This window comes from Copadichromis virginalis, linkage group LG18 (assembly GCF_057382275.1).
Source record: "Copadichromis virginalis isolate Kocher_CV1m ecotype Utaka linkage group LG18, C_Virginalis_male_GT1.1, whole genome shotgun sequence".
Taxonomy (NCBI): Eukaryota; Metazoa; Chordata; class Actinopteri; order Cichliformes; family Cichlidae; genus Copadichromis; species Copadichromis virginalis.
In genome coordinates, this window is record NC_140635.1 from 16,441,666 (window position 1) to 16,730,023 (window position 288,358).

The 288,358-nt window shown below is 40.6% G+C and overlaps 10 protein-coding genes and 3 long non-coding RNA genes across 34 annotated transcripts in view; 4 read left to right on the forward strand and 9 right to left on the reverse strand.

Annotated features, from left to right (window-relative positions):
• Window positions 1–11,029: 11,029 nt before the first annotated feature.
• Window positions 11,030–20,440, reverse strand: gata6 (GATA binding protein 6). Of its 2 annotated transcripts, XM_085439106.1 has the most exons (8): window positions 20,301–20,440; window positions 15,853–16,070; window positions 14,332–15,228; window positions 13,555–13,727; window positions 12,690–12,815; window positions 12,477–12,564; window positions 12,279–12,376; window positions 11,030–11,822 (listed from the first exon to the last, which is right to left on the reverse strand). In XM_085439106.1, exons 3-8 carry the CDS (start codon window positions 15,167–15,169, stop codon window positions 11,661–11,663), a joined length of 1,485 nt encoding a protein of 494 aa, XP_085295232.1. In that variant the 5' UTR covers window positions 15,170–15,228; window positions 15,853–16,070; window positions 20,301–20,440; the 3' UTR covers window positions 11,030–11,660. The 2 variants fall into 2 exon arrangements, with proteins under 2 accessions (XP_085295232.1, XP_085295233.1); XM_085439107.1 differs by lacking the exons at window positions 15,853–16,070; window positions 20,301–20,440 and adding an exon at window positions 15,379–15,808.
• An 8,211-nt stretch (window positions 20,441–28,651) lies between these two features.
• LOC146687571 (uncharacterized) lies at window positions 28,652–41,786 on the forward strand. Of its 2 annotated transcripts, none has more exons than XR_014916329.1 (2): window positions 28,652–28,986; window positions 41,328–41,786. It is a non-coding gene; the product is annotated as an uncharacterized LOC146687571 (long non-coding RNA). The 2 variants fall into 2 exon arrangements; XR_014916330.1 differs by lacking the exon at window positions 28,652–28,986 and adding an exon at window positions 39,959–40,021.
• mib1 (MIB E3 ubiquitin protein ligase 1) lies at window positions 37,892–97,837 on the reverse strand. 9 transcript variants are annotated; one of them, XM_085438614.1, is made up of 24 exons: window positions 97,537–97,837; window positions 96,927–97,141; window positions 95,981–96,152; window positions 88,319–88,448; window positions 84,107–84,211; window positions 83,001–83,067; window positions 82,449–82,653; window positions 81,139–81,322; window positions 79,967–80,111; window positions 79,701–79,834; window positions 78,761–78,868; window positions 78,421–78,618; window positions 77,637–77,788; window positions 60,691–60,765; window positions 49,773–49,905; window positions 48,592–48,678; window positions 47,965–48,123; window positions 44,718–44,899; window positions 43,523–43,712; window positions 43,365–43,443; window positions 43,099–43,248; window positions 41,029–41,100; window positions 40,222–40,322; window positions 37,892–40,011 (listed from the first exon to the last, which is right to left on the reverse strand). In XM_085438614.1, the coding sequence occupies exons 2-24, from the start codon at window positions 97,126–97,128 to the stop codon at window positions 39,871–39,873; spliced, it is 3,171 nt and encodes a 1,056-aa protein (XP_085294740.1). In that variant the 5' UTR covers window positions 97,129–97,141; window positions 97,537–97,837; the 3' UTR covers window positions 37,892–39,870. The 9 variants fall into 9 exon arrangements, with proteins under 9 accessions (XP_085294740.1, XP_085294742.1, XP_085294741.1 ...); XM_085438616.1 differs by having other exon boundaries at window positions 41,029–41,097; window positions 43,162–43,248; window positions 96,927–97,837; XM_085438615.1 differs by having other exon boundaries at window positions 43,162–43,248; window positions 96,927–97,837.
• A 2,898-nt stretch (window positions 97,838–100,735) lies between these two features.
• On the forward strand, window positions 100,736–115,097 carry abhd3 (abhydrolase domain containing 3, phospholipase). Its single transcript, XM_085438621.1, has 9 exons — window positions 100,736–100,931; window positions 104,583–104,746; window positions 106,452–106,634; window positions 107,956–108,001; window positions 110,632–110,744; window positions 111,017–111,190; window positions 113,032–113,080; window positions 113,168–113,333; window positions 113,490–115,097. The coding sequence occupies exons 1-9, from the start codon at window positions 100,770–100,772 to the stop codon at window positions 113,669–113,671; spliced, it is 1,239 nt and encodes a 412-aa protein (XP_085294747.1). The 5' UTR covers window positions 100,736–100,769; the 3' UTR covers window positions 113,672–115,097.
• Window positions 115,098–120,761: 5,664 nt separating this feature from the next.
• Window positions 120,762–167,682, reverse strand: greb1l (GREB1 like retinoic acid receptor coactivator). 9 transcript variants are annotated; one of them, XM_085438332.1, is made up of 36 exons: window positions 157,705–158,075; window positions 157,527–157,599; window positions 155,583–155,728; window positions 145,412–145,518; window positions 142,896–143,055; window positions 142,512–142,694; window positions 141,943–142,119; window positions 141,600–141,776; window positions 141,347–141,469; window positions 139,202–139,312; window positions 137,887–138,024; window positions 137,671–137,796; window positions 135,871–136,008; window positions 134,665–134,850; window positions 134,270–134,569; window positions 134,058–134,186; window positions 133,573–133,707; window positions 132,783–132,980; window positions 132,526–132,706; window positions 131,533–131,722; window positions 130,707–130,840; window positions 130,252–130,594; window positions 129,854–129,969; window positions 129,484–129,716; window positions 128,661–129,220; window positions 128,365–128,467; window positions 128,113–128,259; window positions 127,866–128,005; window positions 127,602–127,763; window positions 127,294–127,498; window positions 125,879–126,041; window positions 125,529–125,756; window positions 125,291–125,447; window positions 125,005–125,205; window positions 124,236–124,374; window positions 120,762–123,575 (listed from the first exon to the last, which is right to left on the reverse strand). In XM_085438332.1, the coding sequence occupies exons 5-36, from the start codon at window positions 143,050–143,052 to the stop codon at window positions 123,412–123,414; spliced, it is 5,844 nt and encodes a 1,947-aa protein (XP_085294458.1). In that variant the 5' UTR covers window positions 143,053–143,055; window positions 145,412–145,518; window positions 155,583–155,728; window positions 157,527–157,599; window positions 157,705–158,075; the 3' UTR covers window positions 120,762–123,411. The 9 variants fall into 9 exon arrangements, with proteins under 9 accessions (XP_085294458.1, XP_085294452.1, XP_085294460.1 ...); XM_085438326.1 differs by having other exon boundaries at window positions 130,707–130,843; XM_085438334.1 differs by having other exon boundaries at window positions 125,303–125,447; window positions 157,705–158,073.
• Window positions 167,683–169,610: 1,928 nt separating this feature from the next.
• rock1 (Rho-associated, coiled-coil containing protein kinase 1) lies at window positions 169,611–199,900 on the forward strand. Of its 2 annotated transcripts, none has more exons than XM_085438336.1 (33): window positions 169,611–170,480; window positions 180,281–180,362; window positions 181,890–181,990; window positions 182,108–182,245; window positions 182,397–182,572; window positions 183,696–183,780; window positions 184,870–185,014; window positions 185,104–185,242; window positions 185,464–185,555; window positions 187,471–187,630; window positions 187,864–187,936; window positions 188,025–188,113; window positions 188,551–188,599; window positions 188,801–188,936; window positions 190,107–190,198; window positions 190,313–190,559; window positions 190,793–190,899; window positions 191,008–191,158; window positions 191,669–191,829; window positions 191,929–192,113; window positions 192,705–192,774; window positions 192,854–192,957; window positions 193,132–193,297; window positions 193,418–193,511; window positions 193,593–193,681; window positions 193,786–193,977; window positions 194,065–194,230; window positions 195,889–195,959; window positions 196,054–196,142; window positions 196,261–196,339; window positions 196,469–196,730; window positions 197,239–197,446; window positions 197,717–199,900. In XM_085438336.1, exons 1-33 carry the CDS (start codon window positions 170,370–170,372, stop codon window positions 197,766–197,768), a joined length of 4,161 nt encoding a protein of 1,386 aa, XP_085294462.1. In that variant the 5' UTR covers window positions 169,611–170,369; the 3' UTR covers window positions 197,769–199,900. The 2 variants fall into 2 exon arrangements, with proteins under 2 accessions (XP_085294462.1, XP_085294463.1); XM_085438337.1 differs by having other exon boundaries at window positions 169,612–170,480; window positions 198,283–199,900.
• A 463-nt stretch (window positions 199,901–200,363) lies between these two features.
• On the forward strand, window positions 200,364–210,511 carry usp14 (ubiquitin specific peptidase 14 (tRNA-guanine transglycosylase)). Its single transcript, XM_085438339.1, has 16 exons — window positions 200,364–200,635; window positions 201,487–201,632; window positions 201,903–201,935; window positions 202,031–202,135; window positions 203,196–203,299; window positions 203,411–203,469; window positions 203,549–203,679; window positions 203,803–203,883; window positions 203,980–204,062; window positions 204,242–204,356; window positions 206,250–206,315; window positions 206,430–206,522; window positions 206,607–206,735; window positions 206,830–206,890; window positions 209,486–209,593; window positions 209,702–210,511. The coding sequence occupies exons 1-16, from the start codon at window positions 200,620–200,622 to the stop codon at window positions 209,845–209,847; spliced, it is 1,476 nt and encodes a 491-aa protein (XP_085294465.1). The 5' UTR covers window positions 200,364–200,619; the 3' UTR covers window positions 209,848–210,511.
• Window positions 210,512–210,786: 275 nt separating this feature from the next.
• thoc1 (THO complex 1) lies at window positions 210,787–219,560 on the reverse strand. The gene is made up of 21 exons (XM_085438338.1): window positions 219,471–219,560; window positions 219,178–219,251; window positions 218,975–219,035; window positions 218,800–218,869; window positions 218,113–218,231; window positions 217,971–218,019; window positions 217,791–217,886; window positions 217,554–217,636; window positions 217,407–217,480; window positions 217,190–217,298; window positions 216,954–217,088; window positions 216,356–216,456; window positions 216,182–216,248; window positions 214,179–214,229; window positions 213,985–214,055; window positions 213,746–213,841; window positions 213,511–213,576; window positions 213,339–213,422; window positions 213,029–213,176; window positions 212,839–212,923; window positions 210,787–211,184 (listed from the first exon to the last, which is right to left on the reverse strand). Exons 1-21 carry the CDS (start codon window positions 219,516–219,518, stop codon window positions 210,907–210,909), a joined length of 1,965 nt encoding a protein of 654 aa, XP_085294464.1. The 5' UTR covers window positions 219,519–219,560; the 3' UTR covers window positions 210,787–210,906.
• Window positions 219,561–224,466: 4,906 nt separating this feature from the next.
• Window positions 224,467–226,508, reverse strand: LOC146687578 (aquaporin-1-like). The gene is made up of 4 exons (XM_085438205.1): window positions 226,140–226,508; window positions 225,875–226,033; window positions 224,919–224,999; window positions 224,467–224,818 (listed from the first exon to the last, which is right to left on the reverse strand). The coding sequence occupies exons 1-4, from the start codon at window positions 226,506–226,508 to the stop codon at window positions 224,630–224,632; spliced, it is 798 nt and encodes a 265-aa protein (XP_085294331.1). The 3' UTR covers window positions 224,467–224,629.
• Window positions 226,509–226,688: 180 nt separating this feature from the next.
• Window positions 226,689–228,101, reverse strand: LOC146687579 (aquaporin-1-like). Its single transcript, XM_085438928.1, has 4 exons — window positions 227,656–228,101; window positions 227,241–227,399; window positions 226,980–227,060; window positions 226,689–226,876 (listed from the first exon to the last, which is right to left on the reverse strand). The coding sequence occupies exons 1-4, from the start codon at window positions 228,016–228,018 to the stop codon at window positions 226,697–226,699; spliced, it is 783 nt and encodes a 260-aa protein (XP_085295054.1). The 5' UTR covers window positions 228,019–228,101; the 3' UTR covers window positions 226,689–226,696.
• Window positions 228,102–235,580: 7,479 nt separating this feature from the next.
• On the reverse strand, window positions 235,581–237,968 carry LOC146687580 (aquaporin FA-CHIP-like). The gene is made up of 4 exons (XM_085438631.1): window positions 237,542–237,968; window positions 236,689–236,850; window positions 236,473–236,553; window positions 235,581–236,201 (listed from the first exon to the last, which is right to left on the reverse strand). Exons 1-4 carry the CDS (start codon window positions 237,902–237,904, stop codon window positions 236,022–236,024), a joined length of 786 nt encoding a protein of 261 aa, XP_085294757.1. The 5' UTR covers window positions 237,905–237,968; the 3' UTR covers window positions 235,581–236,021.
• A 12,941-nt stretch (window positions 237,969–250,909) lies between these two features.
• Window positions 250,910–254,358, reverse strand: LOC146687581 (uncharacterized). Its single transcript, XR_014916366.1, has 3 exons — window positions 254,271–254,358; window positions 253,454–253,613; window positions 250,910–251,465 (listed from the first exon to the last, which is right to left on the reverse strand). It is a non-coding gene; the product is annotated as an uncharacterized LOC146687581 (long non-coding RNA).
• A 32,362-nt stretch (window positions 254,359–286,720) lies between these two features.
• The window catches only part of LOC146687582 (uncharacterized), a 3,551-nt gene continuing 1,913 nt past the window's right edge, over window positions 286,721–288,358 (reverse strand). For 2 of the 3 annotated variants that reach the window (XR_014916458.1, XR_014916459.1), the window contains 5 exons: window positions 287,555–287,686; window positions 287,338–287,437; window positions 287,160–287,219; window positions 286,979–287,069; window positions 286,721–286,812 (listed from right to left, as the gene is read on the reverse strand). This is a non-coding gene — a long non-coding RNA (uncharacterized LOC146687582). The remainder of the gene's footprint in view (window positions 286,813–286,978; window positions 287,070–287,159; window positions 287,220–287,337; window positions 287,438–287,554; window positions 287,687–288,358) is intronic. The other variant, XR_014916457.1, reaches the window with a different exon arrangement.

Consider the following 288,358-nt stretch of genomic DNA (forward strand, 5'->3'; position numbering starts at 1 on the left):
CCACCTCTGGAGTTTGCTACTTTAGCTTTGTGCTAGCTCTGCTAACCCTATCAGCTATATTGTACTTGCTGTGTAAACTGAATCAAGTGTCTTTGGAGAGTCTTCCATGGACTGCAATGGAAATTAGTGGTGATATTTTATGGAAGAATTCACATTTGTACTCATATTTCCCCATAAATGTTAGCTTAGAGCGGGTTAGGGTTAACGTTATTGAGATGTCTCAAGCAACATCACGCACACGCTTAACTTCACATGTTTAGCGGTATGTCCCTCAATAACTGATGACTTAAAATACTAAAGTGATAATTAACTGGAATTCTTAAAGTTCTGAAATAGCTACCATTGATGTTTGAATGAAGCTAGTCAAACATGGACATTTTAACGAATCAAAGAGTGTGCTTTAAAACTAGCAAGTAAATTACTTTGTTATATTCTATTAATATTATTTTGCACATACTTGGGTGTTTTTTTGGATTATTCTCAACAGAGCATGAGATTTTAATGAGCTTGTGTATTTTCTGTTTGGGAGCCTGCCATGTGTCAGCTAGTTATTCACTTTAAATGCTCATTTGGTTATCAGGAGCATTCACAAGAGTTCTCAGCAGATAAACGGCCAATCAGCAGACATGAGAGGAAACCTCACTGGTCTCCTCTGTCAGGATGCAGCATCCTGTCGTTTCCTCATGATGTGGCTCTGATATCTTGAGCTGCAGATGAAAATTTATAACGTTTCCAGACTCCCGTGAGCTGAGCCGTGTTTACACAAGCATAGCTCATTCTGAGAGAGTGTGGGTGCCAAACTATGAGACTCTGCTTTGAATTCTTGAGAATCAGTTGGTAAAATCCCATCAAAAAATTCATAGCCTTATAGTGACCCGGGTGACTAAAGCTGTGACTCTCTGGAAGGCTGGAGACGTTAAGCTAAACAACTGCTACCAGCCAGGAAGGCTTGATTTCCCCCTGTTGTATATCCAAGCCAAACAGAGGCACACAGACACAGATATAACAAATATAAAATCGTGAGTATGGAGCATGGAAATCACCATGTCTGAGTCATTATAGCTTTTCTGGGGAAAATAAAGCGCAAACAATGGCAAAGTCACAAAAAACAAACAAGAAAAAGAAAAATCCCATTATTTTTCACAATAGTCAGTCATTAAAAAAAACAAACAAACCCATTGGTCCAAGTGTCCCATGAAAGTCCCAACTGACTTCTGATCATACTTCAGCAGGAGAGAATTTGGTCTCCCTGTGGAGTCAATGATTAGCATATTGCTTGTTGACATATGTTTAATTGATTAAAACAGGTCTGCTGTGATTTCACTGTGTTTTGTTTTTAAAGGCTGGGGTTCTGACAGAAATACTCGGGGAAGTATTGCATTTGGCGGCGAGCTCGAGTTCCCATACACAAGAGCACTGAACTTAATTCAAAGCGCCTTGGACACAAGGCTGACTGTTGGGCTAGTATGAGGGAGAGAGATAGCTGTAACCTTGCACTGAACTCCCAAGAATCTCAGTGTACTCCTTTGGATCACAGCAGCAGAAAATACTTACACAAGTTACATGATTTAGTGGGAAGCGTTTCAAAGCCCGGACCCCTTTAGGCAGAGGGCTTGCTAGTGAAATAACTTTTCCATGAGACACTAAGAGAGCTCTACCCCAACAAAACTGCCCTTGCATTGTTTCAAAAGAGGAACTGATTTGATATGCAAAGTTTGCCATGCTTGTCACAGGCATCACATACTTTGCTTTGTCCCTGCAAATATACACAAAAAGTGACAAGCAACAAGGCTAGAGGAGGACCGGGAACATGGCTCCACAGAGTCCTGAAAAGCCCCTTTCTGCTACTCTTTTCAGGTAACACTTTTTAATGACATCACCAGCTGATAAACACCGGAAATTAATCACAAACCCAGACAGGCAAAACAATAAACTAAGAAAATGTGTTCGTTCATGTGGCTGTTACTTTTATATACAGTCTTTGACCTTAAATAAGCAGAGTTAGATGTAATCACACCCAATTTCACTATATTTTTCCGTAATGCAGTAATATAAGTTTTATTGTTAGGTGCGTTTCAAATGTTCTCATTTGTGGGCTTTTTTTTCTTCTTCCTCACACTTGCCCTGCAATCAGCTGATTTCAGTTTGTGTGTATGGAGGAGGAGACTGGTTGAAAGGTCTATAACTTTTGAGGAGTGGCGATATGGAAAAAAAAAATTTCTTGCACAAAAGGTGCAAGCTACCCAGGCCACAAAAATTCCAATAGTGATAGAGAAAGCCAACAGCCAATAACCCAAAGAGATGTTAATAGGGGCGCCATTGGGGAGGGGGGTGGGGCATGACTGACAGGAGCCCTAGAAAAGAGTAGAGCTGTCAACTGGTCTTTTTTCCAAAAATAATATTAACCGGTCAGCATTGAATAATTTTTCTTCACAAGGTACTTGTAAATCTTTCTGTTTCCTATCATCAGTTTTGGTTGTTTTTTGACAACAAAGAACAAAATCCAGTCCACCTCCCCCCTGCTTATTTCATGATTTGGTTTGGTCCGGGTGCACGCTCTTCGAGCTCATGCTGAACGCGAGAGCGGTTAGCCTGTGGGATGGCTCCATTATGAAAGAAGTTTGGGTTTCAAAAAAGAAATAAGAGACAGGTGAAACTTGAACTCATAGTGAAGTTCCTAGTATTATAAGCTATTATAAAGCTTACTTCATTTCTAACAGAAAATAATGTGTTTGTGCTACTTTAGCTAACGTGATTGGTGCAGGCAGACCCTCTATATCAGCATACAGAGTCACTTAACTGACAGTACTTAAACAGTGACACTGATAGCTGAAGGAGGGAAGTTCTTTGTGTCAAAAAATGTAATCACAGGAGACCCCTTGTGAAATCTTTTTTTTCTACGCACTATAATAATAATACATTATTATTATAACCCACATCAACAGAGCATTTTTGGAGAAGTGTGTATTGCTCTGGATATATTTAGCGCACTGCCACTAGCATGACTTTAGATGGTCTTTACTAAAAAATAATAATAATTAAACTGGTTGGCAGCCAGTAGATGAGCCCACAAAGAAAGCAACACCAAAAATATCAGCCTTTTTTGTACTCAAAAGCTTTTGAACATAAATCTTAAGATAAATATGATGTGATTTGTCACAGTAATAGTAATTTGAGTGGGAGCGAAAGATAAAAACTTGATTCTTTTGCTGTTAGTCACCATTTGTGCGTAATGTCATACCACAGGACTGTGGAAAATTATATACACCCTTAATGCTCCCACAGGAGTTAAGAGGGTAACCAGTAGCCAGGTGCTCCTAATAACATGCACTTGAGTAATTGATCATCCAAAAGTGTTAGCTCTTCTATAAAAACAGAAGTTTTGTCAGTTTGCTGGTCTGGAGCAAACTGACAAAACTACGTGTTAACACAGCACACAGTGTTTCCCTGGGAGTGGATGAGCAAGCAAATTTACCCCAAGATCAGACCGTGCAACCCTCAGAAAATCGGAATTTTTTTTTAAAGGAGCTACATCTCAGACTCTACAGGCCTCACATAGCATGTGAAATGTTAAAGTTCCTGACAGTACAGTTATGGAAACACTGAACAGGTGTCTTTGTTTGGAAGGTCTGCTAGGAGAAAGTCTCGTCTCTCTGGGAAAAAAAACAGAAAAAAAACAAAAACGTTAAAGCACAGCTTAAATTTGTTAATTTGCATCTGACAAGAGTTCTTCAGTGATGTAATTTGGACAGATGACACCACAGTTTCGATGTTTGGCCGTAACACACAGCACCACATTTGATAACCAAACATGTCATATCAGTACAAACACCTCATACCAACTATTGGTATGGTGGTGGAGGGGTGGGTGATGATTCGGGCTTGTTTTGCAGCCACAGCATCTGGGCACCTTGCGGCCACTGACTTGATCGTGAACTGCTCTATATAACAACAACATGAAGCCACCTGTCTGACAGCTAATTCTTGGCCCAAATTAGTAGATGCAATGATTAGGACAATGATCACATGCACAGGAGCAAATCTACAACATGATGTCTAAAAGAGGAAGGAATCAAGGTGTTGCAATGGCCCAGTCAGATCCAAGGTCAGGCCTCAAACTGATTGAAATGTTGTGGCGGGCCTTAAGACAGCTGTGCATAAACAAATGCTCGTAAACTTAAATGAACTGAAGCAACATTGTGAAGATGAGGGGGCCAAAATTCCTCCGCTCTAATATAAAATACTAATAAAGCTGTAGATAAAGTCTTTTCCCTTTATTGTATATAGTTCATAATATTATAGCATATTTTATCATTTACAATGAAATTCACTTTGTATATATGGTTCTGTGGGAGGTCTTTTCCTGTTAAAAAGGGAGTTTTTCCTCTCCACTGTTTCCAAGTGCTTGTTCATAAAGTACTGTCTGATCAATGGAGGTCTAAAAACAGGGCTTTTACCAAGTAATTTAAAAGCTCCATCTCAATTTTGTCATACCTTACAATGCAATACAAATAACAAATCTAATAATACTACTAACAAAGCTTTGTCTGACTAAAAGTCAGATGGGTTCGAATAGAATTTGTCAACCTTGCAATGACCTCATGTTTGTGTGCGAATCAGTGGTGAAGTATTCATAACAGAAACTTCCCAGCAGCCTTCACCTTTAGGAGGAACAACAGACTGAACAAACACAAAATGTGAGCAGCTTTCTCGCTGGCAGCCGGGTATTAATCCCAGCATCGTTTTATTTGTCTGAAATGTTTGCATATCAGAGTGGAGCTTTATTTACTGTTCCAGCAGTACCAGACATGTTGAAGTAGAAAAATATTTCCCCACTCTGTAAAATTGCTCGTATCATTACTTAGTCACTCAAAACTTGTGTCATGAAGGGGAAGCCAGTCAAAATGTACTCCTCGACTTTGGAGATGATCTGAGGTTGACACTTTTGATTTGTAGTGAACAACTGGACTGTCATTTCACATTTGACAGGACATAAATCCCTCCTGCCTGGGTGGTACCTGTTTATCAAATTCAGCTTCAAAATTATCATTTACTTGATGTTTAATTTATGACCAAGTCCCAGGAAGAAAAATAGTTAGCATAACAGTGACACCTGCTTCCCCTGCAATTTTCCCTAATGTTTTGTTGGGGTGTTTATGATAAACAGTGTGCCTTCTGTCAAAGTGCGTGTGAATGGGGGAATGTGGCGTGTGTGGTACAGAGCGCTCCGAGTGGTTCCTAAAGCTAGAAAATCACTTGACAGAGTTGGTATGTTTACATTTTACTGTTGCCCTCTGTCTGCAAATGTCAGTGAGCATGCCAGCGCTAAACAAGGTTAACACAGAGGTTAACTACAATGAGCTTCCTCATTTCTAATTTATCCCATTGTCCACTGTGGAATTCACCCGGAGCAGGAGTCTTGAACCTGCAGCCACATGTGGCTCATTTTCCCCATCGCCGCTGATTCCCTGTGGCTTTGACATAACACTGGATTTGACCATAGAAATGAACGATATTTTGTTCTTTTGTCATTATGATTTATATTTCACATTTGTGTGTGTGATTATTACACATTTCTACATATTTTCACATTTCGTGTGTAGCCAATTCTTGTCTTAATATGCACGTTATATCCTGCATCACCTTAGCCTCTTGGGTGGACGGAGGTTTACACATGACAGTTTGGTGTCGAGTCGCTCAAATCCAAAAAATAAATAAATAAATAAATAAAGCTGTGGAGAAAAATAGAGCATCAATAATTTATAAGTTTGTGGACAGATTTGTGCTGCTGGCTTACCTGTAGGCTTGAAATCGTCTTGACTTAAATCAAAATTATATAAAAATGTGTTTTTCTTTCTTTATTTTTTATTTAATTATTATTTAAAATGCAAATCTTTACACATATTAGTAATGTAGATAGGCTAATTTATACTTAATAGTTTATCACCTCACAATAAAACCAATAGTTACTAAAGGTTACTGACCTCTTTCTGACCTACAAGGTAGCCACAAACTTATGATGAATGGAGAGAAAGAGCTTGTATTTATTATATGTGGTTGTAAAGGAGGAATAAATATATGTATATATATATATATTTATATATGTGTATATATATATATATATTTATATATGTATATATATATATATACATATATATATATATACATATATACATATACATATATATATATATATATATATATATATATATATATATATATATATATATATATATATATGTATATGTATGTATGTATGTATGTATGTATATATATGTATGTATGTATGTATATATATGTATATATATATATATATATATATATATATATATATATATATATATATATATATATATATATATGTATGTATATATATGTGTGTGTGTGTGTGTGTGTGTGTGTGTGTGTGCATTAGTTATGTCTGAAATAAAAAGTGAAACAAGTCTTTTAATTGTTCTTACAGAGAAGCTGATTTAGCCCATAAAACGCTCTGCCAACACATGGGCCATTAAGAATTTACAAGGTGACATTCTTTATCTGGCATCCTTGAGGTTTTTAAATAGTAAGCTACAGCAGAAGTTAGGAACTTGGCTTTATCAAACCAGAAACTTACACGAGTCCATAAGAAGTGGCAACTGAGGACTGCTGTCAGGTGGCTGCTGCTGCGTCGTGCCTGAAATCAAAACAGCCATGAAGTGGCCACCGGTGCTTTGACTTTACTAACGCTTATAGAGAGGTATTTTAATGCAACCCATATCCACAAATAAATAAATAAATAATAAAAATAGCTACTGTCTCTATCACATCTGTCAGCAAACGATCAAAAAGTGGCCGGGATGGAGAGGAAAGGAATGTTCTGGTTTTTTGTCCCCAGCACCCCCTTTGAGACCGGGTGCTTGCTAATCTTAGCATTTAGCTCAAAGAGAGGTATAAACGCAGAGATCATGTGCATGCTCGTAGCAAGGGTTATCTAAATGGCTGTCATAATATTTTGGCTACATATAGTATAGAATATAGTATGAAGGTAAACATTCTGGGCAACACGTTCACACTATCACCTCACAGCAAGAAAGGTTCGGCTAGGTCCTCTCTGAGTGGAATTTTCATGTTCTCCACCTGTCCTTTCGGGTCCTCCAGCTTCCTCTCCAACACCAAGGACGTGTGTTAGGTTACTTGGCAAATGTGAATATGACTGTAAATGGTTGTCTGTCTCTCACTGATATAATAGAATGGCAACCTGTCCAGGATGTAGCCCACCTTCTTTATTTATTTAACTCCAACTCACAGCTGCTTCAGGGCAGTAAAGCCCCTATGATAGAGGAAAAAATCCCAATAATCAGATGACTTCCTGTGAGCCAAAACCTGGCAACTGTGGGAAGAAGGAACTCCCCTTTAACAGGAAATAACCTCTGGCAGAACCAGGCACAGGGAGGGGCATCCATCTGCCTCAAACATTCGGTTGTGAGAGCGAAAGACAAAAAAGAAAGGCGAGTACAGGCTCTAGAAAATGGATGGATAGATGGATAAACACTGTAAATGTCAGATTACAAATTTCATAAGATCACAGTTTGTTATAAAGGCACATGTTGAATTTTATGTTGATGTTTTTCACATAAAATAATGAAACAGCTGTATTTCTTCATTGGCTAATGGTTTATCTTTACTGCTCTGTCGTGTAACTTGGAGTAAAGAGAGAAATCATAACAAATTTGATCAAATTATCCAATAAAACTGTTCTTCCTGCTAATTTGCGACATCTCCCATAAAGATATTCCTTGTAAATAGCAGTTAGAACAGCCATTTCAACATAAACTTCTTATCTGAAGTAATTTCTCTAATTTTGAAAGGTAATTAAGGGATTAAAAGCAACATCATTCACCCGAGCTCATTCCCGGGTGACACGTGTAGCACCTGACTCGCTTTAGGGTCAAAGGCTTTCAGGTTATTGATGAATCATCGGACCAATGTTCATTTCATGTTCAGCTTTCTATCACATCTCCTCCCATTAAGTCCAATTCCTGACAGCTTCCTTGCATTCCTTACAGTACACACACGCACACACAATCGTACACAGTCAGAGTCAGGCCAAGGACATGTGCTCAGCCCTCTGATTTTCACTCTTCTCTGCCACAAATGTCATTCAGTTCTCAACGCCCTGCCTTCCCTGAACACACGCCCAGCGTTTCTGTAATAAATAACACTGACTATACATAGCTATATGATGTAATCACTACACTGCAGATTTATTTTTATAGATGCTGTTTATCACTGTTTCCTATTATTTTGCACTGTCCCTTCCCCTCGTGTGTAACAAACTTCCTGTGAATATGACTCGAAGAGCTTACGACAGGGCAGGAGGCGGTACCTTTATGATTGGTTGTGTTTGCCAACCCAGAAGGCCGTGTGTACACGGTTTTGAAAGCACAGTTTGGCTTTCTCTGAACCCTTTTAAATCACATGATAACAATAACAACACGGAACAATAAAAGGGTGATGGACACAAACGCTCCTTCCATTTGAGAGACTTTTTGATGCAAGTCCAAATCTGAAAGACTCTGCAACCAGCACAGCTTTAATGTTTTTAAGTGTTTACTCTACCAGAGTATTCCACAGTGTCTGTCGAGGAAACCCAAAAGGGCTGAGTCAGAGATCCCATCTCTTCCGGAGGCAGGGTTGAGCGTTGCTCTCCTTTGAAAGGCAGCATGGAAAGATCAACGGGTATCTCCTGAGGGAGCCACTGCTCCATACTGTGCTGCTGTCCCATGGCCAAACAGCCCGGGGCCCTGCAGTCTGCTGCTGTTAGCCTGTCTTGTTTACTTAGGGAGGACTTTCAACCCTGGACAGCCATCATGATCTGTATTCTGTCTTTTCTGTTTGTCTGTCTCACCCTTCCTTGCAGCATGTGATCACTTATTTGCAACAAATTCAAACTCTTATTTCAAACCTGCAACTGTGTGACAAGCATCGCAGCTTTCCAGCCTTCTCAGGTGGCACCTCTAGCATGAAAGTGACCCTCGGCTGTGCGGATAGCAATCCAGATGAGAGCGCAGGGAGGATTTCTGCGCTGCCGTGTTTATATTTCCTCCCTCGTAGCACCATGGATACAGTGCCAAGCTAGGACCTCCTCATAAATTCAGATACCCATAAATATTTGCCTGTGTTTTGAGCTCAACAGTAGTTTGCATTTACATATCTAAAGGTGCTTTTGTAATTTATCTCGTTGGAAGCTCGAGGACTTAATGCCCGGTGGTCTCGGTGGACAAATTGGGTTTTATATAACACTCAGCAGCAAATCATCACAAGCCGTGCTTTTCCATTCAGTTTGAACACACAAGTAAAATTTAAAGAAAAAAAGCAAATATTGTGATGGATATGAAGGAAATAGTGAAAAATAGTGTCATTCCGATCTGATGTCAAAAGTCAAGTAAGAAAAATAGGTGCAATAACCGTTCACCTGAAAACTGTGGATTTGTCTGTTACGCAGTGCCGCGCATTCCTCCACACTCAATAAACTTAGCTGAATCAATATGTCAAAGAGCAGACAGATAACGCTAAGCTCAGGCATAAATCCTAACCATCTCTAAAATCTTTTCATGTGGAATTACTCACAGGCCATATTCTCTTAAGTACAGTAAACATTGTGACAGGTACTTTGAGCTGCTGGTTCAAGAGGACACAGGAAATGGATTGTTCTTTAAGCCCACAGGGGCCCGAAGAAAAGGAAAAGTCTCGAGTGAAAACGTTACCAGAAAGGACAAAGGTGTGGTTTGGTGAAATCACCCAGAAAAAAAAGCTGGGTAAGTCTTGCTGTGCAACTTTTAGGCGAAATTCTTGTCTTGCATTAGCTGGCCGTGATGTCTTCTTCTTTCCTCCCAGTTGTGAAAACATCTGAGAAAATAAAGCCCTCTGGTATCTGTTCAGCCAAGGAGAAACGGGGAGTTAAAGTATAGATGGGAATGACTCACACAAAAATATGCAGAAGGTGGTTCTTTCCGTAATTTCCAAAACACTGACGCGTTTCGCTCTTCTTTTAAAAACAAACTGCAGATTTATTTGCATCACCAGAACAATTTATTGGATTGAATTTAAATAATTTCTCATAATGTTAAAAAAAAAAATAGTAAAACAAAAAGAAAACATGTTATTTCAGAAAAATAAATAAGTCCGGTTGCGTGAATGACATGCTCTTTTTTTAGGATGAAGAAAGTTGTGAACAAAAGCAAAGAAAAAAAAACCTCTTTGTGCTAACATTTACATGTAACTTATCATGCCTTCAGTATTCAGTCTCTTCGGGTGAGGGTGGGGGGGAGGGTTTTTTGTTTTTGTTTTTTAAAACCTGAAATAGCTCTTGAAGCTCCCACACCACTTGCTTAGGTCATGCAAAAAAAATGAAAAATCAAAAAGGCTTCTCAAATTCATGATTTGGCATGACCTGTGAGCTTCATAAGAACATGTTACATTAACAATTCTCCTTTTAATCATTACAGCGATTCATCACAGTCATCACAGTGAGCACAGATTTGTTCAGAGGTGACCTCACGCTACACTTTGGTCTAATTTTGGCTGAAATATGATGCAACAGCACATGTTATTATTATGAAGGGTATACAGTTTATAGTGAGTCAGGTAGCGCGGCCAGCAGCCTTCGTTTGCAGTTTATGTGTAAGAACATAAAGGTCAGAGGGTCCTACAGCTATTCTGGGCGTTCTTTGTTCAAACAAGCCATCCAACTGCTTTACATGTGCGAGATTTTGTAGAAGTAGTACCGTAATGCTGCCCGTTGGCCGACAGTGTTCTCATGTCAAAAATTAAGTCTCACGAAGTTGATTGTTTTTGCATCTTTTTCTCTCTTTTTTTTAAATGATTAAACACAACACGATGTGATATAGTCATTTATACCCTGTTTAAACCAAACTAGTTTCAGTCAAATACAGTAAGTAAGAGCTTTCAGTGGAAAACGTGCACATTCAACACTACTGTACTACCGCTTATCGAGAGACAGAGAATAGAAAAGAAGACATCAGAATGGTTTAACTTCTACTCTATATTGATATCTTTATTAACAATCATAGACATGTTTTTCAACTATGGAAGATTTATAAATATTTTTCTTTCTTTTGATTCATGTAAGTTGTCTCGGCACTTATGGCATGATTCCAGTTTTGGAAAAAAACAAAAAATCAAAAAAAGTCCACAAAGAGTTGAGTGCTTGTGTGAAGCACTGATATCCAATCAACATCTTCAAAGAGAAATCCGTTATGTACAAGATGGCTTTCTTTAAGGAACCCAGATTTGGTTCTGTGTGCCACGGATGGGAGAGATACCGAGTGCAGGTCCAGCAACCATCCATAGCAGGCCACCTAATTGATCATTTGGCCTGGCGTTTCCCTTTTGTTGTTGATGTTGTTGTATTTTAAGGCAAAAAAATAAAAAAAAAAGACCCTGACATCAATCTGGAACCTGATCGCAGATACTCCATGCTTGATTCAAGCTTCTAGTCTGACTTAAGGTCATCTCAAACTTCTTTCCCCCTCTCGTCCAACTCTTCTTGCATCAGCTGAGAGGGAAGGAAACCAACACTGCACCCAAATACTTCCACTATACACAGCATCCAGACACGAGGGGCCGGGGGTCTCTGTCCGCCCAGAAGGTTAAAATGTTCAGGCTAAGGCCATGGGGCACCAGGGTTCGCCTCTCACTGAAGCCACGTCCGATGACTGGGTCAAGCCCACGCTGCCGTACAGGCCGTCCTGTCCGGAGTACTTGACGGACGAGCCCGAGCCTGCTCCCTCCCCCCCGCTGGACAGCACAGATGAACTGATCTGCAACCAGAAAACTCTCTGTTAGCAAAAATTGTGAGTTTATTGTATAAAATGTCAGTAAAACTTTTAGATTGTGTAAAACCTTTTTTTTTTAAATTATTATTATTGAGGACTGAAATGACATTTGCATTGCAATGTTGGGGGAAAAAGGAGCATGATCAATGTGACACTCGTATTAGTGTAATATCACAGTGACATATTAGTTAGCAGCAGTCATAACCACAGAGCATCAGTCAGCCTGCATGTCATCTCTTTATCACAGTTTGTATTTTACAAAATATTCACTCATGAAAATGGGTGAAAAATCTGGCCTTTTATAGTAATTTCAAGTGTAGAAATTCCTATTTAACACACACACACATATATAGATATAGATATTTCATTGTTTTATTAATTATTATTTTTATTTTAAACTATTATTTGAAAAATTTAAAAGCAATTAAAAATCAGTTTTACCCCTGACACTTGTCCAGAGGGAGAGCTGGTTTTCGAGCAGTCTTCGGAATTGGATGAAGAGGTGGATGTAGGAGTCATGGAGACAGAGTTGCTACTTCCTGGAAACATAAAAAAAATGTTGTCGTTACATTATTTTAAAAGAGATAAATATGACATACATATTCCTTCGTGCAGCAGAAATATTGTTCAGCTACTCACCAGAGGATCCCTTTGCTTTATTCAAAGTTTTCGGTTTTCTTTTTCTCGTCTGGATTCCCTCTTTCTTCATGGCGAGCGGCCGAGGTACCTGTAAGATGTGATTTTTTTTTTAAATGAAAATAAGAAATGATATTTTTTTTATCAATAATGCGTCGATTTTTAAAAATTAAAACTGAATTAGAGGGGGGGAAATTCAAATCGCAGTGAACTTACTCCGTGTAATTTTGTGTAGAGGCCGCACGCGTTACACACCGGCTCTCCCTCCGCGTTTCTGCGCCACAGAGTGGTGGTACTGGTTTGACAGTTGGCGCAGGAAAGGCCGATTCTTCTGGACGTTGACTGTTGTGGCAAGCAAAACATAACATCAGTCACTATAATTAAACGTGGGTATCCAGGAAAATAAAGCACCACACACTCAACCATTTTATTCATACCTGACTTTCCAACAATAATCCACACCCTGTTAGAATCCCAATTTAATTGGGATTTACGCACGGATTTATATTATTATTCATTTATTTATTACAGGTTGTTAATTCGCAGAGAGTTGCTACGTGCCATTTCACTTCCTTGTAAAAACTGCGTAATGGCACCATGGAAAATCTGGACCCACTGACGCCTTTTTAGATTAGCTTACCCGACAGTAGCTGGGAGTGGAGATTGAGATAAAGTGTCTCCTTACATTAACACTTTCCACGTGTGGATTGATTTAATGTGAATTTAGTGAATAACATTTTTTTTCTTATGAAACAACTAAATGATTGTGCTTGACTGATGAATTTAAAACACTGGCTAAGCTAAAACTATCATTCTCCTTTGCAAAGCACAAGTCCTTGATTCAAATGTGAAATGCATGCTTTATTTATTTATTTTCCCCGTTTTATAGAAATCACGTGATCTTGCGTAAATAAATTTTCCTTGATTACAATCAGGTTTGAACTGGGGGCTGTATCATTGAAACCTTCATCCAGAAGCCGAATCGTGACAACGACAGTGACCTCCAGCAATTGTTTGAAACAATTAGGCAGGAAATTGGTTGATTTAAGTGGCCCTCGCCCCCCTCCTCCTGTCTCCTTACCGTCCGTTTCGGTGGTTTAATTAATGGCCGGCTCAGACCATTCATTTTGCTATAGAGGCCGCAGGCGTTGCAGAGAAAGTGGCCCGTGCCATCGCGCCTCCACAGCGGCGTGGAGATGGAGCCGCAGTTCACGCACTCTCTGCTCTCCCCCATGTCGTCCAGAATATCTGAAACTGAAGAGAAATACTGGAATCAGAACAGGGAGCGAGTTTGTGAGAATTACACATTGTTGCTGGTCATTATTTCATAAGCGATTCTGCTTCTGGGACTTCATGTCAAAGAAAGCAAGCGGATAGATACGGCGGGCAAAATGATCTGTTCATGGATTATAAATTGATTAAAGCGAAGTGTTTAACAAAATTCACATTTTTAATAAATTTATACTGTTGTGCCAATGTTGTTTTAAAAGCCTCGGTGGATTTTACTTCATGTAAATGATTCATTTTATATATTTCTGGGCAGTCATTTGCGCCTGTTTCTTACACACACACACACACACACACACACACACACACACACACACACTATCATAAATTCATTTTTGGCAGTGTATGAAACATATTTTTATTCAACATTTTGAGGTCAGGCCTCGACGAGGGGAACAGGTTTCTGTTACAAAGACACGCAGGCGCGCTTGGTGCCTTCACTCCAGACACTTCAAGGTTGCGCGCGTGATTAAAATACCTTTTTTTCTTTCCGTCCCACACAGTGAGAAGGAAAACTATTCCATCTTTGTGCCTCCCTCTACTTTGTTTTCGTTTGATTTTTTTTTCTTACCTCCATTTGGTCCTCGAATCAAGGGCGCACTCCTGCTTTGCAAGGTGTGGAGCATCGTGTTATCAAAAGGTGCCCCGGGCCAAGGCGAGGGTAGCTGGGGTGCAACGTACGGGGAGTATGGGCTCGGGTAGGGCCCGCTGAGGGGACGAGAAAGGCTGTACTGGTCTCTGCTGCTCATATTCAGTGTGTTACTGTAGCCCGTGTCCCTGGGGGTCCCGTTATTGATGGGTGGGCTTGGAGGGTAGTGAAAACGACTGGAGGCGTGCGGGCTCCCGGTGCTGTACGAAGGGCTCTCCGGGGTGGACTGTGACCACACCGAGTGACTGGAGACGGCGTGGCCGGGCTGAGCAGACACGTTGGCCGGCAGATAAGACAGACTGGGGATCATGGTGCCCACCCGCGAGCTAGGGACATACACTGGGGAGTTAGGGTTGGAGTGCATATAACCACCAGAACTCGAATCATATCCAGTCTGGCTCTGGGCCGCAATGGCCAGTGTTTGGTACATGTCGGCCGGGTCCACCAGCAAGCTTGTCTTGTGTGCTCCGGTGGAGAGGACGAGTTTGCTCCCCTGGTCTAAATCCGTAAACAGCGGGATATCCTCGGTAGTGGTCAGGGTGTTGTTATGGTGTCCGAAGTGAAGGTAGGAGTGCAGGGATCTGCTGTCGGAGCGACGGTGCCCTAGCGCGTCAAGCTCGTTCGGAGGTGTCCTCAGCTCATCCGAGGTGGTGCCGTCCCTTCTGCTGTCACCGGGCAGGTAGTTCTGCTCAGCCGGTGACCCTGGGCTGCTGGACACTTCTCGCTTGACCATGGACCAGCTATTTTCGCCCAGTTCCATCCAGGAGCACTTTCCATACACCGTAGGGGTAAATAAAAATGGCCAGGGAGTGGTCTACCCTGTAACAAAAAGAGTCGGAACCGTTAGGAAACCACAAGAAATGACCCTTTTTGCGATGTTAAGGATAAGTGAATTGAAAATATATCCACAAAACATCCTGACAGAAAGTCGGCAGGTTTCTGAAAAAGGGGGGAAATGCAAACGGACACCTGGTGTACAGACCAGCATTCATCTTTGGATGAACTACATTTTTCACAATAGAGAATAGGGTAATAAACTACGAAAGCTCCAGTTAATTATTACTGAGTCAGTATCATCTCGAACTCCAATAAAAACCCAGTCTACAGTGACTGCCATGCTCTCATGAAGCGCTCTTAAGAGGCACTGGATCCATCCGTGTCAAATCCCTGTCCTCCCCTCCACACGCACATACGCAAGTAGACGCACACATAAAGAGATAGGAAACAAAAACGCAATATGTCTTCACAGCAAAAGAGATAACCGTTTGATAAGAGTCAAAACAGATAAGGACCGAAAGGCTGACTGGAGCGATAAAACAATACCCCGAAATTATGAGTTTGGTCTCGCTGCGCTCGCCAAGACACCGCCAGATGTTTAAAGCAGCTGTGCGCGCCGCAAAAGTGGGAGAAGAAACGTTTTAAAAGACGAAGAAGAAGACTTACCTGCTACAAGTGTGCCATATAAGTCGAAAGCAAACTTCCTAACAGTGAGCCTCTGCTTCTCTTGGAAGTAATGGGAAAGTTTACCGCAGTTAGAGGAGGTTTATGAGAGGAGGCGCCTCTGGTGGCTGCGGCCGCAGGAGGCGGACCAATCATGTGGAGCGTGAGCGGCTGGAGACGCGATGGGGGTGCCAGCCTATGAACTCCTCCAATCAATCACGCTGAAAAACAGAGAGAGAGCGAGGGGGGGGGGAGACACTTCACTTGATCAGGTCTGAAAGTTGGATTAATGTGTTGATACGATCAGGTTTCATTATTCGAAAGTTATGCTTTCGGTTACAAATGAATACGCCCCCCCCCCCCCCCCAGCTGTTTCTTTTTTTTCTTTTCTGTTTGTTTGTTCTTTAAATGAAATTGTTGTTTGTCTATCTTGCTCTATTTACAGGTGATCCACAAATCTGGTGATGAGCCTACAGCAACTGAAACAAACAGAAACGAGTGTCTTTGAGATTTTAATTTCACCGGACTACTCTTTAATATCCAGCTCTTTCATAGGCTACTCCTGTTTTATGGAAAATTGTGACATTTATGTGACAGACAGCGGTTTAATTTAATAACTAGATCGTTATTAATTAAACTGCCAAGAAATGCAGTTAAAATTAACTTACCCGTCACCCTGAACAGGAAAGTGCTACTCCCATGTTTACGCATTGCAGTAATCACGTCTGCAAGGAGCACGCTTTTAACTTTCGATACTTTGGAGATTTTAAAAATGATTATATTTATAATGGTTAATCCAGAGTTTAAAAGCTGGGACTTTCCACTGCAGTCTGTCCACGAGTTAAAGACCTGAATATTTTGTTTTTACTTGGAGCATTAGTGTAATAAAATGTTTCGTCTGGACAACTTTTTACTGATGAGAATCCTTAAGAAAGACTCCTTTTATTAAAACAACAGCCTATTAAATGATTGATCAAATATATATTCCGTGTGTGAAATGTGCTTTAGGCCTACTTCTTCTTTCTGGTTTCATCTTAATTCAAAGTCCTACACCCCCCCCCCCCCCCCCTTTGTTTATTCTCTGTCATCATTCCAGTGATCAATAAATCCCCTCTTAATTAGTTTAAGTCAGACGGCTCTCATTGAGCGTTAAAGGTGTGTGTGTGTGTGTGTGTGTGTGTGTGTGTGTGTGTGTGTGTGTGTGTGTAGCTCCTCTTTGAAACGCGATGATTCGTTCAGCCCGAATATACATTGAGACGAGTGAAGTGATCAAAAGTGGGGAGGTGTCAATTGAATCATTAACGCATTTGCAGGTCACACTCGCAGCCATTCAGTGGGTTTTGTTTGTTTGTTTGATTTTTTTGTCTGGACAGTTGATCAGATTACCTCCAACAGCCCATTCATTATACTTCCAACTACCGCAGGGAAGTCCGAGAGTATACTCTGATACTTTTATAATATTCACCCTGCATCCATCACACTGATAACAGGCACCGAGCTGCATCCATGTTCACTGCTTCTGCAGCTGCACAGCAGACAAAACTGAGGGAAAAATCAACTCACCGCAATTCATGATTCATACTGTAACACCATCTGTATCGGTTACTAACGTGTCATAGCAACGGAAGGCACAGCTGCACTTTTTGATTTACCAATATCGTCCCAAAAATTGCTAATATGTTATTAATTATCCATGTCCCTGCCAATTAGACTACCACATGGAGTTAACAGTTCACAGGGCCTAACAGTAACAGAGTCTTCGGCTGGACTTATGTTCAACGCGTGCCACTGCCAGGCCTCCCATTGTTCCTCCTCTGTCTACTTCTCGCACAAACACTATTATTGTCAGACAGTCATGAATATTATTACTGTAGAGTTATTTTCAATGCTAATTCAATACCCGTGGGCGCAATCGTGCAGCCGCTCTCCAGCAGGTGTTCCTGCCGCTCTTATTTTAATACTGGCGTGATGATTCCTGCTGCTGGATCCTTCTCCTCGCATAACTTCAGAGGGAAACAATGCAGCCCGAGTTGCGTGGCGATCTGTGTCTATTTGTGTAGTGGTTATGCTAATCCATGTTGTCTATCTGATTTCCACAGAACTTTTGCTGATAGAAATTCACGCTTGAGGCGATATTGTGACTGTTAGGCGTCGAGTCTTCGCTCGCTCTCTGGTCCTAGAGGTGATTCTTATCAGAGGCAGTAACCGCACCAAAATGCGCTGCCGTCTGCCATCCCATCACCTCAGCCTGCAGTTGTCAGGAAGGTGAGAGAATACAAAATCCTGTTGTTGCTGTTTTTTTCTTTTTTTTTTCTCTTTGTTGCCCCCCTATTCCGCCATCACCCCACCCTCACCCCTCCACCCTCCCTCCTTTTTTTTCTTTGCGGCTTCTGGCTCACTGGCTGCGAAGCCTCCAGTTGATAAATGAGGTGTTTTCGCAGTAATGTCAGCGTGGGCTGCTCTGACACACGGAGCTCGTGAGAAGAAGTGGCAGGACGCCGCCCTGTCTCCGCGTTTATCCAGCACAGCCAAACACTGCAGGCCAGCCACTGACTGTCAGCTCCGGCCTGTGCGCTGACCATCTCCATCACACATAATTCAACCAGATAGCCTGCAACTGGTGGATAATAATAATAATAATAATAATAATAATAATAATAATAATAATAATAATAATATATGGAAACGATAAATAGTGAACGAAATATTTCATTTATGTATTGGAATAATATTGTCAAACTGTATTTAAAATATTTAATAAATACTATTTCGTTAGGAAGTAATGAAAAGACGCAATAATAATCATATTATTATTATTAATATTATTATTATTATTATAAGCTCTTTAATGGTTGACCCTCTTCAGGTGTCTGAGCCTTATGTACCGACTTGATAATGATTATCTCCAGCCCTCGAGTGCTCGTTGCAGCTTTCTCCTGATTATGTGATGTTATGGAGATAACGAGGAGCAAGAGAACGAATTACGCACGAAAGGGACAGTTAGGGGCATCACACGGTGGCGTGGGCAACTTTGAGACTATTACTCACTTTTTTTTATTTTATTTACTTCTTTAAAAATGCCCTGCTTGGTCGTTAGTTTGACTGTGACTGTGTAGAAAGGGCAGCTCTGATTTCTCTTACACGGCAGGGCAATAAAAGGCACTGTGGACGCCAACACGCCCCACGTCCGAAAACACCTTTGATGTCTCGATTATGATTAATGAGAAGCGACTGCAGCTACATGTAAAACACGCAGGAAGGAGACGCAATTCATCATCTCAATCACCCCACGGTTGCTTCCCCCCCCCCCCCTTTTTTCTTGCTATGTTTTTATCTTTGCATTTCACACACAGAGTCTGTTTTCAATCAAATCCTGTATAATTGTCTTTTAATAACGACGGAAGATTAATATCCAGTATTTAATCTGTGGGGTGTTGTTTGGATTAATTGTATTTTTATTTTGTCAAACTGTCAATAAAGCAGCTATCCTGCACATATTTGCACCACAGCTTTGGTGACAATCCTGCGTTACTGTATTTAAGAATCTGGGCTTTTAACGACTTAAATCGCTTTAACGTTTATGCTACGTGTTCCCTTTACAACAAAGATTTATCTTAGAAAGCGAAACATATGTAGAGTGAACTGGATTTGCACACAAGACGCCAAATATTTCCAATTTAAAAAATAATACCTTAGAAATTAAAATAGAATACATCAATTAAATAGACATGTTTCCTCGCATGGCTATATAAAATACACTTTGGATTTTGTGGTTTAATGGTTAATTGATTGATTTTATTTCATCCATACAAATCACACACACACATGTATACACCATGACCATGATTCTGTGTGTGCAATAAATACCAGAATAAGGTGCACTAAAAAAGTCATCATAAAGAGCAACTTATAAAAGTGATTTAACATCGACAGATATTCAAAGTTCAGCTTTAGAAACTGATTATTACCATTATTTTTACATTTTAAATGCATTGCAGCTGTCATTATTAAACATGAAATATTAGCAGTAATTCTGTTTGCATAAAAATCAGATTGCAAGTCTGGTTTAATGAATTATTCGTCCATGAAATCCAAAATGGGAAAATTGAATTGTTAACAATTATTCCAAAGAACCTTTTTTATTATATTACATGAGAAAAATGTAATATATTATCCAGTATATCCAAAAGCAGTGCAGCATATGGAAAAACAACAAATATCCACTCTCCCCACAACAATAGCACAATAACAATGAAATACATGAGAGGCGTTGTGAGTTCACGCTGTCTTAACGTGTAGCTCCATCCTTAAAATCTAGATCATTTTGTTCCTGATATAAATCTATTCCCGCTCACACTCTGTGCTTTTCTATATTTACCTCCAGTTCCCAGCGCCTATAAACACTGACGTATTTGCTCTTATTTTATTGAAGACACAGTTAAGTTTTATACCTGCGCCGGTCTTTTTCTCCCTGTCCTCCACAGAATGGCAGCTTGTCCAGAGCCGCTGGAGCAAAGGCTGCTGGGAGGCCGTGAATGCCAGACTCTCCTGTTTGAAGTGGTAGATGATTAAACGGGTCATGACAGGTGTAAAAGCAACCTTTGTCATTTTGGACATGTACCGTCCTTGCTTCCTTGGCTCGCCCACAACGGAACGCCCTGCTCACCTGCCCGAGTGTGTGTGCACTAATGTGTGTGTGCACGTTTGGGTGTGTTTGTGTGGAGTGGATTTTCTGGAGGGGATTGATGGCTGTTAACAATCCTGCACCATCACGCTCCCTGCCTGTCATGTGATGAATGAGTGACGGATACACCCCTGATGGATGAGACGTGAGCCTGTTGTCTGCATATTTGTGGTCTTGGCTCTGTGCCGCTCGGTGTTAAAAAAGAAAAGAAAAACAAGCATAAAATTGCTCCAGTGGAAATGAGTGAATTGTCTGTGATTTGAGAAGGATTGAGGTTGTATTTATCTCTTATTATTTGCGTCTCCAAGAATTTCTATTTATCAAATCAGCGTGGTGATGTCATATCAGCCTGACATAAGTTTCAGGGTTCGTTTGACCTATTCTCCTAACTTTGGCTCCAATCGTGTATCGACTGTATCATATTATTATATTACAAGCTGTTTTTTATCACTTGTACTTCTCTTATCTATTTTCCTCCCCGAGCCATCATGATGCATATACAGCAGTGAAATGAAGATAAAGGGTTTGCTCTGGTATCGTAATACCACAGCTCAAATTCAAATGGGGTTTTGACATATCAGGCGAAATCACTCTGTCATATGCAGGATTAAGTGGAAGAAAAATACCAGCATTTTGTTTTGTGTAATTAAAATATTAGCTTGCTCATTTTTGAGGCTGAATTTGGAAGCAGACCCCCCCCCAGGAAAAAGTGAATCCCTAATATAAGCAATAAGGCCGAAATGGAAAAAATCTTTACTCATTCTTTGTCGTTTTCATCTTCCCGTGAAACCGTCATTCTGTCTCATAACTCTTGAACAATGAGTCTGACTCACAGCAGGACTCTTCTGTGGAAGCTCTGAGCGAAGCCGTGATCAATTTTGGGCTCACGTCAAAGGAAACGGGTAATCTGATAATCCTGGTTGCATATAAAGCCATAAGAGTTTAAACTTGCATTCAAACAAATAAGGCAAAGTTGGTCCGCTTGACACACAACACTCCTGGAAGCTACATTTAAATTCATATCCTGCTATGATTTTAGATTCAGTGCACATCAGGGCCAAATTTCATAAGGTTAGGTTATTTCAAAGTCCCAGTTTGGCAGCTGTGTTTCTCGCCAGTAGCCAGATGAGACAATATGGCCATCTAACACTAAATACAACCACTTTGACAACCTTGTTTTCGACTTTAGACCCTTTATTGAATTGAAAATAGCACAAAAACATTCAAATCTGAAAGTGAGAAACGGTTTCACTAAAAGAAAAAGAAAGTCATTATAAAATAGATGACGTCAATATGTTTCTTTTTATTAAAGGTGTGGTTAATGAAGTTTAGAAAGGTAAATATTTTTCCATTCCTGCTTCATAGAAAAGCTCAGCCACTCAAGAGTCTGAGGCCTGCTTTATCACAGATAATGTGCCAAATGTGGTTAACTGGGTTCATGCCTTCATCCGCTACTACACCCACATACCATTACACATTCGGCTCTGTGCTGATAACATACCTTATGGTCATGATTTAGCCCAGAGTATGTGGGCCTATCAACAACAAAAAGAAAGAAAGAAAGAAAGAAAGAAAGAAAAATCCTCCCGTTTCGATTTGTTTCGAGTTGTCTACTTCTCCTCAGTCGATCAAAAATTAGATTTATTTTTTGTGCTTTATTTGTATTCATGCAGTGATTTCCAGCACCCTCCATTCTCTTACAGAAAACATAGTTTTATATTAATCTTTTAAGGCTTTTATGATATTGTGTCCCATTTTCTTTGCAGTTTTATGGTAAATGTAATGTGACTGATCTGTTTTCAATAAGCCAGACTGATTTATTCTTTTCAGTGTAACTAATGTCAGTAATATTATTATTAAAATAATAACAGTTCTACAAAAAAACCTTCTTTTAAAAAACATTTTAAATGTGATGTTTTTGGTTTAGAATAATAATTATAATATAAAATCTTTTTTATTTTATTTTAATATAGGGTTTAAATCAAAATAAATCATTGAAGTCTGTTTAATTGTGTAACGTGTCCAGTACAAATATTCAGCTAGTTGCCAATTAGCTTAGGTAAGACAAGAGACTGGAGGGTTGGGATTATTAAGAAATTCTGGTTCTGTGTATATGTTAAACAAACGAGATGCAAAATGCCAGGTATTGAGCATTAGCATTAGGTTTTGTTCACTTTGGGTCAGACAAGCTGTTTTTCTGCGCTACCATGTTGTTAAGTGTTGATAAAATTAACAAATGTTCACTGATACCATTATTCAGCCTGACGAGTATTCGGCTCGTTTACAAATGTTTGTAAAACTTGCAGTGAAAGAAGAACGAAAGAGGACGCAGCTTCGCTCACAGACGCCTCTGCACCTCTGTCTCTGGAAAACAGAGCCTCATCTCTTGCGTAGATTCTGAGGCTATGTTATTGTTTCCATGCTAGCGTCTCCATCCTGTGGAGCCAGTCCCCCTCTGTGTGTTTTGTCTCAGGAGAGAAGGTCAGGTCTCCAGTACATTTTCTGACTTTCCCTGAATCAGCTGTTTGGAGCCCCAGCCTGAGAGAAAACAGCCTTGGCCAAGGCAGCGTCGCTGATAGCAAAGCAGAGGCAGCCTGGAAGCAAGGAGGTGGAGGTGGCAGGATGGCTTGAGGGAGTTTGGAGGGATCGGATACTCGGGCATGGCGCTGCATTGTAGCAGCTGGGAGATCTTGCTATCCCACTCAGGCTTCAAGGTCTACGAAATCTCAGCTGCTTGTTAGAAAGATAGCAGAGGAGTGTGTGGTGGAAATAAGACAATCACCAATTGTTGAACTCACGAGTGGGAGACAGATGGGATATTGAAGGAAGGAGGGCACAGTCTTTCACAGGTTTTGTTAACGGCTGAATTAGTTTATCTGTAAGTTTTTGGGTCTCGGTGTTGTGCATGTTGCTTCTCTCTGGTATGGCTTAGCGGGACACTTGACTAGAACACATGCTATCTCTGCTTCACACATCAAATGGCACAAATTTCAGAGTTAATGAAAAGACATATTACCTCTTCCTTCTGATGGCGCCTTAGTTACAGATTCTTAAAATCAGTGAAAAACCTGCAGAATTTATGTCATATATATTTGTGTTAAAACTCAACAAAAACAACAAAATCTTTACGTTTTTAAGAAGTTGACCAGGTGTTTGAGAGTGTTAGACTATAAGAAGGGACTCCAGTGCGTGAAAAAGCCATAAAAGAGTAATGACTCACCAGATTTTCTCAAGCCTTCCTTATTTATTTATTGCCATTTGCAAGAAACCCATATCTTACTTCAAGCACCGCAACTTACTCAAACTTGTGCAATCTATTTTTTAAGGCTTTGTCTTGGTCGCTTGTGCTTTAACCCTTTAACGGCAAGTTTATCATATTTGATACAAGAGATTTTGCAAAAACTGCTGGTGGCAGCAAATATTATGTAAATTTAAACTCATATAGGCAATTAACATATAATGTCTGGGTTTTGTTGGGATTTTTTTTTGAAGACTCCATTAAAAAAAGGTGGGGTTTTTTTGGTAATTATTTCCTTTTCCATTCTTTATAGGGTTAAACACGTCATGCCTGAGGTTTAAAATGAGACATGGCTTCAGAAAAAGTGCAAAAAGGAGCAACTGTGACGCTATGGAGCCAAAGAAAGAAAACTGAGATACTCTTCTTTACATCACAAATTCATCAAATGAATGAATGACTGTGTGTATACATCTATACAATTTAGACAGGTCAGGCCACAGAAAAGGTCGCATTTAGTATCAGTTAAAGTCTATCCTGTAACTTTTTGAGGGTTCTCTCCTTCCATCCTGTACAGAAATCTGTCTTTTAATTTCACCAAAACCACTTCCTACAGTGGTCATTGGTTGAGAGACAACTCTACAAAAAGCATTGACTCAAAAATCTGCAGATGTGGGAAGACGAAATCAAAGTTTCGATTTTGTAATTTGGGCACGTGGATGTCGCAAAGAACTACCACCGATGTCTCATAGTAACCCTCCAGTAGGAAGTGTCGAACATCGGCCCTGACCTTTTTGTAAATACACTCCTTTCCAGGAGAAAATGTGTGCAAAAAATGTCTGCAGCTTTTCAGCAAGTAGAACAAATAAGCTCTTTTATGATCTGATAAGCTTCTCTCAAAAGGGTCTAGAGCTCCACCAGACATAGCCGATTTTGCACGGCGCTTGTCCTTCTGTGACCGTACGGCCTCGCTTCGTCTCGGCCTCTCACACTTAAACACACATGCAGATAAACGCACGTACACGCCGCTCCCCTTCCGCACACATTAAACACACTCTCAGACTGACTTGAAGGTTTCTGTCGCCCTCTCCTTCACTTGAGTCAGTTGCCAGACAATGAAAACATTGAGAGGCAGTTTCTATGGCGTGCCCAGGGCTTTTGTTTGACTGAAAAACATATGCATTCTACATGCTCCAATTATGGTTTTATCAGATCGCCGTCAAACACACCAATCATGCACCTTCCTTTGTGCCCTCTCTAACGGTGTGTACTGTACCACGCGGAGCAGTGGCTCGCTGTGTTTGCATGTTTGCCCATGGTGGGAGTATAATATCTCAGGCTGGTCTGCGTCCCCGTTGGCGGAAAAAACTCGCAGCTTGGTCGAAAAAGCAAAGGCGAGAACGTCCCTTTTACTTCACAGCAACAGATTGGTTTTGAATGCACAAGTGAATTAGCACGGGGCCCTTCTGCTCTTTCTAACAAACACATTCAGCTTCAGCTCTGACCAACACTGGGTCGGCTGTTGGACTGGACACAAAAAGGGCCATATCAGGGCGATCTGCGGCACGTACAGTTAAGTCGCTTATTGTGACTTGAACTGTGTGCTCCAACAAAAGAGACTAAGAAAGACACGGCTGATCTGAATTACCATTGGCTCAGTTCTCGATTGGCCCGACTTCCCTTCAGTGTCAAAGTCACGTCCACATCTCCAGTTATTTCACAAGAATGTTATCAAAACTAAAGTTGTATAACCACTTTAGTTGTATAACCATAATATAAATATCCATCCATCCATCTTCATCCGCTTTATCCGAGGCCGGGTCGCGGGGCCAGCAGCCTAAATACATATACATATAAATATATGTATAAAAAACTCCAGAATAGCACACCTGTGGCTATTAAATCATTGGTACATTACTTTGGGAGCATAGAGAAAAGAGAATTTGATTCTGTTTACAAACCAGATTCTGAACTTCAAAAAGGAGCTGTCCTCCAGTTTGACCCCTGCCATTATTCTTACTGACATTAAGACGAACCCTGGCCAGTGTGTGTGTGCGCTTTGTTTTGATAGACGCCGGTCAGCAGCTTAGCCTCGTAGGCTCCACTAAGCCAAGTGTTTACAGATCTGCTAGAACGCAGCCTTGTAGATTCAAGATGCTGCATCCAGGCAGACGTCGCTCCAGCCCGAGGCCTGGACTGATATTATCCATGAAGCACGATTAACCCGACGTGATAACAGCGGCGAATCAAGGCGAGGATGGAGCTCTTGTCAGATACCAACGGTATCTTCAGTGTGACCACATGACGCAATGTGAGAAAATGCGTGGAACAACGGCAAAGATGACCTGAACACGATGCCCAGGTTTTGTCTTTTGGTTATTATCATCGGAGGTGGGAGGTAACGAAGCAAGTACTTGAGTACTTCTGACTGCTCTTGCATTTGAGGGAAGTTGCATCACACATCAAACCCAACTGACCTTAATGGAGGAAGCACATAGACAGTCCCATTAATGTATATGGTCTATGCATCACTCAGTCAGCAGGAAGTACAAAAGGCGTGTGTGTAAAAACAACAAAATCAAGTCTTTTATGTCAATTCTATCATATTATATTAATTTCTGAGACATTTTTAATTTCAGCAAAACTTTTTACCTAAATAAATAAACGATGTAAAGAAATCACTTTGTCAAAAACTCATTGCAACTTCTACCTTGTATGAGAACTGTTCTGTTTCCAAATGACTTTATATCATTAATGACAGACACATTTATAACACTTTCATTTTTAGGTAGACAGTTTTTGGTATGTCAGCGGGACATCCGGACGTTTCAGCATCTGTTTAGCAACAGAAGAGGAGCGAGCATAAAGGGAGCAGTGTTTTTTCAGCAAGTGAAAAGCAAAGAAAGACGGAGGAGAGGAAGGAGATCATTTTAAAGGTAAGGATTGCTCAGCCACATCTGATAAACTGGAAAGTTAAAGCTTACATTTAATGTCCTCATTCTGAACAGTTCATTTGTGTGAAGTTACAGGGTTTTGGTTTTTTTCATATTGTAAAATATTCTGCAAAACAAACTGAAGCATACTAACTTTGTGTTATTCAAAGGTTGCATGAAAATACTATGGTGGACTGATGCAGAACAGAACAAAAGGCAGCCAAGATCCAAAGAAGAGCTCTGGATGTGCTTCAAGAAGCCTGGAGAAATCTTCATGAAGACCACTTAAAGGCTTTGCTGAAGAATAAAGGTGGTCATATCAAATATTAACTTTAAACGTTGTATTTTCATGTTTGTTTGTGCACATATTCCTTATTTTCTTATCAAAGTGAGGGGTGACTCAAGACTTTTGCATAGTATTGTATGTATGATAGGTACTTACTCTAATAACGCATACATTTCTGCTGGGGAGAGTTGTCCCTTGTTGGACATGACGCTTGTAGAATTGCCCTGACAAGGATTTCCACTCTGTCACACCGGCTAAAAAGAGGTGAAGTTGGATAAATCTGCTATAAAACTGTTAACTGTGTGATATATACACATACTGGCTACTGCTCAATCTAACATAAATATCTAATCAGTCAATCACACGGCAAAACTCAAAGCATTTAGCCACGTAGACATGGTCAAGACCACCCGATGAAGTTCAAACTGAGCATCAGAATAAAGAAAAAAATGATTTAAGTGCCTTTGAACATTGAAACAGTGATTGTAGTTCAGAAACTGCTGATCTCCTGGGATTTTCCCACACAACCCTTTCTAGAGTTTACAGAGAATTGTTTACAAATGAGAAAATATCCAGTAAGCAGTAGTTGTCTGAGTGAAAATGCCTTGTTGATGCCAGAGATCAGGGAACGGTCAGACTGCTTTGAGGACGGCACCCATAGCTCAAATAATCACTCTTTGCAACCTATGCAGAAGTGCATAACTGAAGACACAGCATTTAGAAGCCTGAAAAACAGATGGGTTACAACAGCAGAAGACCACACTGTTAAAGAGAATTACCAAAACCTTACAGCACAAGATTGGAAAAATTTTGCCAGGTCTGATGACTGGTATGATTTCTGCTGACACATTCACATAGTAGGGTTACAATTTGGTGTAAACAACCTTGAAATATAGATAATTTTTTTTCTTGTATCAAAGGTTCAGTGCAGACTGGTGGTGGTGTAATATTGTAGTGGATATTTACACACTTTGGACCCCTTAGTAGCAAATAAGCATTGTTTACCATGTTCATCCCTTTATGATCCCAATCTTCTGATGGCTGCTTTCAGCAGGACAATGTGCAATGGTCACAAAGCTCAAATCAATGAGTTCACTCTACTCAACTGGCCTCCACAGTCACCAGCTCTCAGTAGATGTGCAGCTGACAAATCTGCAGCAGCATGTCAATATGGACCAAAATCACTGAGGAAAGTTTCCAGCACCTTGTTGAGTCTATATCACAAAGAATTAAGGTAGCTCTGAAGGCAAAAGCAGGTCCAACCCAGTACTAGCAAAGTGTACCTAATAAAATGGCCTGTGATTGTATGTATGCCAGCAGGAGAGAAATAAGTGAATGCAATAAATGATTCAGCATATCTTGATTAGTGGACATAAATGGATAGATATCAGCTGAAAGATAGTCTAGTTTACTACTCTTTTTTTTATTATATTGTAAATCTTTATTGTTGTGTTTAGTTTTTAGAATTTTTCGTATGTAAAAAATGTTTCCAGGAACACTAGGCTAATTAGATACATTTGTAGCTTTTGTCTAATAAATAAAATAATCACTGCTTAGGCCTGGTGGGGAGTGGGAGTATAGGAGGGGGTTCAACTTAGGTAAGGCATCAACTACTGAATAAGATATGATTAAGCTTTAAAAAATGACAAAGTAATGTAGCGTCTTTCAGCAGCGTGCCTTGCTGTACATATGCTGTGAGTCATTCATTGTGGTCCCCCACACCTTAGACTTTTGCCCCAGATTAAAGTACCTCCAGCACTACATGCTAAACATGGTTCCACTTTTTTCTTATACCAGACATCTTCACGTCTTGGCGTTCTATGGCAGAGAGGATAAAGGTCACCATGAAGGTCACAGAAAAAGATCCAGCGAGGGAGGTGACTCAGCTGCATGTCTGTGTGGGAGGGAAGGAAGCTAAGAAGGACAATGAACAAGAAGAAGAAAACAGAATTATGAAAAGGAGGGAGGCCGCTTTCCAACACCACATGTGGTGGTTCTGGTAGGTGATCCACACCATGAGAGCAAATCCACACCTATGTGGGATTCCTACCTGTGACTCAGGTCAGTGGGAGTCTCAGGAGCGAGAGGTGGTAATCAGTAACAGTGTTATATGGCTGTGTTAATAGTTAACGTGGCCCCTAGACACCGTGCTCCAAGGCCCAAACACCTGCAGCCTATTTTACAGGCGTAATCCATGGAAAGAACAAATAGTGAGAATGCTTGTTGGGCACATGAGCTTTTCACGAACTGGCTCATCTAGCATGCCAACAGATGTTTGTCAAAAAAAAAAAAAAAAAAAAAAGGTAGCAGATTCTTGGCTAATAATTGTAAATCAAACGTTGTTATTAGCTTCATAAAAACAGGCGTGCTCTGTGGGACTTTATTGCCAAGTTTGTGTTTTTCTCTCTTCTGTCTCTTTTCTTGACACCCTTCCAGGGTCATAAGCACAGCAGTGTATGCTTTCTGCCTACTGACTCCCCCAGATGGCCTTCTGGCTTTATACACACACACACACACACACACACACACACACACACACACACACACACACACACACACACACACACACACACACACACATCTTTGACAAATACCTTTGTCAAAATCTTGTAGCTGCTTCAAAAAGTAACTCCTGCCTTACAACGTCTCTCTTTCTCTCTGCGCAGAGGTGCAAGCATGCACTGGCAGGAACACAAGCACACAGACATGCCTCCCTGGGTTCTTGATAAATACACGGTTAAAATCAAGCCCAGATCAGGATAACCTCTTGGTGACCTCTCTCACCATCTACTAAAGCCGCACGGTCAGTCAACACCGCTGCATGAAATTAAATGCAAACCAGTGCAACCAATTCTCTTCTGTTATGATTGGAGGTTCCCCATCCAGGCAGAATTAACCAAGAATCAAAGTCCCAAGAGCTTGATGCAAACGTAATGGCAGTGACATCAAGAGAGCACTAAGGCAATGCTAATGCCTCTCTATCCGGGCAGATGGAGGTTTGTGTGCACAGTGCAAACAGACCCTTGTACCGAGGAGGCTAAGCTGGAGCACTCTGCAATGTAAAAAAATCTGAGCTAATGTCTGTCTCTCTCTCTAAATTGTTTTTTGATAAGGGAATATCTGGAGATAAGTGTTGTCACTATCCTATCTAAAAAACCGGAAGCCAGTTCGATAAATCTCCTCTGTAATCTAATGGGAGTCATGGGCAGTAGCTGCGATCAAGGGAAGACTTGCTTGCTTTCTCTCCTCAGTCGGGTGCTGAGGCGAAGACTCTGATTATTAAAGAACATGGGAGAAGTTAGCCAACACTGCAAGCTTGTAAAAATTGATAACATCTTTACATTAAACAAATGACTATCACTACTCATTCAGGATTACTTTGGATTTGTTGACATTGAAGTAATACTGATAGCCTTTGTCAGTTGCCCAGTGACAGTACATCTCTGTGAAAGTGCAAAACCCTTGTGGGAAAATGGGGCATATGCATTAACCTACCTTATGTGTACCTAAAGCGGGGCAAAGATGGTGACACTGATGGGAAACTGCAGTGTTATAATAAAATAACAATAGGGTTGTTTGTGTATTTTCCAAAGCACAGGAAACATCGCAGCCATCAGAGTTAGGATTTAGCCCACTGTAAGGTCTGTAACAGCTGAAATAAAAGCACTTCCTCATTAACACGCTTTACTGTGGGAAACTCCGACGTCTGAATTCAAAAGTCGGCTGCAGAAACACATTGCAGTTATGCGGCGTGATGTCAGGAAATCCAATATTGATAACGAGCAGTGTGTTGGCTCAGACAAATACGAGCATTTTACTACAAGCTCGTAGTTACTGGCATCACGTGTTTGGCTGACAGATGTTACAGCTTCTTCGACTCGGATGAAACAGATGACGGTAAGAGTCGTTAAGCGAAACTTAAAGTGTCAACAAAGCCTCATTATTTCGGCAAAGCAATAAAACTGTGAAATGTAATTGTTATAGTAATAATAGTAAAAATGTGTGTTATACTTTTAAAAATAGCAGGGTAGGTGATCATTGTAAAAGTAAGTCTGTTGGTCTCTTTAGGGATTTGATAACTACTTATAAACTATATCAGCAAACACAGAGGCCTTTCCACTGTCCTCCTTTTCCTGTGACAAAAACTTAACCCTTTGAGCTGGAGGCGAATGTGTCCCCCCCCCCCCTCTGTGACCCGTGCTCCCAGGGGTTTGGTGTTAAGTAAACTTTGTCAGCCATGCAACGATCCCCAGCAAAGCGCCGTCTCCCTGCTCATCAGGAGACCTTCTCCCTGACCCCCACCGCTCCCTGCTTTCGGCATTCCTCCACCACACCACCTCTTTGACCCACCTTTTCCTCATGTGCCCCCCCCCCCCATCGGACCCGCCATACGTCCGTCCGTCGTCTTGAGTCCTGCTCTCCGTCCCGTCGGCCAGCGCGGCCGGCTGGTGTCTCCTCCTTTGGAGACAGCCTATCAGGGGCCTCACGTCATCTGTCTCCAAGATTTGACTGACAGGTCAACCTCAGAGATTACGGCTACTATCAGAGGAGGAGGGGGAGGACGGGGGTGGTTGTCTGCCCTCCCTAAGTGGATGCTCCTTTCCCTCACCATGACGCTGGTTGGGAACTGCATCCTGCTTTAGGCCTCTTAAACTCTGATGTGGCATTTTATCTATCTGGGAGCCACTCTGTTGATTTACCGCAAGGTCTGCAGGGACGAAGGACCAGACGGTGACAGATATCAACTATCTTGGCCAGTGTAGACTGAGAGAGGCGAGAAAATTTCAAGCTTGTTGGCCTTTGCTGTAAAAAAATTGCGTTAGTTCCAGCTGTCAGTACCAGCAACACTACAAGAAAAGCAGGGGTCTGCTATCGAGGCCCATGTGTTGCATTCCCAGGCTGCACACCGACACAAATATTAACAGAAACTGGAGGCAGAGGGCCGCATTTACAGCTCAACTCATCATATTTATTCCAGTGCGGCTTGAAATATCACAGAACAATGTTTATATCTGTGAAGTTCATGTCCTTAACGTGGCTTTAACAATTTATCAAATCATAAAAAATAAATCTGTTCTTGAAAGATTTTCCCGCAGTGGATTATGGGAGAAGACTGAGATGATTACCAGCACCTCTTAAGCCCATTAAGCGATACAGCTTTTGTTCTCCCCTTAATTTTTTCATCCAATCCAGTTTAACTAATGTGTAAAATCAACCGTCTGTTTCTTAACTGAGCTTTTTTTTATCTGACGCGACATTCAGTTTGATGGGGAAAAACTTCAAGCTGCAGATATCTCCCTTCATTAAAAGACCAGTATTAACACCGATTTAAAAGCAGCAATGCATAGTTTGAATCTGACTAACACAGTCTGACCACATGCTTTTCACGCTGACTCTACCAGAAGCTTCTGGCCTTCCACATCAGATCATTCTCCTCTGGCAGGTGGTGTAAAGCTGGCTAACTCTCAGGCCCTCGTCATCGCTCCCCGTCCAGAACGCGGAGCCCTGAGATATTTGTGTATCACGTATTGATTTGGAGGTACAACCCTTGGCTGTAAAACAAAGATAAAGAAGTTAGCCATTAACTATTTTTCCAGGGGTCACTCTGAGCTTGTTTCACATAGTTGGAAGCCACCTGGAGAGAGAGAGAGAAAAAAAGCACCAAATTGCCTGGCCATGTGATGGACTCTGGAATATTGATTTTTCTCTCAGAACAGCAACAAAAAAAAAAAAAAAAGGTCTTTGCAGTCAGCATTTCCCTCTGAGCTCAGATAGGGCTGCTACATTCCTGTCTACTCCCTCCAAGGTTACTGCCTGCTCGGCAGAAGCGAGCACCTGTCAGATGTACATTGTAGCATTTGCTGTCTCAATAGAAGCCCCTGTTTTCCAGTAATGAAAAGAGAACGTAAGAAAGAAAAAAAGAGGCATTAGTTGGGGGAATTCAGTAAAGTCTGGCTTCTGGGGAGTTTCTTTGTTGTCTCTATCTGGTTTTACAATGATTAGAAACTGTGGCTTTGAATGCTGATCTCCCCCCCACCTCACCTCACCATCCCCAAGCCTCACCTGGCAGCGTGCGGAGGACAGCGACACCAACGCCGCCTTGTTTGCTTAGCTGAGGGTTCACAGTGTGTTGAGATCTGCGCTTGTTGATGAAGTACGGCTACCCCATTGTTCAGCGCGCTTGTAATGCCATGAAACTAATCACATCTAAAGACACCCACAGTGTTGGAGCTGGTTACTAGCTGCCCTGATTTGATACTTGTAGTGTTTAATGATTAATTGAAGTAGCTTAAAATGTGAACATAATGCCTCTTTGAAAGGTTTAGCCGTGCGTGTGCCTTAGTAAATCAATGTAATCACAAATTCTGGATGTACTTTGACCCATTTTTACTTGATTTGAAATTCTAGGCCTGTTAATCTTTGCAGCTTTTCTAACCTCATCATGAATCTTTTCAATCTGAGCACTTGACAGTTTACTGCCCAGGCAAAGGTTGCAGCGCCACGGCTTTATAGAATTATTAAGTAAGCAATTATGATAACCCACTGTTTTAAAGATAATAGGCCGATAAGGTTCTGCCAAACTCACACCGTAGTTTGCCCTCACGCTGCTCTTCCTGAGGGGGGGAAATCAATATCTTTTGCTCTCTAGACCCACCGAGTATTTATCTTAAACTCTTGAGCATCAGCTCGTTCCAGATGTTCTGCAGAAAAAAATAATAATAATTGTAATCTGAAATGACACCTTGTAGCTACACAGCGTAATGACCCTGCTCGCTAGTGGCATTTTATCAAAGCTCATAAACCTTGAATGACTATATATTGATAAAGACTGTTTAAAGTGTCACTGGAACGATAACATTTGCACTGTAAATGTGGCTCGACGGCTCCAGTTTCCAATCGTGCTGCGATGATAAGGACGGCACAAGAGTGGGCTACGACCAATAGGTCAAAAGCCGCAGGACGTTTGCTAAATTTTTACAGAGTTTAAAGCCTCGCATTAATATTTTTCAGCTAGCAAGGCATCAAATGTTACTGCGATGATATGCAACGCCTGGACAAAGCATTTGCAGCTGATGCAATGTCAACTGCCATTAATGAGTATTTATGTCGTTCTGAGTGCTCAGCTTGCAGCTGTGAATGTGCAGCACCTCCACGCCTAATAAACTGTAATTAATTCACATAAGGATGTGATATAGCAGCATACTTTTCCACACTTGTGCTAGTATAGGCAAATTCTCTAATGTTACATCAAATTAAGATTAGGAATGGGCATGAATAATCCCTCGGCGGCAAACCATTTGAATACAGTTGCTCATGATTACTTACAGTCCAAGGTTAAGAAAGGAAAGGTGTGAAAGACAGAGGGAAGCAAATTGGAGAGCCCAATAACATTTAAATGAAAAGCTACTATTGACTTGTTCCCTGTAATCTACTGTTATCATTTACAGCGACTGCTATTACGGCTGTATGTCATTTCATTTTTAGTATACTGGATTATATTGAGCTCACTTGTATTGACTTGTGTTGCTTAAAAGGGTCGTAAAGCTTCATTTCTTAAGTGATTATGTCCTGACAGCAGTCGTTTTATGATGAGATTTCTATAGATTGTTGCATTTTTTTCACTACATTTACTATTTTCCATGTTCTGTCATAGACATTTGACATTTTCAGTAAACTACATGTCTGTGCAGTCCACTGCATGGATTAATGATTGGCGTTTTAAAGCTCGCCTGGTTATTTTTATGGATGTATTTGTGACGGCTCACTGTGGACACGTGTTTCAGGTCTTCTGCGTTAATACAGAGTACCTGATAAACTGGCACTGAGCCTCCTGCTCCCTTATGCCCTTATACCTACAGGACTCGGTTTCATTCAGACGTTGTTTGTGTCGACCTCCCCCATCTCCTCCCATTGGATAAATACCGATTAACCACTTCTGACCGAGATGAACAAGTGGTTCGACACTTTGCCCAGATCGATATCAATAAAGCAATCAGCAAGTCGGGGGCCTATATGTTTTGAAGAAGGATCTGAGGTAGAGGATAACTGAGTTTATGGCTTTACTGTCTAAGGTGGAGCTTGCAGGTACACCCCCCACCACCACCGTCACCATATAAACACATGAAAACACGTGAAGGATTGTATCATATTGCGCCATTCGAATGACTTTAATTAATTTCTTTAAAAAACAACTATAAACTGACAAACATGAAGACATTTTATCTTTATTGTGCCAGTGGTTAAAAATAAAACTGCTCATGTCTGTCAACAATTTACTGTGTTAAATTCGTTTACAAAAAAAAAAAAGTGATCCCAAAATGCAGCAATGTACAAATCCAGGCCCCCTTTGTCACGTCCCTCCCTTCTTCTCTGGTCCTCGAAGAGTTTGTCCAGACAACCAGATTGCACTTTGCTCAGCCCGACCATAAACTGAGACAATAAATTCAGCCAGACTTCTGAACTGCATGACATGAGAGAGAAAGAGAGAGAGAGGACCTTCAGACAGTCAGAGATCAATGCTTCCAACATGGCAGGAAAAGCCCAACCGGGCCACAGCAAGATGTATGAAAGCATTTTCACCGTCTTTCTGTGTGGCCCGACTGGAGTCATGGAGCAATTGATTTCTGAAGCTCAGAAAACGTTAAGCTTTTGAAGTCTGAAGTTCTCCAATGCTGTTTACACTAAGAAATGGCTCGAGGTCTAAACCCACACCAAGTTTACCTTCTTTTTAAAAAAAAAAACTAAACAAAACTCACCAGTCGATACAGATAACTCAGAAAAAATGCATTTCATGTGCAATAAGTAAACTTGTTTTCATTGCGTGTTACCTCTGGGTCCAGGGGTACGTTTTTGCTCAGTTAGCAGAGGACCCGTGGGATCACAGCTCGTCATGTTCTGCATGCAGTCGTAAATTTAAACTGGTGCGGTCGTTTTGGAGCGGCAGGATGAGGAAAAATGGTGTCTAAAACCAAAACAGACTGTGTTGCTGTCCACAAATACAAGGCCCTTCATGACAGCAGAGACCAGTAGTGTTTAGTCGCTGGGTGTACTGCCACCTTGTGATGTGCTCTGAGCTCTGCATGTGCAAGCCCTGTGAGGAACTTCACTCCACGTTAGATGTGTGTGGAGTGCATTTATTTCTGTCTGTCGGGTCATAACTTCAGAGCCAGTGCCAAGGGCGAAGCCTGAGGGGGTGGGGAGCCATACACCTTCCTCCCCCCTGCGGCACGCTCAGTCCTCCGACAGATGGATGTCACTGACCCTTCTCAGTGATCACAGCAGAGGCTCGAAGCGGGGTAGCAGACATTTTCCTGATCGTGGTCGCCCCGGTCCGCTCTCCGGGGGTTTGTTTCATATCTATCTGCTGCTCACTCAAGCCTGCCCGTGCTGGGCCACCATCACTCACACTCCGCGGGGCAGCGAGTGGATTAGCTGACCCCCCGGTGTGGGAGTAACAGGCCCCCGCAGCCTCGTCAGCAAACACTGGAGTCTTCAAGCAGCTGAAACTGGTGGGTGAGGTGGTCAGGGATGCTCCCCAGGATCAGGCAGCGGCAAGGCGAGAGATAGCAGCGTCTCCGGCACCCCGACTGTCAGTCAGCATGGCAGCGGGGTCTGCAGTCAGTCAAGAGTGATATACACAGAGTAGTCTGGCTCCACCAGCCAGTTTTGTAATGGTATTCAAATGATTTATGGCTTTATGAGGCGAACATTACACTCACATGTCATGGTTGAATATCCCAAACCAAAGTCACTCTTGTGAAAGACATTTCCAGAGAAGCAATGATGTCTGCAACATCGTTGGGCAATAAGGTACGGCTTCACAGCTGACCCCAGATGAGGCTGAGATCAGTCAAACAGTTCAGTTTCTTACTAGTCTCAGAAAAATAAGTAACTTGTTGCCCTCTGTGTGTGTGTAAATGTGTACTGGTAGTCAAGCCTATGACCTGCTACTGCTAGGAAATTTCCAGCTTTAGCCTTTTTAACCAGAAACGACTTTATGGAAGCACATTCCCGCCACTGAAGTTATTTTATCAGAAGTTTGAGTTAGTAGGTAAACATTTTGACTCGTAGATATCCACTCCCAGTGGTGGAAACAAGCCTCCACAGATTTGTGTCAACCACACCACTTTTATCCATCCATAAAAGAAAGTATGTCGCTTTTATCCCACTGACACGTAGTTTAAATTAGATTTAGGCTAGCGACTCTGTATAACAATGTAGCTGGTCAACCATATGGTCTTCTACTGTTTTAAAGACTAGTGCTTGCATATAAATAACCAAGCATCACAGACTTGCCAGGAGACTTTACAGCATCTGTAAGGGCCTCGTGCAAAAAGTCCAAGATGGTATGAAAAAGTTGTCAGAGCCTCCTGTACAGTGTTCACTGAGTGAGAGGGTGACAGCATGATGGATGTCTCGCTCTGAGCAGCTGTATACTGCTGCTGCATGTGAGACAAGCTCAAAGACGTCCAGGTTATGAATGGACTAGTCAATGAGCTAGAACATAAATGGCCTTTGGTCATAATTTCTCACTGCTCAGGAGATGCCCTGCTGTCGCACTGCTCAGCGGAGAAGATGCATCACTCTAAACTCCCTAAACCCACCGCGCCGCACCCCACTCTTGCGCTTTTCTGTCTCTTTCTGATTAGCATAGCTGACTTATCACACGCTGGTGCTGAGTCATTATGAGGTGTTAGCATTTTCAATTACCTCTCGCCTCCCTTCTGGGCCACCCGTCTCCTCTGCGAGGGCAGACACTGCACAGCAGGAGAAAAGCAACAAAATGCTAATTTTCTCGCCTATAGGACCCTAACACGTGAGCTCAACTTTAAAACAAAAACAAACATAAGAAAAGCTCATTAAAATTTCAGGAGAATCTAAAAACAAACAGAGACTTTAATGTCTCTTGGTTCACGGAGGCCTTTATTTCAGCTATATGGTTGTTTTTGTTGTTTTTTTTTTTTTAAAAGCACTTATTCGCAATACAGACTGAACGTTTTCTTTTATTGACACAGGTCGTACTGCATATGTCAAACATTCATGCCAAAGAAAATACTACCGTCTACAGGTCTAACAAGGACAGTTACAGGTACTGAAAATAAAGAACAAATGGGCTTTTTGTTCAAACACAACCATAACAAAAAATACTACCATAAAGCGTATTAGTGCTTCTAGCTTATAGAGTCGTGACCAGGAAAGAAACAAAACTGTACTAAAGTTGCTTAAAAGGCAAAAAAATTTAGCTTGCACGTGGTTGCAAATTCCCAAGCAGTTAGTTAGTCGCTTTGCTGAGTCGCCGCACGGGCAACTGCTTTTTAAAAGAGGTAAGGCAAGTTTATCTTTCCTCTCAAATAACAACACAAAAAACAGACACTTTATGTCAAAAAAGGTTTTTTTTGTTTTGTTTTGCAAACGAACAGGTTTGCCTTAAAACTGCCACAAAAAAATAAAAAGCTTCTACTGATGATTTCTAGAAAGCTACTGTCAAAAAAATGGGGGAAAACACAAAGATTGGAGCAGAATGTTTGAGAGACTTTGAGGCTACATCGTAGGAAGGCAGTGACACCTACAAGTCCTATTGTTTGGGCAGCGATACAAAATAATTTACTCTATATTTTCATCTTAGTGTTGTAATAGATTGTACTAGGTAGACTTTGAGAAAAGGAAATACGCTTAAATTAAAAAAAATAGTAACACAAAGAGCACCTTACCCCCCCAACGTTCGTTCACAAGTTTTGTTTTGTTTTTTGGAAGCAAATGGCACGATGTCATCACCGATAAATTAGCAATTCAGTAAACTGTATATATTTATATATACATATATTTTTTGTTTGTTAGACAATACGAACAAGTCTCAAAACACTTTAACACTAACTTGCGACAAGATTCTCCTGTTACAGAAATGTTTGCCTCATGTGAGTTTGTGTGTGGAACAAACAATTACAACAAGAGAGGTGGGGGGGTGTCAGTGGACAGAAGTCAAAAGAGTTGTGTTTGTCTTGAATCCCTACACGGCAGTTCTTAAATCTGCAGCCGATAGGGTGCTGCAACACTGCTGTCGTTACTCAGCTCAGTAAACAAAGTACGGGGTGTAGCACGCTACCTGGCAGTTACACTACTATATCTGCGTTTTGTCACTGAGCTCCAAGGGTTCCCCCTGGAGTCAGCGTGGGGTGGGGGCCGGAGTATTTAAACCCTGCTTTTTGTAGTGCAAAAACTGCCAACATTTGGTTTTTAAGAGCAGGGACAGTCGGTGAGCAGAGCGTTGCAATAGCCAAAGCTGCAACCATACTGCCATACTGTCGTGATAAACGAAGGAGCTTCCAATACAAATACACTTGAAAAAAGGTTTACAAATACAATAAAATCTGCCTGCAGTGGGCACTGGACTGCAAACAGATGAATGAGAACTTTATATCAAACGGTAACAGGCCGCCTTCGTCGCCTCCACGCTTCTCACTCAGCTGATACCCCCCAAAGTGATCACATCCAAAACTCTGATTCTGAACTTCAGACTCGAGACGGGACAACTGTTTGAAATGTTGAGAGAATAAATGGAAACAACACAAAAAAGGGAGATGGGGGGTGGGAGGGAAAAGGATGAAGTCTCTGAAACAGGCGTCTTTCTTTCTGGCTGCACTGACGGCGACAGGACAGCACAATTAACTTCAGTCAATTCATCGATTTTCCTTGTTTTGTAACAGGAATTCCACCTGAACGCAATCGACCCACTGAGAAAGCGTTTGTGGGACAGAATTAGATGTGCCTGGCTGACGCGGGTGGCTGTGAGGATGGAGGCAGCAGCAGCAGCAGGTGTGGTTGCCGCGTGGCGAGCGTGTTCAGCATGGGCTTTAAGAGAAGCAAAGAGAGTTCGTCGGCGGGTCTAGTAGAGGAGTATGCGGCGTTCGATGGCCTTGCGGCAGATGGGACACTCGCTCATTCGATCCCCGCACAGCTGGCAGGTTCCGTGGCCGCACATGAAGATCATGTTCTTCAGCCGGTCCAGGCACACCGGACACATGGTCTGCACACAAGTAAGCAACAGTCGTAGTAAAACCCTTTCCACATTTAACATGTCAGTATTACTACCGAGCCGAGCCCTGGACAATAACTTTATGGTGCCGGCGTGCATTTGATCCCTAAGAATTTTACAGCAATGGTTATTGTTTTGCAGTTCAACTGCATTTTATTCTTCCGCTTTAGTTCACGAGCCACACCTGGTTAGTGACCTTACCTGTTCCTTGATGTCTTGGAGCTGTTGTTGTAGCTTCTGCACGTCAGCGTTGACGTTGGTGTTCGCCTTGTCTTTCTGCAGGGCTGGGATGTTTCCGCTGGCTGTTTGGACATTAAAAAAAAAAAAAAAACGCAAACAGATGGTGAGAATAAAACAAACTGCACTTATCAGCCAAAAGATTAGCACCAGTGGCAATACCTCAGATTTGACCTCTTAAACTATATTGCCAATAAAAGTGAGTGCAGCCACAACAACATTACCGCTCTGAAACGAGCCGGGTGCTCGAGTACGTTTTAAAACATGGGTTCTGGAAAATGGAGAAGGATCACAAACACATGCGCGCTGAAGTTTACTGTTGGCAAACGAGCTCGGGCTCTGGCAGTCCGCGCTAACTTGCTTTTACATTTGATTTCTGAAAAGCACACTTTGCAATTATCTGGAATATAAACTGGCACGGGACAAATGATCATGCAGCGCTCGCTTGCTCGCTCGTATATAATGAAACGTGTGTGAAACTTCCTGAACGGATTATTTAAGTGCTCGACACAAATTTTCTGGACTGATGCCCTCCTGAGACTTATTCTCGCTGTCCAAACATCTGCCAGAACACGGCGAGCACCAGTGTGACTCCTGGGATGTGCATCGTACGTATATATATCATCACACTGAAAGAGAAACGGAGGAAAGGGGGTTAAGGGGAGGGGGAGAGGGGCCAGGGCAGCACCTTCGGGTGGGGGGTGTAGGTTTGCAGGAGGTTCTCTATAAACAAGGCTCTCTTAAGGGAGGGGATCATGGAGGTATACTTACACCAACTTAGTGCCAGATTGTTGGGCTGGAGAAGATCCTGGGATCCCCCTGCCATACTGTTAGAGCTCCCTGCTGGGAATAACCAGTCACATTGTTATAGCAGGAGCTGCCCTCACCAGCTCAGCGGCTGGCCTGATGACCAAGACTACTCACTATAGCCTCTATGAGAGGTTCAGAGAAAGAATCTGAGAAGCAAAACTAGCAAGTTGGAAACAGTGATCAGGGAAAGAACGGGAAACAGAGTTTCTTCTACTGGTTGCTTAAAGTCGCATGTGTTTTTTCCCCTTTTTTGCTTACAGGTGACTATTGCCTGGGTTAGAGGTACAACATGAAACCCATGCACCAAATTAAAGAAGAATGGCGTCAAAATGCTTCAAGTGCCAGGTATATTTTGCACACTAGATTTGCTTTTAAAACAGGAAGCAACAAGCAGGGTTACTGGGGAAAGGGGGAAAATAAAAGCATTCAATGCTGCCCCTTGCATGAGTGTATGTGTCACTGCTTGGGTCTGCATTCACTTTTGCACGTCTGGTAAGTACGACTTGCTGACAAATGGAGAAATTAAAAAAAATAAGATGTATGTGTATAAACATGAAAGTTGCGTACTTGCTACAGTGCCACTGTTAAACTCAAATTAAAACAAAAACAGAAGAAATCACTAGTGATATGCACCGCAGAACAGAAAGATGAATCGTGAATGCAACCAAAAATAAAATAACTTGTGCATCTTGTCATCACAATATTTTAGGTAAAATAAATCGAAACTGGCTCTTTTGCAGCTGGAAAAATGTTTTTGAAAACACCGCACAGTTTCATAACTGCTCCATATTTCTTTTCAGAAATGGGGGAGATCTTATAATGTGGATTCATGTGGGTATTATATGCATGCATCATAGGAGGAGCTGCAGGTCATTTCTGCGATACGCTTACAAATGAGTTCATCCATTCTATGTGAATGTGATTAGTCAAACTTTTGGAGGCCAAAGGAACATTAATAAGGTTATCTGTGTGCTCTGACATTATTACGTTATTCAGTAAAAGTCAATCTGGAGATGGCTTCTAGGGTTCTACATTAAAAGATTGGGATTTGAAATGAAATCTTCTCTGCTCTGAAGATCTGTGTGCTGATTTCAGACATGGCAGTGAGGCTGCCGTCCACTCGAGCTAAACTCTAAGTGGAGGCTACTACAAATGGTGCGAGCCAATTGGTTCTAATGATTACATTATGACAGATTTAGATGTAGAATTCAGTTTGGAAACCAAGCGTAACAATTTTATTTATATATATATATTTTTTAAATGAGTCTCTATGGATGAAAAAATACAAAGAAAACATGACAGTGATGATCATTCCACCTCAAATCATAACATATTTATAACTTTTTCTGCTCAGCCACCTCTGATTTGCCTTAATGTGCCTTGATTGAATTCTGGATATATATGATGATGATTTTGGATCGTTTGTTTTTGTGGTACAGTACATCATATTTGCTGACTCGTGCAAGAAAACTGAATGACAACAACACTTTTCTTAATTTTTTGCATGTGTGGTTTTGCATTAACACGACATGCAGGTACATTGTATTGTATTATTTCTGTACTATCAATATTTTTCTTAAAGTGTGCACAAACATGGAAGTTTGTAGGACAGCTTTAATCTTTTTTTGCCATATTTTATGCTGAAAAATTCTGAACATTTCTTGATGCAAATTACACATTTTATTGTATATATAATTTTTATGGTAAGAAATGGTGGTGAGATTTTCATTTGTAATATATCTTAAAACGTATTTGATATATGTAGCAAAAATTTCCCAGCAATCATTATATATGTCCAGACTTTGGACCATAAACTTTTTAGGCGATTCAGGGATGCTCGAGCAGAACGGCCACGATGATTTGAGATATAATGACGCAAACATAAACAAACTGCAAAAGCTAAGCAGCAACAAAGCAAAAGATAAAAGTAAAGCAGATTATTTGGAAAAAGTAAAGAAATGAGAAAAGAAAAAGAAAAATCTTTGAAGAAAGGGGGTGGATTAAAAGGAAACGTGTGGAAAATTCACTCACTAAGGTCATCATCATCATCATCATCATCATCATCATCATCATCAGCGGCATCATCCTCCATACCTTTCCCTCCACAGCAAAGTACGAAGGGGGTGCGGCGTTCCACCACAGCCCGGCACTGTACGCACTTCTTCATGAGGCTGGCACAGTCTGGAGGAAAGATGAAGAAGATCATCAGTGCAAGAAAAAAAAAATCTATATTTTCTTTAATACTCACACAGAAGCCAAAAGAGGCAAAATGATGCTGAAAGGTGAAGTTAACTTACTCTCACAAGCGCACATGTGGCCACAGGGCTGGAATAACACCGCTGCCTTTTTATCAGAGCAGACTACACACTCCTCGATCTGTGGACGGACAAACACAAGAAAAATTAAATAATCCTCACTCCTGTCTGTGTCAAGTAGCAGCTGTGCTTCTTGATACCTTAGTTCTCGACTGCACTTGTTCTTTGCAGATGAGACACTTCTTGACACGAGGCGAGCAGAGGGAGCAGGTGGCGATGTGTCCGCAGGGCCCAAAAAGAGTGTCTCTCTTCATGTCTGAACACACCATACACTCCTCCAGTGACTCGATGTTGCTGTTCAGAGACGGGCTGCGGGTGCCCACCTGGCCGCTGGAACAGAAGAGAGTGTGTGAGCGAGAGAGAGAAACGATTACAAGCGAGAGGCCGGAGAAAACGAAAGATGAGGAAATGAAATCAAAAGAACAAAATAGAACATGACTGTACCAAAATGTTATCTCTTCCTTTATATCTTTAACCCTTTAGTGCATACCTAGAATTAATGCCATTCAATGTGTCCCAGACCGCTGCTTCCTTTCACTAATGGGTTTACAGATATCATGTAAAAAGCGCATACAACAACAAAAACATTATAGCCCAGACACAGACGCGCTACGGATATGATCAGCTGTTCACAGCACTTCCTACGTTGGAATATACGTCATCACGTTGTCAGCATGTATTTTGACATGTTTTTATGTTCAGCAACTGATGTCATCTTCCCGGGAATTGTAGTGTTTTCCCCTCCTCCAAGGCCTATCACAGCTCCTCGGGTGCTATTGAAAGGAGATGTCTGACTCTGTGCCTCTCTAATTACAAGTTCCTGGGATACTTAGAACTCTGATTGTGCTATTGGAAATACTTTATTCTTTTTGCTAAATATGCATTTGATTTTTTTCCCCCTCTCTCCACAGTTTATAAAAAATGATTGCATCTGAGGTTTTAAAAAAACTCAATGAAAGCACCAGAATTTCAAGTTTTTTTCCTGTCCCCTATGCTCCACACGTCTGCTCAGTCTCATGATATTCAGTTTGGTAATTTTTGTGTAATCTTGTTGATGGACGAAAAGGCATCATAAGCATGCTAACTTTCCAGCTTTAAGGTTGGTTGTGTGTTGAATTCCTGAGACTCCATGAAGCAGCTAGCCAAGGAACAGCCTGGCACATAATGTTCTGTGAAACCGTTTCACCTAAGCTTTTATGCAGATTGTCCACGCTTGTTTTTTTATGCTGAGCTCGGCCCGGCACCTCCTGGCTCCAGCTTCATATTCACTGTTTAGTCATGAGTGGCATCGATCTTCACATCCAATTCGGCAAAATGTCAGATGAGAACATTTACCTGCTCTTTTCTTTGTGGCATTTGGCCAAAGCCTTGCAGAGGCTGGGGTCCGGACACAGGTCTAGAGGGGACTGGCCCTTTTTGTTACGAATGGTCAAGTCTGCTCCATTAGCTGCCAGGAAGCAGGCGATGGATGCTGCGCTCTTCTTCTCTGCCCCCTGGGTGCCCAAGCCCATGATTAACTGCAGAGAACAAGAAGGAAGCAGGAAAACACATAAACTTAGAGATGCACCAGGGTTTTTTTTGACATGACAGATTATTTTAAAGTTGAACCTGGGGAAAGGGGAGGTCTGTGATGTGCCTCTACCTCACACACAGTGGAACTTGAACCAGTAATGTAGTTAGGAGTACAGTTTTTTTATTTTATCAATGTCTTCAGATTTAAACTCATGTTAAAATACATACGGGGTCACTTTGAATAACACGATCAGAAAGACATCTTAAGATGACTGTCAGAAAATATATTCTTCTAACCCCGAACCCAAAATCCCATTAACTGTAACATCTGTCTCCCTCCCATAGCTCATCGCCACACTCAGTCTACCCCAATTCAAAGTCTCTCCTGCAATTTAGAACTTCCATGTCTGATTGTCTCCAACCAGTAGCTTTTACATCTCATGCTGATGGAGCCATCGGGCCGGCTAATTCAATTCTCGTTTTGATGGGAGGGGAGAGCCATGGGAGAGTGACCCAACTGCACACATCTCAATTAGGCCTGCTGTCTGTCGGTTCCGCTCCTCCGCGGGGGGAACCAGAGAGGGCAGGAAGCGGGACAGAAGAGAGGAGGTGGAGAAAGAGAAGAAAATGGAGTGGAAGGGAGACAGAAGGTGACAGGTACGGAAAATCTGTCACAGAAGCCATGCATTAAACTTCTCCCCATAGGGCTTAGTGATGTGGTGTTAACATGGAGACAGTTGAGGCCTGACATGGCCCTTTTGGCCTCTACAGAGGGACAGACTCGTTCAGGATGGGTAAAAGGGAGTAGTCACAGGTAGTGCTGGGCGATATGGAAAAAATATTTATCATGATATGAATTATTTTATATCACGATAACGATATATATCACGATATACCACCTGACCTGTGGTCATCTGGAAAGTACGCAGTCTGTAAACAGCGAGCGCAGAGGGTGCAGTCTTTGTTAATGAAATGGTTACGCTCATGTAGGGCTGCGTATCTCTGCTCGTCCGTAGGTCAGTCATCAAGGCATAATGCACGACACTGCAAACATCCTTCTCTACTTTGGCCCGGCATGCGTCATATAAGCGAGGCAACTCGACTTTACTGAAGTGCTTACGTACCTCGGATGAAGGACTTTGACAAGGTCACGAAAGCTGTCCTTCTCAACTACGTAAACAGGGGCCATGCCTTTACAAATGTAATGCGAGATGGCTCCTGTGATTTGTTTATGGTGCTGGGACGTTTTCTCATAAGGGCCTTGTGTGAAAGACTGCTGTATCTTCGGCTGGCTATAGATTTTCTTTTCCCAACTTGCTGCAAAGAAACAGCATCTGCATCAAAATAAACTATTTCCAACAGTGTAATTTTAGTTCTAAGCATCCCAGAAACGATACAGAAAAGCATAAAGTCAAACATAACTTTTAAAAACACCAGCATAGGCTTATAAGGCCCTGAAGGTAAAAAATTACATTTTCTGCGAAAATGACGTCACTTCTGGTTTCGGGCAGGTAATGGCGGACATGCGATAGTTCGCGCTGACCTATATTCCAACGTAGGAAGTGTTACGAACAGCTGATTGGATCGGCAAAGCGTGTTTCTGGAATATTATGTTTTTGTTGCTGCAAGTGCTTTTTATGCAGTTTTTGCAAAGCTATATGTGGAAGGAAACCGTGACCTAGGACAAGCTGATGGCATAAGATGTAAGTACAACTCCTCCGGTTTCATATGCAAAAAAATTATTGCGCTAGCTTACGTGGTTCCAGTTCTACAGGGATTTAAAAATAGTTAGGCAAAACAGAGCGTGCCCGCTCCGACCAGTTTTAAGGGGTTAATGGTATATTTTATGTAATAATTTATAAAATTAGGTTAGAAACAATAGAAACGATAGAAGACAAACGGCACAATAGACACTTTTCTATCGTCCACATGATTGATTGATATATATATATATATATCGTCATATCGCCCAGCACTAGTCACAGGTGCATAAAATCAAGCACCTAGGCATGCAGACTGCTTCAACAAACATTTGTGACAGAATGGGTCACTCTCAACAGTCCCACCATGGGACCGTGATAGCATGCCACTTGTTCAACAAATCTACTTGTAAAATGTTCTCACTGCTAAATATTCCAGTCAGTGGTAGTGGATCTATAACAAAGTAAAAGTGACTGGGAATGACAGAAACTCAGCCATAAATTGGTAGGTCGTGTATTTCTGGAGGATTATTGTGTGGAGCTGTTTTTCAGGAGTTGGGCTTGGCCCCTTAGTTCCAGGGAAAGGAACTCTTAATGCTTCAGTATACCAAGATATTTTGGACAATTGCGTGTTCCCAACTTTGTGGGAACAGTTTAGGAATGCCACTTTCTGTTCCAACATGACCACACACCGATACACAAAGCAAGGTCCATAAAGATATGAATCAACGAGTTTGGTGTGGACGCACTTGACTAGCCCGCACAGAGTCCTGACCACAAGCCGACAGAATACCTTTGGGGTGAATTAGATGTGCTTCTGGAATAATGGAAAAATGCATTCCCATAAACACAACCCTAAACTCCTAAACTGTTACAGCTGCAAAGGGTGGGCGGACATCATATGTGGACTAAGAATGGGATGCCACTTAAGTTCATATGCGTGTGAAGCCAGACGAGCGAATGCTTTTGGCAGCATAGTGTAAGCTGCATATGTTACAGAGTCACTAGTAGCAGAAAAACAGTGGCTGGTGACCAAACTCGTTAACGAGCCATATTACTGTGCACTGCCTTCCTGGCTTAATATATTTGGGAATGTCTAAATGAATCAGAACATCAGAACAGAATCATATAATAAGATGGCATTCCTAAAATTACTAAGTCAGCCTTTACTGCAGTATGCCAGCATTGTTCATTATTACTGAGCTACAGTAAAAAATTCTAAAAACCTAAAGTTGTATATCAGTAAACACAGATACACAGAAACAAACATTTGTTTTATTTTTATGTATGGCCACCTCCTTAAGAATCCCTGACACACGTAAAATGTGATATAGGATGAACAGCGAGGTTAATAATAGATGCACATGTACCGTGTTCTTGGAAGGTTCCCAGGGCTCCACTTTGCTGACATCTTGCATATCTTGGAGCTGCCGCAATTGGGACAGCGTGTGGTGACGCAGTGCCTCGTGAAGCGGCGTGTCCCCATCCTTGTCCTGCACGTCGAGCTTGGCCTCTGCCCGCACCAGCAACTGTTAAAGAGAAACGCATAAACAAAGAGTTGCACAAGCCGACAGCGGAGGGAAACTCGCAGCCGCCGTGAAACAACTTTAATTTAATGCTACAATGCAAATGCCACATCCTGATTTATAAGGTTGCCGGCTGCTCACAATGAACTGCTTCAGCATTGTGCTACCCAATTATAGAGTGCATTTTTTTGTGAGTCCACAAGGTGGCAACGTGGCAATCTCAATCCGATGCTACGCTAACACACTCTAACCAGCCTTAGAGAGCCTTTTTCCCTCCCCTCTGAAGCAGGACTTTGTTCAACTGCAGGACATCCAACCGTATAAATTAAATGTGGAGCTGCACCAATGTTTTTCTACTCCCCTTTGTGCACAGTGTAAAAAGACCGACTGAGAGATGACTAAAGACACAATGCTCACTAAGTAAGGCAAGAAAGAGAGGGAGAACAAATGAGAAAAAGAGGAACCACTAACCCGAACTATCTGGGTGTGCTGGCGCTCCACTGCCAAGTGTAATGCAGTCTGCTGGTTGACATTCTGAATGTCTAAGCTGGCGTTGCCCTGGGTGGTGGGAACAAGAGGGAAGCAAAAAAGCTTAATATACACAAGGGCAACAAACATGTTGTGCACACAGAGATGATAGACAAGTAATGAAATAAGAGAAATAAAAACAGGAAAAAAGAAAATATTTTATATTTAATTCCTTTGCACTTGAAAGACTGCAACATTTTTATTTGCCGTGACAGAACGTTGTTTCCTTTAGCCCTGCCGACCAACAAAGTATCACCCGGGAAGCTGGTGGGGGCAGAGAGAAAAAAAAAGGCATCCTACAATAACGCTGCATGTGATTGTCATTTCCAATTGCAAACACCTCAGCTGAGGAGATGTGGAGGGAAGATAAGTATTGTGATCAGGCAGCGTGTGAAATCCCAAAGTAATAAGATTGGCTGACTGGCTGGCTTGCTGGCTGGGAAACTGCAGTGCACCTTGTACTGTGGTGCAGTTTTTGAATAGAAAGCTGAGCCATCACTGCGAACAAGCCCAATGCAGGAACTTGGGGAGGAAAAAGCTGTCCCTGCTGAAAGGTAGCTTGCACTGCGAACACTCATGCACTGGAATGTTGCAGCAATGTTACTGCCTTGCACCATATCCTCATTAACCCAGTTCCTGCTTGATCAGGTGACTTTTGCTGTAAACCCGTGTGCGAGTTAGTCTCCAAGGAGCTAAACCTGCAATCTCGGTGAGGAAAAGAAAAAAAAGAAAAGAGCATGAACTTATGATTGCAGGAGGAGGAGGATATGATGGCCCAGCAGCACTAAAGAATAGGACCAGCGAAGTGTATGGATTCAATAAAAAAAGAAAAAAAGAGGCATGTATAGGAGCTTCAACTGGTCATGCCGTAGACTGCATTTCAGCGGTCTACGGAGGCAGGATAGATTCAAGATTCAAATCTACTTTCTGAAATTTTCATGGAACTACAGCATTGGCGTCAAACACTCCCCAACATCTGGGTATCTAGGTAGATACACAGGGAGCATGCTTCTGCTGCGCTTTTTAAGTGATAATGGTGCCTCTGTAGACATGCTGTTATAAAGTATGTATTACAGAAATAGCTGCCAGGTTAAGTGATTAAGCATGCATTCAAATGTTGCTACCTGGTGCACCAAAAGCTCAGCCACCTCCACGTGGTTGTTGAGGGCGGCCAGGTGCAGTGCAGTATAACCGTCGTCCTTCTTCTCGTCTACGATCCAAGGCCTCGGCAGTTTGGATAACAGCACACGCATGGCACTGCACAGAGGAGGAGGAGGAGGAGGAAGACAAGGGAGGGAGAGAAGTCAGTGCTTTGCTAGATTCTGGGCTTTGGTGCATGAGAAGACAAAAAATCCTTCAAAAAGTCAGGACAATCAAGTTATTTTGGTATAAATTTTCTGATGTAATCAAAAACCTATCTATGACTCTCAGTCACTGTGCCGTACACGTCACAGTGACTGTGCCACTTATACACAGCACACTCCAATACACAGCTTTTCTTTTTGCAGCAGGGCATATCCCATTTTCACACATGGCGACAAGAATACTAAATCAACTTAGGGAGGAGTTGCTTTACCAAGCACAGTGTTATTTACATCAAGCTTTGAGCAGTGCAAGTGCTGCGTCTTATCTGAGAGTGTCCGTCCCCCCTACAGACTCTTGATTTAAAAAGGGCGGTCACATTTCCCTTGATGATGCGCAAAAGCGCATATCATTGGAAGGCAACTTGGTAATCAAGATTTAGCTGCATTCACTCAGGTCTCCTCCTGGGGAAGAAACCGACGAGGTGGGAAGGGAGAAACATCTATTGTTTAAACAGAGCTGTTAAACAGAAGTGGTCCCGTGTGTCGACAAGAACCGGTTCAGTGTCACTGAAGGTCATTTAGAGGATGTGTGCCACATAGACATGTGGCTGCAAAGGCAAATGTATGAGAGGAGTCACAGTGTCAGAGTAGGGATGAAAAGAAAAAAAGAAAGAAAGGCCGACAGTGTCATTAAAGAAAGACAGAACGGCACATACATATTTCCATTGTTTATTAACTACAAAGGCTGGAGAACATTAAAGTCAGAGAATGGAAATCTACGCTGAAGTCAAAATATGTAGATTTTACTTAAAAAGTTGTAATTAACAGTGTTGTAATTAAATGTCTTAGTGGCCTTCTTCCAATTAAACAAAGCAGGTTTCACAGTATGGCAGTTTTACTTAAATATGTATTTCACCTCATTCATTATCTCTCTGTTCTTGACCCTAACTTCGTTCCTACTCTAGCCCATGGGAGAAGACAAATGAGACAAATTCCCGCTTTTAATGTGCAAACAGTGCATCAACTCACTTTGTTCACATACAAAGAAATATAAAACAACATTTAGAAAAGCACATCCCTGAACTCTTCTTGTATCTTCTCTGTAGATAGGTACACAGTGTACCTTCAGGCACCATTAAGGCAGCAGCAGCAGTGCTGGGGGGAACACTTCTGACCTTGTTTAACCCTGAATACGCATGCAGGGCATATCTTTAAAATGCGACAAAAAAGAAGCGGCCAGTTCGGCGCTGGCTCTTTGATACAACTGACCAGCGTGCACTGGGGTGCTTAAGATAAGCAGGATCTCAAACAGTAAAATGAGGCAGTGGGTTTGGGCACAGGGCAGGAAAGGCCACGGTCGACACTGGTCAGTGAAAATGCTCAACTGTTCGAAATAAAACAATAATCTAGCAAGCTTTTGGTCTAAATGGGAACAGGATGGCTGGCTCTCTGCGGGTGTTTTTTTGCTAAACCTATAGCTCGCCTCCCTCCCACTGGAATAATGAAAGAGAGCATCATCAGCACACCCTCTTGAGGAAAGCAGAGAGGCACGGGGCAGGCAGTCAGCACCTCTGTACGGACAGAGATTCAGGGCTGGCGTACTGCTGCAGTGATGAACAGCGCAGCACACTGATCCCAGTCTCCCTTGCTCTTTTGCTCACTCTCTCTCTCTCTCTCTCCCTCTCATTGCACAGACCCACACACACACACACACACACACACACACACACACACACACACACACACCTGCATTGCTTGCAGCCATCTTCAACCACTTAATGCAGAGGAGCACTGCTTAAATGTGATAGCAACCGCACCCATTCTGCCTAATCTCACATTCATAACGTGTCCCCTTTGTTACAAAGACGTACTTGCTTACATACTGTAGATTTTACATCTCATAGGGGACTTCTGAGGAATTTCATCTGTGGCCCACCCGCTGGGTAGGAGTTGAGGCTTAAACAAGCAAATCATTCAAGAAAAGATTTTGCCACATAAGGTTATCGCCTGAAGCTGCAACGCAAAACTTGTTCCCAGTGGTTCAAAACAACACTCGTTTAGCCTTGGCGAAGAATTGGCTACATAGGGACACGCTGCATTTTTTTTAAACCACAAGTTCCCACCAGAATCAAGGGCAAAACTGTCCCACATGAAGCCCCCGTTCTTACCAATTTTCTCACTCCTACTGGCAGAACATTCGCACATCTGGATTGGCTGGAAATATCCACCATCTATGGAAAAACCGGCCAATGAACGCACACCGGCTTTAATACAAGGGCACAGTGGCGCCTTCTAGCGTCCGAATCAGGCGCTTGAGCACTGAGGCGGGTGTTCGCTGGCGTAAGGAGCCCCTCCAATATAAGTCTAGATTGACAGGCTCCCCTGCCACGCTGGGTGAAATGGGCAGACATTAATATTAATGCCCCATACTAGCACTGCTGCAATGCAGTTAAGCTATTTGCTGTAAAAGCAGAAAAAAAGACTGAATTAAGAACTGAGAAATAAATTTAAGTTGTGTTTTTATCTCTGGGGTGAGTGGTGTTAGCTGCAACTGAGGGGAGTATAGGAGAAACTGCGTGTTAGCTGATGAGGTCGGACGTTGAGAGGAAGAAAAGAGGAGAAAAGAGCGATTCTGACCAGCCCAGGCTGCAGAGGTTTTACTGAGCAGAAGAATGACTTGACCTGGGAGCTAACATTCACATAATTGAGATAACTGATGACTTAACCTTATAAAATAATGCTAGGGTGAATATGGAAAAGGGTATGCTAGCATATAGGGGATAAGGGGGTACGTCATGAAACTGGGTCACCCTGTGAGAGATCTCAAAGAGCCCCTCAGGAACGCCACACTGGGTCTTGTTGTCTTTGGCTGCTATTTGTCATTGACTGTGACTCTGATGCCCTCAGCTTTGTGTGTGTTGGCATTTGTCATTGCATGTAAGACAGTGTGTGTGCTCGCAATTGCTGGTGTGAGTGTGAGGGTCGACAGGGCCCTTCTGCTGCCCTCGCCTGGCTGACAGCCATCTGTGTGGTGGTCAGTAGCCGTTATTACAACAGGAAGTGAGAGTCAGGGGACAATAACGTGGGTAGGACAGGGCAGAACAGGAACAGTCAACATCCAGTCTAAGATTAATGGCTGCGCACAAACATATGGTTACTCTGATGTGGGAGACGTGTTTGGCATACCGTCACTCGTTAAATAAGGCTTCGAGCCCAAGAAAAAGATCCCAATTCTGCATCGGAAATGAGTCACCAAAAGGTGCCACCTGCTTCAAGAAAATAAAATTGCTTTATGCAGCCATTAATGAAAATGATCAGTCTCGCAAATCTTACAGTGTTTATATGGTTGAAACGTACAGATCCAAAGAATATGGCTGCAAAAACCCAGTACCTTCACCAAAGCTTCTGTATCAAAGGTAATTCTTGGCCTTAAAATAAAATCCCAGCAAAAACTCTTCTTCTGCAAAGCTTCCAACAGTTTCAGGGACACAAATAGATCTGTTTTTATCCATATCAGGTAAAGGAAATTTAATGGATTGTATGACAACGGAGCAAACTGCACCTGCCAATCAAGACCATGTAATACAGCTGTAAAGCGTTTGGAAAAAGCTGATAAGCAAACCTTTGGCTCAATGTATTTTGTCAAACAAAAAAAAAAAAATGTTATTTGCCCAGCCTTTTTTAAACCACCTAACAGAGCTGAACTGGTAGCATTCCTTTCTACCTTACAGTAGGATTCTTGGAACAGCCTTTCCAGAAGAGGCAAGTTCAGACGATACATGAGGTGTCAGCTCATTGAGGACTGGATCAATATATTCAGGTCCTTTGAAATAGTGGACCCACTACCTGACAAATCATTCACAGCTGCAGCACACTACCGCTGAAATGGAAAACCCACTTCTCCCCTTCCCACTCTGAGCAGGGAGGTGCTCTTCATCATGTGTGAGGCTCGATCCCCCCAACTCACCAGCAGCTGGTAGGGGGAAGAGTCATAAAACCGCTTCAGTGATGTTAAAACATGCTTACCGAAGGAGACTGCTTGACTGGTATGCTGCATGCTTCTAATGCCTTGTGTGTGTGCACATATGTGCGCAACTTCAATTACAGTAATTCAAGTAGCTGATATTCTTAATGCAAATATAACCCTCAGAGTTCATCGCGGGCACTGCCACACTCCTAGATGCAATTAGTTACAAGTTCACTTTGTCATGACCATCCCACAGGTATGTGCCATCCTGCTGTGGACAGAGTAAATAAACACAAGTAGCGTCCAGACCAGCAGTGCAGCAGAGAGCTGGGGACAAGAACCTAACTGGCTCCGCTCGATAAAAAAAGCTTTCATTACCATGCCGTGAAGAGAATAATTTTCCCCACAATGTGACCTTCCCCTGCCTGCCTCTACCTGAGGCCCCTGAGTGAGCATGCTTTTATTACGGACTATTTGCATAAACCAGGAAGGAAAGGGGTGCATTTCTCTGATGTTTTGATTATCGCTATAGTATTGCCGCTGCCTTGAAGGTTGTCCAGGAGACAAGAGATGCATTTTGAAACATCTCCAATTCAGTTTTCTGTCCATTTGGGCAGTGGGTGTGGTCTATAAAGGCTTAGCTTTAATTAGCCGTAAATCACCTGGTGATACGGAGTGCCCTGATTCATGGCAAGTCATGAAAAAGGAAAAAAAAAAAAAAGGGACAGCAAGACAGTCAGAGAAGCCCAATGGCGCGTTAATATCCCATTGGTTCGAGATGACCCAATTATTTTCCCATGCTCCTCTTCCTTTGCACTTCATTCTCCTCAGCACCTTGAAAAAACCTCATTTTCATTGCTGCACAAGCCATAATAGTCATAATACACATCCTTTTACTTAACAAGGGAAGAATGACATAAAAGAAGGAGCAAGGACATGCAGATTATATTAGACTAAAGAGACATCTAAATCATACTTACACTTACCAGAGAATGGCTCAATAACATCATTACTTATAAAACATCTATATAATTATTGAACACCACTTTTCCCCCTTATAGGGTTGGATAGACCGGGACTAGTGCAAGTATTTTGACAGCAGGGAGAAAAAAATGTATATTAACCCACTGAAAGGTTTAAAAAAAGATTAATTAATTCCACTTAATGTGAAAAAAATGACACAAATGTAAATGTTACTAAAACCATGCGTTAGTAAAACAAAGAAATAAATTGGAATATTCTGGAAAACAACTTGGAGCCATAATTTGTCCAAAATATGAAGGAAAAATATGATCTTGGTAAGCATGACTTCCTGTGATAGCCCTCAATGGAAGCAAATTATATCATTTAAATGAATAAAGCATATAAGGGAAGTGCAATGAGAATTAGACCATGATTTTATTATGGATTGTTAATGAATACTAAAAATTCAACCGCATCTATAAAGGGAAGCTGGGAAAAAGAACTCAATATTGAAATATAAAAGAGTGACTGGCAAATCACATGGAAGAACCCCCAACCCACTAATTTTTTGGGCGTGGAGGGAATTTTGCAGAAATAATGTAATTATATGGTAAATGGTAAATGGCCTGTATTTGTATAGCGCTTTTTTCTAGTCCCTAAGGACCCCAAAGCGCTTTACACAACCTGTCATCCACCCATTCACACACACATTCACACACTGGTGATGGCAAGCTACAATGTAGCCACAGCCACCCTGGGGCGCACTGACAGAGGCGAGGCTGCCGGACACTGGCGCCACCGGGCCCTCTGACCACCACCAGTAGGCAACGGGTGAAGTGTCTTGCCCAAGGACACAACGACCGAGACTGTCCAAGCCGGGGCTCGAACCGGCAACCTTCCGATTACAAGGCGAACTCCCAACTCTTGAGCCACGATATGTTTACTTTAATCCTGCCTGTGATAAAGCAAAAACCCTCAAGTAAAAAGTGTGCTGGAGAGAGAATGCATCCATAAATGTTAGCACTTGGAGAAACATCAGAATAGCTAAAACAAATCGCACAGTATGCATAATGGTAAAAAAAAAAAAAAAAAAAAAAAAAAAAGAATTAAATATGTTTCTCTAACTTTTCTGTACCTTATGTAATTTTACAAATAGCCCCATTCTGCAAAGGAATAAATGACTGGTGAAAATATTAGAAGTGGCTTGTTAAAAGTCTATAAAATGGAAATGATGTCAGCCTGACCCCTCAAACCTGGGTCTGTAGAAAAAGTCACAAGTAGGGTGCAATATGGTGAAGAAAGGACTCGACGATGAGGATTCAATAACCAAACCCTTTGACATGTCATTGGATCTATAATTCTGTTTAAAACAGAAGCTACTTTCAGCTGCTCCCTTATTCACAAGGGGTCGCCACACCAGGAAGCGCCACATGTTTAATTTGGCAGAATTTTGCCCTTCTTTGAGCAACCCCAGAGGGATTTGTGTCTTCTCCTGAGATTGAACCAGGGATCTTTCAGTTCTTAAGCGAATGTATAAACCATTACATTTTCAATCCTAAAACAGATTTGGGAATGATAATACCATTGCACTGCACCAGAAGAATCTTATACCATCTATGAAAAGCATGGTGTTAGTATCATGTTTTTGGGCCTGTTTTACTACATGTAGGATAGGATGGTGCATCATCCTCAATATTTTCCACAGTAAATACTCTAATATACTCTAATATTTTTATTTCATTTGGTTTACTGGCTTCTCTACTTTTAGTAAAGTGATTGTATTTTTTTAAAGGATTTAGTGAATATGGAAATCCAGGATGGTACATATGTTTTAAACAAGTATAACAGTCAATGCTGATATTTGGACAATATATTGGTGCATCGCTAACATAGTTGGTTATATTGACATAGAAGTATGATAAACCTTGAAAGCAACAACTTTCTCTTTCTTGTGTTAGGCCTCAATCACACAGGCTTGCAGATTGATTGGAGCCCCATCTGGGATCTGGTCAGTGGTTGTCAAGGGCCCTTCCCTTTCTGTGTCATGCCACCACATCACTGCCGTTTGAATGCTTCTCAAATGTTTAGGCTAAAGCTCTTTCACTCAGCAACATCTACACTGCACAATCTGTGAGGCCAGTGTTTCATTCCCGATTAACAATTATTTTGCTGTGACTGAGATACTGGTCATGCTTTAATCATAAAGCTTATTTCACACTTATTTTAGAACCAAAACTAGACATACTCCTGCTTGGTAAAATTAACTACAAGCCTTTCCAGATATACGCTCAAAGCAGTAAATAGAAGCGAGTGACTGGCTACGAGTTCTGCAGAGCGGTGGAGAATTCGGCCACTCTGCAAGTCCTTCGATCGACAGCCACTCATCAGCCGGCCACTGTCACTGTATGGGAGGACAGTCTGAGAGGCCCCTATGATCTACAGGCTCAGGGAAAATCTAGCAACTTAAATCACTCCTGACTCCCGACCCCACCTCCCACCTTTTTATGCCTACAACCATGTCACAAATACATAAGCCCCACATTTCCACTGAAACACTCATTTCTCTATGGTTTAAGCTGTATTAGTGAAAACCTGACAGCATCCCCCCTCAAGCATGATGGCAAAATGATGACAACGCACCATCAATTTTTCTACCACAGTAATTGGCAGAGCAGATCCAAAGTGACACAAACAAACTGCAGTGCTGCAGCAGATGAGTCTGACTTCTTCGGCATTTTTACTTATAGGCACATAAGCAGAAGACGACGCTGTGGCTGAAGGAGGAGTTTGGTAATTACAATCTATTGTTTGCAGTGGAAAATAATGGGGATCAAAGGATATTGTATCAGCTACTGCCTTCCCTAAGCACTGAGACAACAGGCCATATGTTCCACAGCAGCACAGAAAATGTCTAACAGCCAACTTGTTAATGGAGGGGAAATAGAGCTTATATCAATGTACTGTACATTACACACATACAGCACGGAAACGTCAACAGATTCCCCATAGATCCAGACTCATGATTCATTGCACAGATACTGCAATGAAGGTTTTCCACAGCAATTTTCCACATAGGCTACTCTGCCTAATCCCAATAATGTTTTTTTTTCCCCTCCACAAAATGAAAGCCAATTTTCTTGAGCATGCAAGCATCACGCGAGTATCCACACAGACACATGCACAAACACACCAGGAGACATAAACTAACAGAACTTCTTATCCTGTCTGACCTGTCGTGCTGCATTTACATGGAGCCATTGACTTCAGTGTCCATACGGGTTACCAAGGTAACATGGCCTGCATTATTCAACAGCTAAGCTTCGTTTTGATCTGAACACTGACCTGAATGTGTCCCTCAGAGTACATTAAGATTACGAATACCCACCGAAAAAAAGAAAAAAGAAAGAAAAAAAAGAAAATGTATACCTTAACTGGACATAGAAAGCTAAACAAAGACAAAGCACATTTAACCACACATAATAATTACATCTCTCTCAGAGACTGATACTCAGTACTGCTCAGGGATATGAATTTGAATCCTAAAAAATACTCTTGTGACATTCCCAACCACAATCTAGGATGATGATAATGATATTCACTGTATGATACTAGTAGAATTTTGATAAATGACAAAATGTAAGAAATTCAAAATATTTGGTTATCTGTATAACTCTGGCTCTCTGAAAACCTCACTCAGTTATCTGAGGGCAGGAAGATATTAACATAAATTAACCCAATGCCCTATTAAACAGTAAAAAAAGGGCAATTAGGAGCTGCATCAAAAATTTTATATCAGTTTACTTTGCTGATGCTTCACCTCCCTACCAAGTTTTATGAAATTTGACTTAAAAGTAAGTTTTTGTGTAAAAAAACAAACAAAACAAAACACAGCGATATATATGTATAAAGTAGAACTGACTGAAGAAATACCTGACAGCAAGTAACTAGCTGCATAAAATGTTACATACCAGCAAATTTTCTTCAGTTTTGTGTGGCGTGAAACTGTAAACTGTATTTAGCAATATTGAACTGTTACAGCAATGTTTTACACGTGTTCACTAAACTACGAAACAAGCAGCAAAGCTCAATGTTTCCTAAAAACACAAACCAATGTGAAACACTGGTGTTAAAGTGTCACCTAATGCACAAATAAATTCTAAAACTTATTCCAATACATCAAATAAATAGATAAACTACACTAGTTTTTTAAGTGGTGGAGACAATATTAAAGATGTCTGACAGCTGCGCTGTGAAAGTATATCACCTTGCTCTGTCATATTTATTACCTGCATTGCTGAGGCACTTAAAGTGCCACAAATAAATCCTGCTCTTTCTAGGTTTGGCAAGTGGGCAAAAAAGGGGAAAAAATGCCATCAGTTAGTACAATGGCTTCACAATGCAAGCATTTCTCTTTGCATGCTATAGTCACTTTCCCAAAAGCTCTTTATGTCCTTGAGTCCCTTCCGTATGGGCTGTACCTCTCCCTCACTCCTTCCCTCCCTCCATCCCTCATTTCTTCTCTTCCCCCTCTATCCATCCATCCATGCCTCCCTCCCTCCGCTACCCCCAACCCTCCCTCTCCCTGCATGTGCTATAGCAACATAGCAGCCAGGACTCAATGTTTCAGCATGCCACAGGACAGACAGAGCATTACAGCATGGCTGAGCTTATCTATTGGCTCAGAGCCACTGTTGGCCCAACCCTATAGGAGGAAGTGTGGGCGTTCTGATTGGTCATAGGGGGATTGGGGCTTGTATCAGCGTGTCCTCTGGCTGATCTGTTGGAGTGGTCCCAGCTCATAGAGAGGTGGACAATTGAGGGACTTTTCAAGTAACTCACAGTGCATGCTGCAGCAAAGTGGTACCCAGGCTCGCTGCATGAACCAGTCACTGCACTACATCTTTGATGGTTTCTCACTCCAGTGACTTAACTATTGAATAGGATACAGCGACACAATGCAGAGCCTAAATGAACAACCAGGGGAATAAAATAAAACAAAGGCCTAAATAATTACAAAATACAGGAGCACCAGCTTAAATCAAGGTGCACAGTGTGCATGGTGTGGATTTCTAGGTTTATGTTGAAATATCGCAGTCTTGATTTATCTTTTAATGAACTGTAGCTGCCCACCTGGAAATAGGTTCATTTCCACCAACATCCCACAAGCAGGAATGATCTAATATTACTGTGTACATTGGATTGAACATGGCAAACGGCAGATAAAACTGAAAAGACTAACAAATGCGTCACTGTGTCTGAGGAAGATCACTAATTTTGACCAAATTATATGACGTTCATGACAGTCTGCAAAGTTTGTGACAAAGTTTTCACACTGTTCTCAAACGCTAAATCATCTTTGTGTCTATAGAAGCTCTCTTGAGTCAGGATAAAAACAATCTTTAAAATCAGAAAGTCAAACTGTTGTTAGGTTAGGGCAAGCACAACAATAAAACCCATGCAGAGTGCATGGGTTGTTTGCATCCTTCCTTCTATTAAAAAAAAAAAAAAAAAGAAGATGATCATAAGCTATAAATTGAGGATGAGAAAATGGCTGTGGATCACAGGCATTTGTGCGACGGTATCTGTGGAGTTTGTGAGTCACTTATTGGTAAAAAAAAAAATGTGGCACCAGTAAGCCACGGTAAAATATCAGAGATGCAGAGGAACTTCCCCTGCAGTGAGGCTGAAGGGAACAATGGGCAACTGGATCAGAGAAGCTGACTGCCACTGGCTTCCCCCTCCAGCACCCAGGTAGGTTGGCCCTATTCATAAATCACTTTTATTCCTCCAAGCGCTCAACAGCCTCACCTCTTCAAATGATGCACTGTGTAAAGGGAAAAGGAGGCAGGCGGGTGTGGGGGGACAGGATACAAAAGCGGGGAGCTGTGGGAGGAGGCAGAAGAGAGGTGCTGATGGTGAAGTACGTCGAAATTAAGATGGTTAAAATCGTAAACATCTTTACTCTGTTTAACCGCTTTCTCTAAACTAAATCAGTATTTTTATCCACCTGAAAACAGCTTTCACAAAGACATCCCCAGAGGGTGTAAATCTGGAAAGGGCCAGTGCAGTGTAACAGTGTGGATACGCTAAACAGAACTTTCACATAGTAATGACTTAAAATAAGTCCAGTAACGATCAGGGGATGAGTGCCAGAGTGGACTGATGAAGAAAGTCTTGAATCTCCTCCAAAATGTTCTCTCAGGTTATTTCCCAGCCAAATTTTTTCCAAATTTCAAAAGATACCATCAATGTTTTCTGTTATGATGCGTGTCCTATGGTGGTTGTAGCGTGACCTTTTTTGGGGGGCAATAGTACCAAATGAGAACAATAAACGCAGGACAATTAGGGAATTAGGGTAGAGGTGAGGGAGAGGGAGGATTTACAGGACAAGTGAAGCCAAAGCCAACTTTGTATAAAATTGGCAAAGATTTTTTGCATACCTGAGAAAGAGACGACTGGACAACCCAAAAACGTAATTCCTCTGGACACGGCTGTCGCTGTCACTTTCACGGAGGTTTATGCCTCCGTGAAAACACTAATGTGGATGCAAATCATCCTGTATTTGGACAGCTTAATATAGACATAACCACAGGGAAGGCCCAGGCTCATGGAAAATGAGCATGAAGATGTACTTAAAAAACACAAATTGAACTTATTAAAAGCACCTTTAATCCCTATATGATGTTCTCTGGTGGGAAGGTACACAGAAAGGTGAAATTAAGATATACTGAAAGACTGAACGAAAACTTCCAGGCCAGCTTGAAGCTCAGCGAAAAAACAGATGTTACACCATCAAAACAAACCAGAATTCCCAGTGCAAAACTTCCCAATCCAAGAGGAAACCTGCCTCTCACTTAGGTAAACTGATAAATGAGCTCTCGTAGGGACTGACCATCATAAGAACAAACCTAAAATACATAACGCTTATTAAGAGACATTTATTCCACAACCATGTGAAAAAGACTCGTCCTACTGCAAAAGGCTATTTTTCTTGTAAGTAATGGTCACAGATGCTTGCAGTAAATTTTGGAATACACTGCTGAATATAAAGTTTTACATACAAAACCTACAATTGTACACACAGCAGTTTTGCAAGCATGTCTGTAGTCAGTGCAATCAATGCTGTTGCTATGTGGGGGGGGGCACTTTTACAAACCCCCTCGTTGTAAAGGAATGCTAAACAACCAGCAACCATGCGAAACCCTCTTCCTAACAGTACATTACAAACACTTTGTGATATACCCTGTGAAGCTGGAATCCCACTAGGTGCAAAAGCTCTTCCTAACACCAACTGGAAAGAAGGATCCATCCATCCACAATTTTCTTCTGCTTATCCAATTCAGGGTCGTGAAGTACATAAAAGTCCAGTCAAAAATTCTCAACCCTTTGAAATCTGAACTATAATAAAATTGCCAGAAAATTGAAAAATGGAGTGTTTATTGAACTGACAAGTAAAAAAAAAAAAAGAATTTGCATATATGAGTTTTAATTTGTATCATATTTGCAACGCGCAGACTTTTTTTTGTTTTTGCAATTTATTGCTTGAAAATATATTTTACTATTTATTTAGAGTTTTCTTTTGGGAGGGTAGGGCATATCACACTGATGATGCAGAAGTCTCAAAAACTGGCAAATACTCATGTATTAAATGTGACAGACTAGGAATTAACGAGTTAACTGCAGGTCTTACTTTGCCAGTTGTGCTAAATCATCATCCCACCATGGCCCTCAACTATCCCTTAGTTATGCTGCTACAGGCTCAGGCAGCTGTGGGCCTTTTCATACTTTTCCATGCTCGCCTATTTTCTCTTCTCTTTCTCTTCACCCTCAAGCAGTCTCTGCAGGCGGCTTAGCCCGGTTCTGTCAAATATCTCTTCCTATTAAAAGCAAGTTCTTCGTTCCCACAAACGCCAAGTACTTGCTCATAGAGGACCAATTGATTACTGAGGTTCTCTCTTATTTTAGGTTCTTTACTTCATAGTTTAAAGGATTTTCCGATGACTGCTGTAGTGAACTGAGGCTTTCATGAGGCCTAGCCAGTACTGCGCTATAACGATATACTTGACCTAACATTGTTGTTGTACTTTAATATCACTTTTTTTTTTTAAAGGAAGAAAAAAAATATAAAATATAAAAAATATAAAGTTCACACCTTTATTTTTGTACTATTTAAAAAGATTAATTTATAGAAGAAACACAGAAAAACATTAAAATATTTTACTTATTCTTTGTGCAAATGTCTTATCAGATGTAATCAAATGTTGCATTTGTTTAACACAAGTGCTGAAGTTTTTTTTTAAAGTGGAGATATGTCCTAACCGATAATCATGAAGAGAACAAGCGCACCCACCCCTTCATCCAGTGAAACAAAGCACATCCATTAGTAGACCCTTTTCTTATTGATCGATTAACTGCTCAGCTAAACATTCAGCCCTGTGCTATTCATCATGGAGGGAAGATATAAGCCATGCCGCAGAGTTTCGGGGCAGGAGGGATGTCGGGATGTAATTGAGATTAAACTGGTGGGTTGGGTAGCTGGAACAGGCAGAGAGGAGACCCAAAGGAGGGGGATACACATAACACACAAGGGCATCCTCAGCGGAGTTTGTTAGAAGCCACAAAAACCTTAACCAACTTAGGGGAGAGAATCAAAACACAAGCCCAGACGTGCATGAACGGTAAGTGCATTAACTGTGTGTAAATTTAAACAGAGTACATAAAAAGGCTGAAATTACCATTTATTCAATTTGAAGTGGTTTGCAAACAGAGAGACTGTGGGACAGTCATTTATCTAGCTGCAATTCCCAGCCTTGATTGGCCTTGTATGGTCAAGTTCTGAGCTTGAAATCCATTTTAGCCAGCAAAATGGTCATTTCTTTTAATTGAAAAGCTATCATTTGCAGTGCCAATACATTACTTACACTACACACTTAAATCTATGCAGAATTATCTCCACAATGAAAAGGGTCTGAGATGTAACTAAGGGACTGAGGTTCTTAAAAAGCTTATCAAATAAAGGACTAGCAAACTGCGTGAAATTTTTCCACCTCATGAGAAGACAATGAAATACAAAAACATTAGCTTTCTTAACATTCGGTTTTTTGCTGTTAAAATGCAGGTGAGGAGAGTAATAGGACTCGTGGAGGTACCAGTGGGAGGCTAGAATCTGGAAGTTTAAAACAGAGAAGAACAGAGAGTAAAAAGAGCGAGGGCACTGAGGACGGTGCTTTCGTACAGTATAGATGTGCACCATGATGAGACCAACTAATTAAATAGATTCTTCTGTGGTCGCGCCTCGGGAAAGCTTGAAAAAGACACTTGAAAATTAATGAGAGCTCAAAAAAAAAAAAGGAAAGAAAGAAAGCAGCACAAACTTTTCAGAGCCTTAGAGGTAAGGGTTCCACTTGTCTTCCTGCACTGCCAGGAATGTTACATATAAATATATAAATAGATAAACAACGATATTTCCTGTTGTCTAATCTCTGCGCTACACAGTCAGCCTTACTCCTCCGAATTTTGCAGTTATTCTAAGTATAGCGGTGAGAAGACAGACGCTGAACCATAGTCAGCTTGCTCTACATCTATTTAAAAAAAAGAAAGAAAAAAAATGATAAAGAGTGTGGGTGGGTCAAAAGGACACAGGGAAGTGAGGGGGTGGTATCAGAGGAGGCGGTGGTGGTAAGGATGTAAAGCAGGGGAAGGGGAAGGTTTCAAGAATACAAAAGTGGAAGCACGGGAGACCACTTTATTTGGAGCTACTAAAAATAGCGCAGCAAATGGTAGCAGGGGCTAGCTGGACTAACGCGCCTCTCTCTCCCTTCAGGCCCGTGGAATCGATAGGCTGGGAGCTGGAGGGGAGGCTTCCCGGAGCCTGCAGCCAACAGTTGCTGAGGGGGGGATATGGAGAGAGTGGAGAGGAGAGAAGAGTGGAGTGGGAACTATTTTTTGCACTGCTTGACTAAATATGGTCAGGGAGGTGGTGAGACAAGACACAGGAGCAGCCCGGCAAAACGGGGCCAAGACATGTTTCGAATGCTTCTCTTCCCACAAAGTGCTAACCGTTTAGCGTAGCCCTCCACGACGTGGAGCCACTGGTCAGTTGGCCCCTTGCCCCCAACTTGCTGCCAGTGTGTTCTTCCTCCTAACTGCAGCAGCATCTCAATTTGATCCACTCGCCACACAAAGGTGACCCTTGCAATGCACTGGAATGTATACGCTGTGATATTGCAACATCCTCCACCTCTCGTCTCCGACAATGCTAATCGAACTTGCATGGATCACAAGCAACTATTAAAAGTACAGCTGTCTTCTACCGCAGAGACACAGCCTGCTGCTCTTCTTCTTCTTTCAATTTTTTATTTATTTTTGTAAATACCTCCATCCCATTTCCGCTTTCAAACATTCAGCAAACTCCCCTCATCTAACCTGCTGTGTGTAAAGTTCCACTGAATAATAAAAGCGCATTTTAGGAGCAGAATAAAGCTCTGGGGCTGCGCTTGTGTCGATGGAATAAGAAAAAGGAAGGGTGGGAGTACGGTTGGTACACTTTCTGCCTCATCCACCGATCAGGGCATCCTCCCAGCTCTTCCCCCTCAGAATGCACATGATGGAGAGAAGAGTGCTGCAGTTTTTTTTTTCACTCCACCCCTCCTTTTCTCCCTCTTCTCCCCTTTTTTTTTCTTCCTCTCAAATAGCATCTCTTCATGTCAGCTCTACGTCTTCCTCCTCTAAAGGTATGACTTGTGTTTGTGTGGGAATGTGTGTGCATGTGTGTATGCCCGCTGCTCCCCCCTCCCTGACTCTGGCACTCAACCCGCCCCGCCAACACCCCTCCTCCTCCCCCCAATCATAGAAGCTGATTCAGCGAGTCAGGCGTGCACCCGGCACACACGATGGCTGCAGCAGCTGGAGCGCTCTCTAGGTCATTATGGCTCTCTTCACTACGGGAAGAAGGAAGAGAGGAAAGGGGAAGAGAGGAGGAGCGGCTCAGATAAGAAACTGATCTGACAGGTAATATATGCTCTTCCATCGCTTTTGGACGGAGTTTACCCCTGACGGGCCTTGATGTCTCCCCCCGTCCTGTCTCTCTTTGCGCTCTCTTCTTCGGATGCAATCAGTTATTAACCGCATGGTTTGCCTGTGAGACGCGTAGTCGAAAGGGGGAGAGGACTGTGCTGTTCTGCAGCAGCAGCAGCAGCAGCACTGGGACAGAACTTAACCAGAGAACACCTTTGGGCTTTTTTCCCTCCCCTTCTCCTTCTCTTGTTCTTCTTGTCATTAGAAAAAGGGAGGAAAAAAATCAAGGCTTTGTAAAAAGAAAAAGTACGGAGAGGAAGAGGATGCAGGAAGAGGTGAAACAGGGCTGGGGAGTTGCTGTGGTCCACATGGATTTTAGCCCTTTTTTCCTCCCCCCACCACACTCTCCACTCTATCTCTCTCATCTTTTTCTTTCTCTCTCCCGCCCTCCCTTCCTTGTCTTGCTCTCTCTCCCTCTCTTGTGTTCCTGGCACTGGCCGGACATGCTGCAGCAGCACAGCTCTTTGGCTCATTAGGCTTCATGGTTGCAGCCCTGCCGCTACCTAATGACGGACTCGTTAACTCAGACCTGCATTGGTGTGGAGACGTTTCCTTATCCACACTTCGCCCTCTGCATCCGACACCTTCCAAGATCCTTTTTTTTTGTCTTCATGACTAAAGGATACTAAATTGCTGGGACTTTTGAAGTGTCTTTTGTTGTCTTTTTGGTTCCTGTTTTTTGTTTTTTGATGTTTTTTCTTTTTTAATACCAATTGTTAACTAAACAGAGGGCGTGGGTGGTCACTGCCTTTCTTAATTGATAGGAGGTAAGTTTGAGGATGCGTCGCACTCTTTGAGACCAAGGTTGACCGGCTGAGGCGGAAGAGTGGAATTGTGACCAGAGGAATGACGAAGCATCAGAATAATGAACAGCGGGCAGGTCATGAGTTCTGAACAGGAGAAAAAGCGGATTGACAGCACACAGCTGTGAGAAGTGTATTAACACAGATGTGGGAGGAAGGAGGGGGAATGGTGGGAGGGGATATTGGGCAGCAATGGCTGGCTGAGTAGATGTGTGTCACTGGCTGAACCCAGAGCACTTAGGGTAGTAACCCAGTTTCTTCTCTCTCCCCCTCTCTCTCTCTCTTTTTGAAGCAGATTGGTGTAGGTTAGGTAGGGCATGCAGGGCACACAATACTGCAGTGCTATCGCCAAAACCAGAACAGACACAACAACCACTGGGCTAATTTGCTGGTTCATGTCTCCCCAACCTCCACCGTGCCCTGTGTAGGAAGGAATTTCACTCCCTCTCACTCTCTCTCGGGCAGCTGTGACATTTCCTAAGCAGGACGTCACACCTTTAGGACCAGGCTCATCCACCTGCCCAACCCCATCTCCGTGCTGAGAACAACAGTCACCTCCACTTACACCTACCCTCATTACTATTCTAAACGCTTCAACTGCAAAAACATTGCACCACGTTTCCCATTTATTCAGTCCTCCTTGGCCACCTTAGTCTCCAAATTCACACCTAAGCTGCTCTCCCCTAATCCATTTTTTGTTGCATCCACTGCCTCAGCATTCAGCCTGCCGGCTAGCTTAGTGTGGTTGGAGGCAGTGTCGACTTGTGGAATGTGCTGGTCCGGGGCAAAGATTCATTAGAGACTTGCTGTACAATTCTCACCACCATGCAAATGGTTATTGATCTGGTCCACCCGGCAATAAAACAGCTGGTTCCACTGTAAACACAGACAAGTGAGGTTTGATCAGAGGGAAAGGGAGACGCAAGAACAGTCTATGTGTGGTAAAGGGAATGATTAACAGAGAGAGGGGAGAGAGAGAGAGAGAGAGAGAGAGAGAGAGAGAGAGAGAGAGAGCGAGAGAGAGGGAGGGAGGGAGAAAGAGAGGTGGCGATGACGGTGTGTGTGTGCGTGTGTGCGTGTGCGTGTGCTGGGGGGGGGGGGAGAGACCAGGACCAATCCACAAGTGCTGAGTGGGCATTAGCGCCTTCATGTGACCTATGGCCTGCCTCTGTGCCTAAAGCCCAAATCCTGCTCACAATAGCTTCCTGTTCAACTTGGATCACCCTCATTTTCAAACATCAGCAAGCGCTCCAGTTAGCCACTGGGGACGTTGCTGACACCAGAGAGACAAGGGACAGGAGAGAGAGGGGGGACGGTACATATCGGTCCGTGAGAGGTGGTTAAAGGGGGAAAGGACACCAAAAGCGGGGCGGGAGGTGTAATAAGAGAACGAAATGATGGTGTGGAGGAGAGGAAGCGAGGGTCTAGTGGGTGGAGAGAAGTGATATGTTTAGTATGTCAGCGGGACCGCTCAGCTTATAGGTGCACCCCTGCTCCCAGGACACCGCAAATGATCGTCATACGAGAGCGAGCGCACCTTACAACACTTTTTTTTTCCTTTCCCCCCCCAAGGAGAAAACTCTTATCTACTCTGCTGCTGCTTTTTTTTTTTTTTTTTTTTAAACCTCCGACCACTTAAAATCTACCTCCTCGACATTTTTCCTGGACAGAGAAAAAGGCCACCTTTTGACTGCCTTAAAAAAAAGAAAGGAAAAAAAAAGCTGTATTCCTCCCTCTGAGCCTTCTGGTTTCTCCCAGTTGCCTGGAGGACAGCAGGGGTCACTGGGACAGTCGACTATGGTATGGACTCTAAAACTTCTGTTATGTTCAGGGGCGGGGGGACTGGCTGTTCAGCCTTACATGGCAACCAAAAGGAAAGCCTTGAGTGTTGAACTGAATTTACACTCAAAGTCACCTTACAGTGCAGACTACCATACTTGGGAGAGAAAGAACGGTGAGGAAAAATGTTCTGCTCCTAACTTCCTGACCTTGGAAAGAGGTGAGAAAATTTCATATCTAAGATTACCTCCTTGGTGCACATACTTCTTTATGTACCCATATGAACATATGATAGCTATGGAATGTAAAGAAGTATGTATTCTTGGTGAGGTTCGAGCCCTCGTTCTGGAAAACTGATGTGCAGCACTGTTACAGGATACGTTTATGCTTTGTGTCAGATGGTGAAAAGAAAAACAGCAAACAAAGGTAAAAGTGAGGCAGGAAAAGAGTGAATTAATCTAAGTGGTGAGGCTCATACATTAGCTATACTGTCTCTGGGCAGTCTCACTGCAGCAATACTCGCTGTAGGGAAGTTTCTGCTTTCTCAAACTGGCTGACTTGGCCAATAAAAATCTCTCATCCAAGATACGTTAACAATTCATTTGACAATTACTTAGCATAAAATGATTGCAACCATGTTTTAGGCTCTGACAGCAACCTACACCAGCTATGAGCAGCTGCCTTGTGAGAGTGTCATATGAACAGAGCTTCCTTTCATTATTGAGTGATTTTGCTGCATTACAGCCCTTGAAATTCAGCCAGCTGCAACTTAGCACCAACTTCAGCGAGCGGTATGCTAGAGCTGTTGGACCATTAATACCATAATCTTTTCCAGTGCTGCAGCACAGTTCAAGTGGGGAAAGAAAGCAAGGTGAATTGAACCAGCAGCCTGCCACAGTTGCTGGCTGTTTAAAAATAAATAATAATAATTATAAAACAACTAAACGGAAAAAAAAAATGGAAGAGCGGTAAATTGTTGCTGAGAAGGCAGAATGAACTGTGGCCGCTATTGCTGCTGTCACAACCCGGCTCTAACCTATTGCTGTAACATATAGCTTCCGAGTTGACAACCTTGTGTGTTTAACTATGGCCACCCTTCCTTTATGCTAGTGCCCTTATCGACATCCCCACCCCACATCAACCCCGCTGCCCCGTTCTCCCCTCCCTTTCTCTGATTTCTGTGCTCTTTGTTCACGTTTGCTATGCTTGCCAAATGCTTTGCTGGGCTGCATGGCAGCCAGATTAGACCATCAAAAAGTGACAATGCAGGATCAGGGTCAACTCTGGCCTGTCAGCTGATTCCAATTGTCAACTGTTTCAAACAAATAAAGGCAACAGAACATAGGCAGAAGCGCAGTGACAGAAATGAAGCGAGGAGGGGAAAGAGGGAGGCGGGGAGTCGTTTGCATGGAGAGCTATTCATATCTAACACTCACCTATTCTGACCCCCGCTGCAGCCCGTGTCTGGATCATATATAAGGCTTGTACCAATTTTAGCACAGATTTACCACCCTTTAACCCACTTTAATATACACAATTCTCCCAAATTTGGCTCCAGATTAATAAAAAAGGAGCACATGAAAGATATATTAATTATAAAAACAAGTGTGTTAAAGGAAGTGAAGAAATATCAAACCAAGTTCAGTGGCTTAACTTTAAAGAACATAAATTCATACTAGCGATGGATGAAGCCGACCTTTGAAAAGACAGGATAAACGCCTTTAAAATCCCTCTATAAAAACTCCTGCAGTGGAGTATGTACGCAACCATAGTATATAGGCTGTTGTCACATGAACTCATTAATATGCTAAGTAAAGGCCTGACTTACTCTCTTGCTTTTGAATAAAAGTAAAATCAAAGCAGAGAAGATAGGAGTGCAATAAACACATTATCTACTGTTATACGCATTTAAGCCATACAGCTGTTTGTATTCTATAAATTCGTTCCTTATTTGGGTTTTGCTCTGATTAATTTTTGTCTCTCCGAGTATGAGGAATACTGCAACGTTTTAAATACATGAGAATTTGAACAATGTTTAATTGTCGATTGCAGTTTTTACTATCTGGAATCAAATTAGCTTATAAGAAGTCCTCGAGGAACAGAGAAACTAGCAAACAGAAAAGGTCATTTCAATCCCAATCGAAAATAAAATACAAACCAACTTCTTTATTAATTTAAGAAAAACAGAGTGAAGCAGGCTTTTAGGCCTTTTCCCCTGCATTTATACCCATGTGGATCATATTCTCTCTGTCTTTTCTGTCAAAACATCAAAGGCAGGTGGGGTTGTGTGGCTCGCGCCTGCATGTTTCACCCAGGCCTTCAATAGCAATGACCTGCTGTCTGAGTGACAAACACAGCAGATGCTGACATTATCAAATGCTAAGTGCCTGTCGTCCCCCCCGTGCTTTTGCCCTGTTATGGCCCTTAGACGAGGTGAGCGGCCCGGCCACCTGACTCTGAGGGACAGTGTGTGTCTACGTGTGTGTATGTGAGCAAGCGTGAACGTGCATGTGTATGTTACAAATAGACCTGCCTCTGGTGTGCCATATCAAGCCGGCCCTATGCTGACCTCCATCCTGTCTACAAGCAGTCCGGTATATCCCTCAGCTGTCGCCGGCCACTCTGAGAACCTAATTTGTGCCACGGCAGGAAAAGTCAATAATTATAACAGCTGTTTCGACATTTGTTAGCACTGTGAAGGAATGATATAGTTTAAAAAAGTGCCAAACAAATGTCACTTGACTGTATTTTAATGCAGCACGGGTGCTCGAGTCAAGTGTTTTACAGCACAAATGAGAAAAAACACTGCAGCTATTAAGATTTTAAAGAAAAAACTATAACACCCCTATGCATGGCTAAAATATGGAGATTCTTTTATGTCTCTACGATAGCAGAAATTGCTTAATGATTTCATAATTAGCAACAACTACAATAAGTTTAGAAACATTCTTCTCCATGTGGGTGCTCTTGATCATTTTTATATGAACATTGTAATGACTTTAGGTACAAAACTGTACAATACTGTACTACCACGGAGCCCCGAAAGAGACATAAAATAATCTGCCCTCAGTCACTGTTCAATGTTCACAGTACTCTTTATACTGCAAATCAGTCCCCGTGACTTAAATGACTGGTTTAAATGAATGCTGTGACTTGACACCCCTCAGTGCTGCTGCAGGAGTATGAGTGAGAAAGTGTGTACGTAGTTATGCCTCTGCATTTGTCTGTTGGGCGTCTCGGTGACCGGAGCAGAAGCGTGCTTGCAGCAGGGCCCATCTGTCAGAGCCTGTAATTGCTTCATGACTCCAGGACATTTGACTCAAGTGCAGTGCCACAGATTATTATTATCCTTTTCTCAGGGAACAATTTTTCTCACTCTCTGAGAGGGGGGCAAACATAAAACTTAAAAAGATAGTGAGGAGGATAAATAGACTGCCTGGGAGGCAGCAAAGGAGAAAGTTGGGTAAGCTTAATCAACTGTACCTGTGTGTTATTGGTGTGCTGGTAAATGGGGTGGAGGGAGCTAAATGTACCTGTGTGTCACACAGAAGTGGATGAATGTGAAGAGGCAAAGGGAAAAAATAGGAAAAAGAAACCCGGCAAGTAGGTTTGCATGCCGTGATGAGCCACGTGTCCATTTTTTTAAAAATGTCTTCATGTGTTTCCTTCCTTCCTTTTTTGGATAAAAAAAGATTGCTGTATTTTCAACAGTTCAAGCGTTTTGTCTCTGACACAGTGACTCCACAATGCTTTGCTAAAGCTGGTAAAATGGAACCAAATCACCTCTTGAATGGATTTGGTCCCCTTCAACCAGCTGTAGCTATGCTTTGATGACTACCGGAGCTCCTTTTGCTGTGACGCATTCAAAACAATCACTGGAATAACAGCAGGATACTTTTTGATGATGATGGCTTATGGCTTTCTCTCCACCAGCAACATCTGGAGTGTTCAGTGACTGTGCTAAACTTGTCTCATTTGACTAATAAAGAATCCAATCGCAGCTTCAAAACTCTTGTATGGTCCCCTTTCCTGAATCTGTGTTTCCCCTCTCTCTGCCTCTACAGGGATTTATAATCTCACCAGACTATCAACGGCTGTTTCAAAAATAGCAGGGGGACAGAAGTGCGGTGTGCAGTATTTCAGAAATACACCACTCACATGTCTGTGTGAGAATGTACGGCTGTCTTGCTAAGACACTTACTAAACTCACTGTCACTAGATGCTAACAGTCAATTACACTGTGGGTGGGAGCAGGTAAAAGGGAGGTAGGGGGGTACAATGGAACTGCAAAAGAGATTGTGAATAAGAAATACAACAGCAAGACTGCATCAGAAACCCAAGAAGGAGCAAAATATAGCCGTTTAGACAATGTACATTACACACAAGCACACTGAGACTCTTTGGACTCCTTTTCATTAAGCCTGATGTTAGTGATGTTAGACTAGCTGGGGTAGATGAGAGCCAGATGCTTCGGGGACAGAAGCTTCACGCACAAATCACAGGAGCAAACAGCTACAGGCTCCCACATTCACTCGCTGTGGGTGCAGAACAAGCAGGAAGCGCAAACCTAACTCCCTGTCACAGGACGTCTCCTGCCCGCACACATGAACTCCAGAAAATGTCAAGGGCATCTGGTCAGGACATTGTCAGAAGTTATCGTTTTTCACATGTACCACACAGCAAGAGATCGTTCCAGTGAGCATTCGTTCTTTCTTCTGGAAATTTAGTGTGTTTTGTTTAGGTGAGGATGGTGCCTCGCGTTGAGCTTGAGGACACGGGACAACCCCTCGCTAGCTGTGAATTCACCTGAGTGAATAGGTATTTGCGCTATTCTCTGGACCTAGCATGTTAATGGACCTAACTGGACCCAACTGATTAATCCCCTTGTGCCTCAGATCTTTGCATTCAAACACACGTCTCTATCGGCGGGAAAGTCCTAGAAAAGTCCAGGACTGCAGTGCATGTAAGAAATGCCTTGGATGCCCTTTTTAAAAAAAAGAAAGAAAAAAAAAGAGAGAGAGAAAATATAAAACATAAATATAAAAATCAGTGCTAAATAATTTTTTTCCACAACTGATCTAAAAGATGTAATTTGTCTAATTATTTAAAGCAATTAAGAGGATGTGGGTATAGCATACAGACATTGATTAAATCTCAATTTGATTTAACAAACTTGGTTATAAATTCTTTTTCATTGGACTAATGACCATGAAATGCATTTGTGCACCATAACACGCACTAGTTTTCTCAATCAAAGCAGTCCAACTCGATTAGGCTGAAAGAAGCAAGAGTGAACAAACCTCCTGTTTCATCGATGTCAGCGATAAAGAAAATCTGAACATGCAAACGTTTTAATGCAAACATTTGACCCATGTCTCCACTCCTTTCTAAGTGGGATCCCTATTACAATACTACCATTATGGTGGTGCCTATTAGTGCCGACATTACAAAGGGAATAAATGTCTGCATTTCAGAGCACAGTGTGATCTCCTGCACAACCCTCCATCTCCTCAGGTGAGCCAATTACCATACGGGGTTTTGCCTGTATGTTGCCGTATTAAAAGAAAGCTGAGAACTATAAGGGGAGAGGGAGGAGGGCAAATATTACAAGGAGGTGACACGTAAAAGGGTACGGACGGCCGCTGCAGGGCTTGTTTAGAGCCCGTTTATGAGTCATGGGCTATTAATCGTATTGTTTACAGTATTGTAGCAGCTACTAGCTTCGAGCAGCCCGGGGGAAAGACACAGAGATGAGCCAGGCTCCCCTTGCAGGCTAGAGCTGTGGTAAACACACAGGGAGAACACACAAGAAAATCCTTCCCGGACATGTTACTGCTGGTTATACCAGCACTTTCAATTTACTAGCAATTGTAAAACTTAACAACTAGCTTTAATTTATGAGGAAATGCCTTAACATGCTGCAGCCGTGTCTATGTGTGAGTAATGAACAAGGTAAAATATAGTACAACTCCCCAGTTCCTGCTGCTCGCCTGTTGGTAGAGTTGATTTGTCTCAGTGTTTGGGACTCCAAGTTGAAAGATTCATCTGTCACCCACAGGGTTCTTCCTATGTGTCTTCCTCAATCTTGTTTCCACTGCTGGAAGACCCACCCACGCACATAACACATTACAAACACACCAGGGACTCTGACGCAGTCTCTACTTGAACCCAAAAGCCAGCATTTGATGTTTAGAACATACATCACTTAGCGTAACAGAAGAGAGGAAGCTCATTTTTAAATTGTTTTTCGCACTGTCGTGGAATTACACGGCAACAAGAAAATTATATTTTACACTTGTTTGAGCCACGAATGCCAAAAGAGTCTGTGCTCAAACACAAGCAGGTCATCGGACTTATTAACCTGACGGGTTTTGTTTGATATCCTCCATCTCACTGCTCTCTGATTGGCTTCCAGTTTCAAGCAACTCTCATCTACAGCCATCAAGGCTTTTACATTTTTTTCCCCCTTTTGCAGAAGTATGTCAGGAATTTCTTTAAGCACTCAGTCAAAACAACTGCCTCTCCACTAAAAACACGCCAGACAAGGTGCTCCCACTTCAGCCTAGGGAGACATTTCCGAGGGCTTTAGGACTTGTAGACCGTCTCCACGATATTGCAGGAGCCCGAGTGTGAAATAAAAGTAAATGGGCAGACTGCAGAAGGTGACATATATCTTTGTCTTTCTGACGGCATGGGGACAGAGTGTGGACTGAGACAAGCAAAGAAAGCACAACAGGGCCTTTGATATAGAAACCACCGTACTCAAATGAATCTTTCAGCAGGTCAGCTCTCTAACATATACTCTCAAACCCGACAGACTATTCTATTTAAATATTTAAAATGCAAATATCTTTTTTTTTTTTTTAACGGTGCCATTTATTCCTTGAGCATGTTTACTGTTGTTCATTAAAGTTTAAAGGTTGTGCAATAAAAGATAACGGTGGCCTTGCAATATTTTTTCCGCCCTCACCCTCTCGGATAACACAGACAGACTCGGACTGCAAACATATGGCCAGTTTTTCAGTTTCCTGTCTGTCATTTTCACTTCTTTCTGCAATTTATTCAATCAATTCTGAAATAGATTCAACAAAGACAGCCCTGAATCTATGTAATCATGTTTAATTACAGAATTTCAGGGATCATCAACTCTGGAATTACCTGCTGAAGAGAAGCAGGCAGGCTGGTTATGTATCATTTCAATAACAGAAAATAAATGAAACACTGCAGACTTCATTTAACATATTTCTGCACCTGTTTTTGTTTTTCCAGAGCATGCCGTGTATGAACACTGGCTTCATATTTCATTTAACTTATAATTTATATATTATAATATTAATATAATATATTTTATAAAACTGGATCTGCAATTTGCTTTTGATATATATATATATATATATATATTTGCCAATATATTTGAACAAGGACAGATTTTAGCCTTGATAAATGCAGTTTTCTGTATTAATAAAGTGATTTTTAGGAGGTTTTTTCAATCTGAAATTAATCAATGTTAGAAACAGGCACTGGCTTTAGATAATCTGACCTACAGGGTACCAGATGTGGAGGGGCTGGACCAGGCCTGTGACCTTTGACAGGTGTTCCACAGCCCTGTGACCTTAATTCCATTTGTCCTAGTGCCAAAGGAATAAATGCCAACGAAGGGGAATGACATTTAGCCTGGGATAACCACGCTCATGCGGAAACACACACCTGAAGCACTCACAGCGGAAAGCAGATGTTAACTTTTCTAGAAACTGCTCCACTCCCTTTACCGTGGCGATGAAACATCAATTTCCATCACCTTAAGAGGTGGATGATAAACCTGATACAGTCATTGCTCAGAGCCATCTTTAATATGCTCATGGCTTAGAGAGCAGAATAAAACAGATAAAGACTGGAAAAGCAACCTGCTGGCCGGGAACAGCACCGACAAGGACAAAACGAAGTGCTGCCGCTGCACTGCAAGCCACTCCACACACGACACACACAATCGTGGAATAGCAAAACAGTGTGCAAACAAACACAAACGCTCCAGGTTTTTAGCTGTACCAATATAACAGTCAACACAGGAGACCACAGCATCCTTTTGAAAGATAGATACGCCTACAGTTCTTTAAATTAAATAGTCAATATAACTGAGATACCAAAGTAGAGCTTACAGGAGGATAACTTTTCTTTTAATTTCTTTTAAAGTGTTTTCAACTTAAACAAAAAAAAGCAGCGGATTCAGTGGAAGCAAATTTCAGCATGAAATTGGTAATTGCCTTTGAGATACTGCAGTACCACATTAAATTAACCCATGACTGTCCTCATCTAGACAACAGAAGGACTCAGTTAAAGAAGTGTAACAGTTATTGGACCTATACTAAGTACAACTATATTCCTGTAGGGTGGTGAGCCCAAATCCTTCATCAAGAGGAGGATAATGAATGATTCTGCCTGGCTCTCTGTCTTCTAGCTGCTAACAAGCAAAATATAAACCCTACTTGTTGTAGTTTTAAATAATTCTGTGCATTGTGCGGGTTCATTAGATTGAAATTAATCCTCTCTTCCTGTTTGATGACACATCAAATTTAATCTCATGCAGGAAAGTGTGAATAATATATCCAGGGTTTTTCCTACATATAACAAATTCACAGACATTTTTGTTTATTAAATGGCCAGGCCAGAAACAAGACGGTTAAATCACCAGGATAAATAAACAAAAAAACAACTCATATACTGAGACCATCTCATCACTATTTCTGGGGCAGGGAGACCAACTAAAATGTGATTTGTACACCACACAGACACTTCAAGATATTTGGTGTATCGCACAGTGTGGGTTCAATATGGCGTTTAATCACTTTATTCATATTCATAAAGTTCTCACTGAGGCAATTCTCTGTGGGACTTTCCTGTTAATCTCTGGAATTTGAGAATCAACAAATGAATCAATTAAATGTGGTTAATTTAGTGTGTGGACATAAGTTATGCACATGTCTCTAATTTTGGTTCCACTGAGCATATGAAACCGTTATTAACTGAGATCTGCATCGGCAGATTCCACTGAAACAAGCCTTCATTCGTCACAGTCGCCAAACCGAACATGTCACACACCTGGGGTTTCCTCTCAGGGCGGCGTGATGCAAAGCATTGAACCCGTTGTTGTTGGTGATGGTGACGTCAGCACCCGCCTCCAGCAGCACTGACAGCATATCATCTCTCTTCTTACTAATGGCATCGTGAAGAGGTGTGTCACCCTCTGAATCCTGAAGGGGAAACCTTATGTTAAGGACTGCTGTTTAAATAACGTAATTACAAGTCAGGTCTACAATGACCCCTCAAGTGTTACAATGTACTTCAAAAGCAGCTTATTCTATTCAAATTTATTTATATTGCACCACATCACAACAATAGTCGCTTCAAGGCACTTTTTATGGTAAGTAAATACCCTAAAATAATACAGAAAAAGCACCAGCAATCAGACAACTCCTATCAAGCACTTGGCAACAGCGGGAAGGAAAAACTCCCTTTTTGACAGGTAGAAAGCTCTGCGTGCCATCTGTGAACGCCACACTGTTGCTGTTTTGTTGTATACAATGTGGAAATTTCTGTAGGACGTCCTGCGCCTTTACTGAAGTCTTTCGCACAACACTCAAGCCACTTTGTAACTTAATATTTATACCTTTGCTCCCTTATTGTGTGTTTTTTTATTGTATGCTTTGACACAGTGTTTGCTTTTTATCCTCTTGTTTTGTCATTTATATATCTTTTTATATATCTTTCACAGCAGCACCCACAGTTCAGTTATACATGTACAATGACAAAATCGGGGGAAGTAAGCAACTAAGCTATGCCATGAAGTATTTTCTTAAAGGTAAATAAGTCAAGCGATACATACCTGAAGGCTAGGGTGGCAGCCGAAGTCCAAAAGGGTTTTAACCACCTGTAGATGGCCCTTGTTGACAGCTATGTGTAATGGAGTCTGCCTTCGTTTGTTCCTGGCATTCAGGTCTGCACCGCCCCTGTGCAGCACTTCAATGACAGAGCCTTCATCACCAAAAGCTGCGTGGTGCACTGCTCGGTCTCCATCTTTATCCTGGGAACAGTGACACATCCAAATAATGACTCAGTATTGTGTGAAATCTGGTGCGAAATGCAATATAAAAGAAAGCTGAGATGCGTTCGTGATAAGAAGAAGCACACATCAGAGACAGGTTATTTTTTCTAATTAGACAAACCTCAGCCTCCAGGTCCACATTGTGTTTAAGAAGCAGCTTTAGGACATCCACGTGACCGTTCTGACTGGCTGCCTGCATAGCGGTGTGTCCAGCACACTGCCCGTTCACCTGGAAAAACACATCAAGAGTCACTCAGAATACGGCCGCGTGTCAGCGTGCTGTTTAATGTTTAGAGCTGCCAAACACATGGTGATGAGACTGGTGAGGGTGTGTTTTAAATATTTGGATGTTGTACATGTGCATCCACAGTTGTGTGAGCAAGTTTCATCACCAACTGCAGCACTGCAAAAACTCAGAGCATAAATATTAATGTGAACTCCTTTGGGAGTCTCGAGACGTCTCTTGTCCTGGCAGCCAAATCACTTGGCCAGCCTCAGTGTGCTCAGCTTTAAGCAAATAATTCCACTGAAAGGCAACGGGGCATCTGGCCAGCACTCACCAATGACACACACACACACACACACACACACTCATTCAGTCTCCCTTTCTCTAAAGTGAAGACGGCATGGCAGACTGACGTAATCTTTTTTCTAGACCTATAGAAGGCACAGATTTCTGTCCTGCTGCCTGAGTAAGAACAAAATCTACAACCGTGTGGGGTTTGTAGATCTCCACTTGATTCTGAGAGTGAATCAGGCTCTGTGCTGCAGTGCACACCAGTGTTCATTGGTGCCTCCTTTGGGCCCAGCCTTAATGCCTTTCAGATTGAGAGAGGTGCAGGGGTGGGAGGATCTTTGAGAGGTTTCCTGGGAGACTCTCCTCAATATAGCCTCCTCAATATACTGAGAGAAGAGCCGAGCACAGCCAGGGGTATTCCAGCTCCAATTATAAATGTACCTATATCTTCTGCATAGGTTTAATGGTAGAATCATTCATCAAAAAGTCATCTAGAACTTCAACAGTTCCTTATATCAAAACATCAAAATGCTGGAGCACTCACATCCACATCAGGTCTCTTAAGAATGTCCTCCACTTTGGCCAAGTCTCCATTGGCTGCTGCCTTGACCAGCTCCTCATTGATGTCCCCAGACTCTTGTGTCTCAAATAGTTTCTTCAGTAACTGAGACAGGCGTTCTGGACAAGCGAGCGGAAAACATCAGAGATTGATAGCATGTAGGTGCCAGATAACAGAGAGCAATGAAGCAATGAGGACAAAAAACTAAAAATGATGCTCTCTCTGAGTTAGCGGTGCATGTTCGCACATACCTCCAGAGGCGTTGCTGACAGCGGAGCCGGAAGGGGCGATCTTGGTGACGGCAGCAGGGTTGTACGTCCAAGATGTCCCACAAACCTCGACCTTAAGGTCACTGTCAGAGTAGATCTGCTGCACACGGCCTACCTTGCCCAGGGTCTGTTTAGAAATGTTGTGACAAACTCATTAGTATATGAAGGCTTATTGTCTTTGGGCTACGTCCTGTGTAACACAGTCTGTAAGTGGCAGAGGACAGATGAAGAGGGACTGCAGTGAGTAAAGTAGAGCTGCGAGGGAAAGGATAATGTGGAAAGTACAGCAGCTCAAAAAGCCAGCATCCTACACAGAGCAGTTTATTATAAAATAAAACACTGACAGAAAAAAAACAAGGTATGAGAGATGTTTGAGCAATGTTCTTATTATTCAGAGTGTACTCACTTGCACAAGAAAGAAGATGGATATAAAAGAAAGACCCTTCTACTTGCTAGACCATTTTTCATCTATACAGGCAATTTGGAGAGGACAGAGTATAACGCATTCCAATTTTGAATTATATCATCTCGATCCCAGCTATAAGGGAAAGAGGCACTTTGAGTGTGTTGAGCCGGGTCTGGGGCTGTCCTGGAGGATGTCATCAATAACGGGGACTGCTGCAGCAGAAGCGGCAGCAGGCGGCAAACAGCCATGGTTAGTGATCAAAGCTACAACCCATCTCAGAGTTTTAAGGCTCATTAGCTGCTGAGGGGGGCCAGTTTGGCAGGAACAAGTGGCATATTGGAGTAGACTGGCGTTACATAACCCACGGCATGCTGGGTAGCGATGAATAAACTTCATAATACGGGAAGAATAAAGTCATGTTAAGACTGAGAGAAGATTTTTTAAAAGAACTGGCAGCAAAGCATCCATAGATTTTACACAATGCTGCGTGTAAAGTCTTGTAGTAACTAAGACAAATGTAGCTACAATGAATAATTTCATTACATGTCCCTCTTTGTAGAAAAATTGTATTTATCTATACACATTTATTAAATAAATTTAATTTTTTCCCCAGCAAATCCTTAACCATAAAAAATTTATTTAAACATGTCCACATTTATTTCCTGTTTCTATTAATGTAACAGCCTCAACGTGATGTGAGTGCGGTCAACTCTGCACAAATCAGTGTGAAAATCTATTAAACTCTTACAGGCAGCATCGCCTCAGCCCATTCTCCATGGCCTCTTTGTAGTAACTTGATGCGGTCAATGTCGTAGCAGATCTGGACCAGGTCTCCCACATGGAACTGGGAAGTGCCTCCCTCTGCACCAGCTGCGACTTCGCCACTGCGCACTACGTTAGCCTTTGTCAGCACTGCTGGGTTGAACGTCCATCTGAGGACAGAGAGAGCGATGCATTCAAGCAACACCGACTAGCTCCCCTAAACTGTGATAGCTGATGTGAGGTATAGAATTTGAGCAAGCTACGCTGGAGCAATAAATAATAAGGCACCAATAAATGGGCAAAATGGGAGCATTTCTTCTGAATTAATGCAAGCATTTCTCCCCAGACGTGAATGTGAGAGCATAAAGTGTTCAGGCTTCACTGATGTTTGATTTCTGACACAAAGCTTGCAAAAAAAAAAAAAAAAAAAAAAGGGGCAAACTTTTTTCTTTTTTTTGCTTTGGTGAAACAAAAATGGTGCATGAATTGTCTAGCTAGGAACTTTTCATTTTAAACATCCTTTAATTTACAACATTATTTAATTTGGATTTATTTCAACAACATAATTCTAGGCAATATTAATGAATGCAAAAAAAACTATAGTAAAAAAAAATTGCATATTGAATCTAGCCCACATTTTACACCGGATGCCCTTCCTGATGCAACCCCTCTGAGGATCTGCTCCTCTTGTTCGTGTGTTAGGCAAACGTGTTACAGAGTGATATAAGCCTCACTGTGTAATTAAACTGCAAAAAAAAAAAAAAAAAAAAAAAAAAAAGCAGAGAAAGCGCATCTATACCTCCAACAGAGCAGAAGTCTGAAAGGTCTTCTCCCCAGTAATTATCTTCACAGCATTTGAATAATTTAAGCTCATCAACGTAATAAAAATAAAGTGGGCTAAATTTAGACCGCTTTTACATTACTGGTCCACATGCCCAATATTAAACGACTCCCAAAAGAACTTGATCGAGGTATATCTATGATCACTATCAAAGAGCATGTTGAGAACATTTAATAAACACTAGAAGCGACAAAGTGCTTTTACATTCACAGAAAATCCACTTTAATTATGCATTTCACTAGAAATTGACTGCTAATTTATTGAGAGTCTCTTCTCTCGAGTGTTAAAAAGCATAATTACATCCTACGGTGAAGATGTGCTGAGAAGTGTTTTGCTGCTTCTGAATGACCTTAAGTGGAAGGGGTTATCTAAAACTAAGAAATATGTTTTTTAGTAGTCAAATACTAAAAAATAAGTAAATCAATTATTCCGAGCCTCCATGTCAAGCGCTGCACCTGTTCCCGCTGGGGTACTGAACCACAATGTCGTGATCCTCATCGATGCCGCACACTGTGCCGGTGGTGGTGAGCGTCTCAAACATGCCGTCAGTCCACCCTCCGTGTCCATGCTGGAGGGACTGTACAATCTCGAGATCCAGATCAATGTTTACCAGGTCCCCAATCTGAAGGCCACCAGGATTTCTGTTGCCATTCTGTTCACCTGAGACGATTAAGGTAACGTTAGATTTATTAAAAATGTGATTTGCACGAGTTGCCCTGAAGAGAGGCAGCACTGCAGAGTGATTGTATATACTACACATCAAAATTTGTTGCAGTTTTAAACCCAGAAAGACAATTTATTCCACGAGTACCTGAACACTGTAACTGCATGACCTGAGTCTATACCTGGTTTTGGAGCCATGTGACTATGTAGTGCTGACATCTAGTGGCCACACAGACTTTACTACAAGAAAAACTCCTCGAATGTCCTTGAATTCACTGCACCAGCACGCTAGGTGAACAAATTGGTGCAATAACGACGCAGACATATATCACCGGCTTGCTTACCTAAAACCGGACAGTGGTCTCTGTAAAATGTCCCTCCTTTGGCATCCTGGACACATTTGAGGTCCGACTAAAAGGGGAAAAAAAGATGGAACGGGTTACATAATTAACCAAGGTAATTCCATTAGAGGGGAATAGTGATGGATAATGACACTGAGAATTTATGCACTTCAGTTGCAGAGGCACATCAGTTGCCTACAATACCCACAATATCAGTGCCCTAAGCAACATGGTATATGGCAGGAAACTGAAACACTATACTGCTACACGGAGAAAGCATCATATCATTTGTGATGACTCAGATGTGCATCCACTGTAGCAGAGTTAGAGGGCAGAGATCATCATAAGACAGTGCAAACGCTCCTCTGAACTGATGGATCGCCAAAGTCATGACTGCAACACGTCTCAGTAAATTAATAACTGTCTCTTAGACTGCATATCCAGCGGAATGTGTTTGATCTTATAGTACTGTGCACATGAAGCAGGCATCGCAACAGAGGAAACGCTTTGGCCTCTCACGCTGCGTTTGGAAAATACAGTAAGCTGCAATTCTTTTTTATTCCTTTGAAGGATTTATCCGATCTTCATAAAATAAAGCCGAAATAAAACCGTCAATACGGGGGTCTAATCCATGATTTACTTAATCCAAAGGCAGATGCCACCTACCTTCCTTTCAATCTATTAGAATAACAAAGGACAAATCTGTTATGCAACTGAGAAACCCGATTGGCCGCTTTCATAAAAAGGAAGAGGCAGTCTGCACCAATGAAGGACACGCTTTTCATCTGGAACGCGTGTGTAGCTGAGCCCATGACATCCCCAGGAGAATGTCCCCCCTTTCTAAAGTTGACCGCCATGTTCACCGTGTCCCCTTATAAAGCAGAAGGAACAGATTGCCTTTATCATGCAGATACCTCCCCCTTCCAGCTGCCTGGACAATAGTGCCGTACTCACGCTGGCTGCGTGTCTCTCACAAAGGCCTGGCAGTAAAAGAAAGAGCCTCAGCTCCACAGTTAGATACAAAAGCCAACTGACAGCTGATCTTTTGTGTGAATCCTTCTGCGTGAGGGAGTTAGTGAGCATGAGGTTCATACTAGAAGTTTGCTCACCATTCCCTCAAAGCCAACTCTGTACAGGTTCTTGGCCCCGTTGTCCCACAGTACGTAGGCAGCGCTGTGAGGGCTGGCCGCACTCCAGTCCTGGATCTCTGTTACCTGTAGAGAGAGGAGGGAGAAGATGAGAAACAGCAGAGGACACATTAAAAGCAGGGTGTTTTAATCTGAATTACATGAAAATAAAACAGCAAACATACAAGGAATATACAGCAAAGGTTTGTAAAACACCAAAGCTCTTCTCTGGGTTTTGGCTCCATTTTGCTCAGTTCTTTGTCAAGATGAGCCCACACTGCTCTAATAATATGGAGGTCCAGGCTCTGAGGAGGCCCATCCATTACTGAAAGTGTTCCTCTGAGTGTTTTTCTAAGCAAGTATGTTTTTGCTGCTGAAAAATGAAGCCATTGCCAATATGTTGCTTTGCAGATGGTAGTGCACAGTGGGTTGATAGAGAGAGTCCCAAACCTTGACAGAGCCTCCACCGTGTTTTACAGACGGCTGTAGACAACTTGAACCAAAGACTTAAAATTTGGATTCATAACTCCATGAGATCTGTTCCCTCTGATTTGCAATCTAGTTCTTGTTTAATTTGGCATACCTCAGCCTCTTCTTCCTGTTTCCCCTACTTAAGAATGGCTTCTTGACAGTCACCCTTCCAATGAGATCATTTCTGATGAGGCTTCAGTAAAGTGTATCAACTGAAGGGTAATGTGAATCTCCCCAAGACTCTTGCACAGTACTACGTTGTTTCACATTCTCTGCAAGTTGTCCAGTTACTGAGTTTTTAAAGGAAAGCTTATTCCCTAAACACTAAGAAATATTAGGGGTGGGACTAATCAAGCACAAACCCAATTAGGTGTTGATGTGTTGGGTCACAATTAGATTATGATTTTGTTCTTCCTGAATTTGCATTTTCACAGTCAATGCTAAACCTTTTATTGTTTCCACAGTTATTTAGACCTGTGCAACCTCCAAGGGTATTTTAATGAAAACAAATAAACAAATAGTGTTTGTTTAAAAAGAAAGAAAAAATAGGCGTCGTTTAGCCAAAGTGCAGACAAAGCACGTTTATAAAAAACACGAGTGAGGTTTTAACTAAAAAAAAAAATCAAGTATCATGTGTTGTTGCTTTTCTTATTGGAGTTATTTATTTTTAAATCTCTATAAATCCCTGAGCATCAGTACACTGATATTAAAGCACCATTACACAGTTGTAACAAAGTGTCATCTGACACCATGTCCCAAGTTCCCACTTGCTTGTTTTTACACACTTTGGAAACATACAAGAAACTGCCTTACAAAGACACTCCCACCACTACCAGACCCTCGTTTACACAGAGATATAAAAAAAAACAAAAAACATATATTTGTACATGATAAATATAATAACGCCAAGTGCCATTCGTTCCCAGAGAGAAGGCTGTTCTTGTTCTTGTGGTGATGCACTATTAAAATATTAATAAACTCCAAGTAGCTGGCTGCGCTAAACTTCTCAGTGTGTGGATCCAAGTTTTATAATTAGAGGGGAGTGAGTGGAAATCAGTCAGGCTATTCTTGACTAGCTTGTAGGTCCAGTGTAATGATAAAACTATCACTAAAGACCCCAACAGCATCTTTAAAGATCCTTTTTTTGATTTAGTATTCACTGGATTAAACCATCAATAATGCTATACATATACATTTGTTATGAGAACATGACTTTTAGCTGTAAGCTAACTAAAATGATGCGTTACAGGCATAAAAAATAAAAATAAAAAAGCAATAAGCTATGAATATTGGACTTCAAAATCCATTCTGCTTTGAAAGAAATAAGGATTTTTACAAGACAATTCTCTCCTCATCAGAAGCAGCTCAGAGCTTTCATATCGCCGAGGAGATGCTGTGGAGGAATAAATTATTTCTTTAATTAAAGGCTGTGCCTTAAGTAAATACAGAAAACAAACTATTAAATTATGTTCAGCCCCCTTCCAGTGTTAATTGATTAATGGGCCTTAGGAGGTAATATTCATGCTAACCTAACAGAATATCTAAGCTGGAGGACATGTAATAGTGGTTTTCTGGAGAGCATACTGCTTACAGCATCATAAAACTGTAATGAGATATGCCATTAAATAACACAGCAAAATGAAGTCTTAAATTGCCTAGAGGGACTCTTAAATTGAATACTCTGGGGACTGGACCAGAGTCAAAATACACGCACTTTACAGCACAGCAAGAGCATAAATCTAAATAGACTGGGCTAAACAAATTCAACCTCATCAGACATCGCATTACTTTCTAATGACATATTTAAGGCTAGAATAACCTGCAGCAAAGAAAAAGTGTTTATAATCACAGAAAAGATGAACAGGAATCAGCAGCGTGAACCTAAGGGGAGGAAAACAGGCGTTTCAGTGACGCACACAAGGTTATTACCAGTCCTGTGTGGAGGACCTGACAACTAAATTGAAGGGTAAAGTTGGATTTTTGTATAGAAACAAATCCTGTTTCTCATTTTCTACTCGTGAAGACAACTGTACAATTATGTCTGCTCTTGATTATGGCCGTATTGTGCACATCCACGCCTCTTCCTCCCCCTGTGGTTACCACAACAGGCCCGCACAACATGCAGAAAACCTGCGATGTGAGATAACACCAACATGACTTCTGATAAAAAACATTTGGAAAAATGCTGAAGGGATACATGTAGATGTGCACTGCTCAAAAAAACATTAAGGGAACACCCAGTCATCACATTGTAGAGAATGGAGTTTTAAACATGGCAGACATATAATACTCTTTCCTTAACCCTGCTCACTTATTTTTCTTTAGCTTTGCTTTTTGTTTCCTTGTTACATCAGGTAGCATCAGAGAACACCTGCAGCACAGGTAGTCCAGCTCTTCCAGGATACCTCATCCAAAAGTGCTGTAACAATACCCCCATTACATGGGGGGAACTGGACTGGGCTCTGGAAGGGCATGAACCCAGCAACAGAATCTGTATTGGCTTGGTTGTGTGAGGAGGAACAGAAGAAGCACTGCCAGAGTGCTACAAAATGATCTCCAGCAGGTTATTCACATGCACGTTTCTGACCAAGTGACGCAAACACATAACGTCGGGACATATGAAGGTGTTCCAGCATCCTTGGGACACCTTAGTGCTCACAGGCCCATGCTGTGCAACTCAACTGGCATTCACCAGAGAACATCAGAACTGACAGGTCCACCACAGGCACCCAGTTCTCGCTATAGATGAGATCAGGTTTACACCGAGCACATGTGACCGACATTAAAGAGTCTGGAGACACCCAGGCAAATGTTACACTGGCCTGCAACATCATCCAGTATGACCGGTTTGGCAGTGGGTCAGCGACGGGCAGATTCCACAGATCTCCATATGTAAGCTAACGGTACCCTGACTGCTGTTACACACCAGGATAAAATCCTCAGACCTGCTGTCACACCTTATGCTGGTGCAGTGAGCCTTGGTTTCATCTTGATTCAAGTCAGTTCTTATGGAAAATGCAGCTCAATCTTTACAATCAATTGTCACCTTGTTTTCTAATTTTGCTTTTTAAATTTCCTTTTGCTGTCCACAGAAACTTAAAAGTATAGAAGGAGCAGTAATGGACTGATCTCTTTGTGTTACGCTCCTAACATGTTGAGTCAAGCAGTGAACTTCCTGTTTTGTTTCAGGCTACTGTGCTTTGTTTTTCAACCAAACCATATCCTGGGATGTAAGATTGTTTTTTTTCCTGCCTAGGATTTTTTGTGAAAAAGATCTTTGAGATTTCTCTGGCAGGTTTGCTAGGCCTGTATTACCTCCAAGGATTTATAATCCTTTTAGTTGTACAACTTTAAAATAAGGCAGAGACAGTTTTGCCTGCATTTCTCAACGCTACCCATTAATAATCATGCATATTTATCTGAACAAACAAAGCTCACTTGTGAAACAGGATTTAGTGGAGACAAATTTCCTGTCTTTTTATTACCATTGTTACCAAGTGACTGGGACCCAGATGAGCTCTCAGATGAGCAATTTTATTTATAATTTTATTTATAAAATTGCTCATCTGTCCTTCTCCGTAAAGCTAGGAATAGTTAGTAGGCACTGAAAGCACATCGCTTTGCCATTCTAGAAAATTGGTACATTGCTTGCTTTTGGCTTGGGGAGGGAAGGGGAAAAAAGGCACAGTTAGAAACTCCAATTTTTCTGGCAGCTTCCCTTACCTTTCCTCTCCTCCCATTCCCTCCATCCTGGTCTTCCCACTGCCAGTCGACTCCTCTCACAACCCGACCACCAGCAAAGATTCCTCTGGCTGTGATTTTCTTTGACTTGCGACGTGACTCCAAAAGTACTCTGTCAAGACAAAATACGTTTTATAAATGTAGACCATTATTGTTTATTTGGACAAGCAAACTGTGTTTAGGTGGATCAACTCACATGCATTTTAATTATGTGTAAATACTGCAGAGGCGTGCCTGTTGTACAATAATTACTAAATTATATGCCACTATTCCTCCAGCCACAGCTCGTCCTTAACTGTGTGCCTTCTGTCCAACTTCACTTTCAGTACATGGGACGCTGTTACCATCCTCTTTTGTCACTCAGCACCTCGTGTTTGATTGAAGTAAAAGATAATAAACAAAAGACTTCTGTCACAGTTAGGCTGGATACAGACTTTTGCTGGCAATTTTGTAGAGCCTGTAATGTAACCTATGGAAGTGTTTGACGTTGTCGCCAGTATTTACCGTGTGATCATATCCTGGTGTTTTACACGCAGTGCCAGCGATCCAATAGAAATAAATAAAATGCTGGGACTTTTTTCCCTTCTGGGTCCCAGCTCTTATTTCCCCACTTCTTTGTAAAATCCTTCACATTCATTCCGATAGTTTTGGCAATCTCCCTCCAGGAATCTGCTGACGTTTATGAGTCCTTATATTGATGCTATGATTATTATTCTTTATTTTGAGACAATAATTGTTATTCTCTCACTGATAAATTTTTAAACTTTGGCAAAAAAGTAGCTGGAAATGTAGAGGACGAATCGATAGAATCAATAGCTGTAGGCCACATCGACCTGATGTGTAGTTAACTTCTAGGGAGGCGTGTAGGGTATACCGTAGGGTACGCCATATGTTACATCGCAAATTCCCAGCTAAAGCAGTTAGAAAGGGACTGGAATTGATTTTATTTTCTAGTCTTACTGACCACTCAAGGAACTTTACACTACAGCCAAAAACACAAATGCATTCAAACAGAGCTTTACTGAACTTCATGTATTTAACACAATTTAGAATTACCAGTCAAACTAACATGCATGTTTTTTGCAGTGTGGGAGGAAGCTGTAGTCCCCAGAGGAAACCCACACAGGCACAGGGAGAGCATACAACCTCCACACAGTGATGCGCCAAACAACCCAGAACCTTTTAGCTGTGAGGCAGCAGGGCTAACCACAGCAGCACTGTGACAGCTGCCCTTCCTACTACCATCTTCTCAGGTATTTTTTAAAATCACAAACACACAATGTCACAGTGAATAGCGATTAGCTCTCTAGAACACAAAAAGTTTTTATGCACTCAAAATCAGACACTAAATTTTTGGCACAGCAAATGAAAAGTAAGAAGTACTCAAACACACCATTACAATGCTCTGAGGCATGCTCAAAACACCAGCATAGCTATAAGGAAAACAAATTAATAGATATTGGCAAATAAAACCTCAGACAGAGCTCTAACAATCAAAGACCATATGAGTCTTGGTAGGCACAGCAGCTGGACAGTGTAGGTCTAACCAATGCAAACAGCTTGTGGCCTCTAACCACTCCCTCCTCAGCAGTTACTGAGAGAATCTAATGTGGTGTAACAAAACACTCCTCCATGCAGTAGGAGCAGTGTGAGTCAGGGAGTCCTCAAGCACCCATTGTACATTATGCAATGTCTGTCTCAGGGGAAATGCAGTTGAAAAGTCTGCCAGCTGTTGGACCATGTGTTCATTTACTAAACTACGGTGTTTAGCTAATATAGGCCTGAAATGGATGCATCAGAGTACTGACGGTATAAGTGGAATCACAGTCAAGTGCTGGTTGTGCAATTTAGGAAGTAAATACTCCATCCATCCATTTTCATCCGCTTTGTCCGGGGCCGGGTCGCGGGGGCAGCAGCCTAAGCAAAGAGGCCCAGACCTCCCTCTCCCCAGCCACCTCCTCCAGCTTATCCGGGGGAATACCAAGGCGTTCCCAGGCCAGCCGAGAGATATAATCTCTCCAGCGTGTCCTGGGTCTGCCCCGGGGCCTCCTCCCGGTGGGACATGCCTGGAACACCTCACCCAGGAGGCGCCCAGGGGGCATCCTTGTCAGATGCCCGAACCACCTCAGCTGGCTCCTTTCGATGTGGAGCAGCAGCTGCTCTACTCTGAGCCCCTCCCGGATGGCCGAACTTCTCACCCTGTCTCTAAGGGAGAGGCCAGCCACCCTTCGGAGGAAGCTCATTTCTGCCGCTTGTATCCGCGATCTCGTTCTTTCGGTCACTACCCACAGCTCGTGGCCATAGGTGAGGGTAGGGACGTAGATCGACCGGTAAATTGAGAGCTTCGCTTTTACACTCAGCTCCCTCTTCACCACGACGGACCGGTGCAGCGTCCGCATTACTGCAGCTGCAGCCCCAATCCGTCTGTCGATCTCCGGCTCCCTTCTCCCATCACTCGCGAACAAGACCCCGAGATACTTGAACTCCTCCACTTGGGGCAGGAACTCATCCCCGACCCGGAGTGGGCACTCCACCCTTTTCCGGCTGAGAACCATGGCCTCAGATTTGGAGGTGCTGATCCTCATTCCCGCTGCTTCACACTCGGCTGCGAACCGCTCCAGTGCGAGCTGGAGGCCCTCACCCGATGAAGCCAACAGAACCACATCATCTGCAAAAATCAGAGATGAGATTCTGAGGCCACCAAAGCGAAAGCCCTCCGCCACTTGGCTGCGCCTAGAAATCCTGTCCATAAAAATTATGAACAGAACCGGAGACAAAGGGCAGCCCTGGCGGAGCCCATCACCCACCGGGAACGAGTCCGACTTATTGCCGGCAATGCGAACCAAGCTCTTGCAACGGTTGTATAGGGATCGAATGGCCCGTAGCAATGGGCCAGACACCCCATATTCCCGCAACACCTCACACAGGACACCCCGAGGGACACGGTCGAATGCCTTCTCCAAGTCCACAAAACACATGTAGACTGGTTGGGCAAACTCCCATGCACCCTCAAGTATCCTGGAGAGGATAAAGAGCTGGTCCAGTGTTCCGCGACCAGGACGAAAACCGCATTGTTCCTCCTGTATCCGAGGTTCGACTAACGGACGAACTCTCCTTTCCAGCACCCTGGCATAGACTTTCCCAGGGAGGCTGAGGAGTGTGATCCCCCTGTAGTTGGAACACACCCTCCGGTCCCCTTTCTTGAAGATGGGGACCACCACCCCGGTCTGCCAGTCCACAGGTACTGCCCCTGATCTCCACGCAACATTGCAGAGGCGTGTCAACCAGGACAGCCCTACAACGTCCAGAGCCTTCAGGAACTCAGGGCGGACCTCATCAACACCAGGGGCTCTGCCACCAAGGAGTTGTTTAACTGCCTCAGTGACCTCGCCCCCGGAAATTGGCGGGTCATTCCCCTCATCCCCAGACTCTGCTTCCTCCTCGGAAGACGTGTCAGTGGGATTAAGGAGGTCCTCGAAGTATTCCTTCCACCGCCTGACAATTTTCTCAGTCGACGTCAGCAGCGTAGTAAATACTCTTCCAACAAAATAAGCATCCTTACTCTTCATCTACAGCACAGAGAGGAGCCCCCTGATAACTTTAAGCTCAGCCCATGAGCAACTGTGATCCGGCAGCTCGGGGTGAGACCAGAAGAGAATTTCTCTTCCATTTCAACTCTTCTGTTCTTGTTGTCATAGCAGAGAAAACCTCTCTAACACTAAAAAAAAAAATACAAAACTATAAATCAATGGAAAATCCTGCAGGATATTACTCAGACTGTTCAGGTACACTTTTTTGCTCTCAAACATATGTTGGCACTTAGTCTATAAAACTTAAAGATTCTCTGATAGAGGGCAAGGCAGAGTAAAATTCTTTTCTTCAATCTGACCTGATCTTACCTGTGTGTGAATTATTTAGTAACAAAGTTTCTACTTTCAACTAGAGCAGGGCGATATGGCCAAAAATATTTATCACGATATACATTTGAAAATTTGCGATAACGATATAACTGACGATATAATTGATGCGAGACAAAATACTCCACAACATTACTAGCGCAAAAAGACAACCTTCCATTAATTTTCACTTAAACAAGAAGCTGGTTTTTATGTACATTAAAGCTTTATAAAAATGTAACAGTGCAAATGCAAATTCCTTGCTGAAAGTTTAACCAAAAGGCATTTCCAGTAGAAATGGGCTGACATATCCTGAGCATAACCATGTATAATATCCACTGAAGTTAAAAAGAGGTGCTTTGCAACATTAAACTGTAGTGTGCAGTACGTATTTTTTGGACCATAAGGCACATTGAGCTAAACAAAGCAGTTAGATAAATCAAACTTTATTAAACTCATTCTTCTTGCTTCCTCCACTTCTGTACCATTGATTCATTGATGTTGAATTCTCTGGCAGCTGCTCTATTCCCATGTTGTTGCAGTATATTAATGACTAGCCTTGTATTGTGGATGGATTATCTCAGTTGTTCTCCTGACTGACGTTTGGTCCGTTTACAGCATCCTGCCATGCGATTGCATTTGTCTCTAACCATGAGGAACCTTAGTGTTCATCCTCCAGCTTCACTGTTTATGTTATGCTAACATAGCTGTGTCGCTAGCGATCACGTAGCACATCATTATATACCAGCTAGCCCAACTTCAGTAACCCTACAAACGTCACTGCTGTTTAGTTTCCTGCCTTCATTTATGTTGGAAGTGATAGCAGAGCTGTACGTTTGAATTTTTTCAGAAATCTCTCAGTCAGAACATGCTATATCATGCTTAGGTAACTAGCGAAACTAGCGAGCTAACTTCCGCTAGCTTCCTGCTAACTTCTAACTCCGTTAAATGTAATAAATTTTGTTTTCATGGATGCCTGGAAGTTAAACTGAATTGTTACACCTGGTAAAGCAGCAATGCTGATCGTTTTATTAAAGATGAAAGAATTTAGACAGTTAACTCTCAGTGATGCTGCAGTGTTTGTTTGACCTGAAGTGTACTGAGTTTAGGACCCAGATTACTCCCAGATTTAAGAGCATCTTAGTCCGACAAATACGACAATAACGACGGCCGCTTGCATGTTCTGCAAAAAAATGTGCTTTGTTGTGTATCTGACGGACAAACACCAAACCAGTTCCACATCACTGAAGTTGCACCATTTTTACAAACCAATTCTGGTTCATCTGTTTCACTCAACAATCGGCCATGTGCGTATGAAAACAAAGGCACTGCGCATGCGCGTTTTACTCATATTCTATCGCGATATTTCATTTTCCTATCGTTGCCTAACATTATACCGGTATTACCGTGAACGGTATAATATGGCCCAGCCCTACTTTCAACTTCTGAAAAATTTATCAAAGCAGGAATTCAGATAAAGGATATAAAAACAAAATTCGTTTTCCCACATAAACCATGTCACCTGTAAACAGGCGATTTGGCACATTAATTTGATTTTGGTGAATAAGACAGAAAAGACTGATCGCATCAGATGTCATATGCTCCTGCTGTCAGCTGTTTAATGCACGCAGTTCCTTGTGAAGGATTCATGACAAATAAAAGATGTTTTTGTAACATTAGCTAAGGTTGCTGACAGTGTCAGTACTTCTTGAAGAGTCTTTACTGTAATCCTACCACTTCCTTTACAGTAAAACCAAAATTGTGAGTTACATGATCTTACCCATCTCTCTAGAATTTTTTAAAAGGTATTTTCAGACAATAAAATTAGCTTTCAACAGACAATAAAGCCCAAAAACAAAAACAATGGGGCACACAGTGACACAATTCAATCTGACTGTCAACATCAACTTCAGGTAAATACTGATAACAATATAAAGTAGGGCTGTGTGATATGACCAAAATCTCATATCCCGATATAAGACATCTATCGTCCAGATAACGATATAAATCACAAAAATGTAACATTTTCTGTAAATTCTGTGAATCTCGGGCAGCTCGACTTGCGTGAAGTGTTTCCAGCTGGGCGTCATGCCAGTCGAGTGTTTTAACGATGTATGAAACTATATATTTTTAGACATAAGTTGTAACGACCGCAGTTTTCTTTGTGAGTATTTATTACACAGTGTGCTGCAGGAAAAAGCCTGACGGCTCTTTTTTGCTTTTCATCCGTAAACACTCTGCATACTCTTTCACGTGATTCAGTTTATTTTGAAAAGTCTCAACAGGATCTTGAGCTTTATTGTGAAAGGTTTATATGGAAAATAAAAAAGCGGACATGCGGTGGTTTTAACGTTGTTGTTGCTAACGACAACGCATAAAAACAGGCGCTTGTCCGTCTGTAGTGTGGTTATATTAAATACAAGAGAAAGAGAGTACTTTAAGAAATTAATATAGCCACTACAGTGACCATCAAAATGATGAAAAAAAATTGCCGTAAACAGTTTATTTTGTGACACCACGAAACAAACGATAGCGTAAAATGAAACGATAGATGTTTTTATATCGTCATCCGATATATATCGTTATATCTAACAGCCCTAATATAAAGTGTTGTAGAGTCACTCTCTGAAAACTAAATAATGTGAAAACACTGGATTTTACATGCCTAATGTTATTTTTTCACATCCTGAAGCATTTATAATAAGTGTATATTTCTATTTTATTAATTTAATGTAAGGTGTCAAATACCTAACAAACTGCTATTCCTCATGTGCACAATGTGTCTATAAAAATCAATCTGAAAAAGTTCTGAAATCTTAATTCAAAACATACTTTATAATAATTCAGTACTATCACATTTCAATGGAATAAAGACAAACTCTGCAGCAATACTTTGTCTAAACTTCAAAAAAGTAAAACGCCTAACATTTCCCACTTAACACCATCACAAACTGTTGTTGGCAGGTGTGTTGTTTTGTTTGCCAACTTATAAAATATTTTTCATTACTCTATAATGCGCTGACACCATCTCAAGCAGTTTTTTTTCATAGAGACCCAAGGGGATCTGACCTTGCACTAAAGGGAAATCACTTGATTCTATTACTAGTGCTTAATTAAACCTTAAATACATTTTGAAATCAAATGGACAAAAACTCTATAGTTTTGCCTAAAGGTATATTTTAAATCGTGAAAACAATACCATAAATTTGTAAAAACTAGTCGACTAATCACTTGAACTGACAACTACTAGTACACAAGAAAAAGAAGCTGCATGCATCCTCCAGGAGACAAAAAAAGATTATATGTTCTCTAAATGGGAAACACTGCACTAATATGATTTTTGAAAAGGTCTGACTGATCTTAAGGTGAGGCTGAGTTGTTGCCAGGCAACTGAGGGCTGGGAGCATAGAGATAGACACAGTCTGCCTAAAATGCAGGGTGCACAAAAGACCCACAAATATCATACACACACAGCTACACAGAGTGTGTAAAGGGGGAGACCAGCCAATCACAATTAAATACAGGGATTACCTGTCTACTCTATGTCTACTTTATAATTGTTGGGTCTACGATGAGGAACAATAAGAGCAAATATTGTTAGATTACACTAGAAAACAGCTGTAGTAAAGGGCCGATCGCTGCATACAGATGAGAGAGCAGGGAATAAAATGTGACACACTTTTGCCTCATGTGATTTTTCGCCTCTGTTCACATGGCAATCTAGAATTTTATATAAATATTAACTAACCTCTCGCTGCCTGGGGTGGTGATCCTGTAGAACCGGTGTCTCAGGTGATGTTTGTCTCCATGGTAACAGGTTGTGCAGAGGTCGTAATTGGTGCACTCTGCACATTTCCAGCGAATACCAATGATGGGCTGTTGACGGCAGGTGTCACACATGGTTCCATCATGCTTGATGCCTGAGGGAGCAGAATTAGTCGTAATTTAAACATAATAATGTGCACAGTACACATCGGTAATATTACTGCAACAACTTAGCAGCACCTTGCTACCAACAATGTGCATGCTATCAGTTCAAAAAGAGACATATTCTTCATACTATTAAAAGAGCAAGATAACAGATTTATTAATATACTGGCAGTTGGATTTGTTTTTCCTTTACAGTTCCTTAAAATCTTTTCCCCTTCAGCATGTCCTTACAGGTTGATCAACAGTGTAAATTACTGCAGGAAACTGCTCCTTATCCAGTGACTAACCAGGGGGCGGATATGGGATGTCTGTCAATGGGACGTGTACTGAACGAAGTAATTGGATTGACATGTATTGCTATTGGTCCTTAAAACCACATCATGCTTCTAATCATTTACATAATTAGTACAAAAGTTTATCCAAGCAGTGTGAAGTTCAGAGTCATGATATGTTTACGACAGTGACTTATTTTCATACCTTCTATACAAAGCTTTCACTGCCTGTGTACAGACAGGATATAAATATAAATGGGGCAGTTCGTCTCAAATGGTGACCTTATTATATATTCTTAAAATATTTGTAAGTAAGTTGCTTCTGAGAAACACTGTAAAAAGCTCCCAAGTTAAGCCAAAAAAATGAATACATTTTAAAAAGTCCCGTAGCTTGCAAACGGAGCACCCCTCTGTTACACTGTAAGCCACATCCATGAGACTAAAACTCAGCCTGAAAGTGCGAGCAGAAGCAGGCAGCGGAAGTGAAGTTACCTGTTGGAGCACTGTCTAATATCCTCACGTCATAAGCTCCAGAACAACGGTAGTTGGCAGCCGTCCCGTTATCCCAGACAACCACCACCTCCTCTGGACTTTCAAAACTCCTAACGGTGCCGACATGACCCTCTCCTCCATCCTGCTTCCCCCACTTCCAGTCAGGTCCGCGAACCACTCTTGCTCCAACTCCTTCCATCATGGCTCGGTTATTCCTGCCGGTGGTCATTTAAGAAAAGATGTCGCAAAGGTACAACAATCCTTAAAAGTTACCAAGCTAGCACTCTTTGCTAGCCAACTATGTGTGCACTGGTAGAGAGTTTCCAAACGCAAGCGAGAGCAAGTCCTAACAGGAAGGCGACTGGAACAATCCACAAAGCTAGCCTGTTAGCTGTGTGTAGCTGTAGTTAGCTGCCCAAGAAGGATTCTGGATCCTCTCCCAAAAACTATTACAACAAGCTAGCATCAACCTCGAGCCAGTGGCGTCCAAGTGTTGCCTCTGGCAGTGAGGAAGTTAATACCCCAAAGTAGCCAACAGCTAGAGCAGATAGATCTCAGTACTCAGCAAACTGCCAGTCCCTCTCCTCCAGTCCACACACTTGAATCCCACCTCTTCAACTTAGCAGGCTAGTGAGCGGAGTTGCTAGCTATCGCAGCTAGCAGGATAAAGCTCTCCTGGCTCCCTGTGGCTGGAGTGAATGTGCTCCTTTTCGATGTTGCTTGTCCTTATTATTATAGTCTGCGATGCAGAAAAAACCCTCCGACATGTATCCTTTATCACCTAGAGACGGTGCCATAGACTACTCTCAGAATAATCGCGTCGCCATTATAGTCAATCACCGCTCAGACAAGCAACAACTAGCTCCGGAGCTGGACGATAAAGCACGAAGACGCGAGGCTTGGAAAACAAGCGAGTCCAGCCATTGCGCATGCGCACCTGTAATACGCTCGAGCATATGGACCATCGCCAACTCATAATACATGTATTACCGATTATTACACGGTTTTTGTTTGTGTTTTTTTTACGTTTTTTTATGCTCTTAACGTGTTTTTCTTTAACTATTAATTTTTTCTTAATTTTCTATTTTATTTTTATTGTGATTATTCCTCGTTTTTATTTATTTTGTTTTCGTGTTGGTTTCATTTTGTACATTATTATTTTTACTAAAATAATTTTAATACATGGCAATCATTTTGATACATATTATAATATCAGGGTTTTAAATCTTTTGGTGATGAACATTTATATAGTGCCATTTAATTGCTTCACTAATTTTCCAATCAGAATGACAATTTAAACTCTCCCACATTCTAATTTAAGTGATTTCACTAGTAAAGAACAACAACAATAATTATAATCATAATGACGATCATGATCATCGTTATTATTATTAGTAGTAGTAGTAGTAGTAGTAGTAGTAGTAGTATCTTTCAGCTTCTTCCTTTATTGGATTTCTGCCTTCATTTCACATCTCTTTAATCCTCATCTGTTACACAAACTCTCTGGATGTCCTCCTTCGCTGTTTCTCCCCTGCACATGTCCACACTATCTCAGCCTCTTTGTTTCTCTAACTTTGTCTCCACATTGTTCATCCTGAGATGTCCCTCTGAAGTACTCAAATTACCAATCCTGTCCATCCATTAACATCTTGAACGCTCTAACCTCCAGCTCTGCCTCCTGCCTTTTTGTTAGCCTCCCAGTCTCCAAACCAAACATCATAGGTCTCACTACCATATTGTAAAACTTCTTTCACTCTTGCTACTACCCTTCTGTCACAAATCACCCCGGACACTCGTCTCCACCCACTCCACCCTGTCTGCACTCTCTTCTTCGACTCTCTTGTGCTGTCTATTGCTTTGGATGGTTGTCATTTACCTTCATGCACGTTCAGATTTCCACCTGTCTCCCTCCTGTTCACACACATGTATTCAGTCTTGCTTCTACTGACTTTCAGTCATCTTCTCTCCGGTACCTATACCTCTTCCAGTTCTCTTCCACCTGCTCCCTACTCTCACTACAGATCACAGTGTCATTTGCAAACATAATGTACTGAGACTCCTACTTGACCACATCTGTTATTACTACTGCACAGGACACTCACTGTCTCCATACATGTCCTGCACCACCCTCACATACTTTAGCGCCTCTCCTGACTTCCACATACAAGACCACAGTTCTTTCAGTTTTTTGATTTTTGGTGGGCTTTTTGCAGCCATATGAATTGACACGAATTTAGAACAAAATGGGATCCAACACACAGAAAATGCATAAGTCATGAATGGGTAAGTCAGAGGGCACCTTTTTAAATTGTTTCAACTGAGTAATAATGTATACTGTAGTTATCAAGACACATATTGATTGTCCATTTATTTATTATGATTTTTAGAGTTTTTCTTTCTGTACAGTCAAATACCAAATATATTGATAGGATAGTGAAGAATCACTGAATGAAAACTAAGCTCACCAATAAAAAATGTTAAACTACATTTACCTACACTAGAACATATTTAAGGTAACTTCCATATTCATTGTAAGCAGTTTCAGCCTTACAGGTACTCATCAGCTTATGTTTTCCTTGTATACAAAATTATGTACCAGATTGTCAAACTATTAAACTTTAATCACCCCAGATTACATTTTAAAATGTGAGATTAGATTATTTTTTAATTGTCTGTTTAAAAATTGAAAGGACTAATTCTCATATGAATATATTCTACTTTATCCCAAAAACGTCTCTCGTGTTATTAGTGCGCTAGCTATTTTCATGGTGATCTAACATTTGTTTGTACTGGAGATTTTGTTCCTTTTTATTTACACTCCAAGTGAAAGAACAATTCTTTAAATGATTGCTCTCTTGGGTCCCGAGAGCAAAGCCTTCCATAGGGTACTGCAAGTAAAAAGTACTGCAATAATGAGCATAGACATGCACAGAAAACACAGCATCTCACACAATATACCAGTACTTTGTGTAAGCACTGTTTTTGAAAGGCTGTTTGATCAGGTCAGTTGCACAAGCTGAATGTACAAAATGCATTTATTCACAGTAAAAACATCTTTCTAAAAAATTTACATCATTTCATTTTTTATTTAAAGGTAATCCAAAAACAATCAGATTAGATTACACTGGTTTCCAATCCAGCTGAATATACATATTCAATATACTGAATGATTGTAACCCTTTGTGTGGCCCTTGGATCAAAAATGCTCTTTAAGCCCAGTGATTCCCTGTTTTTGGACTTGTGAAAAACTGAAAATAATAATAATAATAATGTATTGAAGTTTGTTTTTTTTTAGCCCAGGTTGCCTGTCTGTGGGAATAGATTGGAAAACAGTTGCCATAAGTCCCCTCCAATTAAATTAAACTATACAAATTTCCACAAGGTAAACACCTCCACTGGTCCCCATGGAGGTGTGTACCCGCTGGGGCATTTGCCTGTTTTGCTTGGTAAGTAAATTAATTTCACCCTGTACTTCCACAGCAGTAAGTGTATTTTCTGGAGGTCAATGTGCACAGTGATGTTGCTGCTGTTTTTCCAAACACCTTTTTATTGATTTAATTCGCCAGCTTTAGTTTCGCTTTAGTTTTTGGCTGAACCGTCAGCTTTCCAATCCCTGTGCTGCACTGCGGGTCTGTGGACTGCAGGGGGCGCAGGGATGATTCTGAGTTCCCTGTTCTGCATAGCCGGTCAAAGAGCGCCACCTGTCGCTGATACCTATATATCTCTGTCCTCATCGGGTCCCCTTGACTGTCTCCTTCACTGTGGGCTCGCAGGCACACACAGCCGCGTATCACCAGAGCTGGCCGCTGTCCTCGCAGTACCTGAAACACCAGGGACCTTGCAATGATCTCGCTGGACTTAAATTTCAACATTTTGACTCGGGACCTGTCGCATTACCTGGAGAACCAAGTGAAAGTTGGGCTGTTCGGTTCGGGAGTGGGTCTGTCTCTGGTGCTGGGCTTCAGCGCGGCGTACACCTGCTACTATTTGATCTCAGTAGCGAAGGTAATTGACATTAACTTAAGGGTCTGTGTCTTTTGAGGGGAGTCTTCACGGTATACGGCTTGTATATCACATAAATCCCCGTGTGCGGTGTGTGGTCTTTCGCGGAGAAGCATCTTAACTGCCAGGGACTGGTGATGGTACTCGGCGTAGGTGCTGATGGAGGTGTCTGTTAGCTGGCATCAGTTTAACTGGAGGGATAACGCCGCAAAGCAGCACGTGTACGTCGGATGTCAGGCGACGGAGCAAACACTAATCCGTATATAGACCCAAAATGGGTGTTATCCATATTAAAGTTTAGCTCGTATGTAACGAGAAGCAGTTAGACGTCGGCATTAGGGAAGCTAGGCTAGCTTTTACTGTAAGCTAGAAATGCCGGTAGAAGGTGTTATGTAACGCCCGCTGAGCTGCCGCCGTTCATTTGTAAAGGATGGAGACGAACAGCGTTCACTAAATGAATAAAAAGAAGCTTTTCGTCTGTGACTTTAGGGTTTGAATGTATAAATGTGGTTAAAATAAACGTGGATCTGTGAAATTGCCAGTCAGAATCTCTTAAAGCGGTGGTGTCAAACATGAGGCACGGGGGCCAGAACCGGCCCGCCAAAGGTTCCAATCCGGTCTACTGGAAGGGTGGAAGTTTTTCTTTTTGTTTTTTCACTTTCTTCTTCACTGTACTACACAGGGATGAAAAACGTATGGCTGTTTAAGTGTTGGTAGAGCTAAAGTTGTTTAGCATAAATAAAGATTAAAATACTGTAGGTTTTTTTTCTTGTTCCAAAAATCATTATTTTTTATTGTTTATTTTATTCTTAATTTGCATTTATTTATTTCTGCTTGTAGCAGAAGTCACTTGACCTTTGAATACACCAGAAATATTGTAGTTCTGTAACTTTTATTAAGTTTTTGTGACTCACAGTCTTGTGAGTGGCAAAGTTTCAATAAAATGTCAGTTTTGATTTTGTTTGTTTTTTTTTTTTGCCAAACTAACAAACACTAAAACTAAAGATATTGCCTTTATAATTTTATTTTATTTTATTTTAGTCAGTTTTTTTTCACATCTAATTTTGTTTTGTTTAGATTTAATTACCTAGATTAACATTTGTAAACAACACATAAAAACCAATCACATCAAAATAATGCAAACAATATACACACACTTTCTTCTGCTTTCAGAGGTTTGATGGCTTGAGACAGAAAAGACAGTTTAGACCTATTTTTTGTGAAAGGGGGGGGGGGGTAATTGTGCTGTGGAGATGGTAGTAGTTTAAAGGAAAAGGTCTCATCACTCACAATGTTATTGTGAGTGATGAGACACACACACAGTCCGTATAAATGCTTTCTAAACTTGGTAATGCAATTCCCAACAACATGTAATGGAAATGTAATAAAACCTGTAGCTTAAATTGCTTTAAACTGACTTCCCCACCATAAGCGATGTGATACAACCACCAGGTACTATTTGTCAGTGGATCCCGGAGTTTGCTGGCTCTCAGTAGAGGAAAACCTTTAGCAGATTGAAATGGTTGAAAATATTTGTTTTGCAGCACAAGCTGGAATTGGGGAATGTTCGCCTTCAAATAGAAGTTGTGGCTCTCTGCTTTTGCACTGAAGGCAAACAGGATCTGTTTCTAGTTTGCACTACACTTTTCACCGTTTCACTACAGCTCGGGGACTAGCTGGCCAGTGTTTGTGGATAAATCTGCCACTTCCATTCAAACTACACCAGCTACTAAAGAAATACCTATAGCCATTTTTCCTAGTGAGAGGTGGTTGCCAGGGGGTGAGTGACTGGTCTTTAGACCTGCGTTGCCATGGAGAGTACCCGCAACTAGGGCTGCTCAATTAATCGAATTTTAATCACGATTACGATCTGGGCTTTCAACGATCATTAAAAATGACTGAGCCGATTATTAGCCCCTCCCTCATTTATCCGCGACACCTTAAAGGCCGGTCCGTGAAAATATTGTCGGGCATAAACCATCCGTGGCGCAAAAAAGGTTGGAGACCGCTGATTAAGAGGACCCGAGGGAAGCTCGGAAAGCTAAGCAGAAGTTATTTGGAGAGGAGAGTGACTGCTGTTGGTTGAAAAGAGAGGTAAAAAAAAACTTCAGTGGCGTTGCACACTATTTTATATTATTTTTTAAAGTCATTGTTAACCCTTTAAATCCGGTCAGAGCAGCACGCTCCGTTTTGTGTAACTATTTTTAAATCCCTGTAGAACCTGAACCCTGTAAGCTAGCGCAATAATTTGTTTTGCATATGAAACCAGAGGAGTTGTACTTACATCTTATGCCATCAGCTTGTCCTCGGTCACGGTTTCCTTCCACATAAAGCTTTGCAAAAATTGCATAAAAAGCGCTTGCAGGAACAAAAACGTAATATTCCAGAAACACGCTTTGCCGATCCGATCAGCTGTTCGTAACACTTCCCACATTGAAAAAGTCGTCAGCCCGAACTGTTGCATGTCCGCCATTTCCTGGCCGAAACCGGAAGTGACGTCATTTTCGCGGAAATGTAGTTTTTTACTTGTAGGCCTTAAAAGCCTACACTGGTCATGTTTGACTTTTCTGAATAGTTTCTGGGATGCTTAGAGCTCGAATTGCACTGCTGGAAATAGTTTATTTTGATGCACCTGCTGTTTTCTTTGCAAATTTGCATCATAGGATTGTTTTTTTTGTTTTTCCTGCAGTATATAAAAATTGGTGTATCTCCAAAATAAAACTATGAAGACACTCACAATAAGTTTCCTGTTGTTGTAAACTATTTTTTGCAACTTTTTTGTATTTAAAGTTTTGAGGGATAAACCTCTTAAATTTCTCCAAGTAGAAATATATGTAAAAAAAAACAAAAACGATTTTCAATTTTTTTTGTAATTTATTGCACTTTTTTGCAATTAATGTAGTTACTATGGACTTAATGCATACATATTATTAAAATATGGGCTATAACAGTTATTTAGCAACTTGAAATGCTCCCACAAATGGCACTACAACATGTAAAAAAATAATATAAGCTCTGGCGGACTTGGTTCTATAGTAGGTCTTAAAGGGTTAAATAAATATCGTCAAATAATCGAGATCTCAATTTCAGTGAAAATAATCGTGATTACCATTTTTGCCATAATCGAGCAGCCCTACCCGCAACCTCCAGCAACCACTTTTATACCCTAAGTCAGGGAATGCAAATTGTGTGTGTGTGTGTGTGTGTGTGTGTGTGTGTGTGTGTGTGTGTGCGTGTTTATTTCTTTACATTAAAAGGTTGGTTATTATGCAGTTGTTTAACTAGGCCAGCTCACTTGAGATTATATTGGGCCATGTGTGGCCGATGAGTTTGACACCCGTGACTTAATGCAAAGTAAGCAGCTTGCTATGCTTGAACGTGGTTGTGCACATTAATCATGCACAACTGTAGGTTTATGCACTCATAAAGCAAACTCTGTCACAGTTAGATCTGTATTGGTCTGTATTAGATGTGATTTGATGATAATGAATATATTTAGATTTAGCTTTACCGCATGTGACAGTAAATTTATTATTACAGTAATGGGTCTATTATTAAGACTAAATAACAGCACTTTAAATTAGTCCTGTAGGGAGACGAAGTCTCTTATATGATTTTAACCTGTGCCATCCTACATTCACGTCTGTTTTGCAGAAGCCACAGCTGATCTCTGGAGGTAAGAAGTTCTACCATTTTCTGAGGGAGCAATGTCCAGTAGTGTCAGAGACCTACTACCCCACCTTTTGGTGTTGGGAGAGCCGCATCCAGACTCTGCTGAGACCTTTCGTCACAGCCAAACCGGGGGTCATCTACAGAAAGTAAGTCCCCGCTGTGACTGATGTGCCAATTGTCACTTTCATCCTCTAAGCTTATATTTTATTTCTCCTTTGAATCAATTTTGTTCCGCAAGAGATTTCAGCATTACTAAATGTCAGGGAAAACATTTTGAGTATTTTGCTGCTGACTGTGCTTGGCTTTATCAAACTTGCTCACTGAGAAATTGCTGTTGGTCGTTCTTTCCAGTGCCACAACTGGAAACAAATCCGGCTCTTGTTCTTTGCCAATCTCCAAAGCCCAGAGGAGAAAGAGATCCTTTGTGTCACCGTGCTGGCTTGGTCCGCCAGGCCTGCTCCTTGAAAATGTTCATTCTGCTGAAGATTAATTGGCACTGCATTCCCTACCCCCCACATATCTCAAGATATGAGATTAGAATGAGTGAAGACAGATTTGGTTTTAATTATAACACATGTATAACTTATTTATTTGTTTTCACTTGGGGAAAAAAAGACCCTCATTTTTCACGTACATGCGTTTTGCCCAAGTCTGTGTGTTTATAACTGTAAACTGTACAACTGATCTGATGTCCTTATGTTTAGGTGTCTGTACCATGTACTAGACATTAGAGTAAAAGACAAAAATACAATCTTTAATATTCTTTTTCCTTGTTTTCTTAATTCCTTACATAAAACCACAGCTGATTTTGTTTAAATATGACTTTTAATTCAAGGGAAACGGTAAAGAATTAAGAACTGTACACCATTAATCTGCCACAAGGACTTTGACACTGCCTCTGCTTTTCACAGAGATCTTTGTCAAGGAGAAAAATGCTCCCATAATGCCCCTGGGTGTACAGATGCTAGTGGAGGTCTGTGCTACCGCATCAAACCTAGAAAGACTGATAGTTGCATTCACTCAAGTTATTATCACATGGCCTCCGGGGACAGCAGGACACTCCTCCTATAATGAAGTTATACAAGGTTGACCCAAGGACGGACAGCGTGAAAGATGTCCGATGTATCGTAGGCTGTCTGGGTGAAATTCCACTCAGCTTGTTGTCATAGCTGGGGATTAGCACCACGGACTCTGCTGGTTTCTCCGAATTGGCCTTTCTTGACTTTAAAGTCTCGCCTCAGGTGCATATTTCATGGCCGTTCTGTAATTTCACGCTGTCTCTCTTAACCGCCGGACGGCCAAGTTGGGCTCAGCGGCTGTCGCGTGTGTGCGTTTGTTTGTGTGTGCGGAGCAGGTTTAAAAATGCACCGAGACTGAATTACATCATCTGCCACGCACGGGTTGTGCATCCACGAAATTGATTAGCTATAAGAACCCATTGGTGCAATGGCCTCCTCTTTATTTGAATTTGCTCTGTGTTGCAGAGTCTGCTGACAAGGTGCTCGCAAGGGAAATGAGGCAGCTGTCAGTGAGTGTTGTGCTCACATATCCAGTCCCCACTTTAGCAGCGTGTGTAACAGATGCAATGAAGTAATCCCGTTACTTAAAAGTATTAATTGTGATGTGAAAGAAGAAGTGGACTATTTCCACTGTTTTTATAGCTATTTCATTAGCAGATATGCTTTTTAATTCAAATTTCACACCAGTGTTGTCCCATGCTTGTGTCTGACTGTATATATACTGTATATATACAATGGATGAAACGAAGAAGACGATATATACAGGCGCACAGAGTGATCATTGTCAGGAAGACCGGTGTTGCTGACTTGCGTGTCCTTCTCGTCTCTGCAGTGAGCTCATTAAAGCAGCAGATGGAGGACAGATCTCTTTGGATTGGTTCGACAACGATGACAGCCTTTCTCATCCCGACCCTGCCACCAGGCCCACAGTCCTCCTCCTCCCCGGTCTGACCGGCACCAGCCGAGAGTCCTACATCTTACACATGGTCCAACAGAGCCGGGATCTGGGCTATAGGTGGGTGGTCTTGGCTGAATAGCCTGGCTGACTCAAAGAACTGACAATTTCTCTGCTTTATGTTCTAATTTGCTATCCACACAGACTGCAGATTTCATGTCCAAATAAAGTGAAAGAACTTTCACTGGCTTTCATGATTGCAAAGTAAAATCTGCAACCAGTTCTATAGTGCTTTTGCAAGATTTTTTTATACCTTTATATAATGGGTCCATGAGTGACAGGGGCTCGGGGTTATTTGAGGTGAAATCACAAATAAAGTGGGCAGCTAAGCTCCGTGTCGAGAGCTGCTTTTGTAAATAGCCAAATGTAGCCCGAGCTTGAAGAGTTGCAGAGGGAGGCACTTTTTTCCCCCTCCACTTTCCTTCATCTCCAATAGGCCCTGTCTATGTTCTCTCTGCACTCATTCTTTCACACAGATTTGGAAAGGCATGGGAAGAGAGCCGGCAAACTCAGCATCTTCCACCCCTCTCCCCTGTCTGTGTAGCTTAATTAATTACAGCTTATCCGGGTACAAGCTTTGCAGCTTAGCCCGGACCAGCCTCCGAGTGTATGCTGCAGCGTGTGTTTAAGCACTCCACCACCACCACCACCACCACCACCACCTCCTTCTCCCCCCTCCTCTCGCCCAGCACCCTGTACAGCTCTGCCCTGCTGCTGCTGCTGCTGCTGCTGAGTTATGCCGATTATAAAAACAGCAGGTCTGACTCCAGCAGATAATAGATGACTGGCGAGATGCTGATGCCTTTGCTTTGCAGTACAAACACAGTTCCTTCACACAGCTGTGCCTCCCTGCGCACTTCATCGTATACACAGTTAATTTCTTTTATGTAAGAAATGTTTGTATAAAGAAATCTGGGCTGTTGCTTTCATTTGGACGTGAGCTTTTATAGGCTTTTGATTAACTGTAAAATCCTGAAATTGGAAGGAAATGTAAAAAATAAGCCATTTACTAGCGATTTAGCCAGTTTGAAATCTGAAGTTGGTTAGTTTACACCAATCGAAGGCACATTTGAGGATGTTTTATCAGCAAACTTTGGATTTTCTTCTGGAAAGCTGAGTAAAAGAGCTAGTCAGTGGTTGTTTAATGCACTAATCAGTTCAGATCTCCTTATATTACATACACATGTACAACATAGACAATTACTTTGCAACATGCAGTTAGTTTTTATAGTAATAAATCCAAATATTATGTATAAAATGTCAAGAAACAGCACTACATTCTCGACAAACTCAATCTAATATATTCAAAATGTAACATTTACCTGCTGCCCATTAAATTTGACGGTGATTATTAAAATTATATATGTTTTGTGGATTTCAGATGCGTGGTTTTCAACAACAGAGGAGTTTCTGGTGAAACATTACTGGTAAGATCTGTTCCAACACGTGTCAAAGATTTCATTCTTTTTTTTTTCTTCTTTTTCGTCCGTGAGCGCCGTCCATGTTCACAGCGTCAGACACGACTGTTTAGGACAGCTGACCTCCCTGTAGAGTTGCTCTTTTTCTTCTGTTGCACACGTGTCGCAGAGCCCACAGGGAGCCTCAGTGGACGCCGAACAGACAATGTTGCTGCACAGCAGGGATTAAGTTACAGACAGATACTGTATTTTAATGCCGAGCCACAGAAATATGAGCTCGCCAAACACGTGCTGTCCCGACACCTGGCTTAATCTCTCCTCTTGCACTCGGGTATATTGAGCTAATACAAATTAGCTCAAACTTGGATATTGTATTCCATGCACATTGCATTTAATGGCTCCACTCTCTGCACTCTCTGCATGTCTCTGCTTTAGAATAGAGATACCGTCTACTACCTGCTACATTTACTATCACCATTGCATAGAGATTTTAGTCAAAGTGGTGTTTTATCACCTGGAGAGAGTGCACAAAATCAAACCTTCAGATTTGAAACAAGAGCAAAGGATCCAGTGTCACTGTGTTTGATTGGGGTTTACATCCAGAACTCAGTTGGTTCAGCTGTTATTACATTTGAGCTGGACCCTGTAATCCTGGCACCGTACCAGGTCGTTGGGGCAGTTTTCTCCCTCTGTCAGTGGAGAAAATGGTGCGATATTCAGTGCAAATGCTTTAGCACTTGTATGCTTCTCTGTCCAGTAAGTGTGAATATCCTCCATTGTTCAACCAGGCCAGTTTTTCCAAATGGCCCACTGTGTGAAAGATGCACACTGATACAAAGATTATCCCTAAGTGCTATAGCCCTATTTCCAGACCTTGAGAAAACGCCTATTACATTACACTCTCCTGTGGAGTTGCTTTGCAGTGAATATGTTCACTCTGCTAAGTCTGTTCCCCTGAGACATTATTAATTTGTTGTTTTGTTATATATTCAATATAAAAATAAGCATAGTAAGATCTGGTGGCCTATTAAAGTTCTGCTCTTGTCCAGAACTATTAAAGGAAGCATAAGAGAACAGAAAAGCAGGAATATAGTTTGCCTGAGCTTCTTCTTGAATCCTAATGAGCAGCCTTGGAGAGCTGAGAAACTGGACTTGTTAAATAGGCTCCTTCAAGTTAGAGCAGGCTTGTTTTAAATGTTAAGTAGCCTGCACTGAGTGATAACACTGTTTCAAGTCGAATAAAATGTCACCCCCACATACACAGAACAGCATTCTTATCATACTCAGAAATTGCCAAATAAACAATAATAATGAGTCTCAGAAAAATGGGTTATCCTGTGCTGGCCTGCTAAAACATTTTTTATGTAGATACACAGCGTGAACAGGTAAATGTGAATCCACTTTTCATGGCTTTATAGAGAGGAGATTCTCGTGGTCTACTGAGCAAATGACTGAAGGTTTCAATAGAGTTCACTCACTGGATACTTCATTATGTACACCATGCTATTACTGAATTGGAATGCCCTTTGCCTTCAGAGCTACCTTAGATTCAATAAGGTGCTGAAAATATTCCTTAGAGATTTTGGTCCATATTGTTGTGATAGCATCACCCAGTTGCTGCAGATTTATTTACTGCACATCTTTGGTTCCATCACAGGTGCTTTATTGGATTGATACTGACTGTTAAGGGCATTTGAATACGGAGAACTCTGTGACATATTAAAAAAAACCAGTTTGAGATGATTTAAGCCTTAGTGATAACACGGTGCGTTATCCTGCTGGAACCAGCCATCAGAAGAATGGTACACTGTGGTCATAATGGGATGTACATGGTCAGCAACAATACTCTGGTAGATTAGGGCATTTAAACAACACTCAGTTGTTACTAAGGGGCCCAAAGTGTGCCAAGAAAATATCCATATTATCATGAGATCACTGGCAAAAGCTTGAATGATCGATACTAGGCAGGACGTATCCATTGCTTTCAACTCATCAGACCAGGCAACACTTTTCCAATCTTCTGTTGCCCAATTTTGGTGGTCCCAATGGGAGCCTCTCTTTCTAGTTCTTATCTGAGAGGAGTGATAGTCATTGTGGTCTTCTGTTGCTGCTGTAGCCCATCTGCTTTAAGGTTTAACATGTGTGTTTAGAGATGCTGTTCTGCATGCCTTGTTATTTGAGTAGCTGTTGCCTAAATGCCAGTTCAAAGCAGTCTGGCCTCTGGACAAACATTTTCACCCAGAGAATTGCAGCTCATTGGATATTTTCTCTTTTGAAGGCCCTTCTTTGTAAACCCTGGAGATGGCAGTGTGGAAAAATCCCAGCAGATCAGAAATTTTTGAAATACTCAAACCAGCCTTTCTGGCACCAACAACCACATCACATTCATTTAAATCACCTTTCTCCTCTATTCTGATGCACAGTTTGAATTTCAGTATGTCTGTGGACTGTCAGCCTGTCTCCATAAAATCCTTTAGAAGAAACAGCTGCTCTACCAAACTAATAAACTGTAATGTCATCTAAGTTTTTACTATACTAAGTTTCCAGTTTTCACTTTTGTTGGGTCTTCATCGTGGTTTTGACAGAGACAAAGAATCAGAAAGGCAGGAGTGACTGTGTTATGTTGCTGTCATACCCAGACTCCAAGGACCTACTGTGCAGCCAACACAGAGGATCTGGAGACTGTTCTTGAACACATCCAGAGGGCCTATGAAGCTGCTCCACTCATGGCTGCAGGAGTGTCCATGGGCGGGTAATGGAGCCACTCTTTACAAGCTAGCTTGCACATACTGCTAATAAAAGTCAGAATAAACATTAAAGCTACTTTTCACGATGCAGCTTTAGTAAACTGTGAGATATTGAACATTTACTGTGTGTTGGGGACATGTCAGTGCTTTGTTTTATTATTTTCCAGTTGTCTGCCAAATAATGTGTTTTTTATTGCACAACGGTAATCCTTTGAATTGGGGGATTGGTCATTCAGTTTCCCTCTGTCCCTTCATCTCTCCCTCTCTCCATATTCAGGATGATGCTGGCAAACTACTTGGGGCGCAAGGGCCGGGAAACCTGTCTGAAAGGGGTCGTGGTCTTCTCAGCGGGCTGGGATGTGTTTGAGTGCACCGCTTCACTGGAAAAACCCCTGGACCGTTTCCTCTTCAACTCCTACCTCACCAGCTGCCTACAAGCCTCTGTGCACAGGTCAGCCAGGGCCAGAGCAGGGATTAACACAGCCACTAAGTCACTGCCAGTGCTAGATTCTAAACAGAGGCTTGAACAACTGGGTTTCAAATATTTATGTTTGGTTTGCTCATTTAAAAGTTGTGGGGGGGAGGGGTATGCTTTATTATTTGTTAGGTGATGAACAAAACATTTAAACAAAGCCTGACTACATATCCACAATATATTCCTACTTGTGTGTTAATATGAGCAATGACATATACATATATATATATTTACCTAGTGCTGCCTCATCATTTTTCTTATTGGATATCACTGAGTTTTTCCTAAGTTATTGTGTTAGAAGAAGAAGTAAAAGAAGATATTTTTTATTAATCCGGTTAGAAAATTTAATTAAAACTAAATAGCTCAAATACGTAGACTAGTGACAGCTCGATAAATTACAATATGACAAAACAAATATTTTAATAAGGTAAAAGCCTAATCGGAAATCAATAAATGCTTAATCATACTTAAGTAAATAATAATTATGATGATGTAGTGGTTTGCACTGTTGCCTTCCAGCAACAGGGTCAAAGGTAAAGGTCAAGGCTGAACCACCTTTACATGGTGTCACTCTGGGTAATCGAGACTTCCCCTCGCTGTCTCACTGTCATTTGCTGTGTAACCATATGTCAAATGCAGGATGGATAAATAGCTGAGTGTAAACCTAAAGAGCACCTTTATTGCATTGATGATGATGATGATGATGATGATGATGATAGTAAATCCAGAAATCCAGACTAATAACAGACTAAAGGACTAATAACTGATTTAATAGCCAGGGACAACACAAGGGTGGATTGATAAACACTGAGGAGAAGACAGTGCTATTTCTACACATGAGGGTAATTAGTAGAAGTGGACACAGCAGGGTCATGAGGCACATGTGATTGTAATGAAAGACATTGAGGCATGAGGTGAAGTAAAACTAAACACAAAACACAAGTGAGAAATAACGCCTAAGATAAGGCAGGAAGTGAGAAACAATAAACAGGGAAACGCAGACACGGGACTGAACTAAACGAAGAAGAATTGACAAGAGGAGAAGACGGGAAACACTGAGGAAACAAATGAAACTGGAAAAATAAATTATAACAAGAACTAAAGGCTCCAAAAATGCTAGAGAATAAATTAGGATCAATAGTCACCATTATGAACAGCTAATGAATTCAATGCCAAAAGTTCAAAAAGCCACAGTCCAGAATTAATAGATGGATAAAAATATTCTTATATAATACACAAATGACATCCACAAATGGCATCTTCATGTTGCCTAGCAACTGCAATTTTTTCTAGCATTTATGCAATTAACATTTAACAAAAGCATCAACTCATTTAGATCCACAAAAGTTGAATTGAAGCTGCCTAGCAACGGGCTAAAACGGCCCATTTTTCGCAGCCTCTACAACCCCCACGTTTTTTACTTCTCTTGATGCGAATGAGAATATCAGTTCATGCTTATTTTAAATAAATATAACTGATATTAGCTTATCATCAAGCCAATTGTGTTCTTTAGAATATTGCTATTTAAGACAAATACTGATGACAACGTTTGCACATCTGAAACCGGGATCATGCTGAGAGGAAATGAAGGCTATGTGTGAGGAGCTGAATTTCATTAGCAGGAGGAATGTTCTCATATCGATGTTGATGTTTTATTGAAAAAAGCTTTTTTGAATTTATCTTTTCTTTTCCGGGGTAGATTATTATATTGTTACAACCTTGTCAGCATTTCTGGGGAATATTTTCAAATGCAAGTCATGTAACCTAACAGCAGTTAGTGACCTGTTTTTTGTTTTTGTTTTAAATCTGCCCCGCAGGCACAGACCAGTGCTCGAAAAATGTTACGACATTGATCATGTCATGAAGGTAGGGGATTATTTTCAGCGGCGTTAAGCCATGCCAATTTCATTAAATAAAGTAGACCGAATAAATCGTTTTACCGCATTCCCACAGGCAAGGACCATCCGAGAGTTTGACGAGAGGTTCACCTCCATAATGTTTGGTTATCCTACCAATGACGACTACTACCGCGATGCCAGTCCTGTCCACAGGCTCAAATCTGTGCAGGTGCCAATGCTATGTCTCAACGCTGCTGACGATGTCTTTTCTCCATCTCACGGTGAGTCTCCAGTCCAAAGTCCAGTTCATGGGTGAAAATACTTCAACTACGTGAACTAATGATAACATTCTGGCATGTCATGTAAAGACATTGCACAGAGATTAAGCAAAAAAAACCAAAACAAAACAAAAAGTGAATTCTGTGTTTTGTTTGCAGCCATTCCAGTGGAGGCAGTGAAACAGAACCCTAACCTGGCCATGCTCATTACCCATCACGGCGGCCATATTGGTTTCCTGGAGGGCCTGTGGCCACGTCAGAGCACTTATATGGACCGAGTCTTCAAGCAGTTTGCAAAGGCGGTCATTGAGCAAAGCAACCAACTCAAAGACCTCTCCTGATAAGAAGATGTAACTGATGTTCTAGTTTTACATTTTTATTATGTCTTCTTGATACATTCTGTCCTTTATTTCTTCCATTTTAAATCCCATTCTTGTTTTTTATACCTTATTCAGCCCTTTCTGCAATACATCTACCTTTTCCTCTCTACCAGACCAGTTCTGCAGTTTTTCTTTCTTCTGATGACTTCGTCTATCCTTGCCCTCCATAGGTCTGTTCTATTTTTGCTGCCACAAGCAAAAAAAAAAATCCTCATTCTTTCTCATTTTAAAGGGCACATTTTATTGAATGCAGCATTTGTGTTGCACTCAGCATTAATTTATTGATTCCATACAGTTAAAAGTCTGTAGTCCTGCAAGCAAAGCTGTTCATGTCACAGCTGAAATACTGAATCTGTGCCCATTTGTGCATTAGCTAGCTAAAGAATTATGTGATTACCGTGTGCAATCATCAGTACTGTACATGAGATTCCAATCATTTTTGTTTATGAAGCATCCTCTATTGCTTTTATCATGAAGACATCTGTAGGATTTTAGCCCTCAGGGATTTTTTTTTATTTCCTTAACTTCATTTTCCTTAACTTCTTTCCCTCCTTTGTACTTTCTCAGTTATTCTCCTGGAGTTTGAGTTTTTCTAAGTTTACGTCCACACAAAGTTATTTATTTTCTTCTAAAGTAATAGTTTCATATTTTTGTCTTTTGAGTTGTGAAGCTTGAATTGACTTTCTTTTAAATATGATGCTAATATCATGAGATGAATAGCTTAAAGATTGGAAGCATAAAGATTGGAAGCAGAGGAAAGCAGCGCCTCTGAAGCTCTAAATAAAATGCAGTGCCGTGAAAAAGTATTTTCCCTCTTCCTGAGTTCTTAGGGTTTTTTTTTTTCATATTTTCATACTTCAGATCAGCAAAATAAATTTTAATATTTAACAAAGATAACCAGAGTAAATACATAAAAATCTGTGTGATGATCTGAACCATGTAAGTAATGTAATTTAATAAATGTGCAAAAAAATAAACAAATCAGGAAGAGGGAAAATACTTTTTCTCTGCATTTTAGTGTAATGTTACTAAGGGATACTTCCCTCTCGTTGCCAGGAGAAGAATTGTCACGGGAGAGGAGTACCCACAAATTAAACATGAAATTGCAAAGCTCTTATATTTTGGCATAATTTTTGTCGCTGTTAATAAATAATCAGAAAGCACTCATAAAGAAACGTAAGTCCTCGAATGCAGTAGTTTGAGCTCGCTGCATAGTAATTACACATTTTAAAGCAAAAAAGTGCAAATTTAATTGGTTTTTATCTTATTTATTTATTTATTTGTTGCATAGTTGACATTTTGCTACATCAGATGGTCTAAAATAAGTATTAAAATATAGGTTTGCCTAAAATCTGTCCAATAATAATAAGTACTCACCTTTACCACACACAGATAATGTAGTGCCTGGACTAAAGCTTTGTTTCTTTTACCTCTGAGTTGTCAGAGGTAGGAGTGACGCCACTCTCGAGTTGACCGTTCCAGCTGTAGTAGTAGTACGTGGAAAATATCGTATTTTGGGTTATTTCCAGATTTTTTGTAGTTTATAATTTTGACTTCTCAGATGCATAACTCATAATTTTTGAGTTATTAAGTAATTTAGCTTCCCCCCCCCCCCCCCCCCAAAATTAAAAAATAAAAAGCTTGTGTAGAGTTCAAATTGGAAAGTCCTACATCAAAGTTGGGATTTCCAACTCTTCAGTTGGAACACAGTATATTTCCTAGTCTCATGAGTGACTTTAATGTGTTTGGTTACCCGTGTAACCCTGGTTCTCTGAGGTATCTCATGATAGGATATGCCCTCCGACGTAACGAAAAGCTCCACTAGCACAAAGTCCTTCTACGATCTTAATTGCTGATCTATTTGGTTCAAGTCCACTGGATGTCTTTGTCATCAGTGCGTGCGAACATCTGTGTGGGCATCTGCGTACCTGCCTGTTTTTTGTGACTGCACGGAGTCGTCTGTGAAGAATTTAAATAACAGTGGACCAGCTACCCATCTATCCCAGGCAGTGGGCATAAAACAGACTTCAGAGAAGTGTAACAGAAAAAACTACGCAGCTATTGAGTCTCGAACTGTAAATCAATGTCCATCTCTGCAACAGAGTATAATCAATGCTTAAAGCCTAGGTTATGCTCTGTTAGTTCATTATCATGTAAACTGTCTGCAAAAAGAATAGGCAGACACACGGACATCCACAGAAACCTGCTAACCATCTGATGACGAAGGGCTCATTTATAATAGCCCTTGGCCTCAATGTATAAAAGCAATGTATATTTGTCAGTCCGCTAGTTGAGGCTGCCATTTTAATAAAAAAAAATTTAAAAAACAGGAAAAGTCTACCTAAATCAACCTGTTTTAGAGCTTTACAGGGATAACCAAGCTGAGTTAGTTTCCCCCTTCTTTCATTCTTTATGCTAATCAAGTAACCGGCCTCTGGCTGCAGCTTCATATGTAGCAGACCGAGAGTGGAGTGGTGTCAGCCTCCTTATCTATCCCACACTGCGAAATCGAACAAGCATATTTTGAATTGTTCCTGTCTGTATGTCTCCTGCATGCACTTTTATTTTGACTCATTCTTCCATTCATGCACCAAATAGTTTTACGACATGGAGACAAATTCATCAATGACGAGGAATGTAAAATTGCACTATGTAAGTTGAAAAATTCCTTAATGCAAAGCACTTCATTTCATGAGAAAAATGAAAGTGCATCCCAAAGGTTGAACAGAGCAAATGAGAGTATGGAAATTTCACAAGGTTTTCTTTCTTCAAATGTTGAAAACGAGTCCTTAACGTAGGTCTGAGGGTGCTAGACTCAGTGGATGTGAATGAAATAATGCACACGGTGACTGAAAGTGTTAGATGTTGCTTTACTAAATGCAAAGCCTGGTTTCCAGTCATTTTTTGTTTTCTTTTGCCAACAATGATCAAGGGGCTGGCTACCATGTATGAGTTAGTATCAGTGAAACAATCAGATCTGACTGGAAGCCAGACTTTCAGTAATGCACTGCGTGAAGGATTTTTCCTGCTCCTGTGGAATTATTATTTTTGTGTTTGTTTGTCCTACCAAGTGTCCATTGTGCAGCATGTGTCTTATCAGTGTCATCATGTCCTGAACGTTAACACCACTTTGTAATATGTAGCACAAAGGACATGTTTGTCTGTTCATAGGATTCATTTCATTTTTTTACACTGTATAAAAAGAAGAAAATTAAACATTCGGTTTAACATGTGCGGCAATAAAGAGTTTAACTTTAAAACAATGTCTCGATATAAGTACTAGTATATACGGATTATCAACATGAGTGTAATATGCTGTATTTAATAAATAAATAAACAAATTCTAAGTCATTTTGGCTCCTGTCTCCAGATTTGTTTCTTTTTTCTTTCTATTCTTTTAAACTTGTTTTTTCTGTAATAATTACATTTAGAACACAAAGTTGGATAGCCTTCCCAAGAGTCGCGTGAGACTGCCTTCATCATCGTCCTCTGACGCCAGGACATTTGACAGTCCACCATTTGAGCTGGCTTACTGCGTGACCGCTGTGTCACCAAAGGGTCACACTGTCTCTCCTTTCACGCCATCGGATTGGGATTTGGGCCTTAGAATTGACTCGCTCCACACTCATGAGCTTAGCCGTTGATAGGATATGCATGACTGCAGTAGTGGATGTGATCCACCAAAAGCCAACTGTAATCCGCCAGCACTCCACTTCCCCACAGACCAAGCCCTCAATAAGCCCACAGACAGATGAGCTTCGGTTATATGAAAACCTGTGATTAATTAGAGTAGACTGCCAAGAAGGGTGAGTAATTTTGTCTATCTATCTAATATAAATGTCCCACTTTGGACTTTACCCTCCGTATCTGATCCAATTGTTGCTTTTTCTTGACATATCTACTGGGATTGCCACCAAAAAAATTTAAAAAGTGGCAAATTTCATATACATACATATCTCTGAAGCATAAGCAATAAGCATGTTTGTGTGTGCTTGTTTCTTCTTCTACACAGTCATGAGTTGAGCCCCAAACTTGGCACACAGGTGCATAATAGTCCCCTGGTGGTTTTTTATCTACAGTAGATATTATGGCATCATCAAGTTGCCTGGCAACCACATAGCAATGGGCTAAAATGACATGGTTTTAGCATTTGTGCACCTGTAACGCCTTATAATAGCATCATATCGTTTTTATTCTGTGACAATAACTTCTCATTTATATCCACAAAAGCCATCTTGTTGCCTGGCAACCACCTAGCGATACTCTACTTATTTTTTGGTCTTTATTCACCTGCAACGCCTTGCAAAAGCAGCTCATCGTTTCAATTTCACCAAAAACATCTCATTTGTATCTTTTTGTTTTACTTTTCTTCAGTTTAACCATTACACAGTCTTCATAGGTCATGATTTAACAAAGTATTGTAATATTCTGACATTATTAACTGGATGACTAATCCTTAATAATATTTCAAAGAGCAGGAAGAGTATATTCTTTAGGTTTTACGATACTGTTTTGGAAAAACAGCATCTATCCCCCAACAGCATGCCCTTTTTTACCTAAGTCATGAAAACACAACAGTAATGATGGCTTTAATATATTTTATTGAAAATGAAACTTGGAAGAACAGTTAGGAGTTATTATTATAACCATCTATAACCATTACAACCATTAAACTCTGTCCTCAGGGCTATATCATAAAAAATATTCATACCTATCATTAACCATTCCATTATTTATATTAATTAAACCCAGAATAAATGCTTTCTAATTTGGGTATTGGTTATTATCTATTGATTGGTATCCATGGGTGTGGCCAGGAGCAGCAAATTTGCATTTAAAGCTACATGCACCTGTGAGCGATCGGTGAGGTATTGCTGAGCTGAAACTTTGAAGATACATTCTGGGAATATGTGAAACTTAATTTAAGCTGATAAAATGGGCTACAGTAGGAGAGAGAAATAATTTAAATGCATTTAATCTTCTGACCTTGCAGAATTTGGAAAAATATCACCTCAAAGCCCAAATTAAACAATGAAACCAAACAAGAAAACTGTGTACCACAGGAAGCTAATAGCACTGTAAATTAATAGCCTTAAAATAGTGAGTTACCCCTCTGACATCTTTGCAAGCATCAGATTTCAAACGCATAAAAATCATTTAAAACTTTTCCATGAAGAACAATCATGAGGTGCCAGAATCAGCATCCCAGGCGCCCTTTCATGCCTTTACTTTCTTATCCAGTCCTGACAGCCGCTGGCTGAAAATAGCCTTGTGTTATATCACACAGAGGTTGTAGGTTGATGGAAAGCCTGCTCTAATATTACCTCACAGGAGCTGAAATAGTAATGTCCCTGGACCAACAATGCCCCTGTGCCCTGACAGTGATGATGCCAGAAAGAGCCCAGCATTCATTATGAAGCTATTTCTCTTCTTGATAGTGAGAAAGGTCATTGTACATTAATCACAACAAAGATACAGAGGTGCTGAGATGGAAAAAAAACACATCAGGAGAGATGTTGCTTCGGAAATAAACAAGACCCCGGGGTTTACTCTTGCAGAATAAAAAGATCTGGCATTGTGTGGATGAGAGTGAGGATACTGTTAATCACAGGCTAAAGACAGGGAGCCACATGCTTGAAGAACCCTACTTAAACTTTGTATCAGTCCACTTGTCTTCAAAATACAACATGAAAGCATCAAAACCAATGGAAATCAGAGCTTATAGAATTCAAACATGCAGCCCAAATGATAAGAAGTAATGAAGGAGTTATACAGTGATCAGAAGTTTCCATACACTCATCATGGGTATTTCTTTGAACTGTTCTTTTTCCAGTATGTATACATACATATAGGATCAAAAGTATACATACACTCCCAGCAATATATTTGATTAAATGTCACTTAATCAAATGTTCTTGCTGGATAGCTGACGACTCTTCTTGGCAGAATTGGCAGAGTTCATTTCAACTGGTTGGTTTCATTGCACAGACCCAGCTTTTAAGCATAGTCCACAAATTTTCAACGGGGCTGAGGTCGAAATATTCCAAAAGCTTCATGTTATCCTGCGTTATCTATTCCAAAATCAGTTTTGATGTATTTGGGATCATTGTTCTGTTGGAACATCTGATTGTGTCCAAGTTTCAACCATCAAGCTGTTGATTTGAGGTGAAGTGAAAAATCTTTCCATCACTTTCTGCAATGCATCAGTACAAGTGTCAAAAAAAATAGTCCCAGACCATGATACTGCCACCACCATGTTCCACAACCGGAACGCTGAAAACTTTACTCGCTCCGGTCCTTGTTTTGTCTGAGCATAAAACTTTTTGGCTTGTCCACATGAGCAGTGGCAAATTTCAGTTGAGCTTGAAGGTGTTGATTTGGAAGTACGAACTTCTTTCTTAGTCGGCGCCCTCTCAGTCCATGCCAATGTAAATCTCACTTCATTGTGGACAGTGATGCTGGTGTTTCAGCAATTTCCAGTTCATGGCTGGCTTGAGGCTTAGTGGTTCTTTGGTTGTTCCTAAACATCTTAACCAATTTCCTCCAAAGGGTGACAGTCTGGCTCTTTGTCCAGACGTTGGCAAGGCGATTACACATCCATGTCAATGTCAAACAAATCCTTTTTATGCTGGCAAAGATAAAGTTGTAGTTAATCATGATCTGATGTTGAGTTAAAAGACACAGTAGAACTTTCAGGACCACTTTTTAAAAGACTGAAGTGAGTGTATGCACAATTTGGACCCTGCAGGGATTAGAGAAAACACAAAATAACATCAAATTATGCAACCAATTCTTGGTTTTTTTTAAAGTAATTAAAGATACATGCTCCACAATCCCTGGAAAGGGAACAAAAATGATCAAAAGCCCCAAATTTCCATAACATTCCTGCCCATGATGAGTATGTAAACATCTGACAACATGTGTATAATGTCTTGCAACTTTGCTGGAGCTCGCCAATTTTTGGTATGCAACTCACTCTACTGTCTTTGTGTCTGTTAACAAATTAAATCACAGAGTCGGGCACTGAAAACAAAGAGGAAAAATAACAGGATATGTTTAGATGCCATTTTATTACATTCAGACATTTTAAACAACAACAGCATGGCTCGAACATTAAGATATTCACAGCCTGCAACCACAATGGTAAACGTGAGGTAGATCAACCAGGCACCAAGGCTACCACTGTGCTGCACATAGTTATCAAACACATTTCAGTTAAGATTGTGGGAGCAAGTTGCATATTAAGTATTAAAATCAAAGAGGAAAAACACTTTCTACGGACCATTGTTTTGATCATCACTATTATATTAAATCTAGGGGTTAGGGAACATAACCGTCTTCTGGAAATAATTCTTTAAGCTGGCAACTTGTATAGTGCAAGTCCAACATTTGCAAAACCCCCAGTGACATTCAGTAGATCCAAGAATCATTCGTTTGTGTCTTGTGCAAAGCCTTCGCGACCGGTTTTGAAGAGGGCACGCTCCCTTGGCCCAAGTGAACTTAGGCCTCAATCAAATTATACACTCCAATATGATTATCAGTCCCAAATGCTTTTCAAATAAATAAAAAAAAATCCTCATGGACCTGATTCTCATTTTCAAAAAAAGAAAAAAAGAAAAGGAAAAAGCCCCCAAAAAGAATAAAGACATAAAAGACAAATCTAGGTAGATTCTTCTTGCCTTTGCAACATAAAAATGCAGAAAGACATCACCAAAATACACTGGCAAACATTACACAACATTAAACACATCAGTAACCCTCAGTGGGTAAGGGGATGATCGAATATATTAATAATGTAAACAAAGCTTTAAACAGTACAGTAGTACAAAACCCAATTATTTGATCTCTCTACACACAGAGACAAACAACATTCTTTCGCCTCACAGTCAAAAGGTTTCTTCATTCTCATTGGTCCAAAAACAAAACAAAACCTAAGCAGACACTGTGTGAAACATCGCTTAAGGCATATTCTTTGGACAACCACGTGCAGAAACTTAAAAACATTCATCTTTCAAGTATATGTGTAAACCTAATTTTCGCCCTTTAATTCAGGACTGGAAACTGGGTTAATCAAAGTGGATGGTAGCAAACATCTTCAATAAACAATCAGGACACCATAACAGGAGGTGACATCTCAGGCACAGGCAGTAGCAGGACAGCTGGCAGTGAGAGAGCTTGCCTGTGGTACACTTTGCGCGACTATGTGAAAAATTACTGTCATAACATACGACTAAATCAACTGCTCGGTGTCCATGTTAACAGAAAGCATGTAAAAATAAAAACATTGTGGCAGATCATCTAAAGCTGTGTGCACGCTGGAAACTATTCTCTCATCGAGCATCGCTTGCAGATATTTTGAGCTCTGGTTTCCTAGGTAACCCTCTAAAGTATTTACAACCCAGTAATATGTCAATCAGCAGTATCATACGCTTTCAAAGTCTCTAAATTTCCTGTCACTGTAGGTTATTTTGGCTACAGTTGCAGAACGACACTGACTTCTTCTATGGTTTCTGGTTGTCACATCGCTTCCTGCGTGGATGTTGATTCACAGCGGCGTAGCGACCGCAAACCGTAGAAGAAAGTGAGTGAAATGTGTTATGTGACTACATGTCACGTTTCACCTGCTGACAATGCTAACTGGATGAATCCCAAGATAAACTGTTCTCAACTTTGAGGCAAGGAATTGAAGTAACTACCAATGAGAACGCAGGATTCCATGCATTAGTGGGTTACCTAGGTAACAAATCAAGCAAACTGCTTCCTGTGTGGATGCAGTTTAATAGTGTTTCAGAAAAATTGACCAGCTTCACAGATTTCTATTGAAACTGAAACAGTAAAATACCGAAGACACAACTCGTATGTTCCCGTAGTTTTCCAGTCGCTTTGGATAAACTCGCATGAAATGTAGTCATGTGACAACATGTGTCAAATCCAACGGCTGCTTATTGTTTGATTCCCACAGCTTCCAGTACAGATACTCCTGATGACCTGAAATTCAGTAATGACCAAACTCTTGGGTGTGTCTTTGTAACGTTATGAGGAAACATAAATGGGCTTTGTGGATTATGAGAGGCGAAGCAGGTGAGAAAGGTCAAAGAAAGCAAAGGAAAAAGGAAAAGTGCAGCTAAAGGCGTCTTTGGTGCTTAGAAAAATTAATGGCAAACTTAAACTGTTTTCATGCAGATGCACAAACATTAACAAACACAGATGTTACCATGGTCTCAAACCTGCCATGTCCCTGTTAAAATATATTCCATTGATGCTGGTAGCGCGACTCCTTAAAGCCACCTCCCTCTGACCCCCTGAACATCCAGGACTGGACAAAGTGGGTTCAAAATACATTCTTCAAATAGTCACATTATCCGTCGCGAGTCCAAAAAAAACCAACACCAAAACAAAATAAGTTCAGTTTCAGCTGTGCTTTTTTCCCCTCACAGCAAAGTCTTTTTCACTACGACACAAACTTAACTGAAGACAAGCCGACAAGCGAGCAAAAGTCAGAAACATTCACCGACCCTCTTTGGAGTCGGGCACAGTGCACACTGGCAGTACAGAAAGCTGTGTCAGGTGGTCCTCACACCTCGTGCTCCAGCATTTCCCTGCTGACCTGTCTTCTGCCTGATCAAAATTTGATTGCAGGTCTGGAACTAAATCTCAGTTCTGATTGGGTTTCTTCAGCAGCGGCATAGATTTGAGCAGGTTTAAACGTGGCGGCCGGTCAGAAAGTAGAGGGACCGATCCTCGTTGCAGTTGGCCGTCTGAAACTCGTCCCGCAGGCGGAACTGCCATTCGTCCTCCAGCTCCAGTCGGGCGATTGTCTGACGCAGAGAACTGCGGTCCTGACAGATCACACAGAGGGTGGCACCTGTGAACAAATTCAAGATCAAAAGTTAGATAGTAGGACATGCAGTGCCACTTTAATTATCAAGTTTAGCTGTTTAGTTCTCTATTGTGAGACAGATTGCATAATTCTATCATGTTAGATTTAACAGGGCTAGAAAGACATCCACGTGTGGCATAGTTTGCATCTAAGACACCAACTCATACGCAAGAACTGTCACTGCCTTCCAAACAAACTACAGGTGACCATGGCAACCTATTAGCAACCAAACCAACTGCAAGGACGTTTTTGGTGCAGCATTTTTTATATCTTTGTAACAAATTTCACCTAGCAACAGCGCACAACTTCCAGTAACCACTTACCAATCGGTTCAGGGATACAGATTTTCCCTTAGCAACCACTGGTTGCCAGGCAATCACCAGCTGCTCTCTATGCTTGCATGACTGGGATGTAAGCTACTGTAGTCAGGAACTGATTCTTATTTTGTAGAGACACCCAAACCTTGCCAATGTCCTTTTAACATCTGGAAGCTTTTATTTTGACAGTCTAGCACAGAGGAAGGTAGGGGGTGAAAATCTAAGAAAACAACCAGGTCATTTCCTATAACTATGTGTGGGGTCTTGGGAAAATATGAGCAACAAAGCATCCCGATCCCTTCCTTTAATCGTGACACTGATTTCATACCTTTGAGGAAGTCGAATTTCTTCAGGAGTCCAGAAACAACGAAGGAGTCACAGAGGTAAAGCAGCAGGCCACTGAACACCAGCCCCTGATGGTTCAGGTTGGTGGAGTGTGGACGAGAGTTGATGTAGCACACAGAGATCTGCAACAACAACAACAACAACAACAACAACAACAACAACAACAAAAAAAAAGAGACAAACTTCATTAATCACAGTCGGGAAAATGAAACTAACATCACGAACTTGCCTCGAAGTAACTGAAAGAAAACATTACGACTCCCTGACAGTTCCTGCTGGGAGCTCCCGAAGGTGTCTGCTCAAGCAAATTTAAAGTCGCCTTGTGGGTAAAAGTTTAAAACAAAAGATGTGCAAAAACTTGAGAAGACTGTGTGTACAGATAGATGGTCATTGCCTCCTATGCACAAATGTGCAGTAAATGCATTGTTAGCATTCACTGTGTGCACATGTGCGTGTATGCAGGTCAGAATGTTCTAAGAAGAACAGATGGGAAAGTCATGCAACATGCTTCTCTGTGGGTTAAAAAAAAATCTACATTAAAGTCGGGGAGCAAGTTTGCCTCATTTCTCTATACTATACAGATTAGAGCACCTTATAAAGTATATAACTCTGCATATCAGACAGAGAAGCACTCGATTTCTATCCAAAATGTGTCTATCACAGTAGTCTGGTATTTAAGCCTTGCCCTAAGTTTGAAATAGAGATTATTCTACTGTTCCTGCTTTCAACTGCAACCTCCAGGGAGCTCTCACCTCCGGGCTGAGGTTGAGGTAGCTGTCAATGGACAGAACTGGGTTGTCTCTGTTCCTAACAGCTTTCGGAAATAGTCTGTGACTGCAGCTCTGGAGGAACCTTTCCAGTAGGAACTGGGCCGGGGCGTCGAAGAGGGTCTGTTCGCTGTCTGGTGCACAAACATACTGCAACGGGCTGATTAGAGCGGGGTTTTCAATTTCCTTTGGAGAGAAGAAAGAAGTTTCATGTGAGCTGGTGTTACGCACAGAAAGACAAGGACATAACAAAGCGAATAATTTTAATCACCTGAACACCCACCATGAGTTTAGGTTTGACCAGGAATTCTTTGTTTCTTCCCCCAACTGGAATGTGCTTCTTCATCAGGAAGAAGTTGTTGAAGCGGCACAGCAACAAGCCACTGCTATTAACCCTTAGATTAAAGTCCACCTCCTCGCAGCCATACCTGCACGGGACAGCAACGTCAGATAACGGTGACAATGCACACCTCAGACCAACTGACTCACATGGCCTTCTCTGAGCTTACCGATTCAGGTCGTACTGGACGTTCTGCGTCAGGTCCACATTCAGCATGACAAAGTCATGGAGGTGACACCGACTGAAGGGATTGCTGGGAGACCTGCGAGCCAGGCTGCTGCTCCACTTGCGTGTGCCGCACACGGCGTACTGGGAGATCTTGGGCGTGTTCTCCATGTGCTGCAGCACCGTTTTTAGAGACACGTTGCTGAGACATGAGCCTCCATCTGATGTCTCACTAAGAAACCAATAGGGGAGGGCAATTTTACATATTTTGAACATATGTAAAATTGATTTTGAACAGAGCTTCGTTAACCGTAGCAACCAACTCCACTCTTACACTTGGGAAGCGCTTATTACCTTCCTTCTGCTGATTGGTGGGCGTTCCACTGCACACAGGAGTCGTCCATCATGACAATGAAAGGCCATATGTCTTGTCTCTTGACACCTTGCTCCTCCAGTCGGTTCCTCTCCAGCTCGAGGTTATGGTATGACAGCTCTTTGATCAAGAAGCGAGTTGCACCTTAAAACAGACAGGATTGTTTTTGTTAGGTTTTCACTTAAGATTTGATTAAAACTGATGCACCTTTAATTAACTTTGATAAAAGAAGTAATCTTTTCAAATCCCATGTAAGGGATATATTTGCATAGAGCTTGTATACATTTGCAAATTTACAAGTCTGATAGTTTAGAAAGACAATGAGGTACACTCTGTTGGGCTTTTTGTTCTTCTCTGTCACACGAACCCTCTGCATGTCCTCCTACACTACATTCATGAACCTCTTCTGAGGTCTTCCTCTTTCCCTCCTGCCTGGCAGCTCCATTTAGCCACTATCCGTCCTCTGCACATGCCCAAAACCATCTCAACCATTTTTCTCTAACATTTTTCCTCCAAATCGCTCAACCTGAGCTGTCCCTCTAATCTGTCCGTTCTGATAACCGAGTAAAAATCTTAACATCTTCAACTCTACCATCCGTCTATTTATTTTTTCCAGTGCCCCGCTCTCCAAATCCTACATCATCTCAGGCTTCACTACCATCCTGTAAACCTTCCCTTTCACTCTCCTCATCTCTACCCACTCCAGCCTGCCTGCAGTCTCTACACTCTGTCGGGCACTGCAGATAAAAATATGTTTAGGTATTCAGCAGAGAAGTCTATCCTGATTAGAAAGCAGTCACACTGACATAAAGGGTCATCTTTAGCCCAATGCCATCTGCTTATCTGAGAGAAATGTTGTTTAGTTACACCTACTTCAGAAAGGCCTTGCACCTAATTGGCTGCACTACAAATCAGACTGATACAATAGATGGCTGACCTTCTCGCGTTGGGTAAGGCAACAGGTAACTTTTCGCCTAGTTTAAACACAGCACTAAAAACAAGTTGAAAACACAACCATGGTAGATAATACACTGCAACGAATTACTCATTATCAACAGAGTGATAAGCTGTCATGTAAAGGCTGAACGCCACTGTGTGGACTTTCAACCACTAGTAGTGCTGTGGAGAAAGGCTTTCATAAGAGGGTCTCCATTTAGTTATTTTTGCTCATACAAGAGCGAGTGAGCAATGTAACACAAGTTCCTGCTATTCTTTTTTTTTTTAGCATCTGCTGCCATGCAAATCACGACAACAAACACAAGCGAGGGCAAGAAAAAACGATGATATGGGAAAAAAATTTTATATCGACTGCAAGTAGAATGAAATATTTTAAATATATTTTAGTTAGGATCAAAAAACTGTCAGGTTTAACAACAGAGATAGCTCAGCTGCTCACCAACTCCAGCGTTGTTGAACATGGCGGGCAGGACGAGCAAGATGTGGTTGGGCCAGTACTTCCTATAGTGAGGCATCTCAAACTGTTTGACCACGAGGATGTGCAGATGTGCTGCGCCCTCCGTGGCATGGAAAATGTTGAGCAGGCCGTGTTCTTGGCGTCCTGTGGTCGGGGTGAAGATTGGACTCCTGAGAAGGTCGGGGTCCTGCAGACAGATAAACACGGTTGAAGCAAAAGTAAACATGTGACCCAAACGGCGATTAGGAGGATTAAGGCGCGACAGATACTGCTGTCTTGAGCAAACTAACCTTGGTGGAGACCAGAGGCAGACGCATGCTCTCCAGGTGGCTGCCCTGATGACTGAAAACAAAGTGCTGCTCCTTAGATTTGGGAATCACAAACTGGAGCTGGACCTCCTCTCCCAGCATGGACGAGCAGAAGGTGAAAGCATGAAAAGTGCACTCCGACAGCTACAACACAACCACACACACATGTACAATATTAACACAAGGATGGGATATGTGCATCTGTAAGTCTGCAGTAAAGCAGAAGGTGTTGGTGGTGCATCTCACCTGTGTAGCTGCGCCTGCTTCACAGTAGTGATGGCACTGGTCACAGTGATGAAAGGCATTGTGGGCAGCAAACCTACTCTGACGTATCGACTTGGTCACTCGTGTGGCTGGAGTTTGGTTCTCTTTATCTTGCTTACAATCTATATAAACATAAAAAACGTAAGTTCATTTTTTAATAACACCCGATTAAAAAGCTGAACTCAGAGTGGGCAAGTTTGATGGGTTTTTTTTCGATGTTTTTGCTGACCTTTGAAAGACTTTAGCATCTTGTCAGAGTAAACAGGGCTGGCTTTCCTGAATTTAGGATCTCGGAGGTTGGGGTCAAAGGGCAGCTTTCGGACTTCCTCGATGTCCGGCCACTGGGTACTTACTAGAGTTGTGACCTCTGAATTTTCTGTGGAGGGTGATTTGATACATTTGTCACCATCAAATTAACTGCTTCATGTATTTCACAAAATGTGAAGGCCATTAAAAATAAACAAATCCCTATGAGTCTCACCTTCCTCCACTTCATCCTCATCATACACGTCGACCTCGAGCAGCCTGATGAGCATCCGAAACAGGATACGCAGAAACTGCAGGTAGGCGCCAGTTTTTCCCACCTAGCGAAGGAAAGGAAAGAATACCAGTAGAACTACAGTGACACTTAAATCCAGATGAGGAATTAACTGCATAAATTTATATGGATGCCAATAAATTTAAAGAAAATTTTTAAAAAGAATTCTCTGTATTCTATTTTTAAATCAAGTTAGTCACAAATAAGAAAAGGAGTATTTTCCACACGAGATTTGTTACCTGTGGGGGTCCACTGAGCAGCAAGCGTCGAGGATGCGGCACAGACGGCGCTTCATAATCAGCATGATGCTGCCGCGCGATGGTCCACTGGCGGTAGTACATGCTCTGCTCCGTCCCCTGCAGGGTGTGAGTGATAATGGGCCTCAGCGGACTGCTCCAGGCCACGTCTGCGTGAGGGAGCAGCGAGGAGGAGCTCAGCTGACTCCCAGAGTCCCCCGACAACAGATTGTAAGCCGCTCGCGACAAGATGACTGTGCGCGGTGATGCCCTCGTGGGCTCGCGATCGCTCTGCGTGGACTGGCTGGGCCTCTGGGTGGAGGAGGAAGATGGTGAGGGGGAGGAAGATGAGGAACTGGAGTAGAGGGATGGAGGAGCCTTGGAGGCTTTCGAAGGGTCGGAAGAGAGCGGGGTTCCCAGTGAGTCGCACTCCTCCTTAATTCCGAGTGTTGATGTGCCCATGTCTATGGTGACCATGCCTTCAGGCTGCGAGGTGGAAGTGGAGGGTTTCTGGAAAGAGTCTGCAACATCAGATGAGCTGACACCATTATCCGCCAAAGAGCCTGAGGGAAATATGAAAGACACACCCGCACATATATGTAACTAACAAGTGCTCACATGTTTGGAGGGTTTTTTTCTCTCTTTGGATTAAAACCAAATTTTCTACAAACCAAACTCATTCCAAAGCTATGACCCGCGTTCATTTACAGTACCCATGTATTATGGTCGACTTGCTTTACTGTAATCAGAAATCAATTAGAGTTAAGCTCATGTCAGTTACACTCTGGGTTTCCTTTAATCCAACATCACAGTAATTCACACTAACCAGAGGTTCTGGTTGCAGCGCTGCCGTTGCTCTGAGGTCTTTCCAGCTCATCTCCATCATTCAAGCTGGTGGCGACCTTCTCCACATCCGATTCCCGAGGGGCCATAGCCTTCTTTGGTTTAGGAACAACAACCCTGGATACGTAGGTGCATGCCAGACCCACCTCCTGTTCCAGGGCTGTACGAGTCAGGTAGCTGGAGTCTATCAGTCGCAGGTCGCAGTATTTCAAAGACCTAGAAGTGCACAAGGGAGTTGATGGGAGACAAGAGTTTTAGAGAAGAGCTAAACGGATCTTTGCTACATTTTATGTTAAAGAAACAGACATACTGAGCCATGTTATAAGCTAGGGTAGTATTAAGTATGATATTACTTGGGGAAAGTCTCTCCAAGAGGGTCTTTGCCCGTGAGGATGACGATGCAGGGCAGCCCTTCCAGATCCTCATAGGTGTGTGGCACCCAGTCTTCATTCTCACAGCCTTGCCAAGCCTGACAAAAAGAGATGAAAATCAAAGTGTGCCCTCTTCAGTTACAGGTTATTTATAAAAACTAAAAACAAAACAAAAAATGCATGAGACTTTAATCATGCAGACAAAGTATGAGGCAAAACAATTTTTTCATTGTACAAAAGTGCACAACAGATTCGCAAAATCATGTAAACTCCCTGATAATGACTGATCTGCAAAAACGCAGAAGGATCCCAACACTCTACATTCAGCAGAACACACTTCACACAAAGAAATCAGTCGTGTGACTCTGATTTTTCCTCACCCTGAGGCGACTGATAAAATTTCTGTGCAGGTTGAGCTCAGACGCAGGACTTCCCAGCAGCACTGCAAAGCACAGCTGCAGTCCCAGCTTGTCCCTCACGTCCTCCAGTCTTTCTCGGGCCAACATTGCCAGCTGCAGCGAGGGGATACGGACCAGCAGCATGTGGCCGTGGCCCTGGGAGCCCTCTCTGCTTGGAGCGTTTATCAAGTCCTCCACCATGGCCAGGGTCTCTGGAGTTATGTGGTCTCTCAGGGACGGGGAAGAGGTGAGAGCCATCATGGCCTCAGTGTACTGCTGAATCAGCAGGTAGCTGCGGATCACCATGCTGTGTAGGTGGGGATGTCTGGAGGTACAATCAGAGCTTTTTAACTGATTATAATGTCTACAGTTATTATGAGTTACCCACTCAGTGGAAGTAAACACAAAACTCTTCATGTTTGATTCATCAGTTTCACCTTTCCAACAGAGTGTGAACCATTTTCTCAAACGCATCATCATAGCGCAGGATGGGACTGGCCATGCCCCACTGCAGGGATCTGCTGTAGTCCCTCAGGCCAAAGTAGACCAGCTCGTCAGGAAACTGCTCCCTCTGCTGGACGATAAAGATACCGACATCAGTTTAGACAATGTGTCCTGACTGTTCTTAATGATACACTGCACACTGTTGAAACGCTGTGCCTAGTTACAAAACATGGAGTAAGTATCCTCATATATAATACTGGATAAGAAAGTGAGCCTAATGTGTTCTATAATATATTGGTTCCCTTTCTCTCTGACTTGTAACTCCTTAACACGAGGCTCGAGTTACTTTAGACCCTTTTTAAAAAATGTCTAAAACTGTAACTGCAGTTTCACCACAGCAGGGGGAGTAGCTAAACCACAGCACAGGAAATATGCCAGTGTGCTGCAGTAAAGTCATTTATGATAAATAATTCACATAAGAAATTAGCATTTGCCATTCCAGTGACTGCCTATCGTGGTGTTTTGTAGACCATTCTGCATAACTCATAACTAAAGAAACGTTTTAGTGTTAAAAAAAAAAAAAAAAAAAGTGGGGATAGGTTAATTGATTAATCTAAATTGCCCATAGGTGTGAATGTGAGTGCGAATGGTTGTCTGTCTCTGTGTGCTAGCCCTGTGACAGACTGGCGACCTGTCCAGGGTGTACCCTGCATCTCGCCCTATGACAGCTGGGATAGGCTCCAGCGCCCCTCGAAACCCTGAAAAAGGGTAAGCGGAAGCGAATGGATGGATGTAAAAAAAACAAACAAACATTCTCACCAGATTGTCGTTGGACGGCCAGTGAACTTCATTGTGGATGCTGATTCGAGACTGGCGGGTCTGCAAAGTGTAAGGGAAACAGCTGACCTGCAGGACCAAGAGGTTCATGGCATCTAAGACTTCTTGACAGTTCACCACCCGGTCAGCCAAACCCTGCAGCTCCCCGTGGCACACAGAGCCTGACAGGGCACTGAAAATAGATCAGGGTGGGGAAAGTGTTTGAATGAATTCATGGATATTTTTTTACTTACTATGATTATCCTAGCACAGCACTTAATAACACTCAACATGGTTTTGAAATAACAACTTTGTGCAAAAAGCTTTGTATGCTGGTCTAACTGGCTGATGTGTGGGAGGTCGGTCCAAAGATAATCCCCTCTGGGAAAAAGGAAGTGATCTGTTTTAGTGTTCTGGCAATAACAGAAAAAAATTCTTGGGAGGAAAAAAAACAACCTCAAAACAAAACAAAGAAAGACAAGTTATAATAGTTAGTTAACTAAAATTAAAGACTGAAACTGACATGTAGCATAAAGCAAAAGACTAAAATATACTACAGCTTTGCATGTTTCTAATCTTTGCAAAGGGGATCTCACTGGGTGACGACCAGCAAGACTGAAAGATTGAGCATTTCCCCATCATGATAATAAAGGGAATTAAAAAGAACTTTAACAATAAATGGTGTTTTGTTGTAAAATTACATGCCACAATGAGAAAAGACAGCACCTACTGGCCGTCGACAGTGTTCACATGACTGAACTTTAGTATTTGCACAAGCGAAGAAAGATTCTTACAATAACTTTAAGAATGTTTGACAACAACTTTAGCAAAACTCTCATGCTTTCATTGAAACATCAACATTTCTCTTCAATGGTGAAATAGCTTGAAAAGTCAGTTCTTCTTCTTTAAAGGCTGCTTTAAATTATCAGCAGAGCAAAACAAAGTGAGCCATAATGGTTTTAATGGGAGAATCTGTGCTGTCGGAGTCGCCTTTACCTTGTGAGGTCGACGTGCGAGTTGTCGTGAATGAGGACAAACAGAGTGTAGGGGTTCTGTTTGACTTTCTTCATGAAGGCCTCCATCTTGGCGTGAACATCACCGTCAAGACGCACCACATATTTGTCTGACTTCAGGTGGGCCGTGGAGGGGTCTTCATTTCCCAGGTCCACAAGTACACCTAAGGCGAAAACGTGAGGATTCCATACAGCACTGCAACAAAACAACAACAGTTCTTCCTTTGGGTTTGTACACACCTGATTGTCGGATGCGTTGTGCCGTCTGGTGGACCAGAATGTGAGACGGTGGGACCAAAACCAGGAAGTCCACCTTGCAAAAACGCCCTAAATCGAGGTTCTGTGTCCCTGAATCCGCGATGGAGCACACTTGAGAAAGAAGGCTACGAGCCACATTAAGCTGGGCCGGATAGATCTGGAAGCCCTTTGTAAAAAGATCTGCAAGAAGAAATACAAAAGTTAGCACCAGGATGATTATATGTGAAAAGCAGATCCTAACCACAGCAAAGTATCACTGCTTGCCTAAACAAACCTCCCCAAAACAAACTATGATGAAATTTAATTTAATGGTGCCAAATCACAACAGCAGTCACCTCAACCTGCACATGTACCGTAGCCACCCTTTTGTCAACAAATTACAACGAGATGAAAATAATCTGGAGAGACGAGATCCAGTCAGAACGATCAAACTGTGCAGTAAGATTAGTCACACACACGGTAACGAAAAGGAAAATAAGTGTAGATCTACATGGTTGATTTTATACACCTGTGATAATGGGACTTAAAAAAGAAAAAAGACTGAATTCAAAGTTTAAGAGGTGTGGCTCGCTGTGGGATGAGGTACAGGGCCAAACAACACTCCGTAGCTCAAACTAACCTTAACTGATTTTGTTCTGGACACTGGCCTGACTTAACATTGACACTGAATGAAGATCCACATGCTGATTTAGACAGATGTTGCTGCCTAGTCTTTGATTTGCCTGCTAAAAACTGAAAAAGACTTTGACAGCGAGCATGAGAGCGGTCTAACCTGAGTCTGATGGTGGTGACATGCTGGCAGCTTCCTGGGAGTGGATGTTGTCGGTGACATCGCCCTGAAAGGGCTGGATGACCTGTCCTTTCCGCCTGCGCTGGTATCGCACCAGCTGTTTGTCGAGGTTGTCCCCTGGAAACAAGCAGTCACCACAGTTACACAGAGCGAGGGACGGGAGCAGGCTGTGCACTCAGTATCAAACATATCAGAGTGAATGTGTCACCACCACCACCGTCGTGCTTTTTATTATTAGCAGCGAAGGTTTTAGTTGATGTTTATCTCAATTCTAAACAACATTAATTCAAATATAGGAATTCCTTTATTTATTTTACACCGTTGCGTTTTCTGATCATGCTCACTTTTAATGTGGTTCAGTAACTGTCGTTTTGCTGCTAGTAGAGACAAAAATGATTAGTAAAAGACAAATTAGTATTTTTCTCAAGATTATTTTAATGAACACAACTTATGGATACTCATCTTACCCAGAGAGGTGGTTCTGAAATGAGATGTCAAGATGCTGACTTTCCCCGTGATGAGCTCGTAGCTGATTTCCTTCAGAAATTCATTGGTTGTGAGCATCCCTTCTGCTAAGGCCCGCGCTTGATACTTTCCTGAATCCAACAGGTAAATTTACATTAGAGTTCAGTCTAGATACTGCATCCCACACAAGTTTCACCACAAAGATGACACTCACCCAACACAATCACACAGAACTCGCTGCCGCTCATCTTAGAGGCGCATATAATGACCACATAGGTTGGCAGGCACTGCTGTTGAGGAGGACCCTCAGCCAGAGAGCGCAGCGACTCAGAGATGCCTTCGCCCAAAGAGTTGTTTGTGACCACCACTTGGACGGTGCCGCCAGAGACGCTCGCTTCCAGCCGAGCCAGCCAGGGTAGTTGGAGGGGGGAGATGGCAGGTCCCCCGGGACAGCACAGCATGGCCTTCAAGACTATCTGCTCCAGCTCCTCCCTCAGAGGAATCTGCTCTGAACCTCCAGAGGAAAATTCAAATATGAAAATCTAAAAACACTGGCATGAATCATTTCAGCAACACACACATCTAGCAGTGATTGTGTAGGCTGCTTACCTAAACGTGCAAAATACTGTAGAGTGAGCAGAATCATCGTCTCCACGCTGAGTAACCGGCTGCTGTTGAGCCCCAGAGCCTCCAGGGTTTTATCTGACAGTTGGCTGCTTTTATAGCAGCTGACCAGCAGGGGGCTCACCACTATGTCCCCAACATTTCCATAGAAGTAAGGTAAAGTGCCATGGCCTAAAAACAAAAACTTGGCATTAGATGAACCAGAAAAAAACCCTAACAAACAAACAAAAAAAGCCCACTTAAGATGTGTAAAACATTTAACATTTGAGCTATAAAACTTTGTAAGAAGCTAATTATTATTTTTGACTGAGTCGTTTTTTTGATGTAACATTGCCGTCTTGGTCAGGTCTCCCTTGAAAAATAGTTGTTAATCTTAAGGGGAATTTGTCATTAAATAAAGATTCAATAAATACATAAATAAAACTAAGCAGACCTTATTCCCACTAGCCACTTTATTAGGTACACGTGTTCCACTGTTTAAGGCAAAAAAAAAAAAAAAAAAAAAAAAAAAAAAAAAAAAATCTAACAGGCCATCACATGGCACCCGCTTAAGTTCAGACTGATCCGAAGGGGGAAGAAAAGGGATTTAAGTGACTGAATCTGGCATGGTTTTTTGGTGCTGGGCGTGCTGGTCTGAGCATTTCAGAAACCTACAGAAATTAAGTGTAAATTTTCCACACAACCATCTCTAGGGTTTACAAACAATGGTCCAAATAAGAAAAAAACAAACAAACAAAAAAAAAACAACACATCCAGTGAGTGTATGAATTTGAGTAAAAAAAGAAGACAGTCCGCTTCGAGCTAATAAAAACTCAGAAAACCACTCGTTACGACCAAGGAATGCAGACGAGCATCTCTGAACACTCAACACGGTGCACCCTGAAGGAGAAAAATATCTGAGGAATGTTTCCAGCACCTTGTTGAATCTATGCCAATAAGAATAAAAGCAGCTCTGAAGACAAAAGACGTCTAACCTGGTACTAGCAAAGTGTACCTATTTACTTGACGAAAGTGTATTCAATCGGATTAAGATTTAAAAAGATCCACAAAAATGCATCACACAGATTTTTTTACTGCCTTTTACAGTTTAAGCAAACAAAAAATACAATAATTTGCATTAAAATGGGTTTTATATGCGCTGAAAGGTGATGTTTAATATGAAGAAACATATCAGTGAATTAAAACTGGTACCAATGAGGATGACAGGTCGGACTCCTGCAGAGTTGAGTAGGTTGTCGGGCACGATGACCGTCTCTCCAATGGTGACAGGCTGGGGCTGAATGACGCCTATTACAGGTGGTTGAGGAGAGGCTACTCCTAATACCGGCCCTTAAGGATGATAAAGCAATTACGTGTCAGTACAAACTTTAGCCATAGTTACAGTTTAGGAGATGTTTCAACATGTTTGACATGCAGACAATGCTTCTGAGATACCAATAACAACAAGGATGCAGAAACACGCTGACTGGCTGTGAGTCAAGAAAACATTTTTTAAAAAGTCCCAGTTCCTGTTAACCAAGTCAGAAGGTAAGAAAAACATATTTTTGCTCATTGTCTTTTTCTGTCAGCTCGCCTAAATACACGATGTGGCAGAAATCTCTAATCGTGCAATTCTTTTAAATTCACTTGCCCTACATTGTCTTTTTCAGTGTTGTTGTATACTTTAACGCTTCAGAGTATGTGTCTCCAGTGCATCTAATGTCAGAACTATTAAGTCCCCTCAGCTCCTCAGGAGTCAGGAGTTGTTCCATAGTGCAGGACAAAAACCTCTGGGGAGGCAGCTTTTAGCTTTCATGGCCTGAACCGCCGGAACAGTCTGGTGACATACCTGAAAGCAGCTAGATGTACTGAAGTCTTTAAATATAAACCTAAAGCCTAACTTTTTGACTGCCGATGCTCTATAGAGATTCGTTTAATTTACTTAATTGTATCTATAACCACAGACTTTTACTCTCAGATTAGTAAGTCAATAGTAAGGATTGCGTGATTATAAACAGTTACTTTATCGAATATTTATTTATCACTTGCTTTACTGACTTCTTGTCAGCATTTTTTTTCTAATTTATTAGTACTAGTTTATGATGCTTTGCAATTACTCATCTTTCTAACTGCTTTTATTTCACTTATGTACACTTAGGGGACACTTTTTAAACTTTGTCTTAAATTGGGCTTCTCTTTTTACCAGTTGCTGTCTTATTATCTGCCTGCTAATTATCTGTAACTAGCCTGTATACAAATAAGACTGATTGTTTTAAAAGGGAAAACTTCAAATTAATTGACTAATATTAGTAAAATAAGCTCCTTATGCGCTGTATACTTTCTTTAAAGAGATGTTTATAGTTACATGTAAACTGGAGAGATGTGAGACATTTAGTGAAGACATAACATTATGTTCATATTTACAGACACATACAGCTGGATAGCTTTATCCTGGTGATCTCACCAGGACACAACACGGATTTAATGATGCTCCTGTTATGGAGAAAAAAATGTGCACATCCTAATTCCTGCAGTGGCTGATTTAGTGGAACAAAAGAACAATTTTTGTTGGTTATTTTATTAGCAACCATGTACACCCTGTTCATTCTGGCCCTTCTGCCCAGATTGCCTTTTTATTATTTCTGTCAGCTCGCCTAAATACACGATGTGGCAGAAATCTCTAATCGTGCAATTCTTTTAAATTCACTTGCCCTACAAACTGTCCAGCTCTATCACCATGGCAATGCTGGGTGAATCATCCTTAACAACCAGAGAGCGTCAGGGACATTAGTGCATACTCATCCTCAAACAGAGGCATGGGGAATGAGGGTGTGCAGACACTTCTCTGCACACACTCCTTTGCACACACATGCTCACCAATCCAGCGTTAATGGATAAAAAAAAAAAAAAAGGAACACTTGGTATAACAGGATAAATTTAAAACCCAGAAGAAAATAAACTGCTCAGCCTCCCCCTCCCCCCATCCCCCTGAAGGTGGCTTAACAAACAAACCTGGAGAACAAACTATTGGCCGAATAGCTGGCACAGGGACAGCTGTTGGCGGGACTGGCACCAACGAGCTGGGATGCCAGCTCCGGTGGCGCTTCTTTGGAGGGCCAGAGTTCATAGCAGACAATACTAAACATTAAAGACAGACAAGTAAGAAAAAATGTCAATACAGAAAATAATTACAAATAACACACTGTACGTATTCAGAAAGGATCCTACCGGGACTATCTCCTAAATCAGCAGTGCGATACCCCTGACCTTGAGGCCCTAAGGACATCTGGGAGGGGCTGAGTAATGGAGGGCGCCCATCAACAGCCAGGCTATTTGTTGGCACATTCACCCGAAGAGCTGTGGGTACTGAAACAGATTACGCATTAATACAGTTTGTGAAACTGCAACATTGCCGAGATAATAAGCTCACAATAACAACGCTGACACGTTGTTTCTTTTTGGTGTAATGTTTAAACTCAAAGCACTGATTGACTCATTCTAGCCATCTAGTTATAAACTAAAGCCTCGTCTGTGAATGAATCACTACTGAGATTTCTTTACTCTTTAAGTCGTCTGCATGCAGTCACACACCAAATCTACCTTACATGCTTGCAAATCTCACCTGCTCAACTCTATCCATGCTTTTAACTCCTACAACATTTATGCTACAATCTGTAGATTATCTTTGTGTGTTTTGAAATCATCCCCAATCTGTTTTGACCTGTACCTGACCACTTCCATGCTTTGTGGACTCTGATCTCTGCTCTCCCGTCTTGTTTTGTCTAACTGCCAACTTGCCTGCAAACTTCAGCTTTGTGCTTTTATCAATAATCCACCTTAAAACTGCTCCTGCCTTTCCAGTTTCTGTCACTATGCTGGTCTGCCTCCCTGCTCTCCTTACACAATGGTGCCATGTTGCGATATTTCAGCCTGCAGCACAGTGGCTAACTGCCAGCATGCTACAAAAAGTTGAATGGATAACGAAAAAGCGAACAAGTGATATGCAAATATAAAAATATTTCCCCCAACTATAACTGTCTGCAGAGTAACCAATGAATGAAAATAAGTCAGTACTAACGGCAGGCTATTGATTTCCTATACGTACACTCTTGTAGCAATTGGCCATGTTTCCATCTCATATTCACAGTGTATGCAACACACAAAAACATCAATTGCTATGCGTACCCTTAGCTTGTCAATATAGCAACCTTGTAAAGGAGCTAATAGATAGCAAGGCCTTAAAAAAATCATTATAGCATTTCTTCCTCCAGCATTGACTGGTAAGTAAGCACATGCATGTATCTGTGTGTTTCTAAGCAGTCTGTAGCATAAATCAATCTTATATTCATGAAGGGTTTTTTTTGTTTTTTTACACAAAGCTTGAGGTAAAGTTTTGCCAGGAGCTAAATTTTAAATTCCAGCACTGAAGCATGGATACATCAGGTATGTGGGACTACAGTTTTTATGTTATCATGTTTATTTCCTACCACATACAGAACAAACTGACATGCACAGCTATAAATGTACCAATCAAACTCTTCACCTATTGGTAGAGTCTTGTTTCCAGGTGTGGAGGCCAGTGGTTTGAGGAAACTACATTCCTGGTTCCCAAAAAAGACAGAGGATGCTTGCGTTGTTCTGGTAGGTGGAGAATCTGTAGATAAAAAGAAAAGCATTACAATATCAAAACACAGCTACTATGCACCCAATGATGCATGGTTCCCTTGTCCACCGACTTCATACGAATGTTTCTGATAACTCTGGATTGTGGCTTTAACACACACCTTTCCTGTGATTGGTCATTTTGTTGCCTTTGGCCTTCAAACAAATGTCAAACTATCAGATCTGTGTCAATATGAACTGTCAATTGTACAATTATTAACAGACCAGAATTGTCCTTCTCATCAATCGCTCTAGAATACAGTGACCTGAGTTGGAGACAGTGAAGTGAATTATTATGAATTCTACCCTCTGGGCTTTCAAAGCATGAGTGTCAAAAACCTCTGAAGGAGAAGGATGTACCTGAAGGTCGCAGTCACGAGACATCAGGCGAGAGTAATGCCGATACATAGCCCTGCAGCACAGCTGTCTATATTAACGTGCAAGAGCTATGCTTACAAGCAGCATCCAGGTTAAGAACAAATCAATACTATAAGCCCAGGAGGTTTTCCAATCATAGAAGGAACAAGCTCTCGCTGTGAAAGGTCAAAGAAGAACAACATCTCCTTGAAGAGTCAACATGGTTATTCTATAAATAACCAGAGCTTTATTTAATTGTGTTGCTTTTAAATTCCTGCATTTATTTTCACCTGCATTACCAAAAAAGTAGCCAAGTTGATAAGAGGATGCTTTTCAAAAGCATAAAATAAACCAAGCCTTCTCCTTGACTGTCTCCGATTTGAATACTATTTTAGGGCAGAAAATTCGAACACTTCCAAAGATTTCAGTGAAATTTTAGCTTCAGATATTAAAAATATTATGATTATGAAAAATAATCCGAATCAAACAAAATTTATCAGAATCTGTAGACTGGAACAGATACACTAACAAAAGTAAGCATTGGCTAGTTAGCCATCGTGGTAAACTGAAAAATCTGGTTAAAATGTACTAAAAACTAACAAACTTTTACTATTTGTAATTTACTTCTAATAAAATGTCACTATGCAGCCAGAATACACATCAAAGCACTGCCGCAACCAAATGCAGTGGCACACGACCAACAAAGCCTCATAAATAGCTTAATGCAGCGAGATGGTGTTTCAAGCTCAACTCTTATATTTCAGAGCTTAGCAACCAAAACCTATAGCAACAGCACAAGCTGTCAGCATATAATCAACTGAAACAATATCACTTTGGTGGAATAGATAAATGTATACTGTCATTATTACGCTACACTTGATGACTTGAAGTCCAGACTTATTTACACAGTTTATAAACTTCCCTGAAAGTGCGACAGATTATCTTACTGTGAATTAACATCTATCCATCCATTAAATTTGAAACTCTAATAGATCTGTTTGAGTGTAAGTTTGACAGGACCAAAAAAACACAACAAACCATGCCCAGCTATGGGAGATGAAACTCTCTGGGTGGCCTTAGCATCCTGCTGGGCTAATTAATCTTTCAGTTTAGCCACATCGTTCAAGTTTCTCTCAGTTTCTGTCTCTTTTGCTGTCTTTGTGCCAAAATAATGATTATACATAAATAAGCAAAACAATAATAATTGAGTAAGAAGCAAGGCTTGCTGACTTGGAGTTTGGGGTGAGATTTAAGCTGCTAAATGAGAAACATCATAAAACATCTTTGTATTGTATTTTTTTGTAAAAGGGGGTAATAAAACAACTGCCTGTGTGTATTTATTTTTTTAAACATACATAAAATCTACAAGAGTTCCTCACTGGCTTTAATTTTACAGCCATTTTTACATGTTATACGATCATAGTGTAGTGCTTTAAACACTTGCCTAAGATGCCTGGATCATTCACAGGAGGAGACAAAAGGGGATGAAAAAAAAGGAAAAACAACCTTATTAAACAGGAGTAGGTGAAATTTGTTAACTTCTTTTGTAAACTTTACACACTCACAATTAATGCAACTTACTTGAGTTATCGTTAAATTTCAGCTGCTGACTTGCAGGTTTAACTCTGCTGTGTAAAAACGTAGGCAACACTGCAGAGTATAATCTCACCTGAAAGGGAAAAAGGAGAGGAGCTGTGTCCGCTGGCACCTCCATTTTCTTTACTGCTAAGAGAAGACGACGAGCCGGGTTTGGAGGTTGATGCGCTGCTGAGAAACTGGCGCGTTTTACCGTCTAAGAAACAGAGGAAGGAGAAACAAACAAACAAAACTCATCAAACCCTCACAAAATGCAGTGTAAGATAAAAGTTTGATATACTTTACATACATCTTTAGAAAGTCTGGAGTCTGTAGTGTATATTTACCTTTCCAGCAGATGAGGGGTCCTTTGCACAAAGCACCCTGAGAATTCTTCACCAGGTAGTATTTTAAGTGCTTCTGCTTTTTGGGCTGTGTGGAAAGTTTCAGGTTGATGTGATTGGAAAACTCGGTGAAGTATCTGAATCCCTTTTCACCACAGCCCACACAGTTTCCTGAAAAACCTGCAAGACATAAAAATGCAACAATTACATTGCTTTCCAAACATTTGCAGGCTAATGCATGACCTGTGCCAGCTAGCAACAGAGCGTGCTCAGTTCAGCAGGAACTTGGCTCATTACGTCAATTCTGGCTTGTTTACTTGATCCGAACGCTCGGGAACACACTGACCTAAAAGTGCATTTTTCCCATTCTCGTCAGGCAAAAAACGCCGGTCCACGGCGCACACCAAGATGTGCTCAGGAACAGTGGGGGACTTGGCACCGACCAGCTCGAAGCCTGCTGGGACTTCGATGGGCTCTGTTGCTATGGAGACTAGGCGGAGGTCTTTCCCGGCCTGACAGAAGCCTGAGAGATGAGGAGGAGGAAATTTTTTTTAAGTAAACAGTAGATTAAGAGATGTAATAATAAACAAATAAAGTTTCTACAAAAATTTAATACATCTGGCATGCTTGTTAAAAATTCTGGAACAGCAACACAACACTCCTGAGATCATACTAATGAATTCACAACGTTTGCATTCACATGCCAGATTAACACCTATGAGTAATTTCGAATCACCAATAAACCTAACCTCACTAACTGTTTGTCTTTGGATTGTGGGACTAAGCCAGAGTACCCGGACAGAACCCACACAGACACGGGGAGAACATGCAAACTCCACACAGAAATGCCCCAGGGGGGTGGGATTTGATAAGCAAAAGAGAATGGATGGATGGATGGATGCATAGAGGTCATACCATCCAGGGTGCAGCAGCCATCCGGTGCAGGAGCTTGCAGGTAGGGAAGTGGAGGGCTGCTGGTGTCCGAGTCGTCTTCGTCTTCCAGCTCCTCCAGATCGTTGGAAGAGTTGCCATTCACAAGCTCGTGCCCTGGGTGCTCCCTGCCATGGAGTGCTACGCCAGCTTTCGACTTCATATCAACTACAAAAATGTAAGATTATTTTTACTAAAAATTTAACTGCATTTTAAGAAATACTTCAACAGAAAAGTGGAATGTTTAGTGAACCCTCTGACAAAATTTAAATATATGCTACATAAGGCTAAGTCTCTAAAGCACTAGCTGTCCAATGAACTCAATATAGTTCAAACTGATTTTTTTCCAGCTTGCTGTGAGCTTCTTACCTTCCATGTTACCAGGATACGTCTCAGGCTCTAAGTACAGCTGTGTGAAGATGGGTTGTGGATCCCCGCTGCTCGAGCGCAGGGACGCCTCAATTGAGTTGTGGAGAGCCTCCTCAAATCGGGCAGACTTCAGCTGCCCTGCGTATGAATTCCCCATTATCTGTGGGAGCAGAGAGAGGGGGAGAGAAAAGAGGAGCATGAGGAAATGAATACAGTCATGGTTTTTCTCATCTCAAGTTATTGATTATTTCCTGTGTGCTAATAGCAAGCTCAACAGAGAGCCAAAATCTAAAAAGCAACAGATCTCTGAAGAAAATGTACTCATGTTTCAAATAAACACTACTGTGCTCTGATGGTGTGAGTCAAATTTTGTTTTTATTGAAAACTGCTAATCAACTACCACCTGGAGCAACCAGCTTAAAAATTTCAGAACCAATATGGGTTTATGCATCAAGCTGCACAAGCCTAAAATGCAGGATGAATCTCCAAGCTCAGATCTCATCACAGACATGAAGCATGACCCACGTTTTATATTTTAGAACTTTATAAAAGTTAAATCCAACAGATCCAGGCTCCATCCAACCACAAGCCCGAACTGGATGCTAAAATCTACATGATCTCATGTGAACAACGTTCATTTTTCTACAAAAATGTGCAAACTTTGCTCAGTTTGGCTTCTCAGAATTTGAACTGTTGGTCAGAAAAAACCTACATTTGAAGTCAATCATTAAAAAAAAACCCTGACACATATGAAATGTTAAAATAATCTTTAGTTGCAGTGATCTTTCCTGTTAATGATAAAAATGTTTAGTCTACTAGACAGTGTCAGTAGTAGCACAAAGCACAAACCACACACACACACACACACACACACACACACACACACACACACACACACACACACACACACACACACACACTTTACTTTGTCGATGTCAGTCAAAACATAATGGCCAAGGCCAATCCTTTTTTCCTATCCCTTTTTGGCCTCGCTCTTTTGCTCTTTGCCGTTACTCTGCCTGCACTCCCACCCACCCCCTTCCTAGTGTCCACTCAGTGACATCTGCTGAGGTCGGCCGCGTGGGCCCGTGGTTGGCCGACTCTTTGCTAGCAGGTGGCAGCTGGACAGAGGGCTGAGCATGTGGTCTCAGAGAAGCCAGCAAGAGAAGAAAACAGAGGGCAGGAGAAACAGAAAGCACTCCAAGTGTGGAAAAAAGAAAGCTTCACTTACTGAACAGCACTTCAGTGTCCATTTATTAAAGACGCCTAATCAAACTCAAAGCTTTCAGCTTGTCAAAACATCTCAGCAGAGACAAAGTTTTAATTGCTGCATTCTTGAAACACGGGTTTGGCCTGAAATGCCTCATGTTTGTCCTTGGACTACATTTGACCAGTTTAGCCTTCAGCTGTTTGGAGGAAAAACTCCTCATTAAGGTCTGAGATCCCACACAGCTGTGACATGACAACAGTATGTGCTTTAGGTGTGTGTGTGTAAGTAACAAAATAAACAAAAAGTACTAATTATGACTGACTGAATATATCAGTCGGTGAATAAATATCTACAGTTTTCACACAAAACAAAGAAACTCCTAACGTTGTTTATAATATTGTAAATAAGAGGTAAGGTGGAAATTAAGCTGATCACAGTTTGCCTTGAAGGTGCAATTTTGCCCGTGCCTGGACAGGTTTCAGACTCAATGTTTACTTAACAACCTTCCTGGGGAGGAATTTGACCAACCCAGACAAAAGACAAGATTAACAGTGCCTGACTGTGCTGTGGAAGAGATAAGCAGCTTAAGAGAACGAAGCTACAGTACTTCTTGCTTAACTGATGGAGGAAGGTGGCTGCACAGAGAAACAATGACTAATGGCTAAATGAAAAAAGAAAGAAAGAAAGAAAGAAGCTGGGTGCCTGAGGACATTTGTAGCCATTGCCTGTTCGTTTTGAATGTCAAAACAGGCTCCGGAGACTTCTCTGCTTGGCTGAGTGTGAAGCCCCACTGGACAGATTTGTCATTAACCCAGCCTGGGCGAGGTGAATCCCAAAAATGACCTTTTACCACCTGTGCAACTTAAAACAAAGCGTGACTGTGGTAGGGGTCACTTAACGGGTGTTGTGACTCAGGTGGTTGCTAAGGTCAGCTGCAGTGGTGGAGGGTATTTCAGGTCAGCAGCTGAAGTGTGCCTGATGGCTGGTTAAACATAATGAGCAGAAGAAGCAGTTTAATGTTCAAAGACTAATGGCCAATGCTGGGAAGTCACGTCAATGAATGGTGACTTTAAAACTGCCTTTCAGGCTGTCAGATGGTCAGTCAAGGCCGTTCCACAGCTCCTGGGTGGCATCAACAGATTGCATGAATGTGACCCTGGGTCAGAAAAGGCTAATCTAATCCTCACTCAGAGGGTTGGAGAAGACCACTACGGACAAAATGAGCTGCAGAGAGTGAAATCTGAAATTCTCAGAGAGGAAACATTAGCATCACATAAAACCCCCCCAAAAAAACAGGCTGACTTACGCAGTCAGACTGTTCCCAGGTGTGACAGGACTCTGCTACATGCTGGATCGCTATCACTCGGCAGAAATTTCCATCAAAGGCATGTCACTCCCTCGTTGCTTGAAGACCTGAGGGAAAGCAGCAGGAAGATTGAAGATTAGCTCAGAGTGTTTAACTATGCTAAGGGTTTCTCCAGATAGTTGAAATTATACTTTCTGTGCTTGAATGTTAAATCAGGATGTTCATAAAAAGAACGTGCTAGTTACAGACAAAACCCCCCACAAAACATCTATAATGTTTAAACAAACAAACTAAAAATAAACAATTATATCCAGTGTATTTTACTTTATACTAAATAATAAAACATAATTGATGAGTCTACTTTTTGGCCATTTGAGGGGGAAAAAAAACTACAGCTGTTTGGAAATCCCCCCCAAAATGATTTAAGCTGCAACTAATACCCACAGTCCAAAGGGCATGCTCATTCACAAAATGAATGAGGGCACTTTTAACCACTCAGACATTAAGTGCAGCTCAGCCTGTGGCATGTGTACATAGAATAGAATAGAATAGAATAGAATTCAACTTTATTGTCATTGCACATGCACAGGTACAGGGCAACGAAATGCAGTTTGCATCCATCCAGAAGTGCTTTAGTGATATAGATATATTACAATATATATTAGCAATAATACATGTACATGTATAGCTGTGTAGAAAGCCCACTATTACGTTTCCCCGGCCCCGAGGCCATTTTCATAAAGTACAACTGGGTGTTGCTGCAGCACTCAACACACAGTCAATACCCTCTGAATGGCTTTAAGTTACTTTGACCCTTTGACAAAGTATTGTTTAGCCAATCAGGCTTTGATATAACAGAAGCAAAGTTCCTTTCAAAACATTGACAGCCAAAATCTACCCAGTCATCACCTCTGACTGTACAAATATTCTGTTCAAAAAAGAAAAAAAAGTAGTATCTTGTCTGGGGTCCAAGTCCTTCAAATAGAAAGTGCACACAAGCTGGTTCAACTTGTATTTACCCATTTAGTGAATGATTAGCCAGCGTGATGGAGTGCATCAGAGACTTAAAAACATCAGCGTGTCACAAAGCAGAAGCGTATCCGCCTGCAACACCGATACAACAGAACTGCCTACCAAAAAAGAAAAGAAAATTGAAATACAACTCTGGTTTATGTTTTGCCCTCCCACAAGTGTTCCCGCAGCTGTTGATGTAAAACTCAAACCTAAGCTCTTGCAACCGGCTAATTACCCAGGGAGCAGAGTCTTTAAATATTTTGATGCTTATCTGGTTGTGACGGGTAGACATCACAACAGGAGGCAGAGATGACTCTGGAGATGAAGCTGAAGAAGCCATAAATTTAGACACAAAAACAAGACAAGCCCGAGGTGCTGCATAATAAAGTTCTGTTTTTCCAGTGATGTAACGTGAGAAAATATTCAGACTTAAGTGCTGTTTTAGTTTGTTTCTTAAGCAAATTTCTTGAAAGTGGGACAGGATTAAGCTAATGGTTAAAGACAATGCTTCTTAAATGCATGCAAGCACAGCCCAACTATAAAATATACATCCATTATTAATACAATGGCAGTATGTTCTGTTTAGATAGGTTGATACAAAAATGCATATATATAAAAAAATAATAATTTAGGTAAAAAAAAAAAAATACACAATTGTTTAAGAAATTTTACTTTGATCTGTCAACATGTGCAGTCTTGAAAAAATGTTGGGGAAAAAAATTGCAGCCAAAACTTTTTTTAATCTTGAAAATGAAATCTTGTTTACTACATTCAGTTTAAAAAAAGGGAAATTCAACATTAACTAAGAGGTGTGAATTTTCTTCAATTGGTGAGTACACTACAAAGCTAAAATGAGATTCTCCTCTTGACAACTTCGCACAAAAATAAGTAAAGCTTGCTTAGAATTAATGTTCCCATCTCATATTTTTGTTGTAGCTGATGCGCTATTTGTGAAATCTCTTCTTACACAATATGCGATCCGTTAAAGATCAAAACCATATCAGAGCTTTACCCTGAAAAGAAGTCAGATCAAAAGTTCATTAAATTGAACCAATCTTACTTTTGACCCGGAATTTTCTTTCTCTGCAGGCTCCTTTTGTTTCTTGCTCAGCTGCATAATTACATTACAATGTTTAAACAGAGGGAAAGAGGCAGGATTAAACTTGCTTACCCTCCACCCATTTTAATAACATTGTGATTTAGCATATGCTTTGCAGCAAAGTCAAACAAATGCAAGGTAATGTGTTTTGTCTAACATTGCATTTATAAAAAGGAAAAGATGTTGATATCAAGCAATTAAACTTGACACTTGGCCTTTATTTGACGTTTGCTAATCAAACAAACGCAGCTAGCTGAAAATGAGTTAATTCAGGGTTTGAATGAAATTAGCCAGTTTTAAGGGGAATTTCATAAATATATATTTACACCTCGCTGTTGCACAAATTCGGGAAAAATTTCAACACACACTTAACATTAAAAAGGCCACTTTCTCTGACATGAGAGAAAAAGTGATGGGGGCTGGAGAGGGGGGCGGTGAGAATAAAACAAACTGAATGAGGTGCTAAAAAAAACCCGTACCAATAATGCTGAATCAGGGCCACATGTGACACACAGCACAGTTTTAAGAAGCTTCTGCTGTACCTTCCATGACTCCTCGAGCAGCTTAAAATTCCAATCAAGTGTAGTAAATCCCAAACGTGAAGCCACCTGTTTAAATATCATCCATGTTAAATAGTAAATCCTTTTATTTTTTGATATCCAGGCAGCATATGGAGTTTCAGTCCTTTCTGGTAGCCACCTTTGTCATTATCCTCTACAGAGAACTGGAAATCCCACTCTTTCCCTTGTTGCAGCAGAAACCCTCCCTCCTCTTTCTCTCTCTCTCTCCCATGCAAACAAACACACACACACAGCGACCTCCCCCTAGGCCTTCCTCCGTCCCACGCCATTTGCCAAAGAGGGAGGGTATCCATTGGGGGCTCATTCATTACAGCCCTGCTGACCCCCCGTGGTGACAGATGCTCTTGGAGGCCTGCAGAGCTCTCTATGTGTGTGTGTGTGTGTTGGGGGGAGACGACAAAGGAGAGGGCCTACATTTCCCCGCTGCCACGTGTGACCCCCAGCACGTTAAGACATCCTGCATGGGCACTGTGTCATGTGGAAGTTTTCATTTTCAAAAAGAATGAAGCAAAGAGAGGGGAGGGGGGCACAAGTCTTTAAATCAAACTTTCTATCCTATGCTCAACTCAATCTCTCACGGCCACACCCAGCTTTTTATTGTTTTTGTGTGTGTGTGTGTGTGTGTGTGTGTGTGTGTGTGTGTGTGTGTGTGTGTGTGTGTGTGTGTGTGTGTGGGAGAGACTCCAGAACCAGAAAGGATCTGTCCCCGACAAGAATGTCAGGTCAGCTTTGGCATTTTGTCTCCATAGCCCTTACCCAGGATTGACCCCACATTAGGCTTTTACTCCTGCTATAAATACCAGGAGGCTCATCTGGTCAAAATAAATAAACAGAAATGCACCACAAATCAACAGGCGCTGGCAGATGTTGGGGAACTGTATGTCATTACAGCCCAGTGATCACAGTTGGCATGACATTGTCAAGAGAGGAAGGACTTAAGGCCAACATGACCTCAGTCTACACCGTATTTTCTTGAGTCAGGTTGAAAACACTCAAACTTTCTCTTTCTGGGGTAGCGGAAATTCTGCAACACCTTTAATTACCTGACTTTTAATGGGAAAGACAATTGGCTATCTGTCTATCTGTAGTAGCAGGAAACTGTTCACCGTTTCTAATGGGTGGAAAATGCAAGAATATTTTGCTCTGGCCTTCAACATGTAGAGTCAGTATGATTTGTGCAGCATCCAAAGGCTTCTGTGTTTGTTTTCTTGCTGAAATGTTTGCAAGAATTTGTCAGGTAAACAGCAAGTGAACTCACATGTACTTGCCAGCAGGGAAGAAACAGTCGACAGTGACCCTAGGATTCTAGGTCTCTTGCTTTCATACAGACATTTGATCATTTTGGCTTAAAAATGCTATTTTTAAGACGAGACGACTTCCAACAAGTCATAAAATACTAACATGGTTTTATCATAAATGACTCCATTATCTGATATCTTCCTTTACTGGCCCGGGTTCCTGCTTCACTGAGCCATGTGACTGACGTTCCAGTTCATTACCACAGACACGGTCAACAGTTGTTTTAATCAAGTTGTGTGGAGCTCTTCTCACCTCCTCTCCATTGCAGCGCATTCAGTGTGACGGCTGCTGTAAACCACCACACGAACCAATCAGGGCATTCATTAGTGCTTCATGCACTCATTTCACTCAGTCAGACATTTGTCTAAATGCTGGGTTTGAGTTTGACTGTGAAATTTTCCAAGCAACTGCTGATTTAGACCAGACTTAGTAAATCAGAGTGACTCACAGGCGTTTTATTAAATTATAATTGGCATTTTTGGGTGGTAAACACAGACTACCTGCAGTAGTCCATCCATTGCAATGAAAGTGAAATTTTGACAAAGATCCAACTGACACCAGCACAACCGCAAGTTCAACTGGGGGAAAAGAGCTGTCAGCGTGATTTATCTCTAAGCCTCTGACTTTGACATGGCCTGTCCTAAATAGCCCATTTAAAATGGAGATAATGAGTAAACCCCGCATTTTCTTTGGCCTCAAAAGACACTGTGCTGCAAAACAAAAGAGTGTGGATTGAATGCTTGCCCGCCCCTGAGCCCATCCTTCACCACTCTAAGGGGACAAAGGGGAAGTATTCCTGCCACTGCCACCTGAGGAAAGACAAGTCACATGACCAGCATTAATGGGAGATTTTGGGCTTTCTGGGCTCTTAAATTTGGAAGGGGGTAGGGAAGTGGAGCTCTTCCTCTCTTGGATTCCCAGAGGAGTGCCGGAGCTTTGACTTAGCTGAGTCAGCAGTTGCCGAACCCTGGACTGAGCTACAAGAGAATCATTTGCCTACACTTGTATCTGCTCCATTATATAATCTAATCAACCTGTCTAACCAAGTGCATGCATGACTGATGGAAGTACATAGGATGCCTGTCGTTACACAGCAGCTCAAGGCTTCAACTTTAAGAATGAAGCGAGATCCATCAGATGTATGAGCGGACACGGTGCTAATAACCCTGTTATGATGACAAAACAGTCCTATACTGTCAAAAAACAAACAAACAACCCCCAAGTAAGAAAACGACAAAACCGCCACATGGAAATTCCCGTAACAGAATACCCATTTATACTAGCGGCAAGTGGGCTACCTGTCAAAGGTGTTACAAGTTGCACTTTTGTTTGCTATGCATTTGACAGTCTACCGGTCTCATTTCCTTATTAAAACCCCCAAACCTTCTTTCGAAACCTCCCCCTCTTCCTCCAAATACTACTCCTACTCCCCAGGGCTACCTGCTGAGCCCTGAAGTGCAAATCAGTGCTAGTGAGGATAGCAGATGAGCTAAGGTCATTCATGGCTTTCCAGTGAGTCAAACAAACAAAGGCAAACATTCCAGTTGAATGCCATTGCTGAAGTCAGCAGCAACAGAAAGAAAGACGTTGAGAAAGAGACAGAGCAGGGCTCAGTGCAGAGAATAGCCCCAGGGTCCGTTTGTGTGTGTGTGTGTGCGCGCACGCGTGTGCACATGCACATTTGTGCGTCGTAGGAGATTATCTGCGCATCTATAAAGTGGGGTGAACCAAGGTTTAAAGCCTGGTGTGACCAGAGGGAACGGGGGCAGGGTCTTGGGCAGGAGGAGGGGTGGACAAAAGGAGCATTTGGGCAGATGAAGAAGTCATCATCATTAAGCCACTGGAGGTTTACTGTCCAGTTATAAAACTCATTTAAAAATTAGGGGCTAGGGGGTGCGTGTGAAAGGCCAGCAGGGCTGGAAAGGCCTGCGAGGGTCTGGAGAGAGGTGTATTAACTCGCTGAGAAACTGTAGAGCTAATTCATTAGGGGACAAGCGGTCTTTGTGTTAACACTAGCTTGATTGGAGTGGTGACCTTGCCACACACTGTGGCCCAGAGGAAGAGTTTAAGGGCAAGGTATTTAACCTTAAACTAAATCTCAGCCATGGACAAAGGGCCAGCATCATTTCGTGCCGAAGGTCTGCCAAACTGATAACTAATGTAACGCAAGTGGAAAACAAACTCAAAAAGTGGAAAACACTGTATACTACAGCTGTTTGTTTATAGAAATAACTACCGTAATATTTTAGCATGCTCTTTATAGGATATAACTGAATATGCATCTGAAACTGTTGACTGATTGGCTAAAATTGATTATTCACTCAAATATAAATTAATCTGCAACAACATTGATAATTGATAAAACTGCTTCTTAGAAGAAAGAAAGAAAGAAAGAAAGAAAGAAAGAAAGAAAGAAAGAAAGAAAGAAAGAAAGAAAGAAAGAAAGAAAGAAAGAAAGAAAGAAAGTGTACTTTATTGATCCCCGTGGGGAAATTCCTCTCTGCATTTAACCCATTCACTCAGTGAAGCAGTGGGCAGCCATTGGGCACCCGGGGGAGCAGTGTGCAGGGACGGTACCTTGCTCAGGGGTACCTCAGGGTAGCTGTAGCTTCCGATCATGGGGCCGCCACTACCTACTGAGCTATCCCTGCCCTTAGTGGATGATAAACTAAAACTTTATGGACTTTTCTCTGTTTGCCTGATAAAAAAACAAATTGTGTGACTAATAATCGCCACCTTTACAGACCATTTGTTGCCGCTCAACAGGAAGCAATATGCCAAATGTAGCATATTAATGTGGATTAATATTTTTTCCAATTGATTCGGGAAGTTTAGTATCACCCGTCCTCCCAGTTTTGATATCAGTTCCAGTAAAAATCCAAGCGAGATGCATAAAACTACACTTTTTTTGTCATTAAGGAACTGTAAATGAAGGACACACTTATGAGAATGTTCTACAGCCTTTATCAAGCAACAAGTCCAGGCACTTTGATTCTGTGAGAGACTGCACATATTTAATTTTCTATCATTTACTAAGTAACATGTCAAATTTAAGTTGCTGGGCATCTTTTTCATGAGCCCACATAAAAACAAATAGTAGCAACAAACGTTTAGACTTTCAGGAAGCATCATCACTTGCAAAAAATATCTGCCACCCTCTAGATTATGTAGCAGAAGATTTTCCCAGCTAGCATAATCGAATGAAAGTGAAGGACAAGCGAAAATTTACAATGCTGTCCATGACTGTGTAATAAAACAGGAGGCCTGCTAGTGAACCCAATCTGCATTTTACAACACTGCTGGGTTGAACGCCAGTTCACCTAAACTGAAACAACAGGGAGAGAGACACAGGACCCTAATACATTTATAGACTTATTCAGGGAAGCCATATTGAATAAGGCAACAATAAGTTCTATTGCATACTGTAAAGCTGTCACTGGCAGCAGTCAAACACCGGTCAATGCTAAAGGGCAAGAGGACGAAGGAGACAAAGATTTGTTGCTTTGAATTTAAAGTGGTTATAATACATTCTCTAAAACATCATTTTTTTACTCCAGGACTGGAAACAAGTCAATCATTCCTGACCTTGCATAAAAGAGAGAAAATAAAAGCTTTTTATAGTCAAATTCATGTAAATAGCCATATTCCATGACTGGCCTTTATTTCATCCAATTGAGCCTCTACCATTTTCACAGCTACTTCTAACATCTGGTCTGAACACAATGGCTCATTTGAGATTAGATCTTTGATAATGGTTGACCAGGCCTTGTCCTGGCTATAAAGTGCTGTTTAGACAGCCCTGTTTGTTATGGGGTGTAAAGGGAGATCCATGGATCATGGTGAAAGGGCCAACGCTATCAAAACATTTACGCTTATCAGATGACAAACCAGCAAAGGGGTCATGTTCCAGTTCCAGGAGCTGGCCTGGGCTGCCCTCCATCCTCCACGCAGACCAAACATCAGTCAAATGGAGGTGCTGAAGATGTGAGAGACTTCAGAGGTGATCACTGGAAAGGGCCGAGTATTGTTTTACAACAAATTCATTCCCACAACTTGAAACTACATCCTACATCATTCTACAACATATGCATGTACCTGTAGACTATACTTTGGAAAATTAAACTAAAAAACTACTGAAACTGAAATGTACAGAAGAGAATAAGAGCCACTGGAAAAAAAAATTTGGGGGTCATGACCCCCTTTGGATTCTAAGACAAAAAACAAACCAAAAAAAGTCAGCATTAACCGATACAAAGTTCTAACTTTAACCCAGGAACTCAGACTTTTTCAGTTAAATTTATCCTCATAATTTGTACTTTATTCTCAATTCTAACTTTTTACAATTCTAAAAGTGATATTTATGAGAAAAAAGTCACAATCCTGCTTCTTGTTCTTTGAATTCTCAAAAACTATTTTTTAAATTTAATTCATTATTATTATTTTAAACAGAGGTCTTCATCTTTTTTCCAAATGAACTGCTGAAAAATTTGTACTAGGTATAAATCTACCCAAATTCATCTTGACGATTGATAAAGTAAATAATGAAAAGAAATTAATTGTCAACCTTTCTGATAATTAATCAACTAACTAATTTTACAAGACTCAAAGTTCTAGTTAGAGTTTCTCAGCTGTGATGCTTCAGTTCCTCGACTATTTAAATATGTTAAACTGTTAAATTCAAAATAAGACGGCTGTTTGAGGTTTAAAAGACCGAATCCATGTTCTTGTATTGACAGATAATGATAATAATGAAGACAACTGGCAAGTTAAATAATAATGAAAATAATTATTAGCACTCCACTAAATCTATCTTTAAACCTTTCCCCCCCTTTAAGGACAACTCACTCTCTCAAAGGTTCACACATCCAACACACTGACTTAATTTCAGCACACACTCATGGAGAGCACATAAGAAAGAGGTCTGTTGTGTTTATCAGGCATCCAAAGAGATCCACTTTTCACAATGGGACCTCTCCTTTCTTTTCCTTCCTGAAAAAGATCTCGGCCACCTTGAATCTATTTGACTGACAGCATGACAAAGAGGCTTCTTAATGTCCTGGAGAAAGAGCCTCCTCCTCTTTCCCTCTAAACTTCCTTACAGGGCGATCAGCTGTATCCATCATACCCCTCTTCCTGACCCCAGGCGGAACTGCTGCATTGGCAGCACCCCACCCCCGTTACCCCCTCACTCTCTCGCCACATCTCCTCCATTCTCCACCACCCTCCCGATTAATAGGCACCAGGTTGCCCTCGGTGACGGGACACACACTTAAATCCCATCAGTCGTCCTTACAGCAGCAAGAGCCGCAGCATCAGCAGGACTCTTTTTGTCTTAATCGGACAATGGAAGCAGTCCAGCCTTTGTTTGGGGCTTGACCCTGCACACAAACCGTGCCGATTTGAAAAAGTGACAGTAAACCTATTCAGAGCTGTTATCACTTCATCCTGCCCAGGGTCCCTCCACCAGAGGAGACATTTTACCAGCCAAGAGCCTCTTAGTAACTTTGGTATGTGAGATTTAAAAAAAAAAAAAAAAAAAAGGTTTTACAATCATTCATGAAATCAACCTTGTCAGTAAAAGAACTACATAAAGACAATCTGAATGAATTTTAAAACTTTCTACTGTAGACAATACACGCCTCAATTGCACTACAAGCACAGCTAAATGTAGTTTTAGAATTCCCCTTTGCTCTGATATAGTCATTATAGGTAAACATATAGTATTATTGTAGGGTTTATATTACAATATAAGGCATCTTGAGGCGACTATTGTTCTTATTTGACACTGTATAAATAAAACTGAATTTAATAGTCAGGTATTTTGTACTTTTCTAAATTAAAGCCTGATATGCTGCAAGTGTTTTGTAAAAACATTCTGACATGACAAATTAAAGGAAAACCTCCCCCAAAACATTTCTTTAAATCCCTTAAAATTATTATGATCAGCATGCTTTGGGAAAAGTTTTTCTTTGAATAGGGATGAAAATGTAATAAAAAGTCTCTAAAACATGTTTTTGTGTTAAAGCGAATGCACAGATCTACTTATAAAATAGTCTGTTGAATGTCTGCATGTTTTATTTCTGGCTGCACTCAAGCTGAAATTGTGCCTCGCACAGATAATGGAGAAGAGAGAGCGAGGGTGCTACAGAGAGTGAGAGCGAGACAGAATGACCTCCACCTCCACAGAGGAACGCTGAGTCCTCGCAGCACATGGCTGGGTCTTGGTCACCTTAGCCTTGGACGGGCTGCAACAGCCAATGGTATAGCCTTCTGCTACAGTCAGCCCTCTCCCACACAATCCTGGCTGCAGGAACGCTCACTGACCTTGTATTTCAATATGAAAAGGGAGAGAGAATGAGTGAGTAATGTCCTGTTTGGGGTCGTGTTTGTGTAATTAAGGTTATGTGTGCGTGGGCAGCAGCATTTTTTGGAAAAGCATCTATGGGCTAAGGCAAAGATGCTGCCAAGGTGACGCGGGAAATCTGGCTGAAAGCTTGAGTGTTTCCAGCTGCTGTTAGCATACATCAAGTTCTCTCACATTAACAATTATACACAAATTATACACATAGAAAAAAAAGAAAGAAATGTGCATCAGTGTTGCAACTCCAACATCTAAGAGAGATTACACCAAATGGGTTGTTAAAATGATTTTCAGATGTCAATTGGAGCAAAAATAATGTCATGATTGATCAGCCCAAACCAATAAGCAAAGATTATTCACACAGCTACAATTTTCACAGCTGGATTATTAAAATAAAATTAAATGCTACTTTTAGCTGTTCTCTTATTCACAAGAGATCTGATTGGTGTTTGATTTGGTGCTCGTCCTGACCCAACCCTAAAAGCAACTGTGCCACCTCGCAGAAAAGACGAGGTGAATGTGTACATCACTGCAGTGTGGAGCCAGCAAATTGGTGATGGTCAATTAGTTTTCTATTCCACAATCAGTCTTAACAATCACAAGAAAGACCTTACACAAAACCTCCAAACCCACACAGACTTAGATTAAAAAAATATGTATAAAGTTCAGCAAGGCTAAGAAAATCCACTTTATGTGTATGTGTTTGTGTAAAACATGTTTTGGTGTTAAAGTGAATGCACAGATCTACTTATAAAATAGTCTGGTGAATGTCTGCATGTTTTATTTCTGGCTACACTCGAGCTGAAAATGTGCTCGAGTGCTGAACAGCGAGCTGGTATATGCTTTAGTTCTGCAGTGCACCTAAGACACACACGCATGCACATGGTTGGATGGCCAGGCTAGAAACATTAACCAACTATAAATGACAAATTATTTAATAGACTATGCTAATGGACAGTTCACAAAGTCCTCAGTCTCTGTGACCTCAGCATAAACATATAGAAGTTTTTAACATCATTTAACTGAATCTGTGGTTTGTTTTACAGGACTGGAAACTGATTACCCCAGCACTTCCTTAGCCCATTATTTTTGGCTCTTGTTCCGCTAATGTGTGCATACAGAAATATAGAGAAAACACTTTGTGATTGTGCCCCACTGCCCTCCCCGAAAGTGTCCTCTTCACTCTGCTAATATCCCTGTGGGATGGATAATCACTCTCTCCCTCTCTGAAGCCCTCTCACCCCCCTCATTAATTTTACAAGGTGACAGAATAACACGTGAATTAGTAATCAGTCATCAAAGGTCCGCTGGTTAAACCCATAAATAATTCCATACACCCCATTTTCTCATATTAAAACTGGGTTGAATTTTTGACACAGGGTTCCTGCAATTGTTTCACAAGAAAAGCCTTGCTGGGACAGAAATGACTTCTGTCTTACAAAGCTTTTAATTTGGAAGAGGACACAGGAAATTCACAATGCCGCAACAAACAACATAGTGGCTCAAAAGTACTAAAATATGAACAACTTATTTGATAAAATTAGTCCTCGGAGAAGCCCTATAATCTAAATAAAAAACAAGAACCAGTACAACTGAGTTAAAACAGTCTTTTTTGATACTCTTTACTGTTACTGTACCAACAATAACAGTAAAGAGTGATGCTAGTTTCAGCTAGCATTAGAGGAAGCTAGCTCATCATTAGCTACCCGACTCAATTACATTTTTAGCATTTCAGTACACTACGCCATGGTATACTTTTACCTTTGTTGTTGATCCAGAAGGTAATCGTCGCCAACTCCGTCCTCTCGTTATAAATTGAAAATAAACCAAATGGCTGAAAGTTGCAGAGCAGTTGAATACAACCTGGGTAAATAACTAAAAAACTTTTAGCATGCTAAACTGAAAAATTGAGACTTCAAGAGGAAAAATTTATACCAACCTAACCCACTGCCTGTGTGTGTGTGAAGTATTTTTTTTCTTGGTCATAAATATTAACAGGTCAGTTTTAGCCTACTGAACGTCTGTCAATCGAGTTAAAGCATTTTAAACAACATTAGCCGTATAACAGTGCTTGCTAACATAGCAAAAGCTCACATTTTTGAGCCAGCTAATATTAAGCGATCTTATTTACTTTTTGGGCCTCGGTTGCAGTGGGCGTGGCTTTCAGAGTACCACCCGACCCCTGGCCTTTGTCTCTAACGGCTCTCTCCTGATCCATGCGGGTGATTGCATTTTATAGACTAACTCCGATTGTTTTATTTCCTCATCTGGAGGGGAAAAAAACAGCACTACACCCAAACCCATTAACACTGCAGTTAAGAGACACACTAATAATCATATGCAATGCTGTATGCCATTATAGCTGTTGTGTCACATAAAATGTGACATGCAGTCAAAAACAGAGCACTTCTGTATGTGTTAAATGGGCTTGGTGGAGCTGAGGGAGTAATAAGAAGAAAATTTTAAAGCTAAACTGCAATGCCAATCAAAATGTAAAGCAGTAAATGCTAAAAAAAATAAATCTTTTGCTTGCTTGTGTGAACAGAACATTCAGACAGATGAAGTGAAATTGCTTTAGTTATGACATAATATAGTGTTTTAGACAATCGCCTAAAGCCGGTTCGATCCCAGGTAAAGATACAAATCCTTTTGGGGTTGTGTGTGTCAGGAAGAACATTCAACAACAAAAAAAATCTGCCAAATCAAACATGCAGAGCTACCCGCTGTTCTTTCATCTCATTGCAATGGTTCAGGCTCAGGTTACTTTATTTGTACCCATAGGTAGATTTACTTTGCAGCAGTGAGTCATCTATACTCACATTTTCAGCAGAGACACAGACACATGTAGCAAAGCTATGATATGTTTATCTGACTAATGGCTGCTGGAAAAAAGCAGTTTTTAAACAGTGTTGTTCTGTTCAAAAAGTTGTTCAGAAGGAAGAAACTGAAGCTCCTTATGCATTGTCAAGTAAAATTTAAAGTGTTGCACAAGGATGCTGGGCTCAGCTGTGGCTCACCAATCAGCGTCTTAAATGCAGACCACAACCTACTGAGTGGATTTCTGCCAAAGTCCCTTGCCAGACACCAAAAGCACCTCCAGAGATCATGTTTCCATGCTATTTTAGCAGGACGCAGTTGGGCCAACATACTATTAGACAGGAAATTTTAATATGTGGACAACTGGAAGAATAGTGTCATAACTCAGGCAACTCAAGCCTTCAAACGTGTTGATGTTGTGAAAATGTCTAATCTTTTACTAATCCTGCCCAAGTAAAACTGGTCTGTAAAGATGAAGTAAATCAAAAAAGAAAAAAAAAAGATTTAAAACAAGTGACATCAACAACTCTCCCTTTTTTAAAGTCACATGCTTGTGCTGCCAGCACTTACTTTTTTGCCCCTTTAAACTAGAAACACTCCAGTTTATTGTTATGAGCAAAAACACAACAAGATCATTTTATCTGGAGGATTTGGAAAGCAAAACCGTAAATTTTCCTTCACAGTATTGTGCTGTGATCCAGACTGTGGCACAGCACATGCTGTGATCCAGACTGTGGCACAGCACATGCTGTGCTCTTTAAAACGAACATGAAGCTGCTGGCTGAAATTTCTGTCTGCAGGTACTGTACCGCTGGAGCTGGCATCTGTGCATGGGCAGGGAATACAGCAGTACACCCTGTGAGAACACACTGTTCCATAACACTGCTGTGCAAGAAGGGATTCTCCGCTGAATGCTTTCGAAGTTTCAGTGGCAAGAATGAGGATATATTATGACTGAGTGATCTCAGTGGAGACACACGCACAATTTGCGCTTCGTGAGTTCATATTGCTGTAATGGAGTCCACAATAATCTGAGAGATTGATCTTAAAAAAAAAAGGAGGAACAGTGTAGACATGAGTCTGTACTTCGTGCCACAATCCTACTGTGATGTGATTTGCAAGACACAACCTAATTTCTTTTTCCAAGAGTTCAGCGAGAGTCTCTCCTTCACCTTGACATGCCATCAGTCCCCCACAAACACGTGCATGAACTCCCGCTTTCATGGTGAACCTTTGACACACTTCCTGGCGATTGACTCGAGGGCACAACCAGCTCGTTTTCATTCATTTCTCGGGGTTCATGTGCAGATGAAAAGAGCGTAAAAGTCTGGATGATAATATTCTGTAACTGCACCACAAAAAGGAGTGTATGAATAGAGGTTGAGCATGGTAACAGGAGGCTTAAATAAACTAAGGATTAGGTTCACTAAGTCATTTGGTTAGTCAAGCACAAAATCCAGCAGTGACAGATAAGAGCCTGCCCTGCATGTCAGAATCATAGATAACAGGACAACAGGAAGTGGTGTCTACTGTGGTTGCGTAGCAGTCATGCATAAATGTACACACACACAGACACACCACCAAGATTAGCATCATAGATCTCCTTTTGCAACAAAGAGCAGGATGTTCAGCCCAGCGTTTTTGGCTGCACCTCTACTAGTGATGGGTCGTTCGCGAACGAAATGGCTCTTAGAGCCGGCTCTTTGAAGTGAACGACGCGAGCCTTTTTTTCCCCTTTCTCTCACCCTCTCTCTCGCCCTTTTTCCGCTAAACTCCGCACGCGCGGCCTGCACTTTGCGCTGGGCAGAGGGGGGAGGGGCGTTAGTTACACTCGCAGTAGCACAGGAACAGAGCCAGAGAGAAAAAGAGCAAGGGACAACAACATCACATTAGAAAGGTATAGTAATCATCCACTATTTTCAGTTGCAGATGATAAAGGATTCAGAAATCATGCCGGCCCATATGACAGAGAATGTGCATTTTCTTTTTGTTTTTATATTTTAATTTATATTTAATTGTGTTGTGGTTTGCAGTGTTTTGTGTTGTTTCACGTTAAATTTGTTTAAAAGGAAAAAGCTGAAAATTTAAATAGTTAAAAGTTTAAAATGTAAATAGTTGTTTTTTGTATTATATGATTTATTTATTACATTTTATGTGGAGAGAATAAATAAAGTATATTTATGGTGGCCCTTAGAGACAAAGCACGTACAAACTCCTAAGCATGTACAAACTCCAAAACGCGTAAAAACTCCAAAACGCGTAAAAACTCAGACGCACTTACAAACCCCGAAGCATGTACAAACTCCAAAACACGTAAAAACTCAGAAGCATGTACAAACTCCAAAACACGTAAAAACTCAGAAGCATGTACAAACTCCAAAACACGTAAAAACTCAGAAGCACGTACAAACTCAGAATCACGTACAAAAGACAACAGAAGTGCTCCAGGATGCTAGGGCGCAGTGTTGAGCTTTTGTTACCTAGTGGCTACACAAGCCAGGAAGTATCAACAACCGGATTTGGTGTGTGGTAGTAACAGGTACAAGAACTTTTTTTTTAAATTATTTGAATAAATATGAGTGCTTGTCTATAAATACACAAACATTACACACATGCTTTCAATTGTGTAATTTAAGTGATCTGAGTAGCTCTGTTTTGGAAGTTTAGTTAACGCTAGAAATGTGTTTTGGAGTTTGTACGTGCTTTTTGGAGTTTGTATATGCTTTAGAGTTTGTACGTGCTTTGTCTCTAGGGGCCATATATAAACATATATAAATAAAACCACTTTTTTTACATTAGTAATTCTTTTTCTGCATAATTTTATATTATTGTTAATGATAAATTAATTAAAGCAACAAAACAACCTGAAGAGCCGGTTCGGAGCCGAAAGAGCCGGCTCTTTTTAGTGAGCCGAGCCGAAAGAGCCGGATCTCTAAAAAGAGCCGGAAATCCCATCACTAACCTCTACATTTTACATGTCCTACATTCTTGACTATAAGTTCCTTTCATCCATCCCAAAAAGCCAGATCACTCTAGGACTGAGAGAGAGGGAAAAAAAGGGGGCATTCTTTCAGCTCAGAGGAATTTCATCCTTACATCGTTTCCGTTTCCCCTTTGCTCCTGAGCAGGCCGTAAACACTGAGGTGTGAAGCAGACTCTCACCCAGAAGCACAAATTCATGGTCTGCTGAGGGGATAACGTTAAACAGTTAATTATCTGCATTTTATTTAAGGGGTGAGTTAAATTAAGTTCAGCCTAAGGCTATGTCCACACTAGTGTTTTTAGTCGTTGTCAGAGTTGTGTGTCCACATTGAAACGGCCGAAAACGCTTACGTTCCAGTACTGTGCATGCGCAAAAGCGAATGAGAATTAAAGAACTTGAACAAAAGCTATCTGGAGCATGTACAAACTGATATTAATCTTTTTTAGGGCTGTCAAAATTGAGAGCAATCAAAACAACTGCTGTATAATGCACTCCACTATCTTTGTTTAATTGGTCACATGACTGCATCACATGACTAAAATGCGTCATCGTTTTAGAAAGTCTGCGTTTTCGAGTGTCCACACTGTGACGGGACAGATCCGTTTTGAATGTTTGTATGTTTTCGAGAGCGTTTTCAAAATGCTGCGTGTTTCCCTGGGGAAAAGGCCGTCTCAGTGTGGACGGGAGGCCAAAACGGAGAGAAAACGATGCGTTTTCAAACAGAAACGCCTACGTCCACACGTACACGGGTATTTTTGAAAACGGAGATTTTCCGTTTTCGTTTTAAAAATAATCCCATCCACACGTAAAGGCAGAAATGAAGGAAAACGCTGCTAGGAACATGCCAAAGCAACAGGTGGCGATATATTCCTAACCGTGCAGAAATGTTGGCCAATCAGAAGTCTCGAAGCCTCAGTGGGAAAAAGTAACAAAGCTGGGGCATAGAAGCTAGTGATGTGCGATACCACTGATTTCCTTTCCGATCCGATACCAAGTAAAATTCAGGGTGGTATCGGCGATACTGATCCGATACCGATACTCTGTACAAAAACTTAATGTTTCATTGCATTACATAATACAATATATAATTGTATTATGTAATTGTAATAATAACATAACCATATTGCTTCATAATGATTAGAGGACATCAGACAACTTGTTTTTATTGCTTAATAATGCAGAATAATCATATAGAAATAAATAAAAAAAACTGACGTGCGCTATTTGAGCATGTTGCCTGCCTGCAGCACTAAAGGACTCTGCGAGAGACGTCTGTTTCGCCCTAGCAGCACCTGTCCCTGTCCTCGTCTTCAGTTCGCCTCAACATAAGCTTATCATATTCTGTGATGTGATTTACTCCGGGGTGTTTGACGAGGTCAGTGGTGTTGCAACAACAACGTGTCCACACAGGACTCTGTTTGCGCTCAGCCATTGTTGTGAGTGTGCACGCCAGGGGCTGCCACACATTTATACAGCCGTATTCCGCATATGACTATGAAAGGCGTAAGAGGAAGTAGTTCCTTCCAAATTAGACGATCCGAATTGTATAGTTTCTTTCCACTGCGTTCATTTTAATGGAAGAACTACAAATTTAACCCAGAGTACTAAAATATCGATATTATAATATGAGAATCGATTCTAGAACATAAATTGCTGGTATCGGAAGAATCGATATTTCAGTATCGATCCGCACACCACTAATAGAAGCAGAACCAAGTCGTATGTGTGGAGGGACAGTAATTGTGTGTGTATATGTAAGCATTTAAACACTGCAGAGAGTAAAATTAACAGTAATAGTATTGTAGAAATTAATTTCACCGAAACAATAACGTGGCGCACAGTGTGACATCAAAAAATGCGCACACCTTTGACGCTGCGTTTTCTCCGTTTTTCTCGTCCACACATAAATGCAAAAACTGAGTTTTCAAAAATATCCACCCTGGCCGGAGTTTTTAAAAATCTCCGTTTTCAGTGACCAAAAACGCCGTTTACGTGTGGACGAAAGGTACAAACGCATAGAAAAACCTGCATTTTCAAAAATACCCGGGTACATGTGGACGTAGCCTAAGTTTTAAATTAAATTGCTCTGGATTTTGATGCCCACTTAATTTTTTGTTCATCAAACCTTATAGTGTGCTACTGAATACGTACAACCCTCCTTTGCCATAAAATCCCAGGTTTGGCTCTAAATAAGTACTATGTACTAATTTCTGTTTACGTGTATGACAATAGTTGGTAAAGAGAGAAGAAATGTGTACTGAAGTAAATAAAAAAACAGATATAATTGCTCAGTTTCCTGCAGGTGAAACTAAGACATAACAGCTGATGGTGGAGGGCTTAGAGGAGGAAGCCCTCCCCCGGTAGCGGGATCAATGCACATAAATGGAAGAGGTCACAGACCTTTGACATCTCCTTTCAGCCGGGGGAGGGGCACAGGCCTTTGTGAAATTGGCTTTAATGATCCAGTTGTCAGGCGTGTCATACACCAGCATACAGTACATACAGTTTCAATTTACAATTTTAGGTCTTTCCTCTTCACACTCAGGTTTTACACATTTAACTAATCCAACAGCAACAAGTGTCAGGTTTGGATAAAGAAAAGTGATATTCTGTCTGCATCCAGCTGCCTTGTTTCTAGCTTCATCACTCCCACTTCTTTTTTCACCCTTTTCTCCCATCTCTTCCCCTCTGGAGGCTCACCAGCTCTTCTCAAACCTTATTTGTGCTTCTCCTCTTCTTCCTTTCATGATGCATTTTTCAAGAGACAATCATTAAAAAGGAAACATGGAGGACCACTTTCTACAGTGTTTGCTGTTTCCATGGTTCTGCAGAGATGATATTGAAAAATTAAAATTAGCAAGATGCCAAATATTAAATATTCACTCGGATGAATGAGAGCTTCAAAACACACGGTGAACTGTTCTTTCTGCTGCTTTTTAAGTGAATAGAATGGGAGACAGATGTGATTCTCTGCAGAAGAAAGAAAAACATACAGCCCTTACGTGGCCCCTGTAGTCTGAATATTTGCTTTCATTTATTTAGACTCACAACATTACAAGTGAACACAGTGTTCCTGGCATTCTTGGCCCCCAATAAAAATAAACACAAAGACAGGTTAAAGGTTTACGAGCATCCATGTGGAACACGTTTGGCTTCGCACATCATGGCTGAGATGCTCTTTGAATTTTTATGTTTTGCTGAAAAGGGCCAGTTAATCTTTGATATACAGTGACACGGTAAGGTTAGCTAGTCACATCAGACACAGTTACTGCTAAAAAGCACTAAAGAGATCTCATTAGGAATCAGAAAACATCTTCTTCTCCTGAAAGTGAACCTCGATTTATCTGTAATTTATTTGCATTTACCAACAAGTATTTTTTTTGTAGGAGAGCTGACCTCTGTTTGCAAGAAGTGGGACGTAATGCTTCTTTACGAGGGAGGGATGGAAATTTACTGCATTTCCAGCTTGTAGTCACACTACAGAACAACATATGTGAGACAAATGCATTAAATTGAATTTTTCTTTAATTAAAAAAGCTACAAAATAAATATAAAACAATATCAATTAGCTTGAACCTCAAACAACGGCAACAGTTAAGCTGCCGAGATATTAATGCAGATGCAGTAATAATTTCAATAATACAAATAAATGTAAAAACACACATTTTATATACTGAATATTTTAACTTTTTATATTTTTAGGATGTTCTGCTGACAAAATTTACACACTTTTGTTTAAGTAAGCAAGTCAAATTTTAGTGCTTACTTTTTCTTGCTGTGGCACTGATGGAAACACTGATATTTTAATGAACTACGTTTTTGATGACAGAACAGGTTTTGGTGACACAATCGTATTGACAACACGGGATATGAGGATAAAACCTGAATAGAGGGTCATGACTCCTGCCTCAGCAATTTGATGAATGGCGCCTATATTGAGGACCACCTGTTTTCTGGGGCTTGTCACACTGCAGCCGAAGAAGTGTGAAAACAATAGTGCTGATCTCTTTAGTTGGGATTTTGTCCCTCGTGCCATCTGCACTCGTGATCAGAAAAGGGCACATTCACTGAAAAGTACTTCAGAAAGGATCAACAGAAACATCTGCTGGTTACCCCCGGAGGTGTTTTTGTGATCTCAAAACTGGTATCATGGATGATCTGATTTAGTTTCATTGATCAGTATATAAAATTTGCTTGAAGCCACCATGGAATCTGAATCCACTATGTTACTGATTAAATGGATAGTCAGTCGGTTTGAATCTTTTTGTTATGACAGTGAATACAACCCTCAGTGATCTGACAGAGCCCGGTTTATCATAACAGCAAATCTTCTTTGTGAAGGAAAAAAAGAGAAAGGCACAAGGCCAACTGAGTAAACAACACGACATGAACACCAAAAGCAGAGCCCCAAAAATTACAGTGAGAGAATAATAACAGGAAAATAAATAAATCTGTTACCCTGGTGACAATTGTCTGAGCACGAATGGATGTGACATAGTCATTTATCCACAACCTGGTTAATTTTTTTTTTTCACAAGCGAAATGTCATGCTGCATTTTTGGAAAACCTCTTTGCCTCATAACAGGTTTCCAGCACAATAAAACAATGGATGAGAAGATGGGGAAGAAAAGGAAGGTAGACCAGCATCGTAAGGAAAGAAAAGGTCGGATAATGCTCCGCCCAAATAAGATGTGTCATTATTTTAAATAGGACATCGTTTGAAGGCAAACAGAAATGAGGTGCATCTTACTTAATTTGTAGTTTTGAACGATCCAATGTGCATGGTTTTATGAAAAAGGGAGGGAACCTTCAGGTGTTTAATGAAACAACAGTTTAGAATTTTTTAAAGCTTTACTTGAGACTGCAGATTAAAAAGTTAAGATGCAAAAGTCACTGAAAGCAAGCCAGTCAGAGCCTTCACAAAGCAACATGAGAAAGAGATATCTCCTTCAAGGCTAAAGAGAGAGACCTGTCCTAGTGCACGAATGCTGTCATGGGGCCTTAGTTATCTCCACCAAGATTAAGTCCCAATTGTTCACCAGGAACAAAGGCAGCCAGTGAGGAAACCAGCCCCCCAAGGGCCAGATGGTCAGCGCTCAGAGCCCCCCTGACCCCTCCATTCCTTGTCCTCTTTGACAGGGCTGCGCGTGCTCCACGCAAGACAGGCCACCCAGCTAATTGACAAATGAATGATTACTCATGTGATACTGTACTCATTTAAAGTTCCTGCTGTGAAGCAGTAAAAAATAAGCAGAACGTCTACTGTAAGCACTCCCGTGCATCTGGTACAGTGCCAAATGTGCTGTGGATGGAAGAATGTTGTAATATGCACAGGCTCCAAATAAACCTGCTGCTCACTCTTATCTGATATGACTTTATCTAAGCTGTTGAAGCTTGTTTCAACACCAAGCCTTAGGCAACTGTTACAGTATTCAGCAGACACACAAGTATTAGTGACCTGGCTCCAGGCATAGTCGGCATGGCTTTCCTAACAATGAATAATTACCAACAAGTACTGAAGCAATCACAGTGGATAAATGGACTGATTGCTAAAATGATCATGTTAAAGCTTGGCTGCACTCTCTCTCACACATCTTGTGGGGACATCTAATTGACATAATGCTTACCCTAGCCCCTTACCCCAATCCTAACTATGAAAAATGAATGCCTAACCATATCCTTTACCCTAAACCTAACTATAACCCAATTGTAACCCCTAAAACCTATAAAAAACAAACAAACAAAAAAACAACAACCTTCCAAGCTGTGAGGACAAGGATTATGGTCCAAGGGCTGTTGTTCCCCACAAGTATAGCAAACTTCCAATTTTTGGTGCCCACAAAGATATAAACACACACACACACACACACACACACACACACACACACACACACACACACACACACACACATCCCGATTTGCACCAAAACAAATTAAGGCCTCGAGGAAAATAAGAAAAAAAAAACGCAGTTCAAACGCAAGCCTACCTTATATGTAACGCAGAAAGTCACATTTCCACGGGGATTGGGGTCCGTGTGTAAACTTGCGCTCTCCGGTTCCGACGCCAGTATCAACGTTGCTGCTGCTTTGGGCGCTCGGCTGCTCACAGCTGATCACAGCCGACGAAGCAACAACGTGACGTCAGGAAGCTACAGTACGTACCGTTTGGTTCAAATCAGCGGAAGTTCGGCTAAGGTTGTTCTTTGTGATCGCTTGTTTATCAAATGGGAGGAAAAAGGCAAAAGAGGTCGTCCAAAGCTAGTAAATGAATAGTAACCATCGACGACATGTATAAGTAGTTTTTTGTTTTTTGTTTTATTATAGTTTAAACGTGCAGTAAGAACTATATTAGGTACTACTAACTTTACGTTACAATATAGCGTCGACAGCATGATATTTGCTCGGTTGATTCGCAGATATAAGAAAAATAAACAGTTTGCACGAAAGACTAATGATAAACATGCCAAGAAAGTGAAAAGAACGAGTCAACAATCTCACCGAAACACGAACATACATCTACACACACCTGAAAATGAAGGTTATGTTTAAGTTGCATTTTTTTAAACATGCATACTTATACCTTTAGGTGATTGTATGGTGATTGCGCAAACTGTTCAAAACCTGCTTTTGGTTTTCAGATCAAAATGCTGTCAGATCCCTCTGTATGTACAAATCATTAATACACTGGGGGTACACGAAAGCATGGTCTTTAATGGTGCATAGCTTTGATAGATACTTCTGGTCATATAAAGGAATATGAATACGAAACATACGCGACATGTGGACTTTGCACCCCTTGTCATAAAGTCAAGCTCAATGGGCTTATTCAAGTTCTTGAAAACGAGTGAGCTCTCTCGATAAATTGTAAAACATCGCCCCCTGTCGTATGACATCAAGAAGAAGTTATTACGCAGTACAGCAAACAATTCTTGTGCAATAGATGCGCTTTTAAAAATGTGCAGCATTTACAGGAAACAAATGAACAGACATTAAATCAGAGAGAGAAGTATGTGCTTCACTGTATTCCAAACCTTTCCAGGCTGTAGCCTTGGTGGTTCTTGTTTGGCTCTTTTGGTTGTTCCTGGACATCCTAACCAATTTCCTCTCATCTGAGGGTGAAAGCCAAAGTCTGGAAGATGAGCCAAAGTGATGATACATCAGTATATTGGTTTGAACTGCAGATCTGAGTTTGCAGTTGTTTAGAAATAGCTCCAAGAGACCTTCCCAGATTATGTCTTTTAACATACTGCTGAACCTCAGCACCACTTATTAAAAGATTTAACTGAGTGTAAGTATATATTTGAGCCTGTATATGTACTCTTGACACTGTGTGGAGTAGAGAAAATCTAAAATAAATTAAAATTTGCGCACCCAAGTGTTTCTTTAGATGTATGCTGCTCAACCATTGCACCCTGGAAAAAGAACCATCCAAAGAAATAAGTAAAAGTTCCAAATTGCCATGACAGTTATGGGCAAGATGAGTCTATGTAAACTTTCATAACTGACTGTACATGTTAGTTATGAAAGAATAATTTTGAGAGTGTGTGGTTTTGTTGCACATAATGTAAGCCAGTGGAGAATAGATTAAGCTAGTTAAAGCTCAGCTTTAACTTAAAAATAACATCAGGAATTAAAAAAAAATATAGATTAGTAATAATATAATCATTACAATTAATAATATATATTCTAATATATGCTGTTATTATTATTATTATGTAATTGTCATAACATTTAGATACAGTGTTTATAGTACTTCCTATGGATATTCGGATGAATGGTTTTGCTGTTTGTGTCGTGAACATTATTTTTTATTAACAGTCTAACCAACAGTATTTCTAAAAGTCTTTAAAAAAAAAGAAAAAAGAACCAAATAGAATCTCTATATATCAACATTAAAGATAAATATTTTTAAACTTAATTTAAGTTTATTCTTCCTCGGATGGTAGATTTTCAGTGAGATCATAACGTTTAGGCAACTTTTTAACGTTTGGGAGCAGCAACGTGTTGCCTTCCAGTTTGTGATGTAGACTTGCGCATGCCCAGTACCTGACATTTGAAGTATCTTCTCAGGGGTGTTTGAACAGGAAGGCGGACATATTGGCGAGACTGTTGGAGAAAATCGGGCATCGTCTGCGATTGTTTTCTGAAAAGTAACACACATCAAACCCAATCTGTCTGTATTCCATCTGAGGGATAAAGCAGTTCGGACGGGGAGGCAATCGAGGCTCAGTGACAGCGCACGCAACGCTACGGATGGAGTGCCTTTAAACGTTGTAACGACTCCGTCTTTACACTCATCGAAATTTGGAAGAAGCAGAAGTTTTTTTTCCCACCACTTCTACTTTTGAGCTGTCAGATTGGTTTGTCATTTTCTGCAGGGGCCTGGCATAGATATGGGAACGGCACAGGACTAGCTTTCCAACAAATCGTGCTTTTTTTCAGACAGACGGTGCATTCACGTTTTAACTGCCTTTTGTTTGGATGCACCAACATTTTAAGCCCTTATCCTCAGCGGCATCCCACGGAGGCTGACTAATCTGTCGCCGCATTTATCTTTGCCACTAAAGTTGTTTGCCACTCGTACCGGGGACACATACTTCAAATCCGAAAATGTGGCTTTTGCATGTTCAATGCAACCTTAAAGCGTGTGGAAGCTCCAGGAGAACGATGTGTTTTCTTTGAAGTGCGGCGGAAAGTTCAGAAGAAGAAAGGGACATTTGGCTAGCTAGCTAGCTATCGCTAGCTGCTAAAGCTAGCTAGCCACTCGCCATTGGGCTGTTTTTGTTCATAACTCAACGTCGGGAATGAGTTTTGCAGCAAAAATGTCTGCTGGGGATACGATGGAGGCTCGATTTGAAAAGATCGATGCCATGTTGAAAGACCCAAAGTCAGAAATAAACACGGATTGTCTGCTGGTAAGTTTGTAGCATAGTAGCGGGCTAAAGTGGCTAACGTAGCGATTCAGCCAATTTCGGGGTCAGTGTAGTCCTTGGAACAGAAATTCTTTCCGAGACCAGCACACTTCATCTTGTCACTGAAGAATTGCTGACACAGAATATACAGACATTTAGTTAGCTGGAACACCTGTGCACTGGCATGTAAAAACTAGGGGTATTAATTTTAACACCTCCAGATACTTTACAAAATCGAAGGCAAAAACGCACACTATAATAGGGTGGAAATAACAATCTTTAACTGCGGTATTCTGCTAGTTTAAAATAAAAATAACGAATAATTGTAACGTAATGACTAATAAGCTGGACAGATGGCACAGAGACACACACTTCGTTACAATATTTTTGTTTTAGGCAAGTTAAAACCCATCAACTAGTGAGTTTCCTGCCTTGCGCTGCAAACCGATTGTGATATATATATATTTGGTCACCAGTGTGCAGCTTAGAGCATTTAAAAGGTGACCAGTTAGATGTGTTGTTTGTTTCAGCTTCATATAAAGTGATAGGCCCTCTTCAAGCCTGTTCTAACCTGCAGAGCTTCAGCTGCATCAGTACACCTGTTGGCTAGAGTTTTTCCTGGCTGCTTCCTGCCTGTGGATGACAACTCACGAAATGACTCCTATCTTAAAAGAAAGGCGGCTGTTGCCACGTGCTTCAGCCTGGAGCAACACCTTTATTGGTTTTTATTACGTGCAGCAGTCCCAGAAACTGACTCATCGTGGAGGGGATGTTGTTACGTCGAGGGTGTGTTGATATGAGGAGCGTTTCAGGTTCAGTGACAGCCGTGCTGCGTGTTTTCGCACGGATTTGCGTCTTTGTGACTAAAGGGAGCGGTTGTGCTCAGATGTTTGTTGTGGTAGAATCAAAATGAGTGTAGGTAATCGGCTGGGGGGACGGATGGACTTGCCTTGAATTTCCAGTTACTGACTTAAAACCTATGTTTTGGGTTTTCGTGTCTGACCTACTTTTTCGCCTTGGGCACACCACTGAAGTGGCAAGAAATAAACAGTTCCCATATTATTATGTATATCCTAATAGTTCTTGAGGCTACGTGGCTCTTTGATTGATTCCTCTTGACTTTATGATATAGGAGTGGACTAATTTCCTAAACAAATGAAGTAAGGAAAGCCCTATAGGAAAAGGGGCTTGTCCCAAAACCCCACCCACACATCCCAGAGTGTTTGTGTTCAGGGTGCTACAGATAGTGGTCTTTAGTTAAGAAAAATTGCTTAGCACTGACCTCCCATCGTGTTGCAGAAAAGGGGCTCTTAAACTCACCTAGAGGTGCACATGCTCTGCATTTCTAATGGCAAAAAGCTGTGGGGACTGTTCCCACTGGCAGCCTCACACACAAGGGTGTTGTTCGTTTTTTTTCTCTTTTTTTTTTTTTTTTTTTTTTTCTTTTTCTTCCCCTCTCTGCAATCGCCCCTGATCAATGAATGGAGGCCTTTTGCTGAGGCGCTCTCTGCCACCATGCAACTCCACCCACAGCTTAATAAAATTCCATGCTAATCAAATAACCTCTTGTCTTTGACTGGCCTGGAGTTCCCTGTGTGTCCCAGAGCCATTCTGCATGTCTGGAGAGTTGAGCCCAAGCAGGCAGCTCTGAGGTAGCTGGGTGTGGGCTCTGCTCTCTACCCATAAACCAAAATTATGTGGACTGAAGACTCATGTTTCTGAGGGCTGTGAATCAGGACATTTAACGCATGAAGCAGCCAACATGCTTGGCTATGAGTAATAGGCTCCATCAGAATGCACAATGCAAGCCTTTTACTGGCTGTGTTTCTGTACCTGGCATAGCACTCTGAAGTATAGGACCGTTGGGATTACACTTTTCCCTTATAGGAGCTTGGCCTGTGATATGTGTGATGGTGACTTTTGGCCTGTACCTTAGTGCTCAGCTCTGGGCTTGCATAACCATTCACTGTTCTCCAGTCCTGCTGCCCTTATCTTCACCCGCTAAATAAATCCTGCTCAGAGTGAAGAGAGCCTTATCTAGATGGGCAGCCCCCTCCCCAATCATTGTGCTCTACATTGGCTTCTACAGAGCCAATCTGAACGGACAGAATTCCTGACATTGTGATGTGAAAGCTCAGTTGCCATTAAAGGTCTAAGCATTGTTAATATATTTTATTCTTCTGTCAACCAGCAATGATCGAAGTCTTTAGAAAAATGAAAATTGGTTGTGTATTTGTCAAAGTACTGAAAAATGTCCCAGGTACCCTTGCACTTGGCGCTAGAGTATTAAAGTGGAGTCTGTTTATCATCTAGTGCATTATAATAAATGAATCGATGTGTTAGGACTCGCTGTGAGCGATAATTGAGGTGCACTACATAAAGGCTTCCTGCCATCATCTTTGTTCTTCCTTTGACACTTGGACTACGTCAGCGCCTCTGAGTTTGATCCCTCTTTCATCTGTTATTTGGGCTTTAAATCTGTAATAAGAGTAATTACAGGAAACGGCAAGGCCAATAAACCAGATTCATACGATGGCGACTGTGCGAGTACTGCACGTCAGGGTGGATGCTCTGACTTTGATTTAGAGTGTGAGCTAAAATCAGAAATGCTGCATATATTTCAGTTCGTGTAGGAGATGGCAATAGATAAATTAGCTTTGTGGTGAGATTCCTATACATTTAGATGAGTATGAGACAGAGATTTATTTTGTTGAAATCACATTTGGAGGTCAACATCAGCCAGTTTTTTCTACTTAGTTTAGATTTAGTCTTAAAACATCAGAACTGAGTGAGTGATTCTTATGCCTTATAATGAAATGATAAAGAAACTTTGCTATAAAAACAGCTGGTGTGAAAACTTGTATTTATTGTTTAAGTCCAATTCGGACTAAGGTCTAATGCTGGATATAGCCCAATTAAGGGAAACTATCATACAATAAAACAAGGCCTCATAGAAGCTTACCTTGAAAAACAGTTGTTCTGAGCGTCTAGCATAAACATGTTTGTGGCCTGCGTTCTGATTTCCTTGCATGGTTGAGTTGCCAAGGCCCAACTTTTGAAAAACAGCCAGTGAATCCTTGTCCTGCCTTCACGACCTTTGCCTTTAATGGACCTGCCCTGCCTCTTAAGGTGTTGTCTTGCACTGATAATGTAGCAAAATTCACTGTCGTTCTAGATTTACCAGAGATTTTTTGACAGGAGGACATAATACTCACCCTTTTGTGGTGTTCTCAGTTAGCATATAGGCCTGTGTAAGGGGTATATGACAAGGCAAGATTTTCCAGGCCATTGTTATCAGGATATACCAGTCCTCTAAGCTACTTCTGTTTTGTGTTAGTCAACCAAAACAAACTGCACTGCGTAATGACCTTTCATTCTAAACCACAGCATCACATGTGCCATTTATCTGTTGAACATTTGTTAATTGTGACAAATATATACTATGAACAAAATCAGTCTTTTCACCATAAGGGCGACACTGGTGAATGCAGGAACCTTGAATGCACCACCGGTTGTTTTTGCATCTGCTCTTTCTCACAGCTGCATCCCCTGCAGGGCTAATGTAACTCTGACAAAAAGTACTGCAGTGGCCGTATTTTTATGGGGGCAATCACCTACAGCACTCATTTAAGTTTGATTTGTCCATTGCTCCCCGGAAGTAACAAAGGTATTTACCCATATGGAAAAGATATATATAAATCTTATAAAGTTTGTATCTGTCTTGTGTGAAACTTGTATGAAAAGCATACAAGAGTGAAAACAGATATAAGATCCCTTGAAAAATTATATAATGAAACTTGTATGTTTTGGATACTTAGTAAAACAATATATGAAAGTAATGAGAAATTGGCCACTTTCATGAGTAAATCATGTAAGCCTTATATGATTTACTCATGAAAGTGGCCACTTTCATGAGTAAACCATATAAGTTTTTACTATATCTTTTCCATATGGGTAAGTAAGGTATGTAATACTTTGGAAGATGCACACGAAATGTGTGGGCTCTGTTGATTTGTTTTGAATTTAAAACAAAGCAACACCCGTCTGGAGCTTTTTTGATAATGAACTGTATCGTCTTGATTTGGAAAACATTTGTGGTGAAGGTTACGGTCAGCATTTCATCTACCCCTATTGTCAGAAGGTTCAGGGCTGTCAGTTGTAAACTGCTCTCCTCAGCTATTCAGTTATGGGAACAACAATTGACTGAGCTATTTGTAGCAGTGCTTTCCCTCAACTGACTGATTATGTGCAGGAATGCATACTAAAATGGTCCAATCTTTTAAAAATGGAACTCCTCTTTCTTTTTTTTCCTTCTTTTTTTTGAAATGAGCCCATTCAGAATCTGTCTTGTTTACTAAGGGCTAAAATGCCCGTTGGGCGCTCCTGCGTACATAATGGTCTATATTCCCTCCTTTAATGAACTGGTCATTTGCTGGCGTGTGCCGTGCAGGCAGAGGAGCACAGTTTTGCTTGAGAATCCACCGCTCAGTCATTGGAAACCAGTGAGCGATGGCCACTGTTGGAATTACTCCATTCTACTTTCACATGAAAGCTTTTGTGACAGTAATTCTCGCTCACTGGGACCTCATAAGAAACTCAAATACCCCTGTTTTGCCACTCCTGGGCTTACTGTCACAGCCATTTATCCAGCAGAGTTGTTAGATATGCAGTCTTTCAAGGCACATGGGATTTCCTGTCAGTAGATATTATCTGCAGCCAGAGTGTGTAAGAAGTAGTCCAGACAAAGTGCTTGGCTAGAAAAACTCCAGCTAAAGTCTCAGTGGTGGTTTCTAAGTGTACTAGAGGGATCAGCGTTAACTCTCTTGGAATGTCTTTACCTGAGAGGAAGTGATGTGTTATTTCATGCTTTGAATGGCTTCACTGGTTTGTATGATCACATTCACGTTTACACGGGCACACCCCGCTGTGGAATAGGCTGTCTGCTCAGCTGCTCACATGTGGAAAGCATATTGTCTTGAAGAGGTGGCAGAAAAGGACGTGAGAAGAAGGGCTCAACTTAGGCCAGTCCACATGCCTTGTGCTGGCATGCTGAGAGGGGATGATGTGGCCGAGTCTCTCATGGAAATTTTAACTCAGACTTTAATGTCTGGAAAAGAGCTTGTGCTTGTGTGTGTGTGTATTTTTATCCCTTAAGGATTAAGATATAAAGGAAATAATTATCATATGTAATGTCAGCCAATGCATTGGTGTGTTCCGTATAACCATACATTTTTTTTTAATTATTTATTTTAAACATAACTATCGCATTTCATGAATAGGGCGATGAGACGGTTTTTCATATGATTAGTTAGTAATCCCAGGGATGTGTCACCCACTGGCTGAAGCAGCATCAGCAGAAACTTCAAGCTCTGGTTTGTTTTCCTTGCAATTTTTCCCAAGACTGCCACATAATAAAACATCCTGTGCACGGCTACTGCCCAGCCCCTTTCGAGTTGAGTTAATCGTTTTTGTGATTTTCCTTATAACATAGATTGCAGGCACATCTTGTTAAGTTCATAGCAGCATATAATCTCAATAATTGTATCATTTTAATTAATAGTGTCACATTTTTGCCTTTTGGCTGAAGGCTATGATATCAACTTGGATCCTTGGTGTTAATTTATAGTGTGTGTGCACCTTTTTTCATTCAGTTTGCCTGGAAAGTGCTCATTACTGCAAAGTATTCTAAATTACTCATGATGAAAAAGTATTTCAAGTATTCCTGTACTAACAGCCTCATATTTGGTACTGTAGCCTGGAGCAGAGTTTGCAATGAAAACTGTATTGCAAATAGGAATTTAATATGCAGACACCAAACAGGCAATAGGAGCTGGTTGAAATCCACTAGGTGGTCTTTGTGTGTCTGTTGTTTGAGTTGATGATTTTCATCTGAAAGAAAACAGACTCGCATAAATGGGTTGATCCATGATGTGCTGACATGTTCAAGGGATATCTTCCAGCGGTATTTTCCAAACTCTCCATTCATGCCAGGCGTTGCAGTCATCTTGCAGTGTTTTTTTTTTTCTCTCCTCGGCAGCACAGCTGTGTAGGTGGAACGGTGATAATACTTTGGAAGCATTACAATCCACATTAGTTCAGAGAGCTAATGTAAAGCACTTCTCAGATTCTGACAGTTTTCTTTGAAATTGCCTATCATGACATGCACTGTTAAGCTACACAAGTCTGGATGCCTCTCCAATGTGCAGGAAGCTGCAACTGGCTATTGGTATTGGCTGAATATAAAAATCACTGGTGGTCCTCTTGATGCATGTTATTAAAGGTTGTGACAAAATTGTGACAAAAATGACTCCTGCTTGGCCGTCTTACATGTATGTGCAGGTGATCTGGATGCTCTGCTCTGCTGTAGTCGGCACAGTCTAACCTCTCTACGCTGCTTCCCACCCAATGCTGAATTTTGCGGTGATAATCAGTTTCCCACAGATTTATTTTCTATCTGTGGTATAAATGGTTATGTTAACGTGTGTGTTTGTGTGGTGTTGCTGAAAAGCTGAATAAGTGAATAAAAAAAAATCTGTTTAAGTTTCTATTCTGCAAATATTTATATTTCCCCAAGTTCTTCTGTCAGCGAGTTGCGTATTCCATTTCAACCCTGCCATATTGGATTAAATCCGGTGGTAGTGTGGTTGTGTATGAAGTTAAGGTAGCCCTCTAGCTTATAGTGGATCTTCAGAGCAAAACAAGTGCCACTGTCCATGCCACTATCAGAATAAAACTGAAGCAAAGGGCTCTTAACAACTTTGCTCCTATTAAAAGACAGCTCTCAACTTCTCCACTTTGACAGCTGGCCAAGAAGCCTTTTAGCTCAGCAAACAGACTAGGGCTGCAGCGATTCATCAAATAAATCGATTTATAACAAAAAATTCCTCAGTGTAAATGTTTTTGCTTCGATGCGCAGTTTAACTTTGTAGCCCTCAGCTGTCACCATGTAAGTAGTTAAACATGTAGCCGAATTTTGTCTACATACACAAAGCGCATAGCCGCTACTGAGACGGTAAACTCGAATGGAGTGAAACAAAAGTGTCTGAAACTGCAGCAATTGCCAAAATAACCTTTACGGGGAAAAAGTTGGCAGGAGTCACATGGCGAGAATCAAACCACCTCTTCAGCAAGCTCTAATGTGAAGAAAAGTGAATTTTGTAGCAAACCCCCATTTCCACCACATTTGTTTTACACAGTAAAATATCTGCAGTAAAGCTGTAGAAATTAAAATTAAAGTGTATGCAGATGAAATTTGAACTATGTCTAATATGATGTTTAAATTGCTGAGAGTAGACGGCAGTCGTCCTATAATCGATTACGAAAATAATCGGTAGCTGTAGCCCTAAAACTGCCGTTTGTTGTTGATAGGTTGTTAAAGTAGTTCCATTTTTTTCCCTTCATGGTACGTGCAAAATCATGCATACAGGAAATCACTCGTACACTGTTTTGTTGCTTTACAATTTTATTTTGACTACACTTACCTGGTTGGTCATCCTACTTCCTCTATCGCTCATGAGTGGAAGGCCATTAATTCTAGGTTCTGTTGTATATCAATGCATAAACATCCATTAGGGGTATTTAATGTTGCTAAGCTACCTTATTTATTAATAGTTTGCCAGTTGATTAAAATGCCATCTATATGGTTCCTCCTGGTATGTCTATATCAGCTTGCCCTCAGTTTCTCTCTATGAGGATAGGTGACACCACAGCAAACATGCAAATGCCGAAATTCAGACACCGATGCTCACAGCCAGTACTTTATCAAACTGACATTATTTTGTTTGTTAATCGGTTAGCTTTCACATTCTTGTTTCATGATTTTATCCTATATTGTATTTGTATTTGCCCTACCTGGCTCTGTTATTGCTCTGGTGTTTCCTTAGGATGGCTGGCTTTTCTTTGTTGCTTCCTTTATTTGTTCTCCTATTGGGCTAGCTAGCACAACATGCACCAGCTCTCTCCACTCCCTCTGCCTTTCCGTCATAGTCTTTTACAGTTGTGCTGATGATTGAAAATGAGACTCTCTATGTGACTCTGCACTTGGGATAGATTATTATTATTTTTTCTCTTTCCTCTCCTTCACTTTTTTGTTGAGAACTTGCTTGGCCACATAACTAAAATAACTCTCTGACGTGTACAGTCCTGTTGAGGAATGTTACTGTGGCTGTCCAGAGTTTTCTGCGGCAGGAAGTTATGCAAACGTGCATTGCTGAGCGCAAAGCCTTGTGATTAAGGTCCTGAAGGACTCAGTTCTTCAGCATTTTTTTTCCCAGTGTAAGCTGGCTGGATACTATATGGCTCAAAGGGCGTCTTTCTTTTCCCCCTCCCAGCCTCTTCTGTAAATACTCTCTCCTGAATGTTGACTTCTGAAGGTTTCTAAACTGAGCAGAAGAGCTTCCAAAGTATTAATTTTCCAGTGTTCTGTCCTGGTAAATTTTGAAGTTGTTTTTCTTCTTCCTAACAACAATTCTACACCTTTTACTTTTTCCTTTTCCCCTCCCACCTGCGTTTTCCTTGTACCGCCCATCCTGCAGGGCACTTGCTTGTTTTATGTCTGTGTCCTCCACTGTTGAGCAGAAACAGCAGAGTGACTTAAGAGGATTCCCAAGCTGCTGATTCACCATGTGTCATCATTGCTTTGCTCAGAGAAACACAAAGACACTGCTGGAATGACAAGATTTCATGCTATGATGGAAAGTTCAGAGATGATTTGGCCAATAAATACATTTTATTGCATATTTTAATTGTAGCTCTTACCAGCTTTATAGTGGAACATGTACCTCTGACCTTTTTAAAGGAAAGCATATGTAGGTTAGCTCACCCCTTGAAAACATCTGGCTCACACCTGCGCGAGGGACTTCATAACAGTTGACGTACATTCGAGGGTTTGTGTGCCCGTGTTTTTTCAGCCATTCTGGATTAGATTAAACCCTGCCAGTGGCACTTGTGCTGTAGCCTAGCCAAAGGCAAGACTGTTTCTCTCCATGTTTATAGTTCTTGAAATCACAAAAATTGTACTGTAAACAAAATGGCAACAAATACTTTGTCTGTTTATTTTATTTGCTTTCAATCATTGATCCAAGTCGTACCCTAGCAGAGATGATGGTAATCAAGTTATGACTCCGTGGAGGGCCAGGAACATCGCTGTAATGCCTATGATAGGGAAGTGTGCAGTCGTCATTACTTACCATATATTTCTTAGGTTCTTTTGACATGCTGCTTATACAAACTTGTGATGTCAGTTTGGAATAATATACTTTTTGCTTGAAAAGACAAAAGCTAAAAAAAAGTCATTGCATTCATTTATAGATGGCAAAAATTGTATTGACCAAAGATAATGTTTTTGAATGCACTATGTTGGTGCTAAACATTATGGATGCAAAATTCTCGTCTGATTCCAATTCTGATGTTTAAAGTTGCAATTTGGTAGAGAGCTCCCTGTGTCTTCACATTTGAGGCTGGAACAGAAAAGCTCTCGGCCATTGGTTGATGTCATAACATGTGCAGTTACTGGCCGATAACCTGGTGCATCCCCGTCATAAGTGTCATGCAATATGCAAGCCATGCTTTTTAAAACTTTTTTTTTTTTAAATTTGTTTTGTTTTTCAACAAAATGCTGAAGTGCTCCCCAACAGTAACATGATCCAGACTGGAAGCCAACTGCCAGTGTTATGCAGACATTTTTGCACAGAGCGGTTTCACAGTTCGCTTTTCTCATGCCGTGTGAGATGACCGATCTGTGACGTTGTAGCAGTCTTTTAATTTTGCTTTCATGCATGGTCACCCTTCTGCTTTTCTTCCAGGATGGCTTGGATGCACTGGTATATGACCTTGACTTCCCTGCCCTGAGGAAAAACAAGAGTATTGACAACTTTTTGAATAGATGTAAGTACACTGCATCAAGCTTTCCCCCTTATGAGAGCTCCCTGTGTCTTTCTCATTAACTATTTGTGTTCACAGTTATGTATGGGTATAAGCCTAGACTCAGGGAGGGGGGAGGAGCAGTTTTTTGGGTCACGGCGTGTATGTGGGCTTGGACACAATAGGTGTCTGCTGTTTAGTGTCCCCAACAAAGGGGCTTTCATAAATGGTTGGTGACCCGCCTGATGTCTGTCAAGGCTGGCTTCTCTTTTTCACTGTGTCCCCAGAATGGGGAAGCTGCTATAAATATGATGAAAAAAAATCTATAAGTCAAAGGTTTCTCGCTTTCCTTAATGTATCTGGTCAAACTGCTCAATTTCCAGCACTTAATATATGGGACAATGGTGAGTTATAGCGTGTACCCCAGAATTTGCGCTCAAATCTGTACTCATACTGTATTGATCATGTGGTGGTTTTTATGGGATCTCAAGTGTCCATCTTAATGCATCAGAAATGCATGAGATACTGCTAAGATTGTGCAGGATATTAATGTCATGGTGCATGTTGTAACTTTTTGTGCATTCTTAACAGGTTTTTTTAAAAAAGTTTTGAGGACAACTAGAATATAACAGGTCATATTTGAATATCAAGTGACCTACTGTAAACCCCTAGGCAAAAACTGCCATTAGGCATCTTCTCAATTACTCTTGGTTCTGTATTTTCGTGAAAGGCATTGATGGATATGGAATAATGGCGCTATATACCAAGACAGTGATCTTCAGTAGCATGACTTGCCTGAAGCACTTCTAGCTCTAAATCCCCAGCCATGCATTGTGGTTTGCACCACAATCAAATAAGCTGTTTGCTCTACTGTATGTATGCCAAGACCTACTGACATTAATCCATCACCCGGCCTCGTGAGCAGATATACTCACATGGTATATTATCTATAACAGTAACTGGAGTTCCTATTTGTTGCATTTCTAAACATGTTTTTTTTATGTCTTCAGGGTTGCCTGGGATTTTTCAAGTAGGGATCATGATCCCAGGAACTCATGCGTGGTGGAAATGACTCACAAATGTTCTTATTCTAATAGCTTAGTACTTTCTTTTTATTTTTAGATCACTTGAACTTGGATGCCCCCCCGCACCCCGCTTTTCCATGCATTCCCGTGCTAGTTGTGAGTCATGTGAATTGAAAATTATCCCACTAGTACTGCTTTGACCAAATTTGGCTGAACAGTGGATACTGACTCCCCAAGGGGAGCTAGAATTATTACATCAGGGAAAGGCCAACTCTCAGTAAGCAACAAACTTTCCCTAAACGGCGTCACTCAGCTGTGCAGTTGCAGTACGCTGTCAACTTGTTCTGCTTTGCTTGCCAACAATGTGGATGTCCTATGAAAGTAACCCCTGAGATTGCATAAACAGGGAGGCTGTGATCCCTCAGTGATGGAGATACACCTTCTCTCAAAGGTCAACACCATAACAAGAGCTTTGTGCATTTCTCCTGGTAACTTTGCATGTTTGTTTTTTTTCTCCCCCCCCCAGACAAAGAGACGATTAGTAACATTCGTGATCTGCGAATGAAAGCGGAGGACTATGAGGTGGTTAAAGTTATTGGGAGGGGTGCATTTGGAGAGGTGCAGTTGGTAAGAGTGCCATTCTGTCTTTTTATTTCTTTATTTCTTTGAATAGCACAGTAGCTATAAATGTAGCACATTGATGAATAAGTCTGACTTGATTGCTGCCTCATTATCGTTTTTCAGGTAAGACATAAAGCGACAAGCAAAGTATATGCCATGAAGCTGCTGAGTAAGTTTGAGATGATCAAGAGGTCAGACTCTGCTTTCTTCTGGGAGGAGAGGGACATCATGGCCTTTGCCAATAGTTCATGGGTCGTTCAGGTATGATGGGACAGAGGAGTGTCTAAACATGCAGTTATTAGTCAGACATTGTTCAGACCACATAAATCCAGCCTCATTCATGTGTCTGACATAAATTGTTGGGATACTTTTGAATCCTTTTCCTAATTGTTTGAATTCTGTCCTTCTACAGCTCTTTTTTGCATTCCAAGATGACCGCTACCTCTACATGGTGATGGAGTACATGCCTGGTGGTGATTTGGTAAACTTGATGAGCAACTATGACGTCCCAGAGAAGTGGGCTCGCTTTTACACAGCCGAGGTAGTCCTGGCCCTGGATGGAATCCACTCTATGGGCTTCATTCACAGGTGACAGTACAACATTTGTATTTTTCTCTGTTTGTGGTGTTCATATATGTTGAAAAAGAAGCTATTTTCGTTATTTAAAAAGACTTATTAACGTTACATCGTCATTTCTAGTTCTGGTTTTTTTTTTCCCCACAAGGCATTTTTCCCCGTTGTAATTGTGTGAGATTTGTAGCGGGATCAAAGAGGTTTGGTGGCAACCTGTGATCTAAGGAAGCATTGTAATAAGCAGGAAGTAACGTTGCTAGGTGCTATCGGTTTTAAGAGACTTCACAACTGCTTCTCAGAACTTTGGAAAAAAAAAAACCAAAACATTTTTCCACACTGTCAGCTTCATTTTTCTTTCTAATATGTAAAAGATTGCTAAAGATAAGTTGGGTAGACATGCACTGTTTTTTTTTTTTTTTTGCTTGTTTTTTTTCTCTCATGGCATCCAGTGCAACAAACATGTTTACCAATGTGTGAAATGGCGTGGGCCAGAGGGAGCTTTATATAGTCAATAGCAGAGCAACAAGTATGGCATGCATCTGAACATCAAATTGTTTCTCCACACAACAGCCCTGAAGCACTTTGAGTTCATAACATTACTGGGTACAGTGGTGGAATTTTTTTCCATCAGTTTTCTTCTAATTGGAGTAAAGCATTTTTTAGATGGATATATCCTTTATTAATCCTTTTGCAGGAAATCACATTTCCACGGCAGCTTTAACCCAAACATTACACAACACATCCCAAACAGCAAAACAATGTTAATTTCTAATAAAGTTAACGTTATTGTGCATTAAATGGTCTTATAACAGCTTGTATAAAGGATTTCCTGACGCGCTCAGATTTGCACGATGTGCAGAGAAACATGAACACTATTCTCATTAACAGCTGCCCACATACCTCATGCCATCTGATCTGTCGCTGCTACAGCGTTCAGACAGATCTGACTGTGTTGTTTTTTGTTTTGTTTCTCTAACCTTAACGCTAATGCCCATGCATCGGCTCAGCATGAGAACGCTGCTGAAGCCTTTGAATGTTTTGGATGAGTTTAGTTTCCTTGTGATGCGTGTGTTTGATTTGGATGTTTTTATTGGCGTCGTGCTTGAACTGATGTCTAACGATGTTTTTGTTTCCTCAGAGATGTCAAGCCTGATAACATGTTGCTTGACAAAGCAGGCCACTTAAAGCTCGCAGACTTTGGGACCTGCATGAAAATGAACAAGGTATCAGATTCACTTTCTTTCAACACAGCCATATTGTCAGATGATGTTGATAAGATTATTTTAAAAATTTCTGTGTCTCAAGTTAATGCTGCTCAGTTATAGTGAGAATCCCAGTCATGATTATTCTGGTCTGTATTTTAATCTTGATTATTGAGCAATATTAGACATTATCTTAACAACGAGTATGGAGTTACTGAACTTTAAGAATGTGTCCTTGTATAAGGAAAAATGAGGTGGAGGTGTCGAGGTGGTTTTTTTGGGGACCAGTTCTGAATTTATTGACAGATCTTTAGCTCAGCTCAGCACCTGTTGATTAATTGTTTACTTAGAGAGAGGGGAAAATTCTAACTCGGAAAGCTGGGAGGCGGTTTTGTTGCCAGAAAGATGTGAATAATGCTTTAGATTATTTGCAGCTCATACTCGACACCTCAACATTTTTATAAAAATCTCATAAATCTACTTTAAGAGTTTTACTTCAAGATAGATCTCGAGGAGTTAAAGATTAATAGCTGAGTTTAAGTGTCTGGACATAGCTGGCATATAAATAACACTGCAAGAAGAGTATTTGTATTATTATCATAGTTTTATTTTGATCTAATTGTTGAAAGCCAAAATTGTAATTTAGGTTAAAATCTGATAAATCACTTAGTCGTTGTTTTCATCCACTTTTATAGAATTAAATAAACAACAACATTAATAATAGTAATTACTGGGATGGCAGGTTGGCTGTAGCTCAGTAGAGCTGGTCATTTATTGATTGGAAGGTTGGTGGTTTGATTCCTGGCTCTCCAGTCTGCATGCCAAATATCTTTAGGCAAGATGCTAACCCCATATTGCTCTCTGACGCATCTATCGGAGTATGAGTCTGTGTGAATATTAGCTAGAAAGTACTTAAGCATAGAAAAAAGTGCTTAAGTGCTTATATGAATGGGTGAATGAGGCATCTTGTGTAAAGTGCTTTGAGTGCTCTGGCAAAGTGAAAAGGTGCTATATAAGAATGAGTCTATTTACCATATCCCTGTAATAATGATAATTTTTTTGAAGTAAAGTGTTGGAGTTGTTAATGTTTATGATGCTCGTGCCCTTCAGGACGGTATGGTACGATGTGACACAGCAGTGGGAACTCCAGACTACATTTCACCTGAGGTACTGAAATCCCAAGGAGGAGATGGCTATTATGGCAGAGAGTGTGACTGGTGGTCAGTGGGAGTGTTTCTGTACGAAATGTTAGTTGGTGAGTATTTGCATTGAAAGATGACTTATTTTACATATTTAGAGCCAGACATATTACTTACCTGTTGCTCTCGTTTGTCCCGTGTATAGGCGACACTCCTTTCTATGCAGACTCACTAGTGGGGACCTATAGCAAAATTATGAACCACAAGAATGCGCTGACCTTCCCTGATGACAGCGACATATCCAATGACGCCAAGAATCTGATCTGTGCTTTCCTGACTGACAGGTTAGATGGCCACAGACCGAGCAGCGAATCACGAAGCTTTTTGTCAGAAATCCTTTTCTTTGCATAAATTGTTTTCAGATGTAGAGAACCCTCTGTGAAAAACAAAAAATCTTAATAGCAGAGATAATGGCTCTCTTTGCATTCAGATACTTGCTGTCTTCTGCTGACATTACCATACAGAATTGCTGAAATTACTAAATTTCTCCTCCTGACCCCCACAGGGATGTTCGACTCGGCCGTAATGGTGTAGATGAAATCAAGAGGCATCCCTTCTTCAAGAATGACCAGTGGACGTGGGAGAACATCAGAGAGAGTACGAATGTTTTCACTCTTAATGTTAAGGATTATTTTCACAACTCCCTTTTAATTTGGCTGCGGCTCACTGTTATTGCAATCATGGATCCTGCGATCATGTTTTCCATTTGACCTACTGCAGACAGTTGCAGGAAATTCTTGTAGACGAGCCATTCATTCAGTATCCTTTCTAAGACTAAACGTGATTCCTGCTCAGAGTAATAACTTGCAGCGCAGCATTTTTGAGGCCAACAATGGGGAAAGCAGTTTAAAGCAAATGTTAATGCGCTGGGATTGACACTGGAGCAAAGAGAGATTAGAAATGTAGTGCTAAATCCACTAGCTATAGTCGGTTCTTTACTGGCTTTATATTTAATACTTTACTAGGCTGAAGTCAGCACTTTGTTGCCACCGCCACCCCCATCCCGTTCGTGTATCAGGGGCTGACCAGCTCTACTAGCTGGCTGCTTTCCCTTGTTTTTAAGAGGGTCTCCAAAGAAAGAAAAAAGTCATTCCGGAGGGGGAAAAAGATAATTATATCATAATTACAGCAGATTTAAATATTTATAATATACCACAGTGATAAGAAGAAGCCAAGAAATTTTTTTTGGTTTGGGCTAACTGACTATATAAATGACTTCGTTTGCATGTATTATTTAAAAAAAAAATGAACATTTTAGTTTTTAAGCTTTTGCACTTAAAAAATAGACTTACTTTGCTTCAGTATGTACTAGCCATAGGATATCAGAAATATGGTTGTCAGTAGAAATTAATACTGAAATATCATGATTCCTAACAGTTAAAACATTAAATGCAAGCTCTTTAAATACTGATCATAGTGTTAACATTGACTTAATCAGCTTTTTTAATCAGTTGTACAGGATAAGTCTTTGTGAACATTATGTGTTTATAGCCTGAAACTATCATTTCAGGTTATAAATATTTTGGCTTATACAGGGTGGGCCATTTATATGGATACACCGTAATAAAATGGGAATGGTTGGTGATGCCCAAGATGGCATGAGGGTTAAAGTCCTGTTTGTGGCACATTAGTATATGTGAGGGGGCAAACTCCTCAAGATGGGTGGTGACCATGGTGGCCATTTAGAAGTCGGCCATCTTGGATACAACTTTTGTTTTTTCAATAGGAAGAGGGCCATGTGACACATCAAACTTATTGGTAATGTCACAAGAAAAACAATGGTGTGCTTGGTTTCAACGTAACTTTACTCTTTCATGAGTTATTTACAAGTTTCTCTTTGTTCACAGCCATTGACATGTCGAAGAGGTTAACACGCTAGGAGCGGATCGAAATTGTGTTGATATCTGGTGAACGCAGTAATCGGGTTATTGCATCAGATTTCAATGCAAGACACCCTACGAGACCACCCATCTCCCATGCTACAGTTAGCAAACTGCTTGCTAGGTTTCGTGAAACTGGTTCCCATTTTATTACGGTGTATCCATATAAATGGCCCACCCTGTACATCTTATAACATAGCTTAAATTCAATGTGTAGTTCATCTGTTATGATGATCTTCATCATTTCCTCCATATAAAATTTCCCACAAGTCACACCACACCTGTTGCTGCATTTGCAAACTATTTTATGTTATTACTAAGTAATCACAGTGTTGGCTTTGACTTGTTCTGAAATATCAGTTTTCATGACATCCCTGGTGTTTATTAATTAATATTAAACAAAACTTGAATGGTATCAGGACATTGACTGACTTTGTGTTATGTTATTCCCTGTAGTGAAAGACCTGCCAACACTTTTAGGAGTGTTTTCCAAAACATGTGCTCTGAATTTTTGTCATGCCCTCTAACACATGGAGGCTTTTATGTATAATAAAATTTGGTGTGTTCCCCCCCCTTTGCCCCCCCCCCCCCCCCCCCCCCCCACTCTTTGTTGTCTCCTTTGCTGTGTGCAGCGGCTGCCCCTGTAGTCCCCGAACTTAGCAGTGACACTGACACCAGTAACTTTGATGACATTGAGGAGGATCGGGGAGAGGAGGAGACCTTTCCCATACCAAAGGCCTTTGTGGGCAACCAGCTCCCGTTTGTAGGCTTCACCTATTACAGTAATCAACAGTAAGTCTGCCAGACTTGTTCTTTGTACCACTAAATTATGTGTGTGTTCTGCTTTTTTCCCTTCATCTTTCTTGAATTTTTATATTTATACCTGTATATATTATGTCAATACAGGTTTTTAATTGTGCATCAAGGATGCTTTAGCCATGGAGCCAAACAAACAACAACAAATTTCAGAGTAAATGTCACAGACTTATGAAAAGTTCATTGTCTGTTAACGCTTTTTTTCCCAGCCTTTTGCGAAGGTCCGCTGACACGAAGAGCAGTGACAAGCGTAGCAGTTCCACAAAAGAAGATAAGAGTCATGTGAGTACAAGTCTTCAAGACAAGGTCTTTGACACGTTGGATGTCTGCGACTTTATCTGATCAGTTGAAATGGAATGTTTCTGTTCAGTTGGAGAACCTGCAAAAACGAATCTACCAGCTAGAGGAGCAGCTGCACAGTGAAATGCAGTTGAAAGATGAGTTGGAGCAGAAATGCAGGTATGGAATAATCCTTTGTCTTACGTTCATAGCCACTTTCCAAAATACAGATTAAGACAAAGCCTCGGCTTGAAGGAAAAGAATGAAGATGTAAATTTCTTAATCCATGATGGGAAAATGAGTCTGCCTGTTAGTCTGACTAAAGACATCTTGCAAAAACGTTGAGCCTGATGAGAACAGAATAGATGAGTTGCAAACTCTAAAAAAAGTTTTGTTTCGTGGGAGGATTAATGCTTGAATGACACTTAATAACGACATGGTCCCAAAGTGTCTTCTGTCCCTTGGTGCCTCTGTGATTTTATGAGGAAACTGGAGTTTTCCATGAAACAATTTTCACAAGATTTTACAAACTTCAGCCTCATTGTTTCATCTCTGTGAGAGACATTCAGAGTGTTTATTTATTTATTTTTATTTATTTTTTCTCTTGTTGCCCCTAGGACATCAAACAACAAGATTGAAAAGATTATGAAAGAGCTGGATGAAGAGGTAAATGCCTTTTTAAAATATTTCTTCCTCGCATTATAAATTCCTGTTATCAGCTTTGCAGTACACTCCTTTGATTTTGTTAATATAGTGTGGTGTCGCTAGCAAGCTATGAAGTTAAATATATTACTGTTTCAGATCAGTGGCTAGATTAGAGCTTGTTCCCCATCCACATCAAAGCTGCTCTTTTGTTCCTCGCTTTAGGCAAACCTGAGGAAGAGCGCCGATGCCAGCTTGTCTCTGCTGGAGAAGGACAAGCTTATGCAGCAGCACAGATTCACAGAGTACCAAAGAAAAGCCGACCAGGAGTCAGAGAAGAGACGGAATTTGGAAAACGAAGGTGAACTTAATGAAATGCTGCTGAGGTTATGAGTTAGACTTCTTGCAAAATACACACACTGGTCACTTTATTAGGTACACATGTTCAACTGCTTGTTAATGCAAATATCTAATCAATCACATAGCAGGAAGTCGGTGCACGAAGGCCGGTAGATATGGTTAAGATGACCTGCTAAAGTTCAAACTGGGCATCAGAATGGGAAACAGAGGGGATATAAGTGACTTTGAAGATGGCTTGTTTGTTGGTGCCAGATGAGCTGGGATGTTTCAGAGAATGGTCCGCAAAAGAATGGCAGGAAGTTCACTGTACTCCAATGGCCTCCACAGTCAGGAGGACTCAAACCAATAAATGCAACTTTGGAATCTGATGAATGAGGGATTCTTAATTTGGATGTCCAGGCGACAAAATTGCAGAAACTGTGTGATGCTTTCGTATCAATATGGAGCCAAACGTCGGAGGAATGTTTCGAGCACCATGAAGAATGAAAGAAGTTCTAAAGGCAAATTGGTGTTCAACCCAGTACTAGCAAAGTTGGGGAGAATTTTAATCGTTGAGTAAGATGAAGTATGTACTTTTTTTTTATCAGATGAAGCCTAATGTGCTGATTGGATTACCTGATAACCTCGTACCGTCTTCATCTTCCTAACTGCTGACTTTCTGCACATGGGCTTCTGACTTGAAATTACTCTTATCAGCTCTTTTTTTACATTTAATTTAATTTATTTTTGAAGAAAAACACAAAAAAAGTCACGAATGTTCTTTGTGCTAATACTTTCTTTCAGTCCTTTAGCAGTAATTTGCTGTCCAGAGTTAATAGTTTTTGTAAACATAAAGTCTAAAAATGAAGAAAGACAAACCTGCCTCAGACACTCCTAGTCTGATCACTCTGGAAAAAAAATGAATTACTGAATAATGAATTACTAAAAGGCACCTCAGCCATGTCACAATACATTTATAAACACACCCATAGCTAAACAAGCAGCTGCTATTATGTAGTGGTAAAATCTAATGTTCATATAATAAAGTTAATGATGTGTGTTGGCTCTAGGCTGCTGACATAAAATAATTTATACTGGGGAAACTAAATCTAACTCTGCTGTAATTGGAAAGAGGAGCTTAAATGAGGTTGAGTTTTTTTTCTTATTCTTTATTTCCTTTATTTCCCCTTAGTGTCAAATTTGAAGGAGCAGTTGGAAGATATGAAGAAAATCAGTCAGAACTCGCAAGCCTCAAATGACAAGATTACCCAGCTTCAGAATCAGGTATACAGCAGACACATGCATGCACACTCTGGAAACTGAAGGACAAAACATTAAATGTTTTTTCCCTCCCTTTGTGTTGGATTTTTTTCTTTAATTTTTATTTTGGATTGACAGCTGGAAGAGGCCAACGACTTGCTGCGTGCAGAGTCAGACACGGCGGGGAGACTGAGGAAGAGCCACACAGAGATGACCAAGTCAATGGCACATTTGGAGAATTTGAACCGTGAGCTGCAGGAGAGGAGCCGCGCAGTAGAAGGAGAGAAGGCGCAGCTGGAGAAAGAGCTCCTGCTTCTACAGAGCACCCTGGACTCTGAACGGAGGAACTACAGTCAGGACTCAGAGGAGATCAGGGAGCTGCAAGGTGACACTGATATATCACTTTGAAAACAAGTGAAATCTGCGATAGCTCGACCAGATTACAGTTTCAGTTATTGATAACTGAAAAAGCAAGTGTTACCATACAGTTAAAATACATATTTAAAAGTCCAAAGTAGAATTGAATTGGTATGAAATAATTACTTTAAAAGGCTTTAAAAAAAGAGGAAAAAACCCAGCTTCATGTCTTAACTGTCTGCCTTTATCTTTCACTCTTAGCGAGATTGTCGGGGTTGCAAGAGGATAACAAAAACTTGAAGCTTAGTCTGTCCAAGATGGAGGCGGAACGCAAACAGGCCCAGGAAAGAAGCAATAATTTGGAGAAGGTATGCATGTCACACTGAGTAGTATTTGTGCATCCAATTTGTAGACGTGTGCAAGTTGTTTGATTTTTTGTTGTTGTTGTGTTCTTTTGTTGTTTTCCCTCGCCACAGGAAAAGAACAATTTGGAGATAGACCTGAATTACAAACTGAAGACCTTGCAGCAGCGTCTGGAGCAAGAACAGACGGAGCACAGGGTGACGCGGGCACAGCTCACTGACAAATACGAGTCTATCGAAGAAGCCAAATCAGCTGCCATGTCTGGTATGTCAGGCCTACGTGCGCTCATGCCCTGCTTCACTTCTTGTGTTTCCCCCCCCCTCTAATTCAAATCATTAAGATTCTTTTTTTGCTTTGACTGTTCTATTTGTCTCAAATATTATTACCTTTTCTCTCTGCCTCATGGTTATTTTCTACTATCTTATAAGAAGTCACCTCCAGGTTCTGTTTTCGGTGAGAGGAATTCATGGTGCAAAGCAATGAGCGTGTTAGGACATTGCCTTGTTGCATATTCAGGTTTTTTTTTTTTTGCAATAGAATGATACAGCAAAAGATTCACCCAGACGGCTCAGCTTGGTGATACATACAAAAAAGAAAAAATTAAAATGAGCTTTTCTGTATCAAATGTCTCTCAGTTGAAACCTGTTGCCGTCTTTCTGTTCCCTCATTCCTGCATATATTATCTGAAGTGAACTTGAAGAGTTGTTAAATGGTAGTTATCCCCGAAAACCAAACAGCCATTACACTAACTGCTTTTTCAAATATGTTCTCCAGCTGTCCAGCAGAAGATGTCAGAGGAGACGGGAGCAAGGATGAGGGCAGAGAGCCGGGTGGTGGAGGTTGAGAAGCAGTGCTCAATGTTGGAGTTTGACCTTAAGCAGTCTGTGCAGAAAATGGAGCAGCTGATGAAGCAAAAGGAACGGCTGGAGGATGAGGTAACTGAGCGATCCTCACAATGGAGTTTTGTGTGTCATTTTATTTCTTTCAGCGCCGTGATTCCTAGAATTCTTTCCCGCCCTCTCGTTCTTCTCCAGGTGAAGAATCTGCAGATTCAGGTAGAGCAGGAGTCAAGCAAACGCATCCAGATTCAGAACGACCTGAAGACCCGCATGCAGGAGATGGACCGTCTTAGGTGTTCAGAGAAACAGCTCAAACAAGAGATCAACACATCACTGGAAAGTAAACGCTCACTGGAGTTTCAGCTGGCACAGCTGTCCAAGTAAGTTTCACCTTTTAGTTAGAAAACTCAATGTTTGTTTTTCTCTTAAAATGTTATCCATGTTGTCTGCTCACTAGTTATAGAGCCTTAAACATTATCAAATATGATGGAGATAAAATTGATGATTAATAGTTATATATACATGAAATGGGGCATTTGCACCATTGTGTCAGTTAATTTAACCTGGAAACAAACTGGCAGTAGCTGTAGCCAGGAGGGCTTATTTTCTCTTACTGCTGCACTGGCCAGTAATGCTCCTTGGAAGTCGGGGTGTAAATTGCCCTATAATTGCCTCCTATTTTCATAAAAGTGCTGTTATTCCAGCTTAGAGCGTGACTCTCAAAGCTGTTCTGCTACAGTGTTTACACCACAGGATTAGCGTTTACTCTGTCCAGCTCCATCTACTTGATTGCTAATCCTCTGGCTAGTTTGCTCTACTGCGTCGGCTGACTAGGCTGAATTAAGATGTCAGGTCTCTTTTTTGTTTTCCTGGCTGAAGTGTTTTGGTTGCTGTGTAAAATATGATACATGTTGGATTTACTAAAGAAAAAAAATCAAACACCTAACATATTTGTTTTGGCGTGCTAACAGACAGTACAGAGGCAACGAGGGACAGATGAGGGAACTTCAGGACCAGCTTGAGGCTGAACAGTATTTTTCTGTGAGTATATGTCACAGTTTCTCTGTCGTGCTCATTTAATGTGAAAAGCTCCAGCTAATCTCGTTTTTTTCTCCCTCAGACGCTTTACAAAACTCAGGTCAAAGAACTAAAAGAGGAGATTGAGGAAAGGAACCGGCAGATACAGGAGGCTAATAAGAAGGTGCAGGATTTGTGCAACGAAAGGTAAGAGGCTCGGTTCTCCTCATGCATATTGCAGCCTTCTTATATATCTAAATAACCTTTAACCTTTTGTAAGTATTCCTCATTTCTTTCAGCTTTTGCTGTTTGATGGGGGGAAAATTCAAGTGATGAGGTTTTTTCTTTTTTAAAATCAAACTTCCTTTATCCTGCACACAGGGATTCCTTGTCTGCACAGCTGGATCTGACAGTGACCAAGGCCGAGTCAGAACAGCTTGCTCGGGCACTTCAGGAGGAGCAGTATTTCGAGCTCAGCCAAGAGAACAAGAAAGCAGTGACAAGGCATAAGCAGGAGATTGGGGAGAAAGAGGCTACTATTGCACGGGTGAGCCTTCAAACACACACTGACAGCATTTTCTTTATTCCCACACTCATATTCATTGCTCAATTTCTAATTCTGTTAACTTAAAGTAGAGAAAATAAACATCTTCATATTTTTGCACAGCTTGAGGAATCCTATAAAACTCTGACCAAAGATGTGGAGAATCTCAGCAGAGAGAAGACGGAGTTAAGTGAAAAGCTTCGTATTCAGGATGAAGGTACTGTGCTTTTCATGATGCGCACATCTCCGCGTTGTAATTAATGTCGATGTACAAGCTTATTCCCCTTGTCTCTCTCAGAATATGTCGCTCAGAAGGAAGAAATTGAAAAATCAATCAAGGCCAACTACGAGAAGATCCTCTACACAGAGCGCACACTGAAGACTCAGGTAAGAGCCTCTTACTTTTCGAGAAGTTACTCCATACTGTTCCTGTAAACAAGTGGAGAGATGCGGCCGATGTGTTCAACTGTTCGGTCTTTTCCATCCGTCAGGCGGTGAACAAACTGGCAGAGATCATGAATCGTAAAGACATGAAGCTGGACCAGAAGAAGAAGGGTAGCACAGCTGATCTGCGGAAAAAGGAGAAGGAAAACCGCAAGCTTCAGCTGGAGCTTAATCAGGAGAAGGAAAAGTTTAACCACATGGCCATCAAATACCAGAAGGAGCTGAGCGAGATGCAGGCGGTACGTGAACGTCTGGTTGCGCTGCGGCCCAGTATGATGATCTGTGGACTATTATTTGGTTTTAACCTTTGACCTTCCTACCACCAGCAATTGGCAGAGGAAAGCACGTATCGCAACGAGTTGCAGATGCAGCTGGACAGCAAGGAGAGCGACATCGAGCAGCTCCGGGAGAAACTGAACGACCTGCAGCAGCGCATGGATAACTCCAGCGTCACCAGCCTGCAGACAGACGAGACGGACAGTAATATCGCAGGTATGTTCCCAGCCCGTCACAGCTGCTGTTGCCTTTATCGATCACAGTGACAGTTAAAAATCAAATAAACTTACACTCGTGAACTTTGATCTGGTGACGAAGTTATGCGGTGTGGGATTTTACTTGGTTGAAAACTTGACTTACTTTGTTTGTGTCAGTTAGCGTAGGTACCACGAGGACTCGATTCCTGAAGTATAACCTTCTGAATATGATTTTTGTTTTGGTTTATTTGACACATTTGACTTTTGTCTCGTCTAAAATAAGTCTCCCTTTCAGGTTTTATTCTTTTAAATGTGTTGTTTTTAGTTCATGAGCCAAAAGATCTGAATCTGTATTTAGAGCATCATGTGAATGATTTTTTTCCAAGCAGTTTAAGTTTAGTACAGTAAGGTGTTAGAAGGCAGGGAAGCAGCTGTACTGACTCACTTAATTCTCTTTCTAATGCATCACCTTCTTAAATGACATCTAACATGTGTATGAATATATGTTGTGCTGGCTGTTTTCATGTTTGTTGGTAGCTGTGGTTAAATCAATCTCTTCTTTATTTCCCTCATGCCCAGTTGGTTCTCCTTGCTCTTCTTATCTTTGTAACTTCCATTCCTTTTCCTCTGTGAGTAACTCGGTGAATCAGCCCCTTTTTGCCCGGCCTGCGTTGCTGCTGTTGTATGTGTGTGTACTGTAGTTGTTTTTTTGTTGTTTTTTTTCCCCTCCACCCAATTTCTCAAGTATTGTTTTGCCAGAGGTGTGACAGCCATATCTGCTGGGAGAATTCAACAGCACTTTTGAAAGAAGCCTGTCAGAGTGTGGGGAGTGAATCAGCTCTAGAGGAGAAAAAAATAATGTAATGACTAACAGTGACGAGATATTACGAGAGAGCGCTGGGAGTGAATTTGCTTAATGTCACGAGGCCGACCTGAGCAGTGAAGCAGCCAAATTAGAACAAAGTTTACTGACACAACACCCGGTGTGAGGTCTGCCGCGTCACTCTCAGCACCTTTTAAATGTCTCCAAACACTGGAACAAACGTGTTCTTCAAACACGCAACACCCTTGTGTCTGTGTCGGCATGCTCACCACAAATCGCTGCTCGTTTGGACACGAAGACCTCCCTCACGACCTCACATGTAGTAGACAAATCCCACTTTTTTGTGGGTTTTTTTTTTTTTTCCCTACTGAACCTGTTTAGATTGTGTTGTTTCAGCTGCATGCACTTGCATTTATGATTTAATTTTTGAATAAAGATAACACACATTTGTTTCTGTGAAAGGAGCGAGTGATCAAGCTAATTGAATTCCAGCTGCACAAATACTACATCAGGATTTTTAACATACTTTTGCAGTCTTACATGCTCTCTTAGCATGCTATAAGAAGGCCTTACTCATACTAATATTCTCTTCTTGCATGGGTGTGTGAAGTTGCAGCCTGGGATAGCTACAGTCTTCTCTTGTCACCTACTCCAGTGCACTTAACCTTAACGCTGGCAAACTCCCGAGGAGTTCACCAGCGTTTTATTTATTTATTCATTTATTTATTGACTTGTTCTTTATTTTTCTCCCCAGTTGAGTTTGGACCTGATTTGCTGCATGGCCTTCATCTAGTGTCTCTAAATACTTGCACAGAATATTTCTTTTCATGTTTTTCTTCTTTGCTGCTTTTCAGAGTCCAGATTGGAGGGTTGGCTGTCTATTCCTAATCGTGCTAACATCAAAAGATACGGATGGAAGAAGCAGGTGTGTGTCGCACGGTTCCTTTGCTCGCTCACATTTTTCATTATGCAGAAAGAGGTTTCACCAACCCTCTCATTTGTCTCTGCAACATTTGCAGTATGTGGTGGTGAGTAGTAAGAAGATTCTGTTCTACAATGACGAGCAGGATAAGGAGCAGTCCAACCCCTCGATGGTACTGGATATCGAGTAAGTGTTTTTCTTTGTGGCATCTTCTTCTTGCTAGCTCGGTCTTCTTGAAAAATGTAGAGAAGAAAAAGTAACAAAGGTTAATGGATTTCTCCTCTTTTTATACCTTCTTGTGTAGCAAACTGTTTCATGTGAGGCCAGTCACGCAAGGAGATGTGTACCGAGCTGAGACTGATGAGATTCCAAGGATTTTCCAGGTAGGCTTTTTTTTGTTGTTGTTTTTTAATGTGCAGTTTTATTTTTATGTTCACATTTCCATGCAGTCATGAATAGAGTTTGCTCAGCCACAGAAACAAGGCCCTGTCTATCTCTCTCTAACTATTCAGATTTTGTATGCTAATGAGGGAGAGTGCAGGAAGGAGGCGGATCTAGAGACAGTCCCTCAGGGCGACAAGACCAACTGTCTCCCACACAAAGGCCACGAGTTCATCCCCACGTTATATCACTTCCCTTCAAACTGCGAGGCCTGTGCCAAGCCTCTGTGGCACGTCTTCAAGCCGCCTCCGGCCCTGGAGTGTCGCCGCTGCCACGTGAAGTGCCACAAGGACCACCTTGACAAAAAGGAGGATGTTATTGCTCCTTGCAAAGGTAAAACACAAATTCTTATCTCTGCAGGCTAAGCTGGTATCACGAGCATTTTAAGACAATAAACAGTCCGTATCTATAAATCCTTGAAGGTGTTTTCTAGTTTATGTACAGGCTCTAAGTTGGAATTCACTGACGAAGCATTTTAGGATACTCAAAGTAAACAGGACAAATTGGTTATTGTTGCAGCTAAACTCAGAGGTTTCTAAGGGAGTTCTTGTTGTTGTTTAATTTCAGTATCAGTCATATAAACATTGTTTATATCCTTGAGGCCTTTTTGTTGAAAGAAAGTATTTTAAAGCGTTGTTTACATCCTTGTTTCGTCCTCCCTTGGCAAATTCCAGCTTATGTTGACACGTCACTGCCACTTGTTCATCAGTGAAATAGTGTGAAACCACTGGCACGATCAGGTTTTGTACCACACATCTGCTAATGTGTAAACAAAGTCATTTGGAGGACTTGGATAGTTCGAGGTCATGTTTTTAAGGCTTGATTGTGTCATCCTGTCCAGTAAACTACGACGTGACCTCTGCCCGGGACATGCTGCTGCTGGCTCTGACCCAAGACGAGCAGAAGAAATGGATCGGCCACCTCGGAAAGAAGATTCCCAAGACCCCGCCGTCGACATTCACAAGAGCCTCGCCGCGGTCCATGTCCACTCGCTCTGGACCCAACCAATCCTTCCGCAAGAACCCTAAAAGCAATACAGGAAAGCTGAGGTAACTTGATAACTTTGAAATAAAACCCATCTCGTCAGACCTTATTTGTATTTATTTATTAACTCAGATTGCGTTTACATATTTTCACTAATGGTGAAATAACTTTAGATAACTAGGATAAAACGTGAGTATTTTTTCTCTTCAGGCAGTCAGTCAGGGTGTGCTGCAGTCAGTAGCCTTTTTTTTTTCTCTCTCTCCTCAAACCCATCTTGTGGGCTGAGATGTGGTCAAGTCAGTCATGTGACCTGCTGTTTGTCTCCTGTGTTGTAGCAGAGCGCAGTCCACCCTCCAAGCAGCAGACACAACATCGAGCACTTGTTGACAGGAACTTCTTCAGAAAGTTGTGTGTGTGTGTGTGTGTGTGTGTGTGTGTGTGTGTGTGTGTGTGTGTGTGTGTGTGTGTGTGTGTGTGTGTGTGTGTGTGTGTGTGTGTGTGTGTGTGTGCGCGTGTGCGCGTTTTTAAAAAACAGACTTTTTTCTATGACTTTAAACTTGTCTATTTATTAATTGTGTTATTGGGTGTTTCAAACTCAAGAGACACTTCCTGGTTGCTTGGTTGACTCTTGGGCTCTGTGCAGTTGGCACTTGGGATTTTCTAATTGGCACTAATGTGTTGTTGGGGTCAGTTACTAACTTCATATTCTTACATGGCAACTCTCATTAGACCAATATTCAGGATTTTTACATTACTGGTCAAACATCATGAAAAGGTGTTATAGTGTCTGTAAGCCAGCTTTTCTGTTTCTGTTGTTAGACTGGGTTACTAACGAAGGTTTTTTATTTTATTTTGAAAAGGCCTTTCTTTTACTGGACACCTGTCTCTGTTCTTCTTTCAGCTAACCGTCTGAACCGTTGGGATTTTTCTCTGGACTCTAAACTTTCCCTTCCTTCCTCATCCTCAAAAATGGAAAGAAACTGTATTGCATAGATAATTCATTAAAAAACAAAAAAAACAAAGCTAAAAAAATATATGTATATTGACAAATAACCAACGCTGGAGAAATTGCAACACACTTCAGACACAAGGCATCGTGGACATTAAAAAAGCAAGGGGAGGGAGTCACTTGACCAACTCAGCAAACTTGCAGCTCTACGTTTTCACCAGAAGATGGCGCACACGTCTTGATCTAAAGATGGACAACAGAGGGAGAGAGGGACTCCTGTCATGTAGACATCCTGTGCTTCATATCATGTGAGAGTTGGAATGGAAACTGGAAGGTAAAAGGGGGTTTTGCTGGGACTGCTGCATGTATGTGTTCAGTTTAAGGTACTGTCATACAGGGATTGCAGATCTGCGGCGAAAGGTTGTGTCTCAGGGGCGGAAAATTGATATCTATTTAGTAATTTCTTTCCCCCACCTGTCGGATAACGTGGGCTTTAATGCAACTATGCTTTTGTTTTGTTTTGGTTTTGTTGTTGTTGGTTTTTTTTTTTTAATGACTGATGCCTTCATCTAACGTCTCTGGCCTTTTTGCCTTTATTCTTATCACTCTGCAAGTCAGTTATATCAGGTTTGGGACAACGTATTGGGACATGAGTATTAGATGTTTTGAGTATTGAGTGAGGAGCATGCAAGATCATCATTTAAATCTATGCATTGTTTTTATTATAATTATTTTTATTGCTCCAAGCCATAAGGAAAATTCCATTGTAATGGTATATAGGAGTCCTAAAACTTTTTTTGTTTATTTGGTACATTGTCTGTAATATATTTTTTTTTTTGTGTATTCAGTGTATTTTTTCTTTGTAATGTATTGCCTTACATTGATTCATAGATAAGTGGTTCAAAAGGAAAACATTAAGTTAACAAATGTAAAACTGCACTGTTTGACTTGACTGTAAATTATTTGTAGAAGACTAAACAGGTGTAGCATTTGGCCCACCTAGTGCCTTACCGTTTGGATATTGATTTTACTGCCATATGTTTTTCTTTCCTTTTTTTTTGTTGTTGTTGAAACAAGACAAATCTGAATTCTTCCATCATTTTTTTTTTAAGAATTTGCCACACGTGTGTGGTTTTATCAGAACTTGCTTTGTCTGGTTTGAATATATATAAAAAATTATATATATAAATAAATATATTAGATTACCTCTTTATGAACACATAGCAATAGAGTTTGTGTAAAAACAAAGTCCCCGTTCTTGGTTCATATCATAAATTTGAGGAGGATGTATCTTAAAAACAAGCCCGTGTCAATGATTGTCCTCGATTGCAAGTCATTTTCTCTAACATGGTAATGTCCCGCTAATGCAAACACCCCCACAGTGTATAATATGAGAGAGACATAAGGATTATGGAATACCTCCACAGTCTTTTTATGTGTAACGTTTTGTTCAGTTAAAAACAAAAAGCACTGGAACTATGATCTACTCGTGTCTTGGATAATTTGCATGGTTAAATTGCATTGGAATCCGCACTGATGGATATGTCAATAAACATATCTCTGTCATTCATTGTATAGTAGTTTTCACTTTAGATGTCATTTATGTTTTTGTATCAGGCCAGCTGGGACAGATTCAAGGACCCCTAAGCACATCTTTATATGCTAATTTAACTCTGCTAATCTTGACACTTTTATTCTCACCAGGTTTATTTTTGGGCCTTTTTCACTTTTATTTTGAACAGGACATCAGAGCACACATGCAGGAAATGTCCTATTGTGGGGTCAAACCCAGGCCTTTGCACAAGGGTTCACCATATTGGTCTTCTGCTTAATCACTAAACTATAGCGGCACAATTAATTGTAGTTTTGTGCTTTTATATTCTAAAAAAAATAAATAAATACTTGGTGTTTTTTAATCATATGGAGTGGAAGGAACAAAGGGGTTCCATCCCCAAAGTTGGTCTATTTACGGTGTCACAGTGAGAGCAGTGCACTCTTTAATGTGAGATAACTATCATTCACTCACACTTGGAAATCCGTGTAGTTACAGCCTTATAAATACTGTAATTAAAGAAGTCTGAATGATCTGGGTGTGTGTATCTCGGATGTTGCTGCAGGCCAGCAGGGCGACTAGCAGATGTCAGAGCGCATCGATAAGTTCCCAGCGTGTTGTTGCAGCGTCATTCTGTTTGAATGAAGTTCAGTCCGAGAACTAGCAACTCTTCATACGCGCCCCAGTGGACCGAAACAGGAAAAATAGCGAGTTGAGGATATTAAAGGTTTCTAAATATGCCGGTGTTTACAGGTAAAGTACTTTTAATACAGCATGATTATCACCAAGGAGAAAATACTTTAAAAACGGGAACCCTTACACGTGTTTTTAGTTTTAAATTACATTAGCATGTTAGCTTAGCTGTGTGTAGCATGATTTGCATTTAGCCTACAACCGTTAGCATGCTATCTTGACAGCATCTTGTTCTTAGACTAGTGGTAGAGTTATTTCAGAAGACACTTTTTTGAAACAGGGAAGCGCACAGAATTGTTACACCACTGTATCCGGCTTGCTGTTTGTTAACGTTATTTACTGAGTACGTGAAAAAGCTGTCCAAGCTAACTGAGCTTCTGCTGCTGTCAGCTAGCTTAGTTACCCAGTTAGCAGGTAATAAGTAAGGTGAGTTAACTAATTATGTAAAGCTACTGATTCTCACCGCAATGTCACCACTTTAATTGTGGTTTTACTCGCTGAAGACATTTCCCTATAAATTTTTTAGCAGAATTGGGAGCACTTGTGCCTTTTACTATAAAGGATAGCATTGCTAACAAAGCTAGCTAAATCATAGTGTACAGTTATACGTCTTTACTCCAACTGCGTCTTGAAGACATGCGATCACTCAGTTTGTTTTCTTTGTGTCAGTGATCTTATACTGATTTCTATAATCGCCAATGAGCGCCTTTATTACGGTTCATAGACATTCAGACTGCTGCATATTTGTTGGCTCCCACTTTGTGTTTATTCACCGACAGTCAGCTTGACTAACCGGGTGCCTTATTCCTTGGAGCACTACCCTGATGCTAAGGAGGTGCTGTGTCATGTCACGGTTTCCCAAACCAGGAACGGCTAATATTTTGACACTGAGTGCTTCTGTTTCTTTTCAGTAAATGTGAAATGGGGCAAAGAGAAGTTTGATGCAGTAGAGCTCAACACTGAGGAACCACCCATGGTGTTCAAGGCGCAGCTCTTTGCCCTGACAGGAGTTCAGCCAGACAGACAGAAGGTCATGGTGAAGGGAGGCACTCTCAAGGTACTAATATAAACATCCAAAATCTAGAAAAGGAGATCCTCAGAGAACCACACCAGTGCATATAGTTCCTTTAATTTAAACATGCTTAGTTTCGGTTCAGTTTCAAGGTTGTGCTATGGCTCTTACAAAAATGAAAGGGACTTTTTGATTAATTATAGGATTGGTTTTGTCTTTTCATTTGTTTTGAAACAAATAAGGTAAAGTTAAAGGTAAGATGAGTAAACCTTATCCATTTTAAGGTTGCTAATCAATGTTTTATCTGAATTCTAGGATGACGAGTGGGGAAATATTAAGCTGAAAAATGTGAGTACCGCATATACCAAGTGGTTCTTTACGGGAGCTTCATCACAAAATTTTCACATAAATTACTGAAATGAATATTTCTCTGCTTTTTGAAGGGAATGACCCTGCTGATGATGGGCTCAGCAGATGCCCTACCTGAGGAGCCTGCAGTCCGACCCATGTTTGTAGAGGACATGACTGAGGAGCAGCTGGCCTCAGCGGTGAGTAATCCTGAAAATTACCACTGTGGGGTGAACAAATATAACAATTACAGCTTTTAGTGTGGATGTGATTGATTGAATTGGGCTTTCATGTACTGAGTATAAAGTATAAAATGGTAAACTAAATGTGCAGAATCATTTAGTTGCTAAAAACTTTTTTTGTGTGTGTGGCTCAGTGAGACATTTGCAAGCTAGGTGTTTTGGTGTAGTAATGAATTTATAATTTATTTACTGAAGAGAAAATATGCAGCAGACTCAAAATACAGTATGAATTACAAACTTCCACATGATAAATACTGGGTAAATGTCTTTAAGATGGAAATGGGCAAACAAAAGACCCGCTTTCTCATTATGAGTTTGTTCATCTGTGGATCCTCGGTTCCTCTCATCAGGGATGTGAGCAGAATTGGCGAGGAAGAGACATGAGGAGAGAGAAGTTGGTGGATAAAACAGAGAGAGAGAGATGCATCCTCTGGAGCCCCATTTTTAAGGAGATTTTATTCAAATCTCATGTTTGGCACAACTGCATCATAGTGCAACTGTATTTTACACTTTCAGATGTAGCAGTGTTCTTTATATTTGTTTATGTTTAGGGCTGCTCTGAATTATATTTACTTATTTATTTAGTACTTCCTAAAAAGGATACACTTGTGCGTCTTTTATTAAAGCTCCTCCAGCAACATGAAGTACTGAGATTGATGTCTTGGTCACAGGCAGGAGGGAAGAACAAATTAAAGAAATGAGCAAAGCCTCTTTAGTGGTTCATAGAGTTTGACGTGTGAACTTATTAACGTTTCTGAAATTGGACGCGCCAAAAGAATTGAAAGGACAGAGTTCAACAAATTTGAGCTTTTAAAAAAAGACAGTTTATGTATCTAGAACAGATCAGATGACCATACTTGATAAAGAAGAAGTGGACTCAATGTGATGTGTTGATTCTGTATTGTCCCTTCTGCACAGTCCCAGATCTACAATGAAACTAAATTTATGTATCCCTTACCTACACGTAGTGTTATACCTTGAGATGAACCAATGCCACTGTGAATGTTGTCATTGTCAGATGGAGCTGCCTTGTGGACTGACGAACTTGGGCAACACCTGCTACATGAACGCCACAGTGCAGTGTCTACGCTCTGTGCCAGAGCTCAAAACTGCACTCAGGAGGTCATTTTTACTGCTATTACTGTTTGTCGGTGACGTGTTCAGATCATTACGAATAATTTCACCACCACTGGTTTTAGTTGCCGTTCACCTCACATCACTCTCCCGCTACAGGTATTCAGGTGCTCTGCGATCTTCAGGAGCAAATGCACCATCTCAGTACATCACAGCAGGTGTGAAGCATGCCAAAAAATAGACATATTAATGTCGTGAATTTACTGATACAAATAAAATGGTTTCTTTGTTTTTTAGCCCTTCGTGATTTATATGAGACTATGGATAAAACCTCGTCCAGCCTCCCTCCCATTATTTTGCTGCAGTTCCTCCATATGGCCTTTCCACAGTTTGCTGAGAAGGGGGATCAGGGGCAGTACCTCCAGCAGGTGGAAAAACTCTTAATTATAGTTCTGCGTTGTTAAATTTGATTAGCCATGTGACGTGTCTTTAACTCAGTCTCATAATGGCAGCAAATTCATGACATTTATTGTGCTTTGTTGTTTATTCAGGATGCCAATGAATGTTGGCTGCAGATGATGAGAGTGCTTCAGCAAAAGCTGGAGTCACTAGAACCAGAGACTACCATGGAGGTAATGCTTAAAACCCCCACCAAATCTATTATTTTGTAATCTAATTATGGCTGTCTCATAAATTCATGAGAAAATTTTGTTATTTTTAATCTTCAGACTGAATCTGAGGGTGGAGCTGCCTCTGCCTCTGCAAAGAAGAACTTCATTGACCAGTATTTTGGTGTAGAATTTGAAACTAGGTATCCTTCTGTCTTTGTCAATCAAATCTTTGTGCACTTTAATACTTGAGAGATATATATATACAAGTATAAGTTTCACTTTAAAAGACTGCACTGTTCTTTCATAGTTGTTGGTAATGAGATAAAATCTAGAGGTGAAACATTAATGAGCCGGGCTTCTTCTTAACTCTACTATTCAGCATGAAATGCACAGAGTCTGAGGAGGAGGAACCAATCAAGGGCAAGGAAAGCCAGCTCCAGCTCAGTTGCTTCATCAACCAAGAAGTGAAATACCTGGCAACAGGACTAAGGCTGGTAAGTATCATGAAAAGGCTGAGGTCTGTGTGCAAAGCATAGATGGTATGAAAGATGCATATAGCCACCTTGAGATCACACAGTGGTTTTGGACTGGACATTTTTAACCTTTAACATTTGTGTTTTGACTATTATGGTTACAGTTAGGAGCTAATGCTAAGCTTGATTCATTCACAAACTGTATGAGTGCAATACACAGGCACATATCAGCTAATTGGGCCTACATAACAAGCCAATAAGACAGACAGTTTATTGAACCCGCAAAGGAAATTACTGTGTTACAACAGCATGAAAACAATAGAACACAATACGATAAAAGCAATGTTGTAAAAGTATTAAAAAGTAGTACCACAAGCTGACAGTGAAGGGCTTATAATGTGAGGTAGTGCAAAATATTTATATGCAACAAAACAAAAACGTGAAGTTATGCTGAGATGGGTGGGGGCTGAGCCTCCCTCCATTTCTCTATGGAAGTCGCTCATCATTGATGTTATGACTCTGATCAGGTTGGGACATTATATTGATTGGAGCTCCCGAATTTTTGTGGACAAATGGAAGAAACCACTGGAAGCACTGGGAGTAACCTGTAAACTGGATGCTAATGGACATAATGTTATAATACTCTAGTGCTGTGCAGTGTTGTTATTTTGGATGTGAACCAGTCTTGTATTTGTTGTGGAAAAAGGTTAAATAAAAGTTGGGAAAAGTGGAAAAACAAAACCAAAACAAAACATGAAGTTAAAGAAAAATAAGACCAACTGCAGATGTCATTAATAAATACCGGTATGTAAACACAAGAAACTGCAGCTGGAAACTATAGTATAGAAATCTGTGTTGAAAAATGTGATTTCTTGCATGCTGACACGTGTGTTTACCTGCCCAGAACAGGAACTGTTATACAGTCTTGTAGAGAATAGTAGGAATGCTTTCCTGAAGTGGTCTTTATGGTAGCGGGGTTGAATCAGTCCAAATGAGAATGGGCTCTGCTGCCTCTGTAGTGGGGAGCTGGTATGGTGGGTTGTCCATGGTGGACAGCAGTTTGTCATTGACCTCCCGTCCTTCACTGACTCAGACACCTGCACATTCTGACCAGCAATGGTTCGAGCCTTGTGAATTAGTTGTTGATCGTGGGGGCATCTCTGGCACTGATGCTGTCCCCCAGCAAAGTACACAACAGCAAAGTAAATGACACTCACTACCACAGGATGGTAGAAGATCTCCAGCATTTTGCTACACATACTAAAGAACCTGAGTTTCCTCAGAAAGTAGCGTCTGCTCACCCCCTTTCGCACAGCATCACTTTTGGTTCTTAAGTCTAGTCTGCCATTCAAGTGAACACCCTAGTGCCTGTAGTAGTCCACTGTTTCAGCCTCCTCACACATGATGGTAATGGGCTTAGTCACAGTTCTTTTTTTCACATTGGAAATCAACCAGCATCTCTTTTGTCTTGCTCATGTCCACAAAGAGGTGATATCTACCAGACCACTCCATAAAACTCCTCAACAGCTCCCTTTACTCCCACTCCTGGCCATCCTCAATACACCCAACCCCTGCAGTGTCATTAGAGGACCTCTGCAGGGGGAAGGACTCACAGTTATGCTTCTAGCAGATGCTGATCCACTTCAGCTGTTTGGGCCAGGACGCCTGTCAATCAGCATGGGTTACAACATGGATGAGTTGGTCCAATCGTACTTCATCAGAAGGAAAAACCGCACAAACTTGGAAGATTTGTGCAAAATGAAATGGCTTGCAGTGGACAGGTGCAAGGATACTGGTGGTTACACGCTCGTGTAGTAAAGAGGATATGTTCTATCACAAGACATGATAAGACAGCTGATCAAGTTGGTTTTTTTTGTTTTGTTTTTTTAAATTCTGATTTTTCTGCCCCAACAGAGACTGCAGGAAGAAATCACAAAAATGTCTCCGACCCTGAACAGAAATGCGCTGTATATAAAATCCGTAAGTCCTCTTTTCGCTCTTATATTCCTTTTTGTCATTTGAAACTGCCTGCAGGACTGTGTGAATGTAGGACTTGAGTATGACATTCATTTCGGTTTTCTTTCCTCCTGTTAGTCAAAACTTAGCCGCCTGCCTGCTTACTTGACTGTTCAGATGGTCAGGTTTTTCTACAAAGAGAAGGAGTCTGTCAATGCAAAAGTTCTAAAGGTTTGTCTTCAGCTGCAGTTCTTTCTTACAGTGCTCACAGTAGCTGAGGATCTAAAGTCTCAGAATTTGTGTATATTTTTTTAGGATGTCAAGTTCCCGCTCATGTTGGATGTTTATGAGCTGTGCACTGCCGAGCTGCAGGAAAAGATGTTACCAATCAGGTCAAAGTTTAAGGAGGTCGAGGACAAGAAGCTAGAGAAACAGCAGCAAAAGGTAAAGCAGATCAGCTCGCCATGACATTTACACACATTTAGGAGTAGATGAACTCCTATTTAAAGCATAAACTCTATTTGATTTTCTTTTCTAGTTGATAAAGAAGGCAGAAGCAGCAAAAGAAGTGAAATATGAGCCTTTCTCGTTCTCAGAGGGTATGTACCTGTGACAGTAGTGCAGGAAATGTTACATGAGTAGAAAAAATACATTTACAATATAAGTTAAAGAAATCAGGTGTTGGAAGTAGATGAGGAAAAAAATGTAAATGCACTACAAATTCACCTGCCTTACCGGACAAAGTCTCGAGTCATCACCCCTGTTTCCAAGGAGCCAGGCTGAGCAGCAGTTCTCCAGGCTTTCTGAAGGTCTTTTATCCTGGCTGCTTTTTCACTCAATTTACACATAGAAAGAAGGACATTCAGTACAGGACTTTTACTTTTATTTATTTTACTTTTTTTGTAAGACTGACTTATGAATCATTCGAGCATAAAAAAGGTGCCTAACTCATGTGATGAACTAGTATTGTCAACTAAGCAAAGTTCACTTGAATCTGCAAAAAATGCCAAAGATAACATTTTGACAGGTATAAAATAGTATTTTTGCACCAACAGGGCGTCCTGTAAAAAACAAAAAAATAGAAAACTGGACAAATGCATGACAAACATGGCAAGCTTCAAAACACGATCTATCGTCTGGAAAGGGTCTGATAGCTTTGTCGCTATGGCGGTGAAAAATACAGTGCAACACTATCAGTAGGGCTGGGTATCGTCACTGATTTCTATAACGCGATCTGATTCACAGGGCCCCAACTGGATTTGATCTCCTCTTCGATTCGATTCAATTTAGACTCAGACAGAAATATTATAATAATAATCATTAATCAGTACATATCTATATATATCTATATATAGATATATATATCTATATATAGATATATCTAGATATATGTGTGCTGTTTGGTCCAGATCGGAACATGTATGACAGAATGAGAGGCAATAAGATTTTCATGGCGAGTCATCGAAATTCGCCATGGTGTCACGGCCTCATAGTATTGTGAAAACTCAAAAGCTCCGCAATTTAACATGGCACAAGGGTGTAGTTGACACTGTCCAAATTTCAAGTTTATAGGACCAAATCCCAAGGAGGAGTTCGTTAAAGTACAAGGCATGGAAACGGTAAAATCAGACCCAAAATCTCACCTTCAATCCAAAATGGCGGACTTCCTGTTGGGTTTAGGACATTGCCATAATATATATATATATATATATATATATATATATATATATATATAGATATAGATATAGATATAGATAGATAGATAGATAGATAGATAGATAGATATTTTATCCTATAGGCTATAAATAGAAAGCTGACACTTCTGAGACTTCAGCAGAGATGTGAGCATCAAGCAGATGCCTTTGTGTCAAAGTAACTGAGGATAAAACGCAAAAAAAAACATGAAGAAAATTTTTCTGGTTTTTATAGCAGTTAACCTTAAAAATATTCTGCAGAAGAAAACCATGAATCAACGTATGAACATTACCTGATGCTGCTGAAGTGAAGCAGAGCAAAGTTACAGAGGTTTTATTAGAGGCACTGCTAAGCATTTTGCAATTTGGCAAAATTTGTAAAAGTTTACACTTCTTCTGTATTGAACAGCAGAAATTAGGCTCTCTTGTCAGGTCCTTTTTTTTTTTTTTTTTTTTTTAAGGCAAAAAACAGCAGGCGAAAATACTGTACACAATGGTGAACTGCTATATAATAAGCAAGCAAATAATGCAGAAAACAGATTGTTTTTATGGTAAACTGGTCTTTCTGAGAGAAAGAACTGTACAGGAAGTGTGGCTTTTTTTTAAAAATGTATTTATTTTATTGTGGTGGAAGCAAAATGGCAAAAGTAAGAGGGAATTCATGACAGCGTTTTCTAAACGTGAAGTGTAGTTTTGATCTTCTTGCTGCTGGTTCAGTGAATTTTGGTCTGAGAGCAACGAAACCTGCAGCTTCAGGATCTGTGATACGTCAGCTTTCAACACCCGGGATGTCGGCATACGTGCCATCGGGGTGGATCCGTGCTCTGTGTTTACATATTTTTGCAGACACCATTTACCTGCTCTTTAATCGTTTGCTGTTTTAGCTGTTTGGCGGTTGTTGAAATGGTTTCGTGAGCTTTAACCTGAGATTCTGGCTTTTCTGGCAAAATACATTTATTTTTAAAAATGGATTTCATAAGTCGATATTTCATTATTCAAACTAAAATCAATTTGAATCAGGGAAATCAATTAGTTTTAAACCCACCCCTAACTATCAGTCATGGATCGCCCTCCCCGGAGTCCAGACCTCAACATTATTGAAGCAGTGTAGAATCATTTTGACAGAGAATCGAACAAAAGACAGCCAAGATCGAAAGAAGAGGTGTAAATGTCCTTCAAGAAACCTGGAAAACTATCCCTAAAGACTCTTTAAAGAAATTACAATAGAGCTCCAAAGACAGGTCAGGCTGTCCAAGAATAAAGGTGGTCATACCAAATATTTCAAGCTTGTTTGAATGGTACAAACTCTGTTTTTCCACGTTTAAATAAATTGCTGGACCCGTCTTTCATTTTCCTGTCAAAACAAACGCGGTTATGTTTTTTTGTCATGAAATCTTTGGAGTGAAATTTGAGTATGCTTTTTTTTTTTTTCCTCTGTGTGGATATTTTTCTTTTGCTCACGAGTCAGAATTAAAGGTACGGCACGTTTTCTTCTTGTAGACCTTGGTTCCAACAACAGTGGCTACTACGACCTGCAGGCTGTGCTGACGCACCAAGGCCGCTCAAGCTCCTCAGGCCACTATGTGGGATGGGTCAAAAGGAAAGAAGGTAATCGCATTTGTGTGACAGTAATCGGCACGCACCTGACATCAGTCAGTCCCAATTTATACTGTGCAAGTGCTTCATGTGTCGTGTCTTCCGGTGTCGTTCTGACAGATGAGTGGGTCAAGTTTGACGATGACAAGGTGAGTGTGGTGTCTCCAGAGGATATCCTGCGACTGTCAGGTGGCGGAGACTGGCATATAGCGTATGTTCTACTGTATGGCCCCCGGCGGCTGGACATACTTGGAGAGGAACAATAGCTGTGGCAGACTTCTCAGAAGACAAAGACAACATCCAATATACACACAAATTGCCATTTCAAAGCACTGTCTGCATAGATGTGCAATAAAACTGGTGTCTTTAAAGATTTGAATACCTTAATTTTTTTGTTTTCTTTTGTAACCAACACAGATGCTTGTAAACAAATTCTGTCAAATGGTGTTAAATATTCAACCACAGTGGGCTTTGAAAATGGAGAGATGATGAGAGGCAATCTCTGGACTGGATCCTCAAGAGGTTTTTGAGTCTAGCGCTGCAGTTTCATTAAATGTTTTATACACATTGTATATTTTTTAAAGCCTTTGATGAGGTGCTCATATCATTAAAGCAAAATGTTTCTCTCTAGTCATTTAATCTTGTACAGAAATGCCTAGCCAAGCTGTCTCTGACGTATTACAAAACACTGTAAAGACTTGCCCTTGTTCACCTGTTGGCCCCCTCGGGGTAATCTGGGTTCAATCTCAGGTCTTTTAAGTGCTTGGCTCACATCATCTCCTGTAATTGTTCTGAAATGTATTGACAGATGAGGTTCTTTCTGCCAAATCTTCACTAATGCGCTTTTCAGGGAGGTGTGTGGGGAAACTGTTCAGAACATGTTGCCCTTGTGGTGAACTGTGTGCGGTTTAATAAAGGCTTGAGATTCAACCGTGATGGTTTGCTCAATAAGCTTTTGAACGTCATTCTTGCTGATGCGGATCTCAGACTTTAATCTATACCTTTACAAAAAGAAAAAAAATGCTGTGCTTGACCATGTTTCTCCGTGCAGCTTTCCCGATCGCCCTGCCACAGTCTGTAAGGCCTGAACGTCAACTCTCTGTAATAACTTAATTGACTGAACTCGTTTCATAGGTGGTGAAAATAAAGTGTTACACCAAAATGAGATTGTTGTGTATCAAAACAAACGTGCTACCAAACTTTTTACAAGGCGAAAACATTTATTGAAATCTCTACAGTGGGGAAAACCAATATCTGACATATAAAAACTAGTTTTCAACATTTTTGTATGAAAAAAGTGGAACAATGTTATGGAAATACAGATTTTAAGCCTCACTGAGGCCGTCTGCAATCTGGGAGAAACCTGTGGCGTTCAGAGCTGCGACCAGGTTCTCCACAGTAGCTTGTGTTCCCTCTCTGTCCTGCCAGGCCACCAGCAGCAGTTTGGCCTGCATGTCGACGTCTTCGCTGTCCGTTTCGATTTCTCGCAACTCTGCCGCCTTCATCTCAAAATGAGAAGCGAGGTTCTTCCACTGAGCGCCCAGTTTGGCTGCTACGTCATCCATCTGCTGGTTCGTCACAAGTTTGCTCTGAATGCTCGGACCTTGAAGAAAATGGAATAGGAAGGACATAAATGGCTCTCTGCTCCAGGCTTGGAACTGCGCTAACACAATAAACTCAATTCATTGTGGGAAGTGGGAGCTTGTAAAATACAGAGGTCAAGTTGGGTTAAAGACATTAAGATGGAAATATGTGTGAAGTTGGAACTGAGGGTCATGCTTTCATCATCTTAAATTAAGCGTATGAAAGAGGGAAAGCAAACATACTGATAGTTAAATTGAATATGCAATGTTATTAAGGGGAAAGGTACAGAAGCAAATTCTGTTTCAGTCCAGTATTTTCTATTTTAGCTCATTGATATCACTTTCATATAGTAGTACAAGTTAAATCAGTAACACCTGCTCTTTCTGGTACAGTCATGTCCATAGATACTTGGACAATGACACAATTTTTGTAATTTCACTCTCTAAAGAAACCACAGTGGGTTTAAAGTCAATCAAAATGTGATTGAAGTAGAGTTTCAGCTACAATTCAAGAGGTTTAACAGCTATTTTTATGAATGATCCCCCATTTGCTCCTTCCCTTTCTCCGAGGCTCAAAATTAAATCAGACAAACTAACAATTTTAAATTTACTGTTTTTAATACCTGGATCTCAAACAGGCATCACTAATTGCTACAATTTATTTTGCCTCTTCATCCTAATGATGGCTTCTTTCACTTGCATTGAAAAATCTTTGGCTCTTACATTAAGGCTTTCAGTGATCAGCTTCCAGGGAACGGGCCGCTCCAGTTACATCTGAGCCTCTATTCACTCCATTAACTACAGTGGATGGAATATTTTTGTCTTCTGCTTCAATCACATCTTGATTGTTTGATTTAGAACACTGACCTCACTGAAATCCAACAATCGACCACAGGTTAGCGTAACATATGAAGCGTGTAGTTGCTCGAGAATGAGAAATAATGAGAATTAAAATCTACTGAGAAGTCAAACAGTCACATCCGGGGCAAATTAAAACCATTCTCCACCAGGTGAAATTGTCAGGAGATTTATGACAACACGGTCAATAAATAAAAGAAATGAAATAAAAAGCATGAAATCATGTGATAGCATTGGCCATGTCACTGATAATGGTGACAGGAAGTCCCCAACCAATAGGACTATTTCCTCCATGATCATGATCACTAAGATCCTGATCATCACCTCCTAACATCACACTACTGGTTTGCAACATGTGTGCCAAAGTGATTCTTTCTCGTTCATTTTGTGCGTGCAAAAATTTACCAACATCGAGAAACCTCATGCTGGGTGATATCATTCTTCATGGGAACCCAATGTAACCTAAAACTTTATTAACCCAATGACAGAATTTGTGTCTAAATACACACAAACACTCAATTTATAATCATGACAATCAAGGTGTAGTGATTCCTGCACCTGTGTAACAACAAAGGTGACCTTGACCTTAAGCACAGCTGAAGACACATTAGTTGATCTTTAACTGTAAGTCTGATTAAATTCTAAATAATAGGAGGAGTAGTGATTCTTGTGAACTTCACCATGACATAAGCTCACTGGTCCTTCGTTTGGATGATCTAATAATAATAATAGTTTCCTTGTCTAAGTGCTGACACACACAAACATATGTGAAGTCAGAAACATCTAGAGTGAAATACAGAACATGTGATGACTTACTGTCATTGCTGTCTTTGAGCAGATTGTCTCCATTATCATCGTCATCCTCTTCTCCTGTCTTTATTTCTTCAGATGGGATGTCCTTCTTCATGAACGGAGAAAAAAAAAAAAAGAAAGAAAAAGGATGGGTTCATGGACTTATGGAAACTCAGTTTGTTTTTGCTTTTTTTTAATAAAATAAAATCCTTACTGGTAGCTCTTTGGCCAACTTGCTGACCATGCTGTCGAGGTAGTCTGCCAGGCTCTTAAACTTCTGGTTTGTTGGCTGAAAGAAGTGTGGACTTCTCCTGGACAGCAGTCTCAAAGCCCGCCAGCCATAGTTTGCATTTCGCACAACCCTACAAGGAGTTACAGGATTAGACATAAAAGACATCAGGAAAATAGTAAATATATGGAAAGTAAATAAAAGAAATACAATTAAAAATAAGTCTCAGGTAGGAGATGGAATAGTGGATTTTCCCCCTCCATGGTTAAGAAAGGTTTTGTAAAAGCCATCTTACTTGTACTCCTCCTCGACCATGTTGGCTGGGTCGGCCTGTTCAATAGCTTCTGCGAAGAATTCATCCAATGACGGCATGAACTCTCTGAAAGAAAGGCCGCAGTTGTAAAATAACAAATGTAGGGTGTATATACAAAAAGCCGAACGTGAACTCATTTCAGGACTTTTCTAACCTGCTGTCTGACTTGCAGGCCTCCATGTTGTCATGATTGAGGTTCCACAGCCGGGTCAACTCATCACTAGCAAACAAGAGAAGAGCTTGAATGACCAAAATTTACAGTTTCACTAAATTTCCAACAATACTTCAGCAGGATGGACACCAATACAGAGAGAAATCGAAGACCAACGAAAAAACCAAACCACACTTCACACCACTCCACCATCCCACCCCCAGATTCAAGCACATACTTTCCCATAAAAATCTTCCGGTCTGGCCCTTTTCCAAGGAAGTCTTCTGGAGCTTGTCTTTTCCTTGTGAGTCTTTTGGGCTTGTCATCTACTGTTCTGTTAAAGAGGCAAACAAGTGGGACCACCTGTTATTTTGGCATGCTATCCAGCATTCCATGCTGCTGTAAAAACTGACTAAACCCTAAATCAAATAAAATGATTATCTGGAACGGCTACTTCAAAACATTACACTGCTGTACCTCTCTTTCACAAAGCTCGGACATCCTTCGTTTTTCCAGGAATTCCAGTTCTCCTCTGTGTTAAGAATGTGCTGTCAGAGATAATGAACATTTATAGTGGGACCAGTGTATAGAGAACAAAAGACTTGACAAGCTGTGAGCGCGTAAACAAAAGCTTCATTTAATCATACTGGTATTCCCAAAGCATGGCTTACCTCAACCATGGCAGCAAACTTGTCCCCATCAGGAGGAATCTCCCTCAGCAGCTGCAAGAGCAGAGCACAGATTAAAGGGGATTTATAACAGAAAGTCGTGATTCACCACCATCTCTTTCCTGACAATTCCCTTTGTGCATATTCTCTTACATATGATGAGTCAACATTGAAACACCTGCGGCTTTTAGTCAGGTGCGGCTAATGTATGTACAAAACAGGATTTTCCCCTGATTTTAGCTTGTGCGGCTAATATTCAGGTGCGCTTTGTAGTCCGGGAAATACGGTATATACATATATTGTAACAGTGGTGCATGCGTATTAAACGTGGCCAAAGTTTAAATACTAACTTCACACCAGTAATTCTTGCGAGCAAAAAGCTCAAGGCTTCAGTGGGGCCAAATGACAACAGTTGCCTCAAGGTGCTTTATATTGTAAGACACTGAGCCGACAATAACACAGAAAACCCCAACAATCACCAACTGTATGAGCAAGTACTTGGCAACAGTGGGAAGGAAAAACTCCTTTTTAACAGGAAGAAACCTCCAGCAGAACCAGGCTGCCACTCTTTAGGGGTGGGGGAATGAAGACAGGACAAAACACACTGTGGAAATGCAGAGTAGTGTATAAACACAGAGGTGCTTATATAGCACTAGGTAAGTGAAAAAGAAACAGTGCATCATGGGAAGCCTAAGCCTATTTCCGCATAACTTAAAGAGGATTCAGGGTCACCTGATCCAGCCCCCAACTACAAACTTTATCAAAAAGGAAAATTAAGTCTAATCAAGGCAGAGAGGGATAAAAACAAGAAAACTGGCTTAAAAAGAGGCCAGCCTACAGGAAGCTGAAATGGTTTGTTGCAGACAGCGGACCCAATAGTAGAAAAAAAAATGCATTTGGGAATGAACACAGGGGCAACACTTTAAATTCCAAATGAACAGCTGCAGTTTCCCAGAGTCATTTCCTCTCAAGAATGAAAACAAGTCAGATATGAGGAAATCATGCCAAATGTTCTGCTGCTGGCTGCAAGAGCAAACTGAAGACCCAGTGTGTTGGTTTCATTTCTGAATGACAATGCCCCCAAAACAATGTGGCTAATGTTTACAATATCTGGGATCACATGCTTGCAGGCAAAACTGGGTGGACTCGGCTGTCACCTTTCATGCTTGAGTGCAAACTCCCTTTGTTTTTGTTCTACCCGCTGTGATAAAAAACAAAACAAAACAAACAAAATGTCAGTTGTGAAATGAACGTGCTGTGTCTCTTTTGCCTGTCCCACACAGGGATTTTAGCTCACAAACTGAGCTATAATCCCAAGAATATATAAACAACATACAACAAACAATCTGGGAGGTATTCACACACACACACACACGTTTAAATGTGCTATCCACCTCTGATTCATGAAGCTCCACACAGATTAGTACCAGTGTCAGACACATAAACACAACTGCACATACAGACAAGCCCACACATGAACATAGACACACACAGGGTTATTTGTTTGTTTGATTCAATACTTATCTGAAAATGAACTTGATATTTGTTAAAATAAAAATGAAAACTGGGAATAATTTGCTTGTTTTCTCCTAAACTTACAACATGAATAATTTAATTCAGTTTAATTCAATAGCGCCAAATAACAACAACAATCACCTGAAGGTGCTTTACTTTGTAAAGACCCAACAATAATTCAGAGAAAACTCCGAACAATCAGACGAGCTGATATAAGCGAGTGTTTGATGACAGCGGGAAGGAAAAACTCCCTTTTAACAGGAAGAAACCTCCAGGAGAACCAGGCTCAATGAGGAGCAGCCACCTGTTGCAACCAGTTAATACTGTGACATTTTGGTACCTATATAGCATACTGTTGCACAAACCTCAGGGTGGTTTGTTGGGTGACCTTTTTTTTCTCCACTAAAATTAAAATTCATTCTATAGAGAGTTTGGCCATTTTATTTCTTATAGATTTACATTTGTGTGTGTCAGCATAACTTAGGACTCACCTGATAGACCAGTTTAGTTGTCTCTTCAATCCACGCAGCCTGGTCATCATTCAGAACACAGCTGGAACTGCAGGAGGAGAAAAATATTAAAAACAATACAAATAAGACTTCAGAATAACCAATACTTTATCAGACAAAGTTTATTTACGAGGTCAGCACTGAGACACTGCTCACCTTTTGAACTTGACCTGACCCTTCAGGTACTGGAAGAGGATGAGGTACTGCAGCAGTATGTGCCGCCTGAAGTTGCTGTCGCTGAGCTGCAAGTCCATCAGCTGGAGATAAAGACGAAAGAAACAAAGTGAGGTAATGTGCAACTCCGATCTTTACAAATATTTAATGGAGATCAGCGACATGTAGATAAATACAGCAAACTCAGAAATGTAAAGCAAATGACACAGCATGAGCAAAACAAGCAGTAAATGCCATGGATATGGAGCCTGCAGTGCAGCAGTGAGGGAACAAACGTTGTCAGAGCGCCACACGTTGTTAGCCATTTCAACATTTGTTTGTGTCTATGTTTTATCCTACGTGTGTTTGACAAGTGAAGATATGACTAATGTTACTCAAACTTACAATAACTCACTGTAGAACTCCAAAGGCAACAAAACCTTATCAACATGTGTTAATATTTGATGATAGTTTTGTTTAGAGGCAAACAGCTGGCAGCCGTTACCGTTTTCCTCCTCCTACCCAGTGCTCTGTTTTGGTCCAGAACTTTGAGGTTTACAAACTAAGTGTAGCATGGAAATTTAAAATGAAGTCTTCTCACCTTCTCACTTGTGAGGAACTTGGCAAAGTAAACATGTTCTCCACTTGATGCTCTCAGCTCTTCCAGCTTCCTCTTAGAGGCCTGCATGTCATCCAGCTTATAGCTTTTGAATACTGCTAGAGTCTCATCTGAGAACTGCGTAGGACAAAAGAGTGATCGTTGACTTTTAATCATCTACTTGGATACTTGCCATCTTAAAAATGAGGAGGAAAGGCATCTGCGGTAAGGTGCATTACCTTAAGGAATGTCATCCATGAGAATTTATCGTAACACTGCACTGGATTTCTGAAGTAGTCCTGCAGTGTCCAGAACTTTCTGTACAGGTTGTAGTCGATTGGAATGGAGCTGCAATAACAATTAAACCAGATAAAGGGCCGATCAAAATGTTTACTTCAACAAATAAACAAAAGAAACAAACCTTGTGATTTATTCTTGAGAAAGCCTTTAACTTACCTCGGTGCAGGGCCATCATCCTCCCCCATTTCTCCTTCCTCCACTTCCATACCATCCTCCTTTTCTTCTGTGTGCTATAAACACAGTAACACATTTAACATTCACAGTTTTTGATTACTTCTAAAGTGCTCAGAATCAGATCTTTACCTTCTGGCCGAGAGTGCTTTCTTGTTCATTTTTGTTGAACACTGTTATATTGTCTAGATTAAACTGGCTCTGGAGATTTAGGCCTGGAAAGCAAACAAAATAAAAAAGAACAATCACTCGATCAGAGAAGCTGTGAATGCAGTTGACAGAGTGCCATGAATGATTGCAAACCTCCTCATCTTCAAAAGGCTTGTGTTGGTTTATTTATTTATAATGATAAAATACTGCTGTTCTTACCTGATTTTTCAGACAGAGGGAAGAGACGTGCCAGAAAGAGCTGGATTCGCCCGCAGAAAACTGTGTTCTGTGATTTGGACAGCCTCCTTAAGAGATCTACACAGACAGGAAAATACACTGCTCTGCATTTTAAAGATAAAAAGCTTCATATGTCACAGAATGATGAGATAAGCTCTTTACCATTGCACATCCTCAATAAATAATTCTTCCCTGCAGTGTAAAAGGAGTTCTGTGAGAAAAATAGAGCACAGCTTTGGTAAACATGTGATCAACGCAGGGCAAATTTGTCGGGGGCTTTACTCAACAGCTGGAATTTATTTACCGATTTCCAGGTGGAGACGTTCTCTTCGACAAAAGAGAAGATTTTGTCACACAGGTCCAAAGGAAGACAGTCCAGCACGTCTCCCAGCAGGACGAAAGGGGTCGTAGCAGAACAGATACCTGCAGTGGAACACAAGTCTTAAGTTTCTTCATACATGACACATTGTCTCTAAGACTTACAGAAGATTACCCGAGCAGTCTGCTTACAAAATGCATGCTTTTCATAAATAAAAAGGGGCAAGTGGATCAGAAGCATATCTGTAAACACCCCCCACAGCATAACAGACCTGCCAAATCGCCTCAGTAGATGTGCAATAGGGATTTCTCACACATATATGTCCAAAAAGGATTTTCTTTGGCTATAAAAGTATGGTATACATATATCAGCCACATGCTACTATGTGCTCATTTTGAGTGATGTATGCTATGAGACTAATGGGAAATAACTTGGCATTCACAAGGCAGTGGCTGATGTTCATATGCTGTGTCACAGATTTTTGCACTGGCTGAATGTTCAAAGATAAAGAACTAAAGAGCTAAAAGACTAATCCAAAAGTGTTTTTGTTTTTATTTATGGTACAGGTTTTGTTCCCTGGCACAAAAGGAATAAGCTATTCATTTTTTTTAAATCCTAAAAATCAGTGTATCACCTGGATCTACTTATGAGACCCCTAGATGAGTAACATACCTTCTGTAACGCCATCAATGCTCAGGTAAATGAGAGCTAGGTAGTCATCACACCTCGCCTTCTGCTCAACCTGGAAACATTTGAAGATATCGTTTGAGGATTTTGAGGGTAATTTCATTTTTTTAAAATCGAACAAACGCGTACTAGAAACAAACAAACAAAAAGCATTTCTTACAATCAGATCACCAAGAACTCCCCTCAGAGCCTGATCGAGGGTTGTCTTCTTTTCCGCCTCACTGTAACATGAGAAAAACAAGCGATCAGTAAGGTTGCATCCCTTCCTCCATTATTATAGGTTATAATAGCCAACAGAAATGATTACAATACAATAAGTAATTACATTACAATAAGTTAGCAAGAACTAACAACTTCACTTACTTGCCGGGGATCTGGTTAAAAATACTGATCAAAGGTTTGATGCTTTTTCCAGTCAAAGCCTGGACGGCAGACGCCTGAGATTGTGTGAAGAAGAAGAAGACGAAGAAGAAACATTTATGAAACAAACGACATCGTTGGTTAGCATCTGCGTTAGCTTAGCTTCATCTGTTACCTGCTATAGTAACAACATGCGACATGCTACATTAACAAACCCAGGCTAGGATTTCAACTGTAATCTAAAATATATGACTGCACATATATTTATAAGTTGCTGAGGTTCTGTGTTTTCTTACCGTAAATTTGTCTTTAGCGTCGACAAAATTAAATGAAGACGGCGACATCGTCTCTTTTTGGAAACCGGAAGTGCCGATAAAGTTGTTCCGGTTTCTTTGAGCGTGGGAAAAGGTCGAGAGCGGTGCAGGATTTAAAATTAATTACAGTCAAGGTGCCATGTAAAAATTTATGTCTCCAGCGCACTTTCCACCATTAAAAACAATTGCAGTCGTATCATGCAAATTATTATGGTAATGGTGTAATTTTAAAATATTTTCCTCACAGTCAGTACATCATATTTGCCTAGTTGGTAAACTAACACTTTTTAGTGTGCATGAGAGTCATAACAAGGACTTAAGAAATAATGGAGGTCCAGGAGCCTTTGGAGAACATAACCAGATGAAGATAACATAGGCTGTTCACATGAATCTCATGCATACACTGAGTATGTAAAAAGTTCTCCTCTGGCCTTTCCCTTTTCTCCTTTCAAACTTTCATTTATTTGTCTCCTCTGATTTGATCTTTTTTCTACATTTTCGATTATTTTTTTTCACATTTATATGAACTTTTCTGTGCTATGAAGAAAACTGAAAACATATAAGGTGGTTTACCCTCTACATGCTTGAAAGCAAAGGCAATATGTGTCAGTACTGGCCACTACAAAAAGGCCTAGTAACCATGAAAGACTAGCTATTGAATTTCATGCACATATGCTAAAGTGGGCATGAAGATGTGATGGGGAGATATGTGACTTTCTTAAATGTCATATCAAAACCAAAATGTATGAAAGAAATAATTTAATATTTCTTGCTGAATGCAAAATTCCAGATGAAATAGAAAATTTACCTTGTAATATACACTTTATCTGTTTCTTCATGAATCTAGTCTGAGCAAAAGGACGAAAACCTTTTCGTCCTTTTGCTCAGACTAGATTCCTACTAAAAGTGGCACAATGCAGAAACATCTCTGGGTGCATGTCCTTCTGTGTGGTATTAGGCAGCTGGTGGATTGTTGGGCGACCTGGGCACCCCTTTTGCTTTAAGAAGCCATGAAAAAAGCTGTTGCACTGATGAAAATGTGTCATCTTTTTGGCTCGAACTGAAGGGTTTTGCAAATCCACTGCAAACCCTAATGAACACATGAGCCTTGCTGTAGCATTGTTGGGTGCAAGTATGGTACAAACAAAACCTCTGACCGTACCCACTGTGACTGAACAACGTTCAGTCATTCTCTCCACTTTCAAACTGTGTATGCAGACATTAAAAATAATAGCTTAGATTTATACACTGCCTTTCAAGAAACCCAAAGCCCCTTTACAAAAGAGTCTAAATAAGTCTACATTAGTATTAGTTTAGGAAAAAAGCAGGATGGTGAGTTCAACTTTTCCAATGCACAACATTATTTGAAAACTATATCTGAAGAGTGCATATGCCATGGAGATTAGTGGAAACCACTTTTTGTGATTCCTCAGAATCTGGAATAGAAAGACATTTTTTTGGTGTATGTGTTTAATCTTTGTGTCACAGATTGCCCTCAGTATAGCCATGTGGGTTAACCCAAGTTAGTCCAGAAGGTGGCAGTGTTTCATACCATTTAGTCCCACGTTGCAGTTAAAAGCAGGGGGGTGTCAAGGCAATTTGATCTCAAATGGGCCAGAGCAGTAAAACAATTGCATAACAACGCGCCTTTAATTCAAGTAAGCAAAAGTTCCAATTTGTTAGACCATCTATTTAGAAAACATGTTGAAGCGGTTGGATAAAATAAAATAAGTTCAGATTCAACAGTATGTCTTATTGCATGTCCATTACAGATCACAGTGAGTCTAGAAATGCATAAAACCATCAGATGAAGAGATTTGAGGTCTAAAGTACAATATTATTTTTCTCCGTATGACTCAAATAAATTTGTCAAGAACAACAAACATGCTTTATACTTTTATATGTGCATGAAAATAATAAAATAATAATAAAATAAAATAATAAAATAATAAAAACTTCAATGAAGTTTTTAAACTTTGTAAATCCATTTAAATTTCTAAATTGGACCCTTTAAAAGATCAGTTTCCATTTGCATACACGGACCATAAGGTGCATGTGTATATGTGTGTGCTCTTAGCCTATATGTTTGACATTCACTCTCTCCTGGTCAAAGTCCCTTTAGTGTTTTTTTACCCTAATTTCTATACCTGAAGCATAGAGGTGGTACTGAAATTAAAATTCTATTGTAGACGTCCTGCGTAGTTAGAGTTCAGGTCAGGGACAGGCCAGTGTGTTCAGGTTTGGCATTCAGTGTTAATGAGTACCTAACGGAGGTCACTGCAGTCATGCTGATGTGTTTTGTGCATGTGTGTCTTTGTGAAGGAACATTTCCGTGTGTTGTGGCCATACAATTGACATTGCAACTACTGGGCTGCGGGACTTGAATGCGTTGATATGATCTACTGTTCAAAAGGTCACACAGAACAGTGAGCTGTTATGTCAGTCATTAATGATCCAGTCTGTCATTGTTTTATTCATAGATTGAAGCTGCTTTAAGTATTACTTTGTGGCGTAAAATACAAGACAGATTTTATTCTGTATTTACATATATCATAAAGAAAAATAAGCATCCGGTTAATGCATGTGTATCTAATGTAATGTGTTTGTGCAATAAAAGATGATATAATAGAGCAGGGGTGGGCAATATTAATAGCCACCCCTGTTTTGGAGTTATAGCAAGCCCCTGCACCTTGGGCATTCAGCGAGCGTTTGGTGAATTTCTTCTGCCTTCATTTCGTTCATTTCAAGTTGCATGAACACTGTGTCCTGTGTTGATCTCTCGTCTTACATGCCTATTTACACGCCAAAGACTCTAAACTTATGGAGTTCTGTAGATGCGGGACCAGCCACTCGCTTCGACAAAACCCTGTTGTTATGATGTCTGTTAACTGATTCTACGATTGTTGTGCTGATGTTTGGAAAAAACACTAAAAAGCTGTGAAAATGTAGGCCAGCAGTGTCACGTAGAAAGAGCTGAGGGATCATTTTAATCACTGCGTTGTCGTACTGGTCATGAAAAGGGGAAGTGAGAAGTGTGCTCCTCTGCAGTTTTCATTGGCACCTTGTTTCTCACACAGGCTTCTGTGCACAGTTCCCCAGATATCTAACTGCAACCCCTTTCCACTCCCTCTCACAGCAACACCCACTTTCTGACACAGCTGTGTTTTTTTTTTTTTGAATGTTTGCCAAAAAAGCAGAAAGCACTGGTAAGAAATTCTTCGCTTGAAGATTAGAATCCGGCAACCTAATCTACAAGCTTCACAAACTGACCAGCACTTAGTTAGTGACAAGAAAGCTTGTGAACACTTGAATTTGTAGGTTTCTAAATGTTTCCTGATCTTTGTGAAAGTTACTTTAAAAGACACACTCAGACTAAACTAATAACCTATAAACACTTTTACATTTATTGGTAATAGTAATGGACCAGTTCTTATATAGTGTTTTTCTACTCTACTTGAGCACTCAAATTGCATATTTCATGTCTGTATTGCAAGTGAAGGGCATCACATTGAAATTGTTTGAAGGAATTTTATAAAATGATGGTTTTCTCTGGGTGCTTTTGGGCTGAATATTCATTTTGCACTCTGAAATCAGTTTAAACCAGGTCAGACATTCTGTCTCTGTTGTTTATTTTGTCTAGATAAATATAATTAGAGGTCTGCTGAATGCTCGCCAATGCCAAGAATAATCGGGGCAACATGGGAGCCAAATAATTTGCAGAACACTTTCAGACAGAAATGCCTGAGGGGCAACAAAAAGAGCTTTGTCTGTGTTTTTGGGGACAAACTTCAAAACAAGAGGCTAAACACAATGCTCTGACCCCCGAGGTTAAGCACACAAAGGAAGGAGATTTTTGACTAGCTGTGGTCATGTGACTAGCCTCTGCGATTTGACCATAAAAAAGAAAAATGTGAAGAAGTGCCATCATGTCATACAAAGGAGACAAACCCATCAAGGGAGTTTTCCACTGATGCACGATACAAGCTTCACGAAAAATGAATGTGGTTGCTCTCGTATACATTATGTAGAAGAATAGTATTAACTACTATTTATAGTGAGGAAGGCCATCGACCACATACTGAATACAGATAAATATTTTTTATCTGATTGTTCTGGTATTTGCATTTAAATCTAATGAAATACAATTACTTTTGCAGTCTATGCAGCTTGTGTAGCTATTTCCCCTTCGCTTGTGACGCCAGCATTTGAGTTTATTGAAATCATGCATTATGCTGCATTAAGTATGTTGTCTTGTAATCATCATGGTAGTGATTTTCCATCATGGCTTTCACCTGCCAAGTGCTTTACCGCTTCGCATGGCATTGTAAAATTATTTGGGACAGGGACACTTTGTTAATGATCATCCAACACGGAGCAAGAAACGAGGGGATGTGCATCCAAACGCATCAGTCATCCAGACTGGATTTTAAGCTTACAATAATTCACGCATATATTTATACAACTTTGGCTGACTGCCCCCACATTACGGGGTTCCTGTTGGGAAACATTCACCTGTGGGGTTTAAAGTCATATGATGGTTATTCAATGATTAGCCCAGGGTGTGGGGACCACCAAATATTTACGAGCCATAAAAAATGGGATGTGAGAGGGGCGCATGCACAGATGGAGAAAGGACATTCTTATGACACAGGCAAAACAGGAAATCTCCATTATGGCCACATGTTATCTAATCAAGCTGCGAGGAATTTTAACGTGCTTGTATGTGCAATTAACTGATCCACATCCTTGTGTTGTTTCACGGGTGCAACGAGATGATTTTGGGATTGTTGCCAAAAACCTAAATTATGTATACAGATTGGAATGCATTGTAAAGGAAGCACTGACGAGGCCAGCGGGATGTAAACATACACTGCGTTATTCTGGTGAATACATATAACAAATGAGGATGCACTGACCTCAGTTTGAAATTTGTCCAGTACCAAACTGTATGAATATGAATACACAGAGAAACTTGACTAAAAAGCATCTTTATTAAAGGAGTCATTGTTCAAACAACACATAGAACAGGCGATTGTGAAGACACACACTGCAAAATAAGAATAAAACTGATGGCCTTTTTAAAGTATAGTAAAAAAATAAATAAAATGCTGACAGATAGAAAAGCTAAAATTTCACATTGTTCACTGTTTTGGCCAGTGACTTGGCCCCGGACTATTGTTTTCCTCTCCATTTATCTCCACATATTCTTCTTGTGGACCGTGAACCAGGATGCCAATGCGACTACTAAAGTTGCGTGTTTGTGGATACAGAAGGAAATCATAGATAAGAGATGCCGCTATGCCACCACACATCGGTGCCAGCCAGTACACCTGGAACGAAAGCAGAAATGAGTTTTATCTTTGACAAAATGAAATGGATAAGGAAAATTGCTCTTTTTTTTGGATAAAAGGCGTTTTGATAAACGGCTACCCAGTGGTTTTTCATTTTGCCCAGTATCAAAGCCGGCCCAAAGGAACGAGCAGGGTTGATGCCACATCCAGTGAAACTTATCTGTAAATGTAAAAACAAAGCATATCATTTATAAGTAAATACACTCATGTGATGGAATAATTTTTGTTATAATTTAGAATGGGAATATCTTATCCATACACAAAGACGATGGTAGGGGGCTAATCTTGCATATATCTTTTTATAAAATGCATAAGAAATGCAGTAGCTCTACAGAAAATGAGTTTTAGATGTGCCGGATTTACCGCAATAAACTTTTTTTTTTAAAACTGTGTATTAAATCACAAAGATATTGAAAACTGTTAACAGCCCAAGAAGCTTCATTGAACTACTTTTTGCACCAAAAACCAAGGCGCTGACTTGTTTATCTGCATCTGTTATGTTTCCAGGCAAACACTATTTAAAACGGTTATTGGCAGACTTTTATTAAAGTCGACATATGTTGCTGACTTGTGTTCGACTCAATGTGACACTTGTGTAGCCGCCTTTGAAACTGTGATTTGCCGAACCCCTGCCACTCCACCCTGACGCACATAGAAATACTCTGCAGAATTGGGTAACATAGTGTAGGGAAAATCTTGAATCGTAAATTGAGAGAAACTGTGACACCCACCAACGCTAACTGTACAGGATATTTGATTTACAACAACAAAGCTGCTTTAAAAATGATCAAGATGCTTAAATAGTGCAAAAAGGTTCAGGCATGCTTTGACAAACAGTTGCTATTTAGCGATTTATTCACCCTCAACTTGATAATAAATAATACCCTTTAATGCTCTGCTCTGAGCAGTTTTATATAAAATGAATGCACATGTGCCTGATCCTTCTAAGATGACAGATTTCAGGAGGATGGATTGCAATCAGCTGACTGCTACTCATATAAAAATTCATACAGATTTTGATTGCGATTCACTTACAGCTGTTAAATGCCCAAGTCCCACCGACAGCCCAATAGCCAAGGGTGCAGAGCCTGTAACATCAGTCCTTCGCTTGTCAGTCACTGCTATGATACACAGAACCAGCTGAAGGGTGGCAAAGAATTCGATGGCAAAACCTGCTCCTACACTGACATTTAGCTGCAAAAGACAATTACTGCCCATTAGTCCAACTAGAGTTAGGCTTGATTAGACTGAATGTGCTGGTTTATGTGTGAAAACCAAAACGACAAGTGCAACCTCTTACCGCATTAACACCAAGAGACTCTCCAGGCTTATATCCATTCACAACAGCGCTGGCTGCAATTGCCCCAAGCATTTGAGCGAGGATGTAGAACGCACATCTGAGTGCACTGATCTGGCAGTTGACCAGGAGGCCCAGGGTGACCGCAGGGTTCAAGTGTGCTCCACTGATGTGCCCCAAACTCTGAGCCAGTGTGGCAATGGCTAGTGCAAAGGCCAACGAGACCTTTATTTCCTGAGCAATCATCTGATTTTTATCATTGCCCAGACCTATTCCAACAATAGAGGATAGGCCAATAAGTATGAACAGTAACATACCAACAAACTCTGCAGCCACAGCCCTCCAAAATGCCCAACTCTTTACTTCTGTCATCTTTACCCCTTAAGAATCTGTTAAAACATGTATATGCGTCACTATTTATAGTTTGTGGAGAGGGGAGGGGAAATGACAAAACAGGAAGATGTTGTGCTGTGCAAGATTTCATGTAACACCAGAAAGACAAGTGTAGCTTTTCTTTTTATTTGATATAGCAGAATTTGTTTTCAGACTGGCTCCTTTGATTATTCTACAACATCCTCCAGCAGGGGCTCTGTTTCACGTTCCTGTTCCTGTTCCGGTTCCGGGGCCCAGCAGAGCAAGATTTTAGTTTTTTCTTTGAAGCTCTCGTCACTGGGTGCCAGCACATAATTATACAGAAGCGCTGCCACCACTCCAGCACTCATCGGTCCAGCCCAGTACACCTGAAAAACCAAAGAAACCACATCAGTTACAATCTGAATGACTTGTAAGCCCAGTGACTTAGAAAAAGGTCACATTTTCAGCTCGTGTGTCACCAATACATACCCAGTGATCATTGAACGCCTTCTGTATAACTGCAGGTCCAAAGGATCGAGCTGGATTGATCCCACATCCCGTGTAGGAGATCTGCAACCCATAGAGGAAAACACCACTTGCTTGCCTGGCTGTACATCAGCTGATTACATGAAAGGCTGATGTACAGCCAATTCACTCCGAGCCAATCTATTGTGTTGGCTTCTGAAAGATGGAGAAACCATCTGCCAAATTAATGACATGGGAAATAAATGAATGTTTTCATGTACTCACCCCAGCAAGATGTCCAAGCGTTACAGAGAAGCCATATGCCAGAGGTGCAAATCCGCCAATGTCACGTCTTTTGTCATGGAGTGCCACCAAGCACAGAACCAGCTGCAGAGTGAGCATGAACTCCATGCCAAAACCTTGAGCTGGGCTGATACCATTTAGCTAGAAATGATAATACCAATGGGATTAGAGGATTTTTATACCCTACAGTGCTTCCATTATTTTAAGCATGATGCTCATCATTTCGCATGACTGCTACAAACAGTTAAAATGTGACATTAAGACTACAAACAGACCTGAAGAGTTAAAATTGTCACTCGAGCAAGGCTGAAGGCAATTCTTTGAATGCCACTTAGTCCAAGTAGCAAATATCATTTAAGGCTAATATTATTTAGGAAAATCATGGACTCCACCTTACCTCATTAACTCCAAGTGAATCAACATGTTCTGCCCTGATACCATACACAATGGCACTGCCAACCACTGCCCCCAACATCTGAGCCAACATGTAGAAGAGGGCTCTGAGAATACTTATACGACAGCTGGTCACCAGGCCCAGGGTGACGGCAGGATTCAGGTGTGCACCGCTAATGTGACCTATGCACTCGGCTAGCGTGGCGATGGCCAGGCCGAAGGCAAATGCCACTTTGATCTCACGATCAAGGTTGAAATCATTTGGATCTCCTACTGCAGCAGAGAGGCCCATGAAAATAAAGATGATCATTCCCAAGAACTCCGCCAGAACTGCCCTCCAAAACGACCACGACTTAATCTCTGACATGGCTACTCAGATAACGTCCAGTGATAACAGACAGCTTTCAAAGGAGCACCTGCGTGCTACAGAATCTGGCAACTCAAATTTTGCTCCACCAGTGAGCCACCTGAAATTGTGAGTGACATTCACAGGCATTTATCAGGTGTGTGCCTTTAACAAATCAGGCCTAATTAGAAGCAGCTGAGAGATGTGGGCTTCACCCAGTGAGCGTGACCTCCAGGTCTCCTGCTCTGCTCATTGCTTTTCTAGTGTTACTGAAGGAGATGCTACGTTTCTCATTTAAGACGGCAAACCACAACAGCAGCTCAAAAGACAGGACTTTGAATGGAATTGAATGGATCTGATTGAAATACAAAGAAAGTGTTTAAATAAGCAAAATGTATCAATTAGTACAAAAATATCACATGCAGTAAGGGGCAGCTTGGAGATTATAATTTTATCCAGGTTTGAGTCATTTTAAAATTTTCATTTAAATACATTACTGCATTAATACAATAATATAATTAAAAATTCAAAACAAACTCTTTCAAATGTCTAGTGACTGATAATTTTAAAAGAAATACAAGAAAAGATGATGGAGCGCTAAGGAGAGAATAAATAGGCTGGAGGGTGTAGGTGCTACTGCCATGCTAAATGGTTGCCCCATCTTTCAGTCTACTTGTTTTATTCTGAGCAGGGGCACGGTGCTTTGAAGTTAACATCTGTCATTTGCCACTGTGAAGGAAATGGGAGCTTTTGAATTCACGACAAGGAAACCAGCCCCTTGTTCAGCTTTTCTGTGTGAAAGAGCTGGCAGGTTAAAGGGTCACACTGCTTCTTGTCTTCATCTTTGAAAGAAAGATGAGAAGCCCTCCATAGAATCACATTTTACTTGGGCAGCATTTTTCTTCATCAAACAAATGTTTTGTTTTGTTTTTTTACTTGCACATCACTCTGATTGATTCTTCTGTTTTTAATGTTGACTTCATTAAAAATCAAGTTTTCTTTTTTCTTTTCTTAAAAAAAAAAAAAAATCTGCCTGAGATAGCATTAACATGTGTTTTGACTATAAAGAATGTTCACCCAGGAAAGATGCTAGAATGACTGGGATGACATGGCATTTAATATAGGGCTGTGCGATATGTCCAAAATCTCATATCCCGACATTAAGACATCTATCGTCCGATAACGATATAAATCACAAAAATGTAGCATTTTTTGTAAAATCTGTGACTCTCAGGCAGCTCGACTTGCGTGAAGTGTTTCCAGCTGGGCGTCGCGTACCTGGAGTCGAGTGTTTTAACCGATGCACGAAACGATACATTTTTAGACATAAGTTGTAACGGCCGCCGTTTTCTTTGTGAGTATTTATTGCATGGCGTGCTGCGGGGAAAAGCCTGTTCTAACGTTTGAGTCTAAGGTTTATTTTTTAGCAACTGACGGCTCATTTTTGCTTATCATTCGTAAACACTCTGCATACTCTTTCAGTGATTCAGTTTATTTTGAAAAGTCTCAACAGGATCTTGAGCTTTATTGTGAAAGGTTTATGTGGAACAAGCGGACACACGGTGATTTTACCGTCGTTGTTGCTAACGACAACGCATAAAAAAAACGCTTGTCTGTCTATAGTGTGGTTATATTAAATATAAGAGAAAGAGAGAACTTTAAGAAATTAATATAGCCACTACAGTGACCATCAAAATAATGAAAAAATATTGCCGTAAACAGTTTATTTTGCGACAACGCGAAACAAACGATAGCATAAAATGAAACGATAGACGTTTTCATATCGTCATCCGATATATATTGTTATATCGAACAGCCCTAATAACACGTGATAGCATTTTAAGATGTAATGAAAATGTAATGTAATGTAAATGCAAATGTTGGTACAGGAGGTTATCATTTCTTGTTCTTTAAGCTCTGTGCTTGCAGACCATATTTTATTTCCTTAAAGATCAGCACTTTATCTTTTGGCACACGTGTATCTTTAAAGGTACTCCTTGATTCTGTAGTGTGCTGTAAGCCCAACATCCTCCACAGGCAGTGGAGGTTTGCTTTTGTGGAGTGACGACTAACAAGATCAGAGCCTAAAAATGTATCTCTGTGCACTTTCTGCATACACATAATACTTTTTCTTGTGAAAGTTGCAAGTTTAAATCATGCAAAAATAGTTGTAAATTAATTGACAGTTCTTACAGCCAAATGGCATGAAATGTTTCTGAAACAGCTGTAGCACTGGACACTTTTTTAGGTACAAATTGCTAGTACTGGGTCGGGCCCCCTTTTGTCTTCAGACCTACGTTAATTCATTGTGGCATAGATTCAAAAAAGTGCTGGAAACATTCCTCAGAGATTTTGGTCCATGTTGACTTGCTAGCATCAAGTAGTTGCTGCAGATTTGTCAGTTGAAAATCCATTAATTGGATTGAGATCTGGTGACTGTGGAGGCCATCTGTGCACTGTGAACTCTCTGTCATGTTCAGGAAACCAGTTTGAGATGATTTGAGCTTTGTGGCATGACACAATATCTTGCTGTGAGGAGCCATTAGAAGATGTGTACGCTGTGATCATCCATCTTGGATCAATATAAAGCAGGATGGATCCATGCTTCCATTTTGTTTACAACAAATTTTGTACCTACCGCCCAAATATCACAGCAGAAATCAAGAATTATCAGTCCAGGAAACGTTTTTCTAACATTCTGCTGTCTAATTTTGGTGGGTCCATCCAAATAGTAGCCTCAGTTTCCTGTTCTTAGCTGACAGAAATGTTAGTGTGGTCTTCTGGTGCTGTAGCCCATCTGATTCAAGGTTTAGAATTAGAATAGAATAGAATTCAACTTTATTGTCATTGCACATGTCACAAGTACAAGGCAACGAAATGCAGTTTGCATCCATCCAGAAGTGCTTTAACCATAATATAGATATATTACAGAAATGGGTCTGTTATAGGTATGAGGGTACAAAATATGGGTCTATTATGGGTATGTTATAATGTACACGGTATGAAGGTATGGTGTGAATATGTTATAACTATAAGTATGTACAGGCTATGAACAGGATATAAATATGAAAACTATACAGAAATATGAAATAAAAAGCTATACAGAAATGAAATATGAACTATGTAAGTTATAAACAGTTGTAAACAGTTGTAGAATTATAATTATCGTATTGTACAGAATGATTGTCTATACAGCATTTACAGTAGTGCAGTTAAGTGAAATATGTGGATATTTTTACAGAGGCTATATAAAGTGCTAGTGGTTGTGAGTGGTGGTTCAGTCCATGTTATTATTGTGTGTAGGAGGGTACAGTTGTCCATTTGTTTGTTTTTGACCATTGTGTGTGTGTTCAGTTATAGGTGGTTGTTTGTATGTTCAGTCCACGAGTTTAATGTGGTTCAGATGTCAGGAGGCAGGGTTCAGGAGTCTGACAGCTGTGGGGAAGAAGCTGTTTCGGTACCTGGTGGTCTTAGTCCGGAGGCTCCTGTAGCGCCTCCCAGAGGGCAGGAGGATGAAGAGTCCATGTGATGGGTGACTGGGGTCTTTGATGATTTTCCCAGGCCTTTTCAGACACCGCTTCCTGTAGATGTCGTTTATGGCAGGAAGTTGTGCTCCAGGAATGCGCTGGGCAGTTTTCACGACCCTCTGCAACGCCTTCCGGTCCGAGGCAGAGCAGTTCCCGTACCAGACTGTTATACAGTTGGTCAGGATGCTCTCGATGGTGCAGTGATAGAAGTTCACCAGAATGTCTGAGGACAGGTGGTTCTTCCTCAGAGTCCTCAAGAAGAGGCGCTGGTGAGCCTTCTTGACCAGCTTGGAGCAGTTGGTTGTCCAGATGAGATCCTCGGAGATGTCGACACCCAGGAACTTGAAGCTGCTCACACGCTCCACAGCCGTCCCCTTAATGTGGATGGGTGGATGTGGGTCAGCATTCCTCCTGACATGTTGTGTATTTGGAAATGCTCTGGCTATTAGCTTCTGACTTCTGACATCAACAAGACATTTCCTTGCAGTGAACTGCCTATTGTCTCTTTTTGGGGACATCCTCTGTAAATCCTTGTTTACAACAGTTTGTGAAATACTGAGACCGGTCCACCTGGCACAAACAACTACACCCTGTTTAAAGTCACATAAATCACCTTTCTTCCCCACACCTAACTGCAGTGAAGTGTTGCCTTGTGATTTTTCGGCTAAACATTTGCATTAACAAGTAGTTGAACAGGTTTATCCAACAAAGTGAATATAATTTGTTTTAGGCCAGTAGATTGGTCAGAGAGAAATCTGCCTTTCAGATGACCGGTGTTGTTTCTGGCTATGGAGAGCCCACCAAAGCCAATCATGTGAGCATCCTCCCCTCATTCCCCCTGGCACTCAGATGTAAATAAGACACAAACATTTCTTCCACAAATGTTGTCTTCCATATACCATATATCATATACATGAACACATATGAAGATGTGGATGCTCTAATGAACCCCAGAGAGGATTTATTATGGTGCTTGTAATGAGAGGGAGGCCTCAGCCTACTAACCGAGAGATTATAGGATGGACAGAGATGATTTAATCAAGCAGAAATGGAAGCAAGTCAAGTATATAATCAATATGTATGCTGGTCTGTTAGGCAGAGTAAAACAGCACTGACAACTTCAAAGGGTTTTCCTCGCAGCTGCTTGAAACGGGTGAAAGAACAAAATAAAAGTAAGGTGAACAGAGAAGAAGTGCAACTACATCAAACAGTAAGTAAAAAAAAAGATTAAATTGTCATTATATATGTTTCATTTATGTTACACCCCAGCCCAGGGAACCGGCGTGCGACATAAGGAAAATAAAAATAAGGAAAAATGCCCCCCCACTCCCTGCTCTTAAGGAGGACGAACCAACAAAAAACAGCTACCACGGATTTCACAACAGCCAGTCAGTTTATTGAGTCCCAAAAGGTAGCAGGCATCAGGGTGAGCATGGCCAAAACAACAAACAAAAACTCCAGAAATGAAATGCAGCTGGCTTACCTTCACAGAAAACCCCAAACGAAAATTACATGTGTCTTACCTGCCTCCCTAACCAAAAACAAGAGAAAAGGTTCACAAAGAAAAATGGCTTCTCACCCCTACAGCTACCGAGTAAGAAAAAGTATCAACAACTATTTACATCTATATACAACAAATTACAACAAATTATTTACAACACGGGGGGGGGGATTAATTCATCTGCAGGTCCAGACGATGAGATTGAAGCGTCTGTGCATAAAAGACTCTCGCTGAGCCTGAGTGGTTTTCTCTAAATAAGGATCCTAATCGCAAATAGTCTTATCTACATATGACATATTTTCCATCACCACCCTCACCAGCCACAATGATGTTATCTGTTATTGTAGGAGACAGCAGTGAAGCACAGAACAAAGAAAGATTAATCAACAGTACAACTCCAAACCCTTTTATCTGGCTATCAAATGTAGATCTGATTCATGCTGGTTATACATTTTAAATTCCTTGTACGTCGATATATCCGACTGAAGTAAGACGCACATAGACTTTATGCACAAAGCAGTTGGATGAAGGGATTTTTCTTTAGTTTCTGGGTTGTTTTTAAAATTGTATTTTCAGGAATGGACTTTAAGCGATTGATTTTCTCTTGTCTAGTGAGTGGTTCAGAAGTCTTACCCTCTTAGCAGTGACCTGTATACGAATCCCTACATATTATATAGCATGTCATGCAATGAATGAGTTACTATAGATCCACTGGTTAACAAAACTACCACCATCATTTCGGTTGATGAAGGGCAGGGCAATCAATACATACATCTTCACTGTACTGAATGTTTTTTTTTTTTCAAAGTCAGTGATTGTCCCATATTGCAGGTTTAGGTTGAGAAATGCTCAGGGACAAAACACACTTTGATAAGTTAAACCCTGTGCAGCAACTCCCAAATTTGTACTGCAGAGACCACTTTGTTGCTTTGGGGAGAACACAGCAGAAGCTGAATCCCAGCCCCCTGTGCTAAAGCTCAACAATATGCTGCAGCCAGTAAAAAGGAGCCTTGATTGCTGGATCAAAACTGTCACATGCAACAGCAACCTGCCAGTGCTTCACCTGCTAAAAGCACAACCCCTCCATTTGTAATCAACAACAGCTGGGCAGCGCAAAACCCAAGAAAACAGGGGTGGAAAATCTGTATTCATACGTCACTGTCTGCATGCTTGGGTGTTTGGGCTGCTAGCCTATTCTTTACATCACTTTTGTTTCTCACCAAACATTTTTTGTAGTCATCACTGTGGCCCAATCCTTTTCTTGCCCACCTTCTGCGAGCTAATCAGCCTCTTTCCTGTCTGCTTTGCAGACCCACATTTTGTGCAACCCACTTCCTCCTCGTCTCTTCCTCAACTGTCCAACTTCTTCATCTCTGCCACCCCAGCATCTACACTCACTTCCTGCTTCCTACCATTGTTGGACTTTGCCCTGCAACATAGCTTCATCAGAGTCTAACTTTCAAATACTTAATATCACAAACTCTGTATTTCACTAAATCACATTCAGTTCTTTCACATGACTTTCATTAAAACGCAGGGATATCAAACTCATTTCATGGCCACATGCAGCCCGCTTTGATCTTAAAGAAAAAGAAGTGCAATTTCCACTTTACATCTCAGTTTTTCTAAATGATAAAAAATATTGCTGTAGTAAATGAAAGAAATGTGTTAGCATGAATAAGTAAACATGTAAAATTACAGGAAAAGAGAGTGTCCTATTCTATCTTTCTTTCTTTCTTGATTCCAAGCTGTGACCTGGAACAAGACTTCCTGTGCACCTAGCTCGCAAATCAGCCACTTTAGCCAAAGTCCACATCGGATGGAAGACCCGTGGTCTCAGTTAGTTTGCAGCACCAGGCATCCAACCAGGAGAGAGGAATTCAGAGGCTGTGCCTAACTTTAAGTCATTATATAATTTTTAGCAGTTCACCTTGTACTTAACTTTTGGGAGGGGGTTGTAAAAGAGATGAAACACAGGAGGTCAGTTTTCTCTCTCTCTCTTTTTGTTGTTTTGCCTTTTTCAGATTTCTGGAAACTTTAGATTTAATTTAAATGTAACACCACCAGATGAGATTAAAGCTTTGGGGTATGATGTGAGGTTCTCACTCAGATGTTTTTTCCCCTCTTTTTGTTTATGTTTTTTGACCTTTTTATTCACATTTCACATTTTACCCTTCATGATCTGTGAATTGCAGACAACTTTACTCTCATTTGTTTTTAAATAAAGCCAGGATGCTAAACTAAACCTTTCTTTGCCACAAGGTTATTCAGATTGCTTAAAAATTTGTGAAGAAATTTACACAACTAAATAATAATATCAGCTAATTCATCATTCTGTAAAATCTGGTTTTAAGAACAGTTATTTTAGTTGAAGTGTTGCTTACATATTCCATTTTCACAAATGAACTTGTGTGTGAAGAGCTTTCTGATTTCACAGTGTCTGCAGGAGGATTGCAGAGTAATAGGATATCATCTTTTTTCATAGGAGGTCCTGTATGTGTGATAGATTTGTGGTCATCGGACTCCATAAGAAAAATCTAATCCATACACTGGAATAAAGAACACAATATTTTTTTAATATCCAGTGTTTTCTTTTACTTAAAAAAGTGAGAGGTGTTTCAAAAGTGCACACACAATACATTATCCATCAGAAATAAAACGTGATAAAGATTCATAGAAATATGTATACAAAAATGGCTCAACCTGGAATACTGATATTGTAAAAACAAACATTAACACTCGACTCTGTTGGGAATTTTAGAGTTAACTTGTCTCAGCGGTTTTTGGCCAAGCACCAGTTTTTTTGGGATAAAAAACTGGTGCTTGGCCAAAAACATGAGCAAAATAGGAAGGAAGCACTAACTGACCCGTTGACCACAATCCTCATTGGTTACCTTAAAACAGTAGAAAAAACCCCACTAACATACTAAACTAAATTCTAATGCTTTTGTACAGGAGTATAGATATTTACAATAGCATTTCATGTTTGCGTAGCACTACTTTGAGGTCATCTCCATAGTTGTTGCATCGTTGCCTCCGTTGACATCATAGTCACCCACTGGCCCGCTGACCAGCACCTTCATGCGGTCGGGGAAGTCATCGAATTTGGGAGAAAGCAAGAAATCGTACAGAAGAGCTGCTGCCACACCGCCACACATTGGACCCACCCAGTACACCTACAAAGGGAGAGCTTTGATCAATGTCTGGCATCATTACAAGACAAAGAGAAACGCAGATTCCGGTCATGGTCAAAAGGCTTACTTTAGTCGATCTCTCTAAATGCAAAACAATAGGAAAGCTGTAACTGATTAACACATGCAGGAAGATTCACAAGTAACTGAGGCATCTGTCTGCTGATGAATTATTGAATTATTTAAGCTTGACATATAATATCAATGCAGAAAAAATGTGAGGTATGCGTAAAGTGATTCCCCCCCTCTGACTTACCCAGTGGTCTGTAAAATTGTTCATGATCAAAGCCGGGCCGAAGGAGCGAGCAGGGTTGATGCCACAGCCTGTGTAGCTGATCTGCAGTCAATCAACAACAACAAATAGGCAACGTGAGAGAATATCATCAGCAGGAGCAGAATCCTGCCATATCTGCTCCTGGTTCCCTTTTTACAAGTTATATATGACTGACGATGGCGTTAAAGTGAAACTTACAGCTGCCAAGTGTCCCAGGCAGACTGAGAGGCCAATGGCCAAGGGTGCAGAGCCGGTGACATCACGCCGTCTTTTATCAGTGACCGCAATGACACACAGCACCAGCTGGAAGGTCGCCAAAAGCTCTATGCCTACGCCTTGGCTGGGTGTGACGCCGTTGAGCTGTGAAAGTTAAGGGAGGAATCCAAAACAACACTTTGTCAGACTTTGTCAGACTTTGTCAGATAGATAGATTGTTTCCTAGCACAACCACTTCCTATTTAGTAGCTCCTGGCATTGCCCAGGAAGCCTGACAGCAATCTGGCAGTGCTGCAAAGTGCCACATTGCTTGTTCATATTTCTTTCGTGGAAAACATGGTTATTATTGTTCACATTAAGTGGAGCTGTGCGGCTTCTCGAGGTGGGGGGGTGGGGCTGGATGATGTCAGGTCCTACCAGTGCTGTTTTTCAGTAAGGAGAGAGCTGTGGGTGCTAATTACAGAGTGGTGTAGCATTAAGTAATAACTGCTCATTAATTTAAGTGAAGAATTCTGGTATTCAAAACCTCAATTTCCAGAAACAGATTGCCAAAGTACAAGTGGGTGGACACTATATATATTTCCTATTTCTTTTAGCTGTTGCAGCATGGCATACTTTAATAATAATGTGTCATCACTATTCATTAATAAGTATTGACAGAATGTCCCAAGAACCACATAATCAGTGCCAATTCAGCACTTACATCCTTGTAAAAGTTTCAGTTTTCACCGTGAAGGTACTTTAAATACACAATGTTGCATCATCGCATCGCTGTGCTTTTATTTTTGCTATTAATGCAGAAATGTTTGAAACTGAAGATAAAGTTTATACTTACAGCGTTGACCCCCAGTTCAGTTCTGTTTTCAGGCCGTGTTCCATACACAATGCCACTGGCTAGGGCTGAGCCCAGCATCTGGGCAATAATGTACATGATAGCCTTGAACACACTGATCTGGCAGCTGGCAAGCATCCCAAGGGTGACTGCAGGATTCAGGTGGGCTCCACTGATGTGGCCTAAACTTTGGGCCAGAGTGGCAATGGCAAGTCCAAAGGCCAGTGACACCTTCACCTCTTGGTCTGGATTACTGTTGTTTGTGTTCCCAATAGCTGTGGCGATGCTGAGAAAAATAAAAAGGGTCATCCCAACCAGTTCGGCCAGAACTGCCCTCCAGAAAGCCTTGCTCTTGAACTCTCTCATTTTGGCAGCTGTGGGTTTGAGCTGGTCCTCTGTAAGATGTACTCACAAACAACAGCAACAGGCTGCATATATAAGGCCTGGGTTGATAATGGTTAGTGGGCGGGCTTTAAAAAACTGAAAGAGAGGGCCACACTGAATTAATGAGAAATCCAAAAGACTGGGCTCTCATCCCTCCCTCTGCTCCCTCGCCCTCCCTCCCTCCTCTCCCTGTCCTCTGGCCCCTCTCTCACTACCTCCCTGTGCAGTACTTTCTGGTCTTTGGACTTTCGTGAGTAATAGAACAGGATCTTTAAATAGCTACATCCAAAGGTACATTTTCCATTCATGCAAACATTTACAGTTTTGTGGCAAAGCCTTTTATCGTGAGGTTTTTAGAGACAAAACACGAGTTTGCTTTAAATACAGGTCCAAGGAAGAAATACAGGTTCACAGAAGGAGAATTTTACACATTTAAAGTCATCTTTTTCCTATTTATATTCATTTTAAAGTTGGAAAATTCTGACTTTGAGTAATTTCTGGCTTCTGGGCAGTCACACCTTGGACAGCACATAAGGGAGTGGGAAAGAAGACAACTCCCACATAGTGATTTCAGGCTTCACCCGCCCTCCACTGATAAAGTTTACATGCCACTAGATTAGGAAGCAGTTTTTTGAGGTGTTTAATCCTTTTTGGCTTAAAAATGGGGAACATTTATTATAGATGGCAATAGCAATTCATCAACCGAAAGCATGTTCTCTAAATAGTTATTAGTTATTTTGTTGACAGAGAGTTAGAGCACCGGCAGAGTGAAACATCAACTCTGTGAATTGAGCTGCCTGTTACACCTGCCCCCTCAACTCAAGGCTACAAACAGCAGCTGCTTTAACTGGTGAATGTCTGTGGATGATTTAGTGAAAATCTGTATTAAGTTCTTTACCCAAAATTATAGATTCCTTTGCGGTACATGTCCACTTCACACGTTGGAGTTATATGGTATATGTTCAAACTGTCTTTAAGCCCCTTCATGTCCCCCTTTCCCCCCCTTTGGGTAGTTGTGTAAAAGTAGCAAATAACCACCTAGAAAGTCAAACTCACAAAAGTAAAACTCAGCTATATGCCTCCAGTATCATTAAACTATTTACCTCCTACTTTATTGTTAAAGTCATGATCTCCCAATTTTATTACAACTAAATGACCTTCAGTTTCATTTATTCTGTCATTATTTTCACAATGACTCTATTTCTTTTAATTGTTCTATTTTGTGTCAACTTTTAAGTAGCATCAAAATCACTTTACTGGAAAACATACTTTCTGAACATCGGTCAGTGTGTCATATTTGATGATAATGATTACTGTGACTAAATTTATTTTATGTAACACTTTTGCAATATATTACAGAAAGTGATGACTGTCAGTGAGTTCCAGCTTCCTGTCCATCAAAAATAGGAGCAAACACTGAACTTTTGAACTCTGCTCATTTTTGTGTATTAGATCAAACCGGATCAAATTGCAAAAAGGGAAAAAATAACATTGTCTTTAGAATTTTTGACTAAAATCACTAAAATGTGCTTTGGTTTTCAGGAACACATGAACAGAATGACATATAATGTAAATAATAATGACATATCTTCACAAAATAGATTTTAGTTTGAAGTAGCAGATATATTTCACCACAAGGACATTGTCTTCAGAAGGCTTAGACCTAGCTACAAGAAAATATATTACACTTCCCCATTTAATTTTAATGCTTTATTTAGCCAAGGCTTAACTTATATTTTGATTTGAATCTGGGGAATGCCAGACACCCGGATGCGCTGTGGGAAGAAGGCAAGCTGTTGGAGGCAATGTTCTTCTGGGAAATCTTGGAGCACAACAACAGTGAGTTTGAGGTGTAAACTTGGCCTCCAAATTTCCTAGAGCTCAAGCTAATGAAGCAGCTGTGGGATGTGCTGGACAAGCAAATCTGATCCATCGAGGCCCTCGCAACTTGCAGGACTTAAAGGATCTGTTGCTAACATATACACAAGTATACCTCCTTGGGTCCCGTGGAGTCCATGCCTGTATGGGTCACGGCTGCTTTTGCACTGAAATGTTCTAATGTTATGCCTGATAGGTGTACGCTGCAGAAGGCAGAAAATGAAATAATTTCCTTTTTTCCTTTTGACAATATTAGCATTAAGCCAAAACTGCAGGAATGGAACTGCCTGATGAACAACTATGTCCATTTAGTCTTTTCATAAATATTCATAGGGAGTATAAAGATTCAACTGCTTTCATTTGTGAGTGAGCATTTAAATGATGGATGCTAGTCAACGGGAAGCATTTACCGCTATAAACCAAGATGAGTAAAGTAAAAATACCATTTTGGAAGCGTTAACAGAGCAAAATCAAAAGTATTTTGCCTCAGTGTCATTGTTGGACAGTCATTGTTCTTACTGGAATATGCCCAGTATTGAAATTGCAAGGAATGTGATTAAGGTGTATACATTCCATAGGGTTTTGAAAGACTGCCAGGTAGTTCAAGTCTGTTTGATTATGACTATCATATCTCTGAACTCAAGTAAACAATTTGGTTTTAGTGTTAAACTGACAGACTGCCTTACTCTATCTTTAAGCTACATTTAAACCGACGGAATACACCTCCAATGGTTAAGAGCTGAAGTTTGACAGACGATCAGTTCTTGACGGAAAATTTATCATATCTATAGATAGAAATTTTCATGACTGTTTGTTGCCTTTGATATGCAGAAGAAGTACTGGTGCAAAGTGTTCTAGGACCGGTGCAGTCAGAGGGCAAAGTTGAGAAATAGTGATGCACAGAATAAAGTGTGTGGATGCACGAGTAGTTAAAGTTTAGTATATTCATGGCCAGAAAAGTGCAGCGCTCAAGCAGCTCAGTCAAAAATGAAATTTGAATCCCATCCAGCCTGGCCTCACTTACAGTCTTTCATATGAGCTTCTATCCTCCCAGCGTTGCTAGACAGAGGCGACCCAGTCACATTAGCAATGACTTACTAACATTTAAAAGTTGATGGCTGGTTAAAGACCTAATAAATAATTTATCAATATCTGTTTGTCACACTGAATAAAAATATATACTTTCTTCCACTAGTGCTGTCTTTTCTTCAATGTTAAAACTGAAGGACATGAATTTGAACCAGATTTACAAAGTAAGATAAAGAAAGGCAAACAGTGACATCTTGCCAACGGTCAGTAGCTGAACCTATAACAACAATGCCTAAGAGTGAGGGTTTCTTTCCAGATGGAAACTGTCCAAACTAAATACAGGAGCGGATTTAGGTAAAGCGGTGACGTATAAGGTTATGTAGACATGCGTAAGCTCTTTGGTTTGAAGAACAAGAAGACACAAACATCTGTTAAAGGGGTTAAAGCTTTATTGTTACTGAAGCTGAGGAACTTACTTTACATCTTCATATATAGACCTACGTGCATTACGCAGTAGATTTGTATAGTAGCAGCTTTGTATGACTCACAGTTCAAAGTGATTCTTGTTCAGCTCATACTGGCTTCAGCCCCTCAACTAAGTTGTTTTAGCTCCTCTATCTTTAAAGCAACTCTTTCCTTAGGTGGGTGTGACTTCCGTGCCCTTAGCAGTGTGTCTGGGAAAGCTCACGCAACACAACAGTGAAGTGATAAAGTTGATTGATGGAGATTTAACGTCTTGAGAGTGTATGCTCTCCTCCTTGCACAAAATTGGTTAAGTTGTGTCAATGCCCTCCTCTCTGTATCTAGATCCTCTCATTAGGAGCCAGAAGTAAAAAGGTAAATCTTAAACTTAGTGTTTAGAGCAGTAGTGTGAATCCTGAGCTTTTTATGTCACATTCTTATGTTTTCTGGCCTCACAGTTTGAAACTTTGGCTATGTTTGATCTGAGCATTCATCAGCGTAACAGCGTATACAGTATGCTGTTACAGAATGTAAGGAAAGGCACAAAAGGTCTCATTTTAACCAAAACCTGTGGTGACCAACATCATTTCTTTGGATTGTGTAAGATCACAAGTTATGAGTAGTCATGAGTAAATATGCATAAGAGGACAGGAGTTCATGTAAGGAAAGAAAAAGAAAGAAAAAAAAGGAGTTTTGAGCTTAAAAAGATTCGTATGTCTTAGTCATTGTATCAATTTCATTCAAAACTATTGCAACACAGAGATGAATATTTTAACCAAACCCTCAGTCTGATGTGTTACAACAATAATATAAATTAATTAAAAAGCAAAAGCAAAAACACTATAAAAAATAACAAAACCCCAGTGTATTTATATTAGCTTTGTGGCCTTGGATTCTTCATTTTTTCTCTCAGATATGAGCCATTTGAGGATATATCTTCACATAGAAGGCAAACATCAGCATATATTTTGCTGTGACCTGTTTTGACAGAAATGTAAACAATTCCAGAAATCTTCCACAGTTTACAGTACAATAAATGTATCTGGATCTTATCACAGTTTTAACCACTACTGGTAGTGTCCCCAAATCATACCTTCACGTCAAATCAGGCTGAACTGTGATAACTGTTCTGACCGCCAGCAGAAGAATGTGGAAAATGTTTGAAAGCTAAAAAAAAAATAAAAATGTAAACACACTGAAAAGCTTGCGTATGAGATTCATGTAAGAGCTGTAATGGGGCTGTAATGAGCATTTTTAAAATTTTCCAGCTGTCAATGGGAAAGTTCATGGTGCGTTTGATTATTGCATCTCTTTTTGTTTCAATTCAGAGGTGGTGCATACCAGATATACGGTGAACAGTGGCACTGTTACACCATAAAATCTCATCTATGCGACATAGACTGCTAAAAATCCTCAAGAGTTACACTGAAAACGCAGTGAATCACAAGAAGGAGCAGGACTGGGAGTTTTTCTTACTGAACATAGACAAAATCATAACTCTCCCACCCACAGCCCAAAGACATGGTGTGATCATCCATAGGTGTGAATATGAGCACGAATGGTTATCTGTCTGTGTTAGCCCTGTGACAGAGTGGTGACCTCTCCAGGGAGTGGAAGAGTGGAAGATGAAATCAAACCGTACACATGCACTGAGAGTTTGCTGGGAATGCTGTGGGTTAGCGGCTGAACAAACAAACTGCAGTATAAAAATTTGAAGAGCGTACATAACACAGAAGAGCAGCGACCCGCGAAATAGCCTGTGACAGTCAGGAACTCATTCTACTAATTGCTCAAATTTATCTAATTATTGTTTGGTCAGAAAGGGGAAGGTCGATAAATTAGTTCCTAAGCACGTTTTTTGATGTCATGGATAAAGAGTGACAATTCTTCACATTGATGACGAGGGGAATTTGGAAGGAGGCAGCAGAGCCAAAAGGACGATGAAATGATTTCTAGGGTTTTAGGCTGTTTAGCTTGTGTTTGACAGGGTGATGCATTGTCCAAAAAACATCCAGCTGCGCACTCACACGCTCTGAAATCATCGCTGGTTGACAGGCTCCTTCAAAGACTCCTATTCATTCCCAGTGGACAGTAGCATTGCGGGGGAATCACAATCATGAGACTACAGCTGCATTGTGAGATTGGGTCTGTGAACACTTGAGCTGATGAGCTGACCCAGACTAGATAGACTATCAGTTATGTAACAAACAGAAAGCATAATGATATTTAAAAAAAGGGCATGGCTAAAATTAACCTTTTTTTTCAGTTCTGGCTTTTTAAACAGCAGAATAATCAGAAATATAACATATAAAATTGACTTGTGACGCATTTTAGTGGAGATATCATCTGAATTTCAGGAGCGGGTCCTCCTTCTTCACGCCCCCTCCGGCCTCAGGCTATAAAAGCCCCCTTTCTCCAATACCTGCTGTTCTCATTTTCATGTCCCCCCTATTTTTCCCTCTCTTCTCCTCCTCTTCTCTCTTCCTTTCCTTTAATCATTTCTTAGTAGCACATGGGGATCCGCCTGGCCCGGGAGCCGTCGGCAGTCCACTTCGAGGCCTTCCCCAAACCGCAGCACCAGTTCACACTTCCTCATCCCTCATCGCCCATCATTACCGAGGATGTGGTCCCAGCTAGTGAAAGATGTGAACTCCAAAATTGAAAACTCAACTCCTTAATTATTACGTTTTGTTTTGACAACAACACCAACTAAACGGCCGTGTGTACAGGTATTGTTGGAGAAGACAGTTGAATTACGCCATTCCAGAAATTTCCTGCTTCCTCCCGGATCGTTTGTATTTGTTTACAAAATTAAGCTTATCTGACTTCCACAGTGGAAATGTAATTAGTGTGCTATAAGGAGAAACTATTTTATTTTACAGCCATCATAGGATATGCTTTTATCTTTAACTAATTTCCCTGCAGGGGCTGCTGAAATGTTTTGATATTTTTGTGGGAACAGTATAGATTTGAGCGCCACTCCAAACCACTGATTATTGAATCTGGTGTGACCATTTGTGAAGAACTGATTTTCTTATAACAGTTGTATGAGTTGTATGTATTTATGTACTGTATTAGTACATGCCAAGGAAAGATATGCAAGGCGGTGCAACACACCATTTTCATGACACCTTCAGGTTGTCTTACAAAAGCATGAAAGTATCTTATCTGTAGATCTCAGGTTTTTACAGGGCTAAACATTAACCAGTCTGTCTCATGATTTATCTCAACTGAAGATGAAGTTTCTTTGAGAAGAGGCACACTGAACCATCTTCTCTTCCTATGTTTTCACTCTGTGTGTGCTTCTTTGAGAGCAGCAAACACATAGGGAGTGGCTTTTATTAGGGGATGAGGTCCCCTTAAAGGTGAATTGGGGGTCCCCACTCTTTGCCTATTAATTGCTGTTGTAAAAGGCCTTACAAATGTCCTCTGCCTCTACAAAACCTATACAAAAACATTTTTTGAAAAGCTCGGTCAGGGGTCTGCAATGCCATGACAACATTATAGGCATTAAAGGCTTATTCCTGCTTCAGTTTTACCACCTCGGTGCCCAGTGCTGCTTACTCCTGACTGGAAAAGTAGATTTTAAAACCTTAAACCCAACAGAGATCCAGTGGCTGCTCTTCACACTTTATAGAACAATTATGGAGAACAGTCACGACTACTTTATGATGACTTCACACTTGGCAGAAAAACAGTGTTCTGTGTAGTGAATCTTTCACCTAATAAAAGGCTTCTCTCAGATAACACTGCTGTGTGTGCTGAGCTTCCACCTTGGATGCCTTGTGACAACATTAACTTAAGTGGGATGTAAATCAGTTTACAAACTAATAAAACCCAGAGTGCCAGCAGATAAGGACAGACTTTAAACCGTCAGAAGGCTCATCCTTGGCTTTTGTCCTGCATGCACTTTCAGCCCTGAACTCTGTTCAGGGGCGGGGGACACGTGAATCTGATGGGTTTGTGTTCGTATGCATTTATTGTCAGGCATTTTCATTACTTAAATACTTTCTGGTCATTGGGCTACCTTTTGTGTATTTCTGCATCTATTGGTCTGATTGTCTGTTTTCTGGTTCCTTTGTGTCTGTATGTTCTGACCTGTCATTTTCCAGGATGATGAATTTTCCAAGGAGATTTTTTTTAAGAAGAGCCAGACTTCCTGCAGATGGGATCTAACCTTTGGAAGTGGAACCTGAATTTGAGAAGGAAGTTTTTTACCCATGGAAATGTTAATGCCAGCCCTGCCTCGGAGCTCTTCCCCTGTGACCTTATCACTTCATCTCTTTTGCACACAAGCATTTGATCCTTTGTTGACAGAAAGTTACTGTTTAATGCAGCAAGTTGATCTCTTGCCACTTTCTTCAGTACTAAATAGCATTTGGATTTCAAAAAGCCCTGCGATGTTCACTACATCAGCTCTTCTAAAACAAGAAATAACCTGTTTCAAGAATGCTTTTAATAATGTTGTCCTTTAATTTTGAACAAAGCAGCAATCATGAACTGACAAAATCCTTCACAGTCAGGAATGCTGGTTCAACATCATTTCCTGTAATGGAAGACATGCACTGATCTGTATATGTAGTACATATAATTATTTCACTGCAAATTGTAGAACGGCCTCCATCCCAAGTGGGATTTTTTATATCCCACAAGCTGTAAATGGTGGTAGTGATATATGATACAGTATTACAGCATGGACTCACTCATATCATCTCAGCAGCTCGTGGGGGTCTGAGATAAGAAACAAGAGTAAACACTGTCTCAGATGTGCCAAGATTAAGCATCGGTTCACATTTTATCTCACCTTAATTATTTTGTCACACCCATGCAGATTAAAAAAAAAAAAAAAAAGCACATTAAGCCCTGATGGATGGTTAGATGAAACAAAAAATGAATCTACTACTATGCTGTTGTGAAAGCAACAACGGAGGAGTAATATTTGACATGGAAGTCAAAGACCTGTTGAGCAACATCCTTTGGCTCAGCATCAAAGGGTGGGTGTTCATGCGATTGTTGGAAGAGACTTAGGGATTGAAAGTCACACACAACACACAACTATTATGACTAGAGCATTTTGCTCCACAAGCTAACAGTGTGAAGAGGGAACGCGTATGCTTATGTCAGACCTTCCCAAAGTGTGGAGCCCGCCCCCTAGGGGGGGCGCAGAGCCATTGCGGGGGGGGGGGGGGGGGGTAGCATATCTTCCCTTTGGCTTCACCTGCACAAGTGCCGAGGTAGGTCTCCCCTGCTTAATTACTTTTCCCTGCGTCGGGAGCAGCGCTGGGCTCTTCATATCACGGACAAACAGTATCCCACATTCTTGATTTTTAGTTCACAAACACTTGTTGTAATGACTAACTACTCCTGACATTTTGGAGATGTTAGCTCTTCATACAGTAAAGTTACAGTGGGATACAAATAATATCAGGCTGATCCTGCCACGATTTGTTCCCCCTGTCTAAATCATGGACAAACAGTATCCTACAGTTGTTCATGTTTTTAAACCCATCTTGAGAGGCATTTTTTTGAAAAATGTATTGATAGTAATGTTGAATATTATTACACAGGAAAAAAACAACTACATGTAAAATAATTACACCGTGACGCCTCTGCCTTTCTAAATAGAGGGACAGTAACTGCGTGTGTATATGTAAGCGTGTAAATACTGCAGATAGAGACAAAATACTGTTAATCTATCTGCCATTCTGCAATTCATCTCTCAATAAATTACTACCTGTAATTCATTTACTTGTATTTGCTTAATTGTTTACTAAATATTTGAGGCGTGAAATAAACAGCAATGGAGAAAAATATGGGTGTGTGTGCATAAATTGAGGCCAAAAAGTTCATCCTTATGTGCCTCACATCTGTTTAGGGCCATATTTGGATGCATAGGGTGTGTTCACATCTGTGTAAGGCCATCTGTTTTCATACTGTGAGGAGAAACAATGAAACCATTAGACTCTACCCTAAGAGACAAACATGGGGGTTCAGAAGTAATGAAAATTGAACTTACTTCCTTATCGTCCTGAGAACCAGCCTATTGATTTACATCCTCTGTAATGGACATTTGTTTTTTTGGTCTATATCTTTTGTCTTATTTGTGCCACCCTACTAAGTCCTGATGTACTAAATAGAGGACATCCTGGGCTTTCTATCTCATGTGTTTGGGTGGGCTCTTTTAGCTCCAAAGAGGAAGGAAATCACAAAAAAAGTTCAATGGGAAGATTCTTTTTTCCTTGATTCTCAGGAGTATATAATAGGCCTCCGTCTAACAAGCATGCTAATTAGCAAAGCATTGTTTCCAACTCTCTCTGTTCATAATCAAAGATGAACTACATGTTAAATCTGTGCACATGGACTATAGGTTTATTTTTTTTTGTACATTTTATTTTTAGTAAGACCAGTTGGAAGACAGCGGTCGAAGTTATGGTGAACAAAAATCCCGGACATTTCCTCAAATATTTTTAATTTCACTAAGGCCGCCAGAAGCGCAGTCTGGGATCCTACCCAGTATAAAACATCCATAAATTTGTCCTCTGTATGGTTCCCAAGTTGATCCGTCACATTAGATATTAAACTTTACTTGTGTTCCAATGCAGCTACTAGTTAGACTCTTAGCTGTACTGCTGATTTTACCACAAGGTACTGCCCGTCCTTATGGTGTTTCTTTGGTGAGTTTACTTTTTGTGTGATCATCAAAACTGATGTCCCAGTTTCAATGGACTTCGCTTGAAAAAAAGTAAATCTAAACAAGGAATAGGAAAAATGAAATTATGAATTTGAACAATCATGTTTCTTTTGGTGATTCTTAGCATATTACATTGATCAAGAGTTTATTTTGAATATTAATTCCCACAATAACCACAATAATTACTTTTTACTGAATGGATGCTAACCGTTTTCTGCTAAAAATGTTTTTCTCTCTCATTTGATCAAATAAGAATGATAGAAATTATATATATTAAAAAAAAATTCTTACTTTTTTTCCAGTTTGAAGAAAATCCAACAGATTGATACCAATGCATGCATAAGCAACATAAACCAGGAAGTGTAAAGTTCTAATAAGCATCCTCACTGAAACAAGCCACTGACAAACAAAACTTGGATGAATGGATGAAGAGATTTACTGTAGAAAGGTCAGTTAGATTGCAGGTTTAGCCTGTAAATGTTATTTAGCCTGTAAATGCTTGGACAGTACTGTGGTTTTCCGCTTGGACTTTCTAATATGATATTGCATCACCGACCGTTAAATAAACAGCTCAGTGCACTTCTCATTTCTTTATATTTTGGTGTTAAAATGGCAAATAAGCGAAGCAATTTATCGAAACGTGCAGAAATACTGTGATAAAAATATATAAGACAAAAACAGAGTTTGTACAGTTGTAAGAAGATTGGAAGTCAATTTTTAGTCTTAACAAAAAAAAGAAAAAAAAAAAAAGAAACCCAACATGAACAGACATGAACTCTCATCTGAAAGCTTTCTTTAAATTTCTTTAAATCAGGGCTCTCAAACTCAGGTCCTCGAGGACTGGTGTCCTGAAACTTTTCCATGTGTCCCTGTTGCAACACACCTGAATAAAATTAGTAGGTCATTAGCAATGGCTTCTGTTTTCTTTAGTTGTTCTGTTTGCTTTTTTTTTTCTCCAAAGGATACACGGCACAGCATTTTTTGTTTTGGGGAATTTTTTCTTATTCCTGGCATTGGCATTTTTCACAGATTCAACTAAAGAAATGGAAACAAATGATATGTTTTTGTTCTCTGCTAGTAACCAAGTGCTTAAAGATACAATTTAAAATTGTTTCCTTGCTAGGTTTCCTTTTATGTATTGACACAACTCCAGTTTATTCTCTGAGTTAGGTGCCTTTCTTGTACATGAATGGTTTCATTTTAGTGGCTTAACAAAAAGAAATTCTTTGAAAATGGTCAGGTACAAAGGTTGGACTGAAAGACTACTTTTAAAACTTTGTTTCTCTCCTTGGTGGCAAAATATAAAGAAATGAGGGGTGACTCAAGACTTTCGCAAAGCACAACATAACATAACTGACTGTCAAATATCATTAAAACTAACCATATAGTGACTACTGTGGCTGCAGTTTTTTGTGTTTAATTAATTTTTTTAAGTAAAAAATGTAGATTTCTTATATATTTTTTGCACTTTATAATTTTAAAGTAAAATCGCATTGTGAGAATGTGGCATCTTTCAGTATTACGTTTTTAATGACTCTAGTGACGTTTATGGTAAATGATAAAAATCTGTCTGACTCAACTTACTGAATCCTACCTACGTAAAAACAATTCTGTCTGCAAGGGAAAGCACACGTCTTTCGCTTCCTGTGCCCACCACATTCTCTAAGAAATCCTGTCTGTGTGAAGGTCGTTGGTGATGGACGTCAAAATCCTCTGATGAGGTAAAAATCCATGAATCGAACAATGCGGGGAAATGCTGGGCGACTGGCGTGCTGGACATTGTTCCATACTACTTCACACTTTTCTTGGTAATGATCAATGACAGTTTTCTAGGTAGAGGCTTCTGGATGAGGAAGAGAGTCACAATAGGAACTGAGGTTCCTCTGTGTGACCTTGCAGCACGAAAAACTACTTTTTAACAGTGTTGGTCAAGTTATTTTAGATGCTGAATAGGGGACCTTTAACCTATCACTCCTTTAAAAAATAATCAGATGATTGTACATATTGGTATCACATTTTATTAGTTGCAATGCATGTTTTATTAACACATCACTTTAATTCCACATACTTATCCTTCTGAAAAAGTGCCTATTACTCTCTATTGCATAGAAAAGTAAAAATAAATTTCAGCTTGATTAGGCAGCTCCTTTAAAAACCTTGAAATTATAGAAGTCAAAAATCAGCTTCAACACAAAGCTGAGGGCATTTCAGTATCTTAGGTACTTATAAGTTTCTCTGTATGTTGTCTTCCTAATTTTTCTTTAAAACTGTTTACACCTGTTGAGATGATTTGAGCTAAGGGACATGGTGCATTATCCTGCTGGAAGCAGCCATCAAAAGATGGTACACTGGCTTACTATGGTCATAAAATGATGGGCACAAGCAGGAACAATACTTAGTTAGGTTGTTGCTGTGGTGCTTAAATTATGTTTAGCTGGTTGTAATCAATACACCACTACCACAACTGTGGTCTTCTACTGCTATAACATCTCCCTTGCTTGTAAAGAGTAGTTATTTGAATTACTGTTCAAAGCTCAATGTAGCCTGGCCATTATCCTCTGATATCAACAAGGCATCATTGCCTAAAGAACTGTTGCTCACTGGATATTTTCTCTTTTTTAGAACACGTAAACCCTAGAGATGTTTGTGTGTACAGTACATATGCAGTTTCTGAAATACCAACAGCCATGCCATGTTCAAAATAAATTAAATTACCTTACATTAAGTAATTAAGCAATTGAAGAGGTGTTCTTAATGCTGATTGTACAAACTGATAGCTCACATAAAGCCCCCCCTCCCATCAGATGAGCTGCTCCAAGAATGCCTCAGGCAGGTGAAGAAATGTGGTGATGAGGAACAAGACGAGGAACTATCATGGAGCACTAAGTTCCTGCATGGGAAATACCATTGACAGATAGAGGGAATGGCTGAAATCAACAACTCCTACCAGTGGGTAGAAAAGTCTGGATTAAAGAACAGCACAGAGGCTCTGATGAAAGAAGGCCAAGAACAGGCCCTAATCACCGGCCCACCATGGGTAACAGGACCCAACTGTAGATGATACAAAGTGCCCCGGACACTACACAACAGATAGTACCAGGATGTAAGACGCAAACTGAGGCCATGGACACTGAGAGGCACAGTGGCTGGGATAGTGTACAGGAACATCTATGCTGCATAGAAAAAATAGAGAAGTACCAGGGGCTGAAGGAACAGCTGGAGCAGATGTAGAAGGTAAGAAGAAACTACGTGAAAGAAATTGAACATGATTTATTGAGATAGATAAATTAATGTACATGGTGATTAGACTCCGATGACCCATCGTGGTATAACCAAATTCCAGCGGTGATCATATTTAGGACAGGACCCTCCAAAGTCTAGAAGCGGGTGGTGGTGAAGTTGAAGACTGAAGCTTGGATGGAGTTCTGACTGAGGGGTCTGTGAGGTGGAGATGAGGAGGAGGTGGGTTGCATGAATGAGAGTCTGAAAGGGAAAATGACGGAGAACACTGATTTAAGCTATGCAAAGTGGAGGCTAATTGCCCTGAAGAAGGCGGGCAAGAAGAGGATTGGACAAGAATAATGACGACAGTATTGAGATTGACAGAGTGGGAAAGAGGTGGTGATGTAGAAACCAGATAAACAGACTAACACCCAGCAAAGCTGATTACAGATCTTTCTTAATGAACTTATGCATAGGCTTCATGAGCATTACGAGGTGTAACCCCAAAACTGTAATAGTGGATCCACCAGGTGTCTGTTCAGAAGCGAGAAAGTCATCGGAACAGTTAAAACACTCAATGGGAGGTACAGTGGGAACCGAATCAGGAGTTCATGTCCCTACAGGGCAGGTGTTGGCTTCAGCAGCACAGGATCTTCTCACACAGTGTTGGTCTCCAAGGACTCTCATGTCTGCTATTCTCTAGTAGCCATGGCCTTATCAATGGAAGGATGTAATCTGTGTGCTGCTTCCCTGCATTGTGTGTAATTGTTTCCCCTAGTGGGAGGATGCTGCCTTAGTCAGCAGAGGAAGATAATGGTGACATACGTTTCTCAAGGTAAGTTTGTTTGTGCGTTCGAAGAACTTCTATTGTCGTTTTTGGAAAGTTGGAAAGTTATAAAGCATGCCGTGTCCCTGAAGGGGGAAAAAAAAGAACAGATACAAATCTCAGAGGGCATTTTCACACAAATCATTCAAAGAGATCCTCGAACCAAAGTTGCCACATTTAGAGTTCCTGAAAATCCCTGTGTGAGGTTTTATCTTCCAATTATAAATTGCTATCCACCACCTGAAATCCATTTAACAGCTCAGTTGTGTAGCTGCATAGCAAGAAGCATGCCCATTCAACTCCACTCCACTAACAGCAATGCCAAAAAACTCTTTGCCAGACTGGTAGAAGAACAGAGGACGTCCTTGTTCCATTTCTTGGTGAATAACAAGACTGCATGCTGTCATATTATTACAACATTAGCACTTTTAACAGTACTTATCTTTCAACGTTACCTCTATGCATAACTTTACTGCTGTGCCAGTCAATCCATTTTTGAAAGGAAGAACACTATGGTTGACTCACTATCCAAATATGCGCAGTATTAGAGCTGAACAATGTTGTCACAATCTTAGGAGAGCTATTGAAAGGCTGGGAAGTGAAAGCTGTGTTAATGTTCTGCGTTTAATGACTTCCTGGGCTGCTGTTCAGTGGCTTTGACTAACACACTTTGCTACAAAAGAGTCCTATAACACTGCCCCCAAAGAGCGTCACACGTTACTCAGACTTGTTTCATCAGCCACATGATGATTAAGGGGATAGCTATTATTCTCAAATGCTCTATCAGCAAGGAAATCACTCTCAAACAAATAAGAGGTTTGCTAGATTCCTCCACAGAGGCTTTACTAAGAGCAGTACTCTGAATCCTAAGTATGTAATACTTCTGTCAGGCCAAAACCAAACACACAAAGTCAAAAGTGTGAAGATCTTGATAGCTAAATGTTAGCTTACTAGCTGAATAGTTAGCCTGCCCACAGTGGTTATGGTAGAAAAAATAACTACTCTTTGAAAGTATATCCTGTATTGAATTTTAGATAACAACAATGGCTCTGTTCTGCTGTTTAGTTGGGTTGAAGGAGCCTACACTCCAATGTTCTACAGCAGGGATGTTAAACTCATTTTACATTATAGCCCACCTAAGTGGGCCAAATATAGCCCACTTAGGTGGGCCAAAACAATAAAACTACCCTTTCTGTCACCGTGAAGAAGTTTCACTAAACATTTAAACCCTGAGAGATCAATCTAATGTAACACATACAATTTAATACATCTCAGTATTTCTATGTGAAAGAGAAATGCAGCTGTAGTCAATGACAAAAATGTATTAGCATTCTCTTATCATGCGTGTAATAGACATGCTGGCCCACTGCGGACAAGGCCTTGGACAAAGTATAGAATGTATGAAAATGCAGTTCATATTTACCAAAACCATCCAGTAAGCCTGATTGGTGTCTTAGCTGTGCCTCATTCGTGCCTCATTCGTTCATGGATATCGTGAAGGAGGACATACAGAGAGCTGCTGTGACAGAAAAAGGACTCCCGGGACAGGGTGAGCTGGAGCAGAGGATTCACTGTGGCGATCCCTTAAAGAGAAAGGAGAAGTTTAAAATGCTAGCAGTAGCTGAATTTTCTTAATTTAACTGAATTACATTTAACAGCAGACTTTGCCTGATCTTAGACAACAGTCTGTGTCTATAGTTGTTTATATTAGAGAGACTTGCAAATATTTCTTTTCACAGCCATAATTACCACTTGGTTCCTGATGTAAACACTGTTTACAAGTGGTAAACTGCTAATTATGGAAACTCCGATATGACACAAAAGCAGCAATAGTTCAGTAAATAAATATTATCTGTACAAAAGAAATAAAATAAAATACTGGAATCTGTGTCAGCAAGGGACCCTCCCTCCGTACCTCTGCCTCCATGTAAATAATAATAGTCACAGCTTTATCTCTGTCTGCTAGATTAATGTGGTCAAAAGGGCCATTACTTTTTCAAGCCATTACTTTATATGTCACATCCTTTTATCCAGGTGGATCCTCTTTGATGCAGAAACTTTCATGCAACCAAAGGACCAATGCAGGAAATGATATGTGCTCATTTCAAGTTGCACAGAACAAGGTCAGGAAACGGCTATTGGCAGAGACATAAAATAATACGACCGCTGGAGTTCACCTTTGCGCTTTACCTCTTTAAATGACAGCAGGTCAGAATATAAATATCACAAAGCATAATTACCCTGTTATTTGAGAAGGTCAGTTCTACTTTAGCTGCTGATGGGATCTTTCTCTTGGTCAAGTGCAGGTCTTCTACCGTTTTTAATGCTGTTTCCTACCAACAACCCCCCATCCCCCCACCCATAGAGAGGAATAAAAGCTATTGAGGCAACCCGGGTGCAAGGCCCCTCTGTTGAAATGGGATCAAATGTGCAAGCAGAGGGCCGCTTCAGGCCTATGCTAATGAGAGAGCACTGCCAAAACACTAAACGAGATTGAAACCTAAATCTGGTGCATAAACATTTGCTTCTGAGCTTTGAAAAAAACACCAACCCCCCCCCCAAAAAAAAACAAAAAAACAAAACAAAACCCATCAGTGTATTTTCAATTCATTCCTCACTTGGACTTTTACACATCACTGATGGGTGTGGCAGAAGGAAAAAAAAAAGTTTAAATGATGACCAGCACTTTGCTTTTTTAATTGAAGTGGTTTTAATTCACCGGCTGTTTCAGCAGTTACAATATATTGTTATTTGTCATATTTCATCTGTGAGGTTCTTAATGAGAATCACTATATGAAGGCAGAGTGACTCAGTCTGAATTTCTAACTTGTTTACTTCTGGAAAGTCTGATATGTTTGTTGCATCCTCTCTTGGCGGTAGCTGCTGAGCTTCAGCCAGTCACTTGTATAATATAGGGATACGCTCTTATTTTTCTGCAGCACAAATTGTTTTAAGCCTTTTCGGTGAGAACCCCCCCCGCTACACACACACACACACACACTTATTCAGCTCGTTCGTTGTCAGTAAATTCATTAAAAACTGAGAGAGGATTTAAATGGCCTACCCATTTGGACCTAGAAAACAGAGAAACACAGTCACACACAGTCTCTCACAAACTAAGCACCTTGTCAAACCGATTTCATTCTTTTGTATCCAGGATACGGATAAAACTATTGCGTGAGGCCAAACACAACAGACCCTAAACAATTCCTTCACATCAGATACTAGATACCATTTTAATACAAAGGAACTGCTTGGTCCCTGCCTATCGTACACTGTACTAGCTTGTTCTTATTCTTCCCTTCAATACAAACATCAAATCACTAAACAATATTTTTGGCCAAAAATATGTTCACTGTAAACATGCTGAAAGAAATTAGGGTTGGAAGTTATAAACTCAGCTAACACGGACTGTGAACAATCAATAGCAGACAGTTATATCCATGGAGTTTCATTTAAGACCCTCCTCCCCCCCTTTTATTTTTTAAAATTATCAGTGTTGAGGAATTTTAGGAATTTTTCTTGCAGTTACAGTGCGGTTCAAATTTAGCTACAAACGTCCGATTTTATTCGGGGAGAGTAAAATGGGAGGACGGGAAACATCACTATTGGCAGAACACTTGTACAAATATTAGCATAACACTCTGCTGAACTCAAAATAAGGAAGGTATGGGCTTCATGTTATTCCTACTCAGTATCCTGCCATTGAAAGATGGGATTAGAACAAAAAAAAATCATTATTTTATTATGTTGTATTCGTGATAGTCTGTTTCAGGATTTCCTGTCTTGTGGAACACGTACAACAAGAACACCGGGATGAGGTTTGTGAACATTTACAAATCTGTTTGAGAGGAAAGAGACACCGGTGTGTATACTGCTGTCATCACTCTCAAATGATCTTTAGAGTCATTAAGTGTAAATATAGACCATACATTATGTATAATGACATTCAGAAGAGGCTTTCTAGGCTGCCTCAGGGAGCTGCCTAAGGAGGTCCATATGGAGATCACTTTATCGTTGCTGTTATCAGGGCATACCTCGCATTCAGCAGAGGCCCAAAGGCCACCCACAAAGTTCACATTAAAGGAATTCTGTTTTTTGTTAATATCCTTATTGCTTATTCTTCACTAGTGTGTAAGGTGAAATGGGAACGCATCATTCTTTCATCATCGACCTGTTGCCATTTTCTTGTGTTTGATCAGCTTAAATTTTGCAAGCGATGAAAGACCGGGCTTCGTCTGTGAATAAACCAAAAGAACAAAGACGATGTTCTTGTATTCACCGGGCAGTTCTCTGACTAGAGGCTGTTCGTTAAGTCACATGTCATTTAACATTACTGTCACGATTAAATTATTATGATTTTGATAGCTGTGGGAGTAGAAAATGGACACAACTGGTGCATCATGCTACATGTTAGCCGAGATAGAGGAAAGCAAAAAAGCGCAGTCCACAACAAAAAGGTTATGAAAGACAAACTTTAAGCTTGACCTGAACCAATCCATTGTGACAAGAAAAGGTTTACAATGTTGTTAAAACTCAGCAGTCCTCCTTAATTCCACACATGGCTGGATCGGGTATAAAAAGATTTTTTTTTGTGGGAGTATAGGTTGTGATTTTCCTTTTGGACTCTCAGTATCTCTCTGAGGTGGGGAGTGCTTATCTAGGTTTGGCCTGAGAAAAGAAAAGAAAAACGCTTGTTTCTGATGAAACTTTGAAAATCTTACGATCTAAACTGGAATAATTTCTCAAGTTTAAGATCGTTCTCATGATTTTTAATGGATGTCTTCATCTACTAACGCAGGATTTGGCAGAACACCACACTGTGTTTGATTTCTTTCATGTGGGAGTTCTTCGTACTCTTAGTCCCAACTTTTATCTCCCGATGCTTCTCAGTTTGTATTAAAAAAAACTGAAGGTAAACTCACACTTTTGATTGGTTTTTTTTTCTCAGCCTCAAGGAAATGTCCAGCTCCTTGACCTTCAGAAATGGCGCCCTGGGGAATAAGCAGGCGGGAGTTATCTGCTACCCTCCACCCCAGCTGTTGTAGCTATTGGAGGCACTTAAAACAACAAGTGTGACACAGGGCAGACTGACTCCCATCACCAGCGAAATCAACAAAAAGCCCAAAACAATTTTTCCAGAATAAATCTCATTGTTTACAGCAGTGCAAAAACTTTAAATAGGAGACTGCTTGAACTTCCTTTGCATTATGTTTTGTGTCTGCTTCCGACTTCAAATTGTGCTTGTGGATATTTTGGCAGCAAGCTTTTTCTTCAGTTTAGATGGCATGCTGTGGCACAATCACAGTAAGAGTGACAAATTCCTCTCATTCCAGATGCGCCAGCACAAGATCTGCACATAGGTTTCTGCACTGAATATTACCTTCTAACCTCACCGTTGCCCTCTAGTGAATGTGGAAAAGTTTATCAGCGTGTATGCAATTGTCATTTTAGCTCTGCAGAAATTGGAAAATGTACTGTACTCTAATCATTTAGGAAGGCAGACAACACCTCCGGTACAGACTTTGTTTCTCATAGGCAACTTTAATATAGGGGGTTGATGTGTTAGTTTTAGAGGTTACACATTGAAAACTCCAGTCTGGGCACTCCTAATGTAGGTTATATGGGCTATTCTCTTCACTCTTGTCCACTGATCCATCTACCCACATTCCCTAAACCATTCAGTCCCTTTTCTTTATATTCAATCACTGTTATCCTTTTAGGCTGCCCGTTGTGAATTACTCCTCCCTCCTGTCATTGGGTTGAGCAAGGCATCTTAGCCAAGTCTCCATCAGCCATCTGCTTATTCTGCTCCTCCATCACCAACATGATCCACATCCTGCCTACATCGGGGAATCAGCTCCATATTGTTACTTGTTACTGCAGTCCTAACTGCCAAAAAAAAAATGCAACAGATTTCCATGTTTGCATGATGGTGTTTGCAAAGACTGCGTTTTTCTTCCCAATGACATCGCCTTAAAACATCATTGCCTTAATTTTTTGCGTGTGAAACAGACAATAACATAGAACAGCCTTTTAAAATCTCAAAGTTTGTGTCTGTGTTTCACTTTAAATCCCCTCTAAGTACACCAGGTCACATTAGTTCCAACTCAAACCTAAAAGTGTGGCTGCCATTGTTTTAAGCATGCAAATGTCACATTTAAGCCACACTGGCATAAAATTACACAATAACAACCAGACGGGAGAATATGGATTGCCGAATCTTCCCCCCTTTGCACGGCACCATTTTTTTGGGGGGGGGGGGGGTGTTATTTCAGTTTTACAAGTTTAGCTGAATCATCCCAACAGTGTTGTTTCATGCTGGCTTGTTGTGAAATCGATTTCGCCTGGCTTCAGGCTGACTGCATAGGTTCTAAGCGAGTTTTTCTTGTTGCTGACAGACGTAATGAGACAGAAGGCTTCATGGCATCTGGTAACAGAGGAACATGAAGCAAACGACTGAAGCAAAACCAGCGATGAGACAAAATACGTGTGGCTCTGCTGCTGTGATTACTCGTAACCTTGTTTTTTTTCGGTGAGCAGCATAACAGTTCACAACACGTGATGCACAATGACCACGGCTGAGCCTTTTTTAGCCCACATTTCTCGATGGCATCATGTGAATGTGATTCTGCCTCTCTTATTTTCCACTCAGTTTATTTTAGTCACATAAAGAGGAGCCAAAATGATACAGTAGTATGAGTATTCTTAGTACTGCCCTTGGATGTGACTGTAGGTGGAAGATCAGGCCAGTTCAACATTATGAAACATCTAAAATACAACAAACGTCCTCATAAGAGGAATAAATCTTAATATATTAAAACCACTGCAACAATCTAAGGAAATGAAGACCTGTGTACAATCTCATGATTCAGTCTCAACTGAATGCACAAGTTAAATATGCATCTGCTGCTGCTGAATGCTGAATGTACAAGTACAATCAGACATGAGATATTATGCTGTTGCCTCTCATTAGAGATAAGACTGTTGCCCAGCAGAGGGCAACATTTACTTTTTTTTACTATTCCTTCCATCTCAAATTGTTGCTCATGTCCTTTGCATGATCTGTAGACACGCAACGTACACATTAAATTGTTTTCATGATCTTTTTTAATGAATATTGTCACCGGCCTCTGTGTTTATAGCTCTTTCAAACCTTGCTGCCTTTGTTTACATCATTCGTCTCTTTTCAGCTGTGACAGTTCTTGTTTTGTGCCACTACTTTTGTTAATTTCCCCCGCTCGTTCCTCCTTCTCTGCTCTTTCAGGACCTTTAGCAGAACCAAAATACAGTGTTTAATTAACTCACTCTTGTGAAATAGAGGTTAAGATCACAACTTGATTCCCGTCCTCAGGGTGTTGTATTCAGAAACTGAGGTTAAAATGTTGATATGAATACCTGCATGAAACCCCCCATAAAAAACCCAGTCCCTGGGATCCAGAGAAGGATGTACTTCACGTGGGTTGTCTGCATATCTGTGTCTGTATCCAATCACATTAGATGACTATTTCTTACGGTCCAAATGAAAGAAACATACCTTTGTGAGCACAGACCCTTTTGTAGTATTCTTGCCCCACCTCTAAAACTCTGCCATGACCTTGCAAGAAGTGCAAGAGAGGGAAAAAAAGCTAAAGAATATATATATAAAAAACATACGAATATCTGAATGCAAGGAGTGATAGATCGCTTTCCCACGCTCACTCATAAAAATGCTTCATAGTCTGATTTTCAGAACCGAAATGATGCTAAACCTTTCCCAAGATGCGGCACTTGAACTTTTTATAAACTGTTTGAAATGAAAAGTTTATTCAGCTGAGTGAAAGGTCTGATATGCACTCGGCACATCACAACAAAAAAGGTTTATGCCAGCTGTGAAAAAGATACTTTAATGTCAGGAAAATTAAGATCTGATATGTTGTACAAATAGTTGTTCATGTGTCTGCTGCTGCGTCTCAAGTCACATGTTTCCACCCTGAAGAAGAGACAATAAGTGTTGTTGAATTTTAATACCTCGGTCCCACTAAAAACAAAAGGCCTTGTCCAAAACTACTTTAAGTGTCTAAACCTGGATTCTTTTATGTTATTCTTTAGTCATAATTTTTTTTATTTTTCCTTTTAGCATAGGCGGTTTGAGGGAGACCAGAAACACACACCTGTTATTTTCTTTCCCCCAAAACTTCCATATTTATATTTTTATGTGTTCACACCATCAAATACGGCTACGTGAAGTGCTCTACCCAAATTATTACCTGGATGTTGTATCATTGCCCACTGCTTGCCCTTAGCAGTCGTCACCTTGGCTGCGTAGCAGAAAAGGAGGGATGACCAAACAATTTTTCTGCACCACTGAAAAATGCAAATGTCAGTGTTAGCTCACAGATGTGTTTTTTCTTAGGGACTGAAATTAAGCCTCACATTACAACTGCAACGGCTACAGCAGCAAAAGACCAAAGTGGGTGCTACTCCTGCTAAGAAGAAAAGGAAAATGAGGCTACAATTTGCATGGACTTAGCAAAATTGCACCACAGAAGATTGTGAAATGTTGCCAGGTTCAGATGAGTTTTGATTTCATTTCTTTATGACCAGCAGCATAACACGTCATGTCAAAAGCTCAAGTCATCTCTAACTGGCCACTAGAACATGACAACGTTCATGTTAGCGTTATGGATGTGCAGCAACTGTGCGATGCCACCGTGTCAATATAGCATGGCCAAAATCTCTGAGGAATGTTTCCGGCACCTTCAGTAGTTCTGAAGGCAACAAGGGGTCAAACCAGTACTACCAAGGTGTACCTAATAAAGTGGTTGGTAAGTGTAATTTCCAGTAAGAGAGCTTTTGTGTTCAGTTTGAAACAACACTACCCTGACAGATATAACACAACAAAACAGAAAGTGTTCAACATTTAAGTGTGCTGTATGTACTGATGTGCGACACAATCCCCCGTTTCACACCATCCTTCCTTTATGTTGATTTCCTGCATTGCGGTGATGATACGTGTTGCTGTAATTCTCGTTGCTTTAAAACAGACTTTGAAGTCTCGTAAAATGCTTTGAGAGCATCAGGTTAATTACGAGATGTTTGTGTGTTTGAAGTGATGCACAGGCTGGATTACAGTCTGAGGATCTGAGCCCTAACCCTGTTTAACACTTTGGAAAAACACTTTCATTGTGATGACTGGCATAATCTGCACCACATGCTAATCCAGCTTCCTCCCTCTGTTACTCTGCCAGTGTTCTGGGGTTTAGTTAAGCTTTAAAGTTCAATCCACCCTGAGTTTGCTGTTTTATTGCACTTTTCTTCTGGTTTATTGCACTTCTAATCAGCTTGAAATACGAAAGACTCCATCAAACTTTCTGTTTGCTCCCGAATGTGTGTCAACCATTTTCATGCCAATCTGCCTTGAGTGATGATTAGATAACCTGCGTCAAATGCTAATCCAATTAACTGCTATACCTGAAGTATTGTACAGCAAAGGCAACCAGGTGAATTTCTTCCACACTTGGCAGACTACGGCAATTAAACGCACACTCGCATGCACAATCACACAAATGTATTAAATATGCAAGCAGGGCTCTTCTCCGCTGCCTCTGAGGACGTGAAGGAGAAATACAGAAGCAGCAATTTTCCTGATGAAACTGCAGGTGATCATTCATATTAATTTCAACTGTATTCTCATTGATGATCTGAATCACATTCAGCAAGTTGCCTTAATCACCAAATGAGACATCTGCACAGAAATCACACATTTGGATTTCAGTGCCTCAGATGTAAGGCGCATAGCTGAGCTGTAATCGGTGCACATATAATATTCACTGTTTTTCAGTGTGCAAACATTTCTAAAGAGTCAATAAAGCAGTTTTTCTTGTTTCTGCCTTTGTTTAGTTACTGTAAACCTATTGAAACTTATGTATAGTGCTTTTCTACTCTACTTGAGCACTCAGTGTGCTTTGTACAAACATGTCTCACTCACCCATTCACTTTTTCTATTTTCGAAGAGCTTTCTATCTAACATTAACACTCTAATGAATGCATCAGAAGCAACTCTGAAGCATCTCAGGGTTCAGTATTTTGCCCCAGGATACTTCCAATTGGTAGATGACCTGCTCTACTTCCTGAGCCGCATCCTCCCAACTGGAAGTCAGTGATTACTGGAGTCCAGTCCAGGTGCTCCAGGTTTTTCTCATATGATCTTTTTTGTTTTTTAGTGAAACGTCTTAATAAATATTGGAAGGATAAACAAAATGTGTCAAGGAGCCCACATGGGTCAGTCTAATCTCTCAGTAATTGTGGTGATGTTTCTTCTAGTGTCATCATCAGGTCACAGAATCTAAATTTGTCCTCCACTTTAGTTTATGACCTATTTCCAATTAGCCAAACGCCGCTGTAGCTGTGGAGCCTCATACAGCCGATGTAGACACTGAAAACACCTGAATTTTGTTATGCGGATAAAATGAAACAAATACAATCCCAAGCCTTCATCCATTTGGTCTTTAAACTTAAAAAAGGTTTAATTGTCATAAAAAATAAAATAAGACGAACCTCAGCTTTAGAAAGTGGTTTGGATCAAATTTATAGTTATTTATGAGTGAAATTTATAAAAGTTATTTGTAGTAAACTTTCACCTTTGGACAATCCAAAGCAAAGTCAGGACTGTCATCAACATTTCAAGGATTTCTATATAAATTCTGAAAGAAGCTGTCCTTGTTTTATATGAAGTCATACTGCAGGGCTCTTTGACTGACATTTATCTTTAGAGACTGTTTCTAATGCGTGTAAAAGCTCTCAAAAGACACTTCAAAGATGCTGAAAATGAATCCAGCAGCGCTAAACAGATGCATGAGAGATTCTTCATGCACCCCATTGGCATCAGAAAACACAAGAGCCAAGTACGCTTGATGGAAATATCACCCATTTATAAATCATTGGATGTGACGGTAAAGATGCTGTTATTATACAAGAACCCAGCTGTTGCTGAAATTTCATGTCATGTCCTTGCTTTTCTAATTGGACTTCTATAGTACTTGAAAAAGGATGACACACACACAGTGAGATGCACAATCAAAATTGTGTAGTATATATATATATATAAAAAAAGTCTATTGTTTATTTTACACCTACACAGATCGGATGAAGCCCCCCACAATGATCTATTAGCCTTATTACAGAGATGACCAAGTAGGGGTGACCATGGCTCAGGGGGTTGGGAAGCGTATCTGTAACCGGAAGGTCGCCGGTTAGATCCCCAGGCTCTCTGTCCTGGTCGTTGTGTCCTTGGGCAAGACACTGTACCCTACCGCCTACTGGTGTTGGCCAGAGGGGCCGATGGCACGATATGGCAGCCTCGCTTCTGTCAGTCTGCCCCAGGGCAGCTGTGGCTACAACTGTAGCTTGCCTCCACCAGTGTGTGAATGTGAGAGTGAATGAATAGTGGCATTGTAAAGTGCTTTGGGTGCCTTGAAAAGCGCTATATAAATCCAATCCATTATTAAGTAAAATATCTACAAAACATGCTAAACAACCTTGAATTTTACACCTGTATAACTAGGTGAAAACAGAAATTTATACTGTATCCTTTAACAGCTCATTTCAGCTGCTTGTTTATGGTATATCTCACATAGGAAAAAAATGTGCCTTGAGTTCTGTTTGTGTGAACTGGAGAATGAGTGTAGGTGGTGATATATGAAAACTTGGAGAGAAAATTGAAGGTGAGCAACTTCAACTTCAGTTGAACTTTGCCCTGAAACCTGGATTATTGGATAACAGTCTCCCTTAGAGCACACTGCACCATTTTCCCAATCTGGTTTTTACCATCTTTGTAATAATTATCTTCAGCTACCTACTGTGAACTTGTAAAATATACCCAAAACATAACCAACCAGTCACAACATGTGTCCATCCCTAAAACATACACAATAACCCTCGGTGGGTTTCCTTTGGACACCCCAAGACTAACCAGTGATTCCACATTTGCCATGGATGTGAAGTCGTAGTAAACTTCATTTGTGGGGGCAGCAGTCTGCACAGAGATGCTTAGAACTCCTTACTCCAGCTACCACTTCCAGCTCATAGTACTTGGCTGGACCCCCTTTCTCTTCTGAACTGCTTTAATGCTTCTTCGCATAGACTTAACAATGTGCTAGCAACATCCCTATGCTCTCAGACATTTAAAAAATATTCACTTGGTATTTTTCACCAATTGAATATTTCTTGCTATGCTTTGGGACACCATTACAACACCATGATCATACTGTCCATAAGAACTCTAACCAGTAAAAAGCGAGACTCATCAACTTTTTCCAGTCTTCTGTTGTTCAGTTTCTCTGAGCCAGTGTGAATTGTAGCCTCAGTCTCTTGTTCTTAGCTGACAGGAGTGGCACCCAGTGTGGTCTTCTGCTGCTGTAGCCCATGAAGAAGATGCTCTTCTGCACTCTGACCATTCTCCTCTGACATTACCTAAATATTTTAACCAAGAAAACGGACACATCTTTTTGAGACCATTCTTTGTAAACCCTAGGGGTGACTATGTGGGAAAATCCCACTTCAGCAGATTGTCTCGAGTATGTCTGCATGTCTGAATGCACTGAGGTGCTTCTTTAAAGATCGTCTGATTAGATATGGACATCAAAAATCAGTTAAACAGGTACCTAATAAATTGTCAAGTGAGCACTGAAACCTACAAAAAATTGTATAGCTGAACTAATAAAAACCATTTTTTTTAGAATACCTAAGGGTGGATGTACAAAGTTGCAGCATTACAAAAATAAAGTGCTGATCATTAAATTCATAGTCATGGCCTTTTGTGATTCTAAAACGATGGGCACAAAGGGAATGCAAACACAGTTTAAATATTTTCCACACTTTAACAGCAGATGAAGCACTTTTGTAAATATATTTTCAACAGCTCCAGAATTTGCCCTTTTTTGATATCACAATGGATTTTTTGTGCTGAAGTGGCTCACCTGTAGAGTCAAATATACTTTGCATTGATGCAAGTAATTGAAATCGCATCTTAATAACTGGCTCAGATCAAGCGCTTCACTTTTATTATGTCCCTGGGCACAAAATAAAGGGAAAGAAAAAAAAAACACAATTTGTAACACAGCCCAAATGAAATCCTAATATTATCTATGAATCAAGTGAAAGAAGTGTAGCTGCAGGTATTCAGCCGGGTGTTCAGGAGGTTGTCCCAAGGCCTATGGAGCCTTGATGGAGGAATTTTATCATTTCTATTATTAAATAACTTCACTTTAACAATTGCAAGACCAGGGTCAGCACAGTTTCATACTGGTGCAGCATGGAATAACGAGGCTTATTTTACAGTGTCAGCAGCAACATACTCCGGTGGCAGCTTCATTAGGCAGGCCTGCTGCCTGTTCTGCTTGAAACAGTGTTAGAGGTTATATTGATTTACCTTCATGTTCAATTTGAGGGATGTTGTTGGATGTGTTGTTTCTGTTTAGTCTGCTCCCGTCAATCTAAAAGGGGTGAAATAAATCTTACAAACACATGCCTGTTAACACCAATGCACCTAATAAACTGGAAGATAATGTATTGCTGAACATTACCATAACACACCTTCTTCCACCAGCATTCACATCAAGACTGGGCTGGCCAGAAAAGCACTGTCCAAACTTCTTAGAAGGGACTTCGCCTCATGAAAATATAAAGCTAAAAAGATACAGCAGGATGCAGGTTTAATAAAACATGCCTTGAGTGTCTGACAAGACTGTGAGACTGCAGCCACTCCTGCAGCTGTGGGAGGCTGCGTCGAGGCACAGCGGTGCTTTGAGCTAAACGCTTACATCAGCACACCGGCGTTTAAAGACGATTATTATGCTGATGTTTGGCAGGCTGTATGTATTTCTCTTAGGAGAAATTAGGAGTTGCTAAGCAAAGTAAGCAGTTGGATTGTGAAGAGTAGCTGTTGAACTAGGTGAAATTTAACAGATTCGTTTAATTAAGATCAAATGGCTGACCAACAATGGCCATTTAAAAATGTAAAACTAATCCAAAAATATTAAATAATCAAACTTGTTATGACCACAGTTGTACTTTTTCAGTGTGTGTTTGAATCTCTGTAACCTGTGTTTTCTCCTTGGGTGCTGTATTTCCTGGACTCTTGTGGCTTAAATCTGACATGTTTTTGTAGCAACCCCATCCTCGAGGTCATAACAGTGACAGCTTCATGAATATGACAAATATGAACTGTGACATCGAGACATGGTGAGTTTCCTTCCAACCAGAAGTCTTATGCATTATTCCATTGAGCAGTGGAACAACATCGTAAATAGGTAAATTATTCAACCTACTTACTCGCACACATTTTGGTGCTCTTATTGAATCTCAAGTGAAAAGCATGTGGCCAAAAGCGTGAGCTAATCAGCTGAAGTGTTCCTCGCTGTCATCTCCTGGCTAAAGCCCTGTCTTTGCAGAAAGATATACCGCTTCATCCACAACATAGAATACAGACACTTAGAGATAAGTGGATGAACTGCAGTTTGTGCACAGCTACGCTCTATTATCTAGCCTAACAAAATAGCATAACAAGTTACACGGCAGCAAATAAATGCTAATGTTCCAGATCAGCTAGGTCAGAGCAAAATGCTTCCACACACGGGCTTTGGAGAAAGCAGTCTTCAGCTGATTGATCATTTGTCAAACTGCTGATTGAGTTCTGATTATCACCGAATGGAAACACGCAGCATGAATATTATATGTGGTCAGAGGTAACTGCACCCCTGTGATCTCATTTGAAAAGGGAGATAATTGAATGGATCATAACCAGCACCTAATGGTGCATTCTCTCCAGGGATTGTAATGAAAATATTCTGTAATTGCTCAACAATTTTTGGTTCATAAATTCAGAAATGTAATTTACTACTGCAAGTCATGAATTATATTATACGCTGACATAAGCCTGAGAGCTGAAGAATAGAAATAGGGTTAAAAAAGACATAAGTTGCACGTTTCAAAGACGGAAACAATGCTGGAAAATTGAGTTTCTATAATGGGTGGGAATGGTTCCTGATAGTTATCTCTGGGTAAAATATAAAGTATTTATTATATAAACACACATTCAACCATTTGCACCAGATATCCACCCCTCCCTGAGCATGGTTCTGCTGGAGGTTTCTTCCTGTTAAAAGGGAGTTTTTCCCCTGTCACCAAGCAATCATGCATGGGGTGTGTGTGTGTGTATAAAACAGGTTATTGTAGGGTCTTTACCTTACAATATAAAACGGGCATTGAAGCAACTGTTCTTGTAATAGTAATAAACCTGAACTAAAACAATATCAAAGCCATTAAAGTCAGCTTTGGTATGAAATCAGAAAAAAATTCAAGACTGTCGTACATTTCTTTTTCTATCTAGCTCTTATTTCAGGGACATATCAGCAACAGGTGGTTCCTCCTCTGCCTCAGTTGTAACAGTTTAATATCTTTATATATATATAAAAAACCTGAAAACCTCCTTGTAATGACTTTGGACTGAATACTTTCTTGATAGCAGATTGCTGGAGCCACCTGCAGTTTGTATTGAAGATGCCAGCCTGTCTGCAAGCACTTTCCGGCTAGTAGTGAAATTTGAAAAACTGCAGTGCAAAAGTTGTGTCACTTGGCTTCATCCAACATGTTTTAAAAGATGTGACTTTTACTATGAAAGCAAATATTTTTAACTGAGAGCAATTGGCTCCGTATACTTCTTTATAAACAGTTTTACCTGGTGACTTCCAGCAACCTTGAGTAACTGCTCAGCAACCAGTCAGGAAATACCTGTAAATGCTATGGGTCTGTAGACTGGTCTCTAGGCATGTGAGACTGAAAGCGAAAGTATACTTCAATAAACTAAAAATTTAAATAGTTATAGAAGTACATCAAGGAACAATCTGTAATATCAAATTGCAGAATCACTGCTCTCTGGAACATTTATAAAATTCTGTAATTTTAGGTTTGTGTACAATATTTAAACTGCTGCCTTCTGTAAAGGTCAGAGTGAAACTATTTGAAATTAAAGATAAAAATGCAAATCAGAAGTATTAACCGTAAGAAACCTGTAAGCGGACAGATTGAACCCCCCCCCCCTCCCCCCATGAAACAGTAAAAAACTATTTCCCTCATTAAAATCACATGGATACAGGTATCTGCAATGCTGATATATTTCGGAAGCACTTCATCAGTGCATATATTTATACATTTTTTCGATTAACCATATGTTCACCTCTGTGAGATATAAAGTGGCTACTGCAGATTATTTATCATCAAAGGTGCAACTTAGCTTACCTAAAATGTTGCAGTTCTGGATCATTTTCACTGTCACTGAAATCTGTGAAGTGATTACACTGTCTTTGCAGAGTCTGTTACCATATTAATTAGAGTTAAAGCTCATGGAGAAGTGAAAGTTTCTCAGCTTTTTCCTCGTGCGTTTAGATGCATTTCCTTTCGGTTTGTCTTAGATATCCCTAATGATCCCTCTAGACAGGATCGCTGGACAGGTCGTGAAGTAGTTGTGCAGGCATTAGACCAGTGTTAGCACACATGGAGACAATTATTAGGAAGAACTTCATTATGCTAAGCCACTCATTTTTATTTGGTCTTTGGTTGCGACAATACAATGAGATGGGAGGTAATGAGCAGGTTGCATAATAAAAACCAGATAGCTAAGCAGGCAGGATTGAAACAATTCCATCAGCTGCGCACGGCCAAACATCTAATTTACTGCCCTGATATTTATTCCTGTCCACATATGTATTACTGTGCCCTTTGTTTAATGCCAAAACTGCTCGGGTAAATATGCAGGTACTGCTGATTGATACGTTGGCCCCCACTTTCAAAGCCTTGAGATTGTTGAAGGAAACACAATGAAAAGAAAAGAACATTTCCACTTCAGATGACAATGCCAATCTGTGTGATGGTACCTCTTTTCGAGTTTATTAAAGGGCTCATTTGAAAAGGTCTTTAAAATGATTATTTTTCCCATTTATTTTTTTCCTTTTGAGTAGAAAGGTAGATAAGTCAGAGTTTACTGTGGACCAAAGAACTCAATCAAGAAAAATGTGCTGTGCGGTGCTGATACAGCCTCCAATTTAATGGAGGGAAGAAGATTTTGATTGCTGTAAATCTGACAGGTTGTCCAAATCCAGCACAGCAATTTCAATTTCAATTCAATTTCAATTTTATTTCTATAGCACATTTAAAAGTCACAAGTACAACAAAGTGCTTCACAAACGAACCATACTTGCAATTTACAACAGGAGAAAACAGTTAACAAAGAATAAAATTATAAAATAATAATATATAATTTGTGGTTACTGTTTGTGCGTATTGTGTAAAAATGATTTAAAATGAAATACAACACTACTATAACCTTTATTTAATAACCATTTTGATCAAATAAAGTGAGGATAGTTTTTATAACACTGGAGCAGAGCAAGCACCTGGGGAATGTATCGTGTGTTACACGTGTTACAGGAAGCTTTTATTTTGAGGCTTTTGTTTGATTTCTTATTTGCTTTTAACATGGAGAATATGCATGATCACCTTCTGGCAAATACTCAAAGTATAGTAATCTTCTGTGCGTGCCTCAGGCTTACCCCTTATGACTCATCTCTACTTAATTTAATTTAGGAAAGGAATCTGATTGACATGTTTTCTCTTTAAGGCACAAAAGCTGATTAGCAGGTCACTTGTGACTGCTGTATACCGCAATCATAGCATATGTAAGTATACACTCTTAATTGAATCGCGATGCGGGGTGCATGCTTGCATACAAAATATGAACTAGAGATTTCAAGGGCGATGCTTTGTCTGAATACAAAATATTCACATTCTAACACGTGTAAATCAAACTGCTGACAAAATAAAAATCACCTGGGCATTTGGAGGCAAACAGACTGCACAATGCCTGAAAATAATTGGATTTACTGTGCAGTGAGATTAAAGCTTTTGCATGGTTTCCAGCAAGCCAATTTCCCTTGTAAGTCAAGTTAACTTGACCTTTGTTTTTTTTTTTTCAAAAAAAAAGAAAAGAAAAAAAGAAAAAGATAATGACTAGAATAATGGATACTGACCTACAGGAAATATCATTATCATAATTATTGTATAAAAACTGCTTGTTTTCCATCTTTTACATTTTAAAAGCCACTGTAGTGCTATTCGTAGAGTTAAACTTATGCGTACATCAGTACTGCAGTGTGTGCAGAGTTTGTGTTTCCTTTATTTTAGTTTGTTTCTGTCCTCCCATGCTGTCGCTCATCTCCTATCAGGAAATTACTGCATGGCGAAATGAGTACACTGAATGAGAAAGAGGCACACAAGTAAGCAGAAGTGGGACAGTTCTTTGCCTACATCTTTATAAAAGCCTTCATCCATTACTGATAAAATATTTAAATGTTTAAATATTAAAGTTTTCTTTTTTTTTAATTTGCACATTTTTTTTTTTTTGAAATAGCACCAACCTTGAGCGAGGCTACAAAAAGGACAAATTAAAATTGTATGCAAAACTGGAATTACATATTCATCTTTTTTAGCATTCACTTTGTAGAGATTTTGTCAGGTAGAGCAGAGCCGGGTATTTGTTGTTAAAAAAAAATTGTGAGTTATCAGTTTTGACACAAAACACATGGGAAAATGTATGTGAAGGAAGGAATTTGTATGCTGTCGAGCAAAATTAAAAAAAAAAAAAAAGCCAAAAAGAGAGTACACATTGTGTGACAAGCCAAATCCCAGATGGAATTGCTGTAAGGAGAAATAACACTGACTACGAGTAAAATCTGTTGTTTTTTCCTCAGTTGTGCAGAAACCTAACAGCACTGATATATTAAAGGCTCAATCAGGCTATGTAAAGTCTTTCATCACTGGCGTGGATGTCGCCTTTGATTCGATTGTTATTGAAAGTGATTTCTCTGTTGCTGTGATTGCTTTACCACTGACCGATAAATCATGTCAAAGGAGAAAACCTTAGAGCCCATGAATCAAGTGTTGCTTGCATTTTATGGTATGCAGAAAGGTGACAACAGTGTCACTTGCAGACAAACTTGCAGAAATATTTTTAATTTCATTTAAAATACATTTATAAAAAGTAGCTTTTAACCCTTGCCACACTTCAAAACCATGACGTGATCATAATGACAGACAGACTTGTTTTAAATCTACTGAAATAAAAAAATCTTTATCTTACATTTTATTAACTTATATTTTAGACATTTTTCATGGTTTCACTTTTCTCCAAAGACTCAGAATAAATTATGTTTTCATAGATATCTTTTATAGTTTCCTTCACATAAGACTTATTACCTGGACTATGTAAAATAATCTTCCTTTTCTACTTTATAGTTTTTACATTAGCTGTATTCTACCACTGATTTAAAGTGCCATCAAACCAATGCCTCCACCGGTAACATCAAAAATGAATGGACTCTTCAAAGTTTGCTCAAATATGGTTTTAATGTATACTTGCATGACCCTTTTCTTTCATTGGTTGCTGTAGTTACTGGACACAAATACACCTATCTATTATGGCCTGCATTAGTCTCACCCCACAAACCGAAGAACACAATTATCGAGTACTCTCAGATAAAAAGGGAAACACGGTCGCTATGTAGGAGGGAAACTAATTACTGGAAAGGACAAGAGAGAGAATTAGAGTCACTGGTCCTCTATGTTTTGTGTGTCTGTGTGCATTTTTCAGAGTTTGTATATGTTCATGCATCTTTGAATTTCCAAGGCATGGAATCAAGGAACACATGCAATAAATACCAGAGTCATGTGTGTCGCCAAGGCTTCTGGGGATTAACACCTTAATATTAAAGGAGGTGAACTGGTGAAAGAGCAATGTCTGAAAGAGCCTTTGACAGATGAGAGGAGGTGGAAGTGCGGGGCATATCATAAATTAGGGATTCAGAGTGAAACTAATTAGCTCAAAGACAAACATTTCACAGTGAGGGACACAACTTTATCGGCATGTCGGGGACAAAGTGGATTTTTCCAATTAAACGTTCTCTCTTGAGCACAGTCTTTCTGTGCCTTACAAAGGGATCTTAAATGAATATTAAATGTGTGAAGTGAAGCTGTGGCTACAAATGGAGCATGTTTTTTTTTTTCTTTTTGAGCTCCTACCAGATCCCACTGAGTTTTACTTTGCTCTCCAATGAAAGTCGTTCTTAGAATGATAACCTGCTGATTTACCCGACCTTGACAGATTTCTCTGAAATCTATCTCTGAACAATCACACTGCTGCTCTAACGAACTCTTTAGCTGGTAAAGCGCTGACCCTGTAAGGACTGCCCAAATAAGGGAGAGCACAGAGTTCATGCTTGAATGCTGCAATAATCTTCACCTGTTATGTAAAACATTTTCCAACTTCAAAAGGCAATTCTGTAATTTTTCACTATTTTTAGAGTCCTTTTTATTGGGTCCTATGACACCTTTTGTCATTTTGACAGATCTTGTTTTGGGGAAAATAAAAAAGATGTTGTTGTGTACTTTAATACATTTATTAAGGGATAATAAATGTATCCCATAATAAATACATTTATTTATTATGGGAAGTACTGTATGTTTTATTAGGCACTATATGACGTTCTAGGGTTCAGCAATGAGTATTTTACAGGAACGAAGAAATAATTACGCTGACCCATCTGATTTTTTGTGTCTATTTTCCCAGCTTCCTGAGTTTTGGGAATTTTAAATTTAGTTATTGAAACTTTTTTCCTCCCTGCTCATTTCCCTTCCTGTTTCCTTCATCTCTTCCCTTTCTTCCTTTTGTAAAGTCAGTCTCATCTCCTTGTTGTTTACCCGTCTTTCCTTTAGTTGTGTCCACATGTCTGGGTAGCGTCTGTGTCCTGTCTCTGTGGTTTTCTGGGTTGTCTGTTAATTATGTTAATTAAATTAAATTAATTATGTCAAGTTTGCAAGTCTAACTTCTGGCCGATGTATTAGTTGCTCCCTATTTTACTGTGTTAGGTCCTTGTCCCAAATATGTCATGTCTGGCATGTTCCCCAGGTGTTGCCTGTTTCCTTGTCATCTTTTGTGTACAAACTGTCTGTCTCCTGTTGTCCTTTGGTGTGATTTCCCTCATTATTTCCATACTCTTGTGCTGTGTGTCTTCCATTTTCCCCTTTGTGTAGTAAATTCCAAGTTCCTAGCATTCCTAGAGTATTTGTATTCCTAGTTACCTTATGACTTTTGCATCAAGCATCTCCTTGAGTTTGGAGTCCTGCATTTGGGTCCTAACCTAACAATTGTGCACCATTAATTTTATTTTAGATTTTATGATCAAGGTTATTGAAACTTTAGTTTTTCTTTAAGAAACACTGTTCAACCAGGACTTTCAAAAAGGCTGTAAAAAAGTACAATATATTGATAGAGGAAATAGAGAAATACTCCAGTAGAGAGAAAGAATCCAGTAGAATATTCTTTCTGTCCATCCATCCAATTCAGGCTTGCAGGGGTCATATGACGAAAGACTGCATACACCTTGGTCTATCACAGACACCTATGGCCAATTTAGAATTTGCAGTTAACCTCGTGCTTGTCTTTGGACATTGGGAGGAATGGACACTGGGAGGAATAATCAGTGAATAATAATAATTTTGAATATCTTACCCTGGTGTGTAGTTATTTGTTAGCATCTAAATGAGGACAGCAGACATATAAAGAAAAGAAAACAATCACAGACTCTGTTGTTCTTAACTTAGGCAGCAAAAGTAATAGAAAATGGTGCACAATAACATTAGCCTTACATTCACATCGGCTCTCTAGGGACCCTGACAAACCTTATTTAAACTTCTTCTTTGAGCTTTATTCAATGAGAAGTGGCATTTGAAACAGGTGCGGAGATACACTGAGGGGATGACCGCTCAGCGCTAATGGACCAGGATCAACCAGGGATGGAGGAAAGTGCAGGGAGACAGACAGTTTTAAATATGAGAGTGACATACAATTGATGTCCGGGGCACAGAGAAGAATTTCATGGATGTCAGAATCAAGTTGAGGTGTTGCAAAGAGTGTCAGGAAACACTGAGTGCACCCTCATTTCAACCCTGGCCAGGAGCAGCATGGCATCTAATACTTTCAGAGTGGCGGAGGTAAAAAACAAAATAAAAAATATGGATTGTAGCATGTGGGAGTTTAAGGTGAAGAACTGTGAGTGTGAATGAAGTGCTGTCTGTTTTTGGTGTAAATGAGATAATTAAATACAGTTTGTAAAGGGTGAAATAATGTTTCAGTGTTATCTGTTTACTTTATTCATTTATGCAGTATCTGCATGCCTGAGCTTTTTAGTATGCTGTTGGTTTACTGAGGCACAATCATGATTGTATTTTTTTTCTGTGCTATTTTAATAGCTCATCGAGCTTCTCTATTTTGCATGATTTTCCACCCTACTAAGACTGGGATTTGTGGAGAAAAAGAAAAAAAAACCTTGCAATGTCTTGATATGATGTGATATCCTGCATTTGTAGCATTTAAAATCACAAATATCATTAAGCTGTTATGGTTTCCGTGTCAAGACTCACTTTCCTATTTACACAGGAATCATTTTCAGTCATTACTTTCCAGTAATTACTCCCTGTTAAGTTTTATTCCTCATCAATTACTAGAAAAAAATATATCGGGCTCTTTAGCTGCTAAAATTCTCAATATGTACTCCAGCTGGTTCTGTACTATGTCTGCCGTTTGGAGTGGGCAGAATCAAATGGGTTCATCAAGGCTTTTTGTTGTTATGAACAGCTGCCAGATGTGGAAGCTATTTAGCAGAATATATCCACTTTGAGAACTTAAAAGGATTCAGGTAGGGGATTCAGTGATCTTAAGGGGATTTATTTGCAAAGGTTTCATCACAGACACATCTGGAAGTTGGGTTAGAATTAACAAGTAAACTTTTAAGTTTAGAAATGAAAAGGAAGATGTGAATTTTGAGGTACTGATAAAGAAGGAGATAGCAAAAAGTTAACTCTGAGAGCACAAACCTCCCAAGGCAGCTCACTCTCTGGGCAGCACTTACTTTTAGGGGAATTTTATTGCATTCTGTCTATATTCAATTTGGTTTCTTTCTTCTTTTTAAATGTACTTTAAGAAGTTTGTATAGCAGTAAAAACAAGTGCACAATGATATGAAAAGAATGATATGATATGACATAATATTGAGTAAGTTTAAAAAAATATTCTTCCATATACATCTCTCCCTCTCTCTATCATTCCCTATATGCCCATATATTGTCAATACATTATTGACAATACATTATTGGCATTATTATCACTTTGAACTTCAGATCAATCTATGAACCTTGAAGCAGAGGTCAGAGGTCAAATGGGACATATTTTCAATCATTATATGTTATTTTCTATATGTTAACACTGCACACCAAACTTGTAAGAATCATATTTCCTAAGTTATAAGGCATTTTCTCAATTCTCAACCACACCGTAAAAAAAAAACCTAAATAAACAGTAATATTACAGCAGCTGGGGCACCAAAATAATAACAGAAAATAACAGAAAATAACTTTCTCATGAAAATATGGTTATTTTCAGTAATGACAACACAGTTTGTTGCCCTAATTTTACATGGGATTTTGCCTTTTTCACGTGCTTTTAAACATTAAATTAGGTACATTTTAATGTGATAAAACAATGAAATTACCTATAAACAAGGTCAATGAATGCGTCAATATGAATAATAATACTTAAATGTACAGAAATATGCAGTTAACAGTTGGTTTAAATAATAATGGATTGCGTTCATATAACACTTTTTGAGACCCTCAAAGCACTTTACAATTCCACTTTATAATTCCCCTCTGGCCATCACCAGTAGGTGGTAGTTGAAGTGTCTTGCCCAAGGACACAACGACCGAGAGTGTCCGAGCCGGGGCTCGAACCGGCAACCTTCTGATTACAACGCGAACTGCCAACTCTTGAGCCACGATCGCCCTAAATAACAATAATAATAATAATTATTTAATGTAAAAAAGTTTATAAGAATCATTTTATATATTTTTCCATAGCATTACATTTGAATTTAACAGTTCAATCTTTCAAATAACAGACAAATATTTGTGAAATTATGATACATTTGTGAATGTTTTTTAACAATCTAAATATGCATATGTACAGACAAATACATTTAAAAAACAAGAAAATTATGTTTTAATACATTTACAGTGATTTTACATTAATTTACATTTGAAATGTAAAATCACAGTCTATTTATGTGAATTTAATGATATTCTAGAAGAACAGTACAGTTTTGTACTGTTCTTCTAGAATACCATTAAATATTACAATCTTTTTTTTTTTTTTTACAGTGCAGCATATCATTAAGTAGACCTTGAAGGTCAGATTTTAATGGGCCCCTCTACACCCCTACAAAATTTTATGAGAATTCATTAAAAACTTTTCAAACTATCATGTTTACAGACAGAATTATGACACGCATGCACGCATGCACACACACACACACACACACACACACACACACACACACACACACACACACACACACACACACACACACGTGAAGGCAGCTTTGTTAACAGGAGGGTTGTGACAGCTTCTTTGAAACCAGCAATTTAAAAATGATGTTTGAGCGATGTGTCAAACAAACAAGCGCGGACACACACACACACACACACACACACACACACACACACACACACACACACACACACACACACACACACACACACACCAAAAACAAAAAACATGAGCTCCTTGGTGGAGGTAATTAAACTTCCTTGAGATAATAAGACCACCACCAACAAGAACTGTGATCACAATGTTGCTGAATTTTCCTGTTTGCTTACTGGTTTTAACTACAGGCTGGCTTCTTCTTCTTCTTCTCCCACAGTGGATGGAGCAGGTTGAGATGGGGCACACCCCCGTGATGGTGGCAAACAGAGGTTGACAGGTTGGTTCTTGGTTGTAACTGACGGCAAATACTCTCTGAATCATTTTTTTTTAATTACTCTGAAATTAAATTATTTTGATGAAATTATTTGTTCATTCAGTGATACACCGGTGGCCTGTCCGCAGTGTACACCACCTCTAGGCCAATGACAGCCTCCACCCTCAGCTGCAGTCAAGAAAACTTAGATATGTTCTAATATATTAGTAATTTCAAGCAACTTTGTAAATAAAATTGTGTTTAATATCTGTTTAGAGAATTAAAATTTGCTGATTTTTGGATGAATGGATGGACAGCTGGATGATTCATTTATGCTTCTTGCATACCAAAACATTATTGTGATTATACTAAATGTTCTAGAACAAGCAAAGGCACATAGCTAAAGCAGCCCTCACCTTTATAAATGGTAAGGCTGTGGAGATTGCTCAGGATATTAAGAACGTGGGTACAGTCTTGGATTACTTGTTAAAACCTTGCAGAGAAAACACAGTTGAGACAGGCAGGAAATACCAGCAGTGGTTGCGTTTCCTAAGGAAGCTCAGCTCCTTTGGGTCACTTAGGACACCCTTAGAATGTTTTATTACTAATTCTTTAGGGGTTTATTTCCAGTGTTGGGGAGTAACGGAGTACATGTACCGACGTTACGTATTTAAAATACAAAATATGAGTAACTGTATTCCGTTACACTTACCGTTTAAAAAGGTGTTCAGAATACAGTTACTTTGTTGAAATAAATGGATTACACGGCGGCCTCTTCCTGTTTCAAATGTTAGGCTATGCCCTCTCTATTTCTGGTAATTCCACACCGGTGGAAACCCAAACAAAACATGCATTAAGAGGTTCAAATGCCTGTGTCTCAATCTAGCGTTTCATAATGACGTGAAGAAATATTTTTATTTATTTAATATGAAGGCAATAGGCAGTGTTACAGGCATCGCTCTAAAGAATGTAGCCTCATGGGCAGTGTAGTCCGTGCTGCAGGGAGAATGGACTGTCATACCCGTTATGTGTATGTGAGCGCAAGGAGGGAGAAAAAGGAGAGTGGAAAAGTACGAGCTTTCAACGAGCAGAAACAGGAGATGGAAGCATGTAAATATAATAATAACCACTGCAGCCAAGAAAAGTGCCTGACGAGCCCAGTTGTAAGTAAGCTATTAAGGCTCGACTGTACACTGTGTTTGTGTTTTCCTCCCAAGCAATAAGTTCCATTGGAGCAGCCTTTCAACGCCTCTCTCTGTGTCTCGCTAGCAAAGTTGACCCATGCAACAAAGTAAAGCTAGTTTTCAGCTATGAGCCCGACACGGAACCCGACGTATTAACCAGAGGTCCCTTTACTACGATTCAGAGCTGTGGACCTGTTTTATATACGCGCGGAATAGTTTTCTATACGAGATTGCTGCAAAAAGTGCAGCCTCACCTAATGTCCACCTGCTGTTACTCATTTTATATTAAGATTAAAAAATCTAGTTGGTATTATGGCGAGTTGGTATTATAGCGGTATTATGGCGAGCCTTCAGTAATAGTAATAAATCACACAGCAATAGTACATTCATGTAGTTGTAAAAAAAGCATGATAATATATTAAGTAATCCAAAGTATTCAGAATCCGTTACTCTCATTGAGTACTGTAATGGAATACGTTACAAAATACATTTTGGGGCATGTATTCTGTAATCTGTAGTGGAATACATTTTAAAAGTAACCTTCCCAACACTGTTTATTTCATTCCCTTTTACTTGCTGGTTTGGCCTCATCAGTCTCCAAAAAAGAAACCACATGCAGTTCACAGTAAGGCAGCTCCAAAATAAGAGAGGTTCCTGTCAAAACCCTCTCCACCCTATGTAGCGAAAGTTAGCTGGCAAAATCTTACTGGTGTTGTGTTCCCTGCTTTTGAGTTAGCTCCTCTGAGGATGTCAACTTTGCTGCCCAGGATGCAGTCCACAGAAAAGAGCAATTTTCAGCCTTCCACTTGGTTCATACACTGAACTACTCTCCTCTCCTGTTACACTGTTTGCACAGGGATTGGCACGTAGTTTTGGGCCTAGGCTTTCATCCTCCAGCTTGAGCTGACAGCTACTGTGTCTTAATTATATTCACCAAATTACCATGCTTTAGTATATCACCGACTACCAATCAAAATACAGTATTTATGTACCATCTGTGGGCTTTTATGCTTTGTTACATTATCACTCCAAACCTTTTAGGAAGGTTTACTACAAGGTTGCTGTGAGCGATTATCTTTATCCTTTGACTGGACATCATAATGGATGTGGCATCATCACTGGATGAAGAGTAGGTAAGATTTCAGATGAAAGGAACATTTTTCTTCTGGTTCTGGCCATGTGTGTCAGTCCTTTTCTCTACAGTGAACAAAAACATGACATAACAATGCTGTATTTTCATTTTAGAGAAAAGAGAAAAATGAAAATGATTAGAAACTGGCACAGATTCAGTCATGATGTTGGTTCATATTTAAAAAATGAGATATATTAATTATAATCACATATGGAAGGCATGATCTCTGTTTTATTACTAAATGGTGCAATTAACAGAGTTGCAAAAAAAACAACAAAAAAAAAACAATCAACAATCTTGGCTGAATCGTGATTGAAAATCTCACTTGGAAAGTGGGTCAGTGCAAAATGTAAAATTCTAATTACTGGTTGGCAGCAGTGGCTACTCACAGGCACAAACATAAAATGCTAAATTGTTCAATTATGAATCAGAACAAGGGGTCAAAGGTCACTCTTGTGTCTGAGATGAATCAATGGCTACATTGCAGGGAGAGGTAGAGGGGGAGGATGAATAAAAGGTAGACAAAGAGCATCCTTAGTTGTATAAGTCATTCCAGGCGATATTTCCCCTGCTGTTAAGCCAAACTGAATTGTGACAGAGAACAAGATCCTGGAATTAGCATCAGCTTATGTCAAATTTAAATGGTAGAAGCTCCAAAAAATGCAGCACATTTTCACTCATAAATGCTTATTACAATATGTTGTTTATCCTCATCAAAACGCAAAATTTTCAAGATACTGGTGGATTTGTGCATTTTTTTCTTTTTTTCTGCGGCAACAAGTTTGTATTAATAAGCAGAGGAGCTTAGAAATCCTGCAGATTCAGCTACCCCTTCTCATTTACATTTAAATGATGTTGTGTGATTGCCGTTTCTTTGTACATCCTACAATGTGCATCCATCTGTTTGACACATTTGATTATTTCAGGGATTTACTGTCCAGGGATTGTTTCAGTTTTTAATTGATATGCAGAGACTAAATAGACTATTATTTGCCGATGCAGATAACCAAATCAACAATATATCTCATACATTGTATTATTGACAGCATAAATGATCAGAGGCAGCAATTAGAAACGTTTTCTACTTTCAGGCATTTAAAATCTGGGTAATGATAAGTAAGCACCTTGATAAGGATACAACGTGAAAGCAGACACAGTACTGATAATCAAACAACTGTTAAAGTTAGGATCAGTGTTACATAGTTCATTTTCACGACACACATGCAGCATACATGCAAAAACTCACGCTAGTGAGTGGTATGCACAACACGGTCAAAATGGGTGTTTGAAAACTTTACACCAACATAGTGTGTTAGCTTAAAGAGAAAGAGTGAAAATCTCCCATAGTGAGAGTTTTCAGAAATACATTACACTGTCAATGGGTATTAACGGGTATCTAGAAATCATTTACCTTAATAAAAGCCAACTATCACACACAGCTGTTTTTTTTGTTTTTGATTAGGTTTCACAGCAAATTAATAAACTCAGGTGAAAGACGTCTAGAAGTAGCTCTAACCAAGAAATATAACTCAGTTCATAGTGATGTTATAGCTATAATAGTTTAACAGCCATAAGAAAATACACTTTGTCAGGTCTCTGGTTTCGTGTATCATGCCACAATAAAAAATAACCTTGTCCTTAACAGGTCTTGAAATGAGGTAAATACAACCTTAGATGAATGACAAAAAATGACAACACCATTACATTATTCATCAAAAAATTAACCAAAAATGCAGAAGCGTTGTGTGAAAAATTGTGTCATGCAGCATTATATTCTGGTTTCATAGGGGAAAGTGTCTTGTCTCTATTCTAGAGTCAAGTGTGAGGATGTTTGTCTGACAGCTAAAGCTCGTCTTAAACTGGATCATACAACAGGAAAATGATCCCACAGAGAAAAGAATCAAGGTACTTCAATGGCCCAATCACACTTCACACCTCAACATAATGAACATGTGGTGGGAGCTGAGAGCTGTGCATAAACAAATCCCCGCAAACCTCAATGAGCTGCGGCAACAATGTAGAGAGAAGAGCCAAAATTCCTCCAACAACAAAGTGAGAGACTAAAACTGTAACACACTCTGCTTGTGTATATTGGCTTCAGATGTTCAGTTAATAATAACAGTCTAAGATGTCATGTGTTGTTGTTCATCTCAGGTTGGATTTACTTATTTTGAAACCTGTTGAATACTACAGTTTACTGTATTTTTTTTAAATCACATCTTATTCTGATATACAGTATAAAACCTGACAGTGGGTGTACTTTCTTTTTTTACCATGTCACTTCCTGAGCAGACTTCATCTTCAAGAATCGAATCGTCCTCTCCTGTCTTCTCTTTCTTACATTTTTCTCCATTTCTAAAAGTAAAATGATCTCACATCCACATTTTTTTCTTCCATGGAAGATACAGAGTTGTTACCCTTAGCTAGCAGAAACACTGTGTGCCATACGCCATTCAGTGTTGTTCCCGCCCACTTTAGCCCCTGAGAACACTCTCTGGTCCAAGGTGACAGTATTGGTAGTCCCCGTCAAATACAGCTTTTTTAATATGCTGCACATGTCATTTAAAAGCAAGAAAATGATGCATTTTGCACTCTCTGTAAATGTAATCAGTCTTTTACTGGTGCTGAAATGTGAACAAAAGCCTAATGTTTACTTCTGTGTGGACAGGCATCCTATATACTTCACCGTCCTTCACTGATGACCTCTAAACGAAACAGCAAGAACAACAAGAAGAAGAAGCTTTATACATCTGTAGGCTGCTACAAAGTCAAAGAACACACAGCCACAGGTGTACTGTCAAAAAAAAGTGTGTTTTAACAACGCAAAACATAAAGCGCAGTAAAAATAAACTATTTTAAGAAATAAGCAGAATCCTACTCATAAACACTCCTTAAATGGTAAACGGCCTGTATTTGTATAGCGCTTTTACTAGTCCCCCTAGGGACCCCAAAGCACTTTACAGTCCAGTCATCCACACACACATCCACACACTGGTACAAATGCACACAAGCTACAGTTGTAGCCACAGCCACCCTGGGGCAGACTGACAGAAGTGAGGCTGCCATATCGCACCATCGGCCCTTCTGGCCAACACCAGTAGGCGGTAGGTGAAGTGCCTTGCCCAAGGACACAACGACCGAGACTGTCCGAGCCGGGGCTCGAACCAGCAACCTTCCGACTACAAGGCGAACTCCCAACTCGCCCCTTAACTCAACACAGCTCTAATAAAATGAGAGCTAAGTCAACCAGTATCAAGCAGAGAAAATGTACAAATGTACAAATGCAAAGGGGAAAAAACACCAGCACAATAATGAAATGACTCATTACAAGCATGCCATGCCATCGCAGCAGATGGTTCACTTGTTTGGCCTCTGTATTTCAGCCATCTCCACCCTCATTCTCCTCATTTATCAAACCAACAGTGGCTGCAGCAGACAGGTCAGAGTGTGTTCAAACAAATGAACCAAGTTAACTGAACTCAACAAACTCCAGTGATTGCACGTTCACGTATACACAGTGATGGTGTTAGAAGGTGTGAAACCTTAAATCTGTATGTGTCATTTGAATGACAACAAATTGTTATTTCAATTGTGTGGTTGTGAATATGACAGTCACAGCATGTCTTATGTCTTTGTTCCCCATCCCTGAAGGAGCTGAAGAGAGAAGAGAAACCTATTTAGATCAAACTTAGATCTAAACATCATTTTTCTATCAGAAACCTGTAGGATGAAGCAGGATTTTTGTCGTATCCAGGTAAGTGTTAACGCTGGGTTTTCCACGGTATATTGCCATGGTAACTTATGCTGCGGAGGGTCCACATTAGAGATCAGCAGGTACGAAATCACCACCTACTCACCAATCAGTTCTGTAGAAATCAGTGTCACTGGCCCTAGAAGATCCCTTAGACCTCTGGGAGCAGATAGGGAGATGTGTCACAACTGGCTCAAAAACAGTGACAAATAACCGAAGATGACACAATTGATCAAGTGAAAAACAGAAAACAAAAACTAAACAAACCTTTTCTTTGAAATGAACAAAAACATGCGGAATTACCAGAGTAAGTAAAAGTTGTGAGTTATATCATAACAGATCATGTTGGTATGGTTGCATGTGGCACATGAAATGCAGAGTAATCTTCTCTCATTATACTGGGGAACGCTGAGCTCGGGTGTTCCCAATCTCTGATGACTGGGCCACACCCACTGGGCATGTGCAACATGAAACACAAAGTCAAAGACAACCTGTTAGCCCAGCAGCCCAGAGGTTGTTACAGAAGCTCTATAGTGATTGATAACATATAATGTCTTTAATTTCATTGTTTTATATGCATTTATATATAACTGGAAGACAGGATGCCTGCAGGTCTTATGTCAAATTTGCATGCACACTAAGCCTGGGATTATTGTATGTTTTTAAAAGATCTCAAAGATCCATTAAAGATCACACAGGCTGCAGCTGAAAGAACAAAAACTAAAACAGTTTTTAAACATAAATTAACTTAACTCTGAAGGTGTGACCCAGGTCGGGGCCTTTCTGTGTGGAGCATGATGACACGGGTCAGCATGTCTCCCCACACAGTTCAAAGACATGCAGTTAGTGGGGTTAGGTTAAATGGTGATTTTAAATTGTCCATAGATGTGATTGTGAGTGTCAATGGTTGTCTGTCTTTCCAAGTTTACCCTTTAACAGACTGGTGACCTGTTCAGGGTCTTGCTCAATGTCATCTGGGATAGACTCCATGAAAACGGATTTGGATTAGTGGAAGAAAATGGTTGGATCCTGGTTTAGTGTTAGAACTGTGATATTATTTGCAATAAGCCTGTTAACTGAGCCAGTTTGCATTTTGCTGCCTTTCTTTCCTGGCTTCAAATAGGATAAACTTTCTTAATATAGTAGCATTTGTTACTGTGTGAAGTACCAATACTTCAAACAGTTATTAGATTGTACTATTTCATTACTTTGGTGTTTTAAGAGGTTAGTAATCAAAGCTACACCAGTAACTGCTGTGCTCTGCTTGACAAAATTGCTGTTTTTGTTTCTTTTTGGTCTTAGCAAAAGCACTGGAGTTGCTGGATAGGGCTATTTGATGTTAAGGTGAAGCAGTTGAACACACCACACACCTACAGTGATATTGATTTTTTTTTAGACAGGCCTTTTCTATGTCTTCACTTCCATTGTGGTTGTCCCATCTGCTAATCGATACTGGGGGCGTTCTGACCACCATTTACTGTGGGTAATACACCGATGAGGCAAACCAAACTGCTCTAGTTAGACGGGTAGGTGCCTGTCAGCAAAACTCAAAACACGCTACAGCTTTCTCTTTTTTCGAGCAGAGCCCACACAATACTGCACCCGCAGTTTATTTACTAATACTTTAATAACTGAAAGCCCCAGCTCATGTTTGGCTTTCCCAAGGTAAATTCAAATTTTTGAGCTGGAGTTCACATATTAAAGGGCATTGTGTGTCATTCCCATTTAAACGTGATATTGAATGCATGCTAATGAAGAATTCCAGTCATTTACAGGAGGTGTCTGTGTGAGCCACAGTCGTCTTAATAATGTGCTCATCAGCAGCAGACCATGAACCAAGAAATTGTGTTGTGTATGCAGAAGACCCCCACGAGCCAGGAGTCAAAGAAAGTCTTAGAAGAAATGATTAATATCTTTCTATTTGAATTAAAGATTAAAATTGAAAATACCAGTAAAGTAGGCAGTCCACACTATCTCCCCACTAAACCCCATCATACTCTGGCCTGAAGAGTGAATCTTAAGATCTTTAGCATGAATATTCCAAAATATATGCATGACTGTTTTCTCAGGTGGCAGCTTATTGTCATGGTCCCCTTACCTCCTTACCTCCTCACAGCAGCCTCATCTCTTTCCTGTGCGTCTGTGTGGACTGCGGCCACCACCTGGAACTGTGACCTCATCACACACCTGCCTCTCATCTCTCCATCCCTCCTGCAGCATTGAAAGACCCGCTCTTCCTCTTCATATAAATACAGGCCATTTACCATTTACCATTTCACCCTCGCCAGATTGTTGAAGCGGTAACGCCACGCTGTTAGGAAATGTTCCCTGTCCTTTGTACTAGAGTACTTAACATTGGTCTCGTCTCCCCTTCTAGGAAAATCTCCCAGTGTGTGCGAGTGTCACTGCCAAAAGCTTGGATCATTCCTCTGTCTGCTCCTATGAAAGTTTAACTCACTATTGGACCCCGGTCTGTTTGAGTTTCCCCTCACGTGACCTTTGTAAGAAGAAGGAGACTCAGTTTTGCAAAATAAATCCACTCACCTGCCTGCCCACTCTTCAGGAAATCAGTCGACTCAAGGACAGAACTCTTGCTAATTTATCTGCTAGTTTCAAAGTTATTCTGGCAGCAACTAACAGCAAGACTTTGTTTGCAGGATTTCTTCTTATTCTGTCATCAGTCCTTTTGTAAATAGAATATGTTAAACTGCTGTGGTTGGCTCTGTGTGGGTCTATATGTGTTAACATATAATAGGTCAGTTAATGTTTTATGTGATAAATTCCATAAACACTGTAAAAAAAAATCTGTCAAATTTACGGTAAAATACCGGCAGCTGTGGTTGCCAGGAATATACCGTGTAAAAAATGTGGAATCTGTAAAAGACAATACGGTATACTGGTTTTGTAACCCTAATTTTTAAGGTAGACAACGTATTATTTTACCAAAATCATGATAGAAAAAACCAAATATATTTGTCAATTATACAGCAATTTAATGTAAAAAATGTAACTTTCCATAGCTTTTTACGGATATTTGCAGTAAAAAAAAAAAGTAATAATATAATAATATTTACAGTAATTTGTTGTTAATTTAACAGTAATAGGATAGACCCTATTATTGTAAATAACTGTAAAAATAACAGAAATATGTTAAACCTTATTAAAACCTTTGACAGTAAAAAACACAGTGAAATTGTATAACAAATTACAGCATTTTATTTTGACCAGATACATTTTACGGTAAATTCCTGGCAACCACAGCTGCCGGTATTTTACCGCTAAAAATACAGTACAATATGAGGAACATAAATGGTTTACCGTACATTTTACATTTGCAACCGCTAAATATAGAAAAATCTAAAGATGCTCATATACAACCAAGGTAGAGAATATTACTGATAAACAATGAGAAAATTTGACATACCATTTGAAAACAGACTAAACATATTATTTTCTCTATTCCTACAAAACAGCATAGATCTTGAGAATACAGCATGTGTCCATATATATGGCTGGTAATCCATGGAGGAATGAATAAACATGAAACAAAATATTACCTGCCCCTGACCTATCAACAGTAATGAGTCACTGGGTCCTGCCTTGGTGAAGGAAAGGACTCGGTGGAGTTTCTAATGCGCATGGTGTTGAAGATACAAGCTCTGCAGGAGTACTTCAATGTCCATCAGGAGTTCACTTTGGACTGGCAGGATCCCCTCTGCAGCAAAAAAAATGGACAAAGTTTGATCAGTGCTTGATCACTTCCAGCCGCCATCATTTCTGCCAGAAGACTCATTGGGTGCAACGAAGCTTTCATTGTGGACTGGCTAGATACCTTCTGCATTCAGAAGGAAAACAAGAAGGGCATACACCATAAACAATAATAACTGACAAAAATAATGAGACAAGAAATTAAAGTAACAAAATAAGTGCAAATCAAGTTTCCCTGTGTTACAGTGTAGCTGAATGTTTTTCAACAATTTGATTTACGGTAAAACACATACCAAATATTTCCAGCCAAGGTTTGTTTCAATCTTCAGCATTTTTTTCCTGCCATTGTCTTGAAACTGTTTCATCTGTCTCTCTCATTTGATGCTGTTTACAAAAACAAAACAGCAATATTGTAAAGGGAAAAAGGAAAATTAATTTAATGGAAAAAAAAAAGATTATGACCTGAAATCTCACCATTTCCTGAGAGTCACAGGTCCTTTGAGTATCCTTATGGTTTCTGCTCAAATTCAGTGTCTGAAAAGGGCAGGAACAAAACAAACCTTTTTAATCATAATAAAGACAAAATAAGATTTAGAGACAGACGACAAAGAAATGTGTAAAATATCTTCTTGAATCTGTTTACTTTACTAACCTTGAAAGAGACTCTTGGGTCTTAGCTGTGCCACCACCCTTAAACCTTAAAACAGATGGAGACGATATGCTGGCCTGGCTTGAAATTTCCATATTTGGTGCTGTAAAACAATATCACAAACAATAGATTAATTGTACTTTTTGGACCTTGGCCAAAGCATAATAGAAAAAACAGAAAGTCCTTCATGGCTATTGTGCAATGAAATCATAATACTTACTGGTTTGTTTCTCAGATGTCTCCACTCCTAATGATTGTAGTGCCTCCAGTACAATTTCAAGGATTGAGGCAGACAGGTCCGGCAGCACCTTAGTAATGGAACTCCTTATGCTGCCCCCCATTTCCAAGATGTCTGATAAAAGAATGTGAATAAAGGTCAATTTACACCAAGTGGTACCTTTGGTCTTAAAATATGAAGCTGATCTTGCTTGATACTACACTTTTATACAGTGTTTCGTAAGTACCAAACTAACAGCACCATTATTGTGACAGCACACTGTGTTTCAATGGAACCATTTGGTACCCATACTTCATGTAAGATGTTAATGGATAGAAATCAATTAAGTCAATGGGTTTTGACCAAAAAAATCATTTTATTTAAAACAGCTTACTATCACTTATGTCACACAGAACATCAGCAGGAGGCTCAGTAGAGGGCTCTTCTGATTTCTGCCACAGATCAGACTCTAGCAGACATCTCAAAGTCTCTCTTAAAGGCACATAATAGGCAAACCTATCTTTTCTGTTTTCATCTCTCCCTAAAAATATTTTCTTTGGTTCCGCATAGTTGAAGGCTTTTTTAAAGATCTGAGCTCTGGAGTGCACTGTCCTCAATGGCCCGGTATGACATGCAGAAAAAAGATCATAGCTTTTGACAGACTCACAGACTTTGTTGATGTCCTCCTCTGATAATGATGTGTCATCTTTTAACAGTGATGCAAGTTTACCCAAACTGTATGTCTGTCCCAACTCATGCATGTTCTGCATTTCCTCTACAATGTTCTGTATGGTTGAAGCAGGCAGT

Bases quoted from the DNA above. Each gene is read 5' to 3' on its own strand.
- greb1l (XM_085438330.1), bottom strand. From the start codon at position 143,052: ATGGGGAATTCATACGCAGGGCAGCTGAAGTCTGCCCGATTTGAGGAG. The intron at 132,707-132,782 runs GTGTGTACAAAC...TTTTCGCCTTAG, and splicing joins ACAACGCATCCGACAATCAG to GTGTACTTGTGGACCTGGGA. The intron at 131,723-132,525 runs GTAAAGGCGACT...ATCTATTTTCAG, and splicing joins TCGCACGTCGACCTCACAAG to TGCCCTGTCAGGCTCTGTGT.
- usp14 (XM_085438339.1), top strand. The intron at 201,633-201,902 runs GTACTAATATAA...TCTGAATTCTAG, and splicing joins TGAAGGGAGGCACTCTCAAG to GATGACGAGTGGGGAAATAT. The intron at 206,891-209,485 runs GTATGTACCTGT...TTCTTCTTGTAG, and splicing joins GCCTTTCTCGTTCTCAGAGG to ACCTTGGTTCCAACAACAGT.
- LOC146687578 (XM_085438205.1), bottom strand. From the start codon at position 226,508: ATGACAGAAGTAAAGAGTTGGGCATTTTGGAGGGCTGTGGCTGCAGAG. The intron at 225,000-225,874 runs GTAAGTGAATCG...TTACATTTACAG, and splicing joins GACTTGGGCATTTAACAGCT to ATAAGTTTCACTGGATGTGG. The intron at 224,819-224,918 runs GTAGCCGTTTAT...CTTTCGTTCCAG, and splicing joins GCAAAATGAAAAACCACTGG to GTGTACTGGCTGGCACCGAT.
- LOC146687579 (XM_085438928.1), bottom strand. From the start codon at position 228,018: ATGTCAGAGATTAAGTCGTGGTCGTTTTGGAGGGCAGTTCTGGCGGAG. The intron at 227,400-227,655 runs GTAAGGTGGAGT...TATCATTTCTAG, and splicing joins ATTCACTTGGAGTTAATGAG to CTAAATGGTATCAGCCCAGC. The intron at 226,877-226,979 runs GTATGTATTGGT...TTGGTTTTTCAG, and splicing joins AGGCGTTCAATGATCACTGG to GTGTACTGGGCTGGACCGAT.
- mib1 (XM_085438612.1), bottom strand. From the start codon at position 97,155: ATGACCACCGGCAGGAATAACCGAGCCATGATGGAAGGAGTTGGAGCA. The intron at 82,654-83,000 runs GTAAGCAAGCCG...TAATCGTCTCAG, and splicing joins AGACCACTGTCCGGTTTTAG to GTGAACAGAATGGCAACAGA. The intron at 48,124-48,591 runs GTTAGTGGTTCC...TCTCTTTAACAG, and splicing joins AGCACACCCAGATAGTTCGG to TTGCTGGTGCGGGCAGAGGC.
- thoc1 (XM_085438338.1), bottom strand. From the start codon at position 219,518: ATGTCGCCGTCTTCATTTAATTTTGTCGACGCTAAAGACAAATTTACG. The intron at 217,637-217,790 runs GTAAGAACAGCA...TTTGCTTTCCAG, and splicing joins CCCTCTGTCTGAAAAATCAG to GCCTAAATCTCCAGAGCCAG. The intron at 217,299-217,406 runs GTAAGTTAAAGG...TTGTTATTGCAG, and splicing joins GATGATGGCCCTGCACCGAG to CTCCATTCCAATCGACTACA.
- gata6 (XM_085439106.1), bottom strand. From the start codon at position 15,169: ATGGAACTGGGCGAAAATAGCTGGTCCATGGTCAAGCGAGAAGTGTCC. The intron at 12,565-12,689 runs GTAAGTTCACTG...CACATCTTACAG, and splicing joins TCTACACAAAATTACACGGA to GTACCTCGGCCGCTCGCCAT. The intron at 12,377-12,476 runs GTGAGTAGCTGA...TTATGTTTCCAG, and splicing joins TAAAGCAAAGGGATCCTCTG to GAAGTAGCAACTCTGTCTCC.
- LOC146687580 (XM_085438631.1), bottom strand. From the start codon at position 237,904: ATGAGAGAGTTCAAGAGCAAGGCTTTCTGGAGGGCAGTTCTGGCCGAA. The intron at 236,851-237,541 runs GTAAGTATAAAC...TAACTTTCACAG, and splicing joins CTGAACTGGGGGTCAACGCT to CTCAACGGCGTCACACCCAG. The intron at 236,202-236,472 runs GTAAGTCAGAGG...CTCCCTTTGTAG, and splicing joins ACAATTTTACAGACCACTGG to GTGTACTGGGTGGGTCCAAT.
- rock1 (XM_085438336.1), top strand. From the start codon at position 170,370: ATGAGTTTTGCAGCAAAAATGTCTGCTGGGGATACGATGGAGGCTCGA. The intron at 185,556-187,470 runs GTACGAATGTTT...TGCTGTGTGCAG, and splicing joins GTGGGAGAACATCAGAGAGA to CGGCTGCCCCTGTAGTCCCC. The intron at 190,900-191,007 runs GTATGCATGTCA...CCCTCGCCACAG, and splicing joins GAAGCAATAATTTGGAGAAG to GAAAAGAACAATTTGGAGAT.
- abhd3 (XM_085438621.1), top strand. From the start codon at position 100,770: ATGATCTCGCTGGACTTAAATTTCAACATTTTGACTCGGGACCTGTCG. The intron at 111,191-113,031 runs GTCAGCCAGGGC...TCTGCCCCGCAG, and splicing joins CTACAAGCCTCTGTGCACAG to GCACAGACCAGTGCTCGAAA. The intron at 113,081-113,167 runs GTAGGGGATTAT...GCATTCCCACAG, and splicing joins ACATTGATCATGTCATGAAG to GCAAGGACCATCCGAGAGTT.